A 288358-nucleotide genomic window follows, 5' to 3' on the forward strand; every position below is an offset into this window, starting at 1 on the left:
TCTCCCTCCCTCTCTTATTTCTTCCATCCTCTCTCCTTCATTGAGTATCCTCTTCACAAGTGTTGTTTATTACTCTACTTCTTCACTAAACACAACACTAATAACATACTTCTCACTTGGCCAGTTCTAAGACAATAGTCGCTCTTAGCTCTGGTATAAAGAACTGAGCTGATGAGTTTTGCCAGTATAGGATGTAGAGCTGTGCTTTCCACACTGTAGAGATGCAGCTCACCAAAAATAGTGATAGGTCCTTAAGCTCATAAATACCTTATTAAGTTTATAAATACCTTTCATTTTCTTTCTTCCTTCCAAGGAAAGTGAAATACAGGAGCATTTCAATTATCAGGCAACATCAGGAGTAGTAGAATAGATGTTGAATCCATGCATTTTACAGATAACAAAGTTTGATCTTTGAGTTGTGAGAATTCCATAAATATCTACTTTCACATAATTATTTCACACACTATATTATACTCAAGGCTGGTAGGATAACTACAAGATTATTTAAAATATCAAATGCATCCAAAGCTATAGACAAGGACTCAGCTAGACACACAAGGAAGAAAACAGCACCACCTCCCCAACCCACCCTGGCTCCTAACACACATACAGCCCCTGCTGCTGGGCAGATACTGCACACCTACTGGCGTGCCTTCCCACAACCTGTTCCCATGGTGGTCTCCTCAGCATTTGGATTGCCGTGAGCTGCACCTCAGTGAGAATTCTCATAATGCCCTTCATCCAGCTGGGGCAGTGGGCTCATCTTCTTCCGTCTATTCTGTACATCTATATATATATTGTTCCATCTGTTCAGTCAATCAGCTTTTTCAAACAAAAGATCTCACATATATGCTGCTAGAGCAACCTAAAAGTGCAAAAGCATAAGGAAAACAATTTGCCAAATAAAGCACACCTAATAGTCCCAATAGTGGCAACTATTTCAGCTTCACAGGACAAAATTCAAGTGACCTTGACATGGCACAAATACATGTGTCATCTGTCTTGGTTATGTTCTCACTATTGGGACAAAATACCTGACACCTACAAGTTAAAGGAGGAAAGATTTATTTTAGTTCAAAATTTGTAGAAGTTTCAGTCCATAGTCAGCAGGTTCCAAGGCAGAGTTGCATAGCAGAGGAGCACAACAGGGGAGAAACAGTCCATGGAAGAGCAGGCATGAAGCAGCAAGCAGCAGCAGCCCACCTTTCTCTTTCCCTTTTATTTCATCCAGGCTACAAGCCTACTGATTGGGGCTACCCACACCCAAAATGGGTCTTCCCTCTTCGGTAAGTCCATTCAGTCACATCCAAAAGTATGCTAAAGCAAGTAGTAGAGTCCAGTATCTTATCCATAATCCAGTCACTCCCAAAAGCCTTACCTGGGAGCACATAAGGCTTTGAGGGACATTTTAGATGTAAACCTTAATAACACCATCATTTGTACAATTCCTTGTTGGTTTTTCCTCACTGTCTCTTCTTGGAGTTGTACCTGATTTTATTACCAGTTTTCATTTGAATGAGACAATATTGTGTTTGTTTCTTAGCCAGAAATCATATGATCCTGAAAGCCTTACAAGATGTAATAAAGACTTTATTGCATACAACAGAATGACGGGAAAAGGAAGAGAGTCAGTATTAATTATTGCATCTATTTACACGCAAGTCTCTGTGTCAGGATGAAATGTATTAGACATACCCTTGTCACCAAAGAGTATCTACTCCTGTTACAAAGGTAAGAAACACACTACTTGGGCAATGAGTAAACTGGGTAGTTAGTAGGATATGAGATGAAACATGATTTGAGTCCAGGCTATATCTGCTACTAACCTTCTTAAATAAATTCATTATATGAGTTTGAAATACATAAGTAGTGGGCAACAAGATTCTCTAACAGATGGCACAAGGATTCTTCTTAGAAAGGAAACTATTTCTGGTTATGAAAACATTTCCTAAACATCTCAGATGGATGCCAGAGCTACAGGTCTGCAGCTGTCAAAAAGCAAAGAGGAATTGTGGTGGCAAAAGAAAGAAAAGAGACAAAGGAGAGAGAGGAGGCCCAAGCTACATGGTGACAGACCAGAGAACAATGAGAAGAGTGATAATAAAAGTAAGAGAAAGAGTAATGGTCAACCATGTCATGCCAGGCATTGTTCTAAATAATTTTCATGGTTTATCTCATTTAATCCTGACAACAACCTCATGAAGTGTCATTATCATTTTGTAGAAACTAAAGCCCACTGTTCAGAAATGGCTAAGGCACTTCCAATATTTAATAGGTTGGGGTGAGGGGTGGTGGATGTCTATAATCCCAGCCTTTCTGGAGGCTGAGGTAAGCAAATGGCAAGTTCAAGGGCAGCCTGGGCAGTTTAGTGAAATCCTATAAAAATTAAAAATAAAAATAAAAGGATTGAGGATATAGTTCAGTGGCAGAATGATTGCCTAGTGAGCTCCAGCCCCAAAATCGAACAAAAATCCTAACATTTAATTTTTTGTTGATCTGTCTATGATATAACTCTTTCCATCCTCCTGAAACTTGTCAAGTTTTCCACAAACAAATAAATGTCTTTTATGTATAATTTTTGTATGGATGAAAATTAAAGAAATTCACTAGATGAAAGGACAGGGTTTTTAAAAAATCCCTTAAATAGTGTGGCAATTACCTTTTCAAGAACTAACTCATTAAAGAATTGTAGAAACTGTTATAGTAGCACACATTTGTAATACCAGGACTCTGGGTGACTGAAGCAGGAGGATCTCAAGTTTGAGCTTAGCCTGCACAAGTTAGCGACTTAGGAGACCCTGTCTCAAAATAATAACAGGGGTGCGGGTGCAACTCAGTATGAAAGCCCTGGGTTCAATCTCCAGTATGAAAAAAAATAAGGGGAAAGGCACTAGATTTCCACTTAATGGGACATTGTCTGATCTTAAAAAGGTAAAGTAACCCCAGGAACACCTACTGGAGTGAACACACTTAATGGAATCCCAAATAATTGGCTATTCCAAGAACAGGTTTTGTCCGGTATGGCAAGTTAGGTGCTTGAGATACATTATCTTATTTAATACTGTGAGTTGTAAGTCTGCCCCATAGCAAAGAGCTGGTGAATGGTGGCCTGGATTTGAATTCAAGGGTTTCAGATCCCTGACTCAATTCATTCAGTATCCTGGACGAAAGGGGCTGCATTCTTCTACCACCAACAGCTGAAGAGTGAAGCTACAGGGTAAATGGTGCTCAGATCCCTTCCTATTGTATATTTACCTATTTACAGCAGTGTCCCTTGGGAGATAAAGTAAGTCATTATAAGGAATCCTAACCTGAAGCCAATTCCCTCCTTGTCCTCCATTGGCCCACACTATGAAAATCTCCAGGAGCCCAAAACTAAAGCAGAAGATAAAAGGGCAAGAAAGGATTAAAATATCTAGAAAAGAGAAAACAGAGGGACCATAGAGGAGAGGGTTAAAGAAGACAAAACAAACAGCAAAGTGCATGTGCTGGGCCAGCAGAAAACTTTCGGAGGAAGTCACCTCTGCCCCAGACCATGCCTACCCAGCATTAAGTGCTTTCCATCCAAATTGCATTTCCATACGTTGTTGATTTTCTGCATCAATCCAATGCAGATTATCCTGTTCTGCAGTAATTCCTGTAGTAAATCTACCCTGGAGTACACGACATTGGTATTACATAAATTACACAGCAATCTCTTATAGCTAGCTCCTCTTAGATGCAGATAGTTTCTGAAGATGCTATTAAATACCATAAGTTATTTGAAAAGAAAATTCAATTTTTAGTCTACTGCTCACAGCAATATTTCTGGCACCAAATGTATGGGTTTTTTTTGTTTGTTTTTCTCATACCAAGCAGTTCTCTAGTTTTCCAACTGGGAGTCCCGCATTTCAGTTCAACTCTGAATTATCTGCCCGGAGTTAGTACTGGCTCCACAGGTTCAGGGCTCAGTCCTGGGCAACTGTCCCCAAGTCCAGATGCCAGTCATGACTGCTGTCTCCTCGAGTTACCCACAACCTCTGTCTCACTTGGCTACAAATCAGGGGCTCCATGACCCTGTCTTCAGGTTCAATCATTTGCTGGAATGGCTTGGAGAACTCAGGGAAACACACTTACTGGTTTATTATATAATAAAGGATACAATAAAGAATACAGATGAACAGACAGATGAAGAGGTATACAGGGCAGGATTCCCAAGGGTCTTGAGTGCATGAACCTGAGCTTGCAGAGCTGGGGTGTACCACACTCAAAACCTGCAGATACGCACACCAACCTGGAAGCTTTCCAGAGTACCCTGTACTTCAGGGATTTGTACGGAGATTTCTTCATATAGGCACCACTGATTACGAACTCAGTCTCCCATTCCTAGAGGTGATCTTCCTGCCTCAGCCTCTGGAGTGCTGGAATTACAGGCATGCACCATCACACTCAGCTTTTATAAGTCTCCTTTAAAGCCTATGTTCTCCTGGTAACAGAATGTTGTTCTGCACTGAACTTCCATCTATTAGAATTTGTTTTGAAACCCTGAACTGAAGAAATTGCTGAATAATGTGACAATATTAACCATGCCAGTCTTAACTAAAATAACAGTTCTCTGATCCTATAGCTAAATGAAATGTTGGCAATATAGTTAAAAGAAAGAAACATAATGGTAAGTCAGTTGACCAGGAATCTATTCTTGTTCCTGTAACTTCTCAACATAATCTTAATTACTTCAGCTGAATACTGATTCTACAATAAACTCAGCATAACAACCCTTTTTACTTCCCTTCCTAATATAGAAGACATTATTAAGTGTGTGTCTGTACAGCACTTTGAGCTGCTTAGACAAAAAACAGCCTGTAAAACTTAGTGCTTGGTAGGATGCAGGGAAGCAAGCCCTGTCAAATCCTGCTGAAGGAGGCAGAAATAGGGACAGACTGCCTGGAAGACAAAGTGTCACCAAGGGCGGAAGCCTTACAATTTTAATTCACTCATCCCACTTCTGTAAATTTACCCAAATAAACACTAGGAGATTGGGATATACTATATGGCAACTATGCTTTATACCATTAAAATGACTAGGTAAACTAAACAGTAGAAGAAAATGAGATGGAAAAATGTTCATGTTAAATACTTAAAAGTCATCAAGTAGTGTGTTGCTTGCATCTGTAAATGTTTAATATAAATATAGCTACTGAAACACGTGACAGACAGATAGAGAACATACAGATATAGGAGTAGATGTAGATATAGCCATGGAAATCCAGACAGCTCTAGAATATGTGGATATACATGTATTTATGTACATATAGATTTTAATGGTTTAATGTATAGTATTCCATATGCATTCTTTTACATACGTACGGATATTCAAATGTTAATGAAGACTTCCTGAGTGATGAGATTTGTGGTGATTTTAACATTTGTGGGTTTTTTTTTTTGTATTTTTCTGAATAAACATGGGCTTTCTTCAATAAACAAGTATACTGGTACCTCAGTTCATGAGCTTAATTTGTTTCACGATTCTGGGGAAGATGGCCACATTCGTGTTCACGCGGTTAAGATGGCCGTGGTCATGCTGGTCACCTGATGCAGAGTTCGCCTATAGAAGCAAGATTTTGCTGAACATTTCTCTTTGAAAATCAAATTGTTGGGCTGGGGATTTAGCTCAGTGGTTCTGCTGCCTGCCTTGCAAGCACAAGGTCCTGAGTTCAATCCCCCGTACAAAAAAAAAAAAAAAAAAAAAGAAAGAAAATCAAATTGTTTGCAAATGGACGCATCCATGAAAAATAAGATATATAAACCAATTAGTAGACTATACTCACTCTTAACATAAAAGTAACCAAGTTACTATACATATTTATGTGTTTATACTTTTCCAGCCCTAATTCTACAAATGCAGTCTCTTGCCCTTTGGGTTTTATGGCAAGCAGAGCTGTATGTGCCATGGAATACGGGCCTGTTCTCATGCCCTGGGCCTCAAAAGTCGGGGACAACTGTACTAGCAGTATTTCAACTTGTAAGACCTTTTCTTGTATATCTGACTTTTCACATCAGCTCTAGGGCACTTCGATACCCATCATCTAAAACATGATTAAAAATTCACTTAATGGTTACTGCGATGCATTCCTTTGGGGAACATGTTCAGATTTTCAAAAGGAAGAGTAATTTAATTCTCTGCCATAGCTCTATAACGCCAAGCAAAACTGGATCCAGGCTACCGGACCAAGTAGTAATAACTGGGTAGCATGGGAGCAGGAAAATTTGTTTTGGCATCCAGTGCCTTCTCACTTTGTCCATCTGGGACTGCCTCCCTCCTCAGTTTAATAACAAAGAAGGAAATGTGGTCACCTCCACAAGGGAGTATCATTTTTGAGCCAAATATTTCTGGGATAATACCCTCTCTGTGAATGCTAGCTCTATGCAAAATGTTTTAAAGAAATAAATATAGAAAATTTCTTTTTCAGCTTTAGAAGACTGGGATGCAACCCGATACATGACAGAAGGCCTAGATGTTGCAAAAATACAGGAAGCAACAACTGCTCAATCCACGTTTACACCCTCAGCTGAGCCACAGCAGAGTCTCCAGAAAAAAGCACAGGGAAGGGCTGGGAATTTACCTCAGTGGTTTCGCCGCCTGCTGCGCAAGCACAAGGACCCAAGTTCAATCCCCAGTACCAAAACAAAAACAAAAACAAACTAAAAGTAGTACTTTAGAGCCGGGGATTTGGCTCAGTGGTTCTGGCACCTGCCTTGCAAGCATAAGAACCCGAGTTCGATCCCTGGTACCAGAAAAAAAACCATAAGTACTTTATGGGCCGGGGATTTAGCTCAGTGGTTTCACTGCCTGCTGTGCAAGCACAAGGACCCCATTTCCATCCCTAGTACCAAAAAAAAAGAAAACAGCACAGGGAGTAGAAATGCTATGTGCTGAACCACCCAGCCAGAGGCCTCACAGGAGGGGGTCTTCTCTGTCCTTTAACTTTCTGGGATGTAGTCCATGGCCCAGAAAAATAAGACTTCCTTCTTTTGGGTTCTTTTTTAGAAGCTAGGTTTCTGGTGACAGTGTTTAAAGGATAATTATAACAACTTTTTCTCGAATGGGCTAAGATAGGATGAGCGATCTCTGAGAGCACTCTCTGCTTCCTAAAGAGAGCTTCCTACACCAGAAACTCCTTGAGAAAATACTGAGCTAATAAACTATATTCCTGAAAGATTTCCCAGCCTTTAAGTCACCTGTTCTCTTTTTGTTTTTCTGTTCAAACTAATAAAATACAATTGTCTAATTTGCTCGCTAGGAAACCCAATAGCATACAACCTTTCACATATTCAGTGTCAAATGCCTCTTTTCTCTTCATTCCAATATCACAGTTGATTAATTGCTACCAATAGTGCAGGTGCAAGCTGCTATTGCAAAGAGGTACAAATTAGGGCCAGGGATTTAGCTTAGTGGTTCCAGTGCCTGCCTTGCAAGCACAAGGTCCTGAGTTCGATCCTGGCTAAAAAAGAAAAAAAACCACCTCCCCGCAAAGAGGTACAAATTACATAAAAAAGGTTATTATCGAGCAGAGGTTATTTACTTGTTTTCCCTACAAAGTTACTTGACTATTGCAAACACCATAAAACATATTCACTTACAGTAATAAAAGTGGGATTTATTATACACTTCCTATTTCTGCTGAAGTCTTGTGATAAGTCCTGTTAAATCCCACAGGTAGACAAAACACAAGAGAATGTTAACTTCCTTTAATAATTGCTTGAACCAAATTTAGCTAATATTGACAGAAATGAGAATAGGTTTTACAGCATGGGATGAATATATATATATATTTGGAGGTTTTTTTGCTTGTAACTGTATTGTACCTTCTGCATGTTTAGAATCTCTGGGTTGCATTTCAGAGTTAGTATTGAATCATTTTGTTTTTAAAAAAAATAATTGTGAGTCTTCTTAAGAAAACAATCATTAACTTGTTAAGTTTTACATATGTTAGACTAAAACATTAAAGCTAGATGTCCTAGGTTAGATTTGAGGTCGTTTCCTTAGCAATGTATACTTGCTTCTTAAAAATAATAAATAATAAATAATGAAATCACCTTCTCAAGCATCTCAGTCTAAAGTTACAGCTGTATTTGGTTACTCTTTGGATGGGAAATATACCAGTTGCTTTTCTTCCTGGCTCCCAAGCCTTGCTCCTGAATCCTTTCCACACACACAACTCTTATTTCAAAGAGAAACCCCACCGGGAGGCTGGAAGACAAGGCTGTGAGAGAAGGAAGTTATGTTCATTTCCCACCCCCAAAGACACCGGTGAGTATTTCATCCTTGGTTTCTTTCTTTCTTTTTTTTTACCAGGAGTATTTCAAATACTTGCCGCGGGGGGGGGGGGGGCGCAAAAAGAGTCACATCCCAGCTTCATTAAAAGTTCTGTCATCACATGGGCAAGCTTCCCTAGCTTACCATTTTAACCTTTCTTCCCCTCCTACCAGTGACATTTAGCTACAGAAATGGTGTAGCCACTGAGGGAGGGAGCAGAGCCAGCCTCAGGACATTGGGTGTTTCCGCAGCAGTCGGGCCCTTTTGGTACAGGAGGACTGGACTGGATGTTGTTTCTGCCTGCATCAGCCAGGACTTTGATGTCTGGGATCCATATCCTCCACAACACGCCACGGAGCTCCTCGAACTTTCAGAGCATTTACTTCTTCAACTTGTAAAAGGGAACAGGGAGCTCTGGGGAAAGAAACAAATTCTCAAATGTTTTCACATTTGCAAATGGTGGAATAACGGATTCTTGCCTTTATTAATTGGGAATTATTCCTGGAGAAAGCTTTCAAAAAGAAAAGCTAGATACTGAACAAAAGCTTTCAAGAAGAAATGGAGCCTACTGCAAATATTCGGTAAAAATATTTTGCACATATTGTCCAGTTCTGTAATTTTTAGTCTTTTCCCATTTCCTTTAAAAATGGAATGACCAATACAAACTTCTGAAATCTAATGTGCAATATGCACTGTTTGCCCACGATAAAATACACACACATGTAAACATAACACCGATGTCACAGAGCTGCTGAAACGGAGGTCCTGGCCCCGGCCCAACCTAGGTGAAAAGCCCTGGTTTCCATTGCAGTTGCGCATGGTGGTCTGAGCTCCTGGCCACCAGATCTGCCCCTTACAGTGTGAGAGGAGAGTAGTCCTACGTCACCCAGTAAGGCACATGGCTCTGTCAGTGCAATGATCAAGAGTGCTGTCAGAAATGTCTTGCATGTCCCTTTTGGGGTGCAAGGAAACGTGACAATAAAGTTTTTTGGAGAAGAAAACCTTCTACTCTTGGCTGGGAGCCAGGAGTTCCGGCAGGCTTTCAAAGTTGTCTCTCCTGTTTGTGTGACCTCTCTAGAGCCAGCTTTGGGCAAAATGAAGGAAATGACAGACTACAAAGGTGAAGGTCCCTTCTAGTCATAAACTCAGTGAAAAGAAGAGCTATTCCCACCCCTGCACCGCCTCTCAAGCCTGGATCTGGGCTGTGCCATTGCCAGCTCTGTTACTGGGCAGGAAAACCACCAGAACTTCCCCGCTCATTCTCAATGCACCTGGAACTATGTGGAATGGAGCACAGTTAGCACAGTGCTTCATGAAGAGCTAAGCATCTTCCCCTCAATCCTCATACCAAAATAATGCGTCAGTGACTTAAAAGCAAACAATAAAACTACAAAAGTTCTAGAAATGACACGGTTCTTTAATCTTAAAAACTAGGTATGTTTTGTCTACATAACTATTTAAAAGTTCTGTATGGTAAGAAAAAGTCTAAAGACAAATTATACATTTAGAAAACATCTGTCAAATAGACAAAACTAATTTTAATTTTATAAAAACCTAACAAATCAAAAACTATATTAAAAAACAAGTTCAGCTCACTCGGCCAATGTTTTTCACCCATCAAATAGACAGAGGTTAAGAAATTTGACTATCCATTGCTGAAAAGTGGTGAAATGCACAGAGGTGGAGTGGCAACTGGTACAAGCATGTTAGAGGGAAATTTGACAGTAGCTATTATAGTATTAAAACACATATCCTTTCTCTTACAGATCAATTCCTCCAAATTTGTCAAGCACACACATTTCATTCCAGTACCCAGAGATGTATGGTTAGATGTTCACTACTGCATTGTTTGACTTAAAAACTAATATTAGAATGTTTAACAATAAAGCACTAACAAAAAATTTAAACTACTTCAAGATAATGGTATATTTTGACACCACCAAAAAGGATGGAGATCAATATGTTTTGATATAGAAATGGGTCCAAGATAAAACAAGCAACACTACTTACTGAAAATTTTAACATGCACACGATACATACACATTTTTATGTCCACATATATGCATACACATATCTGTCTAAGGAACTTCCTGGAAGGAATACACAAGAGAAATAGTAAGTGCTTACTTCTGCAGAGGACTTTTTTTTTTGGTACTGGAGATTGAACTCAGGACCTTGGGCTCCTGAGGCAGGCATCCATACCACTGAGCTAAAACCCCAGCCCTTGCAGAGTACTTTTTATTGTCTTTTTTACTGTGTTAACATACACATAATAGGGCCAGCAATTTAGCTCAGTGGTGCTGTGCCTGCCTTGAAAGCTCAAGGTCCTGAGTTTGATTTCCAGTACAAAATATATATATATTATATTATAAAATATTATATATAAAATTTGTTATATATTATATTACATAAATAATATAAAATTTACCATTTTAACCATCTTTAAGTGTACTAAGTACATTCACATTGCTGTGCAACCATAAGAATAGTCCATTTTCAGAAAATTTTCATCTTCTCCAACTAAAATTCTGCTTCCATTGAACACTATCCTCCTCCCCTGCCAGACCCTGGCAATCACCATTCTACTGTCTTAATAAATTTGAAAATCCTAGTTATTTCATAAGAAGAATCGTACAGTGTATCCTTTGGGACTGGCTTATTTCACTTAGCATGGTGTCTTAAAGATTCAGTCATACTGTCACATATATCAAGATTCCCTTTCTTTTCAAGGCCAAGTAATATTCCATTATATGTACATACTACGTTTTGCTTACCCATTTATCTGTCGATGGACACTTGGGTTTACTGTTTTTTTCTTGTATGTTGTTTTATTTGTTTAAGCAAACACTTTTAAAGCTGAGGTTTCCCTGAAAATTTACTTAGGACACAGAGCACCAAAATATGAATGATTTGAATAGGAACAGGGTGTTTTCTGGGCTCCGTTTTGAATTTGATTTCAAACAGAGCAGGGAGTCCAACATAAACTAAGGTACAAAATGAGCTTCTTGAGTATTCCTAAGGACAGCCTTTTCTGGAGTCCATTTTCAGCAACGGTTTATAAACCATAAGCGCCAAACAGTCAAAGGCTACAAACCCTGATGCAGCTGGTGTTCAGACCTGTATGACCAACTCTGCCGGAACAAGTAGAGAGCATGTACTCAGTGAAGGCCAAAACACCTTTGTTCCTTTCAACACTGCCAAGGTGAAACTTGTGAAACTGGGTCCAGAGTAGGAGAGCACAGAGTTCTGTGGATTATCAATCAGTAAAGAGAGTGTATTTTTCCATTACATGTTTATTTGTCACAGTCCTCAAGGCTGCAAGAAAAAGACTTTTTTGGTACCAGGGATCAAACTCAAGACCATGTGCTTGCAAAGCAGGCGCGGTGCTGCTGAGCTAAATCCCCGGCCCCAAAAGACTTTTCAAAAGATTTAAGTAAAATGAGACTTTCATGACATGATATTCACCAGCATGTCACTGAATAGCCACAAAGGTAGAGAAACCCAATCTGGACACTGGGCCACAAGAAGCAGTCAAATCTAGCTATATAAATTGTCCAGCAAGAACGCCACTGCCACCCAGAGAACAGTAGACAACACAGCTGGCCAAGCCAGATGATGGACTGCGCTGTGGGCAGCTCCTCTCCCGCCCTTGGAAATAGAATGAGGCTACCACATGCCCTGCTGCCAGCAAGGACTGTGTCCTTATCTTCTTGCATCACTAACCTCCAGCTCAACTTGGAAGGGGGTGCTGGTGTCTGGATGGGACATATACCCCACAGAAAGTTCCAGAACAGTCTGGAAGTGGATCCCCTAGTCCCATGCAGTGGAGAATTCAAGTAGATGGGAAGGGGTTCATTCATAGTACAGCCTACAATATATGAATAACACCAAAATGGCAGTGAGTTAAGGCTGTATTAACTCATATCGTTAATGTTTTATACACTATTGTAACAGACTACATGAAAAAAAATTGAAATATAAACTCCCAAGCCATCAAAATATAAATCAATATTCTAACACATCAAACTTCACATTTTTAACTCACCTATGAACAGCCCTCATTGTGACTGGGAGCTGGCAGAGTCACGAATTAGGTTGCAATAGACTTTTTGTTCCCTCCAGCTATGTGAGCCGCTAAGCTGAAGAGCGGCTACTTTTATTCTTGGAAAAGAGGCTGCTGTTGATGGGGATTACTGAAAAAAACAGATATCAAGGGAAACTCGTCTTCACATACCTTTTAAAATAATTGTCTCAACAGATTCAGGATGATTATTCTTTTGTCATCTGTTGTGTGATGTTATTAGAAAGCAATAACTGCCCTGATTCCCTTCCTAACAGGTCACTTGAGAATGAATTTTGCATTATTCATACATTTTTCACAATAGACACTTCATGTCTTTGCATTCTTTTAGGTAAAGTAGGAAATGCAAACAAATCAGCAAGTGGATTTAGCCTTTGAAAGCTTGTGTCCAACTGAGTAGATATGATATCAATTACATTATTAAAAAACTCCTTTTACTTTAAAACTGCCGAAGTTCAGAAGGTCACAGTCGTATTTCTCATCATACGACAGGCTGGAAAAGAAAATATAACCCCCTTTTAAATATCTTTGGATGCTAGCAAAAATTCAGGGAGTTCTTTTATGTGAGAAAAATATCCTTTTGTCTTAGCTACATCTTTCCCATTAGGTACTAATACATTTGCTTCAACAAAGACTTTTTTATTCATTGCTAAAAATCAACCACTATAAAGAGCCACCATAGTTCTGTTTTCCCCACTGCCAAAAAGATTTCTAAATCCTTTCAGTTAGAAAGCCAGCAAAGATCAAAGAGTTTTCACATGAGCTATGTGTGAATGTGGTACAAGTATCATCTTTTAGCACATTATAATAATCCTGTTGTACAGTACTCTTTCCCAATGACCTCTAAAAATTACATACTCAAAAAGGCATTTTTCTTAGTAAAAAGGAGAAAATATGAATTAGGAAAGGTACATTTAATAAGTTCAATGATCCATTGTGATAATACGCTCTTTTCCTATTCTGTGAAGTTCAGAATTGCAAATGCTTTGCTACTTAGCTATGATAAGGATGGAATTTGACTGTGAAGAGGACAACTTGACAAAAATGATTTATTACTCTTTAGACACTGGAATAAATGTGCTCAACATTTATACTTTTCATTTATTCTATTAATGTATATCTTGTACCAAGTTAAAATATGTGCACTAGCACAATGTTTTAGCCGTATTTCAAAAAGGAAAGAAGAAAGGAAGGGAGGGAGAGGAGAGAGGGAAGAAAGAAGGCAGGGGAGCAGTCCAGCCAAAGTTGAATTTCATGTAAGTACAATTTACTTTGTTTGCTAATGGCATTATATTAATTTTCTAAATCATGCTCCTGGCCACGATTAGTAACACTGAAACTTTTACCTTGGCCTGCTCAGTTTGACACAACCAAGTTAGTCATTATTTGTCTTACTGTCTGCTTCCTGCTTCAAACGATGGGTGTTGACCCCACTGCTGTGGTCAAGATCAAATGTAGCATCTGTCTCCTCCACTCTAAGCTCTATGGCATTAGGGACTTTATCTGGCTTATGAATCATCAAGCATTTAGGATACAATGCCCCGTGCAATCATTCATTCAGCAGGTATTTACTGAGGACTTTCTCTGCAAAGGACCCTTTTGGTTGCAAGAAATATAAATCTAATCAAAGTTAAAAAAGGAATCTGGCTCTTCTATCTTTATCCTCTCATGTTTCTTTTTTGTGGTTGTTGGTACCAGGGATCAAACTCAGGACCTTGTGCTTGCGAGACAGGTGTGGTGCCACTGAGCTAAATCTCCAGCCCTTCTTTGCTTCTTTTTATGCATTTGCTCCATTCCTTTTCCCTGACCAGTTTCTCTGCCGATCTCTGACCCCATCACCTGGGACAATAAGAAACCTCACAATTTCTGCCCAGCCCCAACTCCATGGGACTTTCCACTTAAGTAGCCAGCACAACTCTTGGCCTGGATTCTAATTTATATGAGAAAAGTCTGATTTTAAAAAAGTCTAACCATTTTCAAGCCACTGGACTAACTTACCTTGGACCAGGTTTCCACCCTCTTGGAAGCAGCTGTACCTGGGGACAAGCCACGTATTGGGATCAGGTGATGCAGTCATAGAAAGAGCCCCTAAGTGCACTCTGGGCCAGGCAGGTAACATGTCTAATCCAACTATGTTTTTAGTTAGTTAGCTTTTTTTCTACTTTACCATTTTGCCCCCAATCTCTGACACAGTAGGTATTTTTTAAAAAACTGTACTTGTTGAACTGAAGCTCGTATATGGCACAATGTATTACTTCTAAGCTTTATCATTTACGTGCAATGGAGAAGGGACGCAGAGGTAGATAAAACAGGAGTTGCTGTGGTTTTAGACCCTGGAAAGATACATAACTGCTGCCAGGTTAAGTAGATTTAAAGCTGGCACTTCACATTTAAATTTCCTACTGAAACATTGCTTTCAAATAAAAACTTTCAGCAAGCAACTTTAAGAAAATCAATTAAAACAGATAAAAGTACATGGGGAGGGCTGGAGATTTAGCTCAGTGGTCCTGCCACCTGCCTCGCAAGTGCAAGGACCCGAGTTCGATCCCCGGTACCAAAAAAAAAAAGTACACGGGGAGAGTATACTTTCTTAGAAACCAGTTGCCCACTGTAACTGTCTTTGAGGACATTCTACGTGTTAAAAGTAACACAACAGTGTATTCTCTTCTGATTTCTTTTAAAATGGAAAAAATTTTAAAGAGGGAGTCTATTATTAATATCGATTCAAAAAGCAAGAGAAAAAAACCTGCTACTAAAATCCCCCCACAGAGAATATTCTGTGAGGTAGGAAAGGCTAATGACTAGACAAATGCTATAGAACTGCATTGGTTGAGATACCTTTTGCATCACATTGGGAGCAAGTAACATTTTTTCTCTTTGTTCTTGTGGAGGACCCCAAAGAACTCATGCTAGCCTTTCTCCTCTCTTCCCTTTAAAGAAATCAAATTTTATAAAGGGCGATAAAACCAAGACCAGTTGTGGTCATTTTAGCTGGTAACCCAAGCATCCCGGCTTTCAGAGCACATGCTATGCACTTCTACCCGGGTGTCCCCCAAGGCCACTGGCTCTCTCAAGTTCTCCTCCCTCATACAGAGAGAGGCAGCTATGTCCATTCTGGGCTCACCTTCTACATACACCTTAATAAATCTTTACTTCAAAAGTTCACTGAAAAAAAAAATGAAAAAAAAAAAAGTTCACTGAAGTTGAGTTCTGCAAAGCAGAATTTCTGGAATAGGTTTTGTTTTGCATAGGATGGCTTGGAGGTTTTGGACTCTTTTCTGAAAACATACCTATTTCCCTATTGCAATGTTCTATATAGAATGCAAATATCCAGACCTTGTTTTTTAAAGAAGGTTGTCTGGTTTACAGCTAAAGAAAATATAGCTTGGAGTTGTATGATTTATTCTTCAGACTAGAGGTAAGATATGAGTTCACCTGCCAGCATCCCTTGGACCTGCATTTGGGATGGGACAGAAATAGCAGAACTCAATAACGGGGTCATCAGCTGCTTCCTCCGTCACTTCTGGGTGCTGTGACTGCCAGCAGCAGAGGCATTCAGTCCCCAAGCATGTTCTGCTGTCTCCAAAGCCTATGAGCTTCTAAGGTCCTCACTGTGTGATCAGCTGCCAAAGGAACTGTCAGTGCAGTCTTGAGAAGAGGTGAGGAATTTCACCGATAGGAAAACATTTCAAGAGTTACTAATCCCTCATGTTGGTGACATAAGATCATCAGAGTAGCCTGAGTGTGGGAAGCATTTCTGCAAAGGGATAAGATTACAATTAAGTGTCTCAAAGTTCCTGTCTTTAGACTGACTGAGGACCCTAGTTAGAGGTGAGTGACCAGATGGAAGGGTCATTGTTTATTTCAGGAAAGTAACCTAAACTATCACTTTGTACTATCTCTGGGGGCTCCTCTTTGCTCTTGGTATTTCACTGACATTTCTAGAGTTTGAAATTATTTTTCTGCAACATGGAATATCTTTTATTATTATTATTATTATTATTATTATATTTTTGGTACCAGGGATTGAACTCAGGACCTTGGACTTGTGAGGCAGGCACGGTGCCACAGAGCAAAACCCCTGGCCGTGGAACATCCTTTTTGATGCCCTGCCAATGCTCCCATCATTATGCCTATTTATGAGGCTTAGATTCTGCCTCTTTTCCCCTAAATTCCCCAGACAAATATATAATTGGAAGAAATCTCAGAAACCACTTTGTGTGTCATCATTGAGCTATGTTCCAGGTGCTGGTAAACTCCACCTAATTCACTCACCCTGCTTCTCCACAAGAACAAAGAGAATACAATCATCTGTTGCCTATGTGAAGCAAACAGCATCTCCAGCAATGGAAGGCTGGATGGAGGTCTGTACCATCTATCTATCTATCAGTCTTTTCTGCCTCAAAGACAAGTTCGAGAGCTCTAAGGGTGGGGTATTTGATCAGACAGAAAGATGAAATAAACATGGACCCTAACCTCAAAGTTCTCTCAGAAACTGAGACAGCAATATGTAACAATTACACTATGATTCTGGCAATTTAACACTACTATTTAAGCATTTAAAAAAATTTTTTTTTTGGTACCAGGGGTCGAACTCAGGTCCTTGCACTTTCGAGGCAGGCAACGGAACCACTGAGCTAAATCCCTGGCCCAATTTAAGCATTTTTAAACTCTAGAAGAAGCAGAAGATGGTCCATTAAAGAAAGGGATTAGTGATGTTTGAGTTCAATTTTCTTTTGTTTTATTGGTACACTATATATATATATATATATCACATTCATCACAGGGAGTTTGTACCTGTACATGATATCTCTTGCTTTTTTCCCATTCCCCTCCCCTCCCTTCAACCCCTCTTCCTCTCTTTATCTACAGAAACTTTGTTTGCATTTTTTCCCTTTTCTTGTGCCTCCCCATTTGTTTCCCATCTATGTTCCTCCCCCTCCTTTGTTCCCCTTCCCATTTTAACACTTTCTTCATTATTTACAATATGTTTAGGAGTTTATCAAAGAATGTAAGAGAACATTCCATTCCAGAGTCAGGAAATAACATGTGGAAAAGCACAGAGGCTTCCAAGGAACAATGGCTGCAGTTGTTTTGTGTGCTACAATGACATTTCAGAGTATAAGGTTTACATCTTATACGTCTGTTGTATTTAGGATAAATACAGTATAATATATATATACAGTAGAGAGCAGTCTTAAAATTGATTTTATCCTTGTTTGATGTTAAAGTTCAGGAAAACATTCCCACTTAAGAGAATTAAAGATTATTGAACTAGAGCTGTGGAACAGACTGACATAACAATGTCCCATTTTTATGAATGGAAGTTCTTGTATATTGCTAAAAAAAATCAGGATAAACTCTTTGATAGTAATTTCATAAGAAGTAAAACCAGGCTGTACTACCACCCCAGAAGGCCGAGGAGGTAAGCCACACAGGGGCCACCACAAACACACACACATGCACATACACACACATACACACACCCAGCTGTCCGAGCCATTACCTACCTGGATCCACACCGCAGAGAGTTTCAGGGGTCATAAAGGACACTGTTCTAAAAAAAAAAGAAAAAAAGGACACTGTTCTAAGCTTGAGAAGATAGAGTAGAAGTGAACAACAGAAAAAGGGCCTCTCTGAGGCCCACTGATGAAAATTAAAGCCCACTGGAAAAGTGAAGAAAATCTCTGCAATAAAGGCACACTAGATCACCTTAGTTGGGGGAGCAGTGGTATGGATCAGAGCAGCGCGGCTGCAAGCAAATCCCAACCAGAGCTCCGCCCCGACCCCAGAGGCTGGGGCACACCAGCCCAAGCCAAGGAAGGGCCTTCCTGGAAAAGAGCCGCGCAGGCACACAAGCAACAGCCAGAGGTTCACCCCGATACCATCAGTAAATGTGCGAGACCCTAGCCAGAAGCTTGCTAACACAACAGGAACTGGGGTGCACAGCCTCCAGACAAAGACCCTCCCAGACAACAGCTACATAGGGGCCCTAGCCAGTGGCACACCTAGATATCATCCCAAGTGTGCACAGGCCCCATCCAGAAGCCCACCCAGACAACAGGTCAGCTCAGGGATCCAGAAGGCCACCTTTATGAACCCAGGAATTAGTGTACCGGTGAGCAGCAGAGAAAAGGCTGCTCAGTGGCTTGCTGAGAATTGAAGCCCACTGGGTGACCAAAACGTTGCCTCAACAAAGGCACAGCAGGCTGCATCTGTGAAATGAGAAGACACATAAACAAGTCTCAAAACCAGACTTCCAGATCACCTAAGGCAACCCCAAAGGGAAACGAGATGGAACAATCTGATACTCAACCACCTGGACTCCCTGAACTGGCAATGAAAGAGGATCTGGAAAAAATGAAATCAGAAATAATTTCTCAGATAACAACAGAGATTGTGTCCATAGTGCAAGATGTGATTAATAAATCTAGAGTGGACAAAGATTAAAAAATAGAGGAGCTGAGGAACATGATGGAATCCCAACATAGTAAACAAATGGAATCCATAAAACAGATGCAAACAGATATCCAGGAGATTAAAAACTCCACTGAAAGTTTATGCAGCAGAATGAGCCAATGTGAGGACAGACTTTCAGATATAGAAGATAAGATTGCAATTAGTGACCAGGAAAAGAAAAATTCCTTTAAAATAGTAAGGGACCATGAGAAATCAATCCAGCAGCTTCTAGACGATGTGAAGAAGAATAACATAAGACTGATCAGAGTCAATGAAGAAACAGGAGAGAGTGCAGATGACATAAAAAAACTGTTCACAGAAGTGATGGCAGAAAACTTCCCAAGGAGGGGAAAAGAACTTGACATACAGATAAGTGAGGCATATAGGACTCCAACTAGCCATGATAAAAAAAGTCTACACATAGGCATATAATTGTTAAGATTCCAGAAACCCAACAGAACAAAATTCTACAAGCACTTAGAGAAAAGAAACAAATCACACACAAAGGAAAGCCCATCAGAATCACAGCAGACTTCTCAATGCAAACCCTCAAGGCAAGAAGAGCTTGGGGTGACATATTTCAAGCCCTATAGGAAAACAGCCTCCAGCCCAGATTGATGAACTCTGCAAAACTGTCTTTCAAAACTGATGGAGAAATAAGATACTTTCATGACAAAGAGCAGCTTAGGAACTTGATGAATACCAAACCAGCACTCCAAAATATTTAGACAATATCCTAGGAAAAGATGAGGATCACAACCCCAGGAAGCCCAGCAGAATGAATCCGTTGGGTGTGACAAGAAATTAAATTTAAAGGCGGAGAATCCAACAAAAAGAAAAAGTCATGACAAGGATAAGTCAATATATATCAGTTGTAACCATCAATGTTAATGGTCTCAATTCACCAATCAAAAGAAATAGACTGGCAGAATGGGTCAAGAAGCAAGATCTAACAATATGCTGCATACAAGAAACACACAATTTAAAAAGAAACTCATAGACTGAAAGTTAAAGGGTGGAAAACAATACTCCATGTGACAGGAACTGAAAAAAAGCAGAAGAAGCTGTCCTCTTTGCAGATCAAGTGGATTTCAAACCAAAATCTGAAACACTTCTGGCCCCAAGAATTTCAGATAAGGGATAGTCAACCTGTATGTACAAATCTATTGTGAACATGTGTTTTCATTTCTCTTAAGTAAAAACTTAAGAATAGAGCTGTTGGTTCTTAACAGTAATACAAGAAATTTCTATATTGGTTTCCAAAATGGCTTAATCATTTTACATTCACATTAGCAGTATTAGAAAGTTCTAACTGGTTCACACCTAAGCTGACATTTGTTCTTTTAAAACTTTTAACTTGGGGCTGGGGATTTAGCTCAGTGGTTTCGCCGCCCGCTGTGCAAGTACAAGGACCCGAGTTTGATCCCTGGTACCAAAAAAAAACCTTTTAACTTAAATCTCCCTGAGTGTATAATATGATTTTGTTATTGTACTGATTGGTATTTTTCTGATTCTAGTGTTGCACACCTTTCCTTGTACTGTACTGGCCATTTATCATCTTCTTGTGTCTACTTTTAAATTGGGTTGTCTATTAATGAGCTGTAAGAGTTCTTTATATATTCTGGTCATAGGTTATATGTATTATAAATATGTTCTGGTTAAGGACTACTTTTCATTTTCTTAACGATGTCTTTTAAAGTTCTAAATTTTGATGGAATCTCATTTATCAATTTTTTTATACATCATTTTTTGTATCCTAGGAAATTCTTGCCTACACTAAATTCATGAACATTTTCCCTTATAATTTCTTCTTAAAGTTTTATAGTTTTAGTCTTTCATATTTAGGTTCATAGATCCTTTCAAGTTGTTTTTATGTATGGAAATAAAGGGTTGAGATTAATTTTTTGTGTGTACCAGGGATTGAACTCGGGACCTTGCACTTGCAAGGCAGGAGCCAGAACCACTGAGCTAAATCCCCAGCCTGAGATTAATTTTTACATAGATACCAGGTGGTCTAGTACCTTTTGTTGAAAACATCTTTTCCTCCGCTCTTCAGTTTTTATGTTCTATAAAATGTTAATCTTTCAAAACTCAGTGGGCCATATATGTCATATATGTGTGGTTCTATTTCTAGATTCTGTTTTATTCCATTGATGTCTTTCCTTATACCAACATTGCCTTGATTACTGTAGCTTTACAGGAAGTCTTAAAATTAGGTAGTAAATGTCTTCCAACACTGTTATTTTATTTTCTTTTTACTTTTCCAGGTCCTTTGTACTCCTACATAACTTTTAAATTTCAATATCCAATTCTTCCTTTACAGCAAGTATACATTAGACCTGAATTTTTATATATACCTTGTGTTTTCTAATCCTGCTAAATTCAAATCCAAGTTCTCAAGGATCCTAAAGATTTCTTAGTATGTTCTCTGTAGATGATCATTTCATCTAAAAATAAAGGTTTTACTTCTATCTTGGCCATCCTATGCTATTTATTTTTATTGCCAGAAAATTTTGGTTTGGGCCTGTTTCAAAGTTTCACGGACAGATGAAGAGTAGGCATATCTGCCCTCATGCCCTACCTTAGGGAGAAAGCATTGTATCTTTTCCATTCATATAAGGCGTTTTTGCTGGAAGTATGGAGTACATGTCTTTTACCTGTTGAGAAGGTTCTGTTCTACCTCTAGTCTCCTGATAGCTTTTTCCATGAACAGCTGTAGAATTTAGTCCAATACTTTTTCTGCAACTGACAGGATCATATAGCTTTTTCCTTTTCTCTGTTAAAATGACTTATGGGGGTGGATCTTCCAATGCTGAACCAGCACTGCCATCCCTATAATAAAACCACTTACTACATACTGCCAGATCTGACTTCTAATAGTTTTTGTTAAACAAATTTTCATTTGTTTATACTTTTCTCTTCTATTATCTTTATCCAGTTTTAGCATTAGCACAATATTGATTTGCTAAAATGAGGGGAGAAGTGTTCCTTTTTTCTGCTTTAAATGTTTCATGTAATTTATCAGTTAAAATGTGTATGAGCCTGTTGTTCTCATATAGGTAGGTTTTCAAGCTAGGAACATACTTTCTTTAATAGGTGCTATTCAAATTTTATATTTCTGAGTTTCATTAATTTATCTTCCAAGGTACTTCATAGAAGCTGTCAAATTTATTTCAAAAAAGATTTTTGTAATGTTTTCTATATCCTTTTAAATTCTGTAAGATCTGTGGTAATGTCCTCTAAATCTTGATATTGTAATTTTAAAAAATGTATAATTGATATTGTGTAATAGGAAGAAAAAAATCTAAAGGAGTAGGGGAAGTGGGAGGGGTAGGGGAAAGGAAAGAAGGGAAAAGAAAAAAATATGAGAAAAGGAAAAAAATGGAAACAAAGTCTTTGTAAATAGGGAAGGGTGGAGGGTGTGAAGGGAGGGCAGGGGAATGGGGAAAAAATAAGAACCAAGATACATTACATAAAGGTACAAGATCCCAATGATGAAAGTAACTGTATTTTACACCTAAAATGTACCAATAAACTTAATGGGAAAAAAAAGAAGTAAAACTACATCAGTAATAACCTAATCACCACAGAGTTGTTCTGCAGACTGAACGAGAGCATTATGTAGAGAAATAAGACTTCTGAGTCTGCTACATTGTAAGTTCTCAATAAACATTATTACTCTAACCAACATCTTTGGCTTCAGTGAAGGCCCTAGCATCAAGGTCAAATTTTCCCTTCCTTGCCATCTCAAGTTCTACCAGCTGGATCTTTCATCAGGCTGCATATAAAGACCCTTGCACATTTTAGCTGAATGAAGACTGAATCTACGTCCAGTTGTGCATTATCTGCTCGCCAGCTTCAGCCTTAGCCAGTGCAAGGTCTGACAATGAATTACATGCCTACATCATGCTTTCTGGCATTCAGAACTTGTGTGAAATCAGTGACCATCTGATTTCATAGTATATGGTCATATCTAAATAGGCATTTTAATAATGATGTTTCCTTTCAAATGAACATTGTATAGGTAAATTGGAGTGAAAACCTCATGTGCTTTAATAAAATGAATTCTATCCATCAGTTTGAAGGGTGAAAGTGCCTTTAGAATGCAAGGATTTTTTGCAGACTTGCCAGTCTTTCTACTAGGCACTGAAATCAGTCTGCATGCAATTAAAGACATGGAGATACAAATTCAGAAGCAGTATTTATTTATTTATTTTTTGGTACCGGGGATCGAACTCGGGACCTTGCGCTTGCGAGGCAGGCGCCGGAACCACTAAGCTAAATCCCCGGCCCTATGACTGCAGTATGTATGCAAAGTTTAGTTCATACAAGAATGGATGAAATTTTACCATCTTTAAAGTAACTTTCCACTCTGAAAATAACACCAAATGAGAGTCATATTTAATTTTCTTTTCAATTCAACACCACCAAGTAACAAGAACAAAAAATCCAAACTCTGAAATAAATCTTTTCCTCCAAAGTCAGAGACTGTGGCAAATGTTCAGAAAACGAGGGCATTTTGTCGGTTTTTAAGTTCAGGCTAAGGCCATCAAATGAACTAACAGTTCATGCTGTCACATGAAGTGCTGAAAAAAAAGATATAAGGAGCTATTTTAACAAATATTCAAACAATTCTTACAAATAACATAGCTAAAATCCCACTAAGTTGAATCACTATAATAGAATGGCATGATTACACATTACATTAATTGGAAAGTTAAAATTCACTGCCTGATAGAATTTGGGCTTGATTTAGAAGGCCTGATGGCATACAATAAACTCTACTATTTTCAGATTAATGCCATAGCATACCAGTGAATTTGTTCATCAACTAACCTGTTAAGATTGGATCTGACAACTCTGACTATATAAGCAAAGAAAAAGAGAAGGCCACCAAACAAGACAAGGAAAAGTACTAGCTAGCTAAATGAGAGGCTCCTGGAGGGGACATGGGCACTCTTCATGTACTGACACCACTGGTACACTTCTTTCCAGCTTCTTACGCCTGGGCAAGTTTGTGCTTGCCTCCTAAGCCTTTCCCTTCACTGTTCCTCCCTCTGTTCATGCTCCTCCTCTATGTGTCAGCTTAAGTGTTTTTGTCTTACAGAGGTTTCCCCTGATGACATGTTTGCAAGTGGCCTGCTTACTGCCTGCCTCCCAGTGTAGCATGCTGTATATTCCCCATCACTATCAAAAGTTGGTCCTTTACTGTCTACCATTACTAAAATGCAAACTCATCTGTGAAAAGGGGAATTTCTCTATTTTGCTCACCATTATATTCAGGTATTTAGAAATATTTGCTGATTGAGTAGGAACGTGGCAGAAATCAAGTAATTTTACTTCTTAGAAATGTCCTAAGGAAATAAGTCAAGTTCACCAAGCTATAGACACAAGATATTAATAATAATGAAAAACCAAGAATTACCTAAATGTCTATCCAAATAAACTTATTAAATTAGTTGCAGCATATATAGAGGCATTAAAAAGAACATTAAAGACATTTTTCTTCTACTGAGTGAAATAAGCCTATTACAGGTCAGTATGTATGGAATGAAATATTACTGTAGAAAAAAACCCAACAGTATGATATAGTACGTGTTCAGAAGAAAATGACAAAGATTAAAACATTAAACATAATGGTTGTCAATTTACTTTTAACTAACTTTCTGACAAGTTATCCTTGCTCCAACAACCTCCCACGGTTTTTATCTGGGGGTGGGAAAAGGTGTAGAAAAACAATAAAACAGAATAGAATACCTAAATAGTAAATATGTTTTGCTTTATGAAAATGAAAAAATTGGACAAGAAAAATTCCAGGTGACTATGAAAAAGTGATTTTTTTTTCTTGGCCTAATAGTGGTAGAATATGGCTTATCTACATCCTTCCGCTATCCTACATATTCCCTTTTTTTTTTGGTACAAGAGATCGAACTCAGGACCTTGCACTTTCAAAGCAGGCATGGTGCCACTGAGCTAAATTCCTGTATCTCCCACATATTCCAAAGTGCACATATTCAAATGCCTACTTTATTTCTCTAGATAGCCCTGCCAATAAATTTATTACCACTTTGGGATCCTAATATTTTGAAACAATAAGCTTAAATCTTAAAGTGATTACATTAAGCCTGAAAATATTCTATGTAAAAAAAGTCTCCCTTTAAAAAATTTCTTATGGAACTATTAAACTTTCCAAACAGTGACAGTTATTCCCTTCTTTAAATATAAACAGGACAGATCATACACAAAACAAAAGTCTGGGGCCGGGGATTTAGCTCAGTGGTTCCGCCGGCTGCTTCACAAGTGCAAGGTCCCGAGTTCGATCTTCAGTACCAAAACAAAACCAAAAACAAAACAAACAAAACAAAACAGAAGTCTGATCGTGTGGCACACTGATTTCATTCTGCTCTGAACAAAGAACATTAGAGCTGATTTCACAGCAGTCAACACAGCCACCGTGTCTGTGTAGGAAGCTGTGACATCCAGACACACTGACAGCAATCAGAAAGCACAACATCCGGCTACTTTTCACACTAATTAGCTGCTTTGCCCTCCACACCAGCCAGCAGACAGAGGCTTCTCACACATTTCCTGCTCACTGATGTGGCAACCATCAACATTCGCACTAGTTCCATGTTCATTCAATTTCTCTCATTCTTTTAAATATTCCATTTGGTAATACATATAATTAGCAAGGTGATGGCATATAAGCTGTCTTTTACATTATAAACAATGTTATGCAATTTTAATTTCTACATTTAAGATTTATTCCAGTAGAACATTTTTCAAAAGATTTAAGTGAGTAATAGTTGGGCCTCATATCAAATGTTGTACTTAGGTATTCCTAAACCATGGTTTTTTTTGCAGTACTGGGGATTGAATTCAGGACCTTATTCTTGCAAGGCAGGTGCAGTGCCACTGAGCCAAATCTCTGGCCCCTCAGTTTATTTTAAACCAAGTTTGAACTAAAACTTGCAGTTTGGCATGATGACAAGCATCTGTAATCTCAGCTCTCGGGAGGTGGAGGCAGGAGGACTATGAGTTCAAGACTATCCTAGACTACATATCAAGACCCTGAATTAAAAAAGAAAAAAGAAAGAAACTTTCACATTGTTGAGTAAAACTTTTCAAAGATCTTCATAAAAAAATCAATCAAGATGTGATATAGTCTAGTGTTTATTTTATGTTATGGCAGGTACACTTGAATTTCAAAAATTTAAAACATATAAAAAGTGGTTAGGGACTAAGATTTGTATCAACAGTTGATAAATGTCTAAGACTGTTTATTATACAGCAGGATACAATGGTAGTGCTAATGCCAACAGGGCACCATGGATGTTAGTCTAAAAATTATCACTAAGCTTTGTACAAGCAACAACATATGCTGCCGTTACAATTTCAGGACATGTTCTGCTTCTAGTGCCAAGCAGTCTTTAACATTTTTAATGTTATACAGTGTTATTTAGTTTGGCAAATGTTTCAAAATAAAGTAGAAATGTATTCATAACATCACAGAAATGCACATCCAATTTTGTTTTCAGTAAGAATCATAGGTACAGATCAGAACTCTTCCCTATATGAAATAATTTACACACAGATAAATGCTATATCACTATCTAAAATAATCACTAAATACAGTTGTTTCAGAAATAAACAGGCATCAGAAATAAACAGGCAACGTTTTTCATCATCAAATATCAAAAACATGTTTTCAAATGAAACTCTAAAATTATAGGAATAATTTCAGTGAATTCAGTGAATGTGCAACCTAAATCAACCAAGTATGTTGTAGTACAACCATATTAAGAAACCAATGATCAGAAAATACAACCATATGAAAGAAATTTATAATCCACAAAATTGTTTTTCAGGCCTTAAGGTAAAATAGTTCCACAGTTTACAGATGAAACCGAGGCAACAAAAATGCGTGCTTGTCTTGAATTAGCAGATATTCTATGCAGAAGATGTAACACTTTGTTTGTAGACAGCATGGTATGCATTTCTCAGCAACACATAAGGAAAACAAGATTCCAAAAGATCCATTGTCAGGAATGGTGATTCCTGTACAATCTGCAAAATTCCAAAAATGCATCAAAATTTAAGTCATTTATAATGGAAACACATTTAAAAGTAGAAAGCCATTATTTCTATGCTGTTCTTATTAGAAACAGAAAACAAATTATTTCCTTTTACTTGAAAATCTTAAAATATAAAAATGCCACAATGATTTCTACCAGAATGTTTTAAAAATGTTACTTTTCAATTAAATCAATCAATCAATCAATGGGAACAAAATGAGCACTTTCATTGTCCTCAACAATATACAAGACATAAAAGAATAAGACAATATTTGAAAAGCAGTCCCTACCATTAAGCTTAACCAGGGACTAAAAACTAAGCTAGAAAGCAAAATTAAATATAAGACTAACCATAACGGGAAAGCTACGGAGTTCAAAGGGGAAAAAAGATTTTAATGTAGGCCAGAGTAATCCAGAAAGACCACTTGAAAAAGGTCTGAGAATGGGGTGTGCTGAGTCATTAGGACAGACACAGATCTCTGCAGGTAGGGAAGGAAATGACTCTCACATGAAGAAGAGCCACATGGTAGATAGAAACAAGTATATATGGTTCAGACACTGCAAATAAACTGAGAAGGCAAGAGAATTACAGGTTATATTAAATGGGCAGAACAGAGTCAGAATGTACAAAACTCAGTAAAGTGGAAAAGCACTGATATTGATATTTTAGAAAAAATAAGACTCAAGTGTTTCCCAACTGGTTGAAAACCTACTCATAAAAGAATACCCTACACAGTCAATGCTTATCTTTGATTTTATTGTTTTCTGATGTTAACCTAATGGTAAAATAAGGCTGATGTGAGTCTTTACAAAAATATTTAAAGAAATGATATAGCTTGGGAGGAAAGAAGACAAGACACAAAAAAGCACTTCAACTTGCCAAGAAATGACACTAAAAAATGACTGAAACATTTTTGTTATTATTAAAAATTAAAATGAGACTTACCATATCTAGTAGTAAATAAACAGATTCTCTATTTCGTGTTGTTGTTTTATCTGTCTCCTGGCCAATTTTCAGTAGGCTGGAGGATGCAAGCTTAAAAGCACACATATGTATTTAAGTGAGTTTTTTATTGTTGTTTTTTAATTTTATTTTTGGTACTGGGAATCAAACTCAGGACCATGGGCTTATAAGGCAGGCCTGGTGCCACTGAGCTAAATCCCTAGACCTTTAAGTGAGTTTTTCAATGAAATGTTGATTAGTCACTTGTCTATTTTCAGTATGCTTCAATTTCCAACATATTTCAATCACTCAGTGCTATCTATAAAATATGCAGCAATTAAATAACAAGGTGAGCTAATATCTTACATTCAAGCAGTAATTTAAAGCTATCAAGGTTTAAAAATGTAATCAAACATTCTTACTGGTCTTTAAAATTGGTATTTTCCAGAACAAGTCTTTTTCTTAAAAAGTTTCAAATTATTTTCTCTCTTCCCAGTACCAGTATTAACTATACAATAGTTCCTACACCCACCTCAGCTACCTTATCCATGGTTTCACTTTCCAAGGGAAAATGTGGTCAGAAAACATTAAATGGAAAATTCCAGAAATAATTCACAAGTTTGAACTGCATGTGAGGAAAGCTTGTGCCATCCTTCTCTATCCTGCCAGGAACACACATGAACCATCAATTTGCTACCTGCCTCAGTTACCAGACTGATTATCCCAGTAATGTAGTGTTTGTGTTCAAGTAATCCTTTTCATTATGGCCCCAGTACAAAACAGCAGTGATGTTGGCATTTTGGATAAGCTAAAGAGAAGCAATAAGTATTTCCTTTAAAGGTAAAAGTTTTGAGTTTATGGAGAGACAAAGAAAAAACAAATCCCACGTTAATAGTGTTAAGATCCACAGTAAGAACCAATCTTCTAAATTATGAAGGAAAGAGAAATTTGTGCAAGTTTTGCTGTGGTACCTCAAAGTGTGAAAAGTTATGGCCCCAGAACACAGTTTAAATGCCTAAGATGGAAAAGGCATTAAGTTTGGGGGTAGAAGACAGGACCAAGAACTGTGTTCCAGTTAATGGCGACATGTCACACCAGAAAGCACTGAGCCTATCCAAAGACTAAAACATTTACTACACTTGATCTTAGCCAAAAGGCCAAGAAGAGATGATAAACCATTTACTGCATGTAAAGGCTGGTTGTGCAGATTCAGGAATAGATCTGGACTGAAAACTATCAAAATTACTGGAGAGGTTGCATTTTCCAATGAAGAATTTGCTGCCACAGTCTTCAACTGTGATGAAACCAGGCTCTCCTGCAGGAAGATGCCAAAAAGAATCGACATTCATACAAGTGCAATGGTGGTACCAGGGCACAAAACACAGATACTTTGTGGTGGTGCTGCAGGGCAGATCACAGCGTACAGAACAAGGAACACAAGTGATCTCAAAAACAAAAATTGTTCTGGCAACATGATCAGAAAGTGTGGGCAACAGTCATCTTATGTAGTGGTTCTATCAAACCTTCACCCCAGAAATGAAAAAACAGTTGGAAAAGGAAAGGTTGGACTTTTAAGTCCTATTAGGAATAGATAATGCACCTGGTCAACCTGGAATCTCTCTGCTATGAAAATGAAAATGAACAGATTGTACTTTTACCTCCAAATACAATCTCATGCTTGAGCTCCTTGACCAGAGCATTAGTCTGTCAAAGCTACCAACATCTGTCTAGTATCTGACTGCATGCAATCAGCAACTGAGGCACATACAAACATCAGTTAATCTGGACATAATGCAAGTGGCTGGAAACCATTCATTACTGCTGATGCAGTAACATTCATCAAAGCTGCAATGGAGGAATAAAAACCAGAAACTACATGAAGAACTTATGCAGTGAAGTCATGAAAGAGTTTAAATGGTTCTCAAGGGACTAATGGAAAAGTTAGGAAAATCTTTCACACAGCAAGACAAGTTGGTGAAGTAGGGTTTGCCAACATGCTTGATGAGGACAGTATTCGAGTCCATTAAGTGTTAATAAATAAGGAAATGGAAGAACTTGATGAGTCATACACTGAGGAAGAGGAAGAAGAAACCGAAACAGAGCTAGCAATGTGGACATGACTGAAATTTGCCAATGTGTCTCAAATTGCAGACTTTGAGGACAAAATAATCGAAGACAGTCTTTGGCTGGATAAGGCACTGAAGTTGCCTCTCTGTGGTCACCAAAGGATTATAAACTCTGTAGCAATACTTTGATAAGTTAAAAAGAGACAACAGCTTCTGATTACAATGTTCTTCGACAAGGCTTCAGAAAAACAACAATCAAGACAAGACTAAGATTATAGATTATCAAATTCCAGACTTCCACTACCCAAAACTCATAAATGAGCGCCAGTTTCTACCTGTATTGTGCCTCATTCTTGGAGCACCTGCACTCTTCCCTTCAGTGCATCTTAAATTTGACTGTAATAAGTCTTTCTCAGACGACTTTTACTGATAGGACCTGAAAATTCTTTTTCTGTGAAAGGAGTCAGCAAACCTGCATACTTACTTTAAAAAGGTATGTTTATGCTGCCTGCCTCACAAGCACAAGGTCCCAAGTTCGATCCCCAGTACCAAAACAGAAGGTATATTTAGTTCTTTATTTCAGCTTCAGGGACCCTCAGACACAGCCCAGTGACATCTTTCTGGGTGAGCCAGGTCCAGGAGGTAAAAAAAAGAAGCATATTTTGATGTGTACTGTGGAGGTGCCCAGCACCCGGAAGGAAGCTCCCCGCCTCCATCCCAGGGTCCAAGGGCAGAGAAGCTCAGCCAGTCCCAGCACCCAGAAGGAAGCTCCCCAACTCCATCCCAAGATCCTAGGGCAGAGAAGGTGAGCTGGTCCCAGCACCCGGAAGGAAGCTCCCCGCCTCCATCCCAGGCTCCTAGGGCAGAGAAGCTCAGCCAGTCCCAGCACCCGGAAGGAAGCCCCTGCCTCCAACCCAGGCTCCTAGGGCAGAGAAGGTGAGCCAGTCCCAGCACCCAGAAGGAAGCTCCCCCGCAACCATCCCAAGTTCCTAGGGCAGAGAAGCTGAGCCAGTCCCAGAACCCGGAAGGAAGCTCCCCCGCCACCATCCCAAGTTCCTAGGGCAGAGAAGCTGAGTCGCGTGGGCGCCAGAAGCTCCCCCACCCCGCCCCGCTGCCCCCGTGGAAATGAGAAGACACATAAACAAGCCTCAAAAACAGACTTCCAGATCACCTAAGGCAACCCCAAAGGGAAATGAGATGGAACAATCTGATACTCAACCACCTGGACTCTCTGACCTGCCAACAAAAGAGGATCTGGGAAAAATGAAATCAGAAATAATTACTCAGATAACAGCAAAGATTTTGCTCATGGTGCAAGACATGATTAATAAATCTAGAGAGGACACAGATAAAACAATAGAGGATCTGAGGAACATGATGGAATCCCAACACAGGAAACAAATGGAATCCATAAAACAGATACAAACAGATTTCCAGGAGATTAAAAACTCCATGGAAAGTCTGTGCAGCAGAATGAACCAATGTGAGGATAGAATTTCACATATAGAAGATAAGATTGCAATTAGTGACCAGGAAAAGAAAAATTCCTTTAAAATTATAAGGGAACACGAGAAATCAATCCAGCAGCTGCTAGATGATGCAAAGAAGAATAACATAAGACTGATTGGAGTCAATGAAGAAAGAGGAGAGAGTGCAGATGACATAAAAAAACTGTTCACAGAAGTGATGGCAGAAAACTTCCCAAGGAGGGGAAAAGAACTTGACATACAGATAAGTGAGGCATATAGGACTCCAACTAGCCATGATGAAAAAAGTCTACACATAGGCATATAATTGTTAAGATTCCAGAAACCCAACAGAACAAAATTCTACAAGCACTTAGAGAAAAGAAACAAATCACACACAAAGGAAAGCCCATCAGAATCACAGCAGACTTCTCAATGCAAACCCTCAAGGCAAGAAGAGCTTGGAGTGATATATTTCAAACCCTAAAGGAAAAGAGCCTCCAACCCAGATTGATGTACCCTGCAAAACTATCTTTCAAAACTGATGGAGAAATAAGATACTTTCATGACAAAGAGCACCTTAGGAACTTCGTGAATACCAAACCAGCACTCAAAAAAATTTTAGACAATACCCTAGGAAAAGACAATGAGGATCACAACCCAAGGAAACCCACCAGAATGAATCCATTGGGCGTGACAAATTAAAGGCAAAGGGGGAGAATCCAACAAAAAGAAAAAGTCCTGAGAAGGCTTTTAAAACTTTGAACTTCATCTCCCTAATGAGTGTATAATTCAACCTTATTACTGTACTGATTAGTATTTTTCTGATTCTAGAGTTACACACCATTCCTTGTGCTATACTGGCTATTTATCATCTTATGTCTACATTTTAATTGGGTTGTCTATTAATGAGCTCTAAGAATTCTTTATATATTCTGCTCATAGGTTATATGCATTGTAAATATGGTCTGTTTAAGGACTTTGCATTTTTATAATGTCATTTAAAGTTCTAAATTTGAATGGAATCTCATTTATCAATTGTTTTCTTTTATACAACATGTTTTTCGTATCCTAGGTAGTTCTTGCCTATCCTGAATTCATAAATATTTTCCCTTATAATTTCTTCTTAAAGTTTTACACTTTTAGGCTTTCTTATTTAGGATCATATATCCCTTCAAGTTATTTTCATGTATGGAAAAAAAGGGTTGAGGCTAATTTTTTATATACAGATACCAGGTGCTCTAGTGCCATTTGCTGAAAACACTATCTCTTCCTCGGCTCTTGAATTGAGTTTATATTCTATGAAATGCTAATGTTAAATAATCTTTCAAAACTCAGTGGACCATATATGTGTGGTTCTATTTCTAGATTCTGTTTTATTCAAATGATCTATGTCTTTCCTTACACCTACACTGCCTTGACTACTGTTGCTTTAGAAGAAGTCTTAAAATTAAACGTCTTCCAACACTGTTTTTGTTTTTAACTTTTCTAGGTCCTTTGTACTCCTACATAACTTTTAAATTTCAATATCCAATTCTTCATTTATAGCAAGTATACACAGACCTGAATTTTTATATATACCTTGTGTTTTCTAATCCTGCTAAATTCAAATACAAGTTCTAGGGGGTCCTAGAAATTTCTTAGTATTTTCTCTGTAGATGATCATTTCATCTACATATAAAGATTTTGCTTCTACCTTGCCAATCCTATCCTAATTGTGTCATTTTATTGGCCAACTATTTTGGTGGGGCCTAGGTTTCAAAGCCTAATGGACAGATAAAGAGTAGGCATATCTGCCCTTGTTCCCCACCTTAAGGAGAAAGCATTGTATCTTCTGCATTCATATGAGGTGTTCTTGCTGGAAGTATGGAGTACATGTCTTTAATCTGTTGAGAAGGTTCTGTTCTACTTCTAGTCTCCTGATAGCTTTTACCATGAACAGCTGTAGAATTTAGTCCAATACTTTTTCTCCAACTAGTGACAGGATCATATGGCTTTTGCCTTTCCTCTGTTAAAATGATGACTTTTGGGGGTGGATCTTCCAATGCTGAACCAACACTGCCATCCCTATAACAAAACCACTTTCCACATCCTGCCAGATCTGACTTCTAATAATTTCGTTAAACGAATTTCTACGTTCATACTTTTTTCTTCTATTACCTTTATCCAGTTTTGGGATTAGCACAATGTTGAGTTCCTAAAATGAGGGGAGAAGTGTTCCTTTTTTCTGCTTTAATTGTTTGATATAATTTATCAGTTAAAATGTTTATGAGCCTGCTGGTGTCATATAGGTAGGTTTTCAAGCTAGGAATATACTTTCTTTAATAGGTGTTATTCAAATTTTATATTTCCTCCAGAGTTAGTTTCATTAATTTGTCTTCCAAGGTACTTCTTAGAAGTTATCAAATTTATTTCAAAAAAGAGTTTTGTAATATGCTTTCTATATCCTTTTAAATTCTGTAAAATCTGTGGTAATGTCTCCTAGATCTTAATATTGTAATTTAAAAAATGTAGAACTGATATTGTGTGACAGGAAGAAAAGGTCTAAAAGAGCAGGGGAATTGGAAGGGGTAGGGGAAGGGAAAAAAGGGAAAGGAAAAAATATAAGAGGAAAAAAATGGAAACAAGGTCTTTTCAAATAGGTAAGGGTGGAGGGGGTGAAGGGAGGGCAAGGGAAGGGGAAAAAAAATACGAACCAAGAGACTATGTAATGGTACAAGATCCCAGTGATGATTGTAACTGTATTTTATACCTGAAATGTACCAATAAAGTTAAAGAGGAAAAAAACAAAAACAAAAACAGTACCAAGGATCCTCAACCACTGACATCTTCTGACCTTGACACTGTTATAGTTCCATGACCCAGGATCACCCTACACAGGTGATTCTCCTTCTGAGATCGTGTGAGAAGGCTAACAGGACCCCAATGCTGTGACACAATGAGCGTTTGTAAAGTACAATAGGGTACTGTGACAGAGGCAGACCACATTCATGTAACTCTGATTACTAGTTATTTTTGTTAAATTTTACCATAGGTATGTATGTATGTATAGGAAAACTGTGTGTGTGTGTGTGTATATATATATATATATATAAACAGTGTATGATATATAGTATACATAATATATACTGAAATCTATCTAAGTATCTATCCATCAATCATTCACTACTATGGTAAGGGGAACTACTCATAGCTTACGTCCCAAATAAGATGACAATTTTACACTTGAGACAGTGTGAGATTAGGACAGTTTCTGAATGAAATAAAGTGGAGTGGAAAGAAAATTTAAATATTTTTAAAATTAGTTTTTTGGGTACATTTTAGGTATACAATATAATGACATTCATTCATCACTGGAAATCTGCACCGCTACATAATCTCTCTTTGTTCTTATTTTTGAAAACTTAAATATTTTTAATGTTTTCCTTGAAATGGAAGTTTCTTTCTCAAGTTACTGTTGAATTTGATTTTTAAACTAAAGAATATATATATTTTTTACACTTGATCTTAGCCAAAAGGCCAAGAAGTGATATATATATATATTTTTTAAAAAGCCAACAGAATTCATAACTGAAAAAGAAGCAAATATTCTGGAATTCATTAATTATGCCATGTGTTGAAATGTATGCTAAGTATTGAAAGATTACATTGATAAAGAATTATACTGCTACAGAAACTAAGAGCTCTATTTTGTAAGGCTAGAGTTACCACTGTTTGGGTAGTATGTAGTATTTTTTATTGTTGAGCCTGTGACTGTTAACAGGCTTTTTTCTACATAAATGGAAATAAATCAAATATATTTTTCATAGGAAACATTCTCTATCTTTGCCTCTATTTTCCTGTTATTTTTTTCCCCCTTTCAAACTACAGGAAAACTTCTAGGGAAGTCCAAACATAGGCTTAGGAGAAGAAAAAAAAAAAAAGATCATATTGTAGAGTTCTAGAAGTCAGTGAGAGACTTCTAATTTAGAGGAAAAAAGTTGTAAATTGCTCTTTAATTTTCATACGCTGGGATTTCACCAGTTCTTCCCTTAAAAAGAAAAAACTTAAAAAGAAAATGAAATTCACATATTTGAGAAAAGAATTCGAAGACAAATCCACCCAAAACTGCAGTAAAATAAAACAAAAGGGAATTTACTGTTATATCTCATAGTCCTTTAATTTTTAATTTCGTCATAAAATGTCATGAGTTTTATTTGATGATACATACCGCCAGAAATTCTTTAAGACGGTCTTCAATGCTTCCTTTGTGAATTGTAAACAAAGCTGCAGCAATCTGGTTGATGGCTTTAGCCAAACAATGTATGTTGTTGCAGTGCCCTAAGAAAGTACAACAGAGTTGTACAGATTCTGTGCGGCCAGAAATACTGAATAACATATCGAAGGCAATGCTTTAATGATTTCACAATTTACATAGTGACATGATTAAATGCAGAGATGGGATACAAACTGACTTGCTTTCCTTTTACCTTCAAGAGGACTAGTGTTTTTAAAAATAGTGTAGCAAGGGAGCAACAATGATCAGTTCTGTATATCAAATAGGTACTTTACAAAATTCCTACCATCTTGGAAACTTAAAATCCTTTTTATTATTCAATCCTTAAAATAATCCTATGACTTTAGATACTCCCTCACCATCCTCTACCATGCACACATTCAGATGTCTGAGCTCACTTATACACATTCCTTATGTGAGAAAACTGGGATTTCAAAAAGAAAAAGAGACTACCCTCAGGTTATACGGCGGCTAAGTGGCAGAATTTAAGCAGTATTTTATTATCAATGAGCATCAATTACTTGAAGAGAAAAGTATCTTTTATGCTACAACCAGTGATTTCCCACTGCCAAGACAATTTTCTACCTCAGGTTATACAGCGGCTAAGTGGCAGAATTTAAGCAGTATTTTATTATCAATGAGCATCAATTACTTGAACGGAAAAGTATCTTTTATGCTACAACCAGTGATTCCCCACTGCCAAGACAATTTTAAACCACTATTACCTTCTATAGCAGGGCTGTACTGAGACATCACATTACTAGCCAGTGTTGGTAAAGAAACTGCTACAAAGACCATGAGAAGGCAGGCAATTTTATATTCTTCTTCTGGACTAATATTTTCTAAGAGAAAGAAAATTAAGAATAAAATAAAGTTATTCCTTCAACAGTTGAGCTGATAATCTAGACAAATTTTTTAGTAAAAATTAGTTATTTGAAAATATATTCACTATTTTACTAAAAAATACCAAATTAAAGTGTTTTACCAGAGTTCTATAGAACTAGCCCAAATTTTGTTATACTAATATAATACAAAGTAGAAATACATTTATCAGTACTGGCTATTATCTATTCAGGCATATTTTAAAAACTTCTAATAAAACTAGTAAGGCAAGATTTTATTATTTTAAATTATAAGGTATAGAATAAAAAAATTACAGTTAGGACAAATGAATCCTAAAATTCCCTGACTGAAACTGATGAGAAATTATTTTATAAGAAAATTCTATTTACAGTATTGAAAATTTATCTTATAAATTATTCTGCAAAATCACCAAAAATTTTAATTTTTTTTCTGAAAGATGATTATGATTTAAAACGAACTATTTAAAAGATATAAATTGGGAAAATGCACTGCATTTCTAATCACTCCCTTTTTAATGACAGAGGGTTCAGTTATGAAGTATCTAGTAATGCCCTAAAGCTCTTAAGATAATAACCTTTCCTAAAATATCCCTTGTAACATGTACTCAAATTGTGAGCTATCTCATCTACTTGACTTATCTGCTTCCTAGGAATTTGTAGTTACCATCTATCCATCATATATAATCAAGAACTGAACATAAGAAAAAAGCCACAAAAGTTTTAAACTTTTGGTTATTTAAAAAAAGCTGTAGGGGCCGGGGAATTAGCTCAGTGGTTCCGGCACCTGCCTCGCAAGCACAAGGTCCCTTGGTACCAAAAAAAAAAAAAAAGCTGTAGCAAATTTAGTAATATTTATCTATATAACTATAATTAACATACTATGTGAATAAAGAAACAAAAAGCAGTTATTCTTAAATCAGAAAAAAAATCTGATGAACTCAGGAGAATACCCTAATACTACTGCCTCAAGGGGGTCTGTGGGTACCTCAGTAACAGAAAGTGATGAAATTCTATTTACATTGTACACAAATTCAGAGTTATCTAGAGCAGTGATGGCGAACTTTTAGAGCTTTCAATGACAACAAACAGCTGGCTGCAGCATGCATCCCATAGATTCGCCACCACTGATCTAGAGCATTCTAGATACTACATTTCACAGGGCGGACCTTAATATTTTGTAAATGTTTGATACTATATAAAAAGCACAGGGCCGATAGCTCAGTGGCACCATGCTTGCCTCATAAGCACAAGGTCCTGAGTTTGATCCCAGTACCAAAAAGAAAGAAAGAAAGAAAGAAAAAAAGCATAAACTCTATATGGAGAATAACTCTAATCCACTATTAAAATGGGACACCTTTTTCTAGATATCAATTATTTGCTATCAAATGGACCGCTTTCTATCAAAAAATGTTATCTTCCCATCTCCAAAATACTTCTTGCAGTCTGGGAGTGTAGTTCAATAGTACACCATGTGCTTGGTTTGGCATGCATGAGGCCCTGGGTTTGAGTACCAGCACTACCCTGCCTCTTGCTGCTAATTTTATGTCTTTGTTCCCTTTTATACTGAAACTCTTGATGTATTGTGCACTTACTATCTCCAGTTCCTTTCTCCCCATTCACCAAGAAGTGGTCTCTAATCAGTTCTTTGCCATTTAATATCTGCTGACATTGACTTTGTCAGCATATTTCTATATAGCTGACCATCCCCTTCCTACTTTCTTGGCTTAAAAATTTTTTTAAATTTTAATTTCATTTAAAAAATAAATTTACTTTCAATGAAAAACAAAATTTTTAAACCAACAATTTACCTTCAATGATCCCCCCCCCACCCCGTTTTCTTGGAACCTGCTCTCTCCTAGTGTGCCCCCCACAACACGCTCAGGACCTTGCGCTTGCCAGGCAGGCGCAGTGCCACTGAGCTATATGCTCAGCTCCCCCCTCTCTTTTTTCCCCCTTTTTAAAATTTGACTTCACTGGCCTTTTCTTCTCTCTCTTTATTGTTATTATTATTATTGTTTTGGTGGTTCTTTCTCTTGTTCTGAGGTCTTAAAATTGGAGTGGCTCACGGTTCAGACTGATTTTCTTCACTGTTGCATCTACCCACACTAAATGCTTTATTAACCTCACCCAGTTCTAAGGCTTAACATCTGCATAACTATGCTGTAACAGGAGCTCCAGAAGGCAGGGATCTTTGTCTTTCCTGTACTGATATACAATATTCTAATTACCAATGATAGTAACCATACAGCTTAATACAAAGTAGGCATTTGAATAATACCATACCTGTACCTATGTGGCCCTGGCAATTTTAATAACAGCACTATATATTTACTAATGCATTTTACCTGATTTTTGTGAAGAAAGAGCTACCACCAAGGCAGGATCAATCTCACAAGGTAATCCAGCAGCTGATGATAACTCATACACATTCATTGCAACCTGAAAAAAATACAATTACAGAGTATAAAACATTCTAACAAATCTCTGAGAAAGTTCACTTTTGTAAGAAAATATTTATTGGTCAAATCAGAGTCTACTTACAAAAACATCAATTTCTGAAACTTGGTTGAAGCAGAAACTACATACATACTACATACATAACCTATATCAAAAAACTGACTATTGTATGATGTGCTACTGGTTATAACTTCCTAACGTTAGGCCAAACAAAATTTGAAAACTTTCTGTGGCAGATTATAAGACAATTATTCTAAAGTTACTATTTTCCCTAAAAGTATAAATGTAAAAATATCAAGTCAAAGGAGATGAATGACCAAAAGTGAAACAAGATTACTAGATCTATGTCGATGAATATAACTGCTTATGAAAAATCATAGTAGTTTAATGGTCAATCACATCATATCTATAAATATGGCAAATTATACATTATAATAAATTCTAAAGTATTAATTTTGAAATCTTAGGACTTCTAGCAACTAAAGTAATCTTTTCCGCATCACAAAAGATTGACTATTCAAGACATTCTGATTGTTCAAAACTACAGTTAAAACCGATCTACATAATTGGCTGCCTCTTACACTGCAATAAAAAACCCCTCAGAAATAAGATTGTACAGCTTAGAATAAATGGAATCATGCCATATATTATAGTCTAGATAAACACATTTGGGATATATTATCCCGCACACACAAATGAACTCAAAATGGACCACAGGTCAAATTATAAGAGCTAGAACAACAAAACTTGTGGAGGAAAATATAGGCATAATTCGTCAGGACACTGAGTTAGGGAATGATTTCTTATACATGATACCAAAAGCACAAATAAAAAAAGAAAAAACACAAATTGGACTTCAGTGAAATTAAATTCTTCTGTGCTTCAGAGGACACAGCCAAGAAAATGAAAAGAAAACTCAAAGAATCAGAAAATATTTTGCAAATCAGATACCTGTTAGTGGACTTATGTCCAAGATATATAAAGAATTCTTATATTCCAAAAAGAAAAAGACAACCTAACTTAAACAATCGGCAAAAGCTCTAAAGAAAGTATTACATTTCTCTAAAGATACATAAATACCAACAAATACATGAAAGGATGTTTTGTTCAATATCATCTGGCATCATGGAAATGGAAATCAAAACATGAGATATCACTTCACGCTTACTAGGACAGCTACAATCAAGAAGACAAGTATTTGTGAGAATACAGAAAACATGAAACCCTTATACACTGCTGGTGAGAAAGCAGAACTGTATATTCACTTTGAAAACAGTCTGGAAGTTCCTCAAAAAGCTAAACACATGGGCCAGGGATTTAGCTCAGTGGTTTCGCCACCTGCTGCACAAGTGCAAGGACCTGAATTCGATCCCTGGTACCAAAAAAACAAAAAAGGCTAAACACACAATTTATCTATGACTCAGCAATTACACTCTTGGAATACACCGAGAGAAATGAAAACATATGTTGACACAAAACATTAAACATAGTCGTTCACACCAGCATTACTTATAATAACTTCAAGAAGTGAAAATAATCTAATGTTCATCAAGTGATGAACAAACATATGTATACATATATATGCAGATATATATACACACACACATATATATACACACACATATACATATATACACACACATATACACATATATACTTATACACACACACACATTATATATATGGGAATATAATATCCAACAAATTTTTAAAAACCATGGTATTAATACATGCTATCAAAAGAATGAACCTTAAAAATATTGAGAAGCCAGTGTTAAGAAAAAAAATGGAAACAAAGTCTTTGCAAATAGGGAAGGGTGGAGGGGGTGAAGGGAGGGCAGGGGAATGGGAAAAAAATAAGAACTAAGAGACATTATGTAAAGGTACAAGATCCCAATGATGAACGTAACTGTATTGTATACCTAAAATGTACCAATAAACTTAATGAAAAAAAAAAGAAAAGCCAGTGTTAAAAGACCAAACATTGTCTTATCTATATAAACTGTTCAAAACCAAAAAATGTATAGAGACAAAGATTAGTGGTTGCCTAGGGCTGGGGATTGGGAAGAAGTGGGGAATAATTGTTAATGGATACTGGAAGGTTTTTAAGGATAATAAAAATGTTCTAAAACTAAATGCAGGTTAAGCAAGTATTAGGTACTGTATTTGAACCAATAAATGTGAATCCTGCACACACACACACAAAAAAAGTTCTAAAACTGACCAAGGTTTTTTGTTCAGTGGCACTGTGCCTGCCTGGAAATTCCAAGTTCCTGAGTTTGATTCCTGGTACCAAAAAACAAAAAAAAAACCAAAACAACAAGCCAAAAAAACCTGACCATGGTGATGGTTTCAAACTGCTGTGAGTATACAAAAAAGAAATCATTGAATCACTTATTTTAAGGGAGTAAGTTTCATGACAGGTGAATTATATAACCCAGTGAAGGTGTTCAAATTCATGTTTGGATTTTAAAATGGTAAATTCTATTGAAAATTTGCTAGAAACTAAATATAATCATCAAGGGATAAGAGAATTGGATGGTTAATTCCATACTGTCAGAAAATTAATTAGTACTCTCATAATCTGCATACTAGTGTCCTCTCAAGGACTGATTAATTTTTTTTGTAGTTTTTTTTCCAGAACCGGAAATCAAACTCGGGACCTTGTGCTAGCCAGGCAGGTGCAGTGCCATTGAGCTAAATCCCCAGCCCAAGGGCTGATTAATTTTAAAAGTTCCTTAATATTATATTTTCTGTAGTTTCCACTTAGGATATTTTGAGCTGTACATACACAGTTTCCAATAATAAAATCAAAGGTCAATCATGGATCTCAAACCTTTATTTCTGTAAAGCACTATAGGGAACACAAAAATTAAAAGAAATAATGTCATGGTCTTTAATATGTTTACAGTCTAGTATTAATGAAAATGGAAAAACACAACTGTAATCCAAGGCAAAATATATTAACTCTATAGTAGATTACACATAAAGTTCTCTGACAACACTAAGAAAAAAATTCTTTATCACTGGAGAATCTAGGGATGGTTCTTAGAAAAATGCCAATCCTAGCACTCTGGAAGGCTAAGGAGGGTGGCAAACTTGAGACCAGCCTGGGAGACTTAGCAAGACCCTGTGTCACAATAAAAATATAAAAAGGGCTGAGGATGTAGCTTAGTGTGATTCGAATCACAATGCAGCATCAGAAAAGAACAATTAGATCTGGCTATAAAAGACTACCAAGATTTCAAAAGGCCAAAATATAAAAGAGTAGTGTTTTCAAGTAGAGAAAATGAAGATGATAAAATAGATGTATGTGAGAATGCACACAGACCTGGTTAGGTCACAGCATACATATGAAGAGAAAGGCAGAACAGGAACAGGAAGAGAGAGGGAGAAGGAAGGAACAAGTGGTGAAATCCTCAAAAAGTTTCAATGGCCCCAGTTTGAGAGGTGTCACACAAAAGAGTGTGAACATTAATTATCTTAGCCAGAGCTTTTCAAAATATGCAAAACAAAACAATCCCTCTAAGAAACTCATATCTAGAATACACAGGTATGAGTTCCAGCATATGTCACATACCAGAGGCACAACCATTGGTAAATAGTTGCTAGCATTAGGTCAGTGGTTGGACTTCATGGCTCAAAAAATTTTCAAACAAAATTTGTGGACTCACATATGGCTGTCAACTTTCTTATATTTATTAATTTGAAATAAGACACTAAAAAACTTTTAATTATTTAATTTGATTTTTTGCTAATACTTGTGTGTAGTACATAATGTTTACATTCTTGTATTTTTTTCTTTTTTTTGGTACTGGGGATCCAACTCGGGTCCTTGTGCTTGCGAAGCAGGAGGTGAAACCACTGAGCTAAATCCCCAGGCCCCCGTTTACATTCTTGTGTGGAGTTGGTACATAAAGTTTCTTAGCTGCCCTATAATTAACATCCTTTTATGAGACTTTTAATATCTATTTAAAAAAATTGATTTAAAACAACTCTCACCTTCACTGGCTCATCAGGCTCATTCTGTTTTATAAGTATATATAAATAAGTATCAGTTTAAGGGAAAAAAGTCAATTTTTAACCAATTTTACACTGCTGTGGGTGATCAAAGAAGAGTGATTTTCAAAACACCTTCAGTAGTATTTTGGCAATAAGCTCTCAAAGATGTAATTCCAAAGGCAAGCACACTCATTGCAAAGTAAAAACTTTACAGTTTAGGATTTATTACATTTTATTTCATACGCAATTTAAGTATTTTAGCTTAGAAACTATAAAATATAAAAAGATGTTACATTATTACCTTCATATCAGTTTCTCTTGGAATGTGGTCCTTAAAATCTTCAATTGAACTTACAAGAAAAGGAATGTGGTAGGACAAGACCTAAGCAGAGAACACATAATACAGAATTAGTTCTAAATGGCAACCTCTAAATTTATGAAATATTACATATGATTAATTCTTGTTTTTATTATAATTATTCATCTATTTTCATGTTATTTTTCTAAAATATAAAATACATGGAAATTAAATGCATTCAAGTTAAACCATGTACAGTCAAAATAGAAAATGTTTTAATGAATAGAAAAGTTTAAAAATACAATCACCAAGTAAATTTTACCATCCAAATTTTAACATCAAAAGATGAATTTAAAAACTCTCCCCATATATTTTATTTTTCTATAGCTATAAAAACTGGAATTTCAATTATATCTATGCCAACTGTGAATTTAAAAAATAATTTCTAGGAAATTAAAAAGGACCATTTGGATATAGGGTATGTACTCATAATGGTTCTTACATCTCTAAGTGCTTCTTGTGCCAATGATCGGAAGGATAAAATCACACCAATTATTGTCATCCTCTTCAACACACTGTCAACAGCTAAATTTGAAGAATGGGGAGAAAAGAGGAAAAGAGAAGTGAACTTGATTATTTCTTAATCTTAGACAAAATGTAAAGTCATAAAATTTCCTCTACAAAGGTATTATTAATACAATTTGGTTAAAACAAATACTACAGGGGAGAGAGGCGGGGCTGGAAGTGGGTGGTGAGAGGAAAATGCTGCCTCTCCTGCTGTCTCCAAGGAAGAGACAATGGGATAGGGAGGAAGCCGGAGGATCGAGTGGTAAAGGGTACTTACTACACCCCAGATCAGTTGAAACCAACCCACTCATATCCCATTTCAGGCCAAACGACTGCTCCTGTATCATAGTCAACTATATCTGTGGTGCAAAAATGGCCAGATTTAAGTCCTGCACCTAAGGGGAAATGCTAACATCTCTTTCCTTCCATCCCCAAACTGCCATGTGTTCTCTCAAAAGGGAAATTTATAGTTTGTTTTGTTTTTTTCAGACAGGGTCTTGCTATGTAGTTCAGGCTGGCCTTGACTTCACTATGTAGAGCCCAGGATTCAAATTTGAAGCAATCCTCCTGCCTCAGCCTCCCAAGTGCTGGGATTACAGGTGTATGCCACCATAGCTGGATTCAAAATGGAAATTCTGAACTTCAAAAGCACTTGAGACTGATTTAAATAAGACAACAATGCTCATTTATACGCAATATTTTTCAGGAAGATGTTCATGAGGATATATATATTATACGCAGTTTTATTGCTATTCAATACCACAGCTACAGAAATATTCAAGTCTCTGAATGACTACGTATCAGAAGGCTGCACTGGTCATTTGGGGTTGGTACATGTATAGACAGAGTGGCTGCCCAGACTGGATGGCTTTCTGGTTGCACTACTCCAGTCAAAGAGGTCACTTCTGAATGTGAGTTGACCCACTGTGTCATCCATAAGAGAAATGCTGGCTAGCCAAAAAATGTCACCTGAACTTAACAATGTTTTTGCAGGATGTGATAAACATTATCAACCACACTAACATACATGGCTTTAACTCACATCTGTTCTTTGGCTGAGATGAACACAGAATACGCGAACCTTTTCTTACACACAGCAGTGAGATAGCTTTCTAAAGGCAGATCACTGGCCAGGGTTTCTGCCTTATGAGAGCTGTTCCAGAGACTTCTTTACAAATGCAGTCACCACTAGCAACACATTTCAGGGACACAGAACGTGTTTACCCTTGTGATATATTCAGTCTTCTCAAGGAACACAATCTGCCATGTTAGGGGTGAACAACGACTGTGTTCAAGTCAGCAGATAAAGTGGCTGCACACAAAGCCAAACTGGAATTATGGGGGCAATGGGTGAATACTGCGATTTCTGACATGTTTCCAACATTAGCAGAGGTTGTGAAAAACATTAAGCCAGGGCCTTCTTTCTCCCAGCTGATGCATGATCACCTATTTCAGCTTTCAGAATAGTCTGACCATTACTTCCCAACTACAAAAGATCCCTCAACTGGGAAGGAATGGATCCATGATTCACTTATGAATAAGCCAGGTGAATCAACTTTGTGCTAGAAAAGAATCAACTGCAAGAGATCACAAATGATGGTAGCCTTTAAAGTATGTTTGAGACAACTTCAAATCTCTATATTTTCTTGGTTGAAGGCAAAGCAGAATATCCTGAAATCATCACAAAGGCACTGAAATACCTGCTTCCATTTCCAACACTGTATCTTTATGAAGCAAGGTTTTTTGCAATGACAGCAGCCAAAACAAGATCACGGAGTAGACTGGACATAAGCAACACACTTCAGGCATCACTGTCTCCCATCAGAAATTAGACGTCTAGATGGGACCCAGAGATGGGACCATCTAGATGCAGTGAACAAGCTCAGGGGCCCCACTCATTCTGCATTACGGTGAGCTGTATAATTATTTCACTATATAATGCAATATAATAATACAAATAAAGTACACAATAAAGGAAATGCACTTGAATTATTCCAAAACTACCCTTACCCTACATGTGGAAAAACTGTCTTCCACAAACTGAATGGTCCGAAAAAGGCTGGGGACCACTGGACTAGAATCAAGAGCTGAAAAACTGATGATCCTAGCCACAAGAAAAAGTGTCAGAAAACAGAAAGCAAGGAATAGGGACACTGAGATGTGCAGGTCACACAGAAAACCTTTAAACTGAAAAATTTCACACTGCCCCACAATTCAGTTACTTTTTTACAAATTATATTTCTTTTCTTTTCAGTACTGGGGATCAAACTCGGGTCCTTGCGCTTGCACAGCAGGCAGCAAAACCACTGAGCTATATCCCTACCCCTATATTTCTCTTCTTAATAGGATGTGTTTATCAATTGTGAAACAAAACTCTTGCAAAAATACACAGATTTTTGGATGTGCGGTAATAAAGCACAAGAAAGGATCAAGGATGAAAGAGAACATTCTGCAAAGAGTTCAGCTGAAAGAGTAGCCTTCTCAACTCCCCTAAATAAGTCTTTCTCAAGTGGATCTTTCCTTTTTCCAAACCACAAAAAAGGGTTTAACAAACTCCCTTTAAGGACAAATTTAATGAACACGGGTCATAAAGATTCAATTATTTATATGTGGTTTTGATAAATCCCAATGTCATAAATCACCACCACTATAAACAAAATTCAAGAAAGTAGAATTTAGATAAAAGATTCTGGCTTTTATTTTGAAAACTTGAAAATTCTCTTTGCAACTTAAAAAAAATTCCTTTTGTCTCATTTCATCAATGGGAGAATTGATAAGATACTAAACATTTCAGTGTAAGTTGCTTCTAATAAGAAAGCTACAAACAAGGGTGGTCAGTTGAATATTAAAAATGAGAGAAACATGAAAAAAGCAAAAAAAAAAGAGCCTAGTAAATATAGATAGTAAAACAATGAACAACAACAACAAATATCAGAGATTTAAAAGAATAATTTCTTACTTATTCATGCTCTTTTTCCCTATATATACTCCCAGCTCAGTCTTGTTTTTCCACTTTGTTTTTAAAAGTATTATACAACCAACCTGACTTCTATTTTTCCTTTTGGTGCATAGCTCTATGGACTTAACGTATGTGGACTGTGTTACCATCACCACCACTATGGTGAACACTTCCATCACCCAGAAAAGCTCCATTACTGTTTTGCCTTTATAGTTCTAGCTACTCCTGATACGTTCTATTTGTGATTTAATTTATTTCCAGCCAGTCAGTAAAATACACAACTCCACAACACTTAAACTCTCTCTGAAAAAAATTCCAAGTGTGAATAAGCCACCGATATCTAGGTAAGCCATAATTTGTCATTCTGGCTTTCAAAGTAACCATATCTGACCACTGTACTGGAACCATAAGTTCCTGCTCATATGTCCAAACTCCACAAGCCAGTTCTATACAGAAAATGACAAGTAAACTTCCAAAGTACTTGTTTCAGCAGTTAGAGTCAGAACATTATTGAGGTAATCCCTCATCCAAGCAGAGACTGCCAACACACTGATGGACATTAACCAAAAGAGCTGATTGAGGGCATAGAGCAAGCAACGCAAACACTTCATGGAATCCTCCCTGGCCATTGTGAGCCTCAGGAGGGAGAAGCCCCATCCTTTCACCACATCCTACAGCCACAGGCAAAGCAGTTGCTATCTGCAGGGCACAGGGGAGAAAAGGAACTTGTGTTTTAATTTAATGGTAATAAGTTTTTATTTTTTAAATCTTTAAAAGACAGACTAGTAAAGTGATTCGCTAAAGCATTTAAAGGAAAATTATCAAATCAGAAGTGTGGCTTTTTCTTCAAATCATTATTATTATTGTTGGTGCTGGGGACTGAACCCAGGGCCCTGAGCATGCCAGGTATGCACTCTACCACTGAGCTGCCAGGGTCAATTTTTATTTGGGAAAATAAACTCTCTGGTTTTCTCCAATACAAATAAAATTTTATTCAGGATTTCACTCACTTTTTAATGTTCGGAAGACTTTTAAAGTAAGCAATTAAATGTAACTTCAAAATAATTTTAAATTAAGAGGCTGGGGATTTAGCTCAGTGGTTCTGGCACCTGCCTTGTAAGCGCAAGGTCCCAAGTTCAATCCCCAGTACAAAAAAAAAAAAAATTTAAATTATAACTTTAAGAGTTTAAGTACAAAAAGCAAAAGAAAATAAAATTAATTCTCAATTGCATCCAAACATCATTAAGCTCAAGTCACTTCAATAAATGGTTAAGATTCTGTTAGTTCACATTATCCCTCCCATAATGAATATCAAGAACACATTTCAAGAAAATTTTAAGTTATAGGGTCAGGTGTCCATGGAACAAAATGCAAGTAATCAATAAAGAGGAACAGATTAGAGATTCACTTAACAACATCAATGAGTGAACCTCAAAGAATACTATGCTAAGTGCAAAGAGGCCAAACACAACTTTAATCTAGTGATAGAAATCACATCAGTGGTTGTCTAGGTTTAGGGGCCTAAGGTAGGAGTCTGGATAGAAGACAGCAGGCAACTTTCTGAAGCAACAGAACTGTTCTGTATCTTGATGACAGCAATGTTTATACAAATGTATATACTTGTCAATATCTATACCATATTTTTCCTTTATATGTGTGCAGTTTATTACATGTAAATTATACCTCAGAAAGCTGATGTGTGGAAAGTTATGGGCTAGAAGTAAATCCTCTTTTAATCTAAATTAATGTAGATTTACTGCATTAAATTGTACGTTTTTTTTGGTACTGGGGATCAAACTCAGGACCTTGTGCTTGAGAGGCAGATGGCAGAACCACTGAGCTAAATCCCCAGCCCACAGATTTACTGCATTAAGTTTACTGGGTTCAAGAACTAATTGATAGCAACAATATTTACTAAATAAGGGACATATATTAAAAGTATGGTCAAAAAACTTCTGAAATAGCCACATACTAGAAAAGATCCTTTGACCACAAAAATGCTTTAGTTCACTTCACTTAAATTAAAGAGTATTTTTCCTAATTTACTGCTTATATTTATGTTATACATTTTTAGGTAAAAGATAAAATATTGTGTGTCAAAATCTTAATGTTGATAAAAAGTAACATGGGTTACCCACATGATAATCTCTTAAAAAGTGCAGCCATCTGGTCTGGTTTGTCAAAGCTGGTCCGCATTTGTGTTAGCACATCAACATTCTCCACCACAAGTTTCTGAAAAAAAAAAAAGAAAGGAAAAAAAATCCTAGTCAGGCACATACCTCTCTTTGTGTTAATAAAAGCATGCTTAAAAATTAAAGTTTGGCAAGTAGGAAACACAATTCATGAAATCCAGATGCTCTACGCTGTGTATTTTTGTTGTTTGAATGAAAGAATCATAAAATTCTTTACACAGTCTTAATATTTTTCTTCAGTTTGTAAATTAAAGAATTTAGAAAAAAATAGTAAGATAAAGGAACATCTTATGCTCAGATACAGAACAGTGTCAATAATAAAAAGGAAACATTAAAGTGGATACAGAAAGCAACAAATTTTTGCTAAAATAAATTGCTAGAGATAAAACTGATCAAAGATAGGCTAGCTGAGTACATCTTCAGATAATGAGCACATTGCTGGAGGTACACAATCTATTGAGGCAGAGTGACTTGGAGTATGGTACTACTTGATGGGAATTATACTAAAACCATGTTTCCTAGCACAAATTATAAAATGTCAACGTAAACTATCTACTTTTTTCTCAGGAAGCACTGAGAAGAGAGAAGAGAAAAGAAAGAAGAGATATAAATGAGGAGGGAAAATGAGTATGACATCCTAATCTGTATTGTACTGTTACCTGTGCCAAATGCTTTCATAATTAAGTTCACCACTACCACTTCCCTATTTTTTCTTGATTCAAATGAATCTGAGTTAATTTCTGGTTTCTAAACATTAAATTCTTTTAAATCAGAATTTTATTTTTGTCTTTCTATAGTGATTCTTAGCCTTTACTACACATGACAATCAATCACATGTGGAGCACTTTCTACATATTATATCTATGCTTCATGCCACCTTGGTGGGAAGATGTAGCTAGAATACCTTTAAAGTGCCAGGGTAGTTTTGTTACAAACAAAAGGTTGATATGTGATTTAAGGGAAACATGAAAAACCTATACAGAAAAGTTATAGAAGCAATGTTTCCTAAAACACTGGCATGAGTTTTGTTTAGATTACTGTGGTATTACTCCAGATAAACTTCTCATTATGCTCCTAATCACAAGGTCAGCTCTAGTCACATTTATCTGCCTATTTCAATTTGTATAGTCTCTGATGACACCGCTGTCTCAACCTAAAACCTGATTTAATACACACTCAATAGGCTGGGGGGAGGCATCAAAATAACATTTATTCAGGACTTACTACATCCCAAATATTATGTTGAGTATCTAAAAACTTCACATGTACTCCCTCAAAGCTTAGTAAATTTAAGTATTTGCCCAAATCAAAGCTTTTAAGTGGTAAGGCTGAAACTCAGGATAACCTGACTTGAAAGTCTGAGTTCCTAATCAACAGGTAATATTGCCTTTTCTTTCTAAATGTCTAAACATGTTAAGCTTTAGTTAAACTGACTCTTGCTACCTCAGCACATTATTATGCTTTGAGAATTACCTTATTCTGTGCATTTGTTGAATTTTCAGTGAATCGGATTACCTCATTCGAATCCTAGTGCTATATTTGAAAGGCAAACTAATTAGCAATGCCATGCATACTTTTCTTAAGAAATGAAAAATGCAAGGCATAAATAACCACCAAAAAGTCCAGAAAGTCATTTTAAAACATTTTGTTTTTTCTGTTCACAAGTCCCAAAATTTTAGTAGTCTAAGTTCAAATTCTCTCAAAAGCTAGTTACTATATATACGGACTCCTTCAATACAAAGTCACCTTAGCACTGATTTACTTCTAAAAGGCTAAGAGGTATTTAGAATGCTGTTGTCTTTTACATCTCTATCTAAACCCTACACATTCTGAAAATATTTTTTTACCCACCTTAAACGGTTTATGACAATAATAAGAAAAATCACTGTATGTACTTCAGTGGTAGAGTTTGCCTACCATATGTGAGGTCCTGGGTTCAATCCTCAGAACCAAAAAACAAAGGATGAAAAAGGAAAGAAAGGAAAAAGAGAGAGAGCACACACTAAGCCTAATAATATTTGTATCACAATCTGTGGACAGCAATACATTCAATCTATAAACTACATAAGTAACTTTGGCTGCAATTTTGAACCTGATCATTCATAGAAAAGCACCACGATATAACAGAACAAAAGTGTTAAGATTAGATCTAAAGTTTACTCCCAAATTCTCATGTGTGAGAAGGTGACTGGGTCAGGGGGTGCTAATGCTGACCTGCTGTTAGGAGATGGGGCCTGGGTGGAGAAGGATCGCTGGAAGGATGACCTGGAATGATGTATTCTTGTCCCCAGCCCCTCCCAATTCTACTTCCTGGCTGCCATGGGATGAGCAGCTGTTCTCCAATCAGGCCCTTCTACCCTGCTATATCTGCCTTGGAGCTGGCTGACCATGGGCTGAAAACGTGAACCAAAATAAACCTCTCTTCAAGTTGTGGGTGTTGGATACTTTGTCCCAGCAATGAGAAAGTGAGCAGGACATTCTACTAAAAAGAAGTGAGTCACTGCTGGTTAAAGAAGCCCTAGAATGCTCTAAGCTGTGTTTGATAGGAGATTCTGCCCAGAGCTCAGAAAACCAAAATGCTTATAGAAATGTAGACAGTAAAGGCCAGGCCCAAGAGGTTTCCATTTGGAACAAGGACTCTACTGGTAGTTGGACTCAAGGACATGTGTCATGCTCTGGCAGAAAATTTGTCTACATTTTGCCCATATCCTAAGATTCTGTAGATCAAGATTAAAGCTGGCAGGGGATTTCAAAACAGCCCAACATTCAGGCTATGGAGAGGTACTTCTGGCAGCTTTCAGTCAGATCTACAGTGACAATGAGGAACAAAAAGCTTGATGTGAAAAATTTTCAGTTTCTTCAAAAAGAAAGTGCCTCCAAACTTTGGGCAAAGGAGAGCACAGTTGCTAAAAAGATTAGCATTAAAAAGAAGTCAGGATCATAGGAAAGATGGCTTGGAGGCATGTCAGGATCAACAAGCTGCCCCACCCTTCACAAGCTCAAGGATGCAAAACTGTAAAGCTTTGAGAAAATAGGCCCTGGGCCCCACTGCTCAAGGGCCACCTAGGGAGCTGATTCCCCAGAATTCATTTCAGAGTGCACTGCCGGCTAGGTACTCAGAGGCCTCTGTAGCCATGATCCAAGGGGGCTTGGCTACTGCTTGAGCTGGCCGACTTTGGGATCATCCATGTTGTTTTATAAGTATGCAAAATTCCAAGATTTATGGGGTCATTGAGGTTTCCACCCAGATTTTGGAATAAGGCTTAGGAGCAGGCAACGTGGCTGAGGACAGTGTGTGAAGCTGTGAAAGTGAAGTCCAAAGTGCACTGGAGACACCAGGAAGTTGGAAATACCAGGGACATGGCATATCTGCTGAGGAAAGCCACAGGCAATGAGCACAACCACTGGAAGAGAAAGGTCTTGAAGAGTATAACTGGCAATCCCATGGGGGCAAGGCTCCCCAAGTCATTTGGATTTCACATGTGGCTACAATATCCCCTGGGTGCTGGACATGGAGCTACAGGATTTAGGGTGTATCCTGGGCTAATGAGCTTCTTTGTTTCCATTCTTTTCTATTTACTTAGCCCTTCCTTTTAGAATTGGAATATTTATTCCGTGACATTTTATGTTGGTAGTGTTTGGCTTTCTTTCTGGTATTTTTAAGGACTTACAGCAAAGAGTTTGCCTTGAGTCTCAGAGGAAACTTTGGACTTGGACTTTTCAGCAGTGTGGGAACTGTTAAAACTGGTGACTCTAAGGAAATGGACTAAATGTATTTTAATAGTAAGATGAACAGGAGACTTTTAGGAGGAGACATGGCAGAATGGTATGATTAGATGTAAAATTTTCTGCCAAATTCTCATGTATGTGAAAAGTAACCAGATCCTGGGGGTGTTAAAGTTGACCACCTGCTGTTAGCAGGTGGGTCTTGGTTGGAGGTGAGCCATTGAGGGCAGGACCTGGAAGGATATATTCTTATCCCATCATCCCCCTTCTCTTTCTAATTTCTGGTTGCCATAGGATAAGCAGCTGTCTTCCACCCAAGCCCTTCCATGATGCTGTTTCTGCCTTTGAGCCAGCTGACCATAGACTGGCATGGTCTTCCTCCTTTTAATAAAGGAAGTTTTCATTAAAACAAACCCTTCCTCCTTCTAAGTTGTGAGTGTTAAGTGTTTTGATTCAGTGACGTGAAAGTGACTAAGAAGGCTTAAAACAACCAAGAAATCTGAATTTCAGCCCCCTTTTGGAAGTCAAATCCCCTCTTTAGGCTCCCTGTTTACTCACTTGTAAAACAGAGATAGCTAAACTAAATGGTACTGAAAGGCTCCGCTAACTCTTTAATTTCATTTGCATGTTAATATTTTCACGTTAGGTTAAAGTAGATTCTAGGCTTTTTGTAAAAATTTATGAAACATTTTTCAGGATCTAATGTTTAAAAAAAAGAACTGATAAAGACAGTATTACCTTAAGTTCAGCAACTTGTGATGAAATGTGCCACATAAGGCTTTCACTTAGGAACTTCATTCCATATGGGCCTAGTAGTTCTGATAATGACCTCATTTCTGAAAGGAAATGTAGTTAATTTCATGGTTTTCAGAGGAAATACAGTAAGAAATGAACATTAACATATTGGAAACCAGGCGTAGCGGCACATGCCTCTAATCTCAGCACTTGGGAGGTTGAGGCAGGAGGATCATCCTGAGCTTGAGGCAAGCCTAGTCTACACAGTGAATTTAAGGCAGGCCTGAATTACATACTGAGACCCTGTCTTAAAAACAAAATATTGGAATATCCCTTTATATAAACAAGTTATTAATATAAAAGCCTGAGAAAAATCTCTGTGATAAAAAAGGTAACACAAATTGCAGAAATAATTCTAAGATACGAGATTATACATAAAATTGAACAAAATTAGTCACAACAGAATTAAAACAACCAAGACTGAAAAGGAAGTTTTCAAGCATAACAATTAAGCTTTTTAAATTCTCTAAACCATGCTACAGTATTATTCACCTGATATGTCAGAATATTCCTCTGCATTGAATGTTAATTCATTTTCTGTGGGTAAGTTCACAAATGCTTTCATTGCAGGGAAATAAGCTATATGGCCATTGCTGACTTGCCTTAACAAAGTTTCCAAATACCTAAAAAGAAAAGTAAATTTATAGCTCAGAGAAACTGTTTAATTCAAAATTTATTGTGGCATAAATCCTGCCTATAATTTGAAGTTGAACAATAACATGAATGAGTACTTATCTATAAAAAATATTTTTCCCTACATAATTCATTAAAAAAAAAAAACAAAAAAACCCCACCTCATTCCAGATTTCAAAATATTTTCCTTACCAATTTGTGTATAGACTTGTAATGGTTGGCTCTCCATGACTGTCCAAATGTTGTGTTTGTTGAAGAAGAACATTATTAAATACTCTTGTAATATCGATCTGAACATAGTTTTCTATTGACTGGAGTACAGTCATATATGCTCTTACACTTGTTAGAAGCTCTGATGGTTTTGCAATTTCCTGTGTGGCTTGATTATACATTGTCATTCCAACAATTGATCTATGGGAAGAAACGAATAATAAGAGATCTGATTTTCCCATTTATGTAAATAATCCATTCAACCTACTGATATCTAATATTAAATAAGTAAAACTAAAGTTTTTTACAAAGCCACAAAATTGTCATTATCACTCCAAGAAGCATTATACAAAAAAGAACACATACCTAAAACCTAAAATGAAATGGGAGTACAAATAATTAAAAACATCCTAAGAACATTAGTAACAAAATTAAGCATTACAGAGGTTTAAAAATTGCTTAACATGATAAGTTGTTTGTAGAAAAGACAATGGGCTATTCACTCCACAGTGTGAATTAATTTGATACTTTTGCCAGACGTATTTTAGATTTCATGTAGATTAACTACAACTCTCATAATATAACCCTATTATATGTTATCACTATCATTTACAAATTAAAAAAAAACTAAGGCTGAGGACACATGCCAAAAGATGTCACTTTGTTTGGAAGTGTTCTGTCTAGGATTCAACAAGTTAGCACGATTTAATACTCCCTGTGAACAAACTGTATGACAGGCAAGGCAACAAATGAATTTTACCGTTCTTTAATCACTCACAATACATTAAAATACAGAAAATGCATAAGGCTAGAAGGAAACACAAATTTGAAAATGCTTCCCTAAATGATCTTTTTCTATAATGACAATCCTATATCACTTAATGCTCTCTTGACCATTAAATCTGTAAAGATTTTAGACTTGCATTTGTAAAGATGAATCCTTAAAAACAACAATAAAATCTCATACAAGCAATAAGCCCAGGGGCCCAGGATGTAGCTCAGTGGCACCGTGCCTGCCTGGCAAGTGCAAGGTCCTGAGTTTGACCCCCGGTATCAGAAAAAAAAAAAGAAAGAAAGAAAGAAGCCCAGAAGAAAGGACTCAAAATGAAAACTGCTATCCTTGTATAAGTCCTAAGATTGCACTCACATGATCAGCAAAATCAATCCCCTAAAACTCACAAGCTATTTATCCTCCATTAAAATCTGTCCTGGGTACACAAGTTGTTTCCCTTACCTTGTCCCTGATCACAAAGTACATGTTAAGTAAAAGGAACATTTATTTTTGCGTAATTACAGACCAGACTGTTCACAAATGGAAAACAAGCAAGCTGTAATCTGTTGGTATAGTATAATAGCTTTATACCATTTCCTAACTACTTACATTACTTAACACAATGTTAAGCATGGGGCAAATACAAATATCATGTGTTAGTGACCAGAGAAACTTTGAAAAACTTTCGACAAAAATTTGTTTTATAAATTGCTTTAAGACTTTCAAGAAAAAAATTGTCAAATTAACACTGTCTTTTTTTTTTTTTTTGGTACTGGGGATTGAACTCAGGTCCTTGCACTTGCACAGCAGGCGGCCAAACCACTGAGCTAAATCCCCGGCCCCAACACTGTCTTTAATAGTTGTGTAACTTCACAAAAAGATTAAAGCAACATTTAAATTGAAGGGTATCTAATTATCATAAACAGGAACATTTGAAGAAGCACGTATGTACCTAACTTTAAAAATTCTAATTAGAACTGAGTCTTCAACACAGTGGAATTCTACTAAATAACAGCATATCTTTGAATTCAGAACAGACGTAAGAATTCACCCAGCTCCAAGATTTTCAAATACTTATATTTGATTGTGACCTATTTATTGCAAGATACATAGCACAACTTGGTAAGTACACACACATAACTGTAAGGTTTGACAAAGTAATTTTCTATATTTATTATACACAATATACTAATTTTCTATTTCTTCTCCCTTCTTTTTTGAAATATTCACTGTAACCCATTACACTAATTTTATGGCCCTGGTGGGCTCAAGTATATTGACTTGCTCCATTCTTCTCATTTTGCTTATAGGGAAAATAAGACTGAGAGAGAGAACTGACTGCTCAGTGTTACTAATAAGTATGGGACAAGAATCTGGGAAATTTAAACAATTCTCAGTTTACTATTCTTTATGTTTCCCAATTCATTACTCTATCCTACAACAGTTTTACTAATACTTTTTTCCTCATAAAAGAAAATGCTATATAGACATCAATAATTAATATATTAAATTCTAAACTGACAAACAAAAACATTATATCCTTGCTTACTTAGTAAAGCGGATTTCCAGATGAGAAGTCAAATATTCTCGAGGAGTAAAGGTATGTTCCCATACCACCATGTTTGGTACATAATTTATAGAGAAACATAACTCAGAAAGTGCAGTGTGCAATTTATCAAGGCTGAAAAAAATTAATAACAGTAAATAAAAATTTGACATTTCACCATAATACAAAATTAACTTTATAAACATACTAAAGCCTTAGAGATATTAAATTTGATTTTTGTCTCTTCAAACTGACAAAGTTCAAAATTTTTACAACTGTAAATAACTGAGAATGTTTCAAAAGGCAGGATCCATTATTCATTTCTACATTCTACTAATAATGACTATAGTTAGTTCATATATAATAGGAAAAACTTATTCTGTATTCAAAGACCATTATTTCCAAGTGTTGGTATAATATGTTATGGGAGAAGTACTGTTTATAAAATGGCAGTGACTTGTCCAACTAACAAAGAAAGTAGAAATTTAAACATAAAACACCTACCCAATTATTGACCACCTAACTCCTCCCCTCCAAACAAACAAGTTAACAAGGAGCCTTCAATTCGACCTAGTCTGGTATTTCTGTTTTGAAATAGTGATACCAGGTATATTCTAATGTGCCACTACATGCCAAAATACAAGTCGGTTACCTGAGTTGAAGTAATTTAAAAATTATAGCTTGCTTATAGTATACCTCAAAAGATTATCAGGTTTTTGGCCTTTATATTCAATATGTCAAGACAAAAATTCAATCTATTGAATACACCACCTGCTAAACTCTGAAAACCTATTTTGACCTCTTTAGATTACAATAAGTACTAATAGATTAATCAATTTCACCAAGATTTTAAAAAATGGCTGGAAAATAAAGAATACACAATTACCACCATTTTGTCAGCACTAACGTCAGAGAAAAAAATGAAAAAGAAAACAATCTCCGTCACAACAAGAAAGTACTGTAAAAGCATGCGGCTCACTTGGTCACAACCAGCCTGTTCTTTCTCATGCTCTCCACGCCCGGCTTTTCTCTCTCAGGCTCCCCTTTTTTACCGGTTTGTTTTTTCGACTTCTTATTCACTGCTTGACTGATGGTTTTGGCACAATGCTTGGGCAGCAACTAAATTTAGATAAGAATAAAATCTTCCATTACACCAATTACTTTGAAGCACAACTATAGCTGAATCCCGACCCACCACGTGATAAATACACTGCCACCCGAAACAGAAACAGAGATAAAGCCAGATGCAGGGCTCAGCGGAAATACTATCAAGGTGTGTTCAAATTACTATTCAAAGGACAGGTTAAAAAAAAAACAAACAAACAAGCAAGAAATGCAACAGATCACTTGCCAGGATTAAGCAGCCCATGAAAACAAAACTATGTAAAGACACTGCTGAGAGCCTGGGGAGAAACACCAGGTTGTGGAGCATAAAGTGCAGTCCAATACCAATGGTTTAGCTTTCAGGGAGCCTTGAATGCAAAGTGAGAGGTTGTACTTTAAACTACAGGCAATCCTAAAGATTGTGACAATTTCTAAAAACAGAGGTAAAGCACGAGGAGAGATTTCCTAAGGCTAACTCTAACAATGATAGAGGAAGACATTTAAACATGGAAAATTACAGCAAGGACAACCAGGTAAGAAGTAAAGAAGAGGTACAAAATAAGGCAAATCCAACAAAAATAGCCAGATTTGAGAGAGAATTCTGAGATAAAATGAACACGATTTGGTAACTTAGATGTGAGATAAAGAAAAGAAGCACAGATGCTACAAAGGTTTCTGCCTAGTGCACTGTGAATACCTCTAGTAAAAAAAAAAAAAAAAAAAAAAAAAAAAGGAACAAGTGCATTCTTCCCCGGGGCTCCTCCCTCCCTCTTTGTCCGCTTCCTGGCTGCCATGGGCTAAGCACCTTTCTCCATGTCCCTTCTGTCATCCTGCTTCTGCCATGAACTGAAACCTGACTAAAGACACCTCTCCTCCTCTAAGGGGTGGGTATTGGGTACTATGTTCCAGCAACAAGAAAATGGCTAGTAAGACAGGAAGAAAAAAAAGTTTGTTTTTTTTTTTTTGAGACATGGTCTCTCCCCAATCCAGGCTGGCCTTGAACTCATGATTCTTTTGCCTCAGCCTCAGGCTCCTGCATGCTAGAATTAGGGATGCATGTGCCATCATGCCTGACATGTAAATAGTGTTAAAGGAACCAAGCCACTAATTTGTTAATACACTGTCTATAGTAGCCTTCCACTACAGTGGCAGAGTTTTGTACTACTTGCAACAAAGCCCATTAAGGTGCACAAAACCTGAAATAAAATACTCTGACTCATTACTAAAAAAGTTTGCTGAAGGCTGAGCATGCTGTACATGCCTATAGTACTATTTCTTGGAATGCTGATACAGGAGGACAGCTTAAGCCCAGGAGTTCAAGGACAGCCTGGGCCATATGACAAGACTCTGTCTCTTAAACAAAACAAATAAGCAAGCAAACAAACAACAGTGTGTTGGCTCTGTGCTAGAAAATGAGCTCTGGATAGAAAATAAAATCACCAGAGAGCTATCTACATATGAAGCAGACGGGAGCATCAAACATACACTGATTTATAAAAAATAAGAGCAGGTAAATGTTAACAGGAAGGAAAATACATATGACCATAACTTGAGCATTTAAATCACCAAAAAAAGGAAGGTAATGCACGAGGAGATACATAAATACAACCTTTTAACTTTTCTCAACAATTACAGTATATATTGGTAGTGGCAGCAGAAGCATTATTACTATGGGACTCTTGTATGTATCTGAAGAAGTAAATCTGTAATTATGAAAAATTATAATTCTTCCATTGTCTGTGTTCTTGAAAACCAGATTCTCTAGGTGAAAGAAAGTTGATATGGCTATAAAATAGAAGAGGATAAAGAACCTTAGAGTCTTGAATTTGAACTGGAACTATCAGTATGAACTCCTAAAGTGATGAGTCTTAATGAGGCCTAGATGAGACCTATGTGTCCAGACATCATGGGTCTCAAAATATTATTTTTCCTAAAAGGAGCCAGGAGAAACAGCTGATTCCACATCTGAGTAAGAATATGTACCAGATGATAAGCTGAGGGAGTAGTCACATGCCTATTGCCAACCTCTTGGAAGGTGGAGGTAGGAAGATCACCTGAAAACCTGAGTTCAAAAGTAGTGTACGCAACATAACAAGAGCCTAAAAAGAAACCTCAAAAGACAAAAAACCAGAACATTTATGTACAAGATGAGGCTGGAACATCCTATGTAAATCAGCAAGAAACGTTACAATGGTTCCCATTTGCCAAGGATGGGGAATCTGAGCTTCAATATCAATATTAAATGTAATGAACTAAATGTATTACTTAAAAAATAAAGGAAAAGCATTTATTTTGCCTTTCTTTTACAAACTACCATTGGAAAGTAGTTACCGAATGAAGGAATCTCTGAAAAATATTAGAATTAATATATACATACTGATAAAATACTTTTCAACCACCAACAAAATAATGGAATCAGTTAATTACCCTATCAAGACTAAAGCAACTAGATATTAGGGTCTGTCTCCTGGTAAAATAACAAACACTACAAGTAGCCTTACCAAAAATTTTACACCTGTAAGAAATTGTACCTAATAGAATTTCAGCAAAAGGATTTAGTGAAAGTTTGAGAATTTAAAAAAGAGCAAAATAATAATTAATAATACATTTTCTCATTTCACATATGAAAATTTCCTATCTGTAGGGAAAATTTCCTATCTGTAGGAAAAATTTATATTATTACCTGGTCACTAAGAGTACACTGTTCTGTGCAAATATCAGTGATGAGATTTCGAGCTTGTTTGGCCATTTCATCCAGGAACATATTACATAAGGAAAGACTGCGATCTCCAATATGGTGCCGCTTTAAAGCAAAATGATGACAATAATTATTAAAGAAGTGTGAACTAAAACATTTTAAGAAAATACAGAAAATTAGGTTAAAGTCCTCTTCTGCAATAAGGAGTGGGGGTAATTATAGATTAATCTCTTGTAACAACCTACTATACTGTATTTGTACACAATATAAAGTACTTAAATGATTATGCAAGAAATGTTATGATAAGGAGGAATCCTCAAAGATCAGTACTTCAACATAAAAACTATGAATATAATTTTCTGGGCCAGGGATTTAGCTCAGTGGTTCCGTTGCCTGCCTCGCAAGTACAAGGTCCCGAATTTGATCCCTGGTACTAAAAAAAAACCAAACCACTATGTATATAATTTTCAAATTTTTTAAAGTCCTAAATCCAGTTACTCAATATTAAATAAACATGTGCAAAAACAAATTTAAACTGTTTTCCAATATTACCTGATTTAAAAATTTACATAAATCTTGACAAGAGAATTCTGTATTTTATAGCACATAAGCAGAAAAAAATAGAGCACAAATATTCAAATAAAAGCATTAGAAATTAAGTCAGTAAAATAAATTCACAAGACAAGGCTAACTGGAATGTTGTATATATAATGCTATAGATTCCTGTACTACACATTTGCAATATTTTACAAGAGCTGAAGTTGTTAAGTTTTCCTTCCCTAATCTTACAGAATTCCATAACAAATGTACAGAATTTCTATGCTGCTGAAATAAATATAAGATAAAATATAAAAATACCGGACATACATAATAGCTGTTCCAAAATCTATCATGATGCTTTATACTTTATTTCAAATGTCCTTTATAACTTTAATAGGAATTTGCAAAGAGATTTGCAGCGACATACAAGTAAATACGACTGGCTTTCCAGAGGACAAAACAAACAACAAAACCTAAGGTTTCTTTATATAATGCAAGTCTATTACTTGCCCTCTGCCTCTGGATGTACTGAACAGACTTTAGGAGCACAACAGCAAAAGTAGAGACCACTTAGAAGACTAGAAGAACAATCCAAGTAAAAGATAAAATCTATTTAGGGTATACAGTTGGACCTCCATATTGACAGGCTACACTTACACAGAGTCAACCAACCACAGATTGAAAATATTAATAAAAATATCCATGAATATGTATAGATTTTCTTCTTTATCATTATTTCTCAAGCAACAGAGATTAACTTTCTATAGCACACTGTTGGGCATTATAAGTAATCAAAATAATTTAAAGCATATGAGAGGATATGCACAGGTTATAGGCAAATACTATATCATTTTTAAAAAGGGACTTATGCATTTGATCTCTGGGGAGGAGCCCTTGAACCAATCCCCTACGGAACTAAGGAATTACTACGTACAAAAAGGTATGCAAGTGCTGTCCTGTCAACCTATAACCTAAGCAACCCTCATGCATACTGCAGAAAGATTCAATCAGGCTAAAGAGACCTCCAATCATTTTACCAACATACTTTTTGTGCTGAGAACATGAAAAACCTATTCTTTTAGTAATTTAAAAACATACATTATTATCAACTGTAACATCATTCAGTTCAATACATCACTGAAACTTACTCATTTAGTCAAATTAAAACTTTGTACCCTTTAATACTGAGTATATTTTTGATGAATTCTAGGAATCAATAACACTACTGATCACGGCCAGGGATTTAGCTCAGTGGTGCTGCTGCCTGCCTTGTAAGTGCAAGGTCCTGAGTTCAATTCCTGGTGCCCCCCCAAAACAAAAACAAAAACAAAAACTACTGATCAGTTTAATTTCTCAGTATTTGTGTATATGTGCATACATGCATATGTCTATCATAAATATCAACAAATCTAAATTTTGCTTAATATATCTATATTAACAAGCCAATAGAATTTTTCTTTGACTGTGCATGCTTAGTAATTTACTATTTAATTTTCAAATCCCCTTATAGTGTAAGATGAAAAATACACAAACTTAATTACTATATATCTTTAGCATTAATATCTGACCTACCATTTACTCTTTAAAAAAAAAAATTAGAAGTACTTTTATTATATGTTCTGATATATGTATATATATTTTATCTCTTACACCTTTATCGCATATCAACTCAAGCATTTTTCTCATTCTCAATAGAAACACACTAGGTAAGAATCAAATTTAGGTAACTGGGACTTTGTAAACATTTAGTTGGCTACAAGTTTAATCTAGCTTGTTGTGCATGCCATATAAGTCAGAGCACTTCACTGAAATTACCTCTTCTGGGCACAGTTCATGGGTGCAACTCATAAAATGAGTGCAAAGTAGTGGAAATGCAATTGAGTATCTTGATTGAGACGGTAACTCCAAACACTGCTGAAACATCTTCTCAAAAGCACGACTATAAAAACTATATTAGAAAACAAATTAAAAGTTAGAATAATTTGTACAGTTACATTGTTTACATTAAAAATAAAAAATTTCTGATGCAGTATCCTATAGTTAATTTACTTCAAGTAGATGAAAATTACCAACTTGTTGTATTTATTTTCATAAGAATATTTTCCCCAAAAAGTAACTTTTACATGAAAATAATTATTTCAAAGTAATACAAATATTGAGCCAGGGGTTTAGCTCAGTGGTTCCACCGCCTGCCTTGTAAGCACAAGGTTCCGAGTTCGATTTCTGGTACACCCCCAAAAAAGTAATAATAATAATAATACAAATATTACTTGTTTGACATTAACAAATATTTACGATAAAAACGTAAGCAGAAGGAAAGCCATGCCTATGGAATATATATGAAAACATGATATTCAAATCTTAATCATTAAATTTCAAAGTTGTCATTATCAATTGTAAGAAATGCCATTTTAAGAATAACTTAGAAAAATCACTTCTTGGCATTTTGGCTAAGATCAAGTGAAGCGAAGTATAACCCAGAAAAACACTGTCAATTCAATCACATGCCATCAATTATAAGTTATATTAAAATTTAAGATGTTAAATCTAAATGTAAAAAATGCTGTTGATAAAATACAGCATTATCTGAGAAAATATGGATAAAAATTAAATATAATTGAAAGTTGCATATTTTCAGTATTATTCAAAGTACTTCTAGTTCTATAAAGGGAAGAGGAATTACTAATTGTTCTATCATTTTTCAATAGGAACATTTCTATGGCTAAAAAAATAATTGTAAGATGTTCTATTTTCTTTCAAGAGCAGGCTATGGGTCACATAGTGATATAAGAATCCAAATAATCTTAAAATCCTTCCAAATTTTGTGATATATATAAATCTTAGCATAAAGCTGGGGATTAGCTCAGTGGTTCCTCCGCCTGCCTCACAAGCACAAGGACCAGAGTTCGATCCCCAGTACCAAAAAAAAAAAAAAAAATCTTAGCATAAGTACTGCTGTGTGTCAAGAGTTCCTTTATGTGGGCCAGGGGATTTAGCTCAGTGGTTCCACCGCCTGCTTTGCAAGCAGGAAGTCCCGAGTTCGATCCCTGGCAGCAAAAAAAAAAAAAAAAAAGAGTTCCTTTATGAAGCAGGCTTTTCTGTCTGGTGTTTTAGATTTCTGCAATACTATTACTAATAAAAGCAATTCTTTTAAAATCATTTTAAAATCACTACGGAGGAACAATTCACTTTTGAATTCTCCCTACTTGTCCAGAGTAGCTTTCTATCATCTCTTTTCCTCCTTCCCAAACTTCAAATAAATTGTTTTCTTTTAAAATCAATCAATCAATCAATCAATCAATCACTGTGGAATGAATTATCTTCCAAAAAAAAGAAAATGGTAAAAAGGATTTTATTCAAGACCTAAAAATTACTATCACTAATTCAAAAAAAAAAAAAGAAAAAAGGGTAAAAAAGAAAAGACTTTATTCAATACCTAGAAACTATTACCACAAATTACTTCAACATTTTAGAAATAAGGAAACAGATTACTCCAATTCACTTCCCTAAAGAGAAAGGAGGAAATATAGCCAAGGAGCCAAAATATGTGAGTTTGAATCCTGTCCCACTGTTTATTAGTCTAATCCCAAAAAAGTTCACTTATTCATTCAAACATTTTTAAGTACATATGTTAAACACTAAGGAAACAAAAACATAAACCTTCCTTCAGAGACATTTTCTGGTTAAAAAACAAAAAAGGAGAGGGAGTAAACTATAGCACTAAGTATAACAAAAAAGAAACTCTGACTGAAACAAAGAGTGAAGAAAAATGCAGGAGGTGACAATTACATCTTCACACTAATATTTAACACCAAACAAGTGAAGTTACTAGATATTTAATTTCCAATATTTACTCTGACCCTACAGACAATGTTTTCTTCTTAGTCTAATCATTCAAAGGAGGGTCCTTAAGGTAATCTGAACTGCTTTTCACATCCTCAAACAAAATCTACAAAACACAATTCACATCAACAAGAGTTACTCTTTTTTTTATTTTTCAGACAGGGTCTTGCAGTGTAATTCTGGCTGGCCTTGACCTGGCAAAGATCCTCCTGCCTCAGCCTTCTGAGTGCTGGAATTAAAGGCATGTACCACCACACCCAGCTGGGAAGAGTTACTCTTACAGAGAATTAAAATTAGACATGAAATCCCAACTTCATAAATTTCTTTTTGTTGGCAAGTTTTTGTAAAAGTCCACTATCCTTTTTATCTTTAAGAGCCTATTAATGAATTATCTTAGGACTATGCTAACAATCAAGAAATATATCTTCATAAGGCATGGTGGTGCATGTTTGTAATCCCAGCACTTGGAAGCTGAAGCAAGAGGTTCACTGTTGAGTTTGAGGTGAGCCTGGACTACATAGTGAGTTCAAGATGAGACCTTGTCTAAAAGTGTGTGTATGTGTGTTGGCGGGGGTGTTATCGTCAAATACAAAAAATTTCAAACCTGGATTTAAGGAAAATTACAACATACCAAAATATGGAGAGATCTGATGTTTCCACCAACATTTCCACCAATGAATCTACCATTTTTGTATGAAAGATTATTGTATTCATCATTTTTCCAAGTTCTCGGTGATCTGCAAGGCTAAGTGAAGCCTTAGAGACACTAGTATATGCCTATAAAAGTACAACAAAACCAAAGTACTTTACATAGTGACCAATGATTTCAGACTTGTCATTCTAGAGGAGAAAAAAAATCCACTATTGAAAATTATTAAAACTATTTTGATGTTGTATCAGTAACATTTTTTTTTTTTTTGGGGTACCGGGCATTGAACTCAGGACCTTGTGCTTGGGGGCAGGCAGTGAAACCACTGAGCTAAATTCCCAGCCCTCAGTAACATTTTTAACTGTAGCGATCCTATCTTGAAATTTCTATCAAGAATTTATTTAAATAAACTTGCATACTAAAATCCATAAAACAAAATCTAATATACAGGTCTTTCACCTTTAATTCCAAAGGAACTAAAGCTACAGTATCAAAAGTGTAAGACAACTGTCATGTTAACCCTACCAAAAGAAATTTTCAGTGTTTCAAAGAGAAAACAAATGTAAGAAACACCAGATGAAAGTACAGTGAGGTTTTAGATTATACTGAATCACTAAAAAACAAATAGTATAATTCACTGTATTAGTTTAATAAATTCTATAAAAGCAGCAAAATAGTAAAAACTTAGGGTAGGCTGGGCAAAAAGATGTTAGAACTTATTAAAACCACCAAGACAGGTTGAAATACAGTCCTTGAATGGGAAACCTAAACATTCAAGTCTGATTAGTGCGTATTTCAGGTCAGAGAATATGAATATGCCCCGGCCCCCATAGAATAACACTGCTCCTGATAGCCAGAATTTGAATACAAATACGATGGAGAAAATGGTGAAAGGTAAGATTCAATCAGTTCACACAGAGTCTTATATATCCGTCAAAATAGTTTAAATTTTTTGGTGAACTGAAGGTTCTGTGTGAGAGCCAGGTTTTGTTTAACGAGACAGCACTGTATGGGGGTTGCGGATGGGAGATATAGCTGAAGGGAAGGAGGCGGAAATCTGTTAGACGGCCATACTGGCAGTAAATCAGACAAGATGATCATTGTCTGATCTGGAGCAGTAATTAAAAGAATTTAACCTGGGAAATGACTGATGTGATGTGAGGCTGGCCAGAGTTCTGGCTGTGGGGAGACATTCTTCAGGGGTCTCACATACTCCTTCATGTACTATTGGGTATATAAAGAATACAAGGCCTGAACCTCTCCTTTCCTGGGCTGCTTGTTAGGGCTGTATTTGCAGCTATCAAACTCAAGAGATGAGGCAATGTTTTCCTTGGAACAAAGACAAGCATGTTTCCTGATGATAGAACAGAAAGTCCCTAAAATTAGCATTCCTTGGCTGTAACACAAATCCACTGCATAAGAGCATGGTCTGGGCTTCCCTGCACCACCCTTCCAGGGCCCAGAGGCAAGGAAGCATGGTGCAGATGCACTGGCCCATCTGCTGCTTCCTACACTGTGAATAACACTTTTCTCGTCTCTACCCCAGCAGCCCCTGGGTCTTCTGCCAACACCCCTGACATGGTGAGAGACCACATTACTGCCTTGGAAGACAAAAGGCCAGATCTCAACCCCTTCAACAGCAAAGGGACTCGAAGTGGATGACATTACCAGCACTGACAGCAGCATCACAGAGAAAATAGATGTACAGTCTGGCAGGAAAGGAGAGGGAATGAGGAATAATGATGACAATAATCCAGTATCAAAATGCACTCTGCACATTTATCACAAACTAAGCCTAACTAGATTTACCTTTAACCAGCTTTAGAGTATAAAGAGGAATCAGTTGTGGTGATGAAACCAATAAAAACTTCCATTCTGCTACTTATTTTTAAAATTTTAAATTTATTTTTATTTTTTAAATTTAATTTTATTGGCACATTTTAGATATACACAATGATCACATTCATCAGAGAGAATTTGTACCTGTACAGGATATATCTTGATTCTTGTTTTTCCCCAATCCTCTCCCCTCCCTTCAACCCTTTTCCCTCCTTACTTACAAAAGCTCTGTTTCCATTAAAAACTTAAGAATTTAAATACCAATGTGAAAACAAGATCAAGAAATGACAAAATTAAATAATTTAATTTTAAAAATTCATCTGAAATGTATGACATCAATGGACAGAAACATGCCTATGTAACCACCCTTTACTTACTGCCAGCCTCTTCCTGTTCAAGCTATTTGCCTGTTCCCATTTTACTCATCTTTCAAGGACTGGGTAAAATCTGGCTTTCTCTCTGAAGAAATTACTAAAAATTCCAACTTGAAATAAGCTTTCTTTCTTCAAAGAAGAATATAGCATTATATTCTACCTGTACAATCTTTTAGAAGTTTGTCTTTTATTTTTTAACATCTTTCCTGCCCTGTCTTGACAGTTAATTACAAAAATCCTCAAGACAGAATAATTCCTCTTATCCTCTTCCCATACTCACTAGAAATACTTACAGGACAACAATACCCTCTCTTGTCACATTTATAATACAAAGAGGGTTGCATTTCAAAGCCCTTAAAAACTACACGATAGATACGTATTACATCAAAAAAGATTTTGTGTTGTCACCTTAAAACTCTTGACTTGAGAGCGACTGAGATTTGAATTTCTGAATATTATAAAATTATAATTTACTTTATCAAAAAACTATTGACTTAGATAAAAACATATTTATCCAAGTTTATTAACTGTAAAAAACATCTCCTTTACAGTTAGTTGTACAAAGTAAATCTTTTAAATAGGTATGGAACAATTTAGACAGTCCTGCTGTAAAATTTTTCACGTTAATGTATTCAGTAAAACAGAACAATAAAAAGTAATTCTTACCTGTAACCTAAACCAATCTAATCTCATTCCTCTGAAATCAAATACTTCTCCATCTTCAACTACAATAATGAAAGAAAACATTGCAAAGCAAATTAATGTTTTCACAAGCCTATAATCCTATTTTATAATTTAAGAGTTAAGAAAATTCTGTTTCTGGATATATAACCAAAATAAAACACCAGTGTCTCAGAGAGATATCTGTATAGCCATGCTCACATTTGTATTTTCTTTTTCTTTTTTGGGGGGGTACTGGGGATCGAACTCGGGACCTTGCACTTTCGAGGCAGGCATCAGAACCACTGAGCTAAACCCTGGCCCTCACATTGGTATTTTCACAATGCCAAATGTGGCACAACTTCAATGTCCTTTGACAGATAAACAAAATGTAGCTTGCAATTACAATGAAATATTCAATTTTTAAAACAAAGGGAATTCACATACAATATGACTAAAATCAGCATTCCTTAGCTGATACAATATGACTGAACCTTGAGGACATTGTGCCCGGTGAAATAAAACGGTCACAGAGCCAATCATGGTGGTGAGCACCTGAGGTTCCAGTTACTTGGGATTCTGAGGTCAGAAGATAACTTGAGCCCAACTAGTTAAGAGCCAGCTGGGCTGGCTGGTTTATTTGTGAAGTACATGCACTTGCACCCTAAGATGAATGCAAACATTAGGAACTACAAATATGTACCAGTGAAAAATTTTTAAAAATATGAATACATCTAAACCATTGAACTATACATTCAAAAATGGTTAAGATGGTAAATTTTACATTATGTGTATTTTACAATCAAAAGACAAAAATTTAAGAGTTAAAACTGTAAAACAGTTCTCAAATCCTATAAAGGAGGCAGCTATGATAAAAGTAGTAAACTTCTCCCTAAGTTCTCTGATTCTCTGTGTGCTTACACATCTATTTGAAGGAATAGTATAAAACCTGACAGATCTTATGAATAGAAACTTTATAGACAGGATGCTGAAACTCCATAAAATGACTCCATACAAACAAATGTCACCCATAAGACGATAGGCACTCATTACTTAAAAGTAGTAAGGTTAGAAAAAAAAAAAAAAAGTAGTAAGGTATTGGGCTAGGGATTTAGCTCCGTGGTTCCGGCGCCTGCCTGGCAAGCACAAGGTCCCAAGTTCGATCCCCCGGTCCCCCCCCCCAAAAGTAGTAAGATATGAAGAATGATTAAAATAAATATTTATATATTTATTACTCAAGCTTTTAAGCTTTGTGATTTCTTCTGTTCAAAGACTACAAAACTAAAACATCCTATCAATCTACTAAACAGCACTGAAATAATGGACAGGTAATTTACTTATGATGCAAATCAAGTTTTGAGCCGGGTATGGTGGTACACGCCTATAATTCCAGCACCCAGGAGGCTGAGGCAGGAGGATGGCCATGAGTTCAAGGACAGAATGGGCTACATAGTGAGTTTGAGGCCAGACTACAAAGTGAGATCTTGTCTCAAAAACACACAAAAAATCAACTTTTGAAATTGAGAGACCTGAGCTCAAATTCCTTAATGGCCCCTAAAGCTTATATGAATAATGTGAAATAACTGAGACACTAATGTTCAAACCTTAAATTTCTAAATCTATTAAGTAAAAGTAACAGTGTTAAAAAAATAAGGTAGATTAAATGGGATAATGTACATAACAGTGGCGACCTGTGCTGCAGCAGGCACACAAAGCCCTGTCAGCACACAAGCCAAGTGTATGAGCTGTTTTTTCTAAACTAAAACCTCAGTATTCAGGTTTAATTGCAATGTTAGCACTTTTTGATAAGTGGGTTCTACATTGCAGTTTGGGCACTCATCTGTAAAAAGTTTGCTATCACTGGTCTATGAATTACCACAATTGCACAAATTAAACAATTCATTAGCAGTGTTTAGCATTGTTATAGGTATGCTTGAACCAAATATATACTTCATTACATCAATTCGCTCTTAACTTTTTCTTGTTACTAAATAGTTTTTTTCCACTGAGGAAGAAGTATTAAGATAAAATTCTTAAGATTTTTGTAAATATCTCACAATCATTTTGGAAAACTCTGCTTCAGAGAAAAAGTCAAGACAAAAGAGAACAGATCAAGTATATCCAAAAATGAGATGCGATTCTACAAAAATTAACTGTTATATTTTCTCCTTAACAGTAAAGCTTGAAAGTCTAATTAGAAGAAAACAGGCTTTCACTTTTCAAAAAGACTTACCTTGTTTTACACTTAGGGAAGTCATAGTGTTAACAAAAGAGGACATGATGATTGATTCATCTTCAGGACAAACAGAAAGATTCTGGAAAACAAAAAATAGTGTTAAGAACATCTAGTTGGGAAACATCTCTGAAGTCCATCAAGTAGTGGATGGGTAAAAAAAATGGTACATCCATAGGACGGAGTATTTTTCAGAAATCAAAAGGCAAAATTATAGTCATAGAAAAATCAAAGATCATTAGGGGTGCATGACAGAATTTACCATAAAGATATGCAAGAAAACTTAATATGTGAAAATGTTCTGCGTTTTTGTGTGTTGTTTTTTTTTGGTACCGGAGATTGAACTCGGGACCTTGAGCTTGCTAGGCAGGCGCCGGAACCACTGAGCTAAATCCCCAGCCCTGAAAATGTTCTGTGTTCTTAATGTGATGGTGGGAATTATATGAATGTATACAAGTGTCACAATTTAAAAACTACACTATAAATGGGTGATTTTTAAAAATATTTAGCTTCTGAACAAAATTAGGGTCCCTTTCCCAAAAAATCCTTTCAAACTGGCTAAGAAAATAAGTATGTAGGGGCTAAACTCAGTGGTAACACCCTTCCCTGGCATTGTGTAAGCTCTGGGTTCAACCCCCAGCACTGCAAAAACAGAAAAAGAAAATGAGTATTTGGAAATTGAATCTAAAGTAGATGGCAAAAAAATGCATTTTTAAAAAAGTGGATGCTTAGCCACAAACAACATACATAAAATACATTTTCAAAACATTAAGATCTGACCAGGAATGTAGTTCTGTGGCACAGCACCTGCCTGGCAGCGCGAGGCCCTGAGTTTGATTCCCAGTACAAAAAAACCTCGTCAAGATCTACACTACAATGTGACTATAAATAATGTCACTGAACTGTACATTTATATGGTTAAAATGTTAAGTGTGGTTACATATACTTTACCATAATAAAAATTAACATAAGTAATTATATAAACACGCTTACAATATTCTAAATTTATATCCTAGCAAAAGGTTAAAGGTACAGTAGTATGAATATACTTTGCAATTGAAGGTGGTAAAAAGCTCCGACTTGAGGTAAGACTTGAGTTTGAATATTCTACTCCTTATGAACCGTGTGGTATTAAGAAAGTTACATGAGTCTTTTATAATATAGTATCCACAAGTCTAACAACTTTAGTATCAATATAACAAATTCTTGCTGTTGATTCTTTTGTTCATATAATTGGAATGTCAGAAAAAATGTTAAGAATTTTCCCAGTACTAGTAAACTGCACTTTACATAAACATTTTGCTTTGTTTTGTTTTCCTTTTTCAACTGTATGCTAATATAAATAAGTAATAAATAGTAACCATAGGCTTTGGTTATCTGGTAATAACCACTTTTTTCTGCAGTTCTAGAAAGGTGTCTGGGCACCCTCTAGTGGATAAAAAAGAAATAGATGCGCTTTAAGAAAACCAGTAACTACAGTAGTCCTAAATTTTACTGCTCTTTCATTTATTGGCTTATAGTAGTTTTCGGTATCACTGATTTTATAAAGTGAAGCACAATACTACTTTCTTTAGTTTACTTAGAATAATAAAATAAAGGAAATTTACATTAAGATAAATATTGAATACAAATTATAAATGCTTTTAAAAGCTGAGACTAACAAAGCAATAAAGGAAAACTCGTAATGAAATTAAAATTATAATATTTAAATTAGAATATCTAGATGAAATCTTTCTTTACTGGGTATCTAATACACTGTTCAAAATCATCTTTTTCTACTTTTCCTCTAATACTTAATTATCAATTATATTGTCTCTGTCATCTCTTTCCATAACTACTCCCAAGTTCTGGCTCTCATCAGCTCTTATTAGTGTAGAGCAGCAATTTTTCTTATTTCTGGATTTTCTGTCCCTTCCCTTGGCCTCCAGAAATCCATCATTTATACTAAATTCAGGGTGATCTTTCTAAACAGTAAATCTGATTTACGACTAACCTCCTCTTTTCCAAGTCCCTGTTAGTGCACAACTTCATTCTCACTGTGTTCTGAGCTTTCCATGTTATGTTCATAACATGCATTGTATTGCACTATAGCTGTTTCTTCGCCTGCAGAAAATTTCTTTGACAGCTTAAGTCCATGACTTATTTATATCTATATTTCCACTGGTCATCATATGATTTTTTTTTTCTTTTCTTTTGCAATACTGGGGATTTAAACATTTGCAATGAACTACATAATCAGCTCTTTTATTTTTCATTTTTTATTTTGAGATAGGGTCTCACCTAGTTGTGAAGTTGCCTAGGCTAGGCTTGAACTTGTGATCCTTCTGCTTCAGGATCCCAGACTGCTAACATTACAGGCATGTGCCATCATGCTCGGTTATGATTACATTTTACAAATGCTTACTGAACAAACAAACAAACTACTAAAAAGACAGGAAGGAAAGAGCAAATGTGAGATGCTTTTTACCTGCACAAGTTCATTAAGGACAACAGCATCAAAGCCAGAAAGGTACTGCACGTAATACCTCTGCATTACAGGTCCATATTTCCTTACATGTGCTCTAAGTTCTTCCATGTAAAATATTAATTCAGCAATGTGCCTTTTTAACAAGTGAAGAAAAATATTTCAAAGAATGAATTTTTATCCAAGAAAACATTAAATGTTTTTATGTCAAACTTTGATCTTAACAGCACTGTTTTAATATAAATTATTTCTTTTTAAATTATTTCATATGAACAAAGAAATCATGGAAAGGAAAAAGACTACGACTAAACATTGATAAAAAAAATCTAAGATGAAAATAAAATTTGGACATCTCATAAACATCATTAACAAAATCACAGATGAAAAAGAATTACAAGTAAAATGTTTCTATATGTGCTTATTTCTCTGCTTCATTTATCAAACTCCTATCGAGAAACTGGATTAAAAAGAGAAGACATTTCAAATGACATATTGCGTTGCAACTATACTGTTAGAATTCTCATTTAAATGACTTGTGTAGTAAATAATTTTGAAAAGTAAGTTCACAGAAAATACCGGGCATAGCAAGAAAATAAGTAACTTTATCACCACCTACTGTACCAGAGAAAACATTAAAAACTCTAATTTTAAGTTAAAGCTCTCTCTATATTCTAATTTGTATCATCTAATATTATAAATATTCCTGTATATTTCTTTATATTGCAAGTATGAAGAAACCCCAGAAGTTTTTCAAAATAACTCTGCTAGAAATCTAAGTCTTTAGATTGCACAGTCTATAAACCAGAATAAACAACAAAAAAATGACTTTCTATTGTCACTAACTTACTTATCTATAAAGTCATCTGCACTCTTCTTTGGCATGTTATCTGCATGACGAAGTAGCCAAATAATTTCATCACGGGCAAAAGATAATGCCATAAAAACAAAAAGTGCCTATAAAAAAAGAACAACATTGTTTATGCTCATGCTGAAAACAAAATCTATTCATCATCTTTGTTTAAGTGAAAAGTCATTGGCAAGAAATGAAGTTATTATATTTGAATGAGAAAAGAGGAACATGAGAGGACCGAAGAGAATTTGCAGGTATGTATGAGAGAGTGCATAGTTAAGAAAAACGCACAGAAGTGTGATACAGCCAATTCATTCTTGGATAAATGTAAAAATCCTTCTATGTAGTCCCTGACTCAAACGTCAGAAAACTTCATGTAAGAGAAATGTTTTCAAATGGCACACTTACAGAAATAAGAATTAAATTAATGTACCTTGGGACCAAGCAAGCCAGGTTGATCAGAGAGGACGGTAGCCAACTCCTTCAGTGCAGACCTTAAAAACTTGCGTCTTTCTCTGTGCATTGAGCCACTACAGGGAAAGATACCATTACAGTTTCTCTGTTTCTGTAAAACTACTATTGGCAATTAAAGTTGCCTAGCATGTTAGGGTAACTTTCAAAGACTTCTTTAGGAAGCAGAAGTACCAACAAACATAATTTTCTACTTCGTGTTACTTTTGTAACCATTTGCTCTGTTGTTCCGCTCCAACTTTAAAGACCAATTAATCCTTCAAGAAGCACCTCCCAATATCCAGCTATTTCTGAATAATTTCTACAATTTTAGTATCATATAGCTTAGCATTTTATAAAGTGGAATGCAAAGTCTCTGAAGACAATCCCTACCTACTATACACATCTGTCACTTCCACATGCAAACAAATGTAACAATGAATATGTTTATCTATATCCTTTTAAAAGAGTATTCCTATTAAGTATACAGAACTGACAAAGTCAGCTCAAAAATAACAAAGATGGGGGAGAAAACGACAATCATATTCTACTAGTTATTTAAAATTTAAATGCGAATTAGAACTTATCTTCATACATTAACAGAAGAAAAAAAATCATAAAATGTTCTGTTTTTCAGTTCCTCATAATATGCAAATTATACAGTGCTCCATCTGGCATGGTGGTGCACCTGCGGTCCCAGCAATTTGGGACAGTGAGTGACTTTCCAATTTTCATGAAGCACTACAAAAATCTACACAAGTTATTGGTATGGGGACCACAGTGGCTGTTAAGAGATAATACCTGAAACAAATGTCCTTTCTATGCATGGCACTTCCTTCAAGCTACTAGACTTAGTCATTAATACTCATTATTTATCCTTGATTGAAACCTTTGCTCTTCTTCATTCTGCACATCATTAATTTGCATTCACTTCAACAAAATAATGCTTTTAAGAAAGTCTCCTTATGAAAAATATCACAAATAAAACAGTACTTACGCATGTGACACAGCTGCCTCCTTGCATTCTCTTATGTCATTAATACGTTTATTGTAGCTATGTGTTAAAAAAATAAACATGTCAATCTTAATTTGATAACCAGTTAAAATGAGTGAAACACTAAAGGTCAATTTAAAATGTCTTATCATCAACAACAAATAATTTACCCTTAAACAAAATGGTTGAGAAAAGTACCCGCATCTTTTCTTAGCACCTTAGTGCCTAAGTCTTCTTGGAAAAAAAAAAATCATCTCATATTACATTACTTCCAGCAATAAAATTTCACGATGCAGACTTTTATTCTTTTAAAATATATTTTTTCCAGATTTTATGAACAAAACCTCAGTTGCCCGTGAACTAGCACAAACAATCAACAAATGGGATCTCTTCTTATTAAAAGGCTTCTGCACAGCAAGAGAAACCACCAGCAGTGTGAAAAGACAATGGAAAAAAATGGGAAAAAATCTTCACCTGCTCTTCCTCAGACAAAGGTCTACTATCTCGAATCTATAAAGAACTTAAAAAGATCAGATCTCCCAAATTTAAAGACCCAATCGAAAAATGGGCAGCTGAAATGAACAGACATTTCTCAGATAAAGTAGAAATAGCAAATAAATACATGAAAAAATGTTCAACATCACTGGTCATTCGAGAGATGCAAATGAAAAGAACGCTGAGATTCCACTTCACTCCAGAAAGAATGGCTGCTATCATGAAATCAACCAATAACAAATGCTGGCAGGGCTGTGGGGAAAGAGGAACCCTGCTCCACTGCTGGTGGGAGTGTAGACTGGTGCAAGCACTGTGGAAATCACTATGGAGATACCTCAAAGAACTAGGACTGGAAGTCCCATTTGACCCCGCTATTCCACTGCTGGGGATCTTCCCCAAAGAATTCAAAGAATCATACCACAGTGATATATGTGCACCCATGTTCATAGCAGCACAGTTTGTAATAGCTAAAACTTGGAAACAGCCCAAATGCCCATCAACTGGAGACTGGATAAAGAAAATGTGATTTTTTAATAAAATGGAGTACTACTCAGCCATAAAAAATGAGAAATTAGAGACATTTATAGCTAAGTGGATGCACACTGAGGTAATACTCTTAAGAGAAATAAATAGGACACATGTGTAAATACTGAATAGTTTCTCCGGTGAGAAACTGAAAGTGTAAATAAGGACTAAATGTATAATAGGTAATGTGAAATAGGAAGAAAAGGGGCAAAGGGGAAGGAAGTGGGAGGGCTAGGGGAAAGGATAGAAGGGAATGAGATTAATATGAGAAAATGGAAAAATAGGAACAAAATCTTTGTAAATAGAGAGGACTGGAGGGGTTGAAGGGAGGGCTGGGCAAGGGTGAAAAATAAGAACCAAGACAGAATATGTAAAGGTGCAAATTTCCGATGATGAATGTCATTATATTGTATACCTAAAATGTGCCAATGATTAGAATGAATAATCGATAAGGTAAAATAGGAAGAAAAGGACCAAAGGGGTAGGGGTAGTGGGAGGGGCAGGGGAAAGGAAAAATGATGAGAAATGGAAAAAATGGAAACAAAGTCTTTGTAAATAGGGAAGGGTGGAGGGCATGAAGGGAGGGCTAGGAATGGGGAAAAAATAAGAACCAAGATGCATTATGTAAAGGTACAATTCCCAATGAGAAATGTAATTGTGTTGTATACCTACAATATACCAATAAAAGAATCTAATACAAAAATAAATAAATAAATAAATAAATAAAATATATTTTTTCCTTAACCCAATAGTTATTAAAATTCTACTTCTAATTAAGAATTTCCAAGACGTGAAAGTGATGACAAAGCTATCACTTCTGCCTTGGGACGTTGTGCTTGCGAGGCAGGTGGCAGAACCACTGAGCAATCCCCTGCCCACTTCTGCCTTTTTAATCAGGACAATCCACAAGGACAGATTTTTTTTCAAATTAAAAAAAATTTTTGAATTAAAAGAAACATCATTAACATCAACTAGTTTAAAGACACCATAGGGAAAACAAGTACCAGTGAGTAATTTCATGAATATTAACTATAAAAAACTCTAAATTCCCAAATGTTAAAGAAAAAAATATCTTCCTGACAACTGGCTAATACTAATAACAAAATGAACTCCAACTTAAATATGTAAGTACTCAACATTAATGTCTTCTTTGAGCAAATGTCCAAAATACAATATTGTAATCATTGTTCTTTATGATCAGTAAGTTTTGCCGGGGATTTAGCTCAGTGGCACTGCACCTGCCTCGCAACTGCAAGGTCCTGAGTTCGATCTTTGGTACCAAAATATAATATACATATATATGTATAAGTATAAAAACTTACTAATTATATATATAATTAGTAAGTTTTTATACTTATGGCTTGCCCATAATCCACATTTTAAAACTGGATTGATTTAATAAAAGACTAAAACGTCTCAACTTTAAGTATAGATTTTTAAATGGTAAATATTATTATTTTTTTTTTGGTACCGGGGATCGAACTTGAGTCCTTGCACTTGCACAGCAGGTGGCAAAACCACTGAGCTAAACCCCCAGCCCAGTGGTAAATATTATTAAAAAATTATTATTATTATTAATGTCAACTAGCTTTGTGGTACCATTAAATTTACTTGTACTATATGTAAGCTCACCCAGTATACACAGACTATCTGGTTTTAAATGTTTACATGTATTTAAATGTGATTTCATATTAAGATGCCAAATGTGATGAGACATAATAGAAGTTTCATGATTTTTTTTTTTTTTTTGGTACCAGGGATAGAACTCGGGTCCTTGTGCTTGCGCAGTAGGCGGCGAAACCACTGAGCTAAATCCCCGGCCCCAGTTTCATGATTTTTAACCTCAACCAATCAGAAAATTACAAAGACCACCTAAACAGCGTAGAACATTTAAAGAATATTCCACTATGTAAAAAAGAGCTGAAAAGCATATAGGGTACTGTTCCTCATATTCTGACTGACAACCCGCATGAGAAAATCAGAATCATTTAAAATGACAGAAGTCAGATAGTGGTCACCTGAGAAAAGTGTGGGGGGACTGACAGTGGCAGGGCTGATCAGAAAGAGGACAAAAGAACTTTCTGGGGATGTGAAAATGTTATACAGCAGATGGTGGTCATAGAGGAGTATTTATGTACAAAGTCATTGAGTTACATACCTAAGATTTATTATTTTTGTTTGTAAACTTTACCTCACTAAAGTACTGGGTGAGGAGCAAATTCTTTAACCTCTCCAAGGCAAGAGTTGAGGCCTAAGAAACTGGATTTTAATTTGCATTTCAGGTTCTTATGCACAGTAAATCTGAAATGAGGCTTTAAGTGGTACTGTTGTACATATGTTTTTAATAAGAGAAGCTTTAGTCTATCAATTTCATTGAAACATTAGATGTGAATTGGATGTGAAACAAATACAGGAAAATGTCATTTTTATTGAAACTAGCAAGCCTAGAACAATTATTCAATGTAAATACAGGTGATCCCAGGATATTTTAGATGCAGCTTATTTCAAAAGAATTTATTTGCTACCAATTGTGAATTCAACTTAGCTTTTGGTAAACTGGCTACAGAGCCTCAAAAAGGAAAGAAATGAAGTCATTAAAAATTTCAAAGAGGGATGTAAATGTAGCTTAATAGTAGTGTTTGTCTAGCACGTGTGAAGTCCTGCATTTGATCACCAGTATCACAAATAATGATTGTGGTGATGATGGAAACAAATTTCAGAGATTTATTTGCTTTCCCAGGAATGACTGAAAATAAATCACTTAGGATACCATGAGGACACATGATTTCCTGTGTACAGTAGTATGACTTCTGTAGCTGTTTACTTTTTTTTTTTGGTACCAGGGATCAAACTCGGATCCTTGTACTTTCACAGCAGGCAGCGAAACCACTGAGCTAAATCCTCAGCCCTGTAGCTGTTTTCATTAACCTAGTGAAATATTTCGATTGCTTCAAATACTTTTATAAATACAGCCTGTTCTTAACATTCTAAAATTTAAAATGCTAAAACATACATAGTACTTTCAGTAATGTATGTACAATACAATGTACGATTCGCACCTTTTCCCTTCTCTAGAACATATGCTTTGAAAAGGGAGGAGGCTGCAGATTTTTTTTCATCTGTGAAGTTATCCGTAAGATTATTATTACCAGGGGCCGGGGATTTAGCTCAGTGGTTTTGCCGCCTGCTGCGCGAGTGCAAGGACCCAAGTTCGATCCTCGGTACCAAAAACCAAAAACCAAACCAAAACAAATCAAAACAAAGTATTATTACCAGTATCAGGATATTTTTAAAAAACAACTTGATGAAATCAGAGTAGATAGTACAGGCTACATCTTTCTTCATGATGGATCTACTTCTCTATTTTAAAAATCTCAGTAAAGATAATTCCCTCACTACTTTTCTCCAAATAAGACAAAATAATTGAAAATACCATACCCTCTTATGTTTACAAATAAATCTTCTGCAGCTTTGTGAATATGGAAAACTTCATCCCGGAAGAGAGAAAGGCAAGAGCTACTTTGAAGAGCTAGCTTCCAAAGGTTCAGAGCTGTAGCATCGGTATTTAGGATCCCATGGCACAAAATAAAGCCAACTTAAAAAAAAAAAAAAAAAAAGAAGTAAACACAAATGTGAAAGTATTCCAAGTTAAATTCTTTTGTTTACATTATCACTTTTTAAGACTGAGAAACATAACCAAAATCAGTAATTAAGCCTTTTAAGAAACAAGTAAATTTTATATATGTGATGAAAAGCAGTATTTTTATTTTTCAATAATTTCTATATTCTGCAAAATCATTTCTAACTAAAGGGGCAAAATGTCACTGTTGGATTATGAATGAGGTAAATATTTTTTTTTTTTTTTTTGGTACGATGGATCAAACTCGGGTCCTTGTGCTTGTGCAGCAGGCGGCAAAACCACTGGGCTAAATCCCTGGCCCTGAATGAGGTAATTTTAATAAATGTTTTCAGGGAACATTAAAAAAATTTTAAACAAAAGATCAGAAATTACTAATTAATACATAATAAAGCTATCAATGCAGCTGTTAGAATATCTGAAAAATAAAGCTAACCTCATCTAAGAAGTCAGAATAAATGAATGATAGGGTAATAATGCACCTCACATTTTCTTTTATTATGTCTTTTCACATATATCTTACATGACTAACCTGTAGAGTAGACAAAATAGGTGGCACCCTTTTACAGTTGAAGAAGTGAAGGTTCAATAACTTATCTAAGATTATATTATTAAAGTAACAGAACTAGGACTTAACCCCAAGTATTTACCCTTAATGATCAATATTCTTTCAATTTATTAAGCTATTTTCCGTTATATAAATTCTAAATTTTTTTTTTTTTTTGCAGTACCAGGGATCAAACTCAGGACCTTGCACTTGCAAGGCAGGTGTGGAGCCACTGAGCTAAATCCCTGGCCTACTAAATATTTTTAACCTTTTGTTATCTAGCATCGAAATCAGACACAAATGTATTTTCCTATATATGCTTCTTGATGTTCTCTATAAAACAGCCTTTATACTAAGACCTCATCTTCCAGTCATTCAACATTTACTCGCAGCCCACTATATACATATGTACATGTACATATTCATATACATACAAAGTTCTATGCTGGGCCAGTTACAAACCAACCCCATTTTCTGTGAGATTCTCAGTAGTCACTTCTATTTTTTAAGCTACTGAATATTGTATCTGTACTACTACTTGGATTACTACTAGCCATTTATCTTTTCATTCTCAGCTCAATCTTCCTTTAAACAGGCCAGTACACAAGCAAGCTAACTCTTTAAGAAGGCATATATGGTAGAGTCATAAATACTGAAGTATATTTAACTTCCTTGACTTTCTTGAAATACACAAAAACATTTTTCACCTAGCGGGGGGAGGGGGGCCTAAATGCAAGCCAATTATTTGATCTGCTATATAACAAAAGAAATACAATACATGCAAGAAAATGTAAAGGATGCTCAAGAGAAATTTTGTTTATAAAAGATTTTTGCCTTATGTGACAACTTACTCTAATCCCAAGTAAAATAAGATTTCACTTAGTGTCTTGTACCTCTTGGTATAACTCCTTAGTTTCCACAGGGGACTGGTTCAAGGACACTTCCCAGGTGCCAAAATTCACAGATGCTCAAGTCTCTTATACAAGATGGCAAAGTATTTGCAGACAGCTACAGACATCCTCCTGCTACTTTAAATCATCTCTGGATTACTTATAAATACCTAACGTAAATGCTATAAAAACTTTTTATACTGCATTATTTAGGAAATAATAAAGTCTCTACATGCTCAGTACAGATGGAACTTTTTTCAAGTATTTTCAATCTGTAAGTGGTTCAATCCATGGATACGAAACCCATGCATATGAAGGGAAGACTGACTGTACTGCAATTTATAAAATACCAGTACTTGCTACTGACACTAAAAGGTTTCTCTGAAAATGTTACCAATTATAGGTTTTTGAAAGATACAGATTTTAAGTGAAAGCATATTCATTTGTTTACAAAAGGATCAAAAAGGGAAAATGAATTTAGACTGGGCATCATTTATTAAACTACACATTAATTTTGCTCTACCAATATCCCAATGGTTTTTTAAAACAAAAAAAAAAGTTAGCAAACAAAACAGAACACCAAGACTAGACCAGAAAGTTGGATTAAATCTGTAAAGATAGAAAACAAAACTGGATTATCAATTTTTTACAAAAAGACTGGAATTAGTGATCTCAAATTCCAGACACACAGATCTTTCTCAAGGAGTCACCCAACTCCAACTTTAGAGCAAGAGTAGAGTGAAAAGAATATACCTTAACTGATACTATATTTGCATTTCTACTAGCTGGATTCTCAGCATTCTAGGCCCTCCATAAATCTTGCCAACAGGCTGTAATCTAGAGCAGTGATTCTCAAACTTTAGCTTGCATCAGAATCATCTATAGGGGTTTAAGTCACAGATTACTGATTCTGTAGATCTTGGGTGGTTTTCAAGATTCTGCATATCTAAGGTTTGTAGATGCTGCTGTTGGTCCAGGGACCACATTATGAACTAATCAAGAGCAAAACTATAAAGAAAGTAGAATATCTTCAGAAGAAAAAGCCCCTTCTGTGGCACCCTTTATATCACCTCTACTCAATGCTCCAGTCTACGAAGATAGCAAAACCCAAGAGAGTATATATGCTTTACTTTGGCAAATGTGATTGCCCTGAATCTGAAGGCCTTGTCCATGAACACATATTCTCAATTAATAGCCCGCTTCCTAATTCCTTCTCTGCTCATTACACAAAGCCTTGCAGTCAGTATTTTCATTTAAGGTAAAGAATGTAAAGAAATAATCCCATACAATGCCAAAGATTATCCATGACAACTAATTCAACTCATCAAGTAAAAACTAAGAATTACCACACATTTAAGCAAAATCAGTACTTAGTGAAATGTTTTATTTATTTATTTATTTATTTATTTATTTATTCATTTGGTACCAGGGATCGAACTCGAGTCCTTGCGCTTGTGCAGCAGGCAGCAAAACCACTGAGCTAAATCCCTGGCCCTATTTTGTTTATTTTTTTAATCAAGTAACACAAACCAGATCAAAGCAAAACATATCATAAGTTCAGTTAAGGTAAAAACTATACATATACATATATATATATATATATATATATATGCACACATATTTTTAATAAAATGGCTAAAGGCAAGTAATATATGTTAATTACTTCATACTAAAAGTGCTACTCGAGGTGCCAATTCATAATGTGATTAAGTATACAAACTAAAAGTATTTAAAATTTTTCATAAAATTGGACAATGAATTCTAAGCAGAAACCCAATAATCTAGTTGTCAGATTAAGCTGATTCTAAATAATCAAAACTATGAGCTTTTATTTTGTCTTTGTTTACTATTTCGTTCTTCTGGGAATTCTAGTGATTCACAGTCATTATTTTACTAAAATGCCAATCAAAAAAAAAAAAAAGAATTAAGAAGAAAAACTAGTCCTTCACCATAAATGGAGAAACACTACAATGAAAAAAAAAAAAAAATCAACAAATTCTAGCTGCAAGTTAATAAATCAACAAACAAGTAACATAAAAACTAAAAAACACAAACTATTCAAAATTATTCCTCTCTGGCATGACCTTAGGGATAGGAAAAGAAATCTAACTATATAGTAGCAATTCTTACTCCATATTATACTTGTGTATCTATTTTCCCTATAGTTTGAGTTTCCTAGGCACAGAAATTAGTAATTGTATCCCTCATCTATCTACCAAATTGCCACATATATGAGTCATTTATTAGAGGCACTAAAATAAATTAAAACCAAAAACATTAACTGAACAGAAGTGACATTTTTTTTTGGTACTGGGGCTCAAACTCGGGACCTTGCTCTTGCAAGGCAGGTGGAGAAGTGACATTTTTAAAAATAAACAAACTGCACATAAATTTAGTGTGAAAGTTATATTCAAAAGGCAATATAATGTATGTAGCTCATTATGTAGCCTTAAGTTAGCGTGAATTCTTATCTTGCTTTGTGACTGGCTAGCTGTGTGGCCTAAGCTTTAGGTTCCTCATCTATAACACGGCTTAGCATAAGCATATATTATAGTACAAAGACAGAATTAAGACATGTTACCCGGCCGGGGATTTAGCTCAGTGGCACCACACCTGCCTTGCAAGCACAAGGTCCTGAGTTTGATCCCCGGTACCAAAAACAAAAAGGCATGTTACCTATTATTTTTCTCTAAAATCTGAGAAGTAATCCCAAACTAACCCATTTTACTTACAGATAATCCATTTCTCCATTGCGTCCAAAGACAGATATTCACAAGGCATCTGAAAAAGAGAATATGTACATTTGTGGTTAAAAGAAATTCTTTTAAAAATTTCATATCAAATCACTCTCTTCATCCTCAGTTTTTGTTTTGTTTTGTTTTTTTAGTACCAAGGACTCAACCGAGGGCAGTCACACTGAGTTGTATCCTCAGATGTTTTTTTATTTTGAGACAGGGCCTCACTAAGCTGCTAAATTTCCAAAGTTGGGCTCAAACTTGAGATCCTCCTGCTTCAGCCTCCCAGAGTGCTGGGATTACAGGCGTTTGCTACCATGACCAGCTTCCTAAGAATTCTTAATATTCAATTCTTGACTCAAATACCGTAACAAATCAGAAAAGATGGATAAGTTTTCTAAACTTGTATTTAAAACTGTAGTTAATAAAGGACAATAAGAGCAGTCTAGATGTGTACACCTTCAATTCTCTGTTTAAAACACACTGTAACAGATAATGTGAAATAGGAAGAAAAGGGGCAACGGGGAAGGGTAGGGGAAAGGAAAGAAGGGAATGGAATGAGTATGAGAAAATGAAAAAGTGGAAACAAAGTCTTTGTAAATAGGGAGGGATGGAGGAGTTGAAGGGAGGGCAGGGGAAGGGGGAAAAGTAAGAACCAAGAGAGATTATGTAAAGGTGCAAATTTCCAATGAAGAATGTCATTATATTGTATACCTAAAATGTACCAATAAATTTTAATTTAAAAATAAATAAATAAAACACACTGTTGGGGCCAGGGATTCAGCTCAGTGGTTCTGTTGCCGGCCTCACAAGAACAAGGAGCCGAATTCGATCCCTGGTACCAAAACAAAAAATAAAAAACAAAAAAAGCACAGTCAGTAAACAGTCTTCAGTGTGGCAAATGACAATTCCCAAATTTTTAAATCCTTTTTCAGAGTTTACATTATTCCAAAGTATGTAATTTTATTCAAGTGAAAAAAAAAAGATTTATGCTCTTGGACACTCACTGTCTCCCCAGTTAACCATGTGTGCTTTCTCTGTAACACCTATGCTCATACTCACAGAGAAATGATTGAAAAGAAACAGAATAATGATTTGCTCTAGTTAGTAACAGCTGGGGTTATTTTTTTTCTTTATACTTTTGTACATGTTCTAACTTTTTTGCCACAGTAAGATAAAACAATCTTTTAAAGCAAAAAAGACTTCTATTGTTACTCATACTAATTTGATGTTTTGTTGACATCAAAAAGTAAAAATATTATGACAACTAATGAGCAATAGCAAAAACTGCAGTAACATTGCTGGAGTGATTTTTTTGTTTTGGTACCAAGGTTCGAACTCAGGACCTTGTGGTTACAAGGCAGGCGGTGGAACCACTGAGCTAAATCCCTGGCCCCTGCTTGAGTGATTTTTTAAAAATCACATATTTTCATTCAAAAAGGGAACTACAGAACCATACAGTGTCAGACTGAGCAGGATTAAGCATGGTACTAGGCGCACTGATGAGGCTCAGTAACTGGGCATTTCTCCACTGGTCCGCTGAAAGATTCCTTCGAGGATATACCATCTGGAGAGAAATGAGTGCATCTGAAAGAGACTAAAACAAGAGAAAGAAAGGTACGGAATAATTATCTTTTTCTTTCCATTTAAATTTTAGCTATAATTGTTGACTGTACTGTAACATTACAAAACAACAGAAACTAATTACAACCATGCTCCATGTATAAGGTGAATCACAGCTCTTTTTCTCTAGACTTTTTAAAAATTCTACAAAAGCTACACAGATTATACATTCCTGGGCAAGAGCTTTGCTGAAGAAATCATGTTACTTTTTAAAAGGTTTAAAGGTGCAGCAACCTGGGGGTCTTAATTTCAAAAGGGGTAGAGATCACTGTCATCCTTTCATGCAATGTTAAATTTCTATCCTGACAGTTCTTACAAAAAAGAAAGACTTTAGGGTTGTATGGCTAAGTGTCAGCATGTTCCCGCTGGCTTGAGCCACCTGTGGTACATGCCTAAGTGTCCTATCAGATGATCTGAACCACTGGTGGCACGTGCATGACTGTCCCATCGGGCAGCTTGTATGATCCCACTGGACTATCCTATGCCACCCGATGGGACAGTCATGCACGTACCACCAGTGGTTCAAGCTGGCAGGAACACGGCATATTCAAACCAAGCCAGCTGGCAGCAAGCAATATGAATTACAGCCTCATGGTGAACAAGTTAAGAGAGCTTAACATGTTTTATATTTCTCCAAAGAGTACCTTATAACAATAATCTATATTTCTTAATAAATTACTTGACTTTGACTTGATTTGTTATTTACAGCTTTCTCATCAAGCACTTAACCTACAGCTTCTCAAACTAACCCTACTGCACAGAAGCCACAATGGCAAGACTCTTTTTTTGCTAATTTTAATTTTTATTCATACATGTCAATATTCCTTATAATCAACATTAATTAAGAACTACTTTTAAGGGCCAGGAACTTAGCTCAGTGGTTTCGCTGCCTGCTGTGCAAGCTCAAGGACCCGAGTTCGATCCCCAGTACCAAAAAAAAAAACAAAACTATTTTTAATGTATCTCAAGAGATAGACTTTTCCAATTATTTTCACAAAACTGTCATTTTTTCTCATTAATACTATCATATAGCTAAAATTTATCATATATTATATACCCATTTTTTTATAAAGTAATTCACTTAATCTTCATAACAACCAAATGGGAGAAGTACTATGTATACCAAAAAGGAGACTGAAGTACCGTGAGTATGGTTAAGTAACTTATTCAATTATCACAGAGTTAGTAATTGGCAGAACTGAGATCACAATCTAGGATGTGACAGTTAATTTTAATCATCAGCTTGCTTGGCTTGAGAAACACACGGGAGATCAATAAAGCACACTTCTGGGTATGTCTGGGCAGGTCAGGGGTGTAATCTGGGGGACTACTCTGGTTCCTGGTCAGTTCTTCTCTGGCTCTTCCCGCTCTCTGCTTCCCATGAGTTGAGCAGCTTTCCTCTACCACATCCTTTCATCATGATGTTTCTGCCATGGACCCAGCTGTCCATAAACTGAAACCTCTGAAACCATGAGCCAAAATAAACCATCTCCTCCTTTAATTTGTATAAGTCAGATATTATGTCCAGCAACTAAAAGCTAACACATAAGGAGAATGGTATGGCATTAGACACTCTCAAATACTGTACTCTACACTCTATTACCTCTTTGTACTAGACTGAAACTAAAAACTATAATGAATCAGTATTTTTCTGAATCTCTATACACTACTGTGAATCTCACTAATTAGCTCTCTGGCTCATAATTAGATAAAACCACAAAGAGTTCTCATTCATATCTCAGTATAATTTTTTATCTATGCTTAAGTGATCCCTTATACCTATATTATAGCATATCTAAAATCAAGTGCTTACCTTGCTATGGGGTACAAATTCTTCCATCATCTTTTTTAATGGGTTTTCATAATCCACAATCATCTGACCAAGACGTGGGTATTCTCGATCACTTAAAATAGATATATGAAATTTCAATGAGTTATAAGTTATCAAACTGAAAATTTTAGAAAAAATTTTATAATGCTGGACTACCTTGCTCCATGGGTCATTTCATGAGCATAGTTGTATAATCCAATGATTGCCTTCCTTTCTTCAATTCGAGACAATAGTATCATTAACGTTGTGTAGGTTATAATCAAATCTAAGTAGTTCTTTGTTAAATCAAAGTTCACAGTCTAGAAAATAAAATCAAGTTCAACTCCTTCCTATTTGTCAAACTTTTAAATACAAAGATCTTCATAGCAGCTATTAAAATCTATTAATTTTCTAGTTATTTAATATTTTATTCATATAATTTTTATTCTCATTTCTGAAATTCTAATTCCTTTCACTAAAAAATATCCAAAATTTGGAAGTTACAGGGAAGTTTTGTGCTTGTTCCACAGTTCTGTGGATAAAAGCAAAAGAATTCATGACCATTGTATTCAAACTGGCAACAACTTAAAAGAAAAAAAAACCAGAATAAACATTTGGTACCAGTCTCACCAAAAGAGTATTAAAAATAAAAAAATGTTTTCACCATTAAGTCAATGCAGACATTTTTCATCTTGACTTCCTATTATCTACAAACTGTCATACTAAGAAAAATTCTATTAAGTATGCCTTTTATAGAAAAAAATAGCCACTTTACTAAAAAGTGGGCATACTATGATAAAATACTAAAATTGACAAGTATTTCTCAATATGTACAAGGCTTGGTGATGGTATAAAATATATTATGAATTTTTACTTTTTGTAAAAGCTACTCCACAAGTCAAATTAACAATACTAAAACCTTATACTCTAGTTATATAAACCTTCTCTGAAGAAAAGCAATTGGTCCTGAGTTCTTTTGAGAACAGAAGAGAATTAGAAATTTTTCTGAAAATGATACTTACAATATCAAAGAAGACTTGGCAAACATCAATGGTATTCAGCAATTCACAAACATGATCCTGAAAAGGAACTTATTTTAATATGCTATTCATATAATTTTTTTCCAGTGCTAGAGATTGAACCAGGAGTCTCACTTATGCCAGACAAGTGCTTGTGTGCCTAGCCCTGTATAAATAATTTTAAATTCATAAAAGTCTAAGAACATATTATTTTAGATTTCAGTGATGGAAGAATTCCAATTTTATTATGTACAAGTGACAAAGCAAGTTATATAATTAACGTATATTAAAACTGCTTCTGAACTATTAAGCTTTATATTCTGAATTACATACCTTAAATTCCATAACATCTACAAATGTGAAGTAATATAAAGCCAGATTTTTCAGAATCTCTGATTTTTCTTTCTGCAGTTGTGCAAGCTGTTGCTGTAAAAACAAAATTAAAATGTATTTTCAAAGAGAATAGAATTATTCAAGTTCACTACAACTACCTTCTTTAATGATTGCTTTATGGAAGCATAAGCTTTTAGAATATTTCTAAATGATCAAGCCTTTTTTAAACCAAAATACTTGAGAGAGCAACTGCTAAAAGTGATCAGCAACTGAGAGCGTGAAGCTATAAAACAAATCAAAGCAGATTAGTACCAAATTGCACTATTAAGGAAAATTGGAAAATGTTAGGAAAAAACAATTATCAAATGAACTCTTTAAAAAAAAAACAAATCATGAGCATGATCACATTACTAGAAGTGGGAGAGAAGAAGGTGAAACATTACAACTTACACTACAAAAAACAATATGCTATATAAATTTGGAACTTACCAAAAAGAACATCCAGGCAAAGCCACGTTACGCATGCAAAATAAAATGTAGATACAAACATAAAATACAGTAACGGCTCCCTAACTAGATCCACAAAACATAATAATATAGTAAACAAAAGCAAAAATCACAACAACAAAAAACAAATGAGAAAGCAAAACTAGAGTTAAGACATGAAAGAGGAAAATGTGAAAGATAAATATTTCAATCAACTATAGTATTAAATTTATAAGTCCTAGTATTTCTCTTTTAATCAACTACTATGATTTCTGAAAGAATTTAGTCATATTTAAGGCCCTGTATTAACAGCACTGCCAGAATTCCAACAAACCATCTAAAACTTTGAGATTTCAAGTGTGGCCTACTGAACAGCAGATTCTACATTATTTAGGATCTCGTTAGAAAAGAAAAATTTCCCACCCACCTCTAGACCTGCTGAATAACCTGCCTTTTAAATAAGATATAACCAGGTGATCTAAACACATGAATGCCTGAGAAGCACTTACCTAAAACATCAGAAAACCAGATAATATGAGAAAGAGGTTCAAAGTATCAAACTTGCTACAAAGCCCAGAGAATTTTGAGACCATTGTACAGCTATTAATAATAATATGGGGTACACTGGAGGAGAGATGCCTCCACATGTATTCATACTGAACCATGACGATAAGTCAGAAAATATACAGCAGTAAGCCTAACATCTGGAAAAGATTCTTTAAAAATGATCAAGACACCAACTTAAAACAGCACGCATAGCAATCTAGTAGGCTCAATTATTACAAGGTAAACAACCAATACTGCAGTCCCCAGACATTTAAATGAAATATCTCATTTCTCCCCATAATATCAAGTGAAATTAAGATATACTTGTAAGGATATGTTACTGTTTCTATGAGAAACTACATATGAAACAATCCTGTTCTACGCACAATTTTAATCACTACTATTCTAGCAGCATCAAGTGAATACTGATGTTTTTTTGGTACTGGGGATTGAACTTGGGTCCTTGACCTTGCGGGGCAGGTGGCGGAACCACTGAGCTAAATCCCCAGCCCAAATACTGATTTTTAAAAATCTTCTACTACACTATCTTGTTCAACAACACTACCTTGTTCAACAATATTAAACATTTATGACTGGCATAATAATCACTTTTTTCTGCTTCATAGTTCTTAAAATTTGAGTTTCAAGAAAAAAGAGGTAAAAGTAGACTCATAAAAGATAGGAAGAGTAAAATTCAGTTGCTACTGGCTTACTAACCACAATTTATTTTAGTTGCCCTCTAGGGTAATTAAGAGTGTCTCATGCCCTCTTCAACATCAGTGTCTTGTCTATTTAATGATGCAATCATCTTAGGTCTTTATAAACCTTCATTTTATACACTAAGAACATATCACTAACAAAACTTAAAAGCACTTTCTGAAATATAAATAATGACATCAAAGATTGGAAATCTCACCTTCTTTCCTCTAAAGATGTGTTCTACTCGTCTACATGTCTGCCATCTCCCCTTTTGTTAATAAAATCTCAGTATACTCTAAATATCTCATTCAATTTTATTTTCCCCTACACCATACATTATATTAGTAGGTTCTATATTAGCTACAAACAATTTACTAAACAATTACCAGGTGTCTAAATTGAAAATAGTTAATCAAGCTTTAAAAGCACTTGATCTGGCCCTAATTTACTTTCTCATCTAAATTTCTCCTATACCTACTCATACGCCACGCACTATATAAACTATTTATTATTCACTATTTTCTATACACATCTCATTCCCACTGTTCCCCATTACAGTGTCGAAATCCCATCACTTACACATCTCCAAATCCTACTACTCCTGAACTATTCAGTTTAAATGCTAACCCCATTTTCAAGAAATTATGTATTATATGTACCTGAATACAAACATTTCCTCCTCTTTTTTTTTTTTTTTGGTACCAGGGATCGAACTTGGGATCTTGCGCTTGTGAGGCAGGCGGGGGAACCACTGAGCTAAATCCCGGCCCCATTTCTTCCTTCTTAATGTGTATAACTGCTAACAGCAGCTCTCATTTTCTATCTTGTCATAGCTATGTCCAACACTATCAAGATCTGAGTTTTTAATTTTCCCAGTCCATATTATACACCTCTGCACATAAAAAAGTATCCAATATAAACGGATTATAATGCAAGCTTAAAAGGTAAGACTTCTTTTTTTTGGTAACAGGGATCGAACTTGGGACCTTGTGCTTGCGAGGCAGGTGCCCAAATCACTGAGCTAAATCCCGGGCAAGATAAGACATTTATCTGTCTGTGTCAGGAGGCATGTTTTAGTAAGTAATGCCAGAAAGTTGACCTCTTAGCTGTGTAACCTCACTAAGTGATTTAACATCTCAAAGCCTAAATACTCTCAACATCAAATGGGGGCTGATATGGACAGTTAACCAAAGCAATATACATGAAAACATCCAACCATGCCTAACACCCAGAAATTATGTGTTAAATGTTAGGTGAATAATGAAGAAAGTATGCAGACCGCTTCTTCAAAATAAGCAAAAATAAAGCAATGTCAAATAATCTTAATAGCACTCCTGGTACTTCTAATAAATGCAAATATTTACTGAGCACACATTATCTGTCAGGCACTGTTCCAAACATTTTACAAGTATCTCACGCAATCCTCACAATATCTCTATCAACAGATACAATTAGGTTCCCATAAAGCTCTATACATAAGACTATGTATATAGTCTCAACTATGACTCAGGCTTCAACTACAAAAAGGAAAGAAAAAACTACATTTTAGTCCTTGAAGTAACACAGAGTAGATACTACACCAAGCACTGTTACTTCAGATTCAACATCCAGAATTCAAGTGTCCTTAATTTAACACTTCATTGATTTTTACTATATAAAAAGCAGGAAATGTCTTAAAAATAAACATCAGTAATAAACTGATGTTACAGAACAGAACGTTAGAAACTGTAGTATTTTGGAAAAAATTTATTCTGTTGATCAAATCCTTTAAAAGTATATTCATGTGGAGTTTGATCTCCAGTTTCAGTGGAAAAAATAAGTATACACACTTCAGGAAAAGAAAAACAGTATAGTGTTTTTTCAAGAGATGGCATTACTCTTGTATGGAGGCCCTAGAGGATGTCATATATCACAGAAAGCCCAGAACACCGTCAGCCCTTAGAGAAGAAACTGAAAATGCAGTGCAGCAATCCCAGTGACCGAGGTTACCCAGGCAGCAGTTTGCTGTACTAATAAATGCTTGGAAGCTCGTGGTTATCAATCTGAGCAGCTCTTGTAACTGCACAGGGCAAATGTAATTTGTCTTAATCTCATGATGTCTCAATAAATTTAGTATTAAAATATTTATTAAGTTTTTCTTTTCCTGGACTGTGTATACATTTTTTTGGTAGACTCTGTATTTTGGCAAAATATCTGTATATTTACATTATGGTGTCTAGCTAGGGGTCATTATTCTTTACATTTAAGTAAAATCTGAAAATAAAGAGGGTTTAACAAGCAAGCATTCAAACTACAAAGACCATATTTCTGCACTGAAAAATCTTGGTAATTAATCTATTCAGTTAAAACAGGTTTTCCACATAAAGATAACTACCTAAAACACTGACTGAAATTTAGTACTGTCATTCTTTTAAAATAAAGGGATTGGCAAATTATAAGGATCCAATGCCTAACAGAGCTAACTCACTGACTTGCAACACAGGTAGAATCTAGCCGGAGATTTTATTTACCCATTTCAATGATTATTTTCCCAATTAAAACTGCTTTTATTTAATAAATTATCTTTCTGTATCTAACTATACTATTATCTTGTTCCTCTTAGAAAACAACCAAATAGAGAAGTCCAGTTTCAGAGAAGCTTTGTCCATTTTCTTAGTGTGATGCCCCAAGCCAGGCTTTCTTAAATTGGAAGAGTACGGAGATTTCTCTTAAAACTGTCCCATCTTCTACCTAACTTATCTCTCTCAGCTGAACTACCACAGTAGTCTCCTAATTGGTCTTTGTACTTCTGTTGTTTTCTCTTTTCACGCATAACAGTAGCAGAATAGGCATCTTAAGGCATCTAGTACTTCACCTTGCAACAATTAGATTCCTATGATGGTAATAGAAGATGTTAACACTGAAGAGTATATGGGAACTCTACTACATTTGCAAATTTTCTGTACATCTAATATGTCAAAATAAAATTTGTGTTGTTTGAAACTCCAATGGTTTCCCATCACACATTACATATAAAATCCTTATCAGTGCTTCAAATAAAGTCTCAACAGAAGCCCCCACACCTCTCTTTTATGATCCTCGACCCTTGTCCAGCAGTTGTCACCCTGGTCTTCCTGCCCATCCCCAACCTTGGAGCCCTTCCTTTGCACCTGCTCTCTGCCATGTCTGGGATGCTCTTCAGTCCATTCCACCGCACATCTCCACTTCTCCTCACTGAAGGCCGCTGCTGAGCATGTCCACTCTTTACCTAAAGTAATCTCTTCTTTCTCATTATTTTCTAACTCCTTATCTTGCTTTCTATCTTTTCCAGCAACTTATTTCCAAATAAAAGTACTTATTCACTTCATTGTCTAACATCCCAACTTGAATTTAAATTCCACAAGCGCAAAGAGACTTCCATTACTTCCTACTTTATCTCTAGCAGCTAGAATACAGGCACATATAAACAAGTAACAAACAAATGATCCTCAAGTTTCTCAGCATAAAAATCCCAAAGGGAGTCCTTAATTTTATTGTATGGGGGGGGTTGTTTGAGACAGGTTCTCACCATGTAGTCCAGAGTGCTCCTGAACTCACTATGTAGCCCAGGCTAGCCTCAAATTTGCAGCAATATTCCTGCCTCAGCCTCCTAAGTGCTCAGATTACAGATGTGCAGCACCATCCCTAACTCTTAATTTTAAAGTGCAATTATTGATAAATACAATACCAGGTATAAATTCATGTCTTATGTGAGTTTCTGTATTCTAACATGTACAGAGTAGTGATTTAACCCTTTGACTAAATTTTCTAAGATGTGCAAAATATTTCTTTCTAGAATAAGAAAGTAAAAAGGAGAAGCAACTAAAAGAATGACATATATATCAAACATAAGCAAATCTAAAATTACTTGAAAACCCAAATTAATGTAAAGATTGGTCATTTTTTTAAAAGAATCATAAAATCCTATTTAAAATCATTAGTCACAAAATGATTCTATTAGCAGTATTTCCTGAGCAGTAAGTAAATTTAAAGGAATTATCCTAACACTAGCCTAGATATTAAACATTGTTTACTATGCATTATTCAATGTAATCCTCATAACTACTCTTCAATGTACATTTCATTGAGCTAAAACATATGACATAAAATGTACCATTTTAACCCTATTTTTAAGTGTGCAGTTATATGTCACTAAGGACATCTATACTACTGTATAACAATCATCACCATCTATCTTTGTAACATTTTGCATCTTCCTAATCAATTTTTTTTTTTTTTTACTATTTTTCAGATACAGAAACAGACTAGGAAAAGGTAAGATATCAATCCAAGTCTATCAGATTTCAGGCTTGACTGCCCTCTTCAGTACTCTTGAATATTTAAGCTGCCACACAACGAGACAGAGGGACAAGCAAAGCTTAAGTTGTTTCCTTTTTAGAAAGCGGTACTTCAATTTTCAAATGCTTTTGTTTGTGAACAATTCGGTTTGCAAACAGAAGTGTTTGGCAAAATTTTGTAGTTTTTTTTGCAAACAGTGCGTCAAGTGACAAACATGACTGCAGCTATCTTTCCCAGATGAACATGGTCATCTTTTCCAGAACTGTGGAACAAATTAAGTTCATGAACAGAGGTATCATCAGCCGAATCAATAACACAGACTGAAACTTCTAAAACCTCCTCTAATTCAATCCCTTTATTTTATATATTAATGTGATTTTCAAGTTTATATTGCTAATCATTTAATTCTGAAAAATAAATTGGTTCTTAAAAAGAACTGAAAGGTAAAAGATAAATATGTAAGTAAAGGTTAGGCCCCTGTCTCTATTACTCTTTCATTAAGAGTTGTAGTTCAGGCTGGGCGTGGTGGTGGGTGGATGCCTGTAATCCCAGCTATTTGAGAGACTGAGGCAAGAGGATCACAAATTCAAGCCATACCTGGGCAACTTAGCAAGATCCTAGCTTGAAAAAAAAATAGACTGGAGGAGATGCAGGAAGCCCTGTGTTTGATTGGTAGTACCGTGACAGAGAAGTCAGAACTGTAAGCCATTTTCTCACTCTGATTTTTGGCTGCTAGCCTTGTGATTTAGTTGGACCAACAGAACACAGTACAGATGACTCTGTGTCACTTACAAGGCTAGGGCTTAATTTAAGAAGACTTACAGCTTCAGATTTCATGCTTTTGATACAGCCCCTCAAGTGCCACTGTGGGCAAGCTGCCTGAAATACCAATTGCAGTTCAGCATCTCTGCTGACCCAGCTGGGCCTGTCTGTTAGCAGACCTACCAGCGGAATGCAACCATAACCTACAGCTGGTGAGGCCAACAAAGAAACTATCCAAATAACCCACAAAATCACAAAGAAATAGCAAACTGCTGGTTTTCAGCCACTAAGTTTTGGACTGGCCTGTCATGAAGCAGGAGGTAACTGTAACAATGATTAATATAAAGTTCTGTAATAAATCTCTCTTTAACTGAGCACATTGTTAAAAATCCTGGAAATTTAAGATTCTGGTTACAAAGTGGTTAGAGTAAACTGATTAAATTAATTTTATCATAAGTACTAGCACAGCTAATAGGTAGTGGAGTTGGTCAGGTGTAACATTTTTGTATAAAAGACATCACCAGGGCTGGGGATTTAGCTCAGGGGTTCTGCTGCCTCCCTTGAAATCAGAAAGTCCCGAGTTCAATCCTCGTACCAAAAAAAAAAAAAAGAAAAAGAAAAAGACATCATCATACTGTATTAGGGATAACACAGCTTATCTCCTTTAATAGCACCATTTTCCACTACAAAGACAAATGTAAATACATACGCTAGATCCTTTACATTCCATTTTAGTATTTTTAAAAAAAATATATTGTGATTAAAAATTGAAAATATATTGTGCAATTATACAACCCGAGTTTCATAACCTTGGAACACCAGACATAAATCAGGTCTTTCTTACTGGTTAGACACCACCTTAGTAATCAGTAATTACGTCAAATTGAGTCAAAATGGCAACAGGTATTACTGACAAATGCAAAGTATCTGGCAACATTAAACAGTCCTTTGTTATACCTTCTAAAGTTTTTCTCTTCCTGTCAATTACGTGTTCTTTTTTTTTTTTTTTGGTACCAGGGATCAAACTCGGGACCTTGCACTTTCAGGGCAGGCAGCGACACCACTGAGCTAAATCCTGGGCCCAATTATGTGTTCTTGAGGAGAGAATCCTTCAATGTACAGTGTATCATATACTTGTTACAATTTTGCCTAACTTGGCAAGCTTGCTCATAAGAAGACCAAAAAGCTTTTCTCTAAATAAACTTTCATTTATTATAGGATACTATTTCTTAGTGTTCAAAATCATGTTTTTTATATAATTTTAGTACGTTTATGGTTGTACAACAATTGATCATATCCAGCTTCTATTTAGAACATCTGTATCATTCCCAAAAAGTTCTTCATGCCCATTTCTAATTAATCGTTCTCTTAACCCTGGCCCTAGGCAAATACTGATTTACTTTCTGCCTCAATTTTCTTTCTAGACATTTCCTATAAAAATAATCACATAATACATGTAGCATTTTACACCTGACTTCTTCACGTAACCTAATTAATTTTGGTATTTAGTACCATCTATCTCAGTTCCTCTTAAATGCTCAACAGTATTCAGTTAAATGTATAGACTACATTTGTTTACTCCTTGGTCAGTTGTTGGGCATTTGATCTGTTTCCAGTTTGGGGCTATTCTGAACAATGAATACTTCCATGAAGATGTCTTTGGGAAGATTTGTTTTCATTTCTCCATGAAAGATTCCTAAGAGTAGAATTATTTCCCTTCCATAGTTCTTAGCTGTTCTCGGATGTGATTCAGGTAGGCAAATAAATTGAAAGTGACTTTAAATAAGAATTACTGTAACAATATATAATTCATTCATTTGGGAACAAACAAACATAACAATATTTTCAGAAATTGTGGGAGAAACTGAGAAAAAACTATGAATAAAGTCCTGATCCTACCCTAAATAAGTTTATAGTCTAGTGAGGGATGCATGTACAAATAAAAAGTCCACCTTTTTTTAAATATCCAGTTTTAGAAGCTTGTTGCACCATGGCTAGTTTGTAGGTGCAAAGTTCAAAGATGGTAGAAAAACTACGATGATGAATTTTTACATTTCCTTCAAGACAAACATGCTCACTATCTAATAATAACAGGAAAACAGCATAAAACAAAAACTTCTATGCATTACTATGGTGAAGACCATAATAAACAGTCAATGCTCCTAAGAATGGTGAGGAGGATACGTGAGATGTGGGAAGTTAACTGTGAAGGCACCCATGGAGTCTTTCTGGTACATGAATACTGTGTATGTGGACAGAGTACATTACAGCTCACACTAAGTATCTTCAACTGGCAAGCCTGTAAACAGCAGAAAGTTTGTCTCTAAGCTATCTTGGCTTCTCTTGGGTCTTTGAGGACATCTATTGTTCTTGGGAGGTGAGGTAGCATCCACTGGCGAATAATCTCCACGTAAAACCTCTAAAACATGCCTCTACTCATCTTTAAGGGAATCTACTCACCCCATTACCCTTCTACAGCCACTCATCATTTCAAGTCCTACTTCCTTTTTACTCATTTTAACTTTAAATAGCCCATCATTATAATTACTTCCTGTCCTTCTCTCCCTCTATTATAACTGCTTGATAAAACCTACAGTAAGAGAAAAAGCATATACCTAGGCAAACTTGCTCCCAACTTGATTTCATTACTGACTATAAACTGACTTGCAACACCATTCCACTTTCACCGTCGATTCACTCTCTTATTTTTCACAATGATTAATGGACTCTTTCTCCTCCCTGTCCCTGTCTCTCAGCATCTCACTAAATCATTAAGTTGTCCAGGTTGGGCTCTAACTTGCAATCCTCCTGCCTCAGCCTCCTAGAGTGCTAGGATTTCTATCTCTTAAAGCTAAACAATAAGGCCTAAATAGTATTTCAGTTTGTCACTCAGCTTAATCCTAACGTGAGTTCTAGATTCATACTGTATGGACAACTGGCTACTCAGTATCTCCACCTAGATAGCTAATAGGCCTCTCATACCTACAATACCCAATATCAAGCTGTTAGATACCACCTCCATTGCACCCCTAACACACACCTATTCCTCTTGCTTCCTTACCCAGTAAATCCTGAAACCAAAAATCCTTGAGGTTATTTCTCATTATCTTTCAAAAGAATATTGATGCTTGAGAACGAACTTGCGTTACTTTTCTCTCGTTGCTGAAACAAACTACCTGACACCCAAAGTTAGAGGGGAAGGGGTTTATCTGGCTTATAGTTCCTAGAGGTGTCAGTCCATAATTGGCTGGCTCCAAGACAGGGATGGCAAACAGGCCTCATGGAGAAGAAACAACATGGCGGGCACGAGGTAGCAAAGGCAACAAGAGGCCTTCACTGCATCTTTCTAACTCTTACCCCACCCAGACTACCAGGACTAGGGCAGTGCTAAACCACTCGCTCATGTGTAGGGTTTAGTAATAACACCCCTTAATCCCAGCATCACACATTCCCAATTCAGCCACCTCTGACCAAATGAGGCTTTGGGGGGACATCTAAACACAAACCATAACATATCTTTCACTGTATTAAAATTCTTTGGCAAAGTTCAAGTTTAATATATGGTTAAGAACATACGTTTCCATCAGGCTGTGAAATATACCGTCACAATTCCAAGTGGCACCGTTATTCAGAAAGACGATTCCTTTTAAACGGGAGTCATGTATCTGACAGCCCACTCTCTCCCACTCAGAAGGGATTCAGACGGCTGACTAGGTGGTACCCAAAGATGGCACACCGCAGGGAAGGCTGTTTCCATCTTGCTCTGCTTCCCTGGGGAGGCGGGGGGGGGGGCAAGGAGCAGAGGCTGGGAGACCAAGAATCAGCATGTGGGTTACCATGGCATGTGTCCCAGCAGACAACACAGACCCAAGAGGAACAAATTCACAAAACAGTACAGTGGCAAAACTGACGAACTCTAGATGACCATCATAATGTTTTATAAAAGCCAAAGAAGACTTTGCAGGTTCTAGTTTAGGTCACCAAGCTGATGATGAAGACTCAACAGAATGAACACAAAAGAGAAACAAAATGAAGGATAATTAAGCATTCAATGTACAAAGGAGATAGTATATTTGTATTATAATACTTGATAATAGTATAATATAGTAATAGTATAATACAATAATTGATTGATAGTGTAATTCTTCATTGAAGCCACAGAAGTAAATATTTTCATACATGAACATGGATGCTTTAGTATGCTAAATGAGCTAAAACAGGGATGTAGCTCAATGGTAGCAACTGCCTAGTATGGGTGAGGCCCTGGCATCAATCCCAGCACTTACAAGAAAAAAAAAAAAAAAAAAGCTAAATAACTTGTCTCAAGTCACTCAGGTAAGACTGGAAAGACCAGAACTCAAATTCTGGCTCACTAACTCCAAAGTCTATCCTCTTAACTAACTACGTATCAAGCCACAGTAAACATAATCAAGGGCCCTTCCAGAACCTATCACTCCAACCCCCAAAGCACATTTACATTTGTAAAAGCAGGAACGCTTACTCTTTTTGAAGGTTACTTCAGTAATATTACTAAGATTTATTTCTTAGCTCTACTAAAAAGCCTGATTATTTTTAACCAAAAGATGTTTTAAAGGTTTAAGTTTTACATAGGGAGTAGAGGGGGCTTGAGGAGGGGAATGGGATAAAATAAAATTTATTTTTAAAAAGTTTAAGTTTGGATTCTGGCAAAATCTAAATCAGTGTTTGAATACAAGTGAAAGTGGGCTAAGTTAAAGTATAACAAATGTGTCTTCCCACTTATCAAATACTTATTCAGTGTTTCTGGCAGTGTTTAAAAACAGACCCTGAGGCTACGCCTCTGAGCTGACTTAACTGCTGATTTTGACACTAAAGGGTTGTTTTATTTTGCACTTTCTCCGGTCACTTTGTTCACTTCTTAATTAGAAAACTTAGTATTTTTTATGGGATCTTATAATGCTATGCTCTTTGAGAGAGTACAAAAGCAATATCTAAAACATAAAATATTATCAGTTTGAAAACACACTTTTCAAATTATTTCAATAATGACTGTGTTTTAACCCAGAATTCCTGTAGTACTCTGTGGCACTCTCCTCACTAAAACAAGGTCCTTCTTCCTACTGATTTCTAATGCAACACACAGGATGGTCATTTATATAGCTCTTTTCTAATAATCTGGCAATCAAACCCAAAATTTTATTCTAAAATGTGTAATAGGTAAATCTATGGTGACACTTTTATCCAGAAAACATTTTTACCATTTTATAAAACACAAACTAGAAAAACAAAAAATCACAAACTAGATTTCAGATGTAAATAAAAATGAAAAAAAGAGAAAAAATAAAGTTTAAAAATATTTTGGAAAAAAACTTACAAGTTTTACATACACCTGAATATTTTCTTTATAAAAAATTCTTAAATTTCCTGAGCAAAATTTCGATCCCTGGTACCCCCCCCACCCCGCAAAATCCTGAGCAAAAGAACTTTCACCTGTTAATATAATAGGGAATTTCCACTATTTTCTTCATCCAGGGGAATAACAGACCCCTATGTCTGCACAAGTCACAAGGAGGGCTGCACAGGCAGGAAGAGACACTGACCAGGACCCCATAGGGGCCGCCGTCGGCACTGTGGAAGCTGCACTCCACACAGCCCAGGGTCTGTGGCAGGGCCTCCTCCGTGCTGCACACAGAGATAGGAGCTCACATCTTCTCACGAAATTTAAAGATATGGTGATCATGGCAGTTACTAAAGAGACAATAAAATCAGCAACATTTTGGCTGAAAATAAGATTTAACTTTTTGTAAAAATTTATTTTAGGAATGTCAAAAAATATTTAGTTGAATTTTCACTGGAAAGAATCCTTTTATGAGTACCTTTTCTGAAGCTTGGGGGCAAGTAGTACCCTTGAAACATGAATTAAAGTAGAAAACAGTGCTTACCTTGGTTCCTGGGATTAAGCAAGCATGCTGTGACACATACAAGGCCGTGACACCAATATAACTTTTACAGCACACGGAGTAGCCAAAACCTGCACCCTCCTGTCAGTCCTGGCTGCTACCTGTTATTCCAAGTCTTTAAACTTTCATTAATCTACTTTATGAAGTTAAAAATAATAGTATCCCAGCTATGCAGTATGTGCCTAAATCCCAGCACTTGGGAAGCCAAGGCAGGAAGATCAGGGTTGGAGCCCTGTCTGGGCTACCTAGCAAGCTCAAGGCCAGCATGGCTACATAGCAAGACCTTGTCTCAAATTTAAATAAATAAATAAATAAATAAATTGGTAATTAAGCAAATAAATAAATGTATTCATTGTTCATTTCCTAACCTAAGTGGACTAGGAATCCCTCAGAAATATTTTAACCAAGCCCAGGCCAAAACTGAGATCACCAAACTTCACAAACAGCCTGTATCTAGTATTCAGCAGGTCAAAAATAACAATCAGATTATGTATATCATACGACAAAATTTATCAGGCTTTGAAAACAATCAGAGTAAATCTACAAATAGTCATAACACTCAGCACTATACAATCAATTTTATAGGTTAAAGACAGAATTATCACATAACCCAACAATTTTACTCCTGGTACATATCTGTAAAAGAAATTAAAATATATATACACACAAAAAAAATTTATATAAATGTTCATACAACATCATTACTTACAATAACTAAGTAAAAACCACCCAAACATCCATAAACTCATGATTGGATAAAATGTGGTATATCCACACAATGGAATATTTAGCAATGAAATGAAAATGCTGATACATGCATACTCCAACTTGTATAAACTTATCACATATTCTACTATTATATTCATATGAAGTTTCTACAATAGGCACAAAGATAAATACAAAGTAGATGAGTGTTTGCTGAGGAGTGGGGTGTTGATAGGAAATTGGGAGTGAATGTTAGTGGGTGTAGAGTTTCTTCCTAGGTGATAAAAATCTTCTAAGTTGACTGAGCTACTGAATACACTAAAAGCCATAAACAGTACACCTCAAATGGGTGAACTGTATCATACTATGCCTCAATGTAATTCTGCAAATAGCACATTTCACATGAGTGAATTATATAGTACAAGAAATACAGTGAATACTAGTGTGCATTGTTTAATTCATTATAGTAAAAGACATTGTCATTAATCCCCCACAAAGTATTTCCCCTGATTTATGACACATTTATCCCACTATTCTTGCCACTTTCTGAAGCAGTTCTGAAGTTCTCTTCTGTGTCTTTACTTGCATTGTCATGGCTACCTTGATGTCCTGAAACAAATCAAAACATTTACCTTTCACAGCCATTTTGTCCGGAAGAGCAGACATTGCACAATGCCAGATTCAGTGAATAAGGTGGAAGAGAACTCACTGTAATGTTTTTATGAGCCTACCTTTCCACTGGATTGTACTCAGCAACTGCACTCATTATATTTTTGATTATACTTCATAAAGACACTCATGAAAGAGGACTTCAAGAACTGCTTCAGAAAGTGGCAAGAATGACAGGAAAAATGCAAAGAAAAAGCAAGAAGAAATATTTGAAGCGATTACTGCCAATGTGTCCTTTACTGCAAAAAATTTTTTAAATTTAAAAATATTCATCACATAATTTGATCACGCTTTGGATATAAGCTATATCTCAATAAGGTTTTTACTAAAAGTGTCAGTTTTGGCCAGCTGTGGTGGTACATTCCTATAATACCAGCTACTCAGGAGAATGAGGCAGGAAGATTGCAAGTCTGAGGCCAGAATGGGCATCTAGTGAGACCCTGTCCCATAAAACAAAAAGAGCTAGTGATGCAGCTGAGTGGTAGAGTACCCCTGGATTCAATCACCAGTACCACCCCATCCTCCCACAAAAAAGAAAAAGAGAAATCCTAACTTGGTGCCTTAAAAGTTGTAAAGGGAAGTAAAACTATTAAAGAACAAAAAGCCACAAAATTGTTATTATACAAGTAAGCAGTTTGCCAACTATATCAAAAGAAGCAGAATTCTTAATTGGCCCTTAACAACAAAAAAATTACTGTTATTAAACAGTGAATAATATATTTAATCAGTTCTTGGCAATCCTCCAAGAAAGACTGCATATTCAGGAACTATACTACATAAAAATTTATGCATACTAAATTTTTAAAATTTCTGAAGAGCTCATGTCAGATTTATGAGCCTCAAGAATGAAATGTATAGGGCCAGGGATTTAGCTCAGTGGCGCTGCTGCCTGCCTCACAAGCACAAGGTCCTGAGTTCGATCCCTGGTACCAAAAAAAAAGAATACCTGAAGAAGGAAATGTATATAGGATCAAATTTAGGAGATTTTCATAATAAAACCTCTTATTTAGAGTATATAATCTCTCAGATGAGTCAACCATGTAACTAAAAAAGGACTTCTCCAGTCATGTTTTTAGGAAGTGCATACTTTGAATCATCCATTTTGTAATCAGAAATTGTGATGCCTTAATATACCAATTAAAAATATAATCATCTATAAACCAAGATCTCTACTAATCAGTACTTCAAAAAACAAAACCAAGCCGGGGATTTAGCTCAGTGGTTCTGCCACCTGCCTTGCAAGCGCAAGGTCCCAAGTTCGATCCCCAGTACCAAAAAACAAACAAACAAAAAAACACAGACTTTAAAAAAATTATTTAAAAAGCACTTTTCCTGATATTTTATTAACTCCGACTGCCATTTCCTTCTACATTAAAACATTTTTCAGTAAAAGTGGCATCAACAGGCTAACTATAAATCTTCAATGAATACAAATGATTTGAAAAAAGAAAAAGATGATAATATATTGTTTAAACAGAGATTCACAAAAATAGAGAAGAGAGGAAAGTTCTAAACTACTTTTGTACATAAAGCAAAATCAAAGAAAAAAATTTAAAAGAAGACATACAGAAAAAATCCAAATCAGCAAAACTTATATAAAAAATGCCATGGTATAATTTGCCAAACTGTGTTATTTATAAGAGTTATAAAGAACTACAAAAAAGATATGTAAAGATTCTGAATATTGATACACTTCAATATACCAAGGAAAAAACCTTCCCACATAAAAAGTAATATAAGGATAATATGACCCCAACATGATCATCTTATCATTTACTTTTCACAAATATTTTTGTCAATTACAAAAATAGTAAAGAAATAAATATATTTTAAAACTAAACACAACAAATTACTAAAACAATAAAACCTCTTATGAAGTCATTTACTAACCTTAAAGGAAATTTAAGTTTAATAAGACCATAAAAGCATCAGTCCAAGTATTCACACAAATATTTGGGATACTATATACATATCCATTGCATCATTATTGGTATAACTTAAAAGGAAATTGTGTGTAAGAAATTAAAAATGCATATTTTCCATAAGAAAATGGCAAGGTAGTAAAGAATCATTTTTTCCAGTTTCACAGGTACTTAGAACCCTTAATTAATATATATAATCTGTATATCAAAATCAAAAGAAATAAGAGCTACTACAAGCACGATACTGACCATTGCTTTCCTTATAAACGACTAAAATCAAGTAAATGAAAAATCAAGATGACTTACATTGTTGTTGCGAGTTTCTACAGCAGGAAATTTTCTGACGATGAATTTCACAGCAGACTCCAAGTTTTTGTCAATAAGGTAGGATGGTTTGGCCTTGGGATCTCCACATGCCTATAAAAAAAAGTAATAAAAAGTGAAATAAATCCTCCTTCCAAAAAGAAGACTAGCAAATCTGTAATCAGAAATTAGAGATATTTATTGTTTTTGGTGAGCAGGTGATAAAATGAATAGGCAAAGTGCAGGGATTGTCACAGCTGAAATATGCAATGGGAGACAGTACAGAGATGTTCTTCTACTGAAAAAAATGCATGGAAAGTTTCAAAGCAGTTAGCGCAGAACAGCAGTGAAGGAAAAAGCTCAAACCTAAAAAAATAAAGAAAGAAAGAAAAGAAAAAGAAGAAAAGAAAAAAATTCTTGGTTTGAGGTAGAATTGTATTCCTCTGAAGCTAATAAAATACTATAAAATTAAATATTAAGTAGACACTGGACATGTTTCTTTCTAGGTGTTATAAAATAAAAGCTATGTTTAAATGTCTTCTCCAAAATGTTTTCCTCTTTGTTTTTTGGTACTGGGGATCGAACTCGGGTCCTTGAGCTTGCGAGGCAGGCGGCAGAACCACTGAGCTAAATCCCCGGCCCCATTTTAAACATTTTAATACAAGAGCCCTAGTTCAAAAGAACAGGAAGCTGCTAAAGTTGTTTTCATAGTGCTAAAGTGTGTGGCTTGTTCCTCTGAGCATCTGAGTTACAACACTGTTTTCCATCATACCAGCAGCACTTTGAACAATAAATCTACATCTGTTCTATATCTCATGAGCACAGAACAAGTGGAAATGTTTACATCTGACCACAGCAGCAGTGCAGCATTGTCTATAAAGGACTATAAAGCATTACACAAATGTAAGGTATTATTAGTAAAAACTTTTTACCTGAACTATTAGCAATATAGAATATAACCTTTAATACTGTTCACTTTCATTATGTGACGTTTAATTAACTGCTTGCTAGTAAGATGTTATTTCTTAGGGAATTACTAAAATTATACCATTCCTATTTATTCTTATTCCATTTTTTCAAGGATGTGTCCTTTCTGTTTGCTATGTGTGAGGAAATGCAGTACTTCAATTAAATGGGTCTTTTTCATTGTTTACTATGGCTATGTTGTAGATTACAGAAAGAGAAGTTATGAAACATGAAACTGATCTGAAAGCGGGCAAGCGGGCAGAGGGAAGGTGAAAAGCTTTGCAAACCTTCCAAACTTGTCCTTGCTGGGGAAGCATTGTAATAAAAAGAGAGAGAATTACGTGTAAACAATAATTGTCAAACTATGACATACTTTTCAGTAGAAAACTTATGTACTGCAGGCTATGAATAACAAAACAAGATTAGAACTATATGGTGCTACAATTCTAAAGTATTCTAAGTAGCAAGTTTTAGTATATAATGATACAGAGTTTATACTTCTCAAATTTTAATACTGCTGTGTAAGTGTACAACCATGTCAGTATCTTGGTGCTCTAAGGCAACTTAAAATAATACTAGAAAGAAGGAAAAATAAAGGCTACATGCAGCTATAGAAACAGGAGCAAAACCATCAGTGAAAGTTTACATACCTTAAAAAGAAACGGTAGCCAAGAATAAAAATAAATTGTTATTGGATGACTTTTGCACTTCAACTCAAATTAAAACTTTTTTCGAATATCATCTAGCTTCCCTCCAAGCCAGAATATAAAAATCAAAGAAAACATTCCTATAGTTTATAAATGGAAATAGGAATGCAGTAAAAAAAAAGTATTAATTTTCAAATATAATTAGATAAAAATTTTAAATTTACAAGTCATAATCCTTAACCAGATCGATACAAAGCTAGGATGTAAATCCATTTTAACATCATGTTGTTAACATACATTTGACTGTTTCTCAGAATAGACTATTATTTCTTTAAAGTGTTATCTTATAAATTAATCTTTCAATCTGTTCTTCCCATGTTAAAATTACTAGTAACTAAGAATCACATGACTAAGAATTTACTCAAAAATAAACTGCTTCAGATCAACATTTCCTTATATCAATGGCATAATGAAAATCAAGTCTCATAAACATGCCTGAGATAGTACAGAAATCTAGTGACTTCAAATTATGTTGTTTTTCCAAGGTACTGCCTTTCCTATTCTGATTTAAAAATTCAGCTACCTATCCTATCAAATACGAAACTATCAAATATGAAACTATCAAGTTAGCAACTATCAAATATGAAAATACAAAGGACAATACCCATTTCCCATGATCAGAAATTTTACCGTGTAAAAATTTAATCGTGTGTGCGTGTGTGTGTAAGCAGGTCTTACACTGAAAACAAAAAGAATTTCATTTCAATGAAAAATAAAGAAGTATGTCTTTTCCTTGAAACTGGTTTACTTTTTTCCATACTGCCTAAACATATTATACTGAGGAAGCAGTATATCAGAAAAGTTATACACAGATTCTGGAATAAAATTAGCTGGGTAACATGAACCATGGGACCTTGGATATATTACATAACATCTCCTAGTTTCCTTATTTGTAAAAATGGGGGGAATTAGTACTTACCTCATGGAGTCATGAGGATTTGAGGAAGGCAAAATATGGCACATTAAGTGCTCTAAAAATGTTAGCTGCCATTAATAGCTACCCAAGTAAAACCTTAACATGAATTATCACAGTGGTAATGGTCATTATCATAGTATAGTATATTGAACTAGCAATTAAGTATGAACTTCCTTATATGAGACTGTGATTCCCCTCTCAATGACTTACAGTAGTTTCTTCATTTACTGAGAGTCTAAATCACTGTATGTTTTACTTTAAATAGAGTTTAGCTTTACAGTATTAACATGAGGGTTTTGGGGGGAGCAGGGCTGATTTGATTTTTTGGCGCTGGGGATTGAAACCAGAGGCTCACACAGCTAAACCCATGCTCTACCAATGAAGTACACCCCCAGCCACAAGAGCATGAGTTTTTAAGTTAGGTTATCCATGTTCAAATTCTGGCTCCATCACTTATAACCATGAGTAAGGGATTTTTTTTTTAAACTTCTGTGTTCCTTAAGTGTCTTCATCTATTTATCTGGAGAAAATAATCATCCTAAAAAGGTCTGTATTCACGATGGGGGGGGGGGACTTACAAGGGTATTTTACATACCAAGAGCACTCAAAAAATACAAGGCTCATAGAAATTATATAGAAGTATTGGGCATTTTAATTTTTCTAAAAGCAATTTTTGATTTATTTAATAAGAGACACTTATGAGTAGTTGGGCCAAAAAAAAAAAAAAAAAAGAATGTAAGAAATGAAATAAACTATATTGTAACTAAAAGCTACCATCCAGTTAAAATATATCCTGATGGAGAACTTTAACTATAATTCAACTAGGAAGTTTTCGTCCTATACTAAAACAGGGGAGCTAAATTCCAACTAACCGTAAGTCTATTTGTAAAGATTAATCTTTCCTATCCCAACAAAATTTCATTTTGAGGACAAACTGTAAGATAATTTCAACCTGAACATAGCCTGTTGTTAGTACAACCTGAAACATAACTCAACCTATACTATAGCTATAATATTATACAAAATTATCTTTCACTATTAAATTGTCATCCTTGAAGTACATAAATTTTAAAAACCACATATACTACTATAGTTATTAATATATTTTACGCTAATATATTTCAGAAGCCCTTACCACAAAGACTGAATCAAAATATTTAACAAATTATGAATTAAGTAATAGTGAGCATTTTTATACCTTCCCAACCCCCTCAAAAGGTGAATACCTTACAAAATTACATCAAAGTCCTCCAGGTTTACATCTACCAAAAATTTAAATCAGAAGCAAAACTGAATAGAGGGGTTATTCACTACACAAAAACAAAACTATATAAGACCTACAGAATTTAGAGTGTTCCCTTTCAAACCTCATATTTTACTTCATTTCATTTCATTTTCATAATGTATAAAATACTAGTTTCAAACTGTTGAAGATCTAAAATTTAAAAACAGTTCTCAGAATTGGAACTTTATTATCCATAAATACTCTATTGTTGGAAAAAACATTTAAATATAACAAAAAATCCGGTCTATTGAGTCAAGTGGATTACAGCTTATATGATCTTAGACAGACTGCTTGACCTCTAGTCCTCACCTTCTAAGTCCATAAATTGAGGATATCATTACTACCTCCTTCATAAATAAACTGTTAAGATTTTCCAAAATAGAATACACATAACATGTTTATTTCAGTGCCTGGCATATAAGTAAATTCTAAATAATTATCTTTTTCTCCTTTAACAAATCTTTTCAATATGAGGCTATACCTATTATGAGTTCCCAATTATTCAAGTAAGATTTTCCGTAAAACCAATTCTAGGTCAGAATTAACTGCCAATTCAATATTTCCAAATTCATTTTCTCACGAAACACAAATTTCATGTTATTACCAAAAATAAAGGACAAACGTATTCTAAAAAACATGTTATTCAGGCCACAAAATAAATGTCTTTACTAGAAACATCAAAGACAGGTTTGATAGGACATGAAAGTATGACTTTAAAACAAATCTTTCTGGGCCGGGGACTTAGCTCAGCAGCACCGCACCTGCCTTGCAAGTGCAAGGTCCTGAGCTTGATCCCCGGTACTACCCCACCACCACCACCAAGAAAAAAAATCTTTCTGCCATCCTACCACCAAAACCCCCTTCTTGTGTCTTTTCTTCAAGCTGCTACAGATAAGAACATATACCACAGGGCCAGGGATCCACCACCTGCCTCGCAAGCACAAGGTCCCAAGTTTGATCCCTGGTACCAAAAAAAAAAAGAACATATACCACAGCTTAACTTTACATGGTTATTGCTACTTATTTTTCTAAGAACATACCATGGTGCTAAAAAAGTCAAATAGAGGTTTTAAAAATTCCTTATTCATAAGAAATTAAGCAACAATCAAGAAACATGAAAACATCCATGACACAAGGACAGTGGTAAAAACAACATTTACTGGGCAAAAACACCTATGCTTTACAAATTGCCTAAACTACCAATCAAGAGAGAAAACCAGGGCCCAGGATTTAGCTCAGTGGTTTCGCCACCTGCGGCGCAAGCGGCAAGGACCTGAGTTCGATCCCCAGAACCAAAAAAAAAAAAAAAAGCAAGAAACCAAAAGAGTAAATAAGGACTAAAATGTTCAACTGGGAAGGGCAACAAGGGTGGGGGGAGGGGGGAGGGGGGAGGGGGAAAAAGAATAGAAGGAAAAAATGGAAACAATGCTTTTATAAATAAGGACAGGAAGAGGGGTTGAAGTTTTTAATAAACTGTAATTCATGTCTAGAAGAGATATCACCTGAGATTACAGACAGTGAAAGCAACTTAACTGTTCTATGTTCTAAATCAGTGGTGGCAAACCTAGGCATACAACTCACCGTCTATATCACTTAAAGCTCTAAACTCTAAAAACCTCGTCATCACTGTTCCAAATAATGAAGGCAATACATTACATATAGTATGAAAAGAGCCTATAAGTATTTAAAAATCTAATGACAGCAAAACAAACTTCAGTTTCTAGTGTCAGTAATAACTTCCCAATTATTTTTTTTTCTCCTGTATATATTGTCAAACCCATCTGCTTTAAATTAGTAGTTTAGGGCCGGGGATTTAGCTCAGTGGTTCCAGTGCCTGCCTCGCAAGCACAAGGTCCCGAGTTCGATTTCCGGTACCAAAAAAAAAAATAAAAAATAAACAATAAAATAAAATAAATTAGTAGTTTAGGTCGGTAGGTGGAAAAAAAAGGAATCTATTGCTAACAGATTAAGTGGCTTGATAGGAAAGTATACTGAAACTATTAGAAATACTTTCAAATCAACTTTATTAATAACAACATCTAACTAAAACCAGTTACAGCTAATTTAAAGATAACCATAAATTATGGTTATTGTCCCCTAGGCACAAGTTTTGGAAAAATCACGGACTAAAAAATAATTCAACCCATAGTATCCTTCAAAACCCTTTATTAAAACTTAGTTTTTAGCGATTCAAATGAGTTACTAATTGCTACTCAAGGAGATGTCTATATCACTACTAAACATTTCTCAGCTTCCAATACACAAGAACAGCTCAATTTATTTTTTAAAAAAGGGACATTATAGTTTTTTAAAAGTATATTTTATCACACTTTTGTTACTAAATGGTAGTTCTATAAAGGACCACTGTAAAATACACTTCTGAAATACAAATAATGATTCCATATTGAAAGTAAGTAGATATCAGACTATAACATCAAGCAGTAAAAAAGAGTAGTTAAAGAAATGTTTACTAATGGTCTGGGGCCTAAATTAGGAAACAATATTTAAAAAAAAAAAAGGTCAGAGAAAATGTACATTCATTAAGTGTCCATTCTAAGTCCCAGAAATAGAACTAATAACCATAGCCAACATTTACTCACTTCTTACCCTTTTACCGGGCACTGTACTAATACTCCTATGAATTAACTCATTTAACATGCAACCTATGAAGGAGGTATTCCCCAGGCTGTGAATTTAGCTCAGTGGTGCCACCACCTGCCACACAAGCGCAAGGTCCTGAGTTCCATCCCCAGTACAAAAAAAAAAAGTATATTCCCCAATGTGGGAGAGCGGAAATATGAGCGTGGCTTAGAAAGCCAAAAAGTACAGCTTGGAGCATGAAAGCAGAGAGCAAAAAAGTATCATGAAGCTGGTCTTGCTATAGTAGAGAGCTTATGTGCAGCCTTCCAGAAATTTACATGTAACAGATGACAAAATTTAATCATGACAGTGAATTACAGAGAAAGAAATCAGAGATTTTAAGAACTGATATTTTACATATTTCTTTCTTTTTTGAGACAGGGTCTCATGATGTAATTCAGGCTGTCATTTTAACACACTATGTAGCACAGGGTGTCCTGAAACTCACAGTGATCCTCCTGCCTCAGCCTCCCAAGTGCTGGGATTACAGGCATGCACTACTACACCCCGCTTCATATTTCACTGGTTAACAACAAAGCTACTTCATATGCCTTCTTCTTATTATTATTACATAAGTCAGGTCAAGATCCAGAAATATAAAATGTTTTAAAACCTTTTGAGATAATTTTATTGTGTACTGACAAAAGATAATTCTACACTGGCTAAGAAGCAAATAAACTATAGCCCAGAAAGATAATTTGTCCAAGATTTTAAAAAAAATTAGCATTAGAGCTCTGTCTACAACATAGCTCTCAACCCACAGAATATATCTAATATGGAAAAAATTTAGAAAATAATAATGTAGAAAAGTTTGGAAGTTATATTCCTGTAAGAAAAGCATTGCTGAGGTACTTTATAACTTTCTGTATCTTTACCTATTCTACTGAACAAAGGTCTGCAATGCGAAATAATGATGCCTAGCCATTGTCAATGCCTGGGTAAAGCTCCTATTGATACATCAAAACCAAGAACAAATTCATTGGAATCCTTAACTCCCTTCTCAAACTCCCACAATCCCACCTACACACTGCATTTAAATTAAGTCCCCAGTAAAATATGAATGATGTGACACTGAAAACTTAATCTGAGTTTATACTTCTCCAATGCCAAGACAACATTCAACAAATGGAAAAGTAAATTAACAACATCTGGGACTACCTGAAAGACCAGCTCATTTAACTTAGAAAATAGTTTTAAAAATGCACTTTTGTCACAGGCAATATCTAAGTTAATCAACCGCACTATATGAAAGTATTTTCCATTACAGGCTCTTTTATTTAAAACAAGAGATTACTGGTTGGCCATGGTGGTGCCTGTCTGTAATCTCAGGATTCAAGAGGCTGAGGCAGGAAAACTGCCTCAGTGCCAGGCCAACGGGTACTACATGGTGAGAATTTGTTTCAAAAAAAAAGATTCCTTTGAAATTAACACATGTATAAATCTATCTACAACTTCAGGCTTAGGAAATGTGATGATGTAAGTAAAATACTCCATTGCTATGATTAACTATTAGGTTTTCTCACCATTATGACATCAATTTACCAAAGTCTAACAGTATTGCTAATTCTTAAATTACAGGATCAAAATTAAGATTTTACTAGATTGACTAATAAGTGCAACATGAAAAATAGTAGAAAAATCTAATGTATGCAATAAAGCACTATTAATTTTGTAAAGTCCAACACAGAAAGACTTATTACTGGTCATGCTTTCTTAATTGTTTCTTGTATTTCAAGTTACAAAATTTTTCAATGTAAAATTAACATTCGACTTTAAAAATAAAAATCTAAAGTGAAAAATTATATCTGAAATTTCAAAATTAAATCACAATATCTTTAAATGAGCGACTGACTGCACTTTTAAAATGACAGAAAATTGCTCTTGTTTCTTTTTGTTCCCCTTTCTGTTTTATATGTACTCTTTTCCTCCAAGAAAAATTTCCTATTTTTTTTATTATACAGTTAGTATTTTCTACTTGTACATTATAAAATGTGGCAGGAATTAAATCTTAGAAATAATCATAAAGGAAATTATATTTAACATGTAAAGTCAATAAAAAAATGTATTTCTCTGGAAAAGTTTAAATGTTTATGTACCTGATTCTAAACTGTTTTGCATTTTAATACACTACACAGCCAAAGAGCAGTTGCTATCAGCAAGAGCCTGAGGCAGGAGGATTCCAAGATCAAGTCCAGTTTGGGCAACTCAACAAGACCCTGTCCCAAAAATTTAAAAATAAAGAAATACATACATACATACATACATACATACATAAATGGCTAGAAATGAAGCTCAGTGAAGTGCCCCCGGGTTCACTCCCCAGTATCATTAAAAAAAAAAATAAAAGTTTAAAAAAATCACTCTGGCACATTGATTACATGCTCTGAATGGTCTTTCATATAAATTTCACAACAGGGCCAGGGATTTAGCTTAGTGGTTCTGCTGCCTGCCTCGCAAGCACAAGGTCCCAATTTCGATCCCCAGTACCAAAAATAAATAAATAAATACACAAATAAATACATAAATTTCACAATGGTCCACAGTAAAAAGGAAAATTATTTCTGTAATTGTACATGTCTTTAAAAAGTTACTATTGTGTGTTTAAAAGCTGAATTATATCTTTCTACAAGTAGGTTTCAGAAGAAATATCTACTAAAAATATTCACTAATGACTGTAAATCTAATGGCAAGAATTATTAAATTAGGGCTGGGGATTTAGCTCAGCAGCACAGCTACCTGCCTGGCAAGCACGAAGTCCTGAGTTCAATCACTGGTACCAAAAACAAAAAACAAAAAACAAAAAAAAGAATAATTAAATTAAGAGCCCAAATTAGGGGTCAAAAAAGAAGATACCAGCCCAAAGTACTGCTTTTCTGTCATCTTTGGCAAGTTACTTAACCTCTCAAAAACTCAATTTCTTTCTAACATAGCTACCTTCAACACAGATCTAAGAATAAATAAAAGAAAAGGAAAGCATAATGTAAAGTCTCAATAAATGGTAGCCAGTATTACTTTTATTATGTACCATTACTATTGGACAATCGGTTTTAAGAAGGTCAAAGGGGATCAAACTGCTTACTTCTACTAACCTAAAATGCACATTCAATAAATTTGGCCCAATTTTTAATCATTCTAACTAGAAAAGATAAGAACTTTTCTACACACTTTTTTTTACCTTGGCCTCTTCACTTTTTAATATATTTGGATGTTACCAGTTAAATATGTTAATTCCTTTAATTTTCTTTAAATGTAAATACAAGCAAGAGATGAAGGACCATAACTAACTTCATTTATATGTAAACTGGCCCATGCTGCTTCTCAAATTTTATTTTTGTAAATAACCTACCTAATTTAATCATAATATAATAAAATATGCATGTGCATGTTAACATTTATACAAAGGGTATAAATATACATTATTTTTTAAAACAGAAGAAAAGAGTAATTTTTGAAGTCATACTTATGTTTGATATTTTCATAATAAACAAGTATTCCTTTTGTAATAATTAAAATAATACTTAGGTTATTTAACAATTGCATTAAGAAAACATGAATATCATTGACACTAAAACATCTTTTAATCATTTTTCTTCCACATTCTCTAGTGATCTTAGTTTAGCTTTGCAGCCTACTTCTAGCATAAAAAGCAAAATAATTATTGAAATTTCATTTTAGATACAGCTTCTTTGAAAAAGCTATAAATTATTTAAACTGAACTTTGGGGATAATGTTTTCTTCTCTCCATATTTAAGATTCTTAATGAAACCCAATATGGAGAGAGAAAAATTCTTATTTTTAGTAGAACTGCCACAATTCAATCTTGACTGGACTGACTTGATTCCTCAGCTCCTGACTGACCCACAGAGAAGAATGCCCTCAGTCCAGCTCCGGAAGGGAGACAGAAGCCAGCTCCTTTCCCCCTCATTCATGAAACAGGCTATCAGCTAAAGCCTTTCAATCTTACACTACTATTTCCCTCAGGAAATACACTTAATTTGAAACACAAGAAGAGGTCTGAAGGGGCATCAGCCAGAGGGATATTTCTATAATCAAATTTTTAAAAAGAAATTGTGTGAAATCCCCATACGAAAACATTTTATAATTTTGAGTTTCTTCTCCTTTTCTGCCCTTTAAAACTGTCAATAAATGGTAAAATATGCAAGTATTAACTGAGTTTTCATGTTTATAACGGTAGAGGAAAAGAAACAAAAGGGGCCAGGGATTTAGCTCAGTGGTTTCACTGCCTGCTGCGCAAACGCAAGGACCCGAGTTCGACCCCGGAACCAAAAAATAAAAAATAAAAGAAAGAAACAAAAAAGTAAATGACAAAAAAGAAATATATTTTAAACTCAGTAAAAAGTTTTCATTTGGGATTTAGGAGTTTGGTTATACGGCAGTAAAATTTCAGAAGAACAAATGCCCAAAGAAGTTGCTCATACCCACAAATAAATACTGCCAAACAAGCATAGAAACTTTAAGCTATTCTCACATTTTATCATCCTTTCATTTTCACAAACAACTCTGTGAAGTAGGCAGAGCAGGCATTATCGTCCCTACTCTCTAGAAAACTAATGGCCTGTAACTTCTCTACTACTCCAAAATGACCTAAGAAAGATAACACCATTAGAGTGGAAAGGCTTTAGTATTAAATTTCTCCATCTTACAAATTAGGAAAGGGAAGTTCAGGAAGTCAAGTCACCTGACCAATGTTACAGAACTCTCTCAGCGACAGAGTCAAGAGTAGAATGCAAGGCTCCTAACTTTTGGCCCAGGGTTCTTAATTAATGACCAGCACAGAAAGTTGTCTCAAATGGGTTTAAAATCACTGTATCAGTGAGTAGCATTATTAAGCTTAGAATGAGAAGATTTTAATTTAATAAAAATTAATAAGGAACTAAAGAATTTAAACATAAAACTGCCTATTACCTGAACATTTCTTACTCAAAATACCTCTTCATGAGTTACTTCATCCTCAAAGCACAAATTCCCTAACATTCTCACAATTTGTAAATATTCAGACCTCAAACTATTTTGTTTTCTTTTGTTCTGTTTGGTACCAGGGATAGAACTTGGGACCTTGTGTTTTCAAGGCAGGTGCCAGAACCACTGAGCTAAATCCCCAGCCCCAGACCTCAAATTTTTTGACTGATGAATTAAAAATTTTTTTCAGAAACTATGTTAATTTAATACTTTCATGTGTCAGAGCATATAATTTACTATAATAACTAACTTTACATAACGTATTTTTCTTTGTATGTGCTCACTAACATCATTTCTGTTGTACACAGATTAAGTATCCCTAATCAGAAAACCCAAAATCTGAAATGCTCCTAAATCTGAAACTTTTTAAGTGTCTACATGATGTCCTAAGTGGAAATTCCACACCTAACCTCACATGACAGGTCACAGTCAAAACCAGTTGCACTAAAAATACTGCATAAGATTACTTTCAGGCCATATATATATATATGTTATGAAACAGTCATGTTTAGACTTGGGTTCCATCCCTGGGGTGTGTGTGTGTGTGTGTGTGTGTGTGTGTGTGTGTGTGTGTGTGTGTAATATACATACATATACATGCAAATATCCCAAAATCTGAAAAAAACCTAAAGTTGGAAATATTTCTGTACCAAACATTTCAGGTAAGGGACACTCAACCTGTACTTCCAACTAAAATAGAGCCAAAAATCAGATTTGATAGACAACCTAATGCATATATGGATTAATAAAAAACGTGATAATTGGTTGTCAGACATGTATTATGAGGTGGAAGGCTTTTTAAAAAGGAATATAAGAAATTCAGAGAAAAGATTACATGGTCTACATTGCCGTAAGAATGCAGAAAGCAATGAACCTTATAAACACATGGTGAAAACAGATCTTACTCACTTCTTTGGCAAGATATTTGAACAAATGTTTCAATCTCTAGCCAGCTGGGAAATTTTAACAGTCTTATAAACAATTCCATAGGCTAAAAGATCCAAAAATCAATCTAATGCACTTACATGCAAAATTATGCAAGGGAAAGAAAGCTAAAGCTATTAGAGTAGCATACACGTCATGTTCTCTTTCTGATTCATTTCAACAAGCTCTAAATAATGGCCTCATATGCCAGGTAATGTTTTAAATACTTCTTCAAAAACAAACTACACTGCCCAGAGTGAACTCATATAATCAGGCAAAGTATGCAAAATATTTCTCAAAAAACTATAAATGTACAGCAAGTGCTGAAACGCACTATTTCAATAACTCGAGATATTTGACACTTGGAGATAACAAGGATCACATTCAACCTATTTTAAATTTCAGCATAAAACAAGCGCCTGAAGTTTCTCAAAACAGGAAATGAAAAAGTGCTTTGAGAAAAGGCAGTGAACTGTAAATCTGAGTTCAAATGCTTAGAATTTAGATTAATCTTATCTATGAAAATTGAATATTAAATTCTGATTGCACTTGCACTATAAAAACGTTTAATGATTACTTTAAAAAGGTATTTTGCCCAAATAACCAAATCACTTTTGATGTAACTCTCACTTCCTCTTCTGGAAACCATCATAACCATTTCCTTTAACCACAATACCACAGATCTAGTGACTTTTAGTAACTTTTGACTTGCTCGTTTTTTAGACATAGTGCACATGTGAACCAGGTAACAAATTTCTTATGCAACAAAATCTCATCCAAAAGTTCAGGTCAATGCAACCTTTAAGCAATACTACCTAAAATTAAATTATTCTCAACCTACATAAAATTATAATCAAGGCTCCTTGGTGACTGCAGGGGCCTTTCTGGTAATGACACTTAACTGCCACACAAAACCGGGCAGAAACAACTAACAGGTTCTCTCCAAACTGTTCTTGCCTTCAGGTGAGCAACCACTTCCAAAGTTAATTACTACTAACTCGACACAGTCTTCTTTAGAACTAGTGTCTATATCAAATTGTACAAATAAATCAATCTTTACACTCAAATTCCTTAATATGAATTTCATTAAAAAATATTTCTTCGGTAGCCCTATCACAACCTATAATCTACAGTACTGCTATGAAGCTATGACACCAAATACAAACGGGAAGTCACAAAGATCTAGTTAAGACTGTACGTTCCCCAAATCCCTATCATCTCGTTAAATTTTCTCTATCAAATACTTTAAAACGTAATCTTGTGTTAAAAGGAATGGGGTTGTCTTCTAAGATAAATTGTCATTTTTTCTCTCTTGACGTCCACTTAACTCCAATTCAGCCTTCCCCTCTTTAATCTGAAGACGTGTACTGCACATTTTGCCTGGGTCTATTAGCTATAGCTGCTCAAATTTGCCGACTGCGCCATAAATCAGGAGTAGCAGCCACGTATTTCGCTCTTACTTTAAGAAACGGTGTTTGGGTACTCGGCTGGGAAAACTCAGACGAGGGGGAGCGCAGAGCGACCAGGTGGTTATTCCTGTTCAGTGACTCACAGCCCGCGAGTACTTCCGAGGACAGCGGTCCCACCCTCGCTTCCCCTCCTCTCCGGCTTCCCGAGCAGAGGAGCCCCGCGCCCAGGCGCCCTCCGAGCTTCTCTTTAGGAACCTCGCGGCGACGGCGCGGGCTCCTCGCACGCCCAAGGCCGGACGCAGCTGCGGCCGCGGCCCCGGCCCCAGCCCCAGCGCTGCCTCCCCGCCCGGGCCCTCGGCCGTGGCGGTCACGGTCCGCCAAGTTTCCCGGCCCTCCCGAGAGGTGGCCGCCCGCCTCCCCCTTCCCGCGGGCGACGGCGACGAGGCCGGGGCGCGGGCCGGGTGGCGACGGCTTCCCCGCCCGCCGCCGGCTCCGCGTTAGGCCGCCCCGCCGCCGCCGCCCACCCGCCACCCGCCGCGGCCTCCCGGCCCGCGCACCTTCTTGATGTTGTAGAGGCGGGTGAGCATGCCGACGCCCCGGTCGTTCAGGATGGTGAGCTTCTCCGCCAGCTTCTGCTGACTGGGCTGCAGCACGGAGCGCGACATGGTGCCGCCACCGCCTCGCGCCCCAGCCCCGGCCACGGCCTCCGCCCGCCGCCGCTGCGACCTCCGCCTCAGGGGAGCGCGCCCATGGCCTGGCGCCCGACCCGCGCCGCCGACCGAGCTGGCCGCGGCCTCCCGCCCGCCGCCCTTCCGTGCCCACGCCCGGCCCTCCCCGCCCCGGCCCGCACCGCGCCGCCTCCCCGGCTCCCGACTAGGTGTGGCGGCGGCGGCGGCGGCGGCGGCGGCTGAGAACGAGGCCGCTTCCCGCAGCCCCAGACGAGCGAGCGCGCGGTCACCTGACCCGCCGCGCCGGCGCCCCCGCCAGGCCGGACGGAGACGCGCAGCGCCGACCCCGCCCCGACCGCGGCCCCGCCCCGCCCTCGCCGCCCGGGCTCTCGGGTCCCTTCGCCCCGCACCTCCTCCAAGTCCCCGAAAGTTGCGCTCTTACACCGCCCCCTAAAGAAACCCGCGAAACTCGAGGCGTCCGGCTCCCGCAGGGCGTGGGCGCGGAGGAAGCCGGGGTGACAGGGCCGGGAGCCTTCGCCGTGCACCACCGCGCAGATGCCGGCCGCCTCCGGCGCGGGGGCTCCGGGGCATGAGCCTCGCGTTTGCCTCCCCCCCCCCGCCCCGCCCCGCCCCGGCCTGCATCCAGTCTCACGCCCTGGGAGCGGTCTGCACTCGCAACTGTCTTGTCCTCTGATGAGTTTCTTCTTGTGGCCGCTCCAAGTCTACTCCCTAACGCGTCAAGGCCTTAACGGAATTCACTAGGGTGAAAAACTCCTGCGCGGGGGACTCAGACCGACTTGACATTTGGGGCTTTACGGTCTTTCTTTAATGTGCGCATTAATTTTAAACCAATGAGAAGATGACCTGCCACCTTCAATAAAAGACCGTCTAAGAGTAAAAATAAGCGATCATTGAATTGGTCAAAACACCTTCTTAAAAGGAAAACTTAATATTAGCTTTTTAAACATTCTTAAAGCTATTATATCCACTATTCTTTTATTTCAGTACCCCAACAGGAGAGAGGGAGTGATGGAGTGGATTTCAGGAATGTTAAAGAGAGTTCTGTTGACACCAAGTCATAATCCTATCCGGCATTGTGCTTGAACTCTACACGTAGAGTTGCATTACCGTGAACGAATACGTTGTAGTTGTTGTTTTTTTAAAATTACAGATACCTCCAAGAGATCTGTTTACTATTCGTAATTAACTGGTTGAGGGGTTTAATTTATCCAGTTGTTTTCTGAGCTGATAGCTTACAGTGTTGATTTAGAAGGACCAAAGATCAGGAGCCCAGGACAGTGAGGTAACTGGGGGAAGTTGGAGCAGCCAGATGCGAAAATTTAAAGGTGGAGGAATTGGGGATAATGTGTGGCCTTTTAGTGAAGCCACAGATAAATTAATTTTAGAAGCTGAATTACAAAATCTTACCAGTGCAAGATTATCTCATTTTCTACTTTTTAAAAAGTGCTGTGTAGACAGAACAACAACAAATACATCATTTACTAAATCTGAACACAACACTCACTGCTCATGGAAAGCTGTCATGTTGCCATCCTAGCTTGAATTCAGAGTAACCAATAGAAAACCTTACAGGTACTAGTCTTGTTATTTAATTTTATTGTAACTATTTTTAGACATCTAGCTTTCCACTCTAACAGACTGTATCAACTTTATAAAGATCTAAATTCACAATTTTTAAATTTATCTACATTTTTGCTTTTGTGGTGCTGGTACTGGGGATTGAACCCAAATCCCAGGATCTTATATATGCTAGGCAAGGACTCCACTACTGAGCTACACCTCCAGCTCTTTTTTAATTTTTGAGACGAGGTTGCCCAGGCTGGCCTTCAACTTAATATCTTCCTGCCTCAGCCTCCAGAGTGGTTGTGATTACACACATACACTCCCATGCCCGGCTGCATTTCTCTATATTTTACATCAAAAAGAATTTTGTTATTAAGATCCTGAGTGGATTTTCTTTCTTCCTTAAAGATAAAGACTACCGTTTTAATTTTTTGTATGTGTGTGTTTGATAATAGTTATTTTTTAAAAAAATAAAGACTACATCTCCCAGCCTCCCTTGCAATTTGGTGTGGCCTCTGACTAACATTCTGGCCAATAGAATATAAGCTTTCAAAAACCTTCCATAAGAGACTGCAGCTGCCCTCCTTTTGCCAGTTCTCCCCGATTTCCTTCATTCTTCCTCTTGTAACAGGAATGCGACAACCAGTGCCTTGGACTGTCAGAAAATAGCCACTCAGGCAGGATGACAGAACACTGAGGTGGAAAGTTACATGTGGACTTCTTGTATCAGAGCTGCTGAATCAAACCTGGCCCATCTAGATCTGGATTTTATGTGAAAAAGAAATAAACTTTGCTTTCAGCTGCGTTTTCTTTGGGGAAGGAGGTGTTCTATTACAGTGAAACTCCATTCTAAATACAGTTTAGTATCTCTACTGGGAGAAAAATAAGGAATAGTAATTAACATTTATTAAGTGTTTTACACTGTCAGGTGCGAATATAACATTTATATTTTCTCACCTACCTTTCTCAAGAATTCTGTGAGATATTATTATCTTCCATTTTACAGATAAGGAAACTAAAATGCAGATAGGTTTTTTTAAATTGTTGAAGGTCACACCCATACAAAATAGGGAAGGTGGTGTTGGATCTCTTGTCAGTCTGACTGCCAAGTCCATAGATGCTCTTTCACTATGACGGTGCTGAAGACTAGTAGAATGACGCTACATTTTTCGTGCAGCTGGTGAACACGATTCTACAGTTTCCTCTAGATTCCCTTAATCCTGACCAAACCTTCCTAAATAGTACCTTCAAATAATTCTTCAATTCACAGCTAAAGTCTACTCTATTTTCCTATCAAACTTCAAACCAGTTATTGCTAGCCTGGTATGAATAGAAATATGTGAACAAATTTCTCTTCTAAACAATGGAATGGGATAGTAGACATATATTAGTTTCATGTGTCCTCCATCCTTCCCTTTGCCAAACTGCAACATTCTGACAGATGACAGAAAAGAAAAGGAATGTTAAACTGTGGGAAAGGTCAAGCATAATATTAAATTAATGAAAGTTTTCGATTTTTTAAGAAGTTGCAATTTTAAGTGGTTTTAAAGACTGTGTGAAGTCAGACTATAATGTAAATAGAGGAACTAACTCTGGGTGAAGACCTGTGAAAAAGAACAATAGATTTTACTGTGGCTTAATGGTGGTCACAAAAAGGATAGATAGATATATGCTAAATCAGTATTTTGTTATGTTCTCCTACATGGCAAAGCCCATAAGGCATGAAATTTACTCCATTAAAAAATGATTAAGAAAGAGAATGGAGAAAAGATGGAGCAATAGTATCCCAGTATCTGTAATAAATAGAGAGAGGAGTTCAGACTGAGCCAGAGATTGCAACTTGATATGGTGGAAGAGTAACCAAGACAGGGCTAAAGGAAAGTCAGATGTTTCTGGTAGTCAGCAGAACACATGCCAGAAATAGAACTGATCCGAAAAGCTCAACAAGAAAACAATGAAAAATTAATCACAGCCTTGATCTTGACCATTCACATCCAATTAGATTCATGTCATGGCCCACCTAATCTTTGGTAATACAACTCAAACGTGTTTACTTGCTTCTGCACTACAAAACTAACGCTAGACTTTTCTTTTAAAAGTTGTTTCTTTTTAAAGTTGTTCAAAGAACTTCAGTTTTCTCTATGGAAAAAAATTAAATGTAATGAACAATTTATATGAATACTTTCCATTTTTTCTCAGTTATTTTCACAATGGAAAGGACTCACTCCATACAATATGGGGTATTTGGGTTTTTTTAATATTAGAATTTGGGGCTGGGAATGTAGCTCAGTTGTGTAGCACCTGGCCAGCATGTGTGAGGCTCTGGGTTTGATCTGCAACAGCATCTGTGCACACACACACAACACACACACACAACTAGAATGTGACATGGAAGTTTGGCAATATTAAAAATAGTATAACAAAATTCAAGTTAGAATACAGAATAAACCTATGATAATATCGACTTGTAGCCGAATACAAATGATCTATTAACAATTTTACATTTGATCTACTCCAAAAGCGAACATTTTTTTTTCAAAAATTAGGAAAGATAATGAGTATATGGAATGTGTCATCCATCCAAGGAAAAGCCCAGATGAGATATACAAATTTGGAACAATCAGAATATAGTTGAAGGCCAGGGATTTAGCTCAGTGGTTCTGCCGCCTGCTTCGCAAGTGCAAGAACCCAAGTTCAATCCCCGGTACCAAAAAAAAGAATATAATTGAGACCATAGGAATAAAAGGTCAGATTCAAAAAAAAAAAGGTCACATTTTTTAGAGTAGTATTTTTATATTTATTTAGAGACAGGGCCTCACTATGTAGTTCAGGCTGGCCTTGAACTTAATAGATAGCTCAGGCTGGCCTCAAACTTGCAGTGATCCTCCTCCCTCAGCCTCATGAATATTGGGATTACAGGCATGTGCCACTATCCCAGGTGAAAATAGTTTTTAAAAGGAAAATAAGGTCTTGTCCAGAGACTTGAAGCACTCCAGGCTTTAGGTATCAAATAGAGGAAATGGAGCCAGCAAAGGAAACTGAACAGAAGCGACGTATGAGATAGAAGCAAATCATAACAAGTGGAATTCAGGAGCTGGGAAAAAAGACTATTTCAAAAAGATGTGGTCAATCAACTGGGCTATCCCTAAGAAGCTGGAGAAGATTAAAACTGAGCAGAAAAGTACTCATTGAACTTGGTAGCCTGTAAGATTTTTTCATACCTTGAGAAGGGCAATTTCACCTGAGAGGGATAGATTAATTCAGCTTGGAATGGGAAATAAAGATGTAAAAATACTGTAAGGGATTTGAGACTTTTGACTGTGAAAGGGAACAGAGAATGGGACGGTACCTGCTGGATAAAGGCAGTAGTATTTATACTCTCTCAACAGAAGGTGCAAGATTATCCTGTAGAGAAAGAAAAGTTTATGGTTCAGTAGAAAAGTAAGGACCAATCAAAGCAACTTTGGCCTTAATAGAACAAGAAGGAAAGAGATGAAGAGGAAGCAGATGATATAAGCCCAGATAAATTTTTTTACTGGGGCTAGGGTTGGGTGAGGGTAGAGGAAGACACGATAATGTATTAGCTCATATTTGCTGAGCACTTCCAATGCGCCATGCTGTGTTCTGTCTTAACATGTATTCTTGTGTTTCATCTTCGTAGCAAACTCTTGAAGTAACTACACTTTATCATTCCTATTACGCAGATGAGGAACAACTAGCAAGGGACAGAGCTCGTGCTCTTAACCACTTGCTGTGTGCACTGATGTAGTTTGGTAGGACTGGCTTGGGAAGATGAAAGTTTTTTCGTATCTTCTGAATTCTCAATGAAATAGAAATATTCCATCACCCTAAAAGTGATGACATGGGTCTGAAAATGTGAAATGTGTATTTCAGCTTTGTGTTGTATATTCAAATAGTTAGCAGAAGAAAAGCCTAAGTTCTGGAAGCTCTGGAGTCAAACTCACAGAGTTGGAATTCTGGCTGTGCTCTTTTCTTTCTTTCCATCTTTCTTTCTTTCTTTTTTGTTGGGGGGGGTGGGGTGGGACAGAGTCTTGCTATATCATTCAGGCTGGACTTGAACTCAGTATGTAGCCCAAGCTGGTCTCAAATCTGTGATGATCCTCCTGCCTCAGCCTCCCCAGTGCTGGGATTGCAGGTGTGTGCCACCATGGCCGGCTCTGGCTTTGCTTCTTAAACTGCGTGACCTTTGACATCTGGCTAAAACCCTCTAATCCTCAAGTTTTTACAGAATGGAGATATTACACCTCTCTCACTGGATTGTTACTAGGAATGTCTGAGATCATTTATAGCAGTTGTATCTTGTACAGTGACATGAGCTTGTTTTTATTACTCTTATGGTTATTGTTATTGTCGCTATTATTGCTCCTGTCTGCCTCCTTTTGTGCTTCAGATGCAGAAAAAATAGAGGTTGTGGGTTTTTTTTTTAGGTGCCTGGAATAGAAGAAAAGAGGGGAAAGGGAGTAAAGTAATGTTTATGGAATAATAACCTACCTTAAATAGCTAACTTGTTTTACCATTCAACCACAAAAATGAAAAACCTACTTAATTGTATTAAACTGCTTTGCCCGACAAACTCCTATTTAAATATTAATTTCTGAAAATGACATTTTACTCTTTCATGTTAGGCACACACTATAATCATTCTATTTCTAAGTGTTGATTACGTGCAAATGTTAAGGACATTAAACTTTTCCTTATAAGATGTACATTATGCTAAAATATTATAAGCATATTATAGGATGATTTTCCCCATTAAAACATCACTGGAGTCTAAAGTTTACACTAAGTCAAGTGTTCACTGGTACTTAAATTCAACTTTGTACTCCCATGTAAATTCAAATACAATGACTTAACTACTATCATACAAACTAAGCTACTACTGTCAAATCCTGTTTTTTTGCTTTAAGGCTATGAACATATACTGTCCCACCTAGACTGTTTACATATTGAAGTTTTACCATTTCTTACATTATTTTTAATTGCTTCAACTCATTGCTTCTATATGGTTTTAGAATCAGAATTTAGCCACGTCTTCCACAATACTGTTTTTATTTTTCCCATTCTGTGATCTTAATTTGTGCTATGTACAAAATGAAAGGAAAAACAAGCTAGTCTAGCTCACATTCTTGTTCTGGAAGAGAGAATGAGATAGATTTAAAGTCCATGAATTGAGTCAGAAGAAAGGAATGAAGTGAACAACTCCTTTACTTATTTCCCCCAAGGAGTCAAAGCAGAAACAAGAACAAGGCCATAATCAATTTTTTTTTTAATGTGCTGGTCCAATATTTATTTGTCAAATTAATTCTTGGTTTAAACTAAGATTTCTAATTAGTTTTGGGTCATGGACTTTTGCTGTGGAAGTCCAAGGAAGCTATGCTTTCTGGTCACAAAAATGTACACAATTAGGGGAGTAGCTCAGTAGCAGAGAGCTTGCCTAGCATGAATGAAGCCCTTTGTTCAGTTCCTAGCACTACAATTACACACACGCACACACACACATACAAACAGAAGAAAGTACAAATTTTTAATACAATTTTAAAGAGTTCATGATCTCTCTAAGTCTATACAATGCTTTAAGGACTCTTGATTCAGAATCAGGCATAATAGGAGCAGTTTTATACCTAACTAGTTATCCTCTAAGTGTCAGGTCTGACTTGACATAAACGATAGAAAGCAAACTGTTCTCAGCATCATCCAGAGGTGCAGAAAGCCTAATTTTCCTGCTCAATTCAGCCATTAGCTTATGTAACAGGGCAGCCTCTGTAACCAGCATTCTATCTAAAGATCCCACTGTAGATGGATGACTCAAGTTCCCTCTTTATTTGCCTCTCTCTGGCTGCCAGACTTGCACCAGAAGGTGGAAGAACTGAAAACGTGAAACTCAAGATGCTTTGTTTTGCTTTCAGTCGAACACCTGGACTAAACAGTTTTGTAGAAAGGAAGAAATGGAGACCGAAGTTAGCACTAAGTATTAAACTGTCTTCAATTTCTCCTCTGTCTACATATTCCTTTCTCTTATTGCCACAGACAGCATACGGGTGGCTGCTTCCTTAATGAAATGCACAGTATTTCAAAGACAGCATGTGGGCGGGACTTGGCGGTGCACGCCTATAATCCCAGCTGAAGGCCAAAGCAGGAGGATTGCTGAGAGTTCGAGGCCAGCCTGAGCTACATAGCGAGACCCTGTCTCAAAACAAAAAAACAAAGACAGCATGTGACTTCTGCACATTACATAAGCCACAGTTAGTGTGTCCAAGAATGACTGCAAAAATACTGGAAATTTAGTCTTAGAGACCTGCTGCTGAAGTAGACCCAGCCAGCTTTTCAGCTGACAGAGCTGCTCTGTGTAAAGCAGCAGCACATTTGAAAATCTGTTGCTGGTACATCCTCTTCATAGTCTATTCCTAAGAAGTAAAACTCAGCATGAGGGAGAGAGAAATGCAAGATATGTGAAAGAATCACAAAAATGAAAGAAGCGGCAACCGTTCTGAGAAAATTCACTATTGGTTATGTTTTCAAATACCTAAACATTCACAGGTCTTTAAGCGTTGAGGATGTTCTCTTGTAAGCAAAACATCTCTATTGACTTGTATGCCAGGTGGCAAACACCCACTCCACCAATACACAGTTAGCTCTTTGTTTCATTCTATTGCTTTTTTGGGTAGTGAAAAAGTAAATATATATTGAATATATATTTGCCACTGTCGACATTTAACATTAAATAACAATTTGGCACAAAACAATGAACTTGACTGCCATTATCAAGGTAAATAGGTATTAGATAAATTGCCTCAAATTATTTGTGAAACAAAGACACATATAAAGATAATGAGATATTAGGAATAAGGGATAGTTTTTTCCTTCCCTCTGTGAGAGACAGATTAGCTTAATTCATTTGAAAAATTTCTTTTTCTTTTATGTAAGCTTCATTTCAGGATGCATTCTTTACCTTTAGTGTTATGGTTGTGGGTTTTTAAAGGCGAAAGAGTTACATGATCTGGCTGTAGGTTTTTAAAAACTTTTTATTACAAAATTTTTCGAAGAGAAGAGCATAATAACTTTCCATATACCCATCACGCAGGTTTGACTCTTAATGATATTTTCCCACACTTGAACATAGAGGCACTTAGTCTGTGTAAAATCTAAGCCAGGACTCTTTTATTTACACTATGATAATTAGAATATAAAATAATATAAATAATAACTAGACGCTCCTGAAAGTAATCTCTGAATTATTTTTTCAAAGATGACTACTCTGAGTTCCCTCTGAAAGGCACTGGAGTTGCAAACAATATTTTCAACCTGGAGCTAATTTTATTTTCACAACTCTTTTTTTTCTTTCATTAATTTTATTGGTACATTTTAGGTATACAATATGCTGATGTTAATTACTGGGAATTTGTACCTTTACATAATGTCCTGGTTCTTATATTTTTCCCCATTTCCCTGCCCTCCCTTCAACCTTTCCACCTCTCCTTATTTACAGACTTTGTTTCCATTTTTTCCTTTTCTCATATTCACAATTCTTAATGGTAATTTTTAGCAATGGTATTTTTTAAAAGAAGAGACTCTCAGAATAAATATCAAAGTGACATTCCTGCCATAGACAAATTAAGGGATGAAATTTATTAGTATCAGTTAAATACATATCTCTATCAAATGGAACCTAGACTAACAGCATGTGCTAGCAGGACTGTATGAATAGTACTTCCTAAATTTTTTTTTTTTTCCCCATTAAGTTTATTGGTACATTTTCAGTATAAAATACAGTTACATTCATCATTGGGATCTTGTACCATTACATGAGTCTCTTGGTTCTTATTTTTTTTCCTCTTCCCTTGCCCTCCCTTCACCCCCTCCACCCTTCCCTATTTGCAAAGACCTTGTTTCCATTTGTTTTCCTCTTCTCATATTTTTTCCTTCCCTTTTTTCCCTTCCCCTACCCCTCCCACTTCCCCTGCTCCTTTAGACCTTTTCTTCCTGTTACACAATATCAGTTCTACATTTTTTAAATTACAATATTAAGATCTAGGAGACATTACCACAGATTTTACAGAATTTAAAAGGATATAGAAAGCATATTACAAAACTCTTTTTTGAAATAAATTTGACAACTTCTAAGAAGTACCTTGGAAGACAAATTAATGAAACTAACTCTGGAGGAAATATAAAATTTGAATAACACCTATTAAAGAAAGTATATTCCTAGCTTGAAAACCTACCTATATGACAACAGCAGGCTCATAAACATTTTAACTGATAAATTATATCAAACAAAGCAGAAAAAAGAAGGAACACTTCTCCCCTCATTTTAGGAACTCAACATTGTGCTAATCCTAAAACTGGATAAAGATAATAGAAGAAAAAAGTATGAACATAGATAGACATTTGTTTAACAAAACAAACTATTAGAAGTCAGATCTGGCAGGATGTAGAAAGTGGTTTTGTTATAGGGATGGCAGGGTTGGTTCAGCATTGGAAGATCCACCCCCAAAAGTCATCATTTTAACAGAGGAAAGGAAAAAGCCTTATGATCCTGTCATTAGTTGGAGAAAAAGTATTGGACTAAATTCTACAGCTGTTCATGGTAAAAGCTATCAGGAGACTAGAAGTGGAACAGAAACTTCTCAACAGATTAAAGACATGTACTCCATACTTCCAGCGAGAATACCTTATATGAATGGAGAAGATACAATGCTTTCTCCTTAAGGTGGGGAACAAGGGCAGATATGCTTACTCTTTATCTGTCCATTAAACTTTGAAACCTAGTCCCCACCAAAATAGTCTGCCAATAAAATGATACAACTAGGATAGGATTGGCACGGCAGAAGCAAAATCTTTATATGTAGATGAACTGATCATCTACAGAGAAAATACTAGGAAATCTCTAGGAGCACTTAGAACTTTAGTACTTCCTAAATCTTGATTTCTTCCAGAGCAGATAAAGAATGCATCCGGTGCTTTCATTGTGCTGACTCACTGGTTGAAAAGAGAGAAAGGTAAATCATCGCCTGAATAATCACATTGTTTATCTCTAGGTAATTCGCTTGTCTTTAAAAACTACAGGGACAAAGCCACCAGGCCTTGTCCTGCCTGTCTACAATAATTCTCATCCACTGTTTGCTTGTTCAGTGTATTTTGATGTCAGGCAACTATATGATGAGCAGGGAATTTGATTATGTAAAAATCTCTCTTACTGCTCTGTAAATGTAAGCAAAACAGTTTTAGAAGATCAGATAATATTCCGAACTACAGTGAAGTATTTCACTAAAATATCTTCTCAGTATGAAACATTTGCTAGATATTTATATCAATTGACAAGAAAAACTACAAAGTCATTTTGTTTGACCCCGTGTAGTAATGTCTCCCTCTCTCTCTCTCCTTCTCTCCCCTTCCCCCTCAAATTCCTCCTTCCACCGAATCCTGTTAAAGCATTTCCGCTGATAATTATGGCTGTTGCTTTGGGAACATTAACTTATTTTATTGACAAGGCTGATTAACATACTATTCATTTAATTTTTACTTAGTAAATTTTAAGTAAAAGCTCTAATAACATAAAGAAGTATTAACCTTTATGATTTTGTATTGTTCATGAAATCAAATGCTTGTTATTATCTATAACACACAAAAACATCCAAACTTTATTTTCTTCATTTGTTAACAGTATGAGAAAAAATAAGTCTTCAAAAATTAAAACAGTGAGACTGTATACTTTAGAAAACAAGAAAATTAATTTAAAAAATTAATTGTATTTAAGTAAAGACATTTCTATATAGTGCTATAGTTTTTAGAGATCAACTCAGATATAGTTATCAATAGCGTTTTAAGTATGAATATGCACTCATACATTTGAAGAATTCCATCCTTTGAAATAGTCCCTAAGGAAAAATACATACATACACCCATAAGCAAGCAAGCAAACTGTAATAACAGATTAGGCACAATCTAAATTATTACAGTAGGAAGCAATTACAAGAGTTATAGTATCATGCATACCTAGACAGTTCTAAGCCATTCCATGTCAATGAAAGACTAGTGGATACTACATCTTACTAACACCTAACATATATCTGCTTCTGAGGATCCTAAGATCACAAGCAATGATTGGGTAATTCAGAGCAGGCCTTCTGAGAGGACACCTGCTCCAGATAGTTTTAACAAGGGCTGAGGACAAGCAGGTACAGTTATCTTCTGCTCCACAGGGCCTATACACAAAGATTCAACAACTGGGATGGAATTGTAATGTACAAAATCCAGGCTGATTTATGGGCACCAAAAGGAAGTTTTGTACTCAGAGTAATTTATGTCCTCTGTGGCACCTTAAGAGAAATCACGGGTCCTTGTCTTAGGCACTTTCTCTTCCATGAGACAAAACAGCCAACATCCACAAGGTAAAGGAGAGGTCTGTTTCGGCTCGGCTCACATTTTCAGTCTATGATCAGCTGACACCAAGGAAGAAACAGGATGGTAGAGGGGACGGATGGCAGAGGAAAAGATGCTTGGTCCCATGGCAACCAGGAAGCAGAGAGAAGGAGCCAGGGAGGGAGACAGACCCTTTGAGAGTAGCCCCCAGTGCCCTGCCTCTACCTGGGCCTCACCTCCAACAGTCTATTCAGCCACTGAATTCATTAGTGGACGAATCCACTGATGAGACAGCACCTCCATGCTCCAGTCACCTTCCAGAGTCCCTACTACTGCTGAACACCCTTGGCTTTGTTGGGACATTGTAGATCTAAACCATAACCATCCAGCTGCCCAAACCAGTCCTCTTATAACCATTCTATGGTGCCATTCTACCCTTTAAAAGTCCCCAGCATCTTTTACTATAGCCAAAAGGTAGTGGCACTGGCACCAAAGGACTACTCTTTAAATGTCCCTATAGCCAAAAGGTGGGCATGAATTCTCGAGGCTCTCTTCTACCTTCATCAGTATAGATTAGGTCAGTAGACAGCCTGGTACTGAGTGTGAATCGAAGGAGTAGTTGGTGTATTTGGGAATGATTCTGGAACTGGGGAAAGAATAGCAGTGATAGCTTTGTTTAGGCTAAGGTAGGCTCCTGTGCCCTGACAAGAAAGAAGTTTCCTTCCCTGAGGAGAGCAGAAGGGGAGGATTTGTTAGCACCCGGGCATGCTATGAGAAATGTGGTACTCCCATGTCAAGACACCTTTAAAAAAGAACTTATTCGGAGTTGGGCTTGAAGTAAGGACTATTCTCAAAGGAAACATGATAGTGTTGAAATTCCTGCAGGAAGCTTCTCTAAATAAACGTTAACCTTTAGTAAATAAAAGATCTAGTTCCTCCCTCTCTCTAAATCTTGGAGCACAGATAATTTAATGGCACTGGATGTTGTGGTGTGAAAGAGAATAGTAGAGTCATCGCAAGCCAAGAAGACAGCTCTACATTTCTACACTAAAAGGGGTTGGGTAGAATCAGGCCTGCTTTCCCACTCTCTCCATTGATTTTTATCTGGCTATGCCATTTCAGAGTTAGAAATGTTCTCCTGCTCCTTGGAGGAGCCTGACCCTGGAACCTCAGCAAAGGGATGTGGAGAGGTATGTATAGAATGAGCATCTTTAAAACCACAGAAAGGGGTTTCCCCCAGTGTAAGAGGCCTTGTCAATCTGTCCTAATTTTATTTTATTTTATTTTTTTGTTTTTGGCACCAGGGATCGAACTTGGGTACTTGTGCTTGCGAAGCAGGAGGCGGAACCACTGAGTTAAATGCCCGGCCCTGTCCTCATTTTAGAAAATTAAGACATCCTAAACTTTAAGGAAAATGTAACCAACTTTAACAGGAAAGAAAAAAGTATTTGGAATTTTTAAGAATATGTTCAGTTGTTATCGTAGTTTTAAAGCTCTCCTAACCCAGCAAAGGGAAAAGATTATTTGAGTTTCAATTCTTTTTATTTCCCCTGCTCACCTTCTCATAATGGTTCAAAAGAGTGGAGAAATCATAAAACCACACAATTTTAGAGCTAAAAGAGACCTGGGGGATTGTTTCTTCTCCTTCATTTGGTAGATGGAAAATCTCAGAGAGGATAAATAGGTAAATATATGAGTCAAAAAGTTTCAGAAGTATATAAATCTATAAAATGAAAATCAGATCCCCATGACGTAGTGAGTTTGTTGCAGAAATTGTCATTATGCTTGACCATATTTTCTTTGCAGGTTTGGATGTGTGTTTGTTCCCTTTATTTTTGTTGGTTAAGGAATAGAACGAGGTTTTTCAAAATTGTTTTCTGCTGCCACAGTGGAAATCTACAAAAATGGATAATAGACTATTTGGGGACTATTGTTCAGGAGTGCATTTATCTTAGAAATGGTTACCATGGAGATGAGCACACGTTGTGTGACTCTACAGCTGGCAAGTTAGAATCATCTGTGCTACAAAGACATAAATAGCTAAGTGTATACACAGAAGCACAAGATCCCATGCACACATGCGCACTGAAGTCATTTCCTCTCTTTTCCCAAAATAATAATAATGATACAGTTCATGCCGAGCTGACCTCTGGTGGTAGAAAACCCTGCATACTCTAGACATTTATAAAAAGTAATATTGTACAATGATCTCAAAACCACTATTGAAAGCATCATAAAATAGGCTGGGTCAAGTTAAATGGCTAATAATATACTTAACATGTAAAATAAATAATGAAAGTCACGGCTTAGGCACCACTGTTATTTAAAGTACAAGTATAAAAATAACAAAGTAAAAATCCCTCAAAACATTGCAAAAAATGCTGGAGTTATTTTTTCCCAAAGCATTTAGTAACATTAAGCATAGCTTTGCCTAGTCTCTGCCTCATCTCCATTTATCTAACTAGTTAGGTAATTCTTTATAAATTTTTTGTAAAATGTTATTTCCTTTCCTTGCATTGTTTGTATTTTCTCTTCAAGAACTATCTTTTTAAAAAAATGCTTAAATTCCCAAGAGACATCACAAAGTCATATATTCTGATAAATATTAATGTATATTAATTTATTTTTACATTCTGTGATGATCATTTTCAAACAAATGCAGAAAGATGATTCTGTTTGATTTATAAACCTTCTTCCCTTATCATTTTAGATCAAATGCAAAATATGATAAATATTCAACTAGTGATTACATTTGCTGAAATGAGGCCATTTTAATCCATAATTTGGAGTTTTCCCTACTTTTCTTTGAAACTTCAAAGCTTTCATTGCATATAGAGTTGCAGTATGAAGTAGTAAATTCAGTAGTGTCAGTAATTATGACTAGAACTAGAATAGTAATACTTTCTTTAACATGGAAGCAATTTAATACACCAATGAGTTTTGAAGTCTAATTAGTGCATATGTATTTTTAAATATACTTAAAGGAAGCCACGCACCTTGGCTTGTTTTTATAAAAACATGAGAAATGTACATCAAATAAACATAACAAATATGTTTTTGCTTTTTTTCCAAGACAGCTATTTTACCATATTTGATTAGTAAACAAACACCAGGCAATTGCTAAAAAGTACCATAAAAGTGCAACTATAAAACAGTATCTCATCTTTCATAGTCTTATCATTAACAAAAAAGTCTTACGAGGTTTCTTAATATTTGCTGCCATTTTCAAACTGAACCATCATGTAGCTATTATAAATTCTTCAGTAGAAAATCAACAAAATACTAAATGTCAGCACAAAAAACCCCCAAAAGCTGGTAATATAACTGTCTTAGTTACTTTTTTTGTTGCTGAGACAACACTAAGGTTAAAGGAGGAAAGGTTTATTTCACTGCCAGTTTGTGAAGGTGTTAGTCTGTAATCTTCTGGCTCCAAGGCAGGGTAGCATGGCAGACAGGCATCGTAGAGGAGAAACAATCCATGGAGGGCAGAAGGTAGCAAAGCAACGAGGGGATGACCATGATATCTCATATTTTATCTAAGCTACTTGGGGCAGGTAGCACTTACACCCTTAATCCTAGTGTCCTTGATCTTAGCATTGCACCATAAATCATTCCCAGTGTCACACACTGTGGATCCAGCCACTTCTAAAAAAGCCCCGCTATGACTGCTTGAGGTTTTGCAGAGGCATCTAGACACAAGCCATAAGAATAACTTTTATTCTCTTTCACTTCAGTACTGCTGCCACGCTGCTTTCTAGAATTTTAGCTCTGAAAAATTTGTGAAATTTGTATGCTTTTGCCCAGATTCATCAGTCTAACATGTTTTTCTCTGTTTATATTAAGTACTTATTTATCACTATATTAATAATTTGGTGTAATCTTTAAATCTTAGCCTCAGGAAGTAAAAGTCTATCACAGAATGAAGGACCTCTCAGAGATCAGGGTAAAAAGATTTGTAATTTACATAGCTTTGTCCCATATTAAATGATATGGTTTTAATAACCATTGTTTGAAAATAGTGTGTGCTTTCACCTACGTTTATAGCTCTGGTGATTCTAGGTTTACTGTTAACCATTATACAATATCTACAATGAAGTTTCCAGAGAAACATGCAGTTATTTAGGAGTATTCTCAAGGGAAAAAAGTTAATAGAAACTCAATTGAAAAAACAGAGGATTGGGCCGGGGATTTAGCTCAGTGGTTCTGGTGTCTACCTCGAAAGTGCAAGGACTCAAGTTCAATCCTTGGTACCAAAAAACAAAAAAGAAAAAACAGAGGATTAAAGATGAAATAGAATCCACATCACACGTCACACTGTATTGGACCAGTTGGTTATCCAGCTGAATATTGGCAATCAAAATATATTTTGAGGGAACATATTACAGCTTTATAATTCATCCATCCAAAACACAATAATATGAGTGGTTTCCTTATGGAGCAGGGTAGATTCATGTATCACTCAAACATTTTTTAAGCTCCTTGAATTAATTATTTTAATTTTTGCCTATACCAAATAAGACACTGTAGACAGTCTTACTACCCCTATGTCTTTTTAGTCAATATAAAAGTACTTTCAAAATTCAAGATGCATTCTCTAGTGGTTTTAATCTCCTAGGATTTTATTAAGTTAGTTCACATTATCCATATTATTCTACATTATTCTTGATTCTTTTCAATACTTTTATCATATTGTTTCTTTAATTATTTTAAATTAAAATGTCACATACAAGTTATAAAAATATTTTAAATATTTACTAGAATTAAAGAATTATTTACAGGAAGATACATTTCTGGAAGAAGGGAGGGAAGGCAACATTTCTTAAGGATGAAACTATGGCAGTGAATGTTCTGTCATTGACAATCTAGTAATTTTTGAATGTCACCTACATCTGCCTCTACTTCCAGTTCATCAATTCCCTTCAACTTCTCTAATTTAATAGCTCTTCCTACCACTCTAACACTCTAAAGCTATTTTATCAAAAATAACCAGTTGATCTCATTTTATATTATCAAGTTATCATTCTGCTGGTTCTCTGTATCAATGATCCCTTTGTAATTTTTTACCTCATTGATCAATTTTTTACCTCATTGTTGTTGTTTAGTTTTGTTTTTTAACTCTGTATTACCTTTGGCTCCATGGTCCAGGTTTTCACCTGGTTTCTCTAACTTCTCCATATCCTGTGTCTTTTCACGTTTCTTATTTTCAGGTCGCCAAGGTTTGTGCCCTAATGCATTATCCTTTGCTGGGTTTTCTCCAAACTAGCTTCTCTGAGAAGTTCATGTCTTTTCATTCACCCATGAATCACCTCTATATAAACAATGTCAACTCAACTCAGATGTTCTGGCTTCTTTCACTCATTCATCTACCAAGTTCACAATGTATCAGGCACTAAATAAGTAAGCTAGGCTCCTCCCTAGAAAAATACAATTCATAATCCTTGTAATACTAGTGTCCAATTTTTCCTAACTAGATACTATCAAGTAATTTTTATGGACCTCTTTCTTTAATATCTATATTAATTGTTTCAATAGCATTAATTTTCTTTCTTTTTATTGCTTTTTCTTTTTGGTAGTGGGAATTGAACTCAGAACCTTGTGTGTGTGAGGCAGGTGGCAGCACCACTGAGCTAAATCTCTGGCTCTTTATAAACTTTTTAAAGTGACTTTTGAGTTATCAGTTTCTTATGAGCCTCAACATAATTCGGTTTTCTTTGGTCCTTATGCCTGGGTACATACCTTATATCCTGTAAGGTCCTTACACCTTAACTACTTAATTAGTCTTCAGACTTTTTTCTTCAGACTGTATCATATTTGATTACACCATTTTAATAATCATAAATAATATAAGCCCAAACACTTCCACCTGGTTTTTGAGAGCTACATAATTTAGACCCACCATATCCACAGTATTTATAATAGGCTTGTGGTGAAGTCAAATGGGATAATATGTCTAAAACATTGTAAGGGACGTAATGAATAACACTAAGAATCTAAACATTGTTTATAAGCACAATGCCTAGCATGCAGTAAGTACTCAATAGTTGATAATTATTTTTGGTCATTGTTATGACAAATATATGGATTGATTTATGGTTACAATTGTTTTTGGTGAACCTATGATTGTTTAATTCATTCTTTTTTTTTTTTTGGTACCTGGGATCAAACTCAGGACCTTGTGCTTGCGAGGCAGGTGGCTGAACCACTGAGCTAAATCCCCGGCCCTTATGATTGTTTAGATGATGCAAATCATCTCTCCAGTTCTTCATTTTAGAGTGCCTTATTGATAACCTGGGCTGATAATTCCCTTTTTTGAAAGGAAAACTTTTTGTTTCTATCTCGGTGTGCTCATGCTGCCATAACAAAATCCGATAAACTGTGGAAACGGAAATTTACTTCTCACAGTCTGGAGGCTAGGAAGTGCAAGGTCAAGGTGCTGGCCTATTCAAGGTTTCTGGCCAGGGCTCTCTTCCCAGCTTGCAGACAGGCACTTCCCTCCGTGTCCTCATAGGGCCTTTGCCTGGTGCACAGGGAGCAAGGGTCAGATGTCCTCCTGTTCTTAGGAAGCCACTAATCACAGCATGAGTGTCCTAGCCTTGTGGCTTAATCTAACCCTAATTACCTCCTAAAGGTGCCCAAACACAGTAATGTTTGGACTTATACCTTCAACATATGCATTTGACGGGCCACAAACAGTCCAAAGCAGTTTTACTTTATGCCAGAACATTTCAACAACAAAAAATTTTCATATGTGGTGATGGAGAATAAATGTTTATAAATGCAACCGCTTCACTTTATATCATGTTCATCTATTGTGTCTAAGTTCATTTAAAATTGCACTTTATTTTAATAAGGGTTATGGAAATTCAAAGAATCTTGTGGTTTCCTTTGCAAAAAATCCTTTTGTAATCTGAATTGTCATTATATTATTCATGTTTTATAAATTTGGATATTCGTACACTTAATTTTTCTCAACTCTATGGATGGACTTGCTTCAGTGCTTTTTTTTTTTGTACCAGGGATGGAACTTGGGTCCTTGCACTTGCGAGGCAGGCAGCGGTACCACTTAGCTAAATCCCTGGCCTCGATGCTTTTAATAAAAAGCACACATGTGGCAGCCCCCAGCACTGATGAGGAGAGTTACAGGCCGATATACCACGGCCCCCAGCACTAAGGAACAGAGCCATCCCCAGTGCTGAGAAGGAGCCTTCTGGGCCAGTGCCAAGGAGGTGAGTCCCACAGACACCAGCAGCACACATCCCCCCTCCCCAGTTGAAATGGGAAGACACATAAACAAATCTCAAAACCAGACTTCCAGATCACCTAAAGCAATCCCAAAGGGAAATGAAATGGAACAATCTGATACTGAACCACTTGGACACCCTGAACTGGCAACAAAAGAGGATCTGGGAAAAATGAAATCAGAAATAATTTCTCAGATAACAGCAGAGATTGTACCCATAGTAAAAGACATGATTAATAAATCTAGAGCAGACACAGATAAAAAAAAATAGAGGAGCTGAGGAACATGATGGAATCCCAACATAGGAAACAGATGGAATCCATAAAACAGATGCAAACAAATTTCCAGGAGATTAAAAACTCCACAGAAAGTTTATGCAGCAGAATGAGCCAATGTGAGGACAGAATTTCAGATATAGAAGATAAGATTGCAATTAGTGACCAGGAAAAGAAAAATTGCTTTAAAATAGTAAGGGACCACGAGAAATCAATCCAGCAGCTTCTAGACGATGTAAAAAAGAATAACATCAGACTGATCAGAGTCAATGAAGAAACAGGAGAGAGTGCAGATGACATAAAAAAAATTGTTCACAGGAGTGATGGCAGAAAACTTCCCAGGCAGGGGAAAAGAACTTGACATACAGATATGCAAGGCATATAGGATTCCAACTAGCTATGATTAAAAAAAAACTACACGTAGGCATATAATAGTTAAGATTCCAGAAACCCAACAGAAGAACAAAATTCTACAAGCACTTAGAAAAAAGAAACAAATCACATATAAAGGAAAGTCCATCAGAATCACAGCAGACTTCTCAATGCAAACCCTCAAGGCAAGAAGAGCTTGGAGTGACATATTTCTAGCCCTAAAGGAAAACAGCCTCCAACCCAGATTGATGTACCGTGCAAAACTGTCTTTCAAAACTGATGGAGAAATAAGATACTTTCATGACAAAGAGCACCTTAGGAATTTCATGAATACCAAACCAGCACTCCAAAACATTTTAGACAATATCCTAGGAAAAGACAACGATGATCACAACCCCAGGAAGCCCAGCAGAATGAATCCATGGGGCATGACAAGAAATTAAAGCAAAGGTGGAGAAACCAACAGAAAGAAAAAGTCATGACAATAATAAGTCAATACATATCAATTATAACCATGAATGTTAATGATCTCAATTCACCAATCAAAAGAAATAGACTGGCATAATGGGTCAAGAAGCAAGATCCAACAATAAGCTGCATACAAGAAACACTTAATTCAAAAAGAAACTCATAGACTGAAAGGTAAGGGTAGAAAATAATACTCCATGTGACAGGAACCCGAAAAAAAGCAGGAGTACCTGGAGATCAAGTGAATTTCAAGCCAACACTGATTAAGAGAGACAAAGAAGGATACTACATCCTTGTAAAGGGAACAATCCATCAGGAAGAGAGGACAATCATAAACATATATGCACCAAACACTAGTGCACCCAACTATATGAAACAAATACTAATGGACATGAAAAATCAAATAAGCACTAATACAATAGTAGTGGGGGACCTCAATACTCTACTGTCACAAATAGATAAACTAGACAAAAAATAAGCAATAAAATAATAGAACTCAATCAAACTCTTGAAAAAATGAACTTAACAGATGTTTACAGAGTGTTCCATCCCACAAATCAGAATACACATTCTTTTCAGCTGCACACAGGTCATTTTCCAAAATAGACCACATACTTGCTCATAGAACATGTTTAAGTAAGTGCAAAGGAATTGAAGTTGTCCCCTGTATATTATCAGACCATACTGTGATGAAATTGGAGATCAATAGCCGAAGAAACCACAAGAATTTCATACACACATGGACACTGAACAACATACTTCTGAATAACCAGTGGGTCACAGAGGAAATTAAAGAAGAAATCAAACAGTTCCTTCAATTAAATGACAATGACAATACAGCATATCGGAATCTATGGGACACAATGAAAGCAGTCTTACAAGGGAAATTCATAGCAGTGAATACTCATATTAGGAAAACAGAGCAAGCCTAGTTAAACAACCTGATGCTGAACCTTAAACTTCTAGAAAAAGAAGTGCAAGACAAACCCAAAGCTCATACAAGGGAGGAAGTTATAAAGATCAGAGCAGAAATCAATTCAATGGAGACTAAGAGAGTGATACAAAAAAATCAATGAAGCCAAGAGTTGGCTCTTTGAAACAATAAACAAAATTGACAAACCCTTAGCCAACCTTATCAGAAAAAAGAAAGACCCAAATCCATCCAATTAGTAATAAAAGGATGAAACTACAACAGACTCAGCAGAAATCCAGAGGATCATCAATACCTACTTTGAGAAACTATACGCCAATAAGATGGATAACACAGAAGAAATGGAGATTCCTAGATATGTATGAATTATCAAAGTTGAATGAAGAAGACCTAGACATTCTAAACAACCCAATATCAATCAATGAAATTGAAATCGTAATTAAAAACTTACCAACTAACAAAAGCCTGGGTCCTGATGGCTTCACTGCCAAATTCTACAAGACATATAGAGAGGAACTACTGCCATTACTGTTTAAACACTTCAATGAAATTGAAAGAGAAGCAGTACTACCGAATTCATTCCTGGAAACAAATGTCACCTTGATCCCCAAAGCAGAGAAAGACCCAACAGAAAAAGAGAACTATAGGCCAATCTCACTAATGAACATAGATGCCAAGATCCTTAATAAGATACTGGCAAATAGAATGCAGAAGATCATCAAGAATAGGGGCTGGGGATTTAGTTCAGTGGTTTCACTGCCTCCTGTGCAAGGGCAAGGACCTGATTTCGTTCCCCGGTACCAAAAAAATCCCCACAAACAAACAAACAAAAAGAAGATCATCCATCCTGACCAAGTGGATTCATCCCAGGGATGCAGGGATGGTTCAACATATGCAAATCAATCAATGTAATATATTATATCAATAGAGCCAAGGACAAAAACCATACAATCATCTCAATAGATACAGAAAAAGCATTTGACAAAATCCAACATGCATTTATGATAACCCTACAAAAATTGGAATAGACAGTCTCTACCTCAATCTGATAGCCATCTATGAAAAACCAACAGCCAATATCATACTAAATGATCAAAAACCATAATCCTTCACACTAAAATCAGGAACAAGACAAGGATGTCCACTATCACCACTCTTGTTCAATATAGTTCTGGAAACATTAGCCATGGCAATTAGACAAGAGAAAGAAATAAAAGGAATAAAGATAGGTAATGAAGAAGTCAAATTGTCATTATTTGCAGATGACATGGTACTCTATATAGAAGACCCCAACAACTCCACCAAAAGTCTTCTATACTTAATAATCAAATTCAGTCAAGTAGCTGGTTACAAGGTCAACACACAAAAATCAATAGCTTTCCTCTACACCAATGACAGACTCACTGAGAGAGAAATAGGGCAAATAATTCCTTTCACAATAGCATCCAAAAAACTGAAATACCTAGGAATCAACCGAACAAAAGAAATTAAAGATCTTTTCTCTGAAAACTATAGCACTCTGAAAAGAGAGCTTAAAGATGATATCAGAAACTTGTGTTTCTCTGCAGATCGTATAAATCTTTCTCCTTTTACTAAAGATGATATCAGAAAATGGAAAGACATTCCTTGCTCCCGGGTAGGAAGAATCAACATAGTGAAAATGGGCATACTTCCAAAACTGCTATATAGATTCAATGCAATCCCAATTGAAATCCCAGCAGCATACTTCATGGACCTTGAGAAAACAATCCAAAAATTCATTTGGAACAAGAAGTGACCTAGAATACCAAAAGCAATTCTAGGCAATAGAGACATGGCAGGGGGTATCACAATCCCCAACTTGAAAGTATACTACAAAGCTACTGTGATAAAACAGCATGGCAAAGAAACAGACCTGAGGACCATTGGAACAGATTAGAAGATGCAGAAACAATGCCAGACACACTCAGCCACCTCATCTTTGACAAAAGAGCCAAACACCCTCACTGGAGGAAAGATAGCCTCTTTAATAAATGGTGCTGGAAAAATTGGGTTTCAACTTGCCAAAGATTAAAGCTAGCCCTATATCTCTCACCATGCACTAAACTAAAATAGAAATCGATTAAAGATCTAAATATTAAAACAAAAACGCTGAACTGGCTAGAACAGAGGTTAGGTAGAACTCTTGAAGACATTGGTGTAGGAAAAGATTTTATGAACAAAACCTCAGTTGCCCATGAACTAACACAATCAACAAGTGGGATCTCTTCTTATTAAAATGCTTCTGCACAGCAAGAGAAAACACCAACAGTGTGAAGAGACAAATTACAATGTGAGAAAAACGTTTCACCTGCTGTTCCTCAAAGGTCTACTATCTAGAATCTATAAAGAACTTAAAAAAAATCAGACCTCCCACATTTCAAGACCCAGTCCAAAATTGGGCATCTGAAATGAACAGACATTTTTCAGACAAAGAAGTAGAAATAGGAAAAAAAAAAAAAAGGAAAAAATGTTCAATATCACTGGTTATTGGAGAGATGCAAATGAAAACAATGCTGAGATTCCACCTCACCCCAGAAAGAATGGCTGCTATCATGAAATCGACCAATAACAAATGCTGGAGGGGCTGTGGGGAATGAGGAACCCTGCTCCACTGCTTGTGGGAGTGTAGACTGGTGCAACCACTGTGGAAATCAGTATGGAGATGCCTCAAAGAACTAGGACTGGAAATCCCATTTGACCCAGCTATTCCCCTGCTGGGTATCTTCCCAAAGATTTAAGAGAATCATACCACAGTGACATATGTGCACCCACGTTCATAGTAGCACAGTTTACAATAGCTAAAACTTGGAAGCAGCCCAATTGCCCATCAACTGGAGACTGCATAAAGAAAATGTGGTTTTAAAAAAAATAAAATGGAGTACTACTCGGCCATAAAAAATGAGAAATTAGAGACATTTATAGCTAAATGGATGCACATTGAGGCGATACTCTTAAGTGAAATAAATAGGACACACGTGTGTAAATACAGAATAGTTTCTCTAGTGTGAGAAACTGAATGTAAATAAGGACTAAAAGGTATAATAGATAATGTGAAATAGGAAGAAAAGGGGCAAAGGGCAAGAGAAGTGGGAGGGGTAGGGGAAAAGAAAGAAGGGAATGGAATATGAGAAAATGAAAATATTGAAACAAAGTCTTTGCAAATAGGGAGGAATGGAGCGGTTGAAGGGAGGGCAGGGGAATGGGGAAAAATAAGAACCAAGAGAGATTATGTAAAGGTGCAAGTTTCCAATGATGAATGTCATTATATTGCATATCTAAAATGTACCAATAGAATTTATTTTTAAAAAGTGCACGTTTACTGCACTGAGTCTTCTGCGGCCCAAAATGTAGGTGGAGAGTCAGAAAATACACTTTAAACCTTGCTCATCTACATAGGAAAACAAACTTGAAAAACCGAATATCCCTTTAGATTTACTTAAATCTTCGCCTCACAAATATGCACACATTAGGTCTCCTGGACGTTCGTGCGGGCAGTGACAGCAGCAGGTGAGAGGGACACAAGCAAAGAGAAGTAACCGCGCAGCAGCGGCCAGGCCCGGGGCAGGCGGAGCAAGGCGTGCAGTGCACTCCGCCGCTGCTGGAGGAGGGAGCGATCCATGACTGACAGCAATCGTGGCCTTCACAATTGGGTCCTAACTTTACCATCCTGCGTGTACAACCTTCACAGATGGAGACCGCCAGTTTAAGAAAACTCCCGGACCCAACGCAGCTCGTCTGGAAAACGCAGCCAATAGGAAGAAGGGTCAGCAGCCAATCGGAGCCCGGGTCTCAGCGGCCAATCAAACCTCGCCTTCCTGGGTCGCGCCGGCGAAGCGCCCCGGGGGTGTCCGGTCCCCGCTCTGTCCCCGCCCGGGCGTGCACCGGGAGGCTGCACTGGTTACGTGAACACGAGGGACGGGCAGCTCAGCCCCTGTGTGCTTGATGCGTTTGCTCGTATTTGTTCCCTGCCACTGCTCAGGGGATGTACTCCCTGTGCCAGGAAATCCAAGCTTTCTCCCGGGAGAAGCTCAGGAAGCAGCGCACCAGGGTGACCACGGTCACGGGGAGGAAGATCGTGGAGGCGCGGAACGAGGCCGGGGTGCAGGTGGTGGCGGAGGTGGAGCCGAGCGGTGCGGGCGCTTGTGGCTTCGTGCAGGACCTTAGCTCGGACCTGCAGGTTGGCGTGCTGAAGCCTTGGTTGCTCCTGGGTGAGTAGAGCACCTCGCCCTCTGCCACCCACCTTTTGGGGGCGGGAGCTTTCCTCTTTCGGATGTGGAACTTTCCCTAAGCAGAGAGCGATATTTTTGCTTCCACCATAAATCCATAAGTAGCATGGATTCTAGGAGCACTTGGCACCTGATGTTTGAATTTTAGAAAAGCTTTCCCCGCCGTCTTCTAACTTCTCTGGAGGATGAGATGGCTGTTGTGTTTTCTTGGATCATAAAAAACCATAGCTTTTTTGTTTGTTTTTAAAATTTTAAACAATCGCGATTGCTTTTATCAGGCAAAACAACAAATGTCAAGGGCGAAGCTGTAGAGAGGAGGTTGTTTGTAGCTGTGTGCTTGTCTGTCTGCTCAGCTGATGGGAACCGTACAGAATTCAGAACAGAGCTCCTGTGGCCACATCTGCTCTTGATGTCTGTTCCTGGAGTGTTGTGAAGGAAGACTTTTCTTTTATAGCTGAGTCTGATGGTTTTGTGATTTCTCATTGTATGGAAATACTGAATCCCTGTACAAGCACGGTCAACCCAGAGCAAAAGAAGCAAAATTGTGGAAGTACCAACTTGTTAACTTGTCAATAATAGGTTTGAATTATTTTTCATTTATGAATAGAGAAGTTAAGGCTCGGAAGGTTAAATGGCTTGTCACTGTGCAGCCAAGGTACCCTCTAGTAGAAAGAACAGTGACTTGGGAGTCATAAATACCCTGGTACTGTGTGAAGAGCTCACTGCGAATGTCTCCTTTCAAATAAAAACTCCGAATGGGGGTTGTCAGCTCCATTTGCAAATGGGTACTGGGATTTAAGATTGGTTAAGTACTTTGCACAAGGTAACAGATCTGGTGAATAACAGAGCTGGGCATCAAGCCGATGGACCCCTGCTCTCGAGCATTACACAAACTTTCAGATTAGACCAAGATTTCCGCTCCACCCTGCCTCTAATCTCCTAGATTAGCGAGTGCCAATCATTTGTCCTCTCTGGCTATTTAAAAAGCCTGTACTTGTAGGGTTGTGGTGACGTTGATGTAAGTTTTTTTTTTTTTTAACAAATCACAGCATCTGTATAAACTATTGTATTAAGTATTTCGTCAATTGTTACTTAGGATATCTTAAATTCACAGATTAGGCCAGGCATGCTGGTGCACGCCTGTAATCACAGCTACTCTCAGGAGGCTGAGGCAGGAGAATCACAAATTCGAGAGTAGCCTGGACAATTTAGCTAGACTGTGTCTCAAAATAATAAATACAAAGGGTTGGCCATATATCTTCAGTGCTCCCTGGATTCAGTCCCTAGTACTGAAAAAAAAAATCTCAGAATAGATATCTCCAACTAGGTTTTGTAGTGCAGGGAAAAATTATACTGTATTCTCACCAAGTGAAAAATTAAGCAAATCCTTTAAGTTAGTTTGGAAAGTTTACCCAGGTCTCTTGCTTGTTGTATCTAGGAAAGAAAATATGTCTAGGCATTTTTTCCCAGTTGTTTGGCTTCCACTGTGGTTATAATGGTTTAAAATAATTACGTAAAATTCTTCTGTATTATTCACCAATTCAGGGTGTTCATGAACCTTTGTTATTTTATTATGTGAATTTATCCAAAGTGAACCAATCAAGGTAGTGTTCTCAGATTGGAAGAGTCTTTGGGACACTTTGATCAGGCAAAACCTTCTTTCTGAAAGACAGATGGTCTTTCTCTGCCTAGTTATGAACACCCTCTTACTAAAGTTCTTTCTCATGAATGATGCAGGGGTTGTTTGTGTCCAGATTTTGTTTCAGGGTTAATTCTAAGAGCTCCTCACCTCCCTTGCCAAAACCTCTGGGTTATTTCCCAGTACTGCACGCCATGCAACTTTTATTTTTGGTGGAATATAAAGAAAATAGAGCCATGAAATGTAATCTGTTGTTTGCAGTTAGTGTATAAACTCTAATGAGCTGGGATCACAAGTTTGAGCCACTTAGTGATTGGGTGAGACCCTGTCTCAAAATTTAAAAAGGGAGTCAGGTGGGGAAAGAGCTCAGGGCAGAGGTCCTGGGTTCAACTCCTAGTACCACTTCAAAAATCTGGGAGTGTGAATACGATCAAAATACATTATACCATTAGCCCCCCCCAAAAAAAACCATATGAAACTAGGGAGGAGGAGGTGATGGGGAAAATGACCACAGTAGGTACATGATTATATGTACAGTATGCACAGTATGTGCATGTACAAATCTGCTGAAATGAAACCCCCTTGTCTGTATAACAAATATGCACTAGTGAAAAAAAAGCAGGAAAAGATAAAATGGGGAAATAAAATGGGGGAAGGGGCCGGGGATTTAGCTCAGTGGTGCCGCTGCCTGCCTCGAAAGTGCAAGGTCCTGAGTTTGATCCCAGGTACCAAAAGAAAGAAAGAAAGAAAGAAAGAAAATGGAACATAAAAAGTTCCAAAAAATCCTACCATTAAATTATACTTCTCATTTCTTTATTTAATTAGTATAATCACAAAGAAAAAAATCTTACACGTGGCTCTGAACGATAAGTAGAAATTTCCTTCTTTTCTGGGTTGTTAAAAGGTGTACTTTTTACCCATTATACCTCTTCAATTAAGAAGTCTTGCTGGGCGTGGTGGTGCATGTCTGGCTGAGGCAGGAGAATTGCCACGAGTTTGAGGCCATCCTGGGCTATTTAACAAGACATTGTCTTAAAACAAACAAAGAACAGAAAAAAGTCTAACCAGAGCTGCACTTGGTGGCAAAATGATTATAACCCCAGCTACTGAGGAGGCTGAGCCAGGAGAATTGTAAAGCTAGTCTGGGTAATTTAGCAAGGCCCTGTTTCAAAGTAAAAAGGGGTACAGATGTAGTAGTGGTAGAGTTCCCCTGATTTCAATCCCCAGTAATGCCAAAAGGAAAAAAAAGTATCTAAAATGGTAACATTTTGAACTCTTCAATTCCTGGTGAAACATTTGAGATACTTTGTAAGGTTTATATTTTTGAGATCTAGGAAACGCAGTATTCTTGGGAGGCAAATAATACTTTAAATTCCTATAGCTCTTTATTTTGTGAGTCTTTCAGGAATATTGTTAGTCCTCAGAGTAATTAATACACTGATGTTCATCCAGTGATGAATGTTCAATACTAAAAATTTTTTCAAATAAAACATTTCTTTAAAATGGAATTTCCTTGGCAATAATATAATAACTTTCTTATGATTATGAAAATAATGATTTGTAAATTAAGCCAAGCTACATCTGAATTTACACATTATTTGATATTTTCATTTAAATGATTTCTTTGAAAGACAGAAATAAGGTTCTAGAGATCTTACCAAGCCTATATTTTATGATTCATATTGATTCATATACTATAATTGGAAAACACCAAACTAGTTCAAAGTTCCAGCTCTGGCAGTGTGTGTGTGTGTGTGTGTGTGTGTGTGTGTGTGTGTACTTTAAAAAATCAGTTACCTCATCTGTAACATTTTTATAATGGTTCCTGAGATAATGAATATTAGAGTGCTTTGTGTCAATGTTAAGTACAATTTTTTATTAATTCGGCCTCTGCTTAGTTACATTCCTAGTCATCTTTTTAAAACTTATCATATAGTTAAATTGACTTGGTGTAGTTCTATGCATTTTAACACAAGTATATATTCATGTGACCACTGTTAAAATCATTAACTTCTTAAAGTGGTCTTTGGCTTTTGTTCTTAATTAAAATAGCTTACAAAAGGACGACATTCTGCTTTTCCAAAACAAAGAGTTTTTAGAAATACCTGTTCCTAATATATAATTTATAGCATTTATTTCTTTATTTTCCATTAAAAGATTAACACAAGATGGTATCACAAAACATTCATTTAAAATTGGAGAAAAGCTGATGTTTGTATCTAGAATTTAGAAGGAATTAACTTGAAATGAACATTGTAGAGTATTAGATGAAAAACACAAGCTGATTACCTAAAATCCATTTCTGCTAATATAAATTGTTTTTCCACACCATAAACACTCACTCATTTAATGTTCTCATTGTTTGAAAAGGCAGAAGATACAAATTACATTTTTTGTCTCAAGAATATTAATTTATATCAGTATAGTTATGTTTTGGAAATAATTTTCAAAATATGGCAGCCAACTCTGAATCAGGCTATCTGTTCTATTTGGTGTATGTGTGTAATGGAAATTATGAAAGCATCCAACATTGTTAAGCATTTGTAATAACAATGGAGTAGTGTAAAAACATGGAAGAATTTCATTTAACTTGTATTTCAGGTTTTGCTATTTTAAGAAATACAGAATTATTTAAAAGGTAACATACATATTAAACTACCAAATTTTAATTATTTGAACTGATTTTTTTTTCCCCTTAGAAATGGATAGGACTTCCTATAGTAGCAAAGTTAGAATTTTTTTTAAGATTATGAAGTAGTTCAGATTTATAGAAAATTACAGAGGATTATATAACAGTTATGTGTCTACCATACAGTTTTAACAAATGTTAATATTTTGATAGGCCAAATTTTTTTTATTTCGTTTTTTGAGGCAGGGTCTTGCTATATAGCCCAGGCTGGCCTCGAACTCATGGTGATCCTTCTGCCTCAACCTCCTGAGTGCTGGGATTAAAGGCTTGCACCACTACACCTAGTTTAGACCAAATTTTAAATGGAATAAAGCCTAGTCCCTCCTAGTAGGGAGCCTGTGAGCTTGATATTAAAAGAATAATGACTAAGCTGTACTTGCTGCCCCCACGACTACCTAAAATCATAGTGGACCCTCGAGTTACGACTGGCCTGACATATGAACAACTTGGGTTACGACCAGATTTTAGTTTTAACTTATGAACAAAGTCTTGAGTTACAACCCAAATACTGGCTGCTCATGCTTCCAGATGGTCTCAGATACAGATTTAACCCTTAAAGAGTTCTGGGAGGAACATTACAACATCCTTTCCTGTGTGGGGTTAATTGAGAAACCCTGGGCCAATGTCTCTCTAGGGACACTAAGATCTGCCTGTGTACAGGAGAGAGACTTTGAAGGCTGTGTAGAAGAGCCTGAGCCTTCACTGACCAACTTCAGTTACAACCACCCCTTGCGAACGAATTAAGTTTGTAAGTCAAGAGTTCAGTGTATAATAAAAACTGGCTGATTTCCCACATAAGGAAGGTGAGAAAAGCACTGTTTATGGAAAGGTAAAGGAATTCAGGAAAGTAAAATGCTTGAAATCTTTAAATGTAAGTGCCCCAGTTTTTCAAAAGTTAAACTTCCTTGATCTGAATGAGTTATCCTCCCAAGTGAATTTGCTGATGAACTAGAACTAGTTTCAAAGTGTGGGAGGTGCGGAAAGAGACTGAAAGGGCACAGCCCTGGCAGGCCTGGAGCGTGGGTGGGAGTCGCTACGAGGTGTTCCCGAACCAGCTGCCACTAAGTGATTTTGCGGGTGTTTGATTTTCTTAATACTCTTTTATAATAAAGGAAAAAGGTGTTTATTATAAAAAATACAGAGGAGTATAAAGAAGAAAAAATTAGCTTTAACCATGCTGTTAACATTTTGTTCTGTATACTTCCTATTTTTAACCATATACATGTACTTGATTTTTATAAAAATGACTGATTGTATTTTGTAAGCTGCTTTTGTTATTGAATATTTTGAGAACATGTATCAATGCCATAAATATTCTTCACTTCTTATTTCTAATGGTGCTTATGGCTGTATATATTTCAGTACATAATCATACCATCTTTCATTTAACCCAGCTCCTATATTGGGCTTTTTGGGTTTTTTTGTTTGGTTGTTTATTTGGCATGGCAATACTATAACGAACATCCTTATAACAATCAGTGCAACATCTATAAATTTTAGGACAGATTCTTAGAAGTGGAAAAGCCAAAGAATATATAATGTAGAAGTTGAATATTTGATAGTGAATATTACCAAATTGGCCTTCAGAAAAGTGAACTGAAGTCCTCCCCATTGTTATTTTTTTCTTTTAAAGAGTAACAGAATTGTTGTACAAATTTATATAAAAAGTCAGGATGATTATATTTATGTTCAAGGCGATATGATTTATTTCTTATAGGGTCACAAGATGCCGCTCATGATCTGGATGTACTGAAAAAGCACAAGGTAAAAAAAATTCTTCAAATCTGGTACTACAGATAGGAAGTATTTTAATTGTTATGTTTATTTAGGAAAATTTTATTGGTCCATCTTTGATAACATTTGATAACATTTTGGCCATCATCAACAAACTTCTCCTCCTTTAAGTTATGGGTATTTTATCCCAGTGATGGAAAGATGATCAGTAAAAAGAGCTACCTGTGCCTACCACCCCTTCCCTTATAACATTTCCTCATATCCTCTTTCATACAACTGATGCCATTTATTACTTATTTTTGGTATTTACTCAAAAGGATTTTTAACCATCTACCATTGTGTTAAGCAGGTCATGTTTCAGGTCATGGAACTGCTGTGGTTTGTGGAGTGTAAGAGATTCCTGTTTACATAAGGGTTATCTCTGAGGGACACAGAAAGAAGAGATACAGCACATCATATGTGTGCTTTGATGGGGAGGTGCAGGGTGCTGTAGGAATGCCTAGAGGATAATGCCCTTAATCCATGTTTGTTTTGTTTTGTTTTGTTTGGGGATAGGAGAGTTGGAAAGGCTCCTAGAGGAAGTAATAGTGACATTTTGCTCTGGAGAAAGGGGGAAGGAGCAGCCAGAAAAGTGTTTAATAGGAGAACTGTCATATGTGAAGGTCCAAAAGCAAGGAAAAGGCTAATACTGTCAGGGGTAGAAAAGAAGTTAAAGTAACCCTGGAATAGAGTGTGAGAAGGAAGGGTAGCAGGGGACAAGCTTGAGAGGTGAGCATGAACCAGATCGCAAAAGGCCATGTGAGCTAGATTGAATTATGTGGACTTGATCCAAAACACAGTAGAAAGCCAATGAAAAACTTTACCCAGAGAAATCTGTATCTTAAAAAATATTGCTCATTAGAAGCTCAGTGGAGAATAGATTATAATTTTTCTCAAGTTAGGGACAAGGAGACCAGTTATGAGCCTACTGCTGCAATCTAAAAAAAGATAATGGTGGTGTAGATTAGGGAGTGGGGAAGTAGAGAAAGGTGGGTGGATTTGGGGGTCTTTTTAGAGGGGCTGGAGAAGGTGAGGTTGAGAGAAAAGGAGGCAGGACTGATAACTAGCATTCTTTGGAGACTTAGTAGGGTTGGTGTCATTCCACGAGATAGGGAAGAAAGTAGGAGGAAAAAGATTGAGGAAAAACAGCAAGCTCAGGTTTTTTTGTTTGGTTTTTTGTTTTGTTTTTTACACTAAAGATCAAACCCAGGGTCTTATCACTGAGCTGTATCCCTAACCCTTTTATTTCTATTTATTTATTTTTAAAGTTTAAGGCAGGGTTTTCACCTAAGTCACTAAGTTGTCTAGGGCTTGAACTTTTGATCATTTTTGCCTCAGCCTGAAGACTGCTTTAAATTTCAGATCCCATGGATCATTGAGCTGAAATTGTTCAGTAGACAGTGTGGCTATACGGGGTCTGAAGTTCAGGAGACAGGTTACGTATATACTTAGAAATATTGGGCTTATAAATAGTGATTGAAATCACTGGAGTAGGTGAAATCACCTTGGGAAAAGGTAGGTTTAAGGAGAGTAAAGGTGAGGGCTTATGACAGGCCTCTGTTAGACCCTGTCGGCTGCGTGATACCAATCTGTAATGAATGACCCAGGGGAGGAACAAAGGAGAAGCTAAGAGAGGTTATATGAAGGTCAAAATAGGGTTTTATGGACACCAAAGAAGGGGAATATTTTAAGGAAGAGAGAGTCAGCTGAAATACAAATAGAACTAAGTCATGTCCATCGAACTTTGTAACAAAGAGATTTAGTGCTTTTGATGAGACCAGTTTCATTTGAGTTGCAGGCCAAAGCCAGATCTCAGAAGAGTGAGAAGTAGATGGGCAATGAGGAATGATGGTAGCAAAAGGAAAAAAGAAAATGGAGAGGAGCCATACGTAGGTGACACTGAAGTCAAGGGAGGGAGATGGGGGAGTTTTGAGTGTGTTTTAAGGCTAGTGGTAGAGGAAGGAATTGATATAGAAAAAGGATTATAGACAGATGGAAGTGCCAGGAAAGCTAGAGGAAGTGACCCCAAGCACAGGTACTGGAATGAGCCTCTAAAAGGATGCACGACCACATCATTCATTGCAGTAGGAAGGCAGAAGGAAAGGGTGGGTACAGGTGTAGGTGATGTGCTTAGACTTGATGGGAAGCTTTGCAGGTTTCTATGTGATGCTTCTCTTTCTACTATGCAGTAATAAGTGACATAGTTTTCTGGGAATAAGGAAGGGATGATAGAGTTGAAAGTTTTTAGGAGTGTGGGGAAGGTTTGAAAGAGCTAATATGGAGAATGAGGGCAAGAACCTACCAGAGAAATAGTTACTCATTGCTGAAGGGCAAGAGAGGTTTTCTGTCATTAATTTATGTGAAGCATGAAAGGCAACACTGTGTGTTCTTCCCCAGCAATGCTCAGTAGTCTGGGTACAGAATGATCTCTTATCAGACAGGGTTAGGGGATTGGACCATCAACTATAAAATGAATAGAAAAGCAAATGGTGGGCCGTGCGTGGACTATAAGCTAAATAGAAAAGGGAGGGATGACAAGAGGGGGCTTTCTGATAAGAAAGTAGAAAGATAAGAAACTGGTAGTTTTCGTGAGGTCTAGTGGGAGTAACTGAGTGGAAGAAAGTGGAATGCCTAAATTAATGGTGTTAGAGCTAGAGCAGCCCTGACATTGGCCCTGAAGGAGGGTGATTGAAGTGGAGTGATGACGATCATTAGAGGTAAGCTGGGCTGGGGACTGTCAAGCTCAGATGGACGTTGCTCTCATCCAGGATTATGTGGGGTTGAGGTCTGATTCAGCAGACAAAGAGGTGCACAAAGGACAAAGTGAGCAGAAGGTAGAATAACCAGTTTTTGTGAACCCAGTGAGCAAGGAACCTTCCGGCAGTATGGAAAAGAAGGGATTTGGAAGCAACTCTTACTCTTGCCCATGAGCAAGTGGAGTATATGAAAATGAGGAGTCTCCACTGGAAGTAACTTGGTAGTGTAACATTTTGTATCTTAATCATTTATCTGTGCAGAAAATAGCAAGCACTTAACTCTGTTCTAGTCCCTTTCTAAGTACAGGGATATGGAGGTCAACAGACTACTTAGTAAAGTCCCTGGTCTTAAAACATGGTGCTTTCAGATAAGAATTTCTTCTCTAAAAAATCAAAGCAAAGCAAGGAGAGGAGTTGCAGGGGAATGCTTCGAATTGAGCTGGGCCCCTCGGAGGGTGGGGCATTTCAACTGGACCTTATGATGGTGGGCCAGGGCTTGGATGGAGAAAGAGCAATCCAGGCTGAGAGAATAGCAGTGTCAGGGCTCTCAGGGCAGTGAGTTCAGTGATCTCTTCTTCCCTCTTGGTCCCCTAATAGTTCATTCTTCTAGCCCTTAACACTTTCTGCCTTATATTGTTACCATCAATGAACATGTTTTTCCCTTCTCTGATATTTAGCATATATCTAGAGAATAAATAAGGCCGTTTTTCTATTTATCTTGGTCACCCACAGCTCTGAGGAAACATTTTGATTTGAATTGAGGATAAAAAATTTTAGGTGAGGGCCAGGGATTTAGCTCAGTGGTTTCACTGGCTGCTGCACAAGCTCAAGGACCTGAGTTCGATCCCTGGTACCAAAAAAAAAAATTTAGGTGGTCAATACTTGCAGTTATTTCTTGAAAGAAAGTACTATTAATTCATTAACTAGTCTGATAATTTTTACTTGTCATCTTACTGACTTGCATTTAAACTGGCCCCTCCTTGGTTTGTTTTACATATTACTACCTGACAATGACAAAAAAGGGCTTAAATGACATAAAAATGTAAGAATCTGCATATCCCAAGAGCAAAACTTGTGTATCAATATTTCAAAAAACAGAACAAATGTCAGTGTTTTACTTTCACTAATAAATTAGTATACCTTAGGGTAAAATAATAATTACATTCATCATGGGGAGTTGGTACATGTGCATAACACATCTTAATTCTTTTTCCTTCCTTCCCCCTTCCCTTCCTACATCCCCTCAGAAATTTCTATAGGAAGTTAATTTTAGTGTTTAGAAATAATTATGGTTGCATTATTAATAAGGTTTTTCTTGAATGCCTGCTATATGCCTAGAAAAAAGGACTTAGAAGATGAAAAACTAAGGGTAGCATATAATATGTCCCAAATTAAAATTGCAGCACTGTTCATAATTGAAAATTATGAGAATGTGTGTGTTACTCAGGGCGCCCTCTGGGCCCCAGGGCAGGCAGTGGCTGTGCCCCAGTAGGGACTGGAGCCGGGCAGTGGGAGGCCTTCCAAGATGGCCCCTCTCCACAGCCTTCTGCCCATCTGCTCCAGTCGTCTTACTGCATAGCAGAACTTGTTCCATTTCCCTGCGAATACTTTACGAAATGGTTGTCTTAAAATTCTCAAGTTTGTGGATCACTCTGTGTTTTGAACCCATTGAAAAAATTTCTAAGGATAATCTGAGCAGCCTATCTTTAGCTGTCCACCCAAATCCAGTCAGCTCCGCTGGAGGCAGGAGTGGGACACCGCCAGAGCTATATCTGTGTGGTTGGCAAGGCTGGACAGATATTGAGGTACATGGGAAGTGCATGGAAATACTGAGGTGAGGCAAAATTTAAGACCCAGGCTAAGAAAAGAGAATAAATACACTGAGAAGTATGAGAAGTATTGTCATGACAAGAGTGATCTGCTTTTCAACTCCATTTAGCCTTTGGATTCTCTTAATGGCCTTTCCAGATGGCTCCTTCCACATGCTTAGAGAACTCTAGGAAAGGGGCTGAAACACAGGGATGGAATAGGAGGAGACTGCTTGAGTGTAGCATTGGAAAGAAAATCTTTCATGACCCTCCTCTCACTTTTCAGCCAGACTAATTCATTAGGATCTCTGGGGCTGAGGTTCTGTGGCATTGATAGTTTTCTAAAGCTCACCAGGTAATTCTAAGGTGCAGCTGCATTTGAGAAGCATTTCACTGGTAAAAAATATAAAGGAAAATATGGAGGTAATTATCAAAAGGGGAATTGTTTACCACTGGTATATTTTCCCTGCTTAACATTTTATATGGATATTTGCTGATTTATGTGACAGATACTTTCAGTATTGTTTGCTAAGCTTACTGTTCCCTCAAGGGTTTACTTATAACACAAAGTTGAGCAAGGTCCCTACCCTGGTGGATTTCTAGTGCCCAAGCTCTAAGTGGGAGGAGCAAGTAGAGTGTCTAGAAAGAGAACCTCTGCGGGATGTGGCAGTCAGAGAAAGCTCCCTGGAAGTAGTATTATTCAAGTGCATCACGTGTAATTTTTTTATTATTTGTGTCATAGATGTAACATCACAGCCTCTTTTTAGGTAACCTAATTAATGAGACTTTTTTGGGGGGGAGTACCGGGGATCAAACTCAGGTCCTTGTGCTTGCTAGGCAGGCGGCGGAACCACTGAGCTAAATCCCCGGCCCCTATGAGACTTTTAAAAAGTTGTCTTTTCTTTCTCTTTAAGGTGACTCACATTCTCAATGTTGCATATGGAGTTGAAAATGCTTTCCCCAATGAGTTTACATATAAGAGCATTTCTATATTGGATCTGCCTGAAACCAGTATCCTGTCTTATTTTCCAGAATGTTTTGAATTTATTGAACAAGCAAAAATGAAGGTAAGTTTATTGTGATCTACAGTTCTTCAGAAGTAGAAATTAGAAAGTATGGGTCCTCTTCTCAATCTTTGTTCTTTTTTGCAATGAATCTTTGAAGAGCCATTATGAAAGTTTCCTCCCGACAATTACCTATTAATTCCTACAGTTTTCTCCAATTGCTCTTTTTTTCAAAGAGATACTTACTTTCCACTTTAATTTACTTTCTTATCATCTTATGCATTATTGAGAAATGTTAGGAGATAAAATTCTCTACGTACTGAATTTTCCTGTGTAAAATGTAGTTAGGTTTCCTTTAAGGGTTTGTAATCGTTCTCCTGTCTGAGTAATATGCAAGGTAGCTTGGTGGACTACAGGTCAGAGACTGCTCTAGTCTTGTTAGTGTATTTACAATGACTAATATGCATTCATTTTATTGGCTGAGGTGGGGATTATGTACCTATGCTTTCTTTTTTTTGGTACCGGGGATCGAGCTCGGGTCCTTGTGCTTGCGCAGCAGGCAGCCGAAACCACTGAGCTAAATCCCCGGCCCTGCGTTTTTAACAATAGAATTTTAAGGTATTCTAAGGACTAAATGTGCTTTGCTTTACTGAGATTGTATGAAAATGGTAATTAAGAATTATCCCTTAGTTTTGTGACTTTACTGAGATGGTATGAAAATGCTAATTGGAAACTATTGCTTTTGTGACATTAGAAGACTAACAGACAGTATAATATTTTAATCTTGGTATTAGATCCAACTCAGCATTCTGATAGGCAGGGGTTCTAGGTTGGGTATTATCAAAAATTACAACCTGATGGGCCGGGGATTTAGCTCAGTGGTTCTGTTGCCTGCCTCGCAAGCGCAAGGACCTGAGTTCGATCCCTGGTACCAAAAAAAAAAAAAAAAAATTACAACCTGAAATGATATCATTTTTGGTCAGCAAATAATAACAGAATTTGTGTCAGGTAAATGAATAGGAAAGGAGAAGCATTTACAGAGAGAAGTAACTCCTCTGGAGCATCTAACAATGATAGGATTAGAAATTTAATTGAATTCTGTTGGGTGCTAAACGTCTTCCAACACTGTTTTTGTTTTTGTTTTTGGCTTTTCTGGGTCCTTTGTACTCCTACATAACTTTTAAATTTCAATATCCAGTTCTTCATTTATAGCAAGTATACACAGACCTGAATTTTTATATATACCTTGTGTTTTCTAATCCCTCTAAATTCAAATACAAGTTCTAGGGGGTCCTAGAGATTTCTTAGTATTTTCTCTGTAGATGATCATTTCATTTACATATAAAGATTTTGCTTCTGCCGTGCCAATCCTATCCTAGTTGTGTCATTTTATTGCCAGACTATTTTGGTTTAGACCTATGTTTCAAAGTCTAATAGACAGATGAAGAGTAGGCATATATGCCCTTGTTCCCCACTTCAGGGAGAAAGCATTGTATCGTCTCCATTCATAGAAGGAGTTTTTGTTGGAAGTATGGAGTACATGTCTTTGATCTGTTGAGAAGGTTCTGTTCTACTTCTAGTCTCCTGATAGCTTTTACCATGAACAGCTGTAGAATTTAGTCCAATACTCTTTCTCCAACTAGTGACAGGATCATATGGCTTTCTCCTTTCCTCTGTTAAAATGATTACTTTTGGGGTTGGATCTTCCAATGCTGAACCAACACTGCCATACCTATAATAAAACCACTTTCTACATACTGGCAGATCTGACTTCTAAGAGTTTGTTTTGTTAAACAAATGTCTATCTATGTTCATACTTTTTTCTTCTATTATCTTTATCCAGTTTTAGGATTAGCACAATGTTGAGTTCCTAAAATGAGGGGAGAAGTGTTCCTTCTTTTTTCTGCCTTAAATGTTTGATATAATTTATCAGTTAAAATGTTTATGAGCCTGCTGGTGTCATACAGGTAGGTTTTCAAGCTAGGAATATACTTTCTTTAATAGGTGTTATTCAAATTTTATATTTCCTCCAGAGTTAGTTTCATTAATTTGTCTTCTAAGTTACTTCTTAGAAGTTGTCAAATTTATTTCAAAAAAGAGTTTTGTAATATGCTTTCTATATCCTTTTAAATTCTGTAAAATCTGTGGTAATGTCTCCTAGATCTTAACATTGTAATTTAAAAAATGTAGAACTGATATTGTGTAACAGGAAGAAAAGGTCTAAAAGAGCAGGGGAATTGGGAGGGGTAGGGGAAAGGAAAAAAGGGAAAGGAAAAAATATGAGAAGAGGAAAAAAATGGAAACAAGGTCTTTGCAAATAGGTAAGGGTGGAGGGGTGAAGGGAGGGCAAGGGAAGGGGAAAAAAAATAAGAACCAAGAGACTCATGTAATGGTACAAGATCCCAATGATGAATGTCACTGTATTTTATACCTAAAATGTACCAATAAAGTTAATGGGGGGGGGGAGAAAGAAATATAATTGAATTCTGGTCCAATGGTTTCCTTTCTGTCTTTTTCTCCTTCATTTTTTTCCTCCCTTTTCCTTTCTCCCTCATTTCTTTTCATCTAATAACATCTATTGAGTGTTCTGTAGGCCTATGTAGCTCTCAGTAGAATACTCAGAAAATATAAAGCTAATCAATTCTACTGTTCTTCATCCTTATTTAAAAACAGATATTTGGATGGAAGCAAAAGAAGAGGTTTTCTAATTCAAAGCCAGATACTGGCCATTCTGTTCTTGTCTAAAAAAATTTATAAGGTGTAAACTTTAACATTCCATTTTGCCAACTGATAGTGTTAAAAAATGAAAAATGCCATGTTTCTGTGGTATATGCTTTAGATGTTAAAGTGTATGTGTCATCTATATTCATATTAGAATTAGAAGAGAGGTATGTTCTGCAAGTAAAAATTGAACAGGGTAATAATATCTAAAAAGAAAAGCAAGAAATTGAGTATTCTAATAAGCTTTGGAAATTAAAATAATTTTTTAAATTTAAAAAGTGCCTTAATTTGGACCAGTAAGTAATAAGAATGATTCTTAGCTTGGTTTGTTGTTTGTCTCTCTCCCTCCCCTCCCCTCCCCTCTCCCTCCCTTCCTCCCTCTGTCCCTCCTTTCTTTTCTTCCTTCCTTCCTTCCTTCCCTCCCTAGGCAAACGCACCAACACTGAGCTATACTCCCAGCCTTTAGTTTAAATTTCTTAAAAAACAGCCTCAAGCAAGGATTATGAGCTGGTGCTTAATTTGAGAGGTCAAATCCCTAAGCATCGAGAGTGAGAGGAAAGGAAAATGATTTGTGGTAGCATAAGAAGCAATGCATAATGAAGAGTTTAGCCTGCTGAGTACAATTCGACAATAAACTAGCAAATAACTGGGTACAAAGACATCTTTGACTGCTAATACAAAGCAAATATATCTTACTAGACACTTATAGAAGGAAGAAAAAGAGAATTTACCCACCTGACGCTGTCAGCTCATTTCTCACTGATTGCAGTTTGCCAGCTGGGAGGCAACTCACCCCTCAGTCCAGGTTGTGACATTCCACTCCTTCAGCAGCAGCTTCACAGTCACATGCAGTGCTTTCTGCTGTGACTTTTCATCCAGGCCCAGAAGTAGCAACAGAATCTAGAAATCAGGCTACGCCTTTCTGTTCTGGGTGGGCCCCACAGAGTAAGAGTCAGGCCTTGACCAGCCACAGAGTGGCCTGAAGGGAAGGAGGTGGCAGACGAGATGAAGAGATGAAGCCGACTGAGTGTTCATCAGATGATGGTGCCAAGAAAGTCTGAAGGGTTGCATAGGATACAGGATGTAGTGAGATTCTACAGTGGGTTCTGCTTTCTCCAGCCCTGTGCTTTCTACTGGCACCCCAATCTCAGCCGTTATTTCCTCGGCCTGAAATTTTTTTACTCCTTAGACTAATGTATGTTTAGTTTTAGTGATAGCATTCTTGAGTTTGTAATTCATTTTTTTCTAGAAGAAATCTCATCAAAGCTTTGTCTATTGATTGTATTTGGATGTATTATTAAATCTACTTAGTGAATTACATATGTCAAAACGACTTTTCTAGGCCAAGTTTGTTATTTTCTTCTTTTTACATGCAGTTGCCAAAGCAAATGTCTTCCATTTTCCTATGTTTTCTTGTTTCTTTTTTTTTTTTTTTTTGGTACCAGGGATCGAACTCGGGTCTTTGCGCTTGCGCAGCAGGCAGTGAAACCACTGAGCTAAATCCCCGGCCAGTAATTATAATCTTTATAAAGAACTTTTAGGAACTAAATCTATTTGGCCCTTCTTTTAATGTGCAAAAGATTTTACTTATTAAGATTAAAACATGTATTTAATATTGTATGTTTATTTTTTATTTTGAGATGTTATTTAAAATTATTGTATAAATAATCCACCTGCATTATAGGAAGAATGGAAAATACAAATAAAACTTAAGATTGCCTAATTCCACTGGGGGAGAAGTACCTATACTCCAGCACTCTGGGAGGCGGAGGCAAGAGGATTGCAAGTTTGAGTTCAGCCTGGGCAACTCAGTGACTTAGAGAGACCCTGTCTCAAGATAACCAAAATTAAAAAGGGCTAGGGAAATAACTCAGTGTAAAGACCCTAGATTCAATCCACAGTAGTAGAAAAAAAAACTACCTTACTCCTAGACTTAGACATAAACACTGTTATATTTTGATATATTTTCTAGACTTTTGTCATTTGTTATTCATATTATATATGATATGTTTTTAATAAAAATAGCACCATGCAATTCCTACTCTTTAGTTCTACTCTTTATACTTAATAACATCAAACTAGGGGCGGGGATTTAGCTCAGGGCATAGCATCTGCCTCCCAAGTGCAAGGTCCTGAGTTCAGTCCTCAGTACAAACAAAACAAAACAAAACAAAAACCATCAAACTATTTTAATTTCTGCACAGCATTTTATTAATTGGTGATTCTATGATTTATTTACCTAATTTTCCTCTATGAGACATAGAAGCTGTATCCAGTTTTTTTGGTCAGTGTAAATCAAGGTACATTAGAGGAACATTTTAAGTCTAAAGATATCTAAACTTATCAAGTTTTGTGTTTGCCATGTGTATTAATCTGTTTTCTTGGGGTTTGGGCCATTTGTAAAGAAAAGAGGTTCATTTAGCTCACAGTTCTCAGGTAGAGAGTTTGGCCACCTGGACTGGGTGTACTGAGGCCCTTGCAGTGGTTGACATCAGCATGGCAGGAATGCATGTGTGAGGGAGAGATGATGTCCTCAGACAGGAAGCCACAGGCAGAGAGAGGGCCCTGGTAGTCTGCCCTCGGAGAATTACATGAATCCCTTCCCAAGGTGCATTTCCAGCAACCCAACACCTCCCCCAAGGCCCTGCCTCTTAAAGCTCAATGACCTCCCAGAATTGCCGTGGTGATGACAAGCTTCTAACAAATGAACCTTTAGGGGACACATTCAGGTCATATCCAAACCAAAGTGCCATGTTGATATTGCTCTGTGCTCCTGTGGATCATGTGGATGGCCAGGAGTGCTGTCAGTGACTCGTGCTACTAAAAGTGTGGCCCACTTTGTTAACAAACATCAGCAGGGTAAGGAGGCTGCACCTGAACCTTACTTCATTCATTGAGAGATTTTAACTACCAAAATTTGAAGAAGACAGCAAGGAAGAAGGAGAGGGGTGGGGGAGGGAGGAGAGGGAGGCTAACTTAAGCACTGTATTTAGAAATAGTTGATTTTAATTCTACTGTAAAATTCTTATCTTAGGCTGTTATCATAAGCTGCAAAGCACATTATTTGCAAGTTTCATTGCAACTTATATGTAAGGAAAAACACCTGCACTTGGCTCAATCTGTTAAATATTTATTCTAAGAAGATGTGAAGGATTCTCACTGGTGCCCCAAGAAGCTTGGAAAACTATTCATAACATTATGAGTACAAAGAAAACTGTTAAATGGAAATGCCACAGCATAATTGCTATCTGTCCATAGCAAAATGGTGATTTGGAGGGGGCGGGGGTTGAGACATGGTCTCCCTTTGTAGTTCAGGGTGGTCCTGAATTTACTATGTAGCCCAGGCTGGCCTTGAACTCTTGAACTCATGGCAATTCTACGCCTGGCAGCAAAATGGTGATTTTAATTTGTGAGGAACAGTTTTCGAACAGAAAAGCAGAACAAATTTATTCACTTAGCAAATACTTGTGGAATACCTACTATGTGCCAAGAATTGCACTGTGTGCAGGGCATACAGAAATGGATAGGCCGTTGCCCCTGACCTTGGCTCACTTGGAGAGAGAGAAAGTCTGCTTAGAAGAGAATCCAGAGTTAGCTGTACCAAGAAGAGCAAAGGTCTTCCAGGCAGAGGATAAGCCCAAATGCAGGGGAAAAGTTGCTTTACAAATTGTCATTATTTTTGGAGTTTTGGAAAAAAATGACTATAAATTCAATAACTTTTCTGGAAATACTTTGAAGGACAATATGATACCTAAGAAATAATAAAAAGTAGCAAGTAAATCAAAACCTGTAGACAAGCAGGTGTGTAAAGTAGTAAGAGAAGTAAATAATACTAACATCTTCCAACATTAGCTAAAATTGAATGAACAGTACGTAAGACTGAAAATAAATGGCCAAGAAATATTTAAAATAACCTTCAAAGGTGTCTGTTGCTTATTAAGCTCACAATTGCAAGCTTCTTTAGATACCTGGTTACTTTGTTTTAAACTAAATGATGTTCACTGATAATTTTCAAGTTACTGTAATATAATTTTTAAACATCTTAAGTCATAAAACTGAACTGTTGCTACAAAGTGAGAAACATTTTAGGTATATATAATGAATATTTTTGTTTTTGTTTGTGCAGAAACAGTTAAAGTTTGAAAATGAATCACACATACCCTGTAAGAATTGAACTTGTCTCTTTTGTTATAAGGATTTTCAAAATATTAACTAATTTTGTTGTTAATCATTCTTGAAAAAGGATGCACTTTACAAATGTGTTACAACAGATCAAGGAAAGGAGTTTTGCAACAGATACATGAATGTGAGAATACTGCCTTGCAAAAGTAAAATAGTCAATGAGTAGTGACAATAGTATCGCTAATGTGTCCATTGGGTAGAGAATGTTGAGTAATTTTTTTTCCCTTCCCCTGTTCCCAGCTTTCCTTGTTGCACCAAATGAAGAATCAGGAAATGAAGCAACTACAATATCTAATTCTGTGGGGTGTGCTCACAGTTCATTACATTTCATTTACATCATTAACTTTTTAAAAGCTTGAGATAGGCCAAGCTGTATCAGATCTATCATATTCATTATTAATGCAATATTACCCCCATCAGCATTGGCTTTGCATTGTGTCTCTTTTCACTTGGAAAGTATCATTTGCAAGTTACCTGAATCGTTTTTATTTATTGACCTCAAGGTGTCTGATTACCTTTTCCACTTCACATTGTAAAAAGTTATTTGTGTCATCTATTTTCCCATAAGTTGAAATATTTTGTTACTTCCTTCAAGAATAAAATAATGTCCAACAGTAGAAAACTTTATTCCTTGCTTATCATTTTACAGATATCCAAGCCAGTGACATTATTTATTATTAAATGGGAATACTGTGTGTACCTGGAATGTCTCCAGCTTTCTGTTTAGTTTCTGTTTGGTTTCTACACTTTTCCATGTATAGTCTCTTATTTATATACATGTAGTTACTAAATTACTAGGTTTTTATGAGTATTTTACTAGATTAGTTTAATAAAAGATAGTGTTTCAGAATTCCAAACATATTGTCATAGTGTTTCAGTCCTGGGTGTTGGGCAGGGGGAGCAGGTATTCGTTAATTAATCATTTTCCATTCACTGCTTGCAATGAATTACATTTTGGTAAATGAAATCACACAAGCTGACCAGATAGAATGTTTACTTTATAATTTTATGGTATATAAGAATGTGTAATTGATTTAATAACCTTTTCAGTGAATAATGGAGATTTTGTTTGATTTTATTGCAGGATGGTGTGGTTCTTGTTCATTGTAATGCAGGAGTTTCCAGGGCTGCTGCAATTGTAGTAGGCTTCCTGATGAATTCTGAAGAAATCTCATTTAGCAGTGCTTTTACTTTGGTGAAAAATGCAAGGCCTTCAATACGTCCAAATTCTGGCTTCATGGAACAGCTTCGTACATATCAAGAGGTCAAAGAAAGCAATATGTGGGACAAACTATCAGAATTGGAACAGGAAAGCAATTTACAAGTTGCAAATGATGGACAAATGTAATTTTGAATTGGTCTTTGTACCTATCTTTCCTGTTTTGGAAAATAGGCTACTAAAAATTCCTTTTCTTTTGTTTTCCTCCAGTGAAAACTGAGGTCACTTTGATTGTTCTGAGCTAATATATGAAATACATTTTTAAATTATATTACTTTCTTTTCCCCCGGTACTGGGGATCAAACTCAGGATCTTGAGCTTGTGAGGCCACTGAGCTAAATCCCCAGCCCTTAAATTATATTACTTTGTCTTTGATTGTTTGTGTTGCTAAGGAATAATAACAGTATTACCAATTATTGATTTCTGTTGAAGAAAAAGGTTTACTTTTACAATCTGTATTAGAGCATGGAAAGATTAAATCAGTTAAGCATTTTTAAAGTATTTTTCTTTCAGTACTTTTCTTTTCCAGCCCATTTTCATATGGGAAAACCTTGAAGTGCTACTTGACATACTATTTAAGAGGTAAAGTTTTTTGTAAAGAATAGATTTAAGATTAAAATGAATACCTTCAAACTCCCAAATGAGTACCAGAATCTAAAGATTTGTACAACATTTACATAGTAGCGACAGTATTCACAAAAATTTTTAATTCTCTTATGAAAACATGCCCACTTTTCATTATTAAATTAAATTCATTAAATTAAAAATTTAATTCTATTGCTTGCATTTTTTAATTTTCAAAATATTTGTATAATGCTCTTTCTTACATTATTATGAGCTTATGGTTCTTTAATAAGGTGATATTTTTCTCTTACATGTTGTATTTTTTATCTTGGATGCCTAGCTTGCTGTCATAATTTTTTGGTCTCTTTGGATCTGTGAGAAAATGTTTTATACTGAAAGGTCATTTTTTAGATGTAATTTGTTCAGTGATCTGTTTTATAGTTTAGCATTTTACTGGAGAATGTATTTTAAGGAAAGAAAATTAATGGTTTTGAAATAAATTTTAAATAATTATTAGGAGCGCTAATGTTATTTACAATTTTATCTCTGGAAAGAGCCTTTGGGTAGTTTTTATTTCTTTTTCTTAAATGTTTCCATATTAGCATGATTGAACTCTGTGCATTGTAAATTTACTTCAAGATTTAAATTTTTTCTTTCATATAAATTATCCTAAATTTTAGTAATTAAGACAATTTAGTTTTCAAGAAGTCTTTGATGACTTCACAAAAATGATTATCAGGTAGATTTTAGTTTAAAAATTCCTAACTCTTCTTAAATACTGAATGCATATGTTGGAAAGTATACATATCTGTGCATTTTGGAAAGCAGGCCTTTTTACACTGTCATGTGCAAAAACTAGAAGTGATAAATAAAAGTTGTGTCTGGAGATTGCTCATAGTCTGACAAGATGCCATTGCCTATAATGCTGTGAATTCTTCACTTCCATGAAGAAGCAGCCCAAAGGTAATTAACCTATAGAGAGCTGTTGAAGCCAACAGAGCCAGGCAGAACCCCCTTAAATAAGAGACTGATACATGATGTCTCCATCATCAGTATTGCTGAGGGTTGCTGGATGAGCCTTCTGTGTTCATATGAAAGTATTTATTTAAGTGTATTTTCTTTTGCTGAATGCTATTTAATTTTCAACTAAATGTTGTCACATGAAGCTTTGATATAATTTGATCATAGTCTATAGTTTGTATGCTTAGTTGTTGCATGTAGTGATCTAGTTACTGTTTGAAGATGTTTATTAACTATCATCTACAGAAGTGCTTTGAGCATTAATTTTGTCAATCTTTTTTTTTTGGTACCAGGGATCCAACTTGGGTCCTTGTGCTTGTGAGGCAGGCGGCAGAACCACTGAACTAAATCCCCGGCCCTAAAATTCAATTTTATGTATATATTATATAATATATATCCTAAGGTGAATAAGTCAGTGTATTACAATGAGTTTGGTACTATTCTTCCCATAATTCAGATGAAAAAATAAGTCTTCGAGTTATTAATATCACATAACTATTAGATATTTAAAGCAAGATATTTTACCTGTGTTCAGAAGAATACTAGTTCTCTAAATGAAGACAATTATCAGGAATGAATGGTTTTTTCACTCTTAGTTTTCACATAAGCTAACACAGAATGTATGACTTTTGAATGTCTTAGAATTTAAGCTTGTCTTTTTTGAAAAAATTTGGGAAAATATGAAATATACACAGAATTATAGAGAATATCATAATGAATTGCCACCAACATTTATTAACTCATTGAGGGTGGAATAGGGAGGGAAACCATGTATACCAGTATCCCTCTTCTAGCCTTTCTGCCTTCCCTCCTTAGTAGATTATTTCAAGGCAAATTCCCGGCAACTCTTTCTAAAATCAACCCTTACCCCAGTTTGTCCATTTTGTCTATTACAAGCTTTCTCCAGCCTTTCAAATACCTGTTAAACCTATCTAATAGTTGAAATAGAAGACAAGGAATCAAATCACACTTGATAGTTTTATTAAAAAAAGTTATGCAGGTTTTGAAGGTAGGTTATGTAGGTTTTGAAAGTTTATGTAGGTTCCAAAAGATGAAAGGGTTCATTTAATTGATTTAAAGATAACAGGGTTGGGGATTTAGCTCAGTGGCACCGCATCTGCCTTGCAAGAGCAAGGCTGATTCCTGGTACCAAAGAAAAGATAATAGGTGAAATCTGCAAAACTAATGTTTCTTTTGATGTTTGGCTCTTTTTTCCCCCCAGTTTTTTACTATAAAGAAATTGTCAAAAAGTAAAAAAATAAAATAAAAAATAGTCACATTTGAAAATTTTCACATGTAGAAGTTTATTTTATTTTTATTTTTTGGTACCGGGGATCAAACTCGGGTCCTTGCACATGCGAGGCAGGCAGTGGCACCACTGAGCTAAATCCCTGGCCCTATTTTATTTTTTAAAGACATGGCTCCTGGGATTGCTTGTAGAGGTCAGACAGTGCAAATAACAATTGTTTTTTATTTTTGATGTGGAGATGACCCCCAGATCTTAAAACACCCTAAAGCTCTTTTGAAGATCCTCTGTCCTTGGGCCCTGCCAAGTAGTGGTTTGTCTGTGTGCATTGTGTGACATCACAGTCTGAGTGGCCCCAGAGCCATCTGAGCTGCCCAAGGCCGAGCCCTGAGATCCTAAGAGCAGGAGTGGTAGAATGCTCCTTCCCTTTGCTCTCCATCTGAAGAAAACAAACCATCTATTTTGCTAAAGTCATACTAAAGGTGGATATCTTTCTTCTTTACTTCAATTCTAAAAAATGTTTTGCTTATTTATAGACTTCAGCTTTTCCGAGCAACAAGGTGATTTTATATTTAGAGATAAATACTGCATAGGAATAAACAAACATTTGATGAATAATCTGTATATGATAGACACATAGGCAGTGGACATACCGAATTTATTGAAAATACATTTAGAAATTTTGTTTCTGAATTTTTCAAAATTAGTTTGAGTTTAGAAGAAAGTTGAAAGTTAATTTTCAGGTTGAGCTTTCTGTAGCCCCAGAGTTTCCACCTGCATTCCAGGCGTCATGCTAGAGGTTATAAGAATAACCTACAAGGGCTGGAGATTTAGCTCAGTGGTTCCGGTGCCTGCCTCGCAAGCACAAGGTCCAGAGTTCGATCCCCGGTACCAAAAAAAAAGAAAAAGAATAACCTTCGGGGGCAAGAATCTGAGCTGGGGCTGTTTTTCTCTTGCTGTTTTAAAATTTTCCAACCAGAGAGGTTCTCTTGTATTTCCTAGGCAGCTGCAATTTATGGTCACCACAAGATTAGATAAAATAAGCTAGAAGACCTTAAATCCTTCCATTTATAAAATTCCTACTCTTTCCTGTTGATAGTTTGATGCAGTTCTTTTCCAATTTTTCCCTTTACTTAAAGCTCTTTGTTTTTAATCTCCCCACCTGGCCATCTATACCCACTATACATTTTGGTTAAATAAAAGTCATTATGCTATATAGATATATATTTATTTTTTCAAATTATTTCTTTTATATAGATCATATAGATCATATAGATCTTTCTAGGCCAATACATGTACATACAAATATCAAATCTATCTCATTCTTTTTAACAGATGCATAGCATTATTTTGTTTGGCTAGATCATAATTTATAATAGAAAATCTTTGAGGGCTGGGGATTTAGCTCAGTGGCGCTGTGCCTGCCTGGCAAGCGGAAGGTCCTGAGTTTGATCCCTGGTACCACAAAAAAAAAAAAAAGAAAGAAAGAAAAAAATCTTTGAGGAATCTTTCTTGATTTCTTAATTCTAAACAAGCAATGTGTGATGGGCTGATTAATGGTACCCACAGATATCCATACCTTAAAATCTAGAACCTGTAAATGTATCTTATATGGCAAAAAAAAAAAAAAATTTGCAGGTGTGATTATTACCTTAATTACTTCAACTGGATATTGAAATAGGATTATTCTGGATTATCTGAGTGAGTCTTAAGTACGGTTTATGTTCTTAAAAGAGGAGACAGCCCACACCTGTAGTCCCAACACTCTGGGGGCTGTGGCAGGAGGTTAGCAAGTTCAAGCCCAGCCTGGGGGCCAATTTAACAACTTAGAGAAAGACTGTCTCAAAAAATAAACGAGTCGTTTGTAGGTAAATGGATGCACCTCGATACCATAATGTTAAGTGAAATAAATTAAAAATACAAGCTTAAATATCACATGGTTTTTCCATATGAGAAAGCCAAAATACAAAGAGCAAAATAAAAGATAATATAAAAAAGAATTAAAAGTAAAATCCAATAAAATGGGGATGTAGTCCTGGTTCAATCCCTAGTACTAGTAGGAGGTAGGGGTGGGGGATAGGGAAGAGGAAGAAGAGAGATTTTACTAGAGAACATGCCATTCACAATATACAACACGCGGTACATTATTTTTATAAAGTTTGTAAACAATAAACTAAACAATATATTCTTACATAAACATAGAATGTTTGTGTGACCAGTACATCAATATTCCCTAAAGAAAAGCAGCAAAGTGAGCGGAGAAGGACGACTGGGATGGCATTTGCAGGAGCGCCCAAGATTCCACGGTGTGTTGGATTCAAAGGTGTTACTCTCCATTAATTTATATTTACATTTGTTAGCTATATTCTTTTGTATGTGTTGATACACAATAAAACAGCATGTAAGTTATGCTTTAAAATTGTTCCCACATAACTGTAAAAGAAATAGATACAGATGGTAGAAAATATATTTTGAGAAAGGTGTCAAGCATAAAGCACAGAAACCCACATTGGAACGAGGAACCCACTGTTTCACCAGGCCTACTTTTCCAGGTGTTACTTAGAAAAGCCCACTATGATGACAGAGCAGTGGGGGAACTCTTGTTAGTTAATTATGAAACAGTGAGACTCAAGCACCATCAAATTAGGAGATTCACACAGTGATCAAAATATATACCGTTACATTTACCACTTTGGTTCATCACGTCCCAGGGAAATCCTTTTGTCCCTACTCCAAGATGACGCCAGCGCCCGCACTGTCAGTACGACGCATGTCTGGAAGTTACGCAACCCGCTTACGTAGCGCGCCCTAGCCGTGGGGAGAGTTTCCGCCATTTTTGAAAATTGGGAACGTCTGGTGATAAGAGTAGCTACCGCCGTCGCGATGGCAACCTTTGCCGTAGAACCCCAGGCGCCCACGTTGGGTGAGTTAAAGACTGCTTTTCCTTGCTATAGCTGCCATTCGCGCGGCAGGCCTGGAGCCGGGCAAGACTGGAAGCCAGAAGTCAGCTGTCTCTTGTATGCTGATTTCCTTTGCGGAGGGGGAACCTCTGGGTCTCCCCAAATTCCTAATCTGTCCCTGCTAGAGGCTTCGCGAAGCGGCAGGCACTGGGAGGGTGAGGAAATGCCCGTCTGCGTGTTGTGTGTCCCCCAGCACTGGCTCCGCGGCTCAGGCCGGGACCTGGGGCTCCCCACCACGCCCCAGTCGGGGCGCTGGGTACCCGGCTCCCCGGAAGCGTCCCTGGGAGAGACTGAGCCGTGTCCACGTGGGTGGGCAGGGTCCTAGGGTACGGTTCCAGTCCCCTGCTAGTTGGTCACCGAGGCTTCTCGTTGTTTTGACTTCTTCCCTATCGCGGGGATTGCGAAAGAATCTTTTAATGGAGGTGAATCGTGTGACGATAGAATTAACCAAGTGGTGGTAACCATTGAGTATTGACCCAACTACTGGCTAGGAGTTTGTAATTTTTCCTCTCATCTTTTTTTTGGGAACGTGGCTCTATTGAGGTCTTTTCCTATTAATCACGATATGATTATTATTGGGGGAGTCTTGTATGCTGACATACAGATATTCCTTATTTAACGACCTACCTGTTTAATGACAGTTCGGACTTTTGACCGAGGTGCGCTGTTTGGATTTACGATACCCTCCTCGGATGTCTTTTTTTTTTGGTACAATTCTGTACATCTTGTTGATAGAGCCTCAATGCCTTGTACGTTACACCTTATTTATGCAGTAGTATAATTTTTGCTGATTACACTGTACAGTACTGCAGTCTTATGTTCTGTTATACATTACAGTACTGCACGTAAGAGTTATGCAAATAAAAGCAAAGTCATCAAGTTGGAAAACCTTCAGACCATGTCTTTGTTCTGAATATTGTAATGTACAAATTATATACAATCCCTCATTTAGCGACCTATTCTTTTAATGACCTAGTCGCAGAAAGGGAACTTGATCTTTATAGTGGCTGTAGCCTATTGTATTTTAGAAACAGTCATTAAACATACTGTGCAAAGCAATACAGCATTCATGAAAAGACAAATGTGGGGGCCGGGGATTTAGCTCAGTGGTTCAGCGCCTGCCTCGCAACCGCAAGGTCCCAAGTTTGATCCCCGGTACCAAAAAAGAAAAAAAAAAAAGAAATCTTTGGGCCGGGGATTTAGCTCAGTGGTTCTGGCGCCTGCCTTGCAAGCGCAAGGTCCCATGTTCGATCCCTAGTACCAAAAAAAAAAGACAAATGAGTTCAAAATATGAATTATTTCTATAATGTCTGATACTGGGGAAAAGGAAGTTACTTGTCGTTATGTGATTGCTTCTTTGGCCCAACACCGGAAAAGTATATGGTTTGCTGTTTTGATGCAGAAGGGAGAGATTTGGAGCACGGTCTTATGGGACCTGTTGATCACATATAGTACAGAAAAATTTATCAGTGCACTCTTTCTGTTGAGCTAATTTCTAAGGACTATTTGCTCCCAACAGTTCCTCAGATGATAATAAAACTGATTCTGTTGGAGTTAAATAAATTCTTGGATATAAACAAACTCATTAGAAGTGATGTTACCTTTGAAACTTTTTGATGTGTAGAAATGTCTCATATATAGGTGCACATATTTTCTCAAAGGTTATATATACACTTTGAAACCACAGGAAACAATTGAACAATTATCACTGTTTTTTTTTAAATTTATTTATTTATTTATTTTTTTAATCACTGTTATTCTTGCCTCTGTGATTGTTTATGTGTTTAATTTTTGTTTTACACTCCTGGCTAGTAAGCCCTTTGCCACATACTTTATATGTCTTTCTATCCTCCAACGTATTTACTGCAGAGGTGGACAGAGCAATGGCTCCATTGATGGCAGTCTCACTGTCAAAATTTGACATTTCCAATGATTTTTACAGAGTCAAGCAGGTTCATGGTTCTGTAATATCTTAGTAGATTTTAGTTTCATTGGTCCCTTCCAATGACCTGCAGAAGCTCCTTTATTATTTAGCCAAAATTGCTAGTTCAAAACATGCCTTCCAGGGCTGGGAATTTAGCTCAGTGGTGCCATCGCCTGCCTTGCAAGCGCAAGGTCCTGAGTTCGATTCTCATGCCAAAAAAACCAAAAAAACATGCCTTCCAGCAATATCAACTGTGTGATCAATGTAGCCTTGAATTCACAGAAGCTGCTAAGATGCCAGGAAAGGGCCTGTGAGGAAATATAGGAATAGAGGCTTTATTGATTTGCTGAAGATCATATCCGGATTGCATCTGTTTTGCAATCATGATTATTGATGAACACTTTCCATGTCATTGCTATGTTATAAGATCCTGGATTTTCTGAGTTATTTTCACCTCTGCCTTTTCTGACATGTAAGGAATCAGTATTGCCTGAACTCAGCTGATGTGATGATTTGTTGGTGGCTCCTGTATTTTATTTTCAGAGTTATTGCAGAGCATGTGTTCTTAAGGAAAACAAATCATATTCATTGAACTATTTTGATAATATGATGTCTAATACAGACCTTGTTTAGCAGCCTACCTGTTTAGCACCTCTTCGGACTTATTACCATAAGGGGTGCTGTTCAGACTTAGGACCCACTGCTCAGACTTATGATCCATCTTTTTTTTTTTTTTTGCGGCACCGGAGATCAAACTCTGGACCTTGTGCTTGTGAGGCAGGCACAGCGCCACTATGCTAAATCCCCGGCCCATGAGTTCGTCTTTTTTTGTAGTTACATACATTTTGTTTATAGTATAACTTGTTTATACATACTGTAATTTTTTGCTGATTGTATTGTACAGTATATTACCGTAGTTTTATGTTCTATACATTACAGTACAGCATGTAAGAGTTATGCAAATGAAAGCAAGTCATCAAGTTGGAGTTTTCTTTGACCATTTCTTTATTTTGAATATTGTGATATACATACTACATACAATTCCTCATTTCGATGAATTCATATAATGACTTTGTTATGGTTTTGTTCTAGATGTCCCCCCAAAGCCTCATGTGGTCATAGGGCTGATAGAGAGTGTGTGAAGCTGGAATTGATTCATGATGCAATGCTGGGCTCAAGGGCACTAGGATTAAGGGTGTGAGTGCTACTCTCCCTGCCTTAAGTAGTCTGAATAAGATAAAACGGGCTGGGAGACACTGTTAAGGCTCTCTTGCCACCTTTGCTGCCTTGTGTGCGCCATGTTGTTTCTGTTCGGTGTTGCTTGCTTCCCATCCCAGCCGCAGAGCCAGCTGTTTATGGACTGAAGCCTCTACGAATGGTAAGCCAAATAAACCCCTTTCCCTTCTAACTTTTGGTGCTGGGTAATTTGTCTCAGCAACTAGAGAAACGTAACTAACACAGAAATTTGGTACCAGAGAAGTGGGGTCATATTACCTGGCCATGTGGCTCAAGAGCCTTTGAAACTGGCTAGTGGGAAGGGGAAGAGTTAGGAAAGATTCTGAGGTGTTGGCTACAGAGGCAGCGCTGTAATGCCTAAGGCTGTTTTGTATGGCAGATTCTAGTCAGAGCTAAGAAGACCAGAAGGCTGGTAAAGACCAGGCTTGAGAAATATCTGCTGGGAAGAAGGACTGCATTGGCTGTTGGACTCCAGATAATGTGTGTTATGGCTTGGCAGAAAGGTTGTCTGCATTTTGTTCGTGTCCAGAGATTTTGCTTGAGACTGAGATTAGGCGCGGTGGACTAATTAATCTTGCAGAGGAAATTTCAAGGCAGTTGAATATTGAAGTGGTGCCATGGCTACTGTTGGGGGCTTTTAGCCAGATCTGTGTTGAGAATGGAACAAAAATCCAGCAGAATGATTTAAAATGTTTTGAGTTTGGCCAAAAAGGAAGGGCCAGTAAAGCTGTGGACTGCAAAGATAGAGCAGAGGAGATCTTGATTGCTGAAAAGGAACCAAAGAATAGAAAAGATGGCCTGAGGGCATCCCAAGAAGCAGCAGGTCTCCACCCTTTGCAGCCTTAAAGTTGCTAGAGTGAAGGACTTTGCTTTGAGAAGGAAGCCCCAGAACACCATGTTTCAGAATGGTGGCGGCCTAGGGAAGTTGTTCCTCGGGATTGGGTTCAGAGTGCTCAGCGATCCAGGCACTTTACAGCCAAGAAAGAAGGAAGCCTGGCTACTGCTCCAGCTGGCAGGAGACCTTGACATCATCCACATGGTGCTTTTAGGTGCATGCACAATGCAAGAGTTGTGGGGACAGGAAGGCCTCCACTCAGATTTCAGAAGGCCTGGGAGGCCAGGCAGGGTGCCCCTGAGAGGGCAGTGGTGAAGCTGAAGGTGCAGTGGAGACCCCAGAAGTTTGGAGAAGCCAGGAGTATGGATCCCTCAAAGAGAGAGAGAGAGCAGAGCCGGCCCCAGAGAGAAGCCATGGGCCACAGAGCCAGCCGATTATGGACTGAAAACTCTACGAACTGTAAGCCAAATAAACCCCTTCCCCTCTAACTTTTGGTGCCAGCAAGGAGAGAAAGGCAACTAACAGACTTCCTCATTGAATGAGGAGTGTCTGATATCAATGAAAAAAGCCTAACTAGTTAACATGTGGATGCCTTTTTTTGTTACTGAGTTTTGTGTCTTCTGAGAACTGTTGAAAATTTTAGAACAGAAAAACAAACCTACATCTACTATCATAGAAATCTGAATATTAGGTTATGACTTTGAGTTTGGTAAAGAGTGAGCGTGGTGTTTATTTTGTAGAATCAGTTTTTTAGACTTGAAGGGCATGCAGTGCTTTCATGTTTTCTATAAAATAGGTTTTTTTTTAGAACAGAGTAACTTTTGAACTGTTTTAGCATGTCATAATCCCTTAACGATGCAAGTGTTATGCTGTATTAAAACTTTTGCATAGATGTTGGTCTAGGTATTTTCGTGTATTTTACAGATTAAAAAGCTTTTCTGTTCAAGAGTTTTCTGTTCAGTAGACATTGTACATGCTTGCTGGGTTACATAAATCATCTTTGTTTATTGCCTGCCTATAAATCTGTCATTAACTGATATTAATTGTTCAAGTCCATGTATTGCAGATATTCTAGGTACCTGTTGATCAAATATTCTCCCAGCACCCACCGGCTTGTTAAATCAAGAGGTTACTTCAGTAAACTGCTAGCTCTGTAAGACACAGTACCGCCTGAACTTATTATTTAGAAGTTCCTAGTGTGAAATGAAGTGTACCTTATACAGGATGCACTTTCTTCTTTAATTAAGTGAAAGTTAGTCCTGAGAGGTGGTTAGTGGCAGGAGTCTGGAGGAAGCACTCTGCTGCTTTCTACTGTATCCGGTGTGTATCTAGATATACCAGAACTTTTCTTGACATTCTTATACTCTACTTGCTATAAAGTTTTTTCCTTCCCCTTGGGGAATGGGAGAGTGAAGGTAGTTTGTGGTGTTACCAGAGACTTTGTATTTTGTTACTATGGTTTTCTAAATTTATCTCTTCAGATATATGATTTTGTTTAGACTTTTGGTTTGTGTTTAGCATATATTCTTTGGAAGTATGTGGTAGGTAGTACCATGTAACATAATAACTACCACTCTACAAAATAAGTACAGTGTAATTATAGTTCTTCACCTTACTTCACTCTCCTTTTCCTGACTTTGCTTTGTTTACATCCTTGTCTTGTTAATATCTAGGTCAGCTCTAATGAGAAATAAGAGAGACTATTAGGGTTTTTTCTTAATTAAAAAATTAACAGGTGTGAGTCACAAAAAAACTTATCATTGTGAGTACTTAGAGCTAAGTAATACAATAGTTAATAAAAACCATTTAAATTGCTCACCAATTTTTTTCTTGTGACTATCTTCCTGTGTAGCCTAGGCTGGCGTAGAGCTTTTGGATCTTTCTGCCTTAGCCTCCTGAGTGCTGGGCTATAGGCTTGTGCCAAACCTTTGACCTTTCTGAGTCCCATGATTCATACTCAGGCTTGTTACCTTGTAGAAAAATTTTCATAAGCACAATTGCAAATTCTGGGCTGGGACTTTAGCTCAGTGGTACTGCTGCCTGCCTCCAATCGCAAGGTCCTGAGTTCAATCCCTGGTACCCTAGCCCCCCATTGCAAATTCTACATTTGCATTAATCACTAAGATTATCTTATCATAAGATAATGGTAGAAAAATAATACCTAGTATTTATTAAGCCCCTAATATTTTAGCTAGCAGGTCAAAAGCTGTATTTGCTATTCTTCAAATGAAAGCTGTGAGTAGATGCTATCCTTATGCTTGTTTTTCTTAGAGAATTTGAATCCACATCTCTGACCCCATGGCCTGTGTTTCCCGTACTGTGCTATCTCACTCTGAAATTAGAATCTTATATATGGAAGACCAGAGGAGAATTGAGGCCCAATTGCCCTCCTCTGAGCACAATGAGAAAGGCTGCACTCAGGGGTGATTGCGTTTTGCAGGTTCTAGGGAGAAGTTAAGACAGCTGAGGTTAAGTTGTTTACCAGAGAATGTACTAATGGCTGTTGGAAAGCAGAGGAATCTTGTGTTACTTTGATTGCTTGTTTGGGTGAATAAAGATCAGATCGATAAGCCAGGCCTGGAGCCATGGGGTCCTCATCTACTATAGACAGAGCCCCCTGTTAAACATGTTAAACTGACTCCTAGTCTCTATGTCATTCATCATTGTTCACCCCAGGTCAGGGAGAACAAAGTAGAGGGTCTAGTCCCCCACAAGAGGCATCTGGGTGGGGAAGGCTTGGAGTAGACTGGTTTCCCCTGGTTGGCACCTGCGGCAGGGAGGTGGTGGGGTTGGTCAGCTACTGTTGGTGCTTGAATAGGGACACGGGGTGGGCCACAGTTATAGCTTCCTCATCTTAATAATGAATCCGTTCTGTAAATTGTGAAGATTAATTTTGAGTGGACAATTGAGAGATGTTCTCTTTTAAATTGTTTTATATTTAGGAAACTTGTATTGATTATAGTATTCCCAATTTAGTAACTAATGATTTAAAAACAGGCAGGCGTAGTGGCACATTCCCTTAATTCCAGCTATATAGGGGGCTGAGTCAGAAGAATCTTTTTTTTTTTTGGTACTAGGGATGGAACTCAGGACCTTGTGCTTGCCTGCCAGCCAGCCAGGTGCTGTGCTCCTTAGCTACATTCCCGGCACTAGGCAGAAGAATTTTTTTTTTTTTTTTTGGTACTGATCAAACTCTGGTCCTTGCGCTTGCAAAGCAAGCGACAGAACCACTGAGGTAAATCCCCGGCCCTAGAAGAATCTTAAGTTTGAGGCCAACCTGATTAAATTAGGGAGTGCCTACATTAAAAAATAAAAAAAAAATATTTTGCAACTCTTTTCAGTATATTTGTAAGATGCTAGTTGTCACTATTATTTCATAAGTTGTGTGATGTGTATCTTTCTCATAAAAAGTATTCACTTTCTTTATGTGGGTAGGAAGAATTGGGACATTTAGCAAGCTGAGCCTGTTGTTTCTGGTTTGCTAAGACTTTGTGTGAAAAACTATTGCTCTCACCTTATTTCTAGTTGCTAATACTAGAAACTGACCCAGAAATGAAAAGGTTTTCTGTTTGTATTTAAGACTTTTTTGTATTTGAAACTTATTCAATTTAAAAATTGTTGATTTTTAAACTAGTGAAATGAAAGCAGCTGTCAAAGATTAATGTGAATAGATTTTACATTTTCCCAAAAATTTTTGTTGTCTTTCAAAATAAGCTCAATTATATTTCTATGACATTTAAGAATTTTGGTTGCATTCTCAAAATTATTTATGGTAGATTTTTGCATCTTTTTGTTAGATAATGCAAATGGAAAAGTCTTACTTGTTTTATTTGGTTAATTTAGGATCTGAACCCATGATGCTTGGTTCACCCACATCTCCAAAGTCAGGCGTGAATGCCCAGTTTTTACCTGGATTCCTGATGGGCGATTTGCCAGCTCCAGTGACTCCACAACCTCGCTCAGTTAGTGGCTCTTCAGTGGGAGTGATGGAAATGAGGTCACCTTTACTTGCAAGTAGGTAAACTGCATAGAATATATCTACACATGTACTAGGATTTTAAGAGTAATGGTGTAGTATTCACACTCAATGCATTTGTTAATCAATACAGTATAAAGCAATGGCTTTATTTAAAGACTCTTGGAATAGAGGTACAAGTAGAAGTTTTATAATTCAATAATCACTTATTAAAATATGTATGCTGTATGTCATATCATCTAAACTGCTGTTGATTATAAAAGTCACTATTTTAAACGTCATTAGTAAAGAAAAACTTATGTATTATACAATGCTAAGAGGCCACTCTTTTGTAAAATGTATTCCTATTTCAGAAATGTTATAAAAGTACAGGTTGGAGGAAGTGCTCTTAAACTTGATGAAATACTGTCATTTAACTGGATTCAGTTTAAATAATTCATGTTAAAAGTACAAGAATAACAAATAGTCAAGAGTCTAATTTGAAAATTTGTGGAGATGAATTCTACTTCTAGTCATATTGAGATATGACTTTCATATATGTAGTATGTTTTGTGAAAGGATTTTGAAAACCAGGGAAAATTGTTTTACATAGAATTTGTAGTCGTCAGCAAGAATTATTGTATTAAATGCAACCTTGTTTATTGTAGGACTTTTTTTTAGCAAATTACATCTTAGAAGATAACTTTGAAGTTTAATTATGAGTAATGAGAATTACTATAGAATTCAGTGAGCTAATATCCTTTCACAGATGCTTAAGTGGAAACAGTTCTTTAATTGTCCTTTAAAATGTTAGTTGATATGAGATAGTTTATTAGCCTTTTTAAGGATTGGTCAGGTAGAATTATAAATTACATTTGAAGTAATTCACTTAACATTATTTTCTGGACAGTTTTAAAATTTCAAATGTATTTTTTAATCTATCTACCAAATACTGAGTGCCAGGCAATATGCTAATCATTTCATATCTTATTTTTTCAAGATCAGCTTTAAAGGGTAGGTAGTATCCCAATTTTTCAAAAAATAGTATTGTCTCATTTCCAGAGGAAGAATCTGAAGCTTGAATATAGTAAGTAGTTGGCTGGGGGCCGGGGATTTAGCTCAGTGGTTCCACTGCCTGCCTTGCAAGTGCAAGGTTCTGAGTTAGATCCCCAGTACCAAAAAAAAAAAAAGGTACTCGGCTGAAGCTCACTTCTTGGTGACAGAGTTATCAACAGAGTTACATCCCAGATCATTCATCCCGTAGATTGTGCTCTAGATAGCTTTGCTTGTACAGAGGCCTGGCCTACTGCACTATTTAGCCTTGCTGGTAATTTGAGTTACAAAGATATCACTAGGTTACAAAAGTTGGTCCTTTTTCTATATCTTTATTATCTGCTTAGATATATTTCTACTGTGAGAAACATCGATGGGATCTGTTTAATTTTGCTGGTCCAATTCCATGTTGGGAGATTATAATCATTCAAGTATACACAGAGTGGAGTTTTTAAATACCTACTTCTTTTTTTTTCCTTTTTAAATTTTCTTTTTCTTTTCTTTGTGGGACTGGGAATTGAACACAGGGCCTTCACACTGGCCTAAATCTGTAGCTCTTGTTTAAAATTTTGAGACAGGGTCTCGGTAAGTTGCAAAGATGTCCAGCCTGGACTTGAACTTGTAATATTATTGTCTTATCCTTTTAAAGAATACTTATTTTTAGAGTGAGAAAATGGATTACATTTTTTTTTTCCTGGTACTGGGGTTTGAACCCAGTTCTTGCCCATTCTGGACAAATGCTCTACCACTGAGCTTAATCTCCAGCCCTGGTTTGATTTTTGAGTCACTGTTTTGCTGTATGGCCCTGGTGGGATACAAGCCATCCTCCCACCTTGGCCTTTAAGTAACTGGGTCTCCAGGCGTGGGCCCCTGTGTCTTGCTGTGGGATCACATGCTAGATGGAAATGTTAAGCAGTTTGTAGGGAAAGTAAATGCTACACGTATTTCCTACAAGCTGAAGTTTCTATTAACTGCCTATTCTCAATCTTTAATTCAAAGTGCAGTCTGGGGCAGCGATACTGGCCTCACCTGGGTGCTAGTCAGACCAGGCTAGTCCTGCTCTACTCTTTAGCGTCTGAGACAGAGCCCCCCAGGGAACTGCTATGCCTATTAAAGCTAGCGTTGGCCCATACAGGCATGAGCTTGTCAGTACAAAAACACAAAACCTAAAACTTTTACTAGAAAATTGACATTCCTTTGTTTTCTCATCTGACTGTATTTTTTTGTGTATTGTAGGTGGATCACCACCACAACCAGTCGTACCAGCTCATAAAGATAAAAGTGGAGCTCCACCCGTTAGAAGTATATATGATGACATTTCCAGCCCAGGCCTTGGATCTACACCTTTAACTTCAAGAAGACAGGTGACATATATAACCTTGTGGTTCATAATTAATCATTTTGTGTTTTTATGTGGCTACGTAGTAAAGGTCAATAATTTCTCTAAGATGTATTCTATGTAACTGTGGTACAGAATAAGCAAAAGTCCATTTGTCATAGAATCTACTTAAATTGCTTTTACTATGAAATGTATCAAAAATATAATGGAACTTTAGATTGTTTTCTGTGTAGGTAATTCTCTGGCTTTTAGAGGCATGTCTTAACCACCTTCTTGTGCCTCCAACCTACTTAATGTACACATAAAATATAATTATGGCTTAAGTCATTCGATTTATTTAGGAAGTTCAATATTTATGCATAATTGTGTGAAAGAGCAAATGAAAATTAAGGGTTTTATTCCGAGGTAGAGCACTTGGTAATGATTCAGATGTTTTATGAATGTTTATATTAATATAAGACTAGTATCTTTAGTGTGTATGTGTGTATGTGGTACTGAGGATTGAACTACGGCCTTTGCACTGAGCTACATTCCTAGGTGCCACCCCCTTCTCTCTTTTTAAAATTTATTTTTATTTCTCACTAAGCTGCCCAGGCTGGCCTTGAACTTGTGGTTCTCGTACCTCAGCCTCCCAGAGTGCTGGGGTTGTAGGCACATGTCACTATGCCTGGCAAGGCCAATATCTTTTTATAGCTATATTGAGTGTTTACTTTACTGAAACTACTGCCTCCTGCATATTTATGACTGATTATTTAGTGTCTTCTGGTGTTGGTGATCTGATGCTTGTGCTGCATTTTGGTTGGTATAGGTTTTATGATAGTGTTCTTTTCAGTCAGGGTTACAATCAAGGCAGAGATTCTCTATTTTGATGAGATTAACAATAACAAGGAAGTATTGTAATACTTCTAAAGTACTTGCTTACTGTGTAGGCCTAAGGTTAGGACTTCTGTCCTCTCATTTTTGTCCTCTCTGTGAATCCGATGTAGCTGTTAGGGGCTTCATTTTCTCACAGATGAAACTAGAATTCGGAGACACATTTTATGCCTTCCCCTAATCAAATTTAGTGAAACTGTTTGAGAGCTTAAGAAGATTAAAAAGCATCTTTCAGTGAACTTTTGCTATTTATAGGGTTGCTATGTCTGCCATAGTAGACCTTGTAATTCGTTCGTTATGTCAAACAGATTACTTTCTCTTTCCAATAATCTAGACTCACTTTCTTGTCCAGCATAGCCAGCTATGGCAGTTGACACTTGAAATGGGGCTAGTTCTAACTGAGGTATACCGTAAAGTATAAAATACACATTAGAGTTTGAAGATTTACAAAGAATGTAAAGTATCTTGTTAGTTTTTCATATTGATTACATATTGAAATAATATTTTGAGTGTTTTAGGTTAAAGCACACCAAATTAATTTTACCTGTTTGTACATTATAATGTGCCTACTAAGAATTCAAAATTATGTGTGTGGCATGGATTGTATTCCTAACGGACGGTGGTGTCTAGACTTACTAAATTGAGGCCATCCTGATGGTTCTAAAGTTTAAGTGAATTGAATGTTTAGTTTGGTATGGAAACCACTGGCTTCTAAATTTATGCTAATTTTCATTACTTTTCAGAATCATAAAAAGAAGGGTAGTGAACAGTTATTGTTATATTTAAAGCATTTAAAAAATGATAGGTCAAAATTGATAGAGAATTTTTTTTTTTTTTTTAACTTTAAGGTTGGTATGTAAGTTATTGCTAGATTAGAGCCAGAAATAGTTATGTCTCTGAAACTTTGCTTTACCTTTTGGTCATGAAAGAACTTGGCATCAAAAATTGAACAATAAAATTTGTATCTCTCATAAACATTCTCTTAACATTTAGTTCTGGTTACTGGATATATATAGATTTCAGTTTTCTTAATCAGAATTGATTTTAAAAAAAGCTAAACCTGTATATTTGTAGTGAATTCTCATTTTTTTTACAGTATAGTGTTTTTTTGGAAGAATGTTTAATCTTTAATTTCTTCCTATTTAAGGCGCTAGTGATGATTTTCCAGTTTTTTATCTCTTTATTGGTAGAAGTTGGAGGTATATTTGAATCTATAACATTCATTGTTTGTAAATGTTTAAAAATAAAGCTTTGCACCTTTCCATTTTTTTGTCTGATTTTAGTGATTTGAAGAATCACCATTATGTCCGTTATTTCAGATACCATCCATTAGGAACTAAAACTGAATAGCTGCCATGTAACTTTCTATAAAAAGTAGTGTTTTGTTAAACTCAGTATAACTTTTCTTAATTTAAACAAATACTATGCTAAAGGCACTAGTACCGCTCAATTAAAAAAAAAGTGGGAGTACCTTTGTCACTATGAGCTTATTAGAGGCAACTCTAGAGCCTGATAGAAATTAAGTTGTGTATTGAACAAAGTCTTTTAGTAATTCTGTATTTATGTTATGGGTAGAACTTTATATTTTCACCTTAACATTTTCTTGCAGACAAACATTTCAGTAATGCAGAGTCCTCTTGTTGGAGTTACAACTACTACTCCTGGATCAGGTAGATAATTCTATTTTTTTTTAACACCAAAGTCTGTTTTTTACTCTTTGATGAAAGATAATAGTATAAGACATTTGCTGATAATTGCCAATTTTTTTCTTTTATGTTTCAAACTTAAAAGTTTTCTCAAATGTCAAAAAGGAAATGCTTTGTGTATATTATTTTCTGAATTTATAGGTATGGTAGGATTCTAATTAAGATTTTTAAAAATTATATATTTAATGCATACTAATTGCATATTTAATGTCTCCTCAGTTACCAAAATTGTGTAAATTAAAAATCCATGGGCTAAGGATGCAGCTCAGTGGTAGTGTGTTTGCCTAGTGTATGAAAGACCCTGGGTTCTGATCTGTAGCATCACAGAAAACAATAAAAACCAAAACAACCACAACAGAAAGAAACGGTTGCAGTTGGGAACAAATATTCAGACTGGTTAATAAAGGTATTTTCTTTTTTTTTTTGGTACCGGGGATCAAACTTGGGACCTTGTGCTTGTGAGGCAGGTGGCGGAACCACTGATCTAAATCCCCGCCCCTAATAAAGGTGTTTTGAAACCGATTAATGCATAGCTGTAAATACAAATGTCACTGAATATAAACAACTACAGATTACATTTAGTTTTTTTTAATGACATTTTCATCACCATCAGCATCATCCTTAGCAATAATTCTTTGTAGGTATTCATATATTGCTATTGAATGTTTATTCAGCAAATATTTGAGTACTTAATCATTTACCAGGCTCTGGAAAACTGAACAAAATAGATAATCTCTTTTTTGGAATGTACATTTATTTAAGGAATTTATATTTATAAACAAAATAACTACATTTTAAGGTTTGTTCAAGGGTAATACATTTTGTGGAAGAAAAAACAAAGGAATAGGGGCTGGGGTTTTATCATTTGACCTAGGGTAGAATATTAGTTTTCTATCTCTGTGTTAATATATTCCATAAAATTAATAATGGTTTAACCATACACTGTATCTGGTCTCTGTCCTGCTATAAAGTTACCAGTGTTCAGTCACAGGGACTTCATGCTAATGATCATGTCTAATTGTAATCACCTTCCATAAGGTCTATCTCTCAACACCAGTTTAAGTTTTCAGCCTCTTAACACCTCACAATTGGGATTTAACGCCCGTAGGAGTCCCAGAGGGGCCCAACCACAGCAAATACATAATAGTGTTAAATAAGGCATTTTATGTCTTAAAAGCTCTTAGTTGACTGTAAGAGCATTCATTATAATTTCTTACTGTCATCAAGTGCAAGACCACAGATTAAAGTTGAATATCCTTTTGGTAACTTTTTCCCTAATACTGTAACATCTATGAGATTCTTAAAATTGTAGAAATCATTATGGAAATATAGGAACTATGATAGGAAAAATATACCTGTTATAAATTGGCCACTAGGAGCCACTGCTGCTATTACTTTGAGTTTAAGGAATTTAGGAGCAGAATATCTTAGTGGGACGTACGTGATAGAGTATTTTTGAAAAGTATGTGCAATTGTGCGGACTTATGTATGACCAATAATGAGTAAAATGTAGAGAAAGGGAGTTGATTTGAGAGAATTGAGGGGAATGACATGGACTTAGAGCTATTTTTTTAGTTCCTATAGTTTTATGTTAGTGACCAATTCTTGTGTAACTTGTGAATTTTGGCTTTATGAGATTGGCAGGTTTTATAAAGAGATGTCATGGACTATAGTAACAATAGTGTTTTATGCTCACGTTTTTGCGTCCATTAAAGAATGTTTGTTTCTTTGAAGTTCTATCACTGATGTTAAGATCTCTTATTTCTGGTGCAGGAAAACCTTGGTCAAAGGACAAAATAAGAAATCTGAATTAAAGAATATCAGAAACCTTTTAAATCATACTTTGCTGTTGCCTGTGGTAAAGAAGACTGAATATGTTTGTTCTTTCTCCATCTTATTCCTCAGTTTTCTTTTGCTGTAATTTAAATTTTCCTGTACTTCCTCCTTTTAATTTTTATTCCTGAGTACTTTTTTTACTTAGCTATCAGATTTATCATCTGTATTCCTAAAAGGTAGAAAATAAATGAACTAGTATCCTAATCTGTCCTAGAATTTTTTTTTTTTTTGGTACTGGGGATGGAACTTGGGTCCTTGCGCTTGCGAGGCAGGTGCCAGAACCACTGAGCTAAATCCCCGGCCCTGTTGTTCTTTGAATGGTTAGAAATACTGTATCCTCTTCTTCCTGTCAAATTGTTTTTAACAGTGAACTGTGGTCTCTTTTTCTTATGACTCTTATTGTCTTTTCCCCTCTGATTCTTGTTTTTTCTGTTTTGCTTCCCTTCTGTCACTGTTGGTGAAAGCATGCTTGTTGAATGAAGCACTAACAAATGCCTTGGAATCTTTATGTATGTAGAGTTCAACACTGGCTCAGACGGGCAGAGAATTGATAGAAAGAAGCTGTTTTGTTTCTTACTAGGTTTCACTGTAGAGGGATTGGACAATATGCTGATGTTTTTGTTGAGAGAACCTACTTTCAGCCTGTATTTGAAGAATTCTTTAACCCGATCCCAGCAGTGGTACATGCATGACTTTCCCGTTGGGCGGCTTGAAGTCCAATGGTATAGTCATGCATGAGACAGTCGTGTGTACCACTAGTGGTTCTAAACTCCTGGCAGTGAACGGACAAATTAGGGTCCTGTTGGGAACTTGTTAACAGTCTAACGACTAACCTGGTATTCATGCAGACAGGTCTCTTTTTCAGTGTAACAGACTTTTATTGTGCCTGATCTCCTTAGAGCCATTCTCTATTGTGACTAGACAGACTCACTGGAGTTTTGAGCAAATCAGGTTCTTTTTCGTCTCTTGAGGATGGAGTGGGAGTGTAAGCGTCTCCTAGCTGGCTTAGGATGAGGAAGGGCCTGGGATCTGATCTCTGATGATACATACTGTACGCTGGGTTTCCTTGATTCAGCCAGGAGCCTTTCATAGATCCTGTGGTCTTCAAAATCTGACCCTCTCTAGAATGCTTGTCATTAGGTGTCTGGAGGGACTAGAGGTGAGCACAGATGTGACATTCACCATGCTTAGTGGGATGTTGTTTGTGTCCATTGCACAGTGTGCTTTGTGGATACAAATACATTGAAGTTTTGGAGAAGGTCCCCAGGGCAACTGTCACTTTATACCAGCTGCTGTAAATTTGGGGGTTCCCAAGGCTACTATAACGTGTGATGATTTATTAGAGGGACTCATTGAATTTACTTAAAGTGCTATGCTGATGATTGTGGTTTTATTACAGCAAAAGGATACAAATTAGAACAAAGGAAGAGACATAGGGTGAAGTCTGGGAGGCTTCCAAATGTGAAGCTTCCTTTCCATTGTGCTCAGGGGATGTGTTATCCTCCCAGCATTCATGAGTGTGGGGAGACACAGAATATTCTCAAGTAGGGGAGTTTATCGGTGGAAATGTGTCCAGAGTTTTATTGGCATTTTATCTTGTAGGTGTGATTCCCTCTGTCAGGGAAGGGATGATGTGAGGTGGCTCACAGCTCCCATCCTCTCACACGACTGGCCTTTGTGGGGTGACCAGTTCCTAACGTGAGTCACCTTGTTAGCATAAACTACCAGATTCTGTCTGAGAGACCCACATAATTAAATTACAAAGATACTTTTACTGCTGGTGAAATTCCCAGGGTTTAGAGGTTACTTCCTAGAAACCAGATAAAGAAAAGACTTCACATTGGGCTGAGGCAAAATTCTTTATTGCACATTGTGGTACTTGTTTTGTGGTAAGAAGGTAACACCAGGGACGTCTTTTTCTCCAGTGATATATGTCTAAAATTTACTGCTCTTTTTACCCATTGTTTTCATTTAGGTAAGTGGTCTATTTTGAAATAGTTAATCTGTTCTTTAATGGAAGACATTTTCATAAAGGATAATAAGGTCTTTTGCCCTCCGCTTTAATCTGATTTGATGAAGAATTTTGAATAGTGATTTACCAAGGGAGACAAATTATAGTCCAATGTGATGTAGTTTAGTAGGCATATTTTATTTTTGTCTTATAAAGCATAGAGTGTGAATACCCGAAGTCTGATTTAAAGGAAGTAAAATCAGTAGAGCAATTAAACATTAACGAGGTGGGGGGCAATTATGCTAAACTTATGTAAATACTTTTAGATTATGTATAAGTAATTATATTTTTTAGAGTAGTTGACAGGGTAAAAATTAGATCACTTATTCATTTGAGACTTAATTTTGATTTGTTTTATTTTTAAAGGTTGTAATGGTTGTCTCAATTTGAGCCCTCATTTAGTTTCTTGCTTGAAAGTTATTACATGACATAGTGTAACTAAATTGTACCTTCTTAATGGTACACAGAATATAAAAACTGGATTGGGCTCAGATTTTATACTAAAGTGACTTTTACTATTTTGCGTTATAAGTATGTTTTTGGGTAAGAACTAAATTTAGTTAAGGATTTCTTTTGTATAAATCCGTGCTTCTGCTTATTTCCTAAAGGGATAGTTTGTAAAGAGCTTTTTAAAGCATACAGTATTTGTCAAAGTGGGACATTTCCTTTTAAACCAGCCTCATGTTACAAGTATATTACACCTGTTATGTCTGTGGTGATGAGAAAAAAAAGTAATTGTTAAATGTATTGATAGCATGTAAGTAGTTTAGTGTTCTTTTAAATTATTTACTTTGTGTTACCTTTTTAAAAGTAACTATACCCTCAGTGTTGAGTCGGATAATTCTATATGGGAGCTGTGTAAAATAGTGGGATGCCATTCTTGTAGTACCGGGGCTCGAGCCTAGGGCCTCACACATGCTGGACAGGGGCTATGTCACTGAGCTACTGCCCTGGGATTCCATTCTTGTCTACCTTTTCATTTTCTCCAGTGTTAATATTTGTTTGATATCTTCACTTGCTTGATTGCTTTTATAAAATATTTGAATATTGGTTTTGCAAACTTCTCAAGCTGATGAATTGGTTTTTAGCCTGTTTACTTGACTGCTGATTACACATAAACATGTAGATAGTCTTGAACATCTTTCTTTGTTGTCTTGTAGGATCTAGACAGACCCTCTGTCCCAGGTTGGTCTAGAAATTTTAAATGGAACATTCTAGAAATAAACACTTCATACATTTTAAATTGCTCATCATTCTCAGTAACATCATGAAATTTTGCATTGTCCTGCTGTGTCCTGCCCAGAACTGTCTCTTTGTCCAGGACATGTATGCTGTGTCAATTACCTGCCCTTTAGTCACTTAGCAACCATCTTGGTTTCCAGGTCTTCTGTCAGAGTATCATAGTGCTTGTATTTTGTTAATAATGACACCAAAGCACAAGAGTAATGATGCTGGAAATTCACATATGCACTAGAGAAGCCGTAAAGTAGTGCCATCTGTGGTTTCAGCATCCTCTGGAGGTCTTGGAATGTATGCCCTGCAGTTGAGGGACTACTGCAGGCTCCTTAGTAAGCCTAACAGATCTGAGGTGGTCTGAAACATTTTTCTTGAAGGAAAAGTTACATTAATAAGTTAGATTAGTTCTGGATTCTAAATTTGAGACCGTAGTCTAGGCACTCATTTATGTGGTAAACTTTCAAAGAGTTCAGAGTTTTGAAGTTCTTAGGTGATCATTTTTTTTCTTCTCTTAGAATCACATTGTTGCATTGCAGTTTTTATTTTGTAACTTTAAGTTTTGATTCTGTCAAGACTATGTTTTGTTTTGGCACTGTTTGGAGACAAGATTCATATTGTAAAGTATGTTGTAATATTTGGGAAGAGACTCAATAACTTGGTCTTCCAATAATTAAGTAATAGAATTGCAATAAAATTAGGGAATTCTGTCTTGCTAAATACTTTGTGTTGAGGTCAGTGATTGGCTTAAGAATACTAATACCAGCATTCTGTGCTTCAGTGCAGTCCAATTCTGGGCTTTGAAGATGATTACAAGTTATCTTCTACAAAGCAAGATGATGTGCTACCTTTCTCCTCTACACAAAGATATTTTCATATTCTGTGTAATTCAGTAGCAGTTAGAATGTGGTAAATTTTTGAGGACTGCTTAGGCTTTTTTAAAAAATTTACTTTGGCAGTTTGAGTTTTATAATCTTAAGAGTAATGTGATTCTCCAGTCCGAGTTTGGGAATGGTTAATGGCGTGTCATATTTCTGTCTGTTGAATATTGTTTAACTTTTCATATGGCTCTGAGAAAATCATTTCTCATGAGTCATCCAATACTCAGGAATACTAACCCTTTTTGTATCTCAGTTTTGGATTTGAGTAGTGGCCTTACTTATTTCTTATTTGGCTTGGTTCTTGTAAATTCTTTTGTCAGACATTATAAGTGGTGGCGAACCTATGGCTTGTGTGCTGTAGTGGGCACGCAGAGCCCTGTCGGTTGGCATGAGAGCCCAGTTGCCCCTGCCAACGTTTGACCAATCAGCATGCATGCAACAGAGGAGATCATGTGCGAAAACATGTCGAATGCAAACTTTTACCTTTCAATAAAAAGCTGTTTGTGTCGTTGAAAGCTCTGTTAATGTGTCAGGGATCGAACTCGGGTCTTTGTGCCTGCGAGCCAGGCAGCAGGTGGCGGAACCACTGAGCTAAATCCCTGGCCCTCATGTTTTTCTTTGAAGACAAAAAAGTTAATGTATCAGTTTTTTCCGACACTAAAACCTCAGTATTCAGGTTTAATTGCAGTGTTAGCACTTGGTGATAAATAAGTGGGTTGCAGTTTGGGCACTGGTCTCTAAAACATTCGCCAGCACTGTTAAAAGGCAGATAAGAGGTACTTAATGTAAGATTAGCATTAACCAGTGTACTTGTTTTATAAGAATAAATTGTGGTCTAGTAATATAGGAAATTTTGATTTGAGTTGAGTGAGGTTATAAAGATATCAAGACTTCCTTACTAAAAAACCTCTGGGAAGCGGGGCATGGTGGCTCACGTCTGTAACCCCAGCACTTAGGAAGCTGAAGCAAGGAGGATTGCTGTGAATCTGAGGCCAGCCTGGGGGACTCAGTGAATTCAAGGCCAGCCTGAACTATATTGCGGGATCCTGCTTCAAAAAAACAAAGACAAAACACAAAGAACAAAACCACCGGGAGTTTTTAATGTGCTAATGTACATTGTAAATCTCATCATGACAGTATACAGATTTCTAATAAAACTTTTACCACAGTGGCTGTTTGGAAGGGAGCACGGAATGTCTTTATTAAGAGCTTACAGAGAATCTTTTTTGTGTCTTAAGCATATACTCTAGAAATCCATTTGATTGTAAATACTTTGGAATGACTTAAGGTCAGCCTTGGGATGATTTTTTAGTTCAATTGAGAATTCAGGATAAATGACAAAGCAGCAGCTATCTTATCTTTGCAATGTGGTGAGCAAGGACCAAGCAAAAAATTAGTAAAAAGAGAGTGTGAATCACATATATGGCTCTGTAGAACAGGTTTTCTCAAATTCTTTAGATTTTAGATATTCTTTACAGTCTTTAAAGTTGAAGACCAAAGAGCTTTCGTTTACATGGATTACAGCTGTCTATGTTTACTGTGTTAGAAATTAAAATTGGAGGGCCAGGGCTGCGAGAGGCTCTGGGCACTTGCTGATGTGCAAGGAATCCACCTGCAGCCATTGGTGGTGGTGCTGATGTCTTGAGATGCACTGTCACAGTTTCAGGTTCTGTGCTATGCACTGGCGTGCAATATGAGTACCAGTGAAAGTGATACTGTTGCCCACTGCCAAGTGGGAATTAATTTTATCACTGCAGAAGGACACAAAGAAACTGGCTTTCAAAGCCATCCATCTCAGTATTCTGGCCGAAAAAGGAAATTTGTTGTTTCTGTTGATTTTGTGTATTTATCCTTTGGTGGGTTTTAAGGAATGTGAAAAAACATCTTCTTCCCTCAAAGAAAAGAAACCATTGAGATTTTGTTTTCTTTTGGCTCAATGCTGTACAGATTTTTTAGAGGATGGGGGCTGTGTCTGCCTGGGCTTGTGCGGTGATGTTTCTCCGTCCAGCACCATCTAGCATTCTGGTCAGGGTGTGGGGCCCCTGACTGCAGCTGGCCTGTGGCTCAATGGATAGCTCCTCATTGAGTCCTGCAGTCCGAGGCTCAGGCGTGGCTTACTGCATGGTGGACTCACAGGATGGCCAGGACTAGACGTTATTGGGCCACTGGTGAAGATATGTGCTGTTGGACACCTGATTATAACTTTCCGGTTATGGTTTTTCTAATATGAGAAACCCAAAATATAAATAATTTAAAACAAAGGAGGGATGGTAGGAAACAGGGAGGTGGGTTCTGTGGAATTGGGAAGGGGACCTCGGGAAGGATGGAGAGGAGAGGGTACAGAGGGAAGGGGGATTCAAAATGATTCGGATGGAGTACATAGCAGGTCCTCAAAGTGAATGTAGTTATTGTATGTTGCCAACATATACTGATAAAAATAAAACCTTGTATCATCAAATTTAAACTATATGTTCATTAAAAATTACGATATTTCCACATAGTCTTTTCTAAAGTGAAAAATTTTCTAAGATAAAAAATTCTCATAACAGGTCATAGTTTTGTTTTTTAAAACTTTTCATGTTTATCTTAAAATACAGGGGAGTCCTTATGGATCTGATTCTGCAGTTCAGCCCAAAACAATGGATCACATCAAGTAGCCTCTGGAAAAGTCCATTGTATGCTGCTCATAATCAGAGTGAAAAAGACAAATTTTTATTATTATAAAAATAAATTTGACTTGGGGTAATCAAGGGTCTTCAGACCATACTTAGAGTACTGCTGCTCTACTGTTTATAAGTGCCAGTATTGACTGGATTACTGCCTGAGGGCTCACGTCATCCCTTTTGGATGTTACTGAACTTACCATTTCTTGATGTCTTAAGTGGAACTATAATGGGACTTAGCTTATAGGCTTGTTTGAATTAAATAAAATTATACATGTAATTAATGGTGTGATAACAAGCTTAATGCTACCCCCATATTTCAGAATTTTAGTGCTGTTATCACTTGTGCTCAGAAATTTTCATTGCTTTCTCATCTCACTTGAGGTAAAAACCAAAACCTTTGAAATTGCTTAAAAGCTTTTTCTTCATAATTTGGTGTATCGTTACCTTTCTGGTCTCAAGTATTTGCCCTGATCCCAAATCCTCCTTGCTCACTGTGCAAGTGGCCTGCTTGCTCTTCATCCGACACCAGTCATAGCCTTCTCAATGCCTTTTGTACTTACAGTCTTCTCCTGGTGTTCGTTTTTTCAGTTCTTGATGTGTCTCATTCCTCATCTTCTTTAGATTTTTCCTTTAATGTCACCCGTGTGAAGTCTTTTTCCATTTAGCCCTTCTCTAGATTTAGTCTGTGTATCTCTGCTTATTATTTTATCTTTTAAGATTTTGTTTTCTAACACACTAGGTATTATCTTTGTTCTTCTAGAATTTAGGCTCCATTTGGGATGATATTGTTTTATTTATTTATTTTTCATGTAACTTGCTGTTATACCCTCAGTACCTAGAGTGATACTTGATATATATGAAGTGCTGAAAAAATTCATTCATTTGAATGAATTATTGCTGCTATAAACATGAAGGAAAAATAGAAATGTATAATCTTGATTGGACAGTGCCTTTGAGTTAAAAGGAATATATAAAGTGTTTGGCATGGCATGTTGGACACATAGTGATGCTCATTAAGTGGTGCTATTACTGAATCATAAGAACAACAGATTAAGACATTTTAAATAGAAATGACCTGGATACTAGAAAACTACTCTCACACTTTATTGGATACTGTTGAGAGGCACAGTGGAAATACATTGTGGAGAGTAAAGTATTTGGATTTTGTTCTGTTGGTAACGAAGAGTTTTAAAATATTTTTAAGGCAAAGGTACTATGATAAAAATGGTACATATGGAAAATGAATCCAACAGGAGTCCTTTAGGGGGACAGAGAAATTTTTCTAGCAGGCGTAATCAGAAATTAATAAAATAATTGGCAAATTTATAATACATAATAAAACATTTGCAGAATCATGAACCATGTCTAATTATTAATGACTTTGTCTCATTGTTTGGTTATAAAATCGCCATACAGTTTCATGGTCTTGTTTTATGTTTTGTGTTGTTTTTTGAGACAGGGCCTTCCTATGTAGTTCAGGCTGGCCCTGAACTCACTATATAGCCCAGGCTGACCTTTTAAACTAACTCATGGCGATCCTCCTGCCTCAGCTTCATAAGTGCTGGGATCATAGGTGTGTGCCACCACTCCTGGCCCCAAGTTGCATGTTTTGAACTATTTATATAATTACAAACCTTTTCATTAATTATATTTCTTAAACTAAGATCTTTATTTTAAAATGAATCAAAACTTATATTGGTAATTAACTTACTGAATATACTAATACAGGGCAGAGTGTGTTTAGTCCAGCAAATATTGGTCAACCGAGAAAGACGATAATGTCTCCTGCCCAATTGGATCCTTTCTATACTCAGGGAGATTCTCTGACCTCAGAAGATCACCTTGATGACACGTGGGTGACTGTGTTTGGGTAAGGTTTTTGGACTTTTATAAACAGATATGTGTATCTCAACATTTGATAATGAGTACTGTATTACCAGACAGTACAGAAAAATGGAAAGAATTGCACAGTAAGGCCCATATACCCACTATCTCAGTGTTAACAGTTTGTCACTTTTGCTTATCTATCTTCCATCCATTTATTTACTCTTTTTTTGTTGTTGTTGGTATATTTCATCGTTAAGTTGCAGGCATCAGTCCATGCCACTTTGACACTTCAACATGCATTATTAGCTAGAGTTCCATAGCTTTCTCAAATCATTTGTCTGTGGGCCTCTTCCCAAATTATTTTCTCCTAAGCAAATTAACTGGCTGTTAGAGCAGAGTTGCTTCCTTAGGGAGCTTTTTTCTCACTTTGTAATCATCATTTCTCCATGTCTGGAGGACTGAACCAGTTTCGAGCTACCAAAATTGAACTTTGTGTGCATACAGCATGTCACCGAGTTTATACATTCTAGTCACAGAATGTTGAATGTTAGAAAGAGGATGACAGTCCTAGATGCATATTGAATACAATTTAACACCCCAGATATTTTAAAGCACCTTAGAGGTCATGTTGTGTAATTGTTTATTTTATAGAGGAGGAAACTGAGGTACAGACAGATAAAATGGTTCAGCTGTTCACATCTAGTTAACAGAAAAGCTTCAGCAAAGCTGAGGTCTTTTGACTTTTCAAGGTGATATTTATACTACATAATGTAGTTTATTTCTCAAAATTGCATATTTGCCTAATACTGGATCTTTATTGTATTTATTTTGGGGGTAAAAAAAGATAACACACGAACTCCTTTAAGAGCAATGAACAATGTTTAGTGGTTTTTATGTTTTAAAAATTCAAACATAGTACAGGAATGTATGGTGAAGAGTCTTCTCTACTAGTTGATTTCCAGACACAGTTTTTCTTTTTAAGACAGTGATTGCCAGATTCTAGGTGTTATTAACCGTTTTGATTAGAAGCAGGATCACTGCGTTCCCTTGTTCTCCAAAAAAGCCAGTGCTCAGCCATAGGGATAATATTTGGGCTGGTTTCTTTCTTTTTTTGTTTAAAATTTTATATTTTCATAAAACAGATGAATGTTTTTGTTTATTTGTCTTTTGGTATCGGGGATCAAACTTGGCACTGTGCGCTTATGAGGCAGGAGGTGGAACCACCGAGCTAAATCCCCGGCCCAGATAAATGTTTTTAAAAATGAATGTCTATGCCTGTCTTAGTCACTTTCTCCTCCCAGGACAAAATACCCAGCACCCACAACTTAAGGAAGGAGAACTTTCTTTTGGCTTGGGTTTCAATTCATGGTTAGCCGGCACCAAGCCTTGATGGTTATAGCAGAGTGGTTTAGCGGAGGGGAGCTGCGCGTAGCACGGTGGACAGGAAGCACGGTGGACAGGAAGCACGGTGGACAGGAAGCACGGTCAGGGGAGGAGCCGGGGAGGGAAATCAACCCTAAGTGGCTGCCTCTTCTGTCCAGACCCCACCACCTCACGGCAAGTCAGCTGTACTGCGCACTCGATTTAGTCTCTTTGCAAAAAGCCCTGCCTATAAGTACATGAAGCTCCTGCGGGGACATCTAGATACAAACCTTAACAGTCCCTAATTATGTGTTTTAGTTTCAGTAGTAATGGTGGTGTCACTTTCATGATTACCAGTGATTAAATTATTTGAAGTCCTTTTAGCTCCCTCCATGTAAGACAAACACTCTCCTAGCACCTCCTTATTTTGTTAATTTTATGTTTTAGTGACCCTCTGTCTGAGGTTGAAGCATTCTCCTTTAAGGCATAAAACATTTTATTTTTATTAGTTATAGTGAAATACTTCTAAAATGTGTTATATATATTCCTTTTTTTATAGTTTATCATGAAATATCATTGCTTTGGATGATTTCCTTTTAAGAGTATTGAAATATTACTTTCTGTTCAGAGTGGTCCTAGAGTCTTAGAGTTAAATATAGGCACCCTGCCTTATTTGTCTTTCTTTAGGGTTAAAGGCCGGAGATTTAGCTCTGTGGCACTGCATCTGCCTTGGAAGCGCAGGGTCCTGATTCGATCCCTGGTACCAAAAAAAAAAAAAAGTCATGTCCAGAGATACTTTAATATGTTTAATTCCCCCTCTCCTACTCAGATTTTTTTCTATGGGGTTCTAATCTAAGATCCAAATTAACCAAGTTAGTAAAGAACCTCCAGATACATTTTTTCATACATCTGATAGATACTAGTTTAAAATAGAAAATAGTTTTATTGTTTGGACTATAAAGTAATAATATTATCATTATAAAATATTCAAACCACACAGCACTTTATAAAGAAAAAAGTGAAGATCACTGAATTTTCCATTCGAAGATACGGCTGTTAAATTTTGATTACTATCCTTTTAAATGATTTTATACCATTAATATGGGTGCTAAATTTTATTTTTGTTTGAGAGGTCGAGGCAGAATGTTGTGACTATGTATTTCAAAATTTCCTCCTGATAATCCTAATGTATCTAGCTACATATAAACATACTACAAAATACAGAAAATAAGTTACAGAACTGCAGCTTCATAGCTATTTTTGAAGAGCTGTGATAATGGCTATGAGAGTGGGAATTCTAGAGATTTCAGAGATAGAATCTGTAAGTAGAGTATAGCCAAGTCAACACAAACAGCTATTTTGAGTGACAGTTCATTGATGAGTGAGCCTGTTCAGGAGAAAGCAGGATCATTAGGGATCTCTTATTTACCAATGTTCTGGTGTCTAGGGGGAGTGCTTTATACATTTGTCTTGATCGTGGAAGTTGACTGTTTTGTCTGGATGACTCTTCTTTCAGGTTTCCTCAAGCATCTGCATCCTATATATTATTACAGTTTGCACAATATGGAAATATCTTAAAACATGTGGTAAGGCTTGCTTTTTTATCAATTCAGGATTTTGGCTAAGGGACAAAAAGCTGTGAATTGAAGGAAACTGCTTCTGAATTTTGTTTTTTTGTAAACTTAAAATTTTAACAAGAATGAGAATTTCAGAATCCATCCTTTCTTAAGTGATAGATTATGCTAAATATTATTTTACTGTTTTCCAATTTGATCTTGCTTTACTTTTATTGACAGTAAAAGAAAAAGGAAGCTTTTAACTTTACAAGATTTTTAGAGTTCTTTGTCTTATATAGAGCTTTAAAACAATGGGCTTTGCATAAACTATACCACCAATTCTTTTTTTCATTATTACAGATTTAGCTTCACAAAATCAGACTGATGAATAAGTTTTAAAACATTTAATAACAAGTGCTGATATGACCTTTTTATAAGAAACAAGTGTTTTGAGAATTATTTCAGAGAATATTTGCCACGTACATGGTCTATTTTAGAGAATTGAGAACTGAATAGAGATTAATGAAATTGTTTCTATAGGAGTTTTGTTGAATTCTAATATATAGTTTTTTTACTGGGCATCAAATAAAAATGGAAGTATAAATTCATGCTCACACATTTTTGTTTTCTAATAGAGTTCATTAAGTGTGATGTTTATATATTTTTAGTCTTAAGAGACAACTTCATTTTTTGCAGATGTCTAACACAGGAAATTGGATGCACATTCGTTATCAGTCTAAACTGCAGGCCCGGAAAGCATTAAGCAAAGATGGGAGAATATTTGGAGAATCCATCATGATTGGTGTAAAACCATGTATAGACAAAGTAAGTTTTTGGTGATAAAAGTAGCTTAGTCTATGTGAAGAGCATGGTACTGGAGTATTAACATTTGGTGTTTATGTTACTTGGATTCACTGTGTTTCTTTTTCTTAGTTTATAAAATATGTTTATATTATTTTTTGTGGTAAGACAAAAATACTTAATTACAAGTCTTTAGAGATAATCCATCCCAGCCCCTTTTTTTTTCAAAGAGGTAAAGTGCAGTGTAAGTAAGTTGTCCAAAGTTGTTACAAATGAAGCCCATATAACAGGTCTTTTGACTACTCATCCATCTGTGTCTTACATAAGGCAACATCAAATTCTTTAAGTACTTTAACTGAATGATAGTATTTCACAATGAAGTAATTCACATGAATGTTAACTAATGGTTAACTTTTTTTTTTTTGGTACCGGGGATCGAACTCAGTCCTTGCACTTGTAGGACAGGCAGTGGAACCACTGAGCTAAATCCCTGGCCCTAATGGTTAACTTTTAAGGAGCTGAAGTTTTTTCTTACTTACGTCTATTTCTAAATATTCAAGAATTATATTTATATATTAAGCAACATTGAATATAATTTAAACTTTGTGGCTTATAAAATTGTTATGAGCACACTGTAAGTATATTCAGACTTGTACTACATACTAGGCATTGTGTTTGGTGCTGGTATATTCACATTAGTAAACAAAGTAGACATATTGTCCTTACAATTTCATATAGCCATGCAGTTGAGTAATTATTGTATTGTTGTATAACAGATATTCACAGAGGCTAGAGAACTGTTTTGGGTTATGGATACTAATAGTTTTGGACTTTGTTTGTAGCTTCCTGTCCAGTTTTCCCTAACAATTCTCTCTTTCTGTCCTTGCTGACTTTTCATAGTGTTAGGAGATTCTTACTCTTGCGGTTTATAGTTGTATTGAGGTTGTTTTCATAGCTGAATTGAGATTTTTGACAGAGCGTTAGATCTCAAATACCAAGAAACATACTATTTTCTGAAGCCTAAAATTATTTGAAAGGTTAATTAGATAAAAAATATGACTCTTTTAATAAATGTTTTTGGAAGTATTATGTAATAGTGGATAATAGGTATTAGATTTATAATAAAAGGAATTACTTCATTGTTTCTCCAGAGTGTTATGGAAAACAGTGACAGAGGTGCTTTGTCATCTTCATCTCTAGCCTTTACACCACCAATCAAAACCTTAGGTACACCAACGCAACCAGGAAGTACTCCTAGGATTTCTACCATGAGACCTCTTGCTACCGCATACAAAGCTTCTACTAGTGACTACCAGGTATTTAAAGGATTGGATTAAAAAGATGTACTAAAAGGCTGAGGGCATAGGATGTTTAACTGTTTCACTGGATTGATCTGTGTTTCATTCAATATTTCCTGCTGCATTGACTGCCTTGACGAAACCTTTAAAGTTCTTGAATTTTCAAAATAAAGGTAGAATCTCGCCTGATTAGAAAGTTGTCTTGAACTTTTAAAATGCCAGGGCTGGGCATGTGGCTCAGTGGGAGAGCACTTGCCTAGTGTATGCAATACTTGGGCTTGATCCCCAGCACCATACATTTTGTTTTCCTTAGCTATTCTTAAAACATTTTGAAAGCTTATTGTTCAACTGTATTTGTATATGTACAAAATGTCTTCTGGGGGCTGTGGACTTAGCTCAGTGGCATAGCTCCTGCCTGGCAATCCCTTGAGTTCAATCCCCGGTACCAGAAAAAAAAAAGAAAAAATCTGTACACATCGCTGGGATGATGCAACTTTAAATTCAATTCAGTTGATGGCTAAAACCCATGGTATCACAAGTGAAAAACCTTAGGTTGGAGTAGTCTTGGTTATGAAAATAAGACATTTGCTAGCTTTTACGTTTAATAGACGAAAAACTCATTTCAAAAGTTTTAAAAAGATTGTTGTATTTTTTTTTTGGTACCGGGGATTGAACTCAGGACCTTGTGCTTGCAAGGCAGGCGGCGGAACCACTGAGCTAAATCCCTGGCCCCTAGATCATTGTATTTTTTGAAGAAAGGTAAAAGAATTTTGACTCACATTCAATATATTATTGTCTCCTTCTAATTCCCCAAGAGTTCAACTTTGTCTGCTGCAAACACAGGTTTAGAATCAGACACATAAAATACTTCTACTCTAGTAAGGCAAGTAGTGACTGTTTAGTTTTTTGGGGTTTTTTTGGTCCCAGTGATTGAACTCAGGACCTTGTGCTTGTGAAGCAGGCAAGGTGCCACTGATCTAAATCCCGATCTGTGACTGTTTAGTTTTTTGTTTCTCCTAAAATTTGGAGATCATTATATTACTTTTTTTCCCTTGTTTTCTTAAACCTATGTTTTAGATTCCCCGTTTCTTGTATTTTTCAGTTTTCTAATTTAATGAACATATTTTTACTTCATCAAAGAAAAGAGATTTTACCGTTCTTAAAAGTATTAGGATATTTTAAGTTTATGTTGTGATTTATAAAATACATAATTTAGTGCCATAAATGTATTTTTGTGTTTCACTTTTAAATCAGCTTTTAAATTGTAGAATTGACTATCACTGAAGGAACCATTAACTTGTATGTGTTTGTGTTTTTTCATAGGTTATTTCTGACAGACAAACACCAAAAAAAGATGAAAGTCTTGTATCCAAAGCAATGGAATACATGTTCGGCTGGTAGTATAATAGGAACTGAGAACTCAGCTACCAAGGAGGAGGTTGCTACACTAAAAGCAGCTCCCTGAGCACTGCCAGTTTCCTTCGGTTAGTTGTATAACCACTCAGGGCAGTGCTGGCTAGCGTCTCATACTTCTTCTAGAAGCCTTTTTCTTTAAGGATACAGTCTGTTTCTAACTCGAATTTTAAAAGATGCTTGAGATACATTTTGAAGAAAACTAAAAATCCCTTAGATTGGATTTTGTGCTTTCTGTGATAGTGCATGCTGACACACAAAAACCAGCATTGATTACTGTAAATTAAATGATTGAACCTGCGGTGAGGCTCCATGGTCTTTGTGAGAAGGTGGGTGAATTTCATGAAGTTGCTTGTATCAAGGCACACTGATTATAATTAGTAGTTTGAATTATGGTCTTTTAGATAGTATTTAATATTTTAATTATCTTTGTATATGTCCTGTCTTGAATTATCATCCTTTAGTGTTTTAAAACCCATTCTTTTAAAAATCCTACCAATAAAACTTCTTGATAATAAACTTTGTCAATTATATGTATTGAATATTTTTCAAAAGGGTGATTTATTATTCTTACAAAAGGTTTTAGGTGTCCCCTGGAGTAGAGAAAATAGTAACTTTCACAGACCTGTAATCCAGCTTCATTTACCATCGAGTTTTGCCATAGTTGGTTCTTCTTTTGTTTCACACACTTATGACGGGGCCATAAGTCGTGTGCCTTGCTGCTAGGGGGCTTGAACCACCGGGGGTACATGCATGAGTGTCCCTGCAGGGACAGGACCACCAGGAGTACAGGCTGCCCACAGGACAGTCATGCGTGTATTACCAATGGTTGAGGTTGGCAGGAGCATGTTCAAACACATCTCAGATGAAATTTAAATCTAAATACTGGAGAGTTTTTTTAAAAATGAACATTTCAGGGCTGGGGATTTAGCTCAGTGGTTCCACTGCCTGCCTTGCAAGCTAAGGACCTGGGTTTGATCCCCGGTATCAAAAAAAAAAAAAAGAAAAGAACATTTCATAATAACAGTATCCCATTCAACAGTTAATGATTTCTTACTATTTAATATCCCATACATTTTAAAATTTCTTAGTTAGCTCCAAAATGAAGTGCTAATGTTTGGTTTATTCAAACCAAAATCTAAACTATGTCTGCGCAATGTGTTTTGTTGTTTTTTCTCTTAAGTATCTTAAAGTCGAAAGGAGTTCCTTCTCTACCCCCAGCATCCAGAAGACTGACCTTTTGAAGGAGATATGTGAGGTGCACATAGTGTCTCACAGTCTGAATTTAGCCAGTTGCTTCCTTGTTCAACCTATTCATCATTGTTCATCATTTATTTATTCCTTACCTTAGAAGTAGGGTCTAGAGAGGATTAATTAGCTTCTGGTTTAATGTTTTCAGAAGATACTTGTTAGTAGTATAGTGCACCTTATATTACATTAAGACAAGTGGTGTATAATTCTAGTTGTCTCACTTTTTTTTTTTGATACTGGGGATCAAACACGGGACCTTGTGCTTGCAAGGCAGTCAGTGGCACCACTAAGCTAAATCCCGGCCCTACTTCTCTCACTTTTAATGATGCTCAGCCTGATCACTGGGCAGTGAGTAGAAAGAAGCCTGACACTTTAATTGGAAAGTTCCCTCCAACCTTTATATGCAATGTTTTAAAAAGCCTGCATTAAAAAAAGCCTGTATTAATGTACTTGCCTGAATCAATTATTTCACAAAGGACTGCAGAATGGTTATTTCTCCCCAAATTTATCATTACCTTTGCATCTACATGGTGGAATTCTTTTGTGTGGAAGAACTCTGGCTGTTTGGTTTCCATGGTATGCATTCATACAGAATGACAGGCTGGACACTTAACTTCTTTCCCCTTATCAGTTTTCAGAGTGATCCTTGTTGCCTTGGCAACTGCAGTAGTGTCTTATGACCTTAAACAAATTTTGTTTTGTTTCCGATATCACTGTACATTGGTGGTCTTTAAAATACACTATTGGGCCCAGGATTTAGCTCAGTGGTTTTGCCGCCTGCTCTGCAAGTGCAAGGACCCAAGTTCAATCCCTGATACCAAAAAAAATAAAAAATAAAATGCACTGTTTTAGTCAGTTGTGATCATTGTTCTTTTGTTCAAATTAGCCCCCCCCCCACACCATTAAGGATATTATCAAAGTGACCCTTATGAGAAAGAGGTTTTTAATTGGAATGACATTTGACTCTGGTACATGTATCGTGATGATCTGCATCTTTCTTTTTCATACATTTAAAAAGAATAAAACAGTATATTATGTGGAAGGTTTTGCTGTGTTTCTTAAATCACACCAAACTATAGTTGAAGACTTCAGTTTTCTGAGATGAAGTGATAACAAAGGATGTACTGGCATGGATGAAAATCTATTTACGATTACATTAAGAGTATTTTTCATCATCAACTGCTTGCATTGCAGTTTTTCTTTTCCAACTTAAAATAGGATTATATTTTATGTCCTGCTTCATTACATGCAGGACTTGATTATTAAAGGTAAAACTGACTATTAATTTCCCTTAAGAAAACTTTGGATGGTGTGTGGACACACATTTTTATCGAAGGGCTAGTTGTTTAGTTTTTCTGCTCTTTTGAGGCAGAGTCTTCCTTTGTAGTTGAGGCTGGCCCTGAACTCACTAGCCCAGGCTGGCCTCAAACTTGCATCGATCCTCCTGCCTCAGCTTCCCAAGAGTGCTGGGATTACAGGTGTGTGGCACCATGCCCGGCTAGTTTTTGTATTTTTGGAGGGTACATTTTATTTTCGTAGGGCTTCTTGAAACATGAAATTTGTTCTCTGGCTAAAAAAGATTTGTCTGCTAATATTTGAGTTTCATCTTCCCTCGATATCATCTTATCCATCTTTGTATGTATCACAGCAGTTATTTAAAATGTTCCAGGGAAATCTCAGGAAGCAAGCTACTGTATTATTCAACACCATTTAAAAAACAAAAAAGGAAATAGAAATAAGATCCCTGTAAAGCTAGAAAGCCCCAGAACTACACCTACTAAAAGTTAAGAAAATCCCATTCACACAGAAACCAAAGTTATAGTCACACTGAGTTACAAAAAAACAGGACAAAGAACAGAATATCCTCATAGACACTGAAAGCACACCAAAGAGGCATGCCAATAAAATGTATAAAAAGCATGACTTAACACTTAAAATGGATTATAAGATGTTTAGAAATTGATAAAAGATTTCAAAGAATTACAAGAACCGGAATGTGAAAAAAACCTTTTTTTTTTTCTTTTTGGTACTGGGGATTGAACTTGGGACCTTGTGCTTGTGAGGCAGGTAGTGGAACCACTGAACTAAATGTGGGGCCTGGAACGTTAAAAATTTGAGAAAAAATTAGAAAAAGGAAGATTACTCAGAAATTTAAACCAGAGTAAACAAACACAGATGAGCAACAGAGAATGCTTTAAAGGAAATAGATAAAAATGGAGGCGTGTGAGCAGGGAGTGAAGCTCAGTGGTAGAACGCTTGCCAGAATAACAACAGTTGTAATGGAGGACGACTTTAGAAATCAGAAAAGAGAGAAAAAGGATTAGGAGAATGACATTTTAGAGACAAAAACATACTTCATGTATATAAAATACGAAGAATACTTGGCTGGAACAAGGAAAAGATTTAGAACTACATTCTTAGGGAGCACTGTCCTTAGCTGAGAAAACCAACAGCAAGACATAAACTTTGCATTTGGCTATCTAAACAAAAGCAGCCAGTGACTTATAAGAGCAAGAGTTAAACTGCAGCACTATGCCAGGAGAAAAGAAATAGTTAATGCCTTTTAGGGCTGGGGATTTAGCTCAGTGGTTTCACCGAGCGCAAGGACCCAAGTTCCATCCCCAGTACCAAAAAAACAAAAAAAAGTTAACACCTTTTGCAGGGCATGGTGGCATACACCTATAATCCCAGCTATTTTGGAAGCTGAGGCGGGAGGATCACAAGTTCAAGGCCAGCCTGGGCACATTAGCAAGACCCTGTCTCAGAATAAAATGAAAAGGGCTCAGGATGTAGCTCAGTGATAGATGTTTGCATAGTGTGTGGGAGGCCCTGGGTTCAACCTCCGATACTAACACCAAAAACAAAACAAGCAGCAAATTTTGTTTCACTGCTCTATTGTGTTGCTATTCTCTATTCATTAATCTCTGCTGTTGTCTGTATTGTATCCATTTTGTTACTTTTGGGCTTGGGGTTTTGTTTTACATACTATTTGGTAGAGTGTTTTGAGTATGTCTGCTCTACTTGGTTTATGTGTCAAATTTTCTTATTTTTCCTTGGTCTGATTGTTCTATATTCATTATTGACTAGGATTTGTTTTTCCCCTTTAATTCTACCATATTTCGTTTCATATTAGATGGTCTGTCATGTGGAGGAGTGTTTATAATTGTTGCATCTTCTTACTGTATTGAACTTTTTTTTTGTACAGGGGCTCAAACTCGGGACCTTGCGCTTGTGAGACAGGCGGTGGAACCACTGAGCTAAATCCCCGGCCCCTGTATTGAACTTTTTATTATATAATATCTTTGTCTCTTGTAACTTTGATTTTTTTGTTCAGTATAGTATGGCCACTCTTTTTGAATTTAAAAGTAATTTCTTTTTTCCATTCTTTTATTTTTCAGTCATTTCTTATCTTTGAATCTAAAGTGAATATAGTGTGTAGCTGGATCTAGTGTTTTTATCTATTTTGCCAATCTGTCTTTTGGCTGGGAAGTTTAATTTATTTCCATTTAAAGTAATTGCTGATAAGAAAAGATTTATTTCTATTCTTTTGCTATTTGTTTTCTATGTAACTTATAGCTTTTGTTTGTTTTATTTTTTGGTACTGGGGATGGAACTTGGGACCTTACACTTGGGAGGCAGGTGGTGAAACCACTGAGCTAAATCCCTGGCCCTCTTTTCACTTTTCTTCATTACTTTTTCTTTGAGACAGGGTTTTGCTATGTAGCCCAGGCCGGCCTGGAAAATCGTGGTGATCCTCCTTGCCTTAGCATCCGGAGTTCCGGGATTATAGGTGTGCACCATAGTGCCCTCATTTTTCTATCAATTTCTGTTATGCTCATTGAATCTTTTTTTTTTTTTTGTGCTCATTGAATCTTCATGCTTGGTCAAATCTGCTTTCAAATCCCTCAGCACTTTTAAATAACAATTTCTTCTGGATGCTTCTTAGGTTTTATATTGATATTTCCATTTTTAATACTTCTTTTTTTCTTTCCTTTCCCTATTCATCTTTCCTTCTTTGAGTATCAAGATAGCTTCTTCAGAGCTGGGGATTTCGCTCAGTGTTTCCACCGCCTGCCTCGCAAGTGCAAGGACCCAAGTTCGATCCCCTGTACCAAAAAAAAATAAAGAGATAGCTACTTCACAGTCTGTATAGTATCAGGTATTTTTCAGGAACAGTTTCTGTTGACTTATTTATTTGAATGGGTCATACTCCTGTTTTTGTTTGCTTTGTGAATTTTTTTATTAATGAAAAGTGGAAATTTGACTCTAATACTGTACTAACCCTGGAACTCAGTTTTCCCCACTTCCTCACAGTTTGCTCCCTTCTTTTTTTCCTTCCCTGGGGCTGTAAATGTAATCTCTACTCAGGTCTTTTCGAGTTTGTGCCGTTCTTTCCACACATGTGTTCATGTTGTACACAATTGATTTTGAATGTCCTACTCTTTAGTGTTTCGATATTAAAGGGGAAAGAGGAAGAAATTGGAGGGAAGAGGAGGAGGGTGCCTGCCTTAATTTCCCCTTCCCCGGAGATCATTTAATTTGTTGAGAGGAGGACTTGCAGCAATGGAGGGCAGTGCAACAACAGTGCCTGTTGCCTCTTCATCCTTCTGTGAGCAGACATAGCAACCAGAACACAGGTCCTCAATATTTGAGGGACAGGGTCCTTCCTTTTTGCCCACCCTGGCTCCTACTAACTTCAGCCTGTTGCAGAAACATGCACAGCTGCATGGTGTGGGGCTGGGGCTGGGGCTGGGGAATGGGGGACTGGTAATGTGTTAGGAGCTGAAACTGACAAAAATTAACAGCACTTTACCACCTTCCAAGACTTACCCTCGAGGTTGCAAACCTTTAATGGACTGTAGAGTTCCAAAAATAGGTGAATAGTAGTTCCCCTTTATCTGGTTGTACTTTCCATGGCTTTATTATCTGTGACCAACTGGACAACAATACTGAAGAGAAAATCCCAGAAATGAACCGTTCTCAAGTTCCCTCCCTCCCTCCCTTGTAGTACTGGGGATAGAATCCAGAGAGCACTAAGCTACCTCACCTGGCCCTTTTTGTTTTATTTTGAGACACGGTCTTGCTAAATTGCCCAGGCTGGCCTTGTTCAATTCTTCCTGCCTCAGACTTCAAAGTAACTGGAATTATAGGCAGGAGCCCTTGCATCTGACGTTTCACAGGTTTTAAAAAATTTTTATTGAACTATGTTGTTTTGTTGAAATATATTCTATTTTCTGGCTGTACCTCATTTGTAAATTAAACTTTATTGTAGGTGGGTATGTAGAGGAAAAAACCACAGTATATTTATAGGATTTAGTACAATTTGTGTTTCATTCACTAGGGGTCTCAGAACATAATTCAGGTGTATAAATGGGGACTATTGGGTATCAGATTCTACTAGTTAGGTTGTTACCCATATAGAGAAACAGATTCTTGGTGCATCCTACTGCAGTCTCTTCTTCGAATCCTTTTGCCACTTCCTGTAGGTCCAGTGAACATGATGTGATGGATATGGTGGACCAGCACAATATTTGAGAGACTACCCAGATGATCAAGATTTCTTTGACTATATTGTGATTTAGCTCCTGTGAGACAGACTGGTGCCAAGGCCCCATTTATCACTTGACTTTCTTAGGGCCCTACTTTAATGAACTTTGAGAGTGTTTTTTGGTTCATCAATATCAACTAAGCCCCTGTATCTAATATGTGGGTGTTAAAATATCTGGTGTTCTTCAGTATGTAGTTACTCTGAAAAATGAAGAAGATGTGGGAGGCTTGCTACTGTATGTACTTGCTGTGACATTGAAAACACTCCCTCAGCCAAAAGTGGTGTTCCATTTTAGTTTGAGCCACAGAATTGACTATATCTAGAAATTGGGCAGATGATTGTGATTTTCTGTGTGGCAGCTGACATTAATCTATGTACTTGCTCTTGATCTTTTAAAATCGTATCAAGCAGTACCTTTTCTGGCTGCCCCAACCCCGTGACAGGTTCTTGTTATGTAATACAGGCTGCCCTTGAAGTTACTATGTAGCCTAGCTGAGCTCAAGCTCACCATCCTTCTGACTCAGCCTCGTGAGTGTGGGAGTACAGGTGTGTACCATCACACCTAGCCTCTCTTCCTGCTTTTAAAAAAACATTTAAATGACAAAACACAAATACAAAAAATTAAAACATAGCCTAATAAATTGTAAGGTGAACAACCTTTTTTTTTTTTCTTTAAAAATAATTTATTCATTTCTGGTGACAAAGAAGGAAGGGGCAAGGGCCAGGGCCGAAATCCCTTAGTGGCACACCCAGTCTACGCACCTCTAGTTTTGGCCCAAGGTAGCAGGTACCCCTCCCATCCTGACAGCTGCAGAGTATGGCATTTGGCCACATGGGCAGAGGGGAAGGGCAGTGCCACCCCAGCAGTGTCTCAGCACTGCACCAGAGTAACGGTGCTTCTATCATCACTTTTCTAAGGCTCTCTCCACAAGGAGCAGGTCAGAAATTCCATCTGGACATGACTTAAAGCTCAGGAAAAGACCTTGCACAGGGATAGACTATGGCACCTTCTTTTTCCCCAGCTCTCTAGGTCCCAGGTTGCTTGTGGCACCTGGACAGCCGCCCCTGGGTCCCCCACATCCCAGGGTGGCGATGGAGGAAGGGCAGGCCAGGCCAAGCATGAGGCATAAACAGTTTTTATTGGGCTCAGACCAGGAGTCCGTGGGTCTTGAGGACCTCTGTGAACTTGCTGATTTTCTTCTCCACGTTCTTTTCGGCCTGTTTCCGTAGCCTCATAATCTGTTTCTTCTTCCGGTAGTGGATCTTGGCCTTCTCCTTCCTTTTCTCTTCCAGGGTGGCTGTCACCACCTGATACTTCCAGCCAACCTCAGGAGCCAGGCGGCCCAGGTAGGCAAACTTCCTTGTGGGCTTCAGGCGGACCACCTTGAGGGCAGCAGGAACCACCATCCGCTTTTTCTTGTCATAGGGTGGCGGGATCCCATCGAACACCTTGAGGCGGTCCAGGGCGGCCTGGCCTCGTTTGGTCTTGTGTGGCAGCATACCTCGCACGGTCCACCAGAAGATGCGGCTGGGGGCCCGGAAGTGGTAGGGGCCGCGGGACGGGTTGGTGTTCATCCGCTTGCGGAGGAAGGCCAGGTACTTTAACTTGTTTCTGTAGAAGTTGCCAGAAATGTTGATGCCCTTGCAGCGCACAACCACCACCTTCCGGCCCAGCAGAACCTGCTTGGCCACGATGGCCGCCAGACGGCCCAGGAGATGGCCTCGGCCATCCAGCACCAGGACCTGCCCCTCCGCCATCTTCGGGAGCCGCCTGGGAAAGCAAGATGAACAACCTTATAAATACTACCCAGTCAATAGAATTTTATAAGCTTACTTCCATGTGTCCTATTCTAATCTCAGTCCTTTCCTTCTCCACTGTTATGGTTTAGATCTAAAATGTCCCCAAAAGTCTCATGTTGGGAAGTAGGCCTGGTCCCTGGGTGTGTGACTTGGAAGGGTGTATTTTTGTTCCTTCTCTCCTTCCCGGCAACCATTTGGTGCCTTTCTTCCACCAGGCCCATTAGCAGTGCTATTTCTGCCTTGGGGGGAGCTGACCATGGTCTGAGCCCACTGAAACAGCCAAAATAAACCTCTCCTTTACGTTTTGGATGTTGAGTATTTTGTCCCAGTGACAAAATCCCCAAGATTAATCCCCAAGACTAAGCACCATTATGAGTTTTTAGTGCTGTTACTTTATCCAGTTGTACATACTTAAACTCTGATTTAGTTTGCCTCTTTAAAAAATGGGTAAGTCATTCTTAATCTGTAGGTTCTTGACTCCTTTTCCTTTTACAGTTAATGTGCTACCTAACACTTTCTGCAATAGATGCATCACATATATAGTAGTAGCCCCATAGGATTGTATCATCTAGTTATAGCCTGTCTGTATTCATTTAGGTACATTTTGTTCTCAGCAAAAAAATCACCTAATAATGCTTTTCTAGTAATGTATCTCAGTCACTAAGTGACACATGGCTGTACTTTATTGTCGAAAAATCAGTGTGATTTGAGGTATCACTTCTGACACAGAATTTGCTGAATGTGTACTGTTCTACATGCTCTTCTGTTCTCTGTACTTTGCAAATTGGAAGCTGGGTCTGGAGACTTGGTGGGGTTAAGATTTGATCTCAAATTATAGCTAATATTGTATTCTTCCACCAAAGTTTAGTTATTTACTCTGATTTACCAAAAGGTGATAGTTTAATTTTATTTTTATTTGATAAATGTGTCTTTATGAAATGATATTATCTCTGGTATTTTGTTATGCAGTGCTATGATTCATGGAGAAAAAGCAAAACATCTACTTGCCACTTTTTAAGTTAATAGATTCTCTAGAGGTGATATAATTTTTGTTTCCTTATGAACTCTTGGAATTAAGTATATTTTATGATTTCTGCTCATTATAGTATAAGCATTGAAGCTCAAATGATCCTGTGTTTTGGGAGCCTCTTTGTTGCCTCAGGTTAAGACCTGAGTTCTTTCAACTGGACTGTGGTAGTTTTGATAGTTTTCTTCATTGTCATGACAAAAGTGTTCCGTAGTTGTCTTATTTACTTTTCTCATTGCTGAGACAAAATACCTGACACCCAAAGTTAATGGAGGAAAGATTTATTTTGGCTCACAGTTTGTAGGGGGTTCAGTCCATAGTTGGCTGGCTCCAAGGCAGGGTGGCATCACAGAGGAGAAGCAGTTCATGGTAGGCAGAAGGCAACAAAGCAGCAAGCAGTGAAGTAGTAAACAGGTGACAAGCAGCAAGCAATGACAGCAGCTCTCTGTACTTTGTATTTCTGTCCAGGCTACACGCCCTTAGTGCAGGTAGCACTCACACCCAGGGTGGTGGGCCTTCCTATTATCCATACCCAGAACTATGCCAAACAAATCAGTGGATTGATTTAGTAATCACACACCCTTGATCTCAGCATCATACACTTAATCCTAGCATCACACACTCTAGACCCAGCCACCTCTGAAAAGCCCCACCTATGGCTACATGAGGCTTTAAGAGGAAATCTAGATACAGGTATAACAGTAGTTATTACGATATATTTTATACCTAAGTCTAGAACCAGCTATGTCTCCACTATGCCTTAGCTCCTTTTTTTTTTCCTTTATGGAAAATGACTTTTCAAAAAGTCTCATAATCTGGCTGTTTGGAGTTGCTTGCTGCTACTAAATTGATTATCATAAAATACTTCATGTGGGCTGGGGATTTAGCTCAGTGGCACCACACCTGCCTTGCAAGTCCAAGGTCCTGAGTTTAATCCCTGGTACCAAACAAAAAACACTCCCCAAAACAAAACAAAAACAGCTTCATGAGCTCATACTAAAAGAACTCAAATTTCAAGATTCTAGTTTTTATTTTTTTTGCAAGCAATTTTATTGTAGTCATATCTTCTAGAATTTTGGTTTTAAAAAGACGTAGTGGTAATATTAATCATCAATTTTTCCCATGTTATGTACAGAAAAAAGGGATACTACTGCCTCTTGCTGTAATTGTTGGAAACTTCTAAAACCTTTTTTTGGGGGGGTGAGTATCCTTCCCATTCTCACTTCTCTCTCACATTCTTTTTATTGTTGTACAATATCTAACATTGGATGCTTGGACATTACAATACATTAGTTTTTCTTTACCTATTCTCAGTTGTGTAAGTAGCCATGTGTTTAATTCTCATGCTTACCCTTCCTTTTCATTTTGATTGTTGAAACTAATTCCCTGGTAACATTCTTCATTATTCCTGAATTGGTACATATAGACAGGCTTTTGCCCTTTAAAAATCTTGAAAATGGGCTGGGGATTTAGCTCAGTGGTTCTGGCGCCTACCTCACAAGTTCAAGGTCCTGAGTTCAATCCCCGGTACCAAAAAAAAAATCTTGACAATTGGTAGTGCTTTATGTGGTTTCCTTGTTTTATATTTTCTCAAATATAAATAATATATAACCCCATTTCATTCTGGCATATAATGATGTTGTTAAAATGTGATGATACTCTAATCCCATATAAATTGCTTGTTTTGCCTAATGCATATATATATTTTTTTAAGTGGTGATCCCAGCCTCACTTTATTAGAAAAGGTGTGAACAGAGCCGCACCGACAGTCACCCCCTCCTGCCCGCCCGAGGTTGTAGTGCCTTCCAGGGCACAGCCGCAATGGTCTGGGCAGCGAGGTCCCCCGACGCCCGCTGCTGCCCCAGCTCCCTGATAGATTTATTGCACTTAAGAGAAAGAAAGCTCTGACCCTTTGCACCCAGCCCCACCCTCCCGGCCCACACCCCACCTGGGGCATCCTGGGAACTTCCACCACCCATGCCATCTGCCTGGTCCCTGGTGGGGTCAAGGGGGCCACCGTCCACCTGCCCTCGACACAGCAGGCGGGGCCGAGCAGGCTCTGCAGAACCGGAGCGGTCCTGAGGCCTCCTCGCCCTCCTCCCTCCTCCACCTCAGCCCAAGTCCTCGAGTGTGGCAGACACATAAATAGATGCGCCGCTGCCTCGAGGCTGTAGTGTTCCTGGCACAGGGTCTTGGGGTGCTCCTGGCCTTGGCATCCTGGGCCTCAGGAGGGCTGGGGTGAGGGCGAGCAGATTCTCATGGCTCTGGCCTCAGCTCATCCAAGACTAATCAGAAAAAAGGAAAGTGTCACAGTGTCTCCTGTGCGGCCTCCTGACTGGCCTCCAGAAGCAGCTCCTCCAGCGCATTCTCATCCTGCGGGCAGCGCAGCTAGTGCTCCAGGCCGCAGCTGCCTCCCTTGGCCTCAGGCCCCGGTGGTGGCTCTGGGGGAAGCGCGAGGGCAAACTCAGGCTTCAGGCCATTGGGCAATGGTGGCCCTGACTGAGGTGTCTCCGGCTCAGATGACCCTAGATCCTGGGTGCCAATGGGCTCGGCTGGCGGGAAGACGGGTGGGGGACAGGGCTGGGGAGGGAGGGGAGGCAAGGCTGGGGGGCTCTGCCCTCTTGAGTGGACTCTCCACCCGGGTCACCACAAACACCTTGTGACCCCAGCCCGGGCTGGACACAGAAATCCGCTGCTCGGTGGGGGAGGAGGGGCTGCCTGGGGGGCTCCTGTCCCCAGGACCCAGAGAGTCCGTGGGGGGCACCAGGGCAGGGCAAGGGGCCGAGGGCCTAATGCATATTTTTAAAAAATTAAAATTAGGGCCAGGGATTTAGCTCAGTGGTTCTGCCGCCTGCCTTGTAAGCGCCAAGGACCTGAGTTCAATCCCTGGTACCAAAAAAAATATTAAAATTAAATAATTTTACTTAACTATGTTATGTCTTAGTTATCGTGGGTTAGCATTCTAAAATATATAGTAGCTGAGAACTTGAGTGAGAACTTTTAATTGTACCTTAAGACTAAAGAGCCAGAAATTTTCACATATAATTAAAAAATTTTTTTTTAAAATTTTTGGGAAATTTTGTTGAATTAGTTTTTATTGCTTGTCCTATTCAATGGTTTTGTTTTTCTTTTAGAAGCTCATACTATATATCTTTGATATTACTTGCTTTTTTAAAATATTAATCATTTTTTTCCAATACATTTTTAAAAAGATTTTAAAAGTTCATTTTAATGTATGTCTTCTATTATACCTGCGCTCATCTTCTAATTTTTTGGTAATTTGTAATAATGTTTGTTATTAACATTAATAGTAATCTACTTAATTTTCTACCTAACTTGAATAGTTAAACTGTAGTGAGGTGCCCTTAAGAAAAATTATTTCTCTTGTACACATTTGTTTCCTGGAAAAAGCACGTGTATAAAAGAATTAGACAAATGATCTCTCCTAGTTTGACAGAGTTCTTTCCAAAACAGGCTTGTAAAAAAATTAGCCATATTTCAGCTTGATTATTTGATTCCCGAAGTTTAGACACATAGGAGTGTTTGGAAGCACACGGAAAGGATAGTGGTAGAAAGTACATTTTACTATCTATAAATTAAAAAGCAACAAAAGCACTGTCCTGAAATTCCTAGAGTACGTACTCTTGTCTACTTGAGTGGGAAGGGAAAAATTAGTAAAATAAGGAATGTGTGAGGGAGCCTGGTGCAGTGGCACACTCCTGTAATCCTGGCACTCTAGAGGCTGAGGCAGGAGGATCTCTGCAAGTTCCAGGTGAGTGGGAACTACCTAATGAGTTAAAGGCCTGCCTGAACTACATAGCAAAACCCTGTTTCAGAACAAACAAACAACTGAAAAAGTATGTGAGACACTTGAGTTAAATATTTTTGTGTATTTCTTACTGAGTTTTTCAATATTCTTTTTACTCATTCTTTTAAGTATTGTATTTGCTCAGTCTCACTCCTTCAGCTTAGTTTTCCTTTTGAAATGATTTCTAACTTGATTCTGTTCTGAATTCTGCACCTCATTTCTTAGTTGTTCTACTGGTGATTTATGTTATTCTTTCATGTTCATGTTATTTTTTTTTTTGATGTCTTTCCAGCTCCATTTGAAATAGAAGGCTATGGTTTTGATCTTTTCAGGGCATGACTCTGGCATGCTTTCATTGTCTATACAGATGACATTCTCTTTTCATCAGACTAACTTACATATTTTGACCTCGATACTTTGCTCTTGTTCATTTTTATGAGAAATTGGTTTTCCTGAACGTCTTGGAAAGGTAAACTGGTGAAACCTTTCTGACTTCATAGTACTTACTTTTCTGTTGTATTCTAATAATGGTGACACATTTGGCAGCTGGTGTTTGGTATTTCCTAGCTGTTTCACTCCCTACTTTTAAAAGAATCTTTTCTTTATCTCCATTGTCATTATTCTCCTCATTTTGATTTACTCCGAGCTGCATCAAAAGCAGATCTTGGGGAGAAGGAACAGTTGTTTATTTCTCTCCCATACTTCCTGTGCTTTTCAGCATCCTCTGTTGGCAGAGTCCAATATCAAACTACAGCACAGTAGTTGCAAAGGAGAAATGGAGCCTGCAGATGTACTATTATCACTAAGCAGGTTGAAGAAGGGTGGATGTGGAGCTGAGTGGAAATAAATTTTTGCACAGCAAGGTTCTGCTTTGTGTCCTTTTTTTTTTGGTACCAGGCATCAAGCTCGGGACTTTATGCTTTTTGAGGCAGGCGGCGGAACCACTGAGCTAAATCCCCGGCTCCAAGGTTCTGCTTTGAAGAGCGGCTTCCATTTTTGCTGAGTTCCATTCATCTTTGTACTCTGTATTCCTGTCTGTGTACACTACCGCTCTCTTACAGAAATGTGGTGCTGATTGTTCCTTTTGTCCTTCGCAATATGTATTTATTTTGGTATTTTTCTCCCATTATTAAGCTTGACTATCTGGAAAGAGATGAAACATAAGTGTGTTTTCAGATGGTTGCCTTGAACCAGTTTCAATGTTTCTTCTATCCATATTCTTTCAAAGGGTCTTAGGACTCAGACTTGAATTCATAAGGGATCGAGTTTCTACACACATTTAAATGGCAATATTATAATATACTTGGAATTGTCTTTGATAATAGGCCAAATGTTCTTGACCTAATCGTTCCTTGGTATAGGTTATTTCTTGAAGACTGTCATTGAAATTTGAATATTACCATATGTATGCATATAGGAATATTGCAGAGGCTACCATTTGAAGCCATAGTAGATTCTGAAGTGGAGGATACATAGAGAGCTTTCAACTTAGGCCTTCGTATCCACTCAACTCTGGTCCCACATGAGAGAAAATGACAGTGTGATTTTCCAGTCTTGTGTTTTCTAGCTCATCCATCCATGTCTTAAACTTCCAGTGGAACTTAAATGGCAAGCACTTTAAATGCTTCCTCTCCTGTTCATAATACTTCCAGATACGTTCATGTTTTGATAGTATGAGGAACGGTGAGTCTCCATTTTCTCTTATTTCCTGGGAATTGACTGTCAGTAGCTCTGTGACTTAGGGTATGATGATGTGCAAATGACTAATAAATTTTCTATCTCTACAATACTTTCCAGCAAATTTTCTATTTTTACAGTAGTTTCATGAAGTAAAATAGATGTTGCAGCCTCACACAGTCTTGAAGAGGGTTGGGATTTCTACTTAATTTAGAAAGCTGATTCAAGTTAGAGTTTTTAATGAGTTTGTAAGATATTTGAATCTTAAGGAAAGATGTGTGTATCATAGACTCAGCTTTGGAAATTAATTGCAGGTAAATAAATTGAATAAAAATTACTTCAACTTATAATTTTTAAACTAGATTATTGAAAAAATAATGAACTGGGAGTGAAAATCCCTTTGACAGTTTTAAATAGCTTTCCACAGTGGCTGTCTGACTAATGCTTGACTTGGTGACCTTGCATTAATTTCATAAGCATTCTGTTAATTTATGCAGCTTAGTTAACCAAAGTACTAACTGGTTAATTTAAAAGTAGTGATTAAAACAGAACCTTAAAGTTTTTTTTTTTTATAGTGATTAAGAGCATAGATTTTTGAGTCAGACTTTTCAAATCCTGACTGTCTACTGATTGTTCACTTGGGGCAAAATCTTTTTTTTTTGTTTTTTTTTTGGTACTGGGGATTGAACTTGGGTCCTTGCACTTGCGCAGCAGGCGGCAAAACCACTGAGCTAAATCCACAGCCCCTGGGAAAAATCTTGTTACATCTTGGTTCCATCATCAATGAAATGGTGATAATAATATGACCATCTTCACAGCATTCCTAGGATTAAATTAATACATATAAATTATTTAGAATCATGTCTTGCACATACCAAGCACCTGTTAAACATCAACTGTCACTCTTAAGTCATTGATAAGGTTAGTTAATATGCTTGCTCTGAGCCTAATTAAAAAACAAACAAACATGTGTTGGACTAAGAAGCCTGCTAATTTTTGACATTCCTCCCCTAGAGAAGCAGCATCTATTTCTCCCCTCCAGTGATGTTTTGAATTGGTTCAGTTTGGTTTTTGACAAGTATATTAAGGTGGAAATGGTGCTGTGCTTTGACCCATATAAGGACTGACAAGTCTTAACACCCTGGTCTGTCATGTAAGAAAACCCACTACCCCATGGGAGAATTGATGTAGAGAGGTCCTGAAGTTACAAGGAGAGGGAGAATAGTCCAGTTAACTCAGCCTATTGACCAAGGCAACCAGCATGTGAGTGAGGCTGTCAGACCCTTCAGTACAGCACAGCTACCTGAGTCTCACCAAGCACCCATTCCATACTCTGTGGAGCAAGAGAATTCCCCAGCCTACATTGTTCATTCTCAGGAGTGGGAGATATAGTGAAATGACTTATTTTACACTGCCAAATTTCAGGGTCTATTACCCTGGGTTATACAGCAACTGGAACAGAGGGTAAGAACACTGAACACTTAAATGTCTAACATCATATACATGCACTTTTAATAACAGTAGGACAGAAGCTCAGACCCTTTATACAAAAATACAGTGTTGTGGAACTGTAGCATATTTTCTTTGACATTTTGGTTGATTGTTAAACCATTTGAATTGAAAATGCATGGGACAAGTATTTTCAATGAATTTCCTGGGTTCTAGTTGTAATTCTAGAATAAATGACTTCTTAAAGGTATTTGAAAACTACTCTTTTTTTGGTTTTTTTTTTGGTACCAGGGATTGAACTCAGGACCTTTCACTGGCGAGGCAGGCAGTGGAACCACTGAGCTAAATCCCCAGCCCTGAAAACTACTCTTTAAAAGCATTTAAAAATATTTACAAACACTACGGTCAAATTCTTTTTGGCCATATAAAATAAAATTTAAAACTTAATGCAAAGGGCTGTCTCAATGTCATCAATAGATACATTTATTAATTGCAAATATTTAAATATCATTAAAGTTTGCCAAATTTCTCATATATCTTGTTTGTGTTAGCATTTGTTGTTAGGTTGAAGCATAGGGACATTCTTGGGCAAAAAGGCAGCTCTGACTGAGGATACATATGGGTTCTTTAGCTCATGGTTTCTGCAAACTAGGGAAAACCACACTGCAGTGTGTGCTAGGGTAGAGGCAGCGAGGCTTGGGAGGACTGAACTTTTTCTAAGATGGGTCCTGAAACAGGTTTCTTTTTTTTTTTGTATATCCTTTTATTGGTACATTTTAGGTGTACAACATAATGACATTCATCATTGGAAATTTACACCTTTACATACTCTCTTGGTTTTTATTTTTTCCCCCTTCCCCTGCCCTCCCTTCAACCCCTCCACCCCCCCCATTTACAAAGACTTTGTTTCCATTCTTCCATTTTCTCATATTAATTCCATTCCCTTCTTTCCTTTCCCCTCCCACTTCCCCTTCCCCTTCCCCTTTGCCCCTTTTCTTCCTATTTCTCATTATCTATTATACCTTTTAGTCCTTATTTACACTTTCAGTTTCTCACACTAGAGAAACTATTCGGTATTTACACATGTGTGTCCTTGAAACAGGTTTCTTTGGAGCTTTTTGGTCACATCGTAAGTTATCAGGTTGTTTCTTGGTTAATCAGTGTAAGACATTTTATTAATTTACACTGTCTCTTCCTAGTTGTTCTTATCAGTACTTGTTGAGTCTTCCAGAAGCAGTTTTTGTAATACAATTTGAAGTGGAATTTAAGTAGTTGGATTTTCTGTTAATGAAAGCAGCAATTGTGTTCCCAGTACTTCAGAAACATCTTTCAAACTACAGATGTACCTCCATCTTGTGGTGACTTGTCAGAAGTGTCCAAAATGGAAAGGTTTTAGAGTACACTAAAAACAGAAGCTTTAAAAAAATTAAGATAAAAATGAAGTGCTCAGCGCCTGCCTCACAAGTGCAAGGTCCCGAGTTCGATTCCTGGTACCAAAAAAATAAAATAAAATTTAAAAATGAAGTGCTGTATTTAAGCTTTTGGGAATATTGACGTCTTTTTAATATCTTTGTTCCTTCCTGATTTTCCTGAGGCTTGACTTAAGCCTTATTGTACATATTTACTTTTATTGTAAAGGATCAAAAATGTTTCTAGGAAATAATGGGCAGAGAGATATGTGAATCGTTTTTTTTTTTTTAATTTTCTTTTGAATAGAATAAAAGGAATATTGACCTTGATGAATTGAAACATGGAACTATTGATTTATATCATTGATTTAAAAAGTAGAAATAACTAAGATCCAAGGAGATAACCATTCAGTTTTTCAAATAGCTGTGCTGTAGTCTACATGACCTGCAGAAAAGAGCATAGATTGTATATACCTGTAATTTCATCTGTCAGTATTTGGAAATCTTCATTGAGCAGCAATTCAGGCAATATTTATTGAGCTCCTAAAATATTCTAGGGCCTTGAGATATATCATAGAAATAAAGACAGCTCCTCACTCATGTGGAGCTAATATTCCAGGAGAAAGAATAGCAATAGAAAATAATCATAGTGATAGATTAAGTTAGAGAGTTATAGGTGCTGTGAGAAAGAAATGATCAGAAATGGTGGACTATTAAGTAAGCCCCTCATGGTAGGCCTTATTGAGGAGTTGAGGTCTGAACAAAGATTTTCAGGGTGATGGGGTGCTTAGCAGAGTGGAAGGAGGAAAGTACATTCCAGGCAGCAGGAACATTAAAGCCAAAGCCAAAAGTTTGGCTGGTGTATTCCAGGAATACCACGGAAAAGGCTAGAGTTGAATAAGCAAGGGTGGTAGTGGTTTAAAAAAAGCAATCAGAGGTAGTGGAAATGCAAATCACATAGGATCTTCCAATCTAGACTTTTATAAGGACTTTGGTTTTATACTTTATGGTAGGCAGAATAATAGCCTCAGATATGTCAGTGATGTAAATCCTACAATCTGCAGATTTGTTACATGGTGAAGAAGGGTTGTGTAGAATTGATTAAGGGTATGCACCTTGAGATGGGGAGATTATCTTGGATTATTCAGGTGGGCCTAATTTAATCATAGTAGCCCTAAACATGGACCCCACTTCTAGACCCTCAATAGAGCCTCTAGAATGAGAATGACTCTCTACTAATAGGAAACAGAGACATCAGGCTGCAAATTGCAAGAAACTGACTTCTGCCAATAACCTGAATGAGCAAGGAAATTGAATTCTCCTTTCATCTTCAAAAAGGAATATATCTTTGCTGACTTCCTGATTTTGGAAATCAACCTGATTTCTTACCCAGGGAACTGTAAGATAATAAATTTGCACTGTTTAAGCCACTAATTGTGGTATTCCTTTATGGCAGTAATAGGTAACTAATACATTCAGTGAATCAGGATGCTGCTATATACTTTTGAGAACAGGAGTATCTTGGTAAGACTTTGTTATGTAAATTTCTGTGGTGACTACAGTGGTTTTCACAATATCTAGTGTAAATAACTGTTAGCTTCAGTAGTACAAAGTGGAGTAGTTTATATCCTTGATATTAGACACTATATTTTGAAAAGCCCTTTATACTTTCTGGATTACAGCATCACTATATATAATTTTCTAGGAAATTCAAATTAATATGCTCTAGAAAAATTAAATGAATTTAGAGTTAAATTCTTACAGAGAAAAAGACACCAATCAGTAGCAAGCTAAACCTGAACTGTATCTGAACCCAATTCTAATCCTCCACTTGCTTTTTATTTTCCTCCTCAAATGACTTTGTTTTAAAACCAAAGTTGCTAAAAATTAGGAATAAAAAGCTCATATTCCAGTGTTTAAAATGTGGATGTATTTTCCATATCATTACTCTTTGGCTGCCTGAGGCAGTGGCAACACATGAGTTTTATGAATCAATCATCAGTAAGTAACTTAAATTTATATACAATAGCTCCTCAATAAAATCTAGCTCCATTTGAAGCCATGGCTTTCAGCTCTGGGTTGACAAGTTCCTTCAGCCTTGATTAAGAAGGTGTAACTATAGAGAATATGACAAAAGAAAACTATTAACATGCAGAAAAATGAAAAAATGGGACCTTGCAATTTCTAAATGTTCTTAAAAAGGAGTTTCGTCAAAACCATATATATATATATTCAGTACATTGTACACACTGTGTAAGATACTATATACTATATACATAATGTAAAAAGTACACATAGGTATCAACATAAGTTGACAAAACTCTATGTTATCTTATCCAAAGAAACTCAGAAAAAAAAAGCATTTAGAATTGCAGAGCAATTCAGGGAGCACCGATTCCAGTAAAAACCAGGATGTGTCTTTCTAGGAAATGGTTTAGAAGGTCCCTTTAAGGGTGCAGAGAGAAGTTTATGCAGGTTGTTTGTCAAGAATTATGGTTGGAGGGTGAATTTACTTTATAGCTTATCGATCCAACACAGGCCAGCTCAGACTATATCGCTGTTTTAGGAAAGTGTTTATACAATCTTCAGGATATTCTTTTCAGCAAAGTTCAAAGAGTGACTACCACAAGGCAGAGTCCGGGTTACTGTCAACTTTCCTTTTCAATTAACAGGCCATTAATTAAAAAAAACCCCATTTAAGTGATAGAACTTCTAATATGTAAGCATATCTGGGCATGGTGGTGCATACCTATATTTCCAGGACTTGGGAGACTGAGATAGGAGGATCACAACTTGGAGGTTATCCTTGGCTACATAGTGAGTTTGAAGCTAGTCTAGACTAAAAGAAACCCTGTCTCAAAAAGCCAAAAACAAATTTAACAAAGCAAGCATTTTTAGGAAGAAATTCCCATACTTTGGAGAGGAAACATGCAATCTTTCCTCGTGGTGAAATGTGGGCACTGTAGACACACTGCATTCACAATCCTTCCTAAACTGAAAAAACTGAAGTTATCTAAGATTAAATTCACTTAGCCAATATAAATTGTGCCAAACATTAGGGCAACTGGGTTTCCAAGTGTCAAGAAAACTTGTTGACATCAAATCACTAACTTAATGCTGTTATTATAACAGTAAGTTTGCATTCCTACTGATGCCACAACCCAAATGCAGCATTGTCATTGTTTTAAGTTAAAACATTTGAAACATTAATGATTAATATTATGATTAGGAAAGAAAAGTTAGTACTATATAGAACTGAGACCCAAGGAAACTGAAGGCCTGTAAAATGTAGTAAGCGAATTTAAAAGGAGTTAAGAGGTTATCACTCTGGGAATTTGTTGGGCGACCTAAATTCTTTATTGTACTTAGTCCAGTCAGAGTGAGAACATTCTGCTTCTACAAATCAAATAAGACTTCATTAGGCTGCCCATTTAATTCCAATCTAGGGATAGCATGATAAATTAACTCTTCTAAAGATATTTATGTATATCAGTCCATTCTGATTCATGGTTCAGTGCTGCTATCCATTATTGTATCATATCAACCAGGTCAGACATGCTGTCCTCACAGAATTCAGAGTCCAGTTTGATGACAGCAGTTTCCTGTCTTTCCTGGTCTGCAGATAACAGGTACCACAGAGTGTTAATGATGCTGGGACTCCCTTCATGGAAATATATCTTGCAACTTTGCTCAGAGACTTTAAGGGCATATAGTTGGGGTAGATGAGCTGGTGTTATATGATGAGTTCCCCTCAGCTTTTGGAGCTCTTCCTCTGCAGATGCTAGAGTTCGGGGGCCTGGTGGGAGTGTCAATGTGAAATAATTCAGCTCTAAAGGGAATAAAATAGTGTATTCTGAGCCAAACATGAGTGACCATGGCCTGTGAAGACAGATTCAGGTTGCCCTGAATGACATCTTCCACCGTGGAAGAGGTTACATGAACTTTTAAAGTCACAGAGCAAAGGAAAGTCATGCATCATTGTGTTTACCAAATACATCATAGGGAACATCTTGTAGGGAGGCTATGGCAAGGCCAGCAAGTGTCTTGTTAGGATTCAGATGTTTTCTCATAGCATTCTTAGCTTTAGGGTTGGTGGAGGCTTCAGGTTTGCCAAGCTTAACTGTACATTCCAACAGTTATCCAGTAGTCATGAGAATGTTAGGTCAGATACAGAGATTGATAGAAAATGGCTATTAAAAGAGACTAAGGAAAGCCCAAGATGACTTTGGCACTTGATCTGCAATAATCCATCTCTCTACAGTCATCATGTTCTAGGCAGCTGTGGTGAGACAGTCTGCAGGGTTCTTTAGAGAAGGTCAGTTCCTTTGTCATTGGTGCTCATCTCGGCAGCACATATATTAACATTGGAACCACACAGAGAGGATTAGCATGGGCCCTGCTCAAGGGTAATCCACAATTTCTTCATCATACCCCAGAAACAATGGCTATCATAAAAAATCTAATAACAAATGCTGATGAGGATGTGGGGGAAAAGGAACTCTTCTACATTGTTGGAGGGAATGTAAATCGGCGTGGAGATTTCTTGAAACACTAAAAATAGAAATTCCATTTGACCCAGTTATCCTTCTTCTAGGTATCTTCCCCCGCAGAGTTTAAGTCATCAGATTACAGGGATATATGCATATCCATGCTTTTAGCAGCACCGTTTGTAATAGCTAGATTTCAGAAACAGTGTATATGTCCATCAACAGATGAATAAATAAATGTATTTATACACAATGGAATACTACTCTGCCATAAAGAAAGGCTTGAGGCATCAGTAGACACACAAGCTTAACTATTGCATGGTTTCTCTTAAATGAGAAACTCAAAATATATACATATATAAATAAAGAGCAAAACAGAGGATAGAGAAATGAGAGGTAGGGAGAAGTTCAAGTAATTCCCCAAATTCTCTTCCATTGTTTCAGAAATATTTCAATATTTACACCCATTTGTTTTATTTGTACCACTGGTTTCTCTTAGTTCACTGAAAAGAAAGTTTTGTATTATTATCAGTTTGTTTCTCTTTTGTAAGAGAGTCTTTTTTGTCTATGGCTTGTACTCTGAGTAACATTTTGACCATTCTTTTAAGATTATGGTGCACAGTGCATTAACCATTGTTTCTCTCTTAATTTGTTATGGAATTGTTTTTTGTTGTTTATGGAAGTAAGAAGAGTGGTTTTTATATCTTCTGTGTTACTATCTGTGTATTACATTAAAACAAAAAAACAGAGCCACTGATAACTTTTCAGGGTGACTGTGAAATCAGACATTTTTCATGCTAATAGAGACCTTCTTTGCTTTTCCACTCTGTTCTTAGAGTGTAGAGAGGAGTGTGTCAGACACTACAGCACATGTGATGATAGTATCTTCTGGGTGGCGAAGGGAATGAGTGCCTGTGTATTCTTGGGTTTTGAATTTGGAGGGGGAGGTCTTAATAATTTTTAAGAGGGTTAAGAGTTTGAGCACTAGTGCCCTTTAATGCCTCAAGGAAGTTCTGGTATTTCAACTATGTTTAGTGTATTGCATTGGTTTCACAGATTTTCTTTGTCTTTGTATCCAATTTAATTAATTTCTCCTCTAATATTTGTGGCATGATTCCTTCTGTTTAATTTAGATTTAATTTGAGGTTTTTCTTAGTTTCTTTTAGAGTTGTAAGACTGCTTAACATGAGCTGTATCTTCTTAACAGTTTAAGTATGCAATACATTATTGCTGAGTATAGGTACAAGGTTTGCAGCATATGTTTAGAGCTTATTCATCTTATGTGATTGAAGTTTTATATCTGTCTATCAGTAACTGTTTTCCCCTCCAACTAACCTCTGGTAACCGCTAATTCCATTCTTTGATTTTGTGAATTCGAACTATTTTAGATACCTCATATCAGTGGAATTATCTGATACTGTTATTTGTGTGGTTTATTTCATTTAGTGTAATGTCCTGAAGGTTCATTTGTGTTGTCACTTATTACAGACTTTTTTTCTTTTCTTTTTTGAGGGAGAAGGTTGAGACGGGGTCTTGCTATGTAGTTCAGGCTGGCCTTGAACTCACAGCGATCCTCCTTGCCTCAGCCTCCTGAGTGCTAGGATTACAGGTATATGCCACCAATGCATGGCTTTTAACCTAAATACCCTGAATACATTCTATTGTTTCTACGTACAACATTTTTAAAATTTATATGTTGATGGACATTTAAATTCTTTCCATATCAACTATTGTGGAAATTTCAGTGCTACAAAGAACATGAAAGTGCTAATATCTCTTTGATATCCTGATTTCAATTTTGTTTTGTTTAGGTGGGATTGCTGGATCATGCAGTAATTCTATTTTTATTTTTCAGGAACTTCCATACTGGTTTCCTTAGCAGCTGCACCATTTTGCATCCCTACCAACAGTATGTGAGGGTTCTGATGGCCCCAGATCTTCACCAAGACTTGCTTACTTTACTTGTCTTTCTCTTTTTTTCTTTTTGGTACCAGAGATCGAACTGGGGTCCTTACACTTGCGCAGCAGGCGGCGAAACCACTGAGCTAAATCCCCGGCCCTTTCTCTTTTTGACAATAACTATCCTTCAGCTAATTGGCTGAGTTGATCCCTCATTCCAAAATGCAATTTCAATTTGCACTACTCTGGTATTAGTTGATGATATTTTTTCATGTACTTGCTGGGCATTTGTATGTCTTATTTGGAGGAATGTGTATGTTCAAGGCCTCGGCCCATTTTTGTTGGATTGCTGGGCTTTCTTTTCTTTGTTCTTCTTTCTTTTTTTGGTAGCAAGTTATGAGCTCTTCTTATACTTTGGAGATTAGCCCCTGATTAGTATATGGCTTGCAAATACTTTGTCATTATATAGGTTTCCATTTTTACTCCAGTGATTTTTTTTTTTTTTTTTTTTTGGTGCAGAAACTTTTCAGCTTGATAATCCCATAGTCTTGTTTGCTTTTACTGCTGTGCTTTTGGTGTCATATCCGATGTCATTTGTGATGTCATTTCCCCATTGTGTATTTTTGGCAGGCTTGTCAAAAATTAGTTGACTAAAATGCTCTGATTTATTTCTAGGCTCTCTATTATATTGCATTAATCTATTGGTCTGTTTTTATGCCAGTAACACACTATTTTGATTACTACAGCTTCATAATATATATTTGAGGCAGGCGGTGGAACCACTGAGCTAAATCCCTGGACATAATATATATTTTGAAAGCAGGAAGTGTAATGCCTGTAGCTTTGTTCATTTCTTAGGATTGATTGGCTATTTGTAATCTTTTTGAATTGCCATATGAATTGTGGAATTCTTTGTTCTATTATTGTGAAATGATGACTTGGAAATTTTGAATTAATTGTATTGAATCTGGAGATTACTTAGGGTAGCATAGACATTCTAAAAACATGAAGTTTTCTAATCTATGACCACAGAATGTCTTCCCATTTGTGGTATCATGTTTCTTTCATCAGTGTTTTTTAGTTTTCAGTATTAAATCGTTCACCTCTTTTGTTTCTGAGTATGCCTAAGTATTTTATTCCTAAGGGTTTTTTTTAATGGTGCTTGGGATTGCTTTTCTATTCTCCTTTTCAGGCAGTTTGTTAATGTATAGAAATGCAACTTACTTTTGTATGCTGATTTTGTATTTTTCAACTTTACTGACTTCATTTATTAGTGCATGGCATGTAGTAAATACTGTGCCAGTCAGTGTTAAGTAAGCTACTGTTGGTATTGTTAAATGTAGACTTCCTATTATTAGTGGGAATTACAGGGCTTATTCATCTTTTTGTCTAATAATTTTATTAATGCATATTAATATGCAGAATAGTGGGTTTCATTGTGAAATTTTTCCTACATGATGTATAACATACTTTCATCATAGTCACCTGTGCACTGTCCTTTCTTCCATCTGCTTCTCACTTTCCTTGGCCCCCTTCTTCTTCTTTAATAGTTTCCCTTCTACTTTTATGTTATTTTTTTCCACTGAGATTCTTCTCTTTTTGAGTCTGGCTTAATTTTCTTAACCAGATACTGCCCAGTTTCAACCATTTCCCCAAAAGTGAGTGACACCCATTTTGCATGTATACCACATCTTTTTTTTTTTTTCGGTACTGGGGATCGAGCACAGGACCTTGCGTTTGGGAGGCAGGCACGGGACCTATACCACATTTTCTTTATCCATGGGTGGCACCTTGGCTAGTACTATAACTCAGGTGTTGTGAATAGTAACATGACAAATATGATTATGTAAGTATCTCTATAGTATGCTCACTTTGGTTTCTTTAGTTATATGCTGACAAGTGATATTCCTGAGTCATATGGCTGTTCTATTGTTAGGTTCTTGAGAAGCCACCATGCTGATTTCCATGATAATTGTACCAATTTATCTTCTCACCAACAACATACAAAGATTCCTTTAACCTGTATTTATTATTTTTGTGTTCTTGACAATAGCCACTCTGACTGGGCTGAGATGGAATCTCAGTGTAGTTTTGATTTGGATTTCCCTGATGGCTAAAGGTGTTGAACACTGTTTCAGATAATTATTGGTTATTTGTACTTCTTTTAAAAAATATCTGTTCAGTTTATTTTGCACTTATTGGTTGAATTACTTGTTCCTTTGGTTAAGTTTCTTGAGTTCTTTAATACTAATCCTCTGTCAGAAAAGTAGATGCAAAAGATTTTCTTCCATCTGATAAGTTCTCTCTTCACTGTGCTATTTCCTTTCCTGTGCAGAAACTTTTAAATTTGATACAATCTCATATTCCTCCTATTATTTTCTGAGCTGCTGAAGTCCTGTCCAGGAAAATGTTGCCTTTGCCTGTATTTCAAAATGTTTCCAGGTGGGTCAGGGATTTAGCTAAGTGGTTCTGCCGCCTGCCTTGCAAACACAAGGACCCGAGTTCGATCCCCAGTACCAAAAAACAAACAAAATGTTTCCAGGGCTGGGGATTTTGAGCTCAGTGGCACCGCACCTGCCTTGCAAACACAAGGTCCTCATTTCGATCCCCAGTACCAAAAAAAGAAAGTTTCCCCATGTTTTCTTGTAGTTTCAGTTTCACATCTTGTATTATGGTCTTTGATCTACTTTGACTTGATTTTGTGTGAATTAAGAGACAGGGATCTAGTTTCGGTCTTCTACATGTGGATAACCAGTTTCCCCACATTATTTGTAAAAATTCAGTCTTTTCTAAAGTATGTTTTGGCATCTTTGTCAAGTGTGAAGGTCACATGGGAAGAATGAGGCCTAATTGGCCTCTTCAGTGAGCACTGCGAAGAGGGCATGTAAGCTTGCTAACACGCTTCAGGGAGAAGTGAAAACACCTGACGTTAAGCTGTTTACCTGAAGTACCATGCAGGGTGAGAGACAGATGAATCCTGTTCTCTAATTGCTTGTGCCTGTGTCTGAGTGAATAAAGCCAAGGTGCACCAGTTCCTTGGGGCTTTATGTTGAAGGGGGACATGAGCCCTCTGGCCCCCCAGATTTTAATTTGTTTCTGTGTCTCTATTTTTCATCTTCATCACCCCTTGGTCAGGTTTGAGCTCAGCTTATAGGCTGGTTCCTATAATCAAGAATTATATGTTGGTAGCTGTGTGGATTTATTTCTGGTCCTGTATTCTAGTCCATTGGTCTCTATGTTTTTATGTCATGCCATGCTGCTTTTGTTTCTATGGCTCTGTAATGTAATTTGAAATTAAGTATTGTGTTATCCAGCATTGCTCTTTTTTTTATTTTTATTTTTATTTATTTTTTTTCAGCATTGCTCTTTTTGCTGAAGATCACTTGGGTATTTGTGGCTTTTCATACTTATGTATTAATTCTAGGATTATTTTGATTAGTTTGTGAAGGATGTCACTGGTATTTTGATGGGGGTTGTATTGAATTTCTAAATCACTTTTGGTACCATGATTTTGTTTTTGTTTTTGTTTTTTTGTTTTGGTAATGGGGATCGAACTCAGGACCTTGTGCTTGTGCAGCAGGTGGTGGCACCACTGAGCTAAATCCCTGGCCCAGCAACATGGCGTTTTAATGATATTAATTCTGCTGATCCATGATGGAGGTCCTTCCATCTTCCAGTGTCTTCAATAACTTCAGTGTTTTATAACTTTTGTTGTAGAGATATTTCACCTCCTTGGTTATATTTATTTTTAGGTGTTTCATTTTAATTTCTGAGGCTATTGTGAATGGGATTGTTTTCTAATTTCTTTCTCAGTGAGTTCATTTTTGGTCTATAGAGAAGCAACTGATTTTTCTGTACATTGCTGCTTTGCTGAATTTATCAGATCTGAGTTTTCTAGTGGATCTTTAAGGTCTTCTAGCTGTAGCATCATATCTGCAAGTAAAGATAATTTGACTTTTTCCTTTTTTATTTGTAGCCTTTTTTATTTTTTTGGTTTCATTACTCTGACTAAAATTTCAAGTATTGTATTGAATAAGTGGTGAGAGTAGATGCCATTCTTCCTGATTTTTAAGGAATTGCTTTCATTTTTTCCCCATTCAGTATGATCTTGGCTATGAGTTTGTCAAATGTAGTCTTCATTATGTTGAGGCAAGATCCTCTATACCTAGTTTTATCATGAAGGGATGTTGAAATTTGTCAAAGACCTTTTCTGCATATATTGAGATGATCATTTCCTTTTTTTCTTTTTGGTACCGGGGATCGATCTCAGGACCTTGTGCTTTTGAGGCAGGTGCAACGCCACTGAGCTAAATCCCCGGCACAATCATTTCACTTTTTAAATCCTTTATTCTGTTTACTGGCTGTATAATGTTTATTGATTTACATATGTGAAGCATCCTTGCATCCTTGAATGAAATCAACTTGATCGTCATGTAGGATCTTTTTATTTTAGTTTAAAAATTTTTAAAAAGTTTTAAATTTATTTTATTTGTGTATATTATAAAATGTATTCGTGTAAGCATCCAGACTTTCTAGGTGGGCAAGATGATATACAGATTCCACTACAAGGTGCAATGGACAATCGTGTTGGAGAGGACAAGACATTGGATGCAGGCTGGCAGGGGCATGAATCCAAACAAAGGTGAGAGGAGTGCTTCATCTGGGAGAAACTCAAAATAATAATTTAAAGCTTCATGAGGCGACAGATGATCCAATTTAAACAATAAGAAATAGTACCGTCAATGAAAAAAGAAACCAACTTCTCCATTTACCAAAAGAGTGTAGGGCAAACAAGAGAAAAATTTGCATTTGTTGAGGTACAAATAGCAGCGTTCCGTAAGAGGGGCATTAATTATTCTTAATGGAAAACCCTGCAAATACAAAGTAAAACCCAAATCACTGGACACACAATTCAAAATTTGCATGTAATAAAGGCAAGAGACTCAAGTTATGGCCTGTTGAATATTTACTCCACGGACCTTACCTACAGAAGCAGTTGCCCAGTGTGTGCACAGTGATCCTTATGCACGCCAGAGGGTTCTGTGAAAAAGACACTGTATACAAATCTGTACACCCATCAGCCAGGGCGCGACTCCATCCTCTGGGGGAGCGAGCCACCTAAAGCAGGGTACCTGAGGTTTCTTGTCTTCAGTTGCCTGATTAGAATCCCAAATATACATTTCAGGGTTGTTTTTTGTTTTTACAGATACTTTCCTTGAATATGTGCACTATGATTAAAATTTAAAAACAATAAAACCCCACCACTTGAAGGAGGCGGGGCTCCAGGGCGTGAGGGCGCGGTGCGGTTTCCAGTCGTGTCAGGGTCACGTCATCCCCTGGCTGGCGCCTCTTCTTCAGCTGTAGGCAAAGGGTCCCGTTGACTTTTAAAAAGAAGGCGAATGAAGAAGAAAACAGGACAAACAAGACCCCGAATGCCAAAGGAGTATCAGTGGGACAACACAACGCCGCCGCCTAGAGTACGTCTCGTCCCAGCGGCCACTGCAGAGCGGGGCTGCTGAGGCGAGGGAGGTGCGGCCAGGCCTCTCCCGCCAGGCAGAGGGCGCCCGCTCTTCTGAGGGCCCAGGTTCCCGCGTGCTCGCCTCCTTCAGCTCTGCAAACAGGAGAGAGCGCTGCCGATCAACATTGAGAGAAGAGTCTCTTTGGGATGTCTTTCATCTACTTTCCGACTCTGAGGGCCGAAGCGTTCTGTCCCCAGATTCCTGGGTCCTTCTCTGGGATTGTGAGGATCCGGACCCAGAGTCGCGGCCTCCGGAGGCCTGGCCAGCTGTTTCCGCTTCCTATCAGAGCCGGGGGCGTCGTGGCCCTGCTCTGCCTCCACCTCTTGTACCTGTCGATGAGCTCCGTCAGGTAGGACGCCCTCTTTGCCTTGTGCTTCAGCAACTCCTTCCGCGTGGGTAGAGCCCGGCTCCTTGTTCACACAGGCCACCGCCAGCTCCTCGAGGGGCTCGCTGTAGTTTCCTTCCAGCATGGGGGAGAGGGTGTTCTTTGGAATGAGGACTAGAGCCTTCATGGGGTGCAGCTCGGAATGGGGTCCCCCTCTTGCCAGTTGTATAGCCGTGATGCCCAGGGACCAGATGGCCTACGACTCGAAGGCCGACTGTTGGATGATCTCAGGCGCTGTACAGAACCTGGTGCCCACGGAGGCGTCCTTCGTTATCGGGGTGTCTGTCAGCTGTCCGGCCACTCCACAGTCAGCCAGCTTCGCCTCTCCGTGTCCAGACAGCAGAACACTGGCTGCGGTAAGTAATGTCTCTATAGGTCTTCGCTGAATGCAGATAATTGAGTCTCTTCAGTACTTCTCTTAATTTGGTAGCAATCTGCCTTTCGTCTAAAGGGCCAGATCTATCTCGTGATAGATCCATTGTGGAGCCGCCACCAAGATATGCCATCAAGATCCAAGACTCCGTACCCTTCAGATAGGATCCATAATATTTGCTTACGTGTGGACTGACACACTGCCTTAGAACTGTGATATCTCGTTGAAGGTCCTCTATCTCATCTTCAGCTTCTTCCAGATCAATGATTTTTATGGCAACCACTTTTCTGAGTCCGATTGTCAATGCCTTTGAACACTTCGCCAAAAGAGTCCTTTCCAATCTTCTCTCGTTTTGTACAAAGCTCCTCTGGGTCTCCTTTCAGGTTTTGCGTGCTGGGCAGGCCCGGTTGCACCCGGGAGTGTCCCATGGTGGGGATGGCAGACTGCCTGCCGACTGCCTGCCGACTGCAGGGCCTGAGCAAGGAGCCCCTGCGCGAAGTGCAGAGCTAGCCTGGGCCCGAGCCAAGTGTTGGGCCGCCGGGAGCCAGCATCTTTTTAATGTTGAATTTGGCCTGCAGGTATTTTGTGGAGGATGTTTGCATCTATTGTACATGAAGGATATTGGTCTACAGTTTTCTTTTTTTTGTTGTGTTCTTATCTGGTTTTGATATCAAGGCAATACTGGCCTTGTCTAAGAGTTTATCAATCTTGTGCATCTTTTCATAGAACCAACTCCTTGCTTCACTGACCTTTAGTATTTTTTTAGTCTCTATTAATTTCAGCTCTCATCTTTTTTATTTCTTTCCTTCTTCTAATTGTGGGTCTGGCTTGTTCTTGTTTTCCTAAGACCTAGAGATGCATCATTAGGTTACTTGAGATATCTCTGATTTTGTAATGTTATGTGTAGCTATAAACTTCCTTCTTCAAACTGCCTTCAGTGTATCCTACAGATTCTAGTATGTTGCTTACATTTTCCTTTGATTCTAGGAATTCTTAAATTATCTTCCTAATATCTTCACTGACACACTGATCATTTAAAAGTGAATTGTTCAATCTCCCTATGTTTGTATACTTTCTGCAGTTTTTCTTGCTGTTAATTTCTAGTTTCATTCCATTATGGTGTGACAAAATGCAAGAAATTATTTGTTTTTTGTGTCTCTTAAAGTTTACTTTATTACCTAAAATATGTTTTATTTTGGAAAAATGTTCTGTGAGCTGTTGAGAAGAATGTGTATTCTGCTGCAGTTGGATGAAATATTCTATTGATGTCTGTTAAGTCCATTTGGTCTATGGTGTAGTTTAACTGCCCACCTATCAGAAAGAGTAGGGTATTTAAGTCACCCATTGGCATAGTATGGTGCCTACCTGTATGTTGAGTAGCGTTTGTTTTATGAAATTTACTGCACAAACATTCATTGCATATATATACTTAACAATCCTTATCTTCTTGATGGTTTGTTCCTTTATCCGTCATGAGCCTTGTCTTTTCTGACTGAAGTTGTATCTTGTTTTTAATCCAGTCAACCAGTCTGCATCCTTTTCATTCGAGAATTAAGACTGTTTACATTCAGGGTTATTTTTGAAAGATAATTCTTGTCATTTTGTTGTTTTTCTTCTGGTTGTTTTTAATGTTCTATGTTCTTTTCTTTCTCCCTTGTTCATCTTAGAGGTTTGATAGTTTACTGAATTAATAATTCTCATTTACTTTTCTACTGTTGTAGTGAGGTTTATTCTTTTCCAAGTTCTCATGATGGTGTTTCTCCTTCTTCCATGTGCAGGATTTCTTTTAGTATCTTCTATAATGCTGTTTTACTAGTCATGAATTCTTTATGCATATCTTGAAAGGTCTTTATCTCTCCTTCAATTCTGGAGGATAACTTTGTGGATATAGTAATCTAGGTTGACAATTATTTTCTTTCATGTCTTGAAGTACATCACTCTGTCCCTTCCTGGACTTTATTTCTTCTGAGAAATCTGATGTTAATCTGATGGGTTTGCCTTTACAAGTAAGTTGGTGTTTCTCTTGCTGCTTTGTATATTCTTTTTTTTTCTCTGTACCGTTGGTGATTTAACTAGATTATGAGGTAGAGAGGTTCTTTTTGGTCAGTTTGTTTAGGAGTCTAAATACCTCCTGTACTTAATGTTCATATTTTTCCCAAGGCTTGGGAATTTTTCTGCTCTTATTTTGCTAAATACGTTTTGTCTGGCTGTAGAGTATACCTCTACTCTGTCAAGATCTAGTATTCCTGAATTTGATCTCTTAATCCTGTTCAGAATTCTTGTATGTTCTGTTCATAATTTCTTAACTACTGTTTGTGATAATTCATCAATCCTGTTTTCAAGCACAGATATTCTTTCTCCAGCTTGCTCTAATGTATTGGTGAAGCTTTCCACTAAGTTGGTTTTTTGTTTTGGTACTGGGGTTTGAACTTGGATCCTTGCACTTGCAAAGTAGGCGGTGGGAACCACTGAGCTAAATCCCTGGCCCTCCACTGAGTTTTTAATTTTACTTATTAAAATTAATTTTATTTATTTTAATTTCTAAGATTTCTGTTCAGGTCTTTTTCAAAATCTCTCTATTGAATTTTTCATTGATACCCCACATTGCCTAATTTCAGTCAATTATTTTTCTGCTTTCTTTTGGAATTCATTGGTCTATTAAAAATCATCTTTTTGAATTCTTTATTGGGCACTTTACTTCAGTATCTTTGGGTCAGTTAGTAGAGAGCAGTGAACTTTTGGAGTAGTTATGTTACCTTGTTTTTTAATTTTTCTTGTAATTCTGTGTTGAGATTTTTGTTTCTGTTGCATTGAATATCTTCCACTTTTCTTTTTCTTTTCGTTTTTTGGTACTGGGGATCGAACTCGGGACCTTGGGCTTGCCAGGCAGGTGGCAGAACCACTGAGCTAAATCCCCAGCCCTCTCTTCCACTTTTAAGTGAGGAATAGCCTTCTCTTGACAATATGGCCTAGGATGTCAGTTTGCTGTATAGTGTTAGGTTTAATTCCACCTGTACTATGTTTAATAGTTTCCCTATAGCTTTTTTGTTGTTGTTGTTATTTTATTATTTTTATTTTTTTTCCCATTAAGTTTATTGGTAGATTTTCGGTATAAAATACAGTTACATTCATCATTGGGATCTTGCACCATTACATGAGTATTGTGGTTCTTATTTTTTTCCCCTTCCCCTGCCCTCCCTTCCCCCCCTCCACCCTTCCCTATTTGCAAACACTTTGTTTCCATTTTTTTCCTTTTCTCATATTTTTTCTTTTCCCTTTTTTCCTTTCCCCTACCCCTCCCACTTCCCTTGCACCTTTAGACTTTTTCTTCCTGTTACACAATATCAATTATACATTTTTTAAATTACAATATCAAGATCTAGGAGACATTACCACAGATTTTATAGAATTTAAAAGGATATAGAAAGTGTATTTCAAAAATCTGTTTTGAAATAAATTTGACAACTTCTAAGAAGTACCCTGGAAGACAAATTAATGAAACTAACTCTGGAGGAAATATAAAATTTGTATAGTACTTATTAAAGAAAGTATATTCCTAGCTTGAAAACCTACCTATATGACACCAGCAGGCTCATAAACATTTTAACTGATAAATTATATCAAACAATTAAAGCAGGAAAAAGGAACACTTCTCCCCTCATTTTAGGAACTCAACATTGTGCTAATCCTAAAACTGGATAAAGATAACAGAAGAAAAAGGTATGAACATAGATAGAAATTTGTTTAACAAAACAAACTATTGGAAGTCAGATCTGGTAGGATGTAGAAAGTGGTTTTGTTATATGGATGGCAGTGTTGGTTCAGCATTGGAAGATCCACCCCCAAAAGTCATCATTTTAACAGAAGAAAGGAAAAAGCCTTATGATCCTGTCACTAGTTGGAGAAAAAGTATTGGACTAAATTCTACAGCTGTTCACGGTAAAAGCTATCAGGAGACTAGAAGTAGAACAGAACCTTCTCAACAGATTAAAGACATGTACTCCATACTTCCAGCGAGAACACCTTATATGAATGGAGAAGATACAATGCTTTCTCCTTAAGGTGGGGAATAAGGGCAGATATGCTTACTCTTTATCTGTCCATTAAACTTTGAAACCTAGTCCCCACCAAAATAGTCTGGCAATAAAATGACACGATTAGAATAGGATTGGCAAGGTAAAAGCAAAATCTTTATATGTAGATGAAATGATCATCTACAGAGAAAATACTAAGAGATCTCTAGGAGCCCCTAGAACTTGTATTTGAATTTAGCGGGATTGGAAAACACAAGGTATATATAAAAATTCAGGTCTGTGTATACTTGCTGTAAATGAAGAATTGGATATTGAAATTTAAAAGTTATGTAGGAGTACAAAGGACCTAGAAAAGTTAAAAGTGTTGGAAGATGTTTAGTACCTAATTTTAAGACTTCTTCTAAAGCTACAGTAATCAAGGCAGTGTTGGTGTAAGGAAAGACATATAGATCATTTGAATAAAACAGAGAATCTAGAAATAGAACCACACATATATGGTCCACTGAGTTTTGAAAGATTATTTAACATTAGCATTTTATAGAATATAAACTCAATTCAGGAGCCGAGGCAGAGATAGTGTTTTCAGCAAATGGCACTAGAACACCTGGTATCCGTATATAAAAATTAACCTCAACCCTTTATTTCTATACATGAAAATAACTTGAAGAGATCTATGAACCTAAAGAAGAAAGCCTAAAAGTATAAAACTTTAAGAAGAAATTATAAGGGAAAATATTTATGAATTCAGGGTAGGCAAGAACTGCCTAGTACACAAAAGACATGATGTATAAAAGAAAACAATTGATAAATGAGATTCCATCAAAATTTAGAACTTTAAATGACATCATTAAAATGAAAAGTAGTCCTTAAGCAGACCATATTTACAATGCATATTACCTGTGACCAGAATATATAAAGAATTCTTAGAGCTTATTAATAGACAACCCAATTAAAATGTAGACATAAGAAGATGATAAATAGCCAGTATAGCACAAGGAAAGGTGTGCAACTCTAGAATCAGAAAAATACTAATCAGTACAATAACAAGATTGAATTATACACTCATTAGGGAGATGAAGTTCAAAGTTTTAAAAGGCTTGTCATGACTTTTTCTTTTTGTTGGATTCTCCCCCTTTGCGTTTAATTTGTCATGCCCAATGGATTCATTCTGCTGGGTTTCCTAGGGTTGTGATCCTCATTGTCTTTTCCTAGGGTATTGTCTAAAATTTTTTTGAGTGCCAGTTTGGTATTCATGAAGTTCCTGAGGTTCTCTTTATCATGAAAGTATCTTATTTCTCCATCCATTTTGAAAGATAGTTTTGAAGGGTACATCAATCTGAGTTGGAGGCTGTTTCCTTTAGAGCTTGAAATACATCAGTCTAAGCTCTTCTTGCCTTGAGGGTTTGCATTGAGAAGTGTGCTGTGATTCTGATGGGCTTTCCTTTGTATATGATTTGTTTCTTTCCTCTCACTGCTTGTAGAATTTTGTTCTTCTGTTGGATTTCTGGAATCCTAACAATTATATGCCTATGTGTAGATTTTTTTTGATCAAAGCTAGTTGGAGTCCTATATGCCTCACTTATCTGTATGTCAAGTTCTTTTCCCCTCCTTGGGAAGTTTTCTGCCATCACTTCTGTGAACAGTTTTTTTATGTTATCTGCACTTCTCCTCTTTCTTCATTGACTCCAATCAGTCTTATGTTATTCTTTTTTGCATCGTCTAGCAGCTGCTGGATTGATTTCTCGTGTTCCTTTACAATTTTAAAGCAATTTTTCTTTTCCCGGTCACTAATTGCAATCTTTTCTTCTATATCTGAAATTCCGTCCTCACATTGGTTCATTCTGCTGCACAGACTTTCGATGGAGTTTTTAATCTCCTGGAAATCTATTTGCATCTGTTTTATGGATTGCATTTGTTTCCTATATTGGGATTCCATCATGTACCTCAGATCCTCTATTTTTTATCTGTGTCCTCTCTAGATTATTAATCATGTCTTGCACCATGAGCAAAATCTTTGCTGTTATCTGATTAATTATTTCTGATTTCATTTTTCCTAGATCCTATTTTGTTGCCAGTTCAGAGAGTCCAGGTGGTTGAGTATCAGATTGTTCCATCTCATTTCCCTTTGGGGTTGCTGTAGGTGATCTGGAAGTCTGTTTTTGAGGCTTGTTTACGTGTCTTCTCATTTCCGGGTTGTGTGTGGGGGGGGTGCTTCTGGTGCCAGTGCGGCTCACCCTCTCTGCCCTAGGAGCCTGGGATGGCGGCGGGGGCGCTTCCTTCCAGATTCTGGGACTGGCTCAGCTTCTCTGCCCTAGGAGCTTGGGATCTCCCTATAGCTTTTTATTATGGTTCTTGGATTCTCACTCTGTATCCACTGTGTTGGGACATGAGGGAGCTGCTTTCTCTGTAGAACTTGTGTATTTGGGGTGCCTCTTATAATTTAAGCAGCTAGGTTATGGACAGCAGAATATATGAGGTGAACAATCTGTGATTACTCCTGCAGACTTGTTAACACTGCAGTCTGAGTGAGTGTGGGAATGACCCTTGCCAGGTCCCCTCATGAGTAGGGTGACACAAAGTTGTGTAATTCTCTCTGTTGTTGCTAAGTGGGTGAATATCTACTAGTAGGTCTTCAGGCCTCTCATCTGTGTCTTCTTTAGGTTGGGTCATCAGCTGGGGTCCTTTGTCTTCACTATTTTTTATGTTGAGACATCTATCTAAGTTTGAGCAGTATAAAGTCTTGGATAGGTTAAAGTGCAGTTTCTCCCAACTGGGATGAGGGTGGATCTCAATAGGAAAACACCCACTAACATGTTCAAAGTGCTGGGCTTGGCCCAGCACTGCTTTGGGAGAAGAAGATAACCAACAGTACATTTTACCAAACATCTGTAAAGCAGACCAGATACAGACATACAGTAAAACACATTAAGAATAATAGCATTTAATCCAACAATATGCTGCATACAAGAAACACACTTAATTCAAAAAGAAACTGATAGACTGAAAGTTAAAGGGTAGAAAACAATACTCCATGCAACAGGATCCCCCCAAAAAGGAGCAGCTATCCTCTTTGCAGATCAAGTGGATTTCAAACCAACTCTGATTAAGAGAGACAAAGAAGGACACTGCATCCTTATAAAGGGAACAATCCAAGAGGAAGAGATGACAATCACAAATATATATGCACCAAACACTAGTGTGCCCAACTATATAGAACAAATACTAACGGCCATGAAAAATCAAATAAGCACTAATACAATAGTAGTGGGGGACCTATACCCAACTTTCACAAATGGATCAAATAGACAAAAAATAAGCAACAAAATGCTAGAACTCAATCAAACTCTTGAACAAATGAACTTAACAGATGTTTACAGAGTGTTCCACCCCACAAAATCAGAATACACATTCTTTTCATCTGCACATGGGTTGTTCTTCAGAATAGACCACATACTCACTCATAGAACATGTTTAAGTAAGTGCAAAGGGATTAAAGTTATCCCCTATATATTATCAGACCATACCGCGATGAAATTGGAGATCAATAGCAAAAGAAACTGCAAAAATTTAATAAACACGTGGAAACTGAACAACACACTTCTGAATAACCAATGGGTCACAGAAGAAACTAAAGAAATGAGACAGTTCCTACAATTACATGACAATGACAATACAACATATCAGAATCTATGGGAGACAATGAAAACAGTCTTACAAGGGAAATTCATAGTGAATACTCACATTAGGAAAGCAGAGTGAGCCCAATTAACCTGATGCTGAACATCAAGCTTCTAGAAAAAGAGCAAGACAAACCCAAAGCTCACACAAGGGAGAAAATTATAAAGATCAAAGCAGAAATCAATGCAAAAGAGACTAAGAGACGATACAGGGCCGGGGATTTAGCTCAGTGGTTCCACTGCCTGCCTTGCAAGTGCAAGAACCCGAGTTCGATCCCTGGTACCACAAAAAAAAAAAAAAAAAAAGATGATACAAAAAGTCAATGAAGCCAAGAGTTGGTACTTCAAAAGAATCAACAAAATTGACAAACCCTTAGCCAACCTTATCAGAAAAAGGAAAGAAAAAACCCAAATTCATGCAATTAGGAAAGAAAACATGAAATTACAATGCACCCAGCAGAAATCCAGAGGATCATCAGTACCTACTTCAAGAACCTATACTCCAATAAGATGGAAAACACAGAAATGGACAGATTCCTAGGTACATATGAATTACCAAAGTTGAATGAAGAAGACCTAAACATTCTAAATAACCCAATATCAATCAATGAAATTGAAAACATAATAAAAAAACTTACCAACTAAGAAAAGCCTGGGTCCTGATGGCTTCACTGCTGAATTCTACAAGACATTTAGAGAGGAACTACTGCTACTACTGTTTAAACTCTTCAATGAAATTGAAAGGGAAGCAATACTCCCAAATTCATTCCTGGAAGCAAGCATCACCTTGATCCCCAAAGCAGAGAAAGACCCAACAGAAAAAGAGAACTATAGGCCCATGTCATTAATAAACATAGATGCAAACATCCTTACTAAGATACTGGCAAATAGAATGCAGAAGATCATCAAAAAGATCATCCACCCTGACCAAGTGGGATTCATCCCAGGGATGCAGGGATGGTTCAACATGTGCAAATCAATATCAATAGAGCCAAGGACAAAAAGCATATGATCATCTCAATAGATGCAGAAAAAGCATTCAACAAAATCCAACATGCATTTATGATAAAAACCCTATGAAAATTGGAATAGATGGTCTCCACTTCAATCTGATAAAAGCCATCTATGAAAAACCAACAGACAATATCATACTAAATGGTCAAAAACTGAAATCCTTCACACTAAAATCAGGAACAAGACAAAGATGTCCACTATCACCACTCTTGTTCAATATAGTTTTGGAAACAGCTGCAGCAATTAGACAAGAGAAAAGGAATAAAGATAGGAAATGAAGAAGTCAAATTGTCATTATTTGCAGATGACATGATACTACTGTATATAGAAGACCCCAAGAACTCCACCAAAAGTCTTCTAGACTTAATAACCAAATTCAGTAGAGTAGCTGGATACAAGGTCAACACACAAAAATCAATAGCTTTTCTCTACACAAACAACAGACTCACTGAGAGAGAAATAGAGCAAATAATTCCTTTCACAGTAGCATCCAAGAAATTGAAATACCTAGGAATCAACCTAATGAAAGAAATCAAAGACCTCTTCTCTGAAAACTATGGCACTTTGAAGAGAGATTGAAGATGATATCAGAAAATGGAAAGACATCCCTTGCTCCTGGATGGGAAGAATCAACATAGTGAAAATGGCCATACTTCCAAAACTGCTGTATAGACTCAATGCAATCCTAGTTGAAATTCCAGCAGCATACTTCATGGACCTTGAGAAAACAATCCAAAAATTCATTTGAAAGAAGAAGGGACCTATAACAGCAAAAGCAGTTCTAGGCAACAGAGACATGGCAGGGAGTGTCACAATCCCTAACTTGAAAGTATACTACAAAGCTACTGTGATAAAAACAGCATGGTACTTACTGGCAAAGAAACAGACCTGATGACCAGTGGAACTGATTAGAAGATACAGAAATAACTCCAGACACACTCAGCCACTTCATCTCAACAAAGGAGCCAAACACTCTCACTGGAGGAAAGATAGCCTCTTTAATAAATGGTGCTGAAAAATTGGGTTTCAACTTGCCAAAGATTAAAACTAGCCCTATATCTCTCACCATGCACTAAACTAAAATCAGAATGGATTAAAGATCTAAATATTAAAATAGAAACACTGAATCAGCTGGAACATAAGTTAGGTAGAACTCTTGAAGACATTGGTGTAGGAAAAGATTTTATGAACAAAACCTCAGTTGCCTGTGAACTAGCACAGTCAACTAGTGGGATCTCTTCTTATTAAAAAGCTTCAGTGCTCGCTTCAGTAGCACATATACTAAAATTGGAACGGTACAGAGAAGATTAGCATGGCCTCTGTGCAAGGATGACACACAAATTCGTGAAGCGTTCCATATTTTTAATTTTGATGTTGAAAAGACATTAGTAATAAATTTTCATATTCCAAAAAAAAAAAAAAAAGAAAAAAAGCTTCTGCACAGCAAGAGAAACCACCAGGAGTGTGAACAGATGAAACACAATGTGGGAAAAAACCTTCACCTGCTGTTCCTCAGACAAAGCTCTACTCTCTAGAATCTATAAAGAACTTAAAAAAAAAATCAAATTTAAAGACCCAATCCAAAAATGGGCACCTGAAATGAACAGACATTTCTCACACAAAGAAGTAGAAATAGCAAATAAACATATGGAAAAATGTTCAACATCACTGGTCATTCGAGAGATCCAAATGAAAATAACACTGAGATTCCACCTCACCCCAGAAGGAATGGCTGTTACCATGAAATCAACCAATAACAAATTCTGGCAGGGTTGTGGGAAAAGAGGAACCCTGCTTCACTGCTGGTGGGTGTGGACTGGTGCAACCACTGTGGAAATCAGTATGCAGATAACTCAAAGAACTAGGACTGGAAGTCTCATTTGACCCAGATATTCCCCTGCTGGGTATCTTCCCCAAAGAATTAAAAGAATCATACCACAGTGATATACGTGCACCCATGTTCATAGCAGCACAATTCATGATAGCTAAAAGTTGGAAGCAGTCCAGTTGCCCATCAACTGGAAACTGGATAAAGAAAATGTGGTTTTTAAATAAAATGGAGTATTACTCAGTCATAAAGAATGAGAAACTAGCTAAATGGATGCAGATTGAGGCGATACTCTTAAGTGAAATAAATAGGACACACATGTGTAAATACTGAATAATTTCTCTAGTGTTAGAAACTGAAAGTGCAAATAAGGACCAAAAGGTATAATAGATTATGTGAAAAAGGAAGAAAAGGGGCAAAGGGGAAGGGGAAATGAGAGGGGTAGGGGAAAGGAAAGAAGAGAATGCAATTAATATGAGAAAATGATAAAATGGAAACAAAGTCTTTGTAAATAGGGAGGGATGGAGGGGTTGAAGGGAGGGCAGGGGAAGGGGGGAAAAATAAGAACCAAGAGAGATTATGTAAAGGTGCAAATTTCCAATGATGAATGTCATTATATTGTATATGTAAAATGTACCAATAAAATTAATTAAAAAAAGAATAGCATCTATACTGATAACCATAAAAATCGAAGAGGGGGAGATAATATAGAATAGAGTAAAGATAGATATCAAAGTAAAATTAATATAAAAAGGAAATTATGAGAAAAGATCCAATTAAGTGGCTTAGAAATAGATATAATAAAAATATGGAAAAAATGGGGAAAACAAAGCACACAAACCACAAAAAAATAAAAAATTCCTCTTGGCTGAGGTGTTTGAAATGAATGGAGATGGTTCTTTAAGGAGATGCTAGTTTTGGAGTCCACCCAAAATGGCAGAGTGTGGGTAGTGGGTGTGTTCCTTCTCAGTACCAGGAAAATAGGACAAACAAGATAGGGCTGTAAGGAGGCTGGGCCCTGCCTTGCTGGCTGTTGCTGGCCAGACCACTGATGCAGGGCTACGTAGAGTGATAAAAATATATGGCAAATACAGCTGCCAAGTGCCATCTAACCGAAAGGCATAGACTTTCAATACATGAAATGAAGTGTGCTGTAAATCATGGATCAGGAACAATGCATTTCTTTGGAGTTGCACAATCATGCTGCTTCAGATTCCAGCTTTTTAAGAAATGTCATCATGGGAGATGAAACTTGGGTCAATGATTATGCTTCTGAGACCAAACTTCAGAGATTCCCCCTAGTTCTCCTTGTGATATTGGTTGGTTTTTGACCTTGATGGAATTATGTGACCTGAGTCTATACCCAGGAACACTATGGTGAACTGTCAATGTCATGAGGGATAATTATATAGGAAACTATATGTGTAGAAAACAGCCTGAGAAATGGGCAAATGTTTTTATTCTCTATCATGACAGTGCTTCATGTCACACATCACTTCTGGTAAGGGAGTTTCTGTCATAAAGATGTGTCCTCATGCACCTTATTTACCATGTCTGGCACTGTGACTTCTGTCTCTTCCCCAGTTAAAATGACCATGGAAGGTAAATGTTTTGAATCAATTCAGGACATCCAGGCAGCCACGGCAGCACTACTAAAGACACTCACAAAAGAGCGCTTCCAGAACTGCTTCAGAAAGTGGCAAGAATGATGGGATAAGTGTGTGCAAAGCAAGGGAATTACTGGCAATGTGTCCTTTGCTGTAATACATGTTTAAGAATTATACATTCATTGTATTTAGGGACCACATTCACATCAGTGGGCGCTACATGTGCAACCATCAGAGGTGCCCACAAGTGCCACCCCTCCCCCAGCCTGTAGACTGAATTAGGCAGATGCCTCCTTGCTCTGCAGTGTGTCAGTGTGGCAAAATTTGTCCAAGCTTTAGCAGCAGATGCTCTCCGTGCCTCTGAGCATGGAGGAGGTGACCGAACCACCATGATCCAGGATTGGATCTGGGAGCTTCGGGAACTGAGTGATCCGCTCGGCCCTGCAGTGTTTGTTCTCAGCCCCAGCCCCAGCACGAATCTGTATAGAGCTGGTCTAGTTTCTCTTCACAGTGGTCAAACCGCCTGTTTTAAGTGGAAGTGCCTTCTACTTCCTCCTGCTCCAGTCTGTGAATCCCACTACATGGACAGCTCTATGAGCTTGTGTGAGCGTCACTGTCACTTGTCCATGCTGTCTCTTGGGGTAGCAGCTTGCTGAGCCAGTGAAGAGGAGAACCCACTGGGTCTTGCATATTTAGAAATCTTGAGTCTTCAGATTCCCCAAGCAGTAAGGTCAGATCATAGGACCTTTCTTAAAATGACACCTAATTAGGGCAACGGAAATATGTCACTGAGTTATGCAGTATGGGAACCTCTTCTGAGCCACTTGATATGCAGACTCCAGACCTTCTGCCTGCTTAGACTGTGTGAGGCACGGTGCTGGATTCTGACCTTGTGGAGTTTGCTGAGACTTTCTCTTGCTGTCTGTCAGTAGCTTTACTGAGGAGGAGTGTCCCCTTTACTGCTCCATCATAAACTTGGTGTTGGTCTCTCTCTCTCTTCTAAATTCTAAATATTTTTCTGGGTTTCATCTGGTCCCTGACTTTCTACCATTTCACATTAGTGCTTTCCCATGATACTGTACCTTTCTGTGCAGCTTTTCCGCTGCTGTTTGGCTCTATCTCTCCTGGATACAAGAGATGCTAGATAATCCTAACCCCCCATCTTTCTGTGAGCCTTCTAACAAATTACTTTATTAAAAAATCTTTAAGAAATAATTTTACTAATGAGTTGGATAAATCTTAATATTTTAAAAATGTTTTATCTCATTTCCAATGATTGTACTCAGAAGTTCTGCTTAGACTTCCTGGTAGAGAATGACAGTCAGCAGAGAAGCGAGAGAGTAGCAAGTGGACACTGTTGAGTGTTATAATGCAACTTTTTTGGAGTGTTTTTAGAGCTGTAGCAGTTTAAGGTTATCATTTCTGTGACTATAAAAAAAAACAACTCTTACAGCTTTCTTTAAAAACTATATACTTAATGCAGTGGCTTTGGCTCTTTGCTAGACATGGTGGTAAATATGCTACTATTCATCTCTAAGGCCCTTTGCATACTGCTGAAGATAGTGGTATTTGAGGCTCTAAAAATGCTTGCTTATAGCTTTATTAGACTGGACATACAATACTTACTAGTCTTTTTTGAAAACCATACTCGGTAAAAGAGGCTTTTCCAAGGTAGGAAAAAAAAATATATATTTTTTACAAAGATTAAAATGTGAAGGAAATGCAATATAGCTGTATTTTCTAAGTGTGTATATCTATGTTGCACCATAGTCCTTTCCCCCAAATCTTTGAAGTGGCTTCTAAAAGTATATACACTATAACAGGATGAAACTTGTTTAATTGAAGAACGTATAGAAAAAATTTCTTATTTCTTTGGTCTATCTCTTCCTCTTGTTTTTTCATTTAGAGTTTTGCATACAACAGAAAATCCTTCACTTTCCACACAAACCAAATCTTATAGTTTTCTAGATAACTGTCATAATAATACTTTAAAAAATTAGGATCTCTTTTGTTATTACCCAGTAATACTAGTGTAATAAAATTCTTTAATGTTCGCAAATCTTCCAATGTAGAATAAGTAGCATTGAGAAAACATCTTCGGGACATGGGACAAGTTGTGGACCACTAGATATAGTACGCAACAAAAGCTCTAAGCAGCAGCCAAATTGTTTGAAATATAAAAACAGTAAGCCACATCTTCATAGTAATTTGGCCATTGAAGCAAGGAGCATCTGTAATTTTCAAAGACCACATGAAATCAGTGCTAAAGTGAAGCCAATGCTAATCATATCCCTAAAAATATAGCACCGTCCCAAAGCTCCCTTTGTATAACATGTATTATGCCTCTTTTCTTCACTATCTTAACACAGAATTCATAGGTAATTTAACCTTACATGAACAATTTTAGAAAGATGAATATAGTGGTCTAATTGTAATATAAAAAGGAATAAAAATAAATCATATATACTAAATGTATTCCATTATGATGCTCCATTAGCACAATTACACTAGAAGGCATAATGATATGCATCTATACTGGAGACATGTTGAATAAAATAGCTGATAATGCAGATAGTATTCTGTTGTGCTTTTCATCAAATACCTTGAGGAATGATTGAAGATGGCCTATTTTCAGAAGTGATGAGTAACTCTTGGTTAAGTTCAGAATAAAATAAATACACTTTCTCCTTGATTACACAGTAACATATTTGTGGTCATTGAATAGAGTGCAAAATATACTTTGTATTTATGTGTAAATATGACACTTTCACTCATCAGTTCATTCACTCAGCACCTACTGTGTGCTATGCACACCTTGGCATGTACTCTCTGAACTGCTGAGCATACAGAGTTAAATAAAACAGTCTCTCACCTAAAGAAGCTAATTTGAGTTTTTGTTTGAAGTCTGCCTGTAGTGGAAACTATACTACTTTGTTCAAATTATGCCTGAATGTTTGGTGATGGCCGTAATGAGAAACTTGAGAAAAGAGCAGCCCACATTTCTGGTTTAGTTATCTCTGAGACTTTGGCCATAACTTCCTCCTTCAGAATGCTTTATACTTCCACTGTATGTAGCCTTCAGTTTCTCTTCCTTTATGACTCTTTCAAGGTATGGGTGACTGAGTACCTACCATACATCAGATACTACAAAAAAACTGTCATCCATAAAACAATCTAGGCATAATTATCCCCATTTTGCATCTAAGGACATTGAGACAGGACAATTAAGCAGCTTGTACTAGGCTATAGAAGTAGTGAGGAGTTGACCATGGCTCAAACTTAGGTCTGCCTAAATCAATGCTTCTTGCCCTGGTGGCTTTCAAATTGGCTCTACAGTTGCCTAAGGCAGGTGTTTAACCAAAGCATATATTATGGTTTAAATATGAAATGTGTCCCCAAGACTGTATTGAAGGCTTGATCCCCAAGGTAGCAATGCTCAGAAGTGAGACCTGGAGAGGTGACTGGGTCATGAGGGTGCTGATCTCTTGGGTTAAATTATTGATGAGTTCATAGCTGAATGGACTATTAGCAGGTGGGGCCAGTTGGAGGATGTAGATCACTGGGGGTGTGCCTTTGAAGGGTGGTTATATACTATCCCGAGCCATGTTCTCTCTCTGGCTCTTCCTTATTCCCACTCTGCTTCCTGTGTGCCATGAGGTAAGGAGCTTTGTCCCACCATGCCCTTCTACCATGATATTTATGCCTTGGAGCCAGCTGACCATGGACTGAGACTTCTGTAACTGTGAGCCAAATAAATTTTTCCTCCTTTAGGTTGTTTATGTCAGATAGTTTGGTCATAGCAATGAAAAGCTCACTAATACAGCATTTCTGTTTTTATGTCTTTATACACTAGGGCTTTCACACAAGGCCACTTTCAAATATAGCTTACATGTTTTTTTTAATATGGTTATGGATAAATCACAAAAGCCTAATATGAAAGAAGTCACAAAAGAAAAATAGCATGATTCCATTTATGTGAATTTCTGAAAATGAATGTAAAAAATTTCAACTAGCATTTAGGACTACATAATATATAGTGTAAAAGAACAAAAACAAAACAGGAAAAAACAAATGTAGAAGAACAATAATCAAATTTGGGGGTTTATCTTGAGGCATGATGAGTAGAGAGATAATCCATGAAGAGGGGTACAAAGGGTGCTTCTTTAGTATGCATAAGTAGTTTATTTCTTAACCTGAGTGGTAGTGCCATGGGTCTTTAAAAATACATTTATCTGTTTTATAAGCTGTCCTATAGGTATAACATAAATCACTAAAATCAGGAACAGAATGCCTATGACTGAACCCTAGAACTTAAAGAACAGCTACTGATGTAGGAAGAAAGTCAGGAAAGCATGGTGTTTCAGAAGCCAAGAGCAAAAAGGAAGGCAATAATGACCTGTGTCAAATACCAGAAGCAAAGAATCACTAATTTTAGGATGAAGACATTATTTTGCAATGACTAAGGACCTATTAATAACACAATAAAAAGATTTGAACATTCTGATTTTTATGTGCAGAAATCAAAATTCTTAGACATATATTTACATATCCTCTTCCCATTATACAGAACATTAATTACTCCAAGGGTATATGTTCAATTATTTGAAATAACTGCTGCTTCATATTTGATAGCTAAATTTTGGCAAACTTGAATTTTTCCCCATCTCTATCATTTGTTATTGAAATGGTAATGATAAAAACATTTGGCTCTGCCAAATTGGAATATAAATACCAAAAAAGCTTTTACTTTAAAATAGAGTTACAAACTATTTTCTATAAAATCTTGGATAACCACCTTGGTTGTCTTCACGCTTTAATTTTTTGGACTATAAAAGAAGATGGATTAAATATTACTTAAGGTCTCAATTAGCAATATTCTAAGAGTTATTTTGGAAAGATAAAATTGGAGAAAGGAAAATAAATCAGAAAGTATTAAAGTTGAACTGTTCATCAAAATAAATTACACTTTTGAGAGCTGTGAGATCAAAATTAGCATATATTAACCCAATGATGTATCCAAACTGGGCCAGCATCCAGTGTCTTTTCCTATATATAAAGGTTTACATGATGATGAGGATCATGATAGGGACCAATCCCAGGGCATCACACGTGCTAGGCAAGTTCTCTACCAGTGAATTACATACACCTTCAGCCTCTTAAAAGTTTACTTTAAATAAAAGAGGGAAGCTCTCTGAGGGTATTAAAATGCTGTATTTTTATGCAACTTAACATAAATGAGGTAAAGACAGAAGTTCTAATGCTTAAAGGCAAACCAAGATTTTTTTTTTTAATATCTTTGAATAAAAGAAGAACATATGACTAATTTGGGCTATTGATTTAAAATACCACTATTTAAAAAGGGAAAATATTTTTCTTGAAAGCACTTATGTCAAAATCCTGTTGACAATAAGCTAACATATTTAAATCGATGTTAACATTTAGGACTACTAATTTGAAGCAAACAATTGTGTGGCCTATGAGTAATATTAATGTTAGAAAATAAATGTGAAACTCTATTTCCAACATGTACTTGTTGTGTCAACTAAGAGAATTTCCTAACATTAAGATGTAATTAATGGGTACATTTTATTCCATGATTCTTGCTGTCCTTCAGAAATCCTGAGAGAACCCAAAGGGGGCAGGGGTTGACTTTCATGGATTAATTAATGAAACTTACTACTTCAGAAAACTTATTTAGTCTCACCAAAAGCAGCAGCCCTTTTTGGGTTCAAGAGATGGCTGGCCGTCACCAGAAGGAAGGTCTAAGTAAGTGGTCTCTGCTTTTGTCATTATTCTATTTCACACTAAGACTGATAAGCTTGGAAACGTCGGTACTCGGAGTGCAGCATGCATTATAGATATCCTGGCCATCCAGAGCCATTTTGGTGTAATGTGCATTCACTGGGTCAGCATACTGAAGCAGGGCTGGAAATTGATTATTTTTTGTAAAGGTGATAATCTTCAAGACCGTGCCAAATTTAGAAAATATCTGATGAAGAACTTCCAGAGTAACAGGGTAAAAGCGGGTTTCAATGATTATTGGGCGCACAGGGCTCTGCCCAGGTAGGACCGTGGACTTCGTTTGAAGGAGCTCCATGAAGGGCCAGATTTCCTGCCTGGACCCCACTGAAAGCCTGCAGTGCAGCTTGGGCTCCAGCTTGATTAGGCCGATTGTCAGTCTCAAGTTCTTTGTGATTGGAATACTGAATAGGAACAGGCTGGCTTCAAAGATGAGGAGTAACGGGAGCGTAATAATTTACCACAGTAACGGCAGCTCCCTCAAAGCCTGGCTTTTTCCTTTCAACATCAAAAGAGTAGTTACTTTGCCAAATGGAAGACCTAATGATATGACCTCCGCTTCGGTGACATCACGTGGAATTTTTCGAAGATGGAGACATGAGAAGGCGAACAGGGAGGTCCATGTCCTTTATATTTCTTGTCGTCATTCCCATTAGCTGTAGAAGGACTAGAACTGTTCATGGTAGAAGTGCCATCCCCGCCATCCAGGGCCGAGATCCAGGAGCGCACTGTGGGGGAACTGACGGGCTCCCCGCCAGCGCAGGAAGCAGGCATCGGCAACAGGGTGGCTCCAGGGACCAGCGATCCAGAGGTCTCGCTTAACTGCTTTTAATACCCATTTTATCATTTACATTAGGATGACTAGGGCACTCAAATTGAAATCTATTTGATTATTATTTAGCCATTAAACATGTATCGACTTCTCTGATTCTTGACTATAAGCTTCTTGAGAATTGAAAGTAAATTAAAAAAAAATAGATCACCTACCCCCTTCATCACTTAATGTTAGTAGTACTTGCATTTAGTAGGAGTTTATTAAATTGGCTCAAATTAAATAGAATCCAGGTTATTACAGATACACTTTCATTGAGTAGGGATATCTGGTTCCAGAAAAGTAGAAATTGTATCTGAAGGTAAGGAACACCAATTATTTTTAATGTTCCTTAGAATATTTGGGAGGAGATGGGAACCTAATAATTATAAATATAAACAGTTTTGGTTGTCAAATTTTTATTATAAATTTAATAGAGTGATAAGTGTTTTCCAAAGTCTGTATTAATGTGAAACAAGATAAAACACAAAATAGTAACAGAAAAATTCTAATAATGTAGTATAAGATAAAACTGCAATTAAATGTAAAATTTTGGGCTGCAGTAGACTCAGTGATACTACATATTTCCTCTGTAGAATTCAAAACTTGTGTGTCCATTATAAAAAACATGACTATCACTATCTTACCATTTACTCTAACCTTCAATATATAGTGTAGTTAAAAAATGTCCACATTGTCATATTACAAAAAACATTTTGCTCCAATGAACTGACTTCCTCCTTCATAAACAAATGCATGATTAAGAAATTAATCTACCAAACATTGAATGGGAACAATCAATAAAGTAGAAATTTTTGGTCCATTAGGTATAAAGTTAACTTGCCGGAGTCTGGTGAAGTTATATTTTTATATGTTTTCAGTGGATTATTTGACAAGAAAAGTTCCCAGTAAGGTTGTAGTGTGTAAGTGCTGATAAGCTTTGGAAGCCCTTACAGCACTGACTGTCAAAGTTATGTGTATTAATGAAGCTTTGTTCTCCCAAGAGGAAAACAGGTTGTTTTAGGTTAAACAACGGTGAGCAAAACACAGGCAATGCCAGTTTGATAGAAACTATTCAATTTAGAGAAGTGACCTTTAAAAGGGAATGCATAAAGAGCCTCAATGTAATCAGTTGATATAATATTTTGGGTTTGTAGTTTAGATAGCAATAAAGCATGTTTATTGACTGACTTGATTTGTGCCCTTTGGGTAATCACTTCAGTGCAGAATTAAAAGGATAGCAATGACAACAAAATATGAATAATTAAAATAATCATAGAATGAAATACTGGTTTGAAAAAGTCATGCTTTTAGTGCCATACTATTGTGGAAAGTGAGGTCTTTTTATCTCAGCTCCAAATTACACAGAGCAAGTAGAAAACACCGATGTTTATGATTGTTGGTGTGGAAGAGATAATACCTTAGGACTGGTAAACTAACATATTTTAATCTCAAGTAACCCTTTGTTCCTCATTGACCCAAGGCTTTTGTTATTTAGAATCATACTGAGAGTATTCAAATCACACATTTTCTTCTCTGATATAACAAAGCCATCCCTTCTACCATTTGGGCAGAGCAGTTAGTACCTAAAAGAAAAGAAAAAGGATGTGTTACTCCGCAAGACTCTGCCAGACAGAAAAGCAAGCAGCCTGCTCCTTCTGGTCCTTGAATGCGTGGGAAAGAGATAGTCCAACGTAGATTTCCGACTTCCCTTCTCTAGGATGATAAAGTTGTAAGAAAGCCAAAAATCGAATAGCTTTTGTTCTGTTTTCCTTTTTGAATATGATATGAAGCTGCCACTTAGGATGGCTCGATGTCAACATGGGTGGCAATAGCATGGCAGAGGTGGTCAAGGTGGTTAGAAAGAAGAGTTGGAGGCCACATTCCCACTCCCCTACCCAGTTGGGTCTGGAAGGGGTCTTGTTGGGAAAATGACCAAAGTAATTTGCTGCAGACGCTCAATGTGAGTCACCTCTAGTTTGCGTAAGGAATTTACACAGCAAGCAAGATCTGATTGGAAGGTGAGTCAGTGAACTCATGTGGGAGAGGGGTGAGGTCTCAGTAGGCCACGGCTGGGCAAAGGTAACGCTTTGTAGCTTCAGATAACATGACTGTAATTCCCAGTCAAACAAGTTGCCCTCCTCGAGGTTTATATCAGCCGTCTCAAAGAGAAGGCCAGCACCAGGATGACAGGCTACACAGAAGGGTAACCCTTGAATTCCAAAGCTGTCCCTCTACTCAGATGTCAGAGGTTTAGCAGGGAGCCAAAATTTGAGTTGATTGAATATTTTTATTTCCTCCAAATGGGGTGGAGTGTTATACAGAATATTAAATTAAATATCTGAAGAAGTTAGATTTTTGTTTTGCACATTTCAGGAGTAGTGTAAATGAGAATTTGCTAGGGAATTTATTGTCCTCCCTGTTCCCTTTTCCAGGAACACTCCTGGCTGAGCTAGCTTTGTTTTTCACTAAGGAAATTGTTGTAATATGAAGAGAAATTCCACAAGCTTCACTCACTGTATCTAATTACCTACAATCTCCTGTGATCAAAGATTCTGTTCACTTCTATAAGTATTGAGGAGTTGTCTGATCTCCCAGACAAGGCCAACTGTTCTACTAGGGCACCATTCTTGCCTACTATAACAGTTCTTACCTCTTTTACAGCTGCTGATTATTCCCCTGCTACTGAGTATTCCATCATGAAGAGCACATGATTTTATCTCTTCCCATTGAAAACAACAATTTCTTTTTAACATGGTTTCTTCCTTTGGTCCTATATCCTTGCTGTCTTAATAGTAAAAGTTCTCATATATCTCCCACATCTTTCTTCCAGTGCTTTAAAAACCCTCCAGAGTGTGCTTTCACCCCAGTCATTCTACTGACACTGCTCTGAGAAGGCAACTGATAACTTCCATATTGTTAAAGACAGTGGCTAATTCTGCATCCTCCTCTGACCCAAGGGTCACTGCCATTCTGCCCAGTTATTACTTCTCTTTTTTTTCCTTCTCTTATCTCACTGGCTGCCCCTTCACACTCTTGTTGGTACTTCATCATCTTTTCAACTTAGCAGTGTTGGAGGTCCTAAGAGATCAGTTTTATAGAGAAAGAAGAGCAAATGCAAAAGCTCTGGGATCAGAATATGCACAGTGAGTTTGAAAAAAGGAGACCATGGCAGCGGAGCAGAGTAAGTATACACACATTCTATTATATAGTTTAGATCATTTCTAGATTAATTATAATCCCCCAAACACTGTTATCCAATGCTATGTAAATTGTTGTTACATTGTGTTGTTTATAGTCTATCCATATTCAGTGCAGACACAAATTTTACAAAACATACTTTTAATCTGTGGTTGGTTGAATATATGGATGTGAAACCCATAGATACTAAGGACTGATTGCATTTATGGACACTAATTACAAACTGCCCCATAAAAGGAATCAAGAAAATAATCTCATTTACAATGGCATCAGGTGTCTCAAGAGATTCTATGCAGCCTTTTACTAGTGATACTATGCCTAGCCCAGAACAGGGCATAGCACTTGGAAGTGTAGCTACAGTTTACCAAGCCACAAGGAGTCACACAATTCAGTGTTAAAAATCACTTGCTGTAGGCTAGGGTGTATGGGAAGCTTTTAAAAGTACATTTTTCCTGGTTCTCCCATAAGGCATGGCTTCAGAAACAATAGGTTTAGGCACCAGCCGGCAGTCTAAGCTTTGCTGTGCCTCTTTGGTGACCCTCGGGCAGGCGGTTCATTTTTCCTCTTCTGTGGTAAGCTGCCCCAGCGATTGTCCTGGTCACAGTGAGTCACATAGAAGAAAACTGAAAGGAATGCCAAGAAAATTGCATGTTTTGTTAGAAATGAAAGACTTAGTGGTCCAGATAATGTTTTTATTTCTTTTTGTTGAAGAATACTTTTCATAAGAGAAAATCAAATAGCTGAAGTCATGGCGATGTTAGAAATCTGGACTTCACTTCCACCATCGTTGCTCATGAAATCAAAGTGGTGGAGTCCTACTAAAGGGCTAAGTTTATTTTACAATAAAAATACTCAAAGAATGTGTTTAATTGGAAACTAGTGCCTGGTCAAAGTGAATTTTGAGAGTTTTCATGAGGGACTGGTAAACTGGACATGATGTGCTTTAAGAGAAAATGAAGCTGCATAATAAAGGATGATTGTGAAATAAAACATTAGGCCTTTCTTCTGTTTGAACAATTTACAACAAACATAATATCTTTGTAAGTAAAGTATCAAAACAAATACATAGATAATTAAGAAATGGGCACAGACTGTTTCATTTATCTGCAGCCATTTAAAGAAGACCATTGGATTTAGTGCCTAACCAATGTAAGTTTTATTATGTAAATAAAATATTTTGATATTCATATTTTAAAATACTGATAAAGTATTTATAACTGTTTTACTGAAAATTGTATTATCCACTTGATGTCATACTGCTTTGGGTCATTTTGTATTTTTTTTGTTTTGTTTTTTGACATTATTATTATTATTATTATTATTTGTACCAGGGATCGAATTCGGGACCTTGCGCTTACAAGGCAGGAAGTGGAACCACTGAGCTAAATCCCCGGCTTGACTTTAATTAGTACATGTTTGCAGTGAGTCATCTTAACTAACCTTTGATCCCCAGCAAAAGATAAATGATACGATTTTTTAAATTTATTCCTGAATTGAATTTAGATGGAATCCAGATTTTTAAGAACAAAAGTCAAAGTAACACTATCATAAACAATCTTATCAGCCTTTAAAGACGAATTTTATTTTGGAATTATTTCATTTTATTTTTTATTTTTTGGTACTGGGGATAGAACTCAGGCCCTTGTGCTTGTGAGGCAGGTGGCGGCACCACTGAGCTAAATCCCTGGCCCCTGGAATAATTTTAGATTCACACACAAGTTGCAAGGATAGTGTAGAATTTTTTCTTTTTTGGCAAATAACAATTAGATATTTATGAGATACATTTGATGTTTTGTTATAGTATACATTGTGAAGTTATTATTTTTACATTTCTTACTCAGTTTCACCTAAAGTTAGCATCTTATGTTACCATATGTTGTAGTCAGGGTTTTGGCAAGGAATACATTTACTAAAAGACACATAGTTTATAGGATTATTTTATGATAATTACCCAAAAAGTCAAATGCAAAGGAGTGCAAGAGAGATTAACCGCACACTAGTGGCTCAAAGAATCCAGCTGAGGATGCCCAACCGAGGTCCTGAGTCACGCGGAAGATGCCGAATCACCCCACTGCAGACCAGGCAGGTCTGCCCACACCCTACCGAGGTCTCCAGTCCCGCGGAACACGCCGAATCAGCCCGCCGCAGACAGGCAGGTCTGTGCATGCCCTACCGAGGTCCTGAGTCACGCGGAAGACACCGAATCACCCCACTGCAGACAGGCAGCCACCTCATTCCACATTACCAAGGCCCAGAGGACACCAGACCACCAGACCAAGGTACTGAGTCCCACTGTTCCCGGCCCAGAGGTAGGGGCTTCTGAGCCATCATCCCACTGCTCCTGGTCCAGAGGAAGGGGCTTCCCAGTCACCATCCCTCCTGCTGCTCCCAGCCCAGAGGAAAGGGCTTTTGGGTCACCTTCTGTCCCGCTGCTCCTGGCCCAGAGGAAGGGGCTTCCGGGCCACCATCCCACTGCTCCCGGCCCAGAGGGAGGGGCTTCGGAGCCACCATCCCACTGCTCCTGGTCCAGAGGAAGGGGTTTCCCGGCCACCATCCCTCCGGCTGCTCCCAGCCCACAGGAAAGGGCTTTTGGGTCACCATCCCTACTGCTGCTCCTGGCCCCTGTCCCACCTCTCCCAGCTCAGAGGAGGTAATCCATGCAGGCGCTAACAGTCCCCGCCCCAGTCGAAATGAGAAAACACATAAATAAGTCTCAAAACCAGACTTCCAGATCACCTACAGCAACCCCAAAGGGAAATGAGATGGAACACTCTGATACTCAACCACCTGGACCCACTGAACTGGCAACAAAAGGGGATCTGGAAAAAATGAAATCAGAAATAATTTCTCAGATAACAGGAGAAATTGTGCCCTTAGTGCAAGACATGATTAATAAATGTAGAGAGGAGCTGAGGAACATGATGGAATCCCAACATAAGAAACAAATGGAATCCATAAAACAGATGCAAATAGATTTCCAGGACATGAAAAACTCCATTGAAAGTCTACACAGCAGAATGAGCCAGTGTGAGGACAGAATTTCATATATAGAAGATAAGATTGCAATTAGTGACCAGGAAGAGAAAAATTGCTTCAAAATTATAAGGGAACATGAGAAATCAATCCAGCAGCTGCTAGATGATGCAAAAAAGAATAACATAAGACTGATTGGGCTCAATGAAGAAACAGGAGAGAGTGCAGATGACATAAAAAATCTCTTCACAGAAATAATGGCAGAAAACTTCCCAAGCAGGGGAAAAGAGCTTGACATACAGATAAGTGAAGCATATAGGACTCCAAATAGCCTTGATCAAAAAAAATCTACACATAGGCATATAATTGTTAAGATTCCAGAAACACAACAGAAGAACAAAGTTCTCCAAGCAATCAGAGAAAAGAAACAAATCACATACAAAGGAAAGCCCATCAGAATCACAGCAGACTTCTCAACACAAACCATCAAGGCAAGAAGAGCTTGGAGTGACATATTCCATGCCCTAAAAGAAAACAGCCTCCAACCCGGATTGATGTACCCTGCAAAACTATCTTTCAAAATGGATGGAGAAATAAGATACTTTCATGACAAAGAGCACCTTAGGAACTTCGTGAATACCAAACCAGCACTCCAAAGAATTTTACACAATAGCCTAGGAACAGACATTGAGGATCACAACCCTAGGAAGCAAAGCAGAATGAACCCATCTGGCATGAGAAGAAATTAAATGTAAAGGGGGAGAACCCAACAAAAAGAAAAAGTCGTGGCATGACAAGTCAATACGTTTCAGTTATAACCATCAACGTTAATGGTCTCAATTCACCAATCAAAAGAAATAGACTGGCAGAATGGGTCAAGAAGCAAAATCCAACAATATGCTGCATACAAGAAACACACTTCATTCAAAAGGAAACTCATAGACTGAAAGTTAAAGGGTGGAAAACAATACTGCATGCGACAGGAACCCAAAAAAAGCAGGAGTAGCTATCCTCTTGGCAGATCAAGTAGATTTCAAACCAACACTAATTAAGAGAGATGAAGAAGGCCACTACATCCTTGTAAAGGGAAGAATCCAAGAGGAAGAGATGACAATCATAAATATCTATGCACCAAACACTAGTGCACCCAAGTATATGAAACAAATACTAACAGACATGAAAAGTCATATATGCACTAATACAATTGTAGTGGGGGACCTCAACACCCCACTGTCACAAATAGATAGATCAACTAGACTAAAAATAAGTACTGAAATACTAGAACTCAATCGAACTCTTGAACAAATGAACTTAACAGATGTTTACAGAGTCTTCCACCCCACAAAATCAGAATACACATTCTTCTCAGCTGCACATGGGTCATTCTCAAAAATAGACCACATACACATAGAACATGTTTAAGTAAGTGCAAAGGAATTGAAGTTATCCCCTGTATATTATCAGACCATAGTGCGATGAAATTGGAGATCCATAGCAAAAGAAACTCAACAAAATTTCATAAACATGTGGAAATTGAACAACACACTTCTGAATAACCAATGGGTCACAGAGGAAATTAAAGAAGAAATCAGACAGTTTCTTCAATTAAATGACAATGACAATACAACATATCGGAATCTATGGGACACAGTGAAAGCAGTCTTTGAGGGAAATTCATAGCAGTGAATACGCATATTAGGAAAACAGAATGAGCCCAATTAAACAACCTGATGCTGAACCTCAAGCTTCTAGAAAAAGAAGAGCAGGACAACCCCAAAGCTCATACAAGGGAAGAAATTATAAAGATCAGAGGAGAAATCAATGCAATGGAGACTAAGAGAACGATACAAAAAAATCAATGAAGCCAAGAGTTAGTTCTTTGAAAGAATCAACAAAATTGATAAACCTTTAGTCAACCTTGTCAGAAAAAGGAAAGAAAAGGCCGAAATCCATGCAATTAGGAATGAAGAGGGTGAAATTACAACAGACCCAGCAGAAATCCAGAGGATCATCAATACCTACTTCCAGAACCTATACGCCAATAAGATGGACAACACAGAAGAAATGGACAGATTGCTAGATACATATGAATTACCAAAGTTGAATGAAGAAGACCTAAAAATTCTGAACAACCCAACATCAACCAATGAAATTGAAAACGTAATTAAAAACTTATCACCTAAGAAAAGCCCGGGCCCTGATGGCTTCACTGCTGAATTCTACAAGACATTTAGAGAGGAACTGCTGCCGCTACTGTTTAAACTCTTCAATGAAATTGAAAGGGAAGCAGTACTCCCAAATTCATTCCTGGGAGCAAGCATCACCTTGATCGCCAAAGCAGAGAAAGACCCAACTGAAAAAGAGAACTATAGGCCAATCTCACTAATGAACATAGATGCAAAAATCCTTAATAAGATACTGGCAAACAGAATGTAGAAGATCATCAAGAAGATCATACACCCTGATCAAGTGGGATTCATCCCAGGGATGCAGGGATGGTTCAATATATGAAAATCAATTAATGTAATACACTATATCAATAGGGCCAAGGACAAAAACCATATGATTATCTCCATAGATGCAGAAAAAGCATTTGACAAAATCCAACATTGCATTTATGATAAAAAAAAACCTACAAAAAATTGGAATAGATGGTCTCTACCTCAAACTGATAGAAGCCATCTATGAAAAACCAACATCCAATATCATACTAAATGGTCAAAAACTGAAATCCTTCACACTAAAATCAGGAACAAGACAAGGATGTCCACTATCACCACTCTTGTTCAGTATAGTTCTGGAAACATTAGCCATGGCAATTAGACAAGAGAAAGAAATAAAAAGAATAAAGACAGGAAATGAAGAAGTCAAATTGTCATTATTTGCAGATGACATGATACTCTATATAGAAGACCCCAAGAACTCCACCAAAAGTCTTCTAGACTTAATAACCAAATTCAGTCAAGTAGCTGGTTACAAGGTCAGCACACAAAAATCAATAGCTTTCCTCTACACAAATGACAGACTCACTGAGAGAGAAATAGGGCAAATAATTCCTTTCACAATAGCATCCAAAAAACTGAAATACCTAGGAATCATCCTAACAAAAGAAATCAAAGACCTCTTCTCTGAAAACTATGGCACTCTGAAAAGAGAGATTGAAGATGATATCAGAAAATGGACAGACATCCCCTGCTCCTGGGTAGGAAGGATTAATATAGTGAAAATGGCCATACTTCCAAAACTGCTATATAGATTTAATGCAATTCCAATTGAGATCCCAGCAGCATACTTCATAGACCTTGAGAAAAAAATCCAAAAATTCATTTGGAGCAAGAAGAGACCCAGAATAGCAAAAACAATTCTAGGTAACAGAGACATGGCAGGGGGTATCACAATCCCCAACCTGCAACTATACTGCAAACCTACTGTGATAAAAACAGCATGGTACTGGCAAAGAAACAGACCTGAGGACCAGTGGAACAGATTAGAAGATGCAGAAACAATGCCAGACACAGCCATCTCATCTTCGACAAAGGCGCGAAACACCCTCACTGGAGGAAAGATAGCCTCTTTAATAAATGGTGCTGGAAAAATTGGGCTTCAACTTGCCAAAGATTAAAACTAGACCTGTATCTCTCACCATGCACTAAACTAAAATCAAAATGGATTAAAGATCTAAATATTAAAATAGAAACTCTGAACCAGTTGGAACAGAGGTTAGGTAGAAACCTTGAAGACATTAGTGTCGGAAAAGATTTTATGAACAAAACCTCAGTTGTCCGTGAACTAGCACAAACATTCAACAAATGGGATCTCTTCTTATTAAAAAGCTTCTGCACAGCAAGAGAAACCACCAGCAGTGTGAAGAGACAATCCACAATGTGGGAAAAAATCTTCACCTGGTCTTCCTCAGACAAAGGTCTACTATCTCGAATCTATAAAGAACTTAAAAAGATCAGACCTCCCAAATTTAAAGACCGAATCCAAAAATGGGCATCTGAAATGAACAGACATTTCTCAGACAAAGAAGTAGAAATAGCAAATAAATACATGAAAAAATGTTCCATGTCACTGGTCATTCGAGAGATGCAAATGAAAACAACACTGAGATTCCACTTCACTCCAGAAAGAATGGCTGCTATCATGAAATCAAGCAATAACAAATGCTGGCGGGGCTGTGGGGAAAGAGGAACCCTGCTCCACTGCTGGTGGGAGTGTAGACTGGTGCAAGCACTGTGGAAATCACTATGGAGATACCTCAAAGAACTAGGACTGGAAATCCCATTTGACCCAGCTATTCCACTGCTGGGGATCTTCCCCAAAGAGTTAAGAGAGTCATACCACAGTGATATATGTGCACCCATGTTCATAGCAGCGCAGTTTGTAATAGCTAAAACTTGGAAACAGCCCAAATGCCCATCAACTGGAGACTGGATAAAGAAAATGTGGTTTTTTAATAAAATGGAGTACTACTCAGCCATAAAAAATGAGAAATTAGAGACATTTATAGCTAAGTGGATGCACATTGAGGCGATACTCTTAAGTGAAATAAATAGGACACAGATGTGTAAATACCGAATAGTTTCTCTGGTGTCAGAAACTGAAAGTGGAAGTAAGGACTAAATGTATAATAGGTCATGTGAAATAGGAAGAAAAGGGGCAAAGGGGAAGGAAGTGGGAGGGCTAGGGGAAAGGATAGAAGGGAATGGGATTAATATGAGAAAATGGAAAAATAGGAACACAATCTTTGTAAATAGGGAGGACTGGAGGGGTTGAAGGGAGGGCTGGGCAAGAGTGAAAAATAAGAACTAAGAGAGACTATGTAAAGGTGCAAATTTCCAATGATGAATGTCATTATATTGTATACCTAAAATGGACCAATGATTAGAATGAATAATCAATAATGTAAAATAGGAAGCAAAGGTCCAAAGGGGTAGGGGTAGTGGGAGGGGCAGGGGAGAGGAAAGAAGAGAAAGGAAAAAATGATGAGAAATGGAAAAAATGGAAATAAGGTCTTTGTAAATAGGGAAGGGTGGAGGGCGTGAAGGGAGGGCTAGGAATGGGGAAAAAATAAGAACCAAGATGCATTATATAAAGGTACAATTCCCAATGAGAAATGTAATTGTGTTGTATACCTACAATGTACCAATAAAAGAATTTAATTAAAAAAAAAAGAATCCAGCTGAGGGCCTGGCTCCTAGCAGTTTCCCACACAAGTCCAGCTAAGGGCTTAGGGTCCAAGGCCATGTCCTCCATGAGTCCAGCCAGTGGCCTAGAGCCCATGGCAGTGTCTCACACTTGTCTGCATTGAGAATCTGCACCAGGAAGGCCCAAAGGCCAGTTGTGGAAGCCAGAAAACCTGTGCAGGTGAGATGAAGTATTTGTGCCACCAGACTGAAGGATCCACATTGGAGCCAGGAAGTGATGCTCATTATGAAGATCAGAGCTCCCACATCATAGTACATATTCTAAAGTTAAGAAATCAGTATTGGTGCATTATTATTAACTATGATCCAGACTTTATTTAGATATCCCACAAATGTCTTGTTTTTCCGCTAAAGTCTTTTTCTCTCTCAGAATTCCAGTCCAGAATTCCACATAGCACTTACTTCATTGCCTTTATCCATACATAAAGGGGTTGAGCAGGCTGTATGGTGTGCAACTTTGGGCTGCCATTACATCATTGTGCAGGTACCATTCATAGTGCTTATGTGTATTAACCTGTGCAATCATTGGCACTCTCCTAGGGGAAGGCAATGAAATTTCTCCTGTTTTAGACACCAGCCCTGAGGAAAAAGGGATAAGTAACTTCATAAATTAAATCACATGGCTATTGAGTGAAAAAACAGATTCTAGTTATAGAGCCTGTGCTCTTAGAAACATTTCAAATCTGGAGGCATCCTGCCTCCTACTCCATCTAACCAGCTATGAAAAGTACATCCATCGATTTTCCTGCCTTCCCTTCCTTCCTTCCTTCCTTCCTTCCTCCCCCCCCCCCCCCGCCATCCTTCTTTTGACAGGGTCTCACTGTGTAGTCCATGCTGGCCTCTAACTCATGATCCTCCTGCCTCAGCTTTCCTAGTACTGGGATTATAGGTATGCACCACCTTGCCTGGCAGATGGACAGCTCATTGATCCTAAGCAAATCACTCAGTCTCTCTGGACCATTAATGACTCATCCCTGAAGCCACAGAAGTGAATTATGTAATTTAAAAGCTTCCTATTTTAAAATACATGGTGGCATTTTCCTGCAGTTTCAGCTACTCAGGAGGCTGAGGCAGGAGGATAACTTGAACTCAGGAGATTTAGGTCAGATTGGGCAAACACAGCAAGGCCCTATATCAAAACTCCAAACCAAAAATAATAGTGGCAGCCACAAAACCCCATCCTAAGAAATTGAAATGTACATCTTTAAACTTAATTTCTAGTTCAAAGACCTAGCTTACTTCTATTTTCTTGCCAGCCAACTTTTTAAAAATGGAATGTTCATTTAAATGAGAATATTATATATTAAAATTCCAACTTTACTTTTAAGGAGAATCTATATATTGATTTTTTTTTCTCCCTCAGGTTGTTAGCTTGTTGATTTTGAATTTTCTATTATACTTTTGAATACTACTGAATTCTACGCTTTATAGTCCAATAAAATTAAGCTAAATGTATGTCACTTCACATGTAGGAATGAACAAGCAAATAAACAATATAGCTGCATATTTCAGTAGATTAAACTGAGCTGAAATTATCCCTCATGCTGGCACTGTAATAAGCTATTGATCTCAGATTGCATTTGCATTTTCCGTTTCTTTACAACTGAATTTTGTTCCCAAATAAAAGCATGTTCATTTTCAGGGTGCGTTTAGTGAAATAAAAACTGCATCTGGGATCCATTTTATTGCATGCTTGATGGAAGACTAAGCTTTTCATAAAATTAACTATGGAATGCTGGGATTATAAAAAAAAACCTTAGAAGATATTTCCCTCAAAGTGCTTAATTTTAGATTTTAACTGTTACAAAAATTCTGTGTGATTCTATTCACTTGTCAGAATATATACAAAACTATTGAAAATTTCTCTGTGAATGACAACTAATAGAAGATATGCTGTATTTACATAAATTAACCCAAGTCTGGTGACTAAAAGAAATTAAGATTAAATAGGGTAGTGGTATTAAAAATGATATTGAAAGATCTTTAAATAGAAAATAGTTTGCCAAAACTAGAGGTAATTTTCCTTCTTATGCTAGATTTTCCTCTGATTTTTTCCATTGCAATGAGATAGAAATTTTAATATAGTAAGAGAGAAATCACTCAAAGGCTCTTGCCTGCCTTTAATTCCCTAGCAGATCTAATATTCCCAATAACAGATGTTAATCACACTGCTCTCAGCCCTCTACCTGAAGGTGACAGTCTGTACCTGTCCTGAAGGCCTTGTGTCCAGTTACTCATTGGTGATTGGGCCCAGATAAGAGAGTGTGGTTTTCATCCAGGAGCCTACAGTGAGGTGCAGGGCTACTACTGCAACCAAGCAGAGCACTTCTGTTCCTTCTTATTACTCTTCCGTGATAGGGGCGAGAAGACAAAAAAGTGCGTTCAGTGAAATTCAGTTACAGCGCATCGACTCAGGACTCATTTTTCAGGTCCCAGGGAAAACTTCTCAACATCTCTTTCCCAAACTCATTGAAACAAAGTGCAGCTACATTTGTAGGCTATGAAGATGGTGTGTTGTGGTAGTGGCCACACTGGAGAAGGACACAGCTTCAAAGCATGGTAGAGTGTGAGCAGAGGAGACACTTAAGTGACAGGAAAGACAAAATGACTTGCCAGCATTTCCTACCAGTGCAAATGCAGTAGACACCACAGTGCCTCGGGTCATTTTCTTGAATCACTTTGTGTCCCATGTGTGATCTTACAAGTGCTCATGGGCTAGTAATATGTTCTTGATGGTTCCACGTGGTTGGTAATGAATATTTTGCAGTGTTAAACAGCTCATTTTATTCTTAATTCTGTATGTATTTATGTTTAGGTGTGGTAGCACATTGATAACTAGCTGGATATTGAATATTTTGGGGTTATGAATGGTTTTATTTTCCTAAAGTATTTAATGATATTAAATTTTCAAAAAACTAAACATTCACTTTAAATAATAATGACTTACAAGGGATCCCATTAATACTTGTGCCTTTTAAGTTTTAGAAGTAGTTTTGAATATTTTAAGAGAGAAATAAACTATAGTCATTTCTCAGTGACAATGATATATTCTTAAAAATGTGTCAAGTAATTTTGCCACTGTGTGAATATTACTGTATTCAGACAAACCAGTATGGTGTAACTTGATGTGTCTTTTGCTGCAATCAAGTGACGTGGTAAACACGAGATGTATGAAGCTGCTGCTGATGTAACGTGGCATGTTATCTTACTATAAAATTTTCTATAGGGAGAAGTGCACTCTAACATGATGGTGGAGAGTGTGGTACAGAAAGGGCATAAACCAGTGACAAAGCTATTCATTGTCACTGTGAAATACAACAGATTGTACACCGTTGGTATGTGTCTTAGCATTATATGAGCAGTAGTGGCATGGTAGGTCTGTTTACACCAGCATCAAACATGGGAGAAGTTTTGCACAGTGATGTAACAAGGGCTGCATCATCACTGGGCAATAAAAAAATTTCAGCTCCGTTAGAATTTTATGAGACCACACATATGCAGTCCATTCTTGACTGAAACTGTTACATGGTACATGAGTGCCTTCAAAAACATATGAGTGATAATGTAATCTTTTCTTTTTAGCATTTATTTTAATTCACAATTTTAGTGCAAGTGGAATGGTAGTAAAAGATGAAGGGAGGGGGTGGGGGTGGGAAGGAAGAGAAAGGAAGTAAAACGAACTAAGATGTGTTATGTACATGTACCAACTCTCCATAATGAAGGTAATCATTATGTACTGCACACATACTAATAAAAAATTTAAATTTTTTTTGGTACCAAGGATCGAACTCTGGTCCTTGAGCTTGCGGGACAGGCGGCAGGACCACTGAGCTAAATCCCTGGGCCAAAAATTTAAATTTAAAAAAATTTAGTGCAAATATATCTATAATTAAATCTTTGAAAACAATTATGTTTATGTTTTCATTTTTTAAAAAATCATTGGGATTTAGTACAAGTTAAAAATAGTGATAAAAATAGTTGGAATAAAAACAGAATTCTGGTGTCTCAGTTATTGAACATTTTCTTTAAAAATGAACACTAGGAGAGCAGAAAAATTTGGAAAAAAAGGAAATAGAAAGAAAAGTGATATTGCATCTTCTAAGAAATGGGTCATAAAAGACCCGTGGCTTTGCCTTTTTCTCTTGCTCTGGGGGGAACTAGCTACCATCAAGGTGTAGCATGAGAACACTCAAGCAACCCAGTGGAGAGACCACATGACAAATCTCAGCATCTTGACAACAGGTGTATGAGTCACATCTCAGGAACAAATCCTCTGGCCTCAGTTTGTGCTTGAGATGGCTGCAGCCCTAGCTGATGTTTCCACTGTGACCCCTGAGCCACATGACCCAGCTTAGCTATTCCAAACTCCTGACCTACAGGAACCAGGCAATAATAAACAGTTACTGTTTTAAGCTACTATGCTTTGGGGGAATTTTGGTTATGTGGGAACAGATAACTAACACAATCTCCTTTATTCTAATAGTAACTACATGGGTACTTTAAAAATACTGTCTTTAATTGCACTGTTGTGGCTGCCTTGATGCCTAAATCAATTGAAGACATTTATCTTTCACGGCCATTTTGACTTTGAGAAAGAACCAGAAGTCCCACAGTGCCAGATCTGGTGAGTAAGGTGGATGAGGACACGGTGTCATGTTTTTACAAACCTGCCATCCTGCTGGATGGGACTTGGAGGCACCATTCACTGTATTTTTGATCACACCTTGAGAAGACACCCACAAAAGAGCACTTCCAGAACTGCTTCAGAAAATGCAGGAATTGTGTTTGAAGCAAGGGAAGTATTTTGAAGCAGATTAATGGCAATGTGCCTTTTACTATAATAAATTTCAAAAATATATAAAATATTCCTGATATATTGATCAGTCCTTAGTGTATTTGTTGACTGGTTTCCTCTTACCTGGAATGTTGTTTTTTAAGCTCATGTCTCAACTGCAGGCACTTTCTCAACTTAAGACAGTGAATTTTAAGGTTTGCACAATCACTTTGAGGCTTTAGAATAATACAAACTGAGGCTGAAGAATATATTCCAATACCATGAGCATGACCTTCATCATTCATTCACTCATTTAACAAAGATTTTCTTGTGTGATTCTTAGATGAAAGGCATTTTGTTTGGTACTGGGTAAAATATAGCCACAGTCCAAAGTGATAGGAAGAAAAAGACAGAAACACATGAGAGGAAATGGGGTTAGAGAGTGAGCAGTGACTACTTTACATTTAGCCATGTCATGTGGAAGATAACTTGGGGATATTCAAGTAGAGATATGGGTCTGGAGTTTAGGAGAGGTTTGTGCAAAAGGTGATCATTGTCATATAGGAAGTGAATGAGCTGACTCAGGAAGGAATACTTACAATGGAAAGAGAAGGCTAAGGATTGAATTTTATGAAATACCGTAGTAGAAGGAGAGGATGTGGTCACAGAGGCTGTTTACAAACTTTTCTGCTATTTTCCTTCTGGACATAGGGTAGGATTTTGTTTCTCTGGTCCCTGCAAAGTTGTGTCTGTTCTACTTGCTTTGGGAAATAGGTGATTTGTGATGTGTGTTATTTCTTGGCAAGAGAGTTGCGTGTGTGTTTAGTACTGAGGATTGAACTCAGGGCCTTCACACTAGGCTACCTCCATAGCCCTTTTAATTTTGAGATAGGAGCTCACTAAGTTGCCGAGGTGGGACTCGAATTTGTGAACGTCCTGCCTCAGCCTTCAAGTGCTGGGGTTGCAGGTGTGCACCACAACACCAAGCTTGGCAGGAGCTTTAAGAGGCAAAAGGTGAGTCAGCTTGGGTCTCTTCTTGTTTTGGTGATTAGGAAATGTGTTAGGAAGGAGATTTTCAACCTGTTTCCCTTTGTGACTATCAGCATCAAAGCCCCTCCCACCTGCCCGACCTGGATTTGCAGTAAGAGTGGAGCACACACTTGCGCTGGGTTATGCCAGTGTACTATTATCACACTGTACCCTAGCCTATCCTGATGCCTCAGGGAGAGCCTTAGGAAGAGAAGACTTTCCAGGAGATTAAAACAGAATGGTGCAAAAAAGTCAGGAACATGAAGATGTCAAATAGTTCATTGTAAGATATAGATGAGAAAATGTTCGCTTCATTTGGTATTTGAAGGACATTTGTGGTTTCAGCGCATTATGCACTGTGAAAAGCAGTTCCCTTCATGTGATTAACAATGGAAGGGGGAAAATATGTTGTGTATAGACTGGCTGGCGAGGCGCTTGCTGTTGCCATGTTGCCTCTTCTTTGTGTCCCAAACCTCAGCAATCTGGCTTCTGATTCCGCCTGTGTCTCCTCTCCCATCTCCCTGCTCACTGGGAGCCCAAGAACCTCCCTCCCTCCTCCCGTCCTTCCTTCCTTCCTTCCTTCCTTCCTTCCTTCCTTCCTTCCTTCCTTCCTTCCTTCTTTTCTCTGTGGCCTTTTAGACTCCAGCACGTCTTTCTGCATACAGCATATAATTTGCAGCCTTTTGCACTTCCTTACCTCTTACCCATTCCTACCCTACTGTAAATTGACTTTTGACCTCATTAAACTACTGGAATTGTTCATGCCAAGAATACTTTTCGTAAGAAGCACATATAATTAGTTTTTAAGAATGTTCCCCATAAATCTCTTCAATTTTATGTTATAACACAGTGCACAATTATTTGCTCAGTTGTTCATTTTGTATTAGCTAAAGAGAAAATTGAACCTGTCAGTCAGACTGTATGGAATAAGGAATACAGTGATTTTTTTTTATTACCAGTGAATAGAAACTTACATAATAAAAGTATTTTCATGTCACCATTGGTTGCAAGTTTTGAAGGTAGGCAAGGTGCTTTCTTTTTCTTTTTTTTTGTTTAGTAGATATTTTGACTGCAGGCAGCTTGCCTTTCCTTTTTCTTTTGGCCTGTAGTTCCAATTCTTTTTTTTTTGGTACAGGGGATCAAAAATAGTTCCAATTCTTGAGCACAAATTTAATGAAGCCTTGTTCAACTTGCGACTTCCTTGTAGTATTGCAATAATAGCACAAGATTTCTTCATAGACGTTTTCTCATTTAATCCTCAAATAAGTTTTGAAGGGTATTTAATTTTCCTCCTTTTGCAGATGAAGAAACTGAAACTCAGAGAAGCAGATAAATTGCCACATTCACTTGGCCACAGGGTGTGAGTGTGTGTATGCCTCATTTTCTGGATTTTTTTCAGATGCCAAGGTTAGAACTGTTTTTCCTGTGTGCCAGCTACTTCAGCCCCACACATATACACAAATGACAACATAGATATGATGGCTGTTCAGAAGAAATTTATTTTTCTAGTAGACTGTTCATTCAAACATTATTAAGATCATAATTTGCAACAATTTGAAGCTATTTGATGCCTTGTCAAAATGTTGTACATTAAGTGAGTTTTTGTATTAACTGAGTGTAGGTTGAGAATAAGGAGCTGCTACACACTTTATAAACATTCTTTCTCATCATTCTGCCCTGAAAAGACGTGGTTGCATTGCCTTTAACATAAATATCAGTATTAATACCTTTTCTCAATGAGAAGCAAAGGAATTTAAATTAATGAGAAAAGTAATTAGGTATTATTATTATATGCATATACCTATGATATATTCTTAAATATAGTCTTAAAATCTTAGCAAATATACACACATATATTCTTCTTCTTCTTCTTTTTTTGTTTTTGGTATTGGGGATCCAACTCAGGACTTCCCGCTTGCAAGGCAGGCGGCGGGCGGAACCACTGAGCTAAATCCCCTGGCCTTACACACATATATTCTTATATGTAGCCTTAAAATATTCTTAACAAAATTTCATGGACATCCTTGACTCATCAGTGGGCCTGTGAAACACTACTGTTTCTGTAATACTGAAACCTTTGTAGTAAACAAAAATCTAGGCTTTGTAGATAATCTTTTAAGATTAAAGCAATGGATTTGCCTTTCATAGTTAAATTTATAAGAATCTTTCTCAAAGACAGCCTCCTTGAGAGATGTCCAAACTAATGGAAATAGTGAAAACAGTAGATTGAGAAAATTAATTGTCTGACTCACCAGAAAAATGAACCATGGAGTTTGGTTCAGAAGACAACTAGAACAAGCAAGTACTTGTTGGAATAGTGCCATGTATATTTAAATTTGAGAGACAGAGAGAGAGATAGATGGATAGATAGATGGGTAGATAGTTTGGAGTTAACACATGATCAAGAGCCTGGAGCTGAAAGGGTAGTAAAGTGAGGTCTCTGGCCTGACTAGAGGCTGCTGCAGGTGTTGGGATACATGTGCAGTGAAACAAAGACTATCAAAGGTTCTTGAGCAAGCTGGCCTACTCCTGGGGTTCAGGCAGCAATTTTAACAAATGATGACCACTGAAGTCACCAGACTCAAGGAGATTAGCTGTACAACTATTTCACAGAATTTTGGATTTCATAAATCAATAAGGTTTCTAAAATGTTCTTGAGGACTAAAATGCCACTGGGAACTATTGTGTTAAGGAAGAATATTTTTAAAAATCCATAACAAAAATAAAGAGTAAATTGTCATGTGCTGTTTATTCATAACAGAATGGAACTTTAACCTCAAATTCATAGAATGACATATTACAAGAGTGAAGGACAGAATATGAAGGTGAAGAAACTTGATGTTATTAAAGAGTTACAGCGTTGCCTTTATTTTATCATTTTGTTCTGTACCTGTAAAACTCTGTGATATACTTGCATAGACCCTCAGATTGATATCTAAGAAATACTGACCTACGAGATTCTCATAATTATTCATAGTGAGAATCTGGGATAGGAGAACAAAGAATAAGAAGAGAGGGAGATGATAGTGGAGGAAGGATAATAATCGGTGATAAACTAAATATACATGATGAAGAGAAGGAAAGAATGATGCCTACAAAAATGACATTGCGACCTGGTATAGTTTTTCCTTGTCAGCAATCCATGTAATACTGCCCTGATTTATCTCTTATCAGAGTCTGTGGAAGTCTTGTCAACTCATTGACGTGTTGCTGTCTTCTTTACCAGGACCAGAAACTAGAAATACAATTTGCCAAACATGTAAAGATGATGTTTTTATTAGTGATTGATGAGTTAAAATATTTCTTCACCCATAGCCAAAGTGATCTTGAGTGAGATTTTAAAGGAGGTAAGAAAGTTCTCTTTCTTACAAACCACCATCACATGGTCACATCAAGCTTTCATAGACTTTTTTCCCCAAAACAATTCTTAAAATTTATTACTGATGTTTTGTTCTTGACTCTTGACAATTCCTGTTTAGCAGTTGCCAAGATTTTACTGTTGTGGTTATAGAGTTTCTGATTTTTAAAAAATATTATTCATTCAAATGCTATAATAGAGGTGCAAAAGCTCTTCTGTGAGCAAAATGATCAAATATTCTTTGTGACTGGAAATTATATTTCAAGGTTATATGACATCAAAAGAATACTTTGCTTAGGAAAGACAGTTATTTTTTCTTTCAAAGTAGACTATTTATTCAAAATTAATTAATGCAAATGTATTCTCTGCAGAATGTTAATCTATAGCATCCATTTAAGATATTCTTAATATATATTTCCAGTCTTTAAAATGTCAAACTCTAAAAGGATAAACTGGTTCACCCCTCTGGTAGGTAATAGCTAGTATTGTCTTTGCTGCAGGGTATTTAAAATGAAATTTTGAGGTATCTTGAAAACAGTTACCAGTTCACTTACTATACAATAGCTTAGAAAGTGAATGTCTGAAAGAAGAAAAATTCAATAAATGACTGTGGAATTTTTGGTGGAATTCAAACATAATAGCAAGACAAGGTTTTCAGCTTTGATCATAAAAAGAATGAGTCATTTAATTTTACCTTTTATTCTCATATACAGTTTTAGTACCTTCTAAGAAGTCTGCATGCATTTAAATTATTGGAATAATTATTAAAAGCAAGTTACAATACATAAATGGCATTTATGTATAAAGGAGAATATGCTCAAACTGCTAGTGCTTTAAAATTTCCATGAGAGCAAATTCAAGCACAGAACATAGTTTAGGATTTAGTAACAGTCAGAGTCTTCAATCCCTTAATCTTTTGTAATAACTATGTTTATCATGTAACCATTTTAAAATAAAAGGTATACAAATGTTAATGCTGATTTCTACTAGCACTTCTGACAGAAAAATTAATTGTATATGGTAAATAATTATATCTCCAAATAGCTATCTGATTTATAAAAATTTAGGTATTGTTTGTTTGTTTTGTTTTTGGTACCGGGGATCAAACTCAGAACCTTGTGCTTGTGAAGCAGGCAGTGGAACCACTGAGCTAAATCCCCCGCCCCAAAATTTAGGTATTGGAATATAGTGAAATACTTTCTACTGCACTTGGAACCACTGGAAGAGCAGTATGACTCATACTGGAAAATACTTCTTTTTTGACCGTTCTCAAATTATGTTTCAAAACACAGGGATGCCTTTTCCATTTTCCTTATATCTCAGACCTTTACTCCTCATCTCAAAGGGGATTACTATGTTTTCTACCTTGATCCTAGCCTTGAAAACAAGCTATACCTATAGACGTCATTATATTATTAACTATAAATTAATTTTCAAGCTATCTATACTATTTTACTTAGTTATTATATTATTAAGAGTAAATATCTTATTAAACTCAAAGAACTGTGAAATGAATAAACATAATTTCTAAAGAAAGGAAAGGTGTATTTATAACTAATAAAATTAAAAGTTATTGAAGTGGGACAGCTAAATCATATACATCAACAAAATTTATATTGAAAAGATATAAATATTAACTTCAGTTTTCCTAGATTGTCATGAAGAATTGCTGATTATTTGATGACAACACAAAAACATGGGGTATATTTGACATTTTACTTAAATTTATTTAAATAAAGTCTGTCTATACTCTGATCCAATGTATTATTAGGATTCTTTAGAGGTACCGAATCAATAGGGAAATATTCATGTTGAAAGGCTGAAAAAGCTGGAGTCTGAATTGTATCTGTCATTTTCCTGTCCCTGGGATAAAAAACTGTCATCCACAAGTTAAAGGAGAAGAAGTTTATTTTGGCTCACAGTTTCTGTGGATTCAGTCCATGGTTGGCTGGCTCCAGGGTGGAAACAGCATGGTGGAACAGCATGGTGGAAGGAAAGCTGTTCATCACATGGTGGCAGGGAAGCAGAGAACAAGGGGAGGAGCTAGGACAAGAATATACCCTTCCAAGTCATGCCCTCAGTGACCCGCTCCTTCCTACCGGGCCCCACCTCCAAATGTCAAACCTTTGGGGGGACAATTTAGATCTAAAATAAGGGAGGTCCACAGGTTATGGCAGCAGCACCAGGGATGCACTCAAGCTGAATCAAGCTTTCCAGAGCAAGCCAGCTTCTTTCTTCTTCTGCTTCATCCCATCTGGATTCTACGCCTGTTCAACAGTACTGTCCACAGTTAGGGCAAGTTTTTCTCCCTCTGTTTGCTGGCCTGCATGCCAGTCTTCTCTGGAAACACCCCAAAGTGTGCTTTAGCAATCTCTGAGGTGTCTCTTAATCCATTCTAATTGAGAATCAAGATTGACAGCCACAGCGAGCTACAATTTTTGAGACATTCTTCTAAGTTTTTATATCAATTAACTTACTTAATTCTCACAACACAGTGAAGTGGAAATTCTTCTTTTTACTGCTTTATAGAAGATGAAACTCAGGAAAGTACAGTTTACAACTCCAAGTGGACAAATACTTCCTAATAATTATGTGGCTTTGAGTCTGAATCTTTCGTATCTCCTGTAGTCCTCCCACCAAATGCTATAATTTCATCATTTTCATGTATTTTTCTATCCTCTTTTGTTTTTGGATTTCTCCATTTATACCTAAATGACTACACATATCATACTTAATTTAGTGAATCTCAGGCACCAGTCTGAAGTCTTGAGCTGACTTGTAATGAAATGTCAGCATCTATTTTTTTAACCTATTGATTTAGTTCTGGATTTAAACAAAATGCTTCATGCGCAATGGCAATTGTTCATGGGCAGCTGCAGGAATCACTATTTGTGGACCTTTGTTAGCACTTACAGGACCACTTTCTAATCTTCTAAATGGTTTTCTGGCATCTACTCTCATTCCTTCTATTTTGTTCTCTATTATACAGCAGCCAGAACTCCTATTTTAGAATGTAAATTGGAACATGTCTCTTCTTTTCCAAAATCTTTTAAAGCTTGCCACTGTACTTAGGATAAAATCCCAGCTCCTACTTAACTCTTCAAAACCAAAAAATAAGCTCATTCCTGCCTGGTTCTTTGGCTTCCTCTTGTGTGTGCCTGTCTTGTCATCAACGTCGTCTTCCTCCTCCTCCTCCTTCTTCTTTTTCTTCTCTTTCTTCTTTTCTTCTTCTTCCTTATACCTCTTTAGTTCTTTTCATGTTTAACTTCTTCGTTCCTTCACAGACTTCATCTCACCTCTTCAGAGACCCAGTCCTCATGCTCTTGGCCTAAGTACTTCTCTCTGCTCTTCTTTTGCTTTTCTCACCCTAGTTCATGATTCTGAATTTATGGATTTGTTTGCTTCTTAAATATCTTCAAAACTATAAGTTCAGGGAGAGCAGGGACCCTGTACTTTCATTCACCAGAGTATTTCTATCACTTAGCATAGTCCCACATACATAGTGAATTCTCAATAAATATTAAAATATGGAACATGAAAATATATTTTAATATGTCTTAGTGATGTGGTTGAGACATGAATGTACAAAAAATTATGTAGAGTCCATATCTGAGGTAATTTTGAGATAGAGAATGAAAAATCTTAAAAATGATGAAGGCAGGGGTATGTCCTTTAAGAGGCTAAACTTTATTTTTTGCCCAATTATATTTATGTACACATTCTTTTAGATAGGAAGCAAAGTGAAAAGAAAATCATCATAGAAGAAAAATGATTTCTCCTTATACAAAAACCAATAGTGATACTGGAGGGGATAAAAATATATCATCCCCAAATTTGCCACTATGGTATAAAGATTGTTTTGAGCTGAAGCAAATTAAGAAACAGCAATTAAAGAAAGAGCTCTTTGTTTTCCCACTCTGTCTACTTCTCCCTCAGTAGGAAAAGGAAAACAACTGTTATCGCTGGTGACGGAAATTCTACACAAATCTTGCTAAAATAACACCTTCCATTGGTTCTCTCATATTTACCTTCTCGCAGTCTGCTCAACCTAGAAGCCCAAGCCCCTTTTCCTTTGTTACATCACTTCTCTATAAATGTATTGCCCTTTGTTAAAATGGCGTATAACCCCTGGCGTATAACTGCCTCTTCGGGTTCCTATTTATTTTCAATGAAGGGTTATGTGTATGTAAAAATTAAACTATTCATATTAAATAAAAATTGTCTTTTCTTCTGTTAATCTGTCTTTTATCAGCTTAATTTCAGACCCCTGGGAATAGGGAAAATTTTCCTTTTCCTCCTCTACATTTCTAAGTCTTAGATGAGCCTCTTTTTATGAACAGTCAGAGTTGTGGCTCTTGATTACCTGGTAAGTAGATGAGGGGTGGTGAGAGCTCCAACTTTGAGGTTTTTGAGTTGCTGTAAGGAGGTAGGACCTGGTTGGAGGTGGATCACTAGGTGTGATAATTAACTGATCGTGTCATCTTGAGGAAGAAACACCCAACTGTATTGGTTCATCATAGTTCTGGGTGTGGAAGACCCACCCTGGGGAGGACTGTCTCCAGAATGGTATAAAAGGGAAATGAAGAAGGAAGCCTGCTTCTGTTTCTTCAGAGGAGTGCCAGCCTTCACCTTCACCTTGGATGTTACCTTTTGGCTTCCAGTACAGACTCTTCAGCCTGCAGCATAGACCTTCATCCTTTCATCGGAGACCCTTTAACCTCCTAATACAGACTCCCACGGGACACCACAGTGGGCTCCAGGCCTTCGATTGGACCCTTCAGATCTCCAGTGCATAGACAGACTTTTTGTACTTTTCCACACCTAACTTTGTGGGCACCCATTTTAAGCCTCTCTTGTAAATTCTTATATACTTGTATATCTTGCATTAAATCTGTTTCTCTATTAAGCACTGCCTGGTTACATTGGGGCTATGAGCTTTAAGTGTATATATCCACCCCCCCCCCACTCTGCCTCAAGGTATTTCTCTCTGCTTCCTGCTCACCATGACTTGAGAAAGTTTCCTCTGGCAGACCCTTCCATCATGCTCTGTCTGCCTTAGAGCTAGATGACCACAGACTAAAAATGTGAACCAAAATAAATCTCTCTTCCTTTAAGCTGTAGGTGTTGGGTATGTGTTCCATTAACAAAAAAACTTACTAAGACAACAGATATCCATTTCTTCTCATGCCATTCTTGACTTTTCCAGTAAAAGAAGTTTGCTTCACGAAACAGGACAATTGCTTCAGTGATGCTCTAGAAGTACTAATTGTTTTTGGCATCTGCGATTGATGTAGATACAGTGGACCCTAGACTTACAAACTCAGTAAATGTGTGAGGGCTGGCTGTAACTCACATTGGTCAATTGAAGGCTCAGGCTACTCTACACAGCCTTCAAACTCTCTCTCCTGTACAGGTAGATCTCAGTGTCCTTAGAGAGACATTGGCCCAGAATTTCTTAACTCTACACAGGAAAGGATGTCGTAATGTTCCTTCCAGAGCTCTTTAAGGGTTAAATCTGTATCTGAGACCATCTGGAAGCACAAGCAGCCAGCATTTGGGTCATAACTCAAGATTTTGAATGTAAGTTAAAATTAAAATGCTGGTCATAACCCAAGTTGTTCATAACTCAAAGGTCCACTGTACTGTGTAGCTGATAGTGATAAATTACTATTTTTCTGTTCTAAGGAATGAGGCTAAATTATAGCAAAATGATAATATCTTATGTTTTGTAGAGGTCTTCTAGAGGAAATCTACAGTTGACGCTAAAGTTGTTAAACCAGTGCATTTCCTCTCTCAATCCCTATGAAAGATAAGCTAGATAAATAATCTTAAGGGTTAGATTGCATGAACAGTCCAACTTGCTTCAAGTAAGCATTTAAAAAAATTCTTATTACTTATATTTTCTACTTGTTCAAACTTAACTTCTATAATGAGCTTTTAAAGGAATGAGTTTTTGCCATAATAACTCTTTCAAAGAGATAACCATTTTACACAGTGACTTTTAGAAATCTTTTTGTGTAAGAACTTGTTCACCAAAACATATGCTATAAAAATGACTTTTAAACAGTCTGGTTTCTGGCAAAGACACATTTGACAATGTACTTGACATAATTTTTAGTTAGAGATTATTACATAGCTCATATTTGTCTGATTGGGTTATTTCAAAGAATCTGTGTTCAGTTTCAGCAAGTCTTCCTTCTGCTTGATCCAGTCTAGTTTTGAAGCTCTCAATTGCAGTTTTAAATTTTATTCATTTAATGCTCCAATTCCAAAGCTTGTTTGATTCTACTTTTTATGATTTCCACTTCTTTGTTGAATTTCTCCTGAGAACATGAATTGTTTTACATTATCTGAATTCTTTTGTGTCTCACTGAGTTTTCCTGAGATTGTTACTTTGAATTCCTTTCTCAGCATTTCAGAGATTTCTTTTTCTTTAGAGTCTGTTATTAGAGAATGATTGTGTTCCATTAGAGGTGTTATGTTCCCTTGCTTTTTCATATTTCTTGTGTCCCTTTGTTGATATCTGCGCCTCTGGTGGAACAGAAAACTCTTCTAATTTTCCGGTGTAGCTTTGGTAGGGAAAGATGTTTTCCTCTACATGCATCATAGGATGTCAGCGGAGTAGGGTACCTTTGGCTTTCATTCTGGGTAGTCTCAGTAGTGTGGTTTGCATGTGATTTTTTTTTTTCAGGTGTAATCAGTGTCAGTTGTATCTATAAGTGTGTTGGGGGGCAGAATGGAGGCCTGGAGACAGGTGGTACTGTGGTTTTGGTGTGTGTAGGTTGCGACTGCCAGGTGAGCTGGTCCTCAGACCTTGGGGCCATGCACCAAGTGTGACAGAGCTATCGCTGATGGAAATCTGATGCTGCTGGGCTGGAGGCCATGTTTGAATTGCCTGACATATGTGGATAAATCCAAACCATTTTGTTCTGTGTGCATATTCTAAGTGAAAGATGAAGTAGTATCTTCTGTGAGTGTTCAGTCTGTTATGCCTTACAGTCTGTTATGTTTTTCCATACCATTGGCCTTGATTTTGCTGAAAAGGTATTTTTCTGGGGTGTGATTTTAATTGATTGATTGATTGATTAAGACAGGGTCTCACTATGTAGTATAGGCTGACCTTGAGCTCAGTATGTAGCCCAGGCTGGCCTTGAACTCATGGTGATCCTCCTGCCTCTGTCTTCTGAGTGCTGGGATGACAGGCATGTGCCACCATGCCTAGCTGTGATTTTATTTTTAAGTGTAGTCTAAGTGCGAAATAATCATGAGCTCCCAATTTTGAAAGATTAGTGGAGAAAATGTTTCAGAAATACAAGTGGAATAACATTGTATTTTATGTACAAATATTTGTTTACTTTTCATTGCTGTTCATTACTAATATAAATTGATATATTTTTCTGGCTGTGAAAATTGTTTGGGTATCTTGTTTTGAGGTGAAACACATCCTAGTTTTCATATTAAATTTAATTGAAATTCTTTTGTTTTTCATTTAAAAGCTTTTTATTTAACCAGCAGGGTTTTCAGGTACTAATGAAAGTCATTAAGCAAAGACTAAATGCACTTGTTAAACAACATTTTGATTGGGACACATAATGACTTCTAAGCTGTGTGTAGAAATCCTACAGTTTAAGAACGCATCATTGTAAATCAGAAGCCTTGATAGGTTTGCAATGTTTTTTCTTGCCTAACATTTGTCTAGGTTGAGTTCTTTCCCATATTGGTGTAGAAAGTTCTGCTGTTCTTTTCCATCTTTTTTTTTTTTTGGTACTGGGGATTGAACTCAGGTCCTTGTGCTTGTGCAGTAGGAGGTGAAACCACTGAGCTAAATCCCTGGCCCTCTGCTGTCCTTTTCTACCTACCATTTCTCATGGGCTTCAAGTAGACATTAGCTAAGTTTGCTAACTCAACATTGTTTCTTACTTGAATTTACTAACACTTATGAAATAATTTAGATGGCTTAGATTTTTCTATCAATTTCCCCATTTTGAATTATTCACCACAAAGCATTGTTTTCTACTATTGAATGTGTACTTAATCAGAAAGAAGTTTAGCTTTGAAACCATTTTCTGTCTGAACAAATCTTTAATAGGGAACAAAACTCTGGAAAAATATGGTGCCATTTCTCAACTGACTTATTCTTAGCATCTTATTTCTCATGAATAATAGGGAAATTTAGAAGTAAAAAACTATTTACATGAGTATATAACACTATATAAAATTTAAGTATATATATAATTATAACTGTATGCATGTTTATATATTTTTCTTTTGAATATTTTTGAGCCTTATTTTAAATATGTATTAAAAATTCTGTTTGGTGCTTCTGATGTATGCCATTATGCCTCTGTATAGATGGTTTACTGGGCTAAATTTTGAGGGCTAATAGCTTAGATGAGCTTTTATTGTGGGTGAATATAAAATAGGCTTTGGTTTTCCATATGTAGCCCTTTATGCAAAGGAAGAAATTTTTATTAATAAGGATTAGTGAGCATTTTATTGTGTTCATTTATTTGCACCTCTAATGCAGAATTCAAGGAGAGGAAGGGAAAATTAAAATCACACTATTTCATGTAACTACTTATTTCATAGGGAAGGCAGTGAAAGATAATTTTTAGGTCTAAAATGTGAAGCACTATTAACTTCACCAAACTGATTTATATGAATGATTATATCACACCATTGTACATAAAATAGGCCTTTGATAAATATTGGCTTAGTGATTCATACAGATTTCTATGTTACCTACTTTGCTTTTTCACTCTTTTTATTGGCAGATTCATTACTTGCACAATACAGTACTTTGTTAATTTTACCCCCATCACCTCACTTGCTCTGCCCTCCTCCCTGGTTTCACATTTTTTTCAGAGGGTTTCAATGTGTATAATATATTGGGCTCATATTTGCCCCCAATTACCTGCCCCAACATCCCTTCCCCTGTGCTCTTATCCCCTTCCTCTTGCCTAATAGTGTCTCTTCTTCTTTCTTATCATCTTTTTCAGACTCCATGTAATAGGGAAAATGTGATATTTGTCTATCTGAGCCTGGTTCATTTCATTCAACTTGACAGTCTCCAGATCCATCTACTTTCCTGAGAATGAAGGCATTTCATTCTTCCTTATGGCTGAATAATGCTCCACTGTACTCATATTTTCTTATCAATTCATCTGTAGATGCATGTTTAGGCTGATTCCATGTTTTGGCTACTGTGAATTGTACTACAATAAACATGGATGTGCAGATATCCCTATAGTATGCTGAATTTAATTTCTTTGGGTATATACCTAGGAGTTGTATAGCTAGATCAAATGACAGCTGTAGGTTTAGTTTTTTTAAGGAACATCCATACTTATTTCTATAATAGCCATGCTAATTTATATCCCCACTAGCAGTTTAGAATGGTTAATTTTTCCCACCATTTGTTTTTTAAATTCTTGATAATAGACCTTCTGACTGTTATGAGATAAAATCTCAGTGCAATTTTGATTTGAATTTCCCTAATGACTAAAGATGTTGAGCATTTTTTTCATATACTTATTGGTATATATACTTTCAAGAAGTGTCTCTTCCTGTGTTCTTAGAGACCTGTTGAGGAAATCTTTGCCTGTGCCTATGACTTCAGCTGTTTCCTCTATGTTTTCTTTTAGCAGTTTTACAGTTTTGGGTTTTATATCTAGATCTTTGTTCCATTTTGAATTCATTTTTGTTCAGGGTGAGAGATAGAGATCTAGTTTTAATTTTCTACCAGAAGTGGATATCTGGTTTTCCTAGCACCATTTATTAAAGAGGTTGTCTTTTCTCCAACATATATTTTTTGGTCCCTTTGTCTGGTTATCAAATGGAGTTTCTGTGCCCTTTATTCTGCTCCTTTGGTCTGTAGAGTATTTTGAAATTGGTATTGTGATGCCTCCAGCCTTGCTCTTTCTGCTTAGGATTGCTTTGGCTATAGTTTGTTTGCATTTCCCTATGGATTTTAGGACTTTTTTTTTTAGTTCTGTGTGTTGTCTACTTTAATTGATGCTTTATTTACTGAATTGATTTACATTAATAGTATTAAAAGGCTAAGGCACACTAAAACATTAATGAGTTTATGTGAGAATTTAATGATTCACAAATTTAGTAGTGTAGTATACTAGTCTGTAAACCATGTTGTAAATAGATGCACTGTTGTCCAGCTTTAGTTGTTCCATTTAAAGAATACAAGTAGAGTAGATTTAGTATAATTCTTATAAGCCCTGGGATTTGTGGCCTGGTAAATGACAAGATAACCTGTCCTTTAAGCCGTGAAGCCAGACATTGACTTTTCCTCTCCAGCTACGGAAGTCTGAGATGATGTCTTTCAACATGAGGTTGTTTTGTCTACAGTGAAAAGCTATTGTTTAATGTAGCCACCTTCAACAATAATCTTAGCTAGGTGTTTAGGATAATTTATGGCAGCTTCTATGTCAGTACTTGTTGTTGCATCTTGCCTTTTTATTTATTTATTTATATTTATTCTTCTTTTAAACTTCATGCACCAACCCTGTTGGCTTCAAGTTTTTTTTCCTTCAGCTTCCTCAGTCTTCATAGAAATAAAGAGAGAGTCTTGCTTGTAATTAGGCTTTTGCTTGAGGAAATGTGGCTGGTTTGATCTTTTATCTAGACCACTACAACTTTATATTAGCAATAAAGCTGTTTTGTTTTCTTGTCATTCATGTGTTCGCTGGAGTGGCACTTTTAATTTCCTTTAAGAGCTTTCCCTTTGCATTTAGAACTGGGCTAAATAATGCCAGAGGCCTAGTTTTCAGCCTGTCTCAGGTTTTACTGAACCTCAGAAATATGCTACTCTTGTTTCCACTTGAAGACTTAGAAGCCATTGTAGGGTCATTAATTGACCTAACTTCAAAATGGTTGTGTTTATGGAAATAGGGAATCCCAAGGAGGAGAGAGATGGAGGAATGACCTGTAGGAGGAGCAGTCAGGCCAGACACATTTATCAGTTCAGTGTGCTGTCTTCTATGGGCATGATTTGTGATGCCTCAAAATTCTTATCATTGTAACATCAAAGATCACTCATAACAGATCACCATAACAGGTATAATAATAATGAAAAAGTTTGAAATATCACAAATATTACCAAAATGTGACATAGATGCATCAAGTTAGAAAGATTGTGCCAATAGACTTGCTCAGTATGGGGGTGCAAAAAACTTTCAATTTATAAAAATACACTTTCTGTCAAGTACAACAAAGTAAAGGACAATAAAAATATGCATATAGTTATTTTTTCCAGTTAAAGCTGGAGTTCAATGTGGTTAATTAATTTGCTTGGTCATATAGTACATTGTGGAGTCAACATTTGAACACACTTCCTTTTTTTGTAACTTAAAATATTTGATTTCATTGGTTATTGAAAAGGGATGCTTAACTCAGCTTTCAGCAAAGCAGCATGTCATTTCAGTTTCACATAATGAACAGTTCACATTTCAAAGCACCAATCTAAAACTGCAGCCTGGTGCGACCTGCCTGGTTCCAGTTACGCATTTGATCTCCTCCGCACCCATTTCACCTATATGGTCTCATTTAGTCTTCATCATGGCCCTGTAATCTAGGCTTTATCTCCCTTTCAGGCACAGTGAAACAGATGGGAAGAGATAAGATTGCTTGCCCCCTGGAAGGAAGCTCCCTGCCTCCATCCCAGGCTCCTAGGGCAGAGAAGGTGAGCCAGTCCCAGCACCCAGAAGGAAGCTCCCTGCCTCCATCCCAGGCTCCTAGGGTAGAGAAGCTCAGCCAGTCCCAGAACCTGGAAGGAAGCTCCCCTGCTGCCAGCCCAAGCTCCTAGGGCAGAGAAGGTGAGCCACGTGGGTGCCAGAAGCAACTCCCCCCCCCCCCGTGGCAATGAGAAGACACATAAACAAGCCTCAAAAACACACTTCCGGATCACCTACAGCAACCCCAAAGGGAAACGAGATGGAACAATCTGATACTCAACCACCTGGCCTCTCTGAACTGGCAACAAAAGAGGATCTGGGAAAAATGAAATCAGAAATAATTATTCAGATAACAGCAAAGATTTTGCTCATGGTGGAAGACATGATTAATAAATCTAGAGAGGACACAGATTAAAAAAATAGAGGATCTGAGGAACATGGTGGAATCCCAACATAGGAAACAAATGGAATCCATAAAACAGATACAAACAGATTTCCAAGACAGTAAAAACTCCATCAAAAGTCTGCGCAGCAGAATGAACCAATGTGAGGATAGAATTTCACATATAGAAGATAAGATTGCAATTAGTGAGGAGGAAAAGAAAAATTGCTTTAAAATTGTAAGGGAACATGAGAAATCAATCCACCAGCTGCTAGACGATGCAAAGAAGAATAACATAAGACTGACTGGAGTCAATGAAGAAAGAGGAGAAGTGCAGATGACATAAAAAAACTGTTCACAGAAGTGATGGCAGAAAACTTCCCAAGGAGGGGAAAAGAACTTGATATACAGATAAGTGAGGCATATAGGACTCCAACTAGCCTTAATCAAAAAAAATCTACACATAGGCACATAATAGTTAGGATTCCAGAAATCCAACAGAAGAACAAAATTCTACAAGCAGTGAGAGAAAAGAAACAAATCACATACAAAGGAAAGCTCATCAGAATCACAGCAGACTTCTCAGTGCAAACCCTCAAGGCAAGAAGAGCTTGGAGTGATGTATTTCAAGCTCTAAAGGAAAACAGCCTCCAACCAAGACTGATGTACCCTGCAAAACTATCTTTCAAAATGGATGGAGAAATAAAATACTTTCATGATAAAGAGCACCTCAGGAACTTCATGAATACCAAACCGGCACTTAAAAAATTTTTAGACAATACCCTAGGAAAAGACAATGAGGATCACAACCCCAAGAAACCCAGCAGAATGAATCCATTGGGCATGACAAATTAAACGCAAAGGGGGAGAATCCAACAAAAAGAAAAAGTCATGACAAGCCTTTTAAAACTTTGAACTTCATCTCCCTAATGAGTGTATAATTCAATCTTGTTATTGTACTGATTAGTATTTTTCTGATTCTAGAGTTGCACACCTTTCCTTGTGCTATACTGGCTATTTATCATCTTCTCATGTCTACATTTTAATTGGGTTGTCTATTAATGAGCTCTAAGAATTCTTTATATATTCTGGTCACAGGTAATATGCATTGTAAATATGGTCTGCTTAAGGACTACTTTTCATTTTAATGATGTCATTTAAAGTTCTAAATTTTGATGGAATCTCATTTATCAATTGTTTTCTTTTATACATCATGTCTTTTGTGTACTAGGTAGTTCTTGCCTACCCTGAATTCATAAATATTTTCCCTTATAATTTCTTCTTAAAGTTTTATACTTTTAGGCTTTCTTCTTTAGGTTCATAGATCCCTTCAAGTTAGGCTGAGGTTAATTTTTTGTATACAGATACCAGGTGTTCTAGTGCCATTTGCTGAAAACACTATCTCTGCCTCGGCTCCTGAATTGAGTTTATATTCTATAAAATGCTAATGTTAAATAATCTTTCAAAACTCAGTGGACCATATATGTGTGGTTCTATTTCTAGATTCTCTGTTTTATTCAAATGATCTATATGTCTTTCCTTACACCAACACTGTCTTGATTACTGTAGCTTTAGAAGAAGTCTTAAAATTAGGTACTAAACATCTTCCAACACTGTTTTTGTTTTTGTTTTTAACTTTTCTAGGTCCTTTGTACTCCTACATAACTTTTAAATTTCAATATCCAATTCTTCATTTATAGCAAGTATACACAGACCTGAATTTTTATATATACCTTGTGTTTTCTAATCCTGCTAAATGCAAATACAAGTTCTAGAGGCTCCTAGAGATTTCTTAGTATTTTCTCTGTAGATGATCGTTTCATCTACATATAAAGATTTTGCTTCTACGTTGCCAATCCTATCCTACTTGTGTCATTTTATTGCCAGACTATTTTGGTGGGGACTAGGTCTCAAAGTTTAATGGACAGATAAAGAGTAAGCATATCTGCCCTTGTTCCCCACCTTAAGGAGAAAGGATTGTATCTTCTGCATTCGTATGAGGCGTTCTCGCTGGAAATATGGAGTACATGTCTTTGATCTGTTGAGAAGGTTCTGTTCTACTTCTAGTCTCCTGATAGCTTTTACCATGAACAGCTGTAGAATTTAGTCCAATACTTTTTCTCCAACTAGTGACAGGATCATATGGCTTTTGCCTTTCCTCTGTTAAAATGATGACTTTTGGGAGTGGATCTTCCAATGCTGAACCAACACTGCCATCCCTATAACAAAACCACTTTCTGCATCCTGCCAGATCTTACTTCTTATAGTTTGTTTGGTTAAACAAATTTCTATCTATGTTCATACTTTTCTCTTCTATTATCTTTATCCAGTTTTAGGATTAGCACAATGTTGAGTTCCTAAAATAAGGGGAGAAGTGTTCCTTCTTTTTTCTGCTTTAAATGTTTGATATAATTTATCAGTTAAAATGTTTATGAGCCTGCTGTTGTCATATAGGTAGGTTTTCAAGCTAGGAATATACTTTCTTTAAAAGGTGCTATTCAAATTTTATATTTCCTCCAGAGTTAGTTTCATTAATTTATCTTCCAGGGTACTTCTTAGAAGTTGTCAAATTTATTTCAAAACAGATTTTTGCAATATGCTTTCTATATCCTTTTAAATTCTGTAAAATCTGTGGTAATGTCTCCTAGATCTTAATATTGTAATTTAAAAAATGTAGAACTGATATTGTGTAACAGGAAGAAAAGGTTTAAAGAGCAGGGGAATTGGGAGAGGTAAGGGAAGGGAAAAAAGGGAAAGGAAAAAATATGAGAAGAGGAAAAAAATGGAAATAAAGTATTTGCAAATAGGTAAGGGTGGAGGGGGTGAAGAGAGGGCAAGGGAAGGGGAAAAAAAAAAAAGAACCAAGAGACTCATGTAATGGTACAAGATCCCAATGATGAATGTCACTGTATTTTATACCTAAAATGTACCAATTAAGTTAATGAGGGAAAAAAAATTGCTTGCCCAAGGTAGTGTACAGACATAAGGGACTGATTTTTTTGCCCTTGCCTCCAAAGGTTTCTTTCACTATATCATGGTGAAGACACTTGGGAGGAGACATTAGGCTTTGAAAAGAGTTAGATCCTAAGAAATCCAAATACTGAAAGAAGTTCTGGACCACATAGTAGAGCCAATCTTGTTTACCTGTTGAAGAATAATAGAAATTACCATTTACTAAGCTTTTTACTTTACTAAATATTTGCTGTCATTCTCTTTCATTTAGTCTTTACAACAAATTGATGAGTTTTCCCATTTAAAGTAATTTAATCACGTGGAGATTAATTTGCCCAAGTTCACACAACGGATGAAGCTACGTCTTTCTTCCTTGTTTATTGATATGTTTGCAGTGTGTAATGTTTATACTCATTTTAGGGAAGTGGTACATATGTATTTCATATCTGGATCATTTTTGATCCCCTTTCTCCTTTGCCCATCCTCCCACTTTCTCCCATCCCTTTCTCCATCTCCAAAAAGTTATTCTCCCTGTTTTCTACCATCTCTTCTGTATTTTGGTTTAAAATTTATTTATATTTTGAATTTCTCATAGAAGAAAAACCATGTGATATTTAACATTTTGTGCCTTGATTTATTTCACTTAAGTTTCATCCATTTTCCTGGAAATGACATAAAAATTCATTCTTCTATATGGTTTAATAAAATTCTATTGTGTATATATACCACATTTTCTGTGTCCATTTGTCTATTCGTAGACATCTAGGCTGTTTCCAGAGCTTAGCTGCTTGAATTGCACTGCTATGAACATAGTTATGCATGTATCACTGTGGTATTATGACTTTAACTTTTTTTGGAATATATCCTGAAGAGATATAGCTGGGTCAAATGAAATTTCTGTTTTTATTTTTTATGTTTTGTGGAAACTCCGTACGACTTCAACAGTGATTGTACTAGTTTATATTCCCACCAACAACATAGAAGGGTTCCTTTTCACCACATCCTTGGCAACATTTTTTTTTTTTTTTTTGCCTTCTTGAAGATAGCCATTCTGACTGGAGTAAGAGGGAACCTCAGAGTTGTTTTTTTAAATTTTTTTGTTTTTTATTTTTTTTCAGAGTTGTTTTGTTCTGCATTTTCCTAATAGCTAAAGATGCTAAACATTTTTTTCATGTACTTATTGGCCATTTTTACTTCTTTCAAAGAACCAACTTTCTGGCTCATTGACCCACTTTTTTTTTAGTCTCAATTTCTTTCTTTTTTTTTTGGTACTGGGGATCGAACTCGGGACCTTGTGCTTGCAAGGCAGGCACTGGAACCACTGAGCTAAATCCCCGGCCCCTAAAATGTTATATTTTGAAGAAAGTTTTTTGTGTTGCTGACGGTGTATATTCTGCTGTTAGATAAAACACTATATATATATCAGTTAAATCTATTTGTCTCATGTTGTGCTTCAACACTGATATTTCTTTGTTGATTGTTGTTTGGTTGATCTGTCTACTTTTGAGAGTTGGTTATTAAAGTCCCCTCTCTGATTGTACTGTCTTTTTGTTTCATGAAATTGCATGTACTGACATTTGGTGCATATATATTTTAAATTGTTATCTCTGTTATGTATTGTTCCCATTATCAATATGTAGTAACTTTCTTTGTCTCTTCTGATCAGTTTGAAATCAACTTTGTGAGAAATGAGAATAGCTACTCCTTCTTGCTTTTGGGATTTGGCTGTATGGAGTGTCATTTTCCATCCTTTCACTTTCCTTCTGTGTGTTTCTTTATGGATAAAGTGTGTCTCTCATAGACAACATATTATTGGGCTTTATTTTTTAATCCAATATGCTAGTCTGTGAATTTGGATTGGAGAGTTAATACCATTTACATTGATAGTTATTATTGAAAGATATTTACTAATTCTTGTCATTGTATTATTTTTCCAATGCTGATTCCTTTTTATTTGGCTTTTATTTACTCTACCAGTGAGATTTATTGTTTCCTTTGGATGTTGTTCTAATTGTCTCTGTTTAGGGTTCTCTTGTGTATTTTCTGCAATGCTTAATTTATGAATTTCTGTAGATTTTATTTGTCACAGAATGTATTTATTTCTCCATCTAGTTTGAAGGATAATTATTTTCTTTTAGGGGTTGAAAAACTTTACTGGAAGCTCTCCTCGCCTTTAAAGTTTGTGTTGAAAAATCTGTTATTGTGATGGATTTACATTTACAAGTTTCTTGATGTTTTTGTCTAACAGCTTTCATTATTCTCTCTTTGTTCTGAATTTCTGGGATTTTGACTATGATGTGTCATAGAGAGATTCTTTTCTGGTTATGTCTATCTATGATTCTGAATAACTCATTTACTTGGGTATCCAACTAATTGCCTAGGTTTGGAAATTTTCTGCAATAACCTATGTGAATAAATTTTTCATACCATTAGGTTATAACTCCAACCCTTCTTCAATTCCAGTTATCCTTAGTTTTATTTTTTAGAGCCATCTAGGAGTTCTTGTATCATCTTTTTAATGTCTTCTGAATATCACCAAGTAAATTTTCTACTACATCAACCTTGTTCTCAAGTTCTGATATTCTGTTTTCTGACTGACTATGCTTACTGCCAAAAATTTCAGTTGAGTTTTTCATTGCCAGTATTTCTGTTTGATTTCTTTTCATA

At 36.9% G+C, this 288358-nt stretch overlaps 4 protein-coding genes, 2 non-coding genes and 2 pseudogenes across 13 annotated transcripts; 4 read left to right on the forward strand and 4 right to left on the reverse strand.

The window, feature by feature from the left end:
• Nucleotides 1-25993: 25993 nt before the first annotated feature.
• Nckap1 (NCK associated protein 1) lies at nt 25994-120111 on the reverse strand. 6 transcript variants are annotated; one of them, XM_004868178.3, is made up of 32 exons: nt 119727-119953; nt 106596-106613; nt 105346-105456; nt 88995-89087; nt 88665-88721; nt 87820-87962; nt 87646-87736; nt 85669-85806; nt 84207-84255; nt 79839-79995; nt 75384-75440; nt 74370-74466; nt 73934-74040; nt 73090-73222; nt 70623-70704; nt 68396-68454; nt 65499-65644; nt 62840-62972; nt 60470-60589; nt 57662-57801; nt 56686-56817; nt 54347-54565; nt 54014-54144; nt 53465-53562; nt 48947-49040; nt 43785-43867; nt 43286-43366; nt 38871-38964; nt 36388-36504; nt 35597-35706; nt 27858-27947; nt 25994-26903 (listed from the first exon to the last, which is right to left on the reverse strand). In XM_004868178.3, exons 1-32 carry the CDS (start codon nt 119832-119834, stop codon nt 26787-26789), a joined length of 3405 nt encoding a protein of 1134 aa, XP_004868235.1. In that variant the 5' UTR covers nt 119835-119953; the 3' UTR covers nt 25994-26786. The 6 variants fall into 6 exon arrangements, with proteins under 6 accessions (XP_004868235.1, XP_087057416.1, XP_004868236.1 ...); XM_087201290.1 differs by having other exon boundaries at nt 88995-89081; nt 119727-119947; XM_004868179.3 differs by lacking the exon at nt 106596-106613 and having other exon boundaries at nt 119727-120111.
• On the reverse strand, nt 28894-29023 carry LOC147829988 (U2 spliceosomal RNA; annotated as a pseudogene).
• A 24800-nt stretch (nt 120112-144911) lies between the features above and the next one.
• Dusp19 (dual specificity phosphatase 19) lies at nt 144912-169174 on the forward strand. The gene is made up of 4 exons (XM_004868180.3): nt 144912-145319; nt 151383-151429; nt 156917-157069; nt 164994-169174. Exons 1-4 carry the CDS (start codon nt 145094-145096, stop codon nt 165255-165257), a joined length of 690 nt encoding a protein of 229 aa, XP_004868237.1. The 5' UTR covers nt 144912-145093; the 3' UTR covers nt 165258-169174.
• Nucleotides 169175-169176: 2 nt separating this feature from the next.
• Nup35 (nucleoporin 35) lies at nt 169177-209251 on the forward strand. 3 transcript variants are annotated; one of them, XM_087201327.1, is made up of 10 exons: nt 170798-170881; nt 174180-174220; nt 178757-178927; nt 181158-181285; nt 183743-183803; nt 194195-194336; nt 197172-197241; nt 197908-198036; nt 199164-199328; nt 200634-209251. In XM_087201327.1, the coding sequence occupies exons 3-10, from the start codon at nt 178768-178770 to the stop codon at nt 200709-200711; spliced, it is 933 nt and encodes a 310-aa protein (XP_087057453.1). In that variant the 5' UTR covers nt 170798-170881; nt 174180-174220; nt 178757-178767; the 3' UTR covers nt 200712-209251. The 3 variants fall into 3 exon arrangements, with proteins under 3 accessions (XP_004868239.1, XP_087057453.1, XP_021102775.1); XM_004868182.3 differs by lacking the exon at nt 174180-174220 and having other exon boundaries at nt 169177-170881; XM_021247116.2 differs by lacking the exons at nt 170798-170881; nt 174180-174220 and adding an exon at nt 170912-171073.
• Nucleotides 208643-209280, reverse strand: LOC101716140 (large ribosomal subunit protein uL13). The gene has a single exon (XM_004868183.4). It carries the CDS (start codon nt 209278-209280, stop codon nt 208669-208671), a length of 612 nt encoding a protein of 203 aa, XP_004868240.1. The 3' UTR covers nt 208643-208668.
• A 13746-nt stretch (nt 209281-223026) lies between these two features.
• On the forward strand, nt 223027-223133 carry LOC147829989 (U6 spliceosomal RNA). The gene has a single exon (XR_015447513.1). It is a non-coding gene; the product is annotated as a U6 spliceosomal RNA (small nuclear RNA).
• Nucleotides 223134-230319: 7186 nt separating this feature from the next.
• LOC101720287 (serine/threonine-protein kinase 24 pseudogene) lies at nt 230320-231783 on the reverse strand (annotated as a pseudogene).
• A 9554-nt stretch (nt 231784-241337) lies between these two features.
• LOC147829990 (U6 spliceosomal RNA) lies at nt 241338-241444 on the forward strand. The gene has a single exon (XR_015447538.1). It is a non-coding gene; the product is annotated as a U6 spliceosomal RNA (small nuclear RNA).
• The last annotated feature ends 46914 nt before the right edge of the window (nt 241445-288358 follow it).

This window comes from Heterocephalus glaber, unplaced genomic scaffold (assembly GCF_053883595.1).
Source record: "Heterocephalus glaber isolate CG9 unplaced genomic scaffold, H.glaber_assembly_v1.0 deba00000347, whole genome shotgun sequence".
NCBI lineage: Eukaryota > Metazoa > Chordata > Mammalia > Rodentia > Bathyergidae > Heterocephalus > Heterocephalus glaber.

Bases quoted from the DNA above. Each gene is read 5' to 3' on its own strand.
- LOC101716140 (XM_004868183.4), bottom strand. From the start codon at position 209,280: ATGGCGGAGGGGCAGGTCCTGGTGCTGGATGGCCGAGGCCATCTCCTG.
- Nckap1 (XM_004868178.3), bottom strand. From the start codon at position 119,834: ATGTCGCGCTCCGTGCTGCAGCCCAGTCAGCAGAAGCTGGCGGAGAAG. The intron at 54,566-56,685 runs GTAAGCAAGGAT...TTCTTCCCATAG, and splicing joins CTGGAAATCCGCTTTACTAA to ATCAATTGTTGGAATGACAA. The intron at 38,965-43,285 runs GTAATAATGTAA...TATTTTTTTCAG, and splicing joins CAAGAGAAACTGATATGAAG to GTTGCAATGAATGTGTATGA.
- Nup35 (XM_004868182.3), top strand. From the start codon at position 170,842: ATGGCAACCTTTGCCGTAGAACCCCAGGCGCCCACGTTGG. The intron at 170,882-178,756 runs GTGAGTTAAAGA...TGGTTAATTTAG, and splicing joins ACCCCAGGCGCCCACGTTGG to GATCTGAACCCATGATGCTT. The intron at 194,337-197,171 runs GTAAGGTTTTTG...CTCTTCTTTCAG, and splicing joins ACGTGGGTGACTGTGTTTGG to GTTTCCTCAAGCATCTGCAT.
- Dusp19 (XM_004868180.3), top strand. From the start codon at position 145,094: ATGTACTCCCTGTGCCAGGAAATCCAAGCTTTCTCCCGGGAGAAGCTC. The intron at 151,430-156,916 runs GTAAAAAAAATT...TTTCTCTTTAAG, and splicing joins ATGTACTGAAAAAGCACAAG to GTGACTCACATTCTCAATGT. The intron at 157,070-164,993 runs GTAAGTTTATTG...ATTTTATTGCAG, and splicing joins TTGAACAAGCAAAAATGAAG to GATGGTGTGGTTCTTGTTCA.